The sequence below is a fragment of the Apostichopus japonicus genome, chromosome 17 (genome assembly GCF_037975245.1).
Source record: "Apostichopus japonicus isolate 1M-3 chromosome 17, ASM3797524v1, whole genome shotgun sequence".
Lineage (NCBI taxonomy): Eukaryota > Metazoa > Echinodermata > Holothuroidea > Aspidochirotida > Stichopodidae > Apostichopus > Apostichopus japonicus.
This window is the reverse complement of record NC_092577.1, coordinates 9,927,471-10,215,828: the sequence shown is the minus strand read 5'-3', so window position 1 is coordinate 10,215,828 and position 288,358 is coordinate 9,927,471. Positions and strand designations below refer to the sequence as shown.

Sequence of the window (288,358 nt, the reverse complement as noted above, 5' to 3'; positions counted from 1 at the left end):
AACTGCTTATCCACTAGAGAGCCTGTGTAAGAGAATGTGTAAAAGTAAGTTGGCTTGATGTTTCGCAAATACAACTTTTAATACAACTTAATACACTAAATGTGACTGCAATCTATATAGAGGAATAATTTAATATGTTCAAACTCTTTTCAATTCTGCTTTCAGCTGACTTCTGCTTTGACATTATCCCTAAACAGAACTAAAGTTATACACCTTCTTTACACAATAGGCCTGCATCTATAGCCAAGATCCTGTAAGGAGTTGGCAAATGATTTTTGAGCAAGTTTGAATGACTCATACATACAATTTCTGCAGAGCTCACAAAAGATTTCAAAATAGTCCTGTGCTATAACTGCCAACAAAAACATCAGAGCTAGTTTTCCTATTCCGTCTGCAAGACAAGGCAACTGCAACATGGGATTCATGAGTTATTTGAAGAATAGGAATTTTAAGTATTTCTAAAAAGAGGGATTTGGTGAAGTGCAGGATTATGTTATAGCAAGAGGTTATATAATGAACAAGCACTTTGGATGGTGGAATGAGAAGGAAGGGTGGTGACCAGAGGAGCCGTTCATAGAGGGCGCACAGTTTTAAAAGCTTACCAGGAAATTCTAGGCACGGTAGGAGGGTGCAAAGGTCGTGGGGAGACAGGTAAGCAAGGAACGTAGTAAATTGTAGGACTACAGTATGTTATAGAAACTGGTTATATAATGACCGGTCAAAGAGAGCGTATGTAAGGTGCTAAAAGGGTTAAAAGTTCGCTCTCGAAATGGTAGAGCGAGAATGCTTAAGTTGTGGAGAGACAGGTAAGTGAAGATATGAAGTCAATACAAGAATGCTAACACTGACACTGTTTGGGGAACTTATTGAATTCCACTTGGGGCAAAGGTCGAGGCAAAATATATATATTTGGGAATCTCAAAAATTCTGATTCTGCCACCAAAACCAGGATGGGTTTGGAATTATCCTTCATATCCACAGCTGCACCAGACAATGCTGTACTCTCATATATACTCTAACACTATTGTCTTAGACATCAAGAAACAGTGGACTTATAATCCCAATTAAAAACAGTGGACTTATAATAATCCTGGTCAGTAGACAATATTATTCCTTTGCTTTGTTTAAATACAAAACATTGAAAAAAATCCATCAGATGTTACATTACTGCACCACCCATCTGTTCTAACCATCAAGAATTCTATACTAAAACACAAAATGTCATGTCGCCATCCTTGGGCGACAGCCTGTCGTAGTAGTTTACCTTACCACGCAACGCTGGTTCACTCTTGTACACACAAAGCAAACTTATCGTACATGGATGAACACAAAGAACAAAACTTGGACATAATACATTGGCAACCACCTCACCATTTTCATACATGTTTAGTCATGGAGAAGTTGGGATGGGAAGGTGGTGGGTATACGAGGGGGGACAGGTGGAGGGACCAAGGTGTGGATGGGAAGGATACGAGATATTCATTTTCAATAATTTGTACAACATCACCTGTATCTAAGGCATAATTTCGACATATCTTGGGTCTATTCCCTTCATTCCAACTCACATGTTCTTGAGTATGGTGAGGCAATTACAGCAGTTGAAGTGCACTGAAACCGGAGAGTTGAATGCCCTCATCCTGACAAAAGCATTCTACATATGAGAGAGTTGAATGCCTGATCCTCACAAAAGCATTCTACATATGATCATCAGTTCATAATCATGTGATTTTTCTTCTTTTTTTTGTCACATTTGTTACCCAGAAGCGATAAAGTACTGTACATGTATACTGTACAGTATGTACACAAAACTGTAGCAAAATTTTGGATGAAAGCAAAATAATCCATGAACCATCATTCATCACCAACTGCAAACCTTTTGTTCTAGATTATTCCCCCTCCAACCTCTCTCTCTCTCTTAGGGTAGGGGTAAGTGTTTTAGCTTTGCTTGTTATATTTCTTTCCATCGAACAGATAAAAAGCAAACTAAAGTCAAAAACCAACGTTCCAAACAATTTGGGTGGTAAAATGAGGAGGGGGATCATCGACTGGCAGGGTCTGGTCATAGAGGGCGCAGTGTTCAAGGGTTAACAGTTCACTCTGAACACAGTAGTGAGAATGCTGAGGTTATGAGGAGACAGGTAAGCGAGAAATGAACTAAATTGTTTTTTCTTTTGTTTCTTTTGTTTTTTTTTTCCAAGTTGAACAATGCACTCAAAGCACTTTGATTGTTTAATCTGAGCAAAAGGAAATATTTCTTACAGAAAATGAAGGAAGTACCATGATCTGGAGCTCCCCCCCCCCCCCCCCAAAACTTCAAGGAACATCAGTTAGACTGAATGCTGCCTACCAACTTCCCCAGTTGGTGCTCTACTTACTGTAGTACAGGGTACCATTCAAAGGCATAACAATGCCCAAATATGTTAATTGCTACAAAATAAATATTAACCACCCTATTTTCAAGACCACGACCTTGGTGAAGCCCATGTCAAAAATTGTGTTTACTTTTATCTTCAAATATATGAATTTTGAGAGATTTTATGTTGTCAGATAAATATATCAAACTTCTTAAAACATCCATATTGTATGTTTGTGGTAAAAACATGTGTTTATACGAGGATGTGTGGTTTTCATCATACCTGACAGGTATATAGCATGTTTATGGGATTACCATCTGGTACAATGGGAATATCCCTTCAATGTGCAGCAGACTTTTGTTTACATAATCTGTACAAACTTTCATACTTTTCATTCCAGGGATAAGGTTTCCCTTTTATTTTTGGGGGGAAGTTGTTTATTACAAACTGCATAGATCTCTATCACATGTAGAACCTGTGACGTTTATGGCAAGCCAAATGCTCAATAAATCGAGAAACATGGATTTTCGGTCGCAAAACCATGTTTATCAACCGATAAACCATGTTTATCACTCGAAAAACCATGTTTATCGACCGAAAAACCATGTTTATCGACCGATAAACATGGTTTTTCACCGAAAAACCATGATTATCGGCAGATAAACATGGTTTTTCTGAGAAACATGGTTTATCGAACGATAAACAGGGATTTTCATTAGATATTCCAAGTTTTTTTCGAAAATCCATGTTTATCGGCAATAAACCATGTTTATCGGCGATAAACCATGTTTTTCGACAGATAAACATGGTTTATCGTCGATAAACATGGTTTATCGACTGATAAACCATGTTTTTCGTCGGAAATCCATGTTTATCGGCGATAAACCATGTTTATCGACCGATGGGCATAGTTTACTATTACTAAGCCTGTGCGTTGCCGATTATTATTCCGCACTTGTCCATATGCAGATTGTGCGGGACCGTAGCTATGTTTTTACGCGATAAACATGGTTTATCGGATATAACATGGTTTATCGGCAAAAAACCATGTTTATCGCTTGAAAAACATGGTTTATCGGCGAAAAACCATGTTTATCCCTCGAAAAACCATGTTTATCGCTTGAAAAACATGGATTATCGCAGATAAACATGGATTGTCACAGATAAGCCATGTTTATCGCTTGAAAACACACTTTGTGACCGATAAACCATGTTTTTCGACTGGAAAACCATGTTTATCGCCGAAAAACCATGTTTATCAGTGATCATCCATGTTTCTCAAGCGATAAACATGGATTCTCGCCGATAAACCGTGTTTATCAACCGAAAATCCATGCTTATCGGTCGATAAACATGGTTTTTCGATCGAAAAACATGGTTTATGAGCCGATAAACATGGTTTTTCGACCGATAATCCATGTTTTTCGATTTATTGAGCAATTGGCTTGCCATAGACGTTTGCTTGTTTCCTTCTGCAAGCTTTGAAGGAGCCACAAATCGTAGTTTAATATTGGCCGATGTGATAGAGCTAACTGTCACGAATAACGTACACCAAACAGGCTTGTAGAAGAAAAAAATTATTCCAAAAGACTGGATCAAGTCCCCATGCAGTACGACAATCATGAAGCCACATCTGCTTTGCATGGGTTTTTATTTTTTTTTTTTTATGTGATTTTCCTTACTGATTACTAAAAGGTATATTTCTGTAATGGAGATGAATTTTGCAAATAATGAATCTGAAATATTGAAAGCTCTCAACAAGACCTAATGAATTTGGCACTGTTACCAGTGTGAACACTTTTTAACACTTTTAAAGATCTACCTTGAATAACAAGAAAAAACTTTAAAAGACAGAGAAAGTGAAAAACTTCAGATCCTAATGCAGGGTTGAGCCTGGGGTAAAAAACAAACATTGCGGTATAGGCTCCAGTTTGCGTATGCTACAGTGTGTTAGGGACTATTCTTAGTTGTTTTGGGAGAGAGTACTTTCATCGCAAAGATCTCTGTAACTATATATAAGGAAAAGATGATGGGTTGGCTTGGCTGTTCCAAGTTCAAATTTGGCTAAAGAGATGCTTCCTGACTGTTCCTATACTCATTTAGGGATACAAAAAAAAATCAATGCTTCTGCCAACATCCCTGCTTGGTACAGCTTTGAGCAAAGGAACACAATCCTGTACAACGGATCTAATAAGCAGACCTCTTTGTCAGGTTTATGTCACGATGCCAAAAATCCAAGGACTGTGGGAAATTTACCACTAAGTTTGAACTAGCCTAGTTTGAACGATCTTGCGATGATGGTGGGAGCGTTGTGGTCAAGTGGTTAAGGCAGTGGACTTGTGATCTAAGGATTACAGGTTCGAGCCCTGGCCAGATCATTGCGCTGTTTCCCTGGGCAAGGCGCTTTATCTCCATTGCCTCTCTTAACCCAGGTGTATAAATAGGGACTTGAGAGATAACTTGTAAATATAGTTGAGTGCGCCGGTTTGTGGCTGCACCCTATGGGAGGTCCCCGGGGACACGTAGATATGGTGCACTGTGGTGCCCTAGGAGGGATTCATTGAATTGTGCACACTTTGGTGTGGGTGTGACAAGTTACCAAAGACCAGGGTTAAGTTGTAAAAGTCGTGTGAAAGGGCCTTGGCCCTGTACAAGACTGTAAACCTAAAAAATTATCATAATAATGATGGTGAAACTGTACGTACGATACGGACAAGTGATCTCAGAAAATTACAACGACTAGCCAGCTGACTAACTTCACACAAAATGGGGTTTTTTAGGCCTTTTAATCCACAAATCATGAACACAAATGAACATTTAACCCAAATCAATTCTGTGGATCCAAAAAAAATTTGGAAAACTGTACATGAACAGATTCAGAATGGTATTTAAATTGAACACTGGAGTTAGAAAGGATAGGGGGGAGTAGGGGGTGTGAAAAAGGAAACTAAGGGTCAATGGGAGTACACAAGGGTAGTTAATAGATATGAAAGTGTCTTTGAACTGCTGAGATAGGTAGGAGAGCAGTCAACTAAATTCAGGACACTCCTTACTTTTCATTTTGCTCACCGCCCCCTGTGGTTTAATTATCCAAACCCAACTCTTCAGTTTTCTTTGCCGCCCAGAGACAGGTTTCAACTGAAGGGATATCCTTTCTTTCACAAATGCATAGTGAAAACAGATTCATTCCAAAACAGCACAAATTTCTCTACCTTAAAACAGATTATGGGCAAGTGCCTTTTCCTCTTTTTTCCACATTTTTTCCCCACCTAATTCTCCACTTTCTAGGTCAACGACACTAGATGGATTCTCCTGCAAAGATAATAGTTACGGTAGCTGCCAAATTCAAACATCGGAAGGAAGCTATGGGACATCAGAAAGTGCTTCTTTGACTTCCAAAATAGCCTTCTTTTTCCCCCTCAGCTTTCCCAGTTTGTAAGTAGGTTTGGATATAATGACTTGAAGTAGGCAACACAGCAGTCAAACATGGATCATTGAATATCAAAGATTTCTATCTTTTTAATTCATGTACGGTATACATGTACACAATGCTAGGGTGATTGAATGGAAAATTAAGCAGTCACCCCATGCCCCAACCCCGTCCCTTACGACACTTGCCACTAGGGGGGTGGGGGACGTCCTTACAGGTTGACCACGTCACTCTCTAGAACACATCGGTGTGGGGGTGCTGGAGTGGTGAGCAGACAGGTTCTCTAGAAACTTCAGATTATATATTTTGTGGATGAGTTCTGCTCAGCGATATAAGAATATCTCAGAATTTGAAGATATTTGATCAGACGTTTTGTATTTTAGATCACGGTTTAAATAATACCTTGATTGTTCTTTAAACAAGTACACTGTAAGGTATGAACAGGAAACAGGTGGCCTACTGTACCATGGGAGGAGGGGGTAGGGGAGGGGTTGCCCTTGCAAGTACCACCCCTATCCCACCCTTACCCTACCCCTTTCCCCCACCTTACCACCTATACATGCTATATCCTTATTCAAAGTCACATCAAGCCACCTGTATTACTTTTGTTTGTCTAATTGAGACCAACAGTGCACTTTTTCGTTCTATTGTATTTCCAGTGTCATCAGGGACGCTGCTTTTATTATACACCTCTCTGCCAAGCCATAGCATTAACCTCTGTTGCCCTGGTAATAGCTTTAGAACCAGTAAATGTCATTTTCTGGCAAAAACAAACATTTTTAACTCCCAGAGACGGAAAAGTGCAAGTGCTCAGAGAATCCTACAGTATAGTGAACAGACTATATGTACATTACCATCAAAGAGGGGAAAAAAATTCTGAAATATATTTTCCACGTATATGTTTGTCTTTCATAGCCAATAGAAGCTGTCCTGACTAAACCATAAAAACATCTGGAAGTTAGGGAAAGATATATTCCCAAATTTTTGTTATGTTTTTCTAACAAACTCCTGAGAGTTGCAGCTCAGCACTGAACACCTCCAGCATCTGTGGAATCAATTTGATATTCAAATGTCAGAGCAACGTGAAAGGAACTAACTGCTTTTTCTGACCTTTTTTTTATCTGTTATAAACTGAGGCTTGAAAGCAACTAATGCATACATGTACTTCAAGGCTGTATTTGTGGCTTGGTAACTCTAAGACCTACAAATAGCAACAGAATATTTTGCCTTTTGAACACTTTATGCTATATTATACTGTATGCTATATTATGACAGAAATGCCACAATATTTGCACTTTTCATTTTACAGACCATGTTTGCTTTCAGCATATTGCCTGAATATCAAATGCCTAGATCTGACAGGTGTCTAGGGATGTCTAAGGTCAAGGAGGCCCCTTTCCACCTCCCCCCCCCCCTCAAACCGATAGGGGCTTTCTTGAACACTTCCAGGTAAGACATACCCAACTTTCTATTTTTCGGGGGTTGTGCCTTCAAAACCAAAGTAAACAGGTTATTGGGGGAGGGGCAAGAATATGGAGGTGCATTAGAGCCCGACCTAATAATAACAAATAATAAACAGTTCTTATACAGCGCAACTTACAATAAAGTCTCCTCGCGCTGTACAAAAGAAAGTGAAAGATATGTACACAATATACAATAAGAGTAAACATAACAATTATAACAATGAAAACAGGTGTGTCTTCAAAACAGTTTTGAACATCTCCACAGACACGACATTCTTTTTGTTGAGTGGGAGTTTATTCCAAAGAAGGGTTGAGGAGTACTGGAAAGATCGCTCGCCATAAGATTTAGTGGACACAGGGTGCATAGAGAGCAATGATTGGGACCTAGAGAGTAGTCATCTGATCACTGTTCACTCTTCTCCAAAAATAACTTCCTTCCCTGTTTCCCCCCCCCCCCCCTTCTGTTTTCTTCCCTTCCCTGACATCCAGTGCTCAATAGGGTTAACTAACAACAGAGTTATCTATTGGCAGGCAGTCTTAGATTAACAATTCTGTGCTCACCCTTGATGTAAATCTGAGTGAGGAATTTGGCAAGCACAAATAATTAGGCCATACGGTAAGTAGTAGGCCTGCCTATCTGTCCAACCTCACCTGTAGGCAGGTTTTGGTTTCTTAAAGAAAGAAAATTGACCTTTGTACAACTGGTGGAATTTTAAACTGTTTGGACAGGAGGTTTTTACCAAGACACACACCGGCTTTGATTTTTCTATCTTCAGCATACTGTACTGTGTGGGTTTTTTTTTAAACTTACAAATTTGACCACAATAATAACACCACTACTGATGTAATAAATACTTTACACCCTACAAACATAAACCAACCTGATCATAAATATCACACATGAAAACTATAAAGTACAACCATTTCAAAGAATTCACCAAAACTTACTGGTAAACTTGGGGATTTTTACGAGCGAGATTACCTTTCACCTTCTCCCGACTTAACATATGCACTGTCTGATCTACCCAAACAACATGACTTGACAGTTCCACCCACCACCCCCCCCCCCACCCCTACTGGGGCACTGCCACACTTACTCCAAATCTACCCTTCAGAAGACCACAACTATGTTTTTTGAGACTGATCTTTTCACAGGAATCCACTGTTTATGATAAATAAAGTTCAGGACAGAAATACAATAACACCTCAGACTCTACTGGGCTCGATGTCTCTTCAACTGACTTGGCTGGAAATATTTAAACCCATTTGCTGGGACTAACTTTTATTTCTTATAATTTCAGGGAATTATTGATTCCTTAAAAATCTTGTGTACATACAGTAGATACAGCAGTTTTGAAGTGTCTGAATTTTCTATCATATAAAATATTATTGTTCCTGTGTCAAAAAAAAATTGCTGTACATCTTGTGTGGCAGCACCTTTGACCATTTTGAATTGCGATGAGATACTGGACAAGATATTCCCTGAATTTCCTGTATACTATTTCTACATATTTCAGCATATTCTACTTTATACCTATATTACCCAATACATGTACAGCATAAGTACAGTAACTAGTGCAATGTTGCCTATAAAAACTTACTACAGCAGTTCTACATAAAGGTTCCCCAAAAGAAACCTTTCATTCTCATCCAATCTTTCCTTTGGAGATGTGCTTCTGGATAATAAGATGATATGTAGATCCTTCAAGAGAGGGAATTATTGATTCTTTACCATTTTGGATTTTTCTCCTTTCTTATTATTTCTTGATTCTTTACCATTTTTGGGGTTTTTTTTCTCTTTTTTTCCCCTCTCTTTCTTCCTTTTTTTTTCTCATTTTTTTTTTCTTTTTTTTTCCTCTATTTTTTTTCTTTTTCTTTTTTACTCATTTTTTTTCTTTTTTTTCCCTTTTTTTTCCTTTTTCTCATTATGTGCACTGCAGACACTTACACGTCATATACACTATGGATGGGAGTTTAGTCATGTATGTATATACAATACAGTATAACAATAGAGCAGATATACAACAAAATATTTCACACATGTGATCAACCTCTGACATTGGAAAATCATTTTCAAACATGTATTCAGTGGTTTAATATTCTACCCTCTCTCTTCACACAGACCGACCTGTTCTTGTGCTTCAGATGGATGTTTTTTTAAGAGCTTGTTTGGAAAGAGCATGACAATCACCAAGTCTGCTGGTTTTCATCAATGTTGTTAACTGAGCAGAGAGAGGCAAGCACTTCTTATCAAAGTTAATCAAAAATGCTGCACACTTGAAAAGTTTAGTAGTCTGATGAGGGAGGGAGGATCCAGGTCTCTCAAATATCGAGCTCGAGTTAGTTGAAGAGAATTCCTGGCAGGATTTCTTGGTTATCAGTTATGTACATAAGAGTACTGAAGCTGTACAAATACTCTACTGACATACACGGTGACAGTTCTATCTCTGTTGAACACGATGGTGCAGTCAAAGCTCACAAGAGCGCTGCTCAAGCACCTCTGTTTGATTTATCATAATAATTTATTGTAAAAGATTCAAGCTTCTTTTTTAACTTATAATTTAAACTTTACAGTATATATGACAGCTCCAGCACATACAAAAAATTTGTCCTACATCAGTGACTGTACACAACATGTACAGCAACACTGTAGGATACTTGAAACTGGTTCATTGGTATTCAGTATCACACCAGCATATAAAAAAAATATTGTACTACTTCAGTGACTGTACATAACATGTACAGCAACAGTGTAGGATACTTGAAATGGGTTCATTGGTATTCAGTATCACACCCCTACTGCATTTTGTCCATAATAAATCAACCTGTCACACATCCCTACAGTGTTGCTGTGCATGTTGTGTCATACAGTCACTGATGTAGTACAAATTTCTTTTTATCCCTCTTTCCGAATTTACATTACCATCCCTGAAGTCTATGGTGTTTATTTAGTGACATATCTTCATTCTGAAGAAACACATCAATCGTTAAGTGATCGTTAGTGATCGGTTTTAAAGAGTTCATCTGTCAATCGCAGTACAATCTAATGTACCACCTACATGCCCTATTTCCACTACACATTATAATAGCTTACCATGGACTTAGTATAGACCCACAGTGTGTGGTTACTGATTGCCAGGCTGAGAGTACTCCTAATAGTTAATGTACTCAGCCTAGTTATTGTGAAACGCATTAATCACTAGTACTGATCTCATAAACATTGATACATTACTGTAATTAACATTCACATGTCGAAAAATTCCAGACTTTCAGTCCTGTTACTATTTTAAGAAATAATGGAAGTTAAACACATTTTTAAACCAATTCCAACGTGGATCGACCTGACAGAACGTAACATTTTATAAAATACAAAAAATAAATTTAAAAAATCCTCCCACATCCTCCTGCATGTCCTGCAACTCGTCAAGATATATACAGTTCACAGTTGAACTAACTTTGTGTGCCAATTAAATTCTTCTGCTCTCTTTCAAGTCATACCGTTATTCCACGTCCGAGAATTAGAGAGTCCTAGAGTCTTCAGAGAGCCACGGGCAATATTCGTCTTCAGCGAGATCGTAGATGCGACAGAACACAAGAGGGATTATCCGCTGTCAGTTATTTGGGTTAATGTGTTATTTTGATACGGTTAGTCACTGAGGGAATAAATGAACAACAGGACTTATTACTGGGCTTGTCCTCAATACTGAAGATATCAACTCACAGTTCACTGAATATTCAATCCACAGTTAACACTGAATATTCAATGATAATCAATGACATGTCATCACATCATTTACAGTACAATCAAACATACAGTACTGTAGATTTAGCATTGTTATTCTACATTGTACTTTTGTTTGCCATTGTAGTTGCCCATGGATAGTACATACAGCACTGACAACTAACTTGAAATCTACCTATATATACTTACTGATTCAGGGCTTTAAGAACCACGATATTTACCTGTATCCTTCACCTATTGGGGTCGTAGTGCTAGAATGTTACCAGTTAATAGCCTAGGGTTAGATGGTAGTACATATAGGGTAAAGGACACAGGTAAGTGTGAGGTAAATTTATGCATTTATTGGAAAAACAAAATGCATGCATGGTAGTGATGGTACCTGTATTGTGATAGATAACTTTAATTCATATCTAACTAACAGTCAATGTTGTCCACGTTCCTTCTCCATCATGATTTCAATTTGAAAGGTGTCATCATTAAACTCTTAATGTAAACAATTGGTTAAAAAATAATCACTCAATTCAATACCTACAGTACCAGTAATAAAAGAAAGATAAACATATTAATGACAGAACCAGTCCGTGTCAGGCAGTTGAATCGAAGTGCTAGATAGGGATGTGTGACAGGTTGATATTTAGGACGAGACACAGTACGGATGTGATACTGGATACCAATGAACCTGTATCAAGTATCCTCAATACTGTAGAGTGCAGCAGAAATGCCTCCACCACCTGAGTTACAGTGTGAGCAGCATACATCCTGAATCAACAAACATAAAACAAACACTGCAAAAGAGTAAACTAGGAGGCCAGCTCAATTAAGTGGCGAAAAATGGTCGTAAAATCACCAACGATAATTTCACGGAAAATTACGTGTAGTCTACTTCTGAGTGGTAGATACGGAAGGAGGAATTAGTGGGAGCGAGGGCGCAGTGCTCAAATGTTTCCAAATGTGTAGTTAGGTAGATAGGAAAGTGCAATTGTGGAGTGGGAGACAGGTTAGAGAGGAGCGAAGTAAATCTAGGAGGCCAGCTCAACTAAGTGGCATAAATTCCTGATTTTCTCGAAGTTCCTCCTATTTTCAACCAATCAGGATGTTACCCCAAATTTTAAGTCCCCAAACTGCACGATACTATTTTTTTTGTGCATATACAGTTACAGTATGTCAATGTGAAGTACAGTAACAGTAACTTTCTCTTTTGGGTGCGATTCTGTTTGGAGATGCGAGTTACCGAACCGGGAACACCCACACGATCGCCAAAGCCAAGCTAAATCATTCAAGGAACTTGCCAAACATATTAAACTGATCAGGTTGCACTGGATCCTGCTTCAAATCACCAATTTATTGGAGAAGAACCCTTGTTGATCACTAATTACATTGCCTAGAAGATGATATCCTACAAACATCAATAAGGTGTGAGTGACTTCAAGGATGTTGGTGGGTGGAAGTGAAATGTGATAGAATGCTCAGCTTAAACAAAGTGAGACTACTTTACACAGTCACCCCAAAACTCACTGGTTTGTGTATTTACGAACGAGGATACTTACTGTACCTGTCTCCTACAACACAGTCTTGTAGGAGACAGGTAAGAGAGGAGTGAAGTAAATTGAAAAATACGAACACAACTTAGAAGCCTCGTTCACAAAATTTAAGAACACAAGGAGGATCTGACCCCGCAAGGTCGATCAAGGACTGTAGTGTGGACGCTCGCATACTCAGGATCAGACCACGCAATGGTGATGTCCCCTTTTGTGAGGATCTTGACCTCGCAGGAGCGATTGAGATTATATCTGTGTGGACGCTCGGAAGATCAAGAGACACAGGTTACTTGACCTGGTCACCTCCCCATAAACTGGCACAGAAGTAATTTACATGAACATGCAGAACTAAGTCCTCACAGTGAATTGTAAACGATCATCGTGACTTGTGTTTAGATTCATTCTTTCATTCGTCTTCGATCCACCTTGCATGCTCAAATGTGGGCGCACCTCTAGGGTCAGCTTCGATACCTTCCCAGGGACAAGCAGCATCCCATATCTCCCAGGCTTCCATTCTCAAATATGAACAAGGCCTTAAATCATTTACATATTCTCATTATGTTACCAGCACTGCTCCCAAAATATGCTATAAAGTTCAATAATGGTCAATAATGCTTAAATTTCAAAAGGCAATTTATTGTCAAACCCAAAAGTATTTTGCTTCAATAACGCATAATATTTTAATTCTTATTGAGCCCTCATCGATAGATACAAGAAAATAATATGAAGGAGAATCAGAGCCTTTAGGAATGTATAATTTTCAAAAACTTCTTGCGATCTTCAGCATGCTGATAATTTGAGGCCAAACGCTGACGATCTTTATAGATTACAGTCTCGAAACAGTTTCTTTACTAACATCTCACCCAACCTCATAATCTTACCTCTCAATTACATACTGTACTACACTAAATGCACCATAAAACAGGTCTGTACAAAGTGCCCACTTTCATGCAAATTAATTCTCGGAGACACGCACACACGGTGCGGCGGGGGCACAGAGCTCTAAGATCTTCTAGACATTACCTGTAGAAACATTCATTATAAACCTACAGGTGTGTGGTTTGTACACAACAATATGCACATGACTATTGACTAAAAGGGAGCTTCTGAGAGTAGAGCATATAAAATCAATACAACCGTATAACACAAAAGTAGCAGTCACTCAGTCACACAAGAAGAGATTTAATACTATACTATATATATATAGTGCAGTAAAGGCAGTAGAGAACTTACAGAATCATATATTATAAATCACTCTCGTTACAGACCAAACCTTTTTGAGTAGAATCGGATTGGGGTTCCCTCCCCCCCCCCCTCCCTTTTTCCAATGATGTTGGTTAAAGTGGGAAAATTGTGTATTTCTATTTCAATTCTATTCAAATGATTTTATTGAAATCATGTTTCTGGGCAGCAACCTTAATGTTGAAGGATTTTTGCAGACAGAATAGTTCACACTCTAATAAATAAAGGCCTTACCTTTTTTAGTTCAAACTGAGAGCATTTTCTTTCTTTCTTATTTTTCTTTCTTTTATATTATTCTTCAAATGACGTTGGTAATAGGGTGTTAAAATGTTAAAACAGAAGGGACACTGTGACACAGAAGGTAAACATTATCACACGTGTGAAATATGTAAGTTCGCAAACTTAATATTTTCCTAATGACACCAAACACTCAGGACTGTTTACTTAAGAAACAACCAATGCTCACATTCTACAAAGTTCAAACTACAGAGGGCTCTTCCCTGTGAACCCTACATCGGAGAGACTGGAACGGACCGGAGAGACTAGACTGAACCGGAGAGAATAGACTGAACCTGAGAGACTGGAATGAGCCGGAGAGACTTGAACGAACACGAGATACTCAAACGAACATGAGAGACTCGAACGAACACGAGAGACTCGAACGAACCGGAGAGACTGTACTGAACCGGAAAGACTGGAACGGACCTGAGAGACTGGAACAAACCGGAGACTGGACCGGAGAGAGAATAGACTGAACCCGGAGAGAGAATAGACTGAACCGCAGAGACTGTACTGAACCAGAGAGACTGGAACGGACCGGAGAGACTAGAACAAACCGGAGACTGAACCAGAGAGAATAGACTGAACCGGAGAGAATAGACTGAACCGGTGAAAATAGAAAGAACCGGAGAAACTGGAACGGACCGGACCGGAGAGACTGGAACAGACCGTTGAGACTCAAACGAACACGTGAGACTCGAACGAATACGAGAGTCAGAGACGAAATCATATCAAACCAAGTCTCCAGTTCTACAGACCTGCGAAAAATTGTCATCAATACGAAAATCTGAGTTACAGCAAGGGTGTGAAATCTGATTTCTCTAATTGAAGTGAACACGAGGAGGTTTTACCTAGCTGTGAGAGGATGACAATATCTATATAACTAGTGTGATTTCAATCCATGAGAGGAACTCAGTCCATGAGAGGTTGGCTAGTGAGATGGCTCACCTCGAGCGGCGGGTTAAGAGCCACTAATGTAATCAAGAAGAATTATCATACCAATAAAGGGGGAAAAAAAGGAATTTCAACGGCAAAAGGTTGTAATACTGGATGAAAGAAAATTTATCCTTGAAGACAGGGAGGGATCATGTGAATTCTTTTAATGTAGACAATTCATAAACATTATACTGTACATTATATATACAGCAACATTTAATTAGGAACGGTCATTTCTGAGTGTATTAATAGATTTTTACTATATGTTGGTATAATTATGCACAAATCGGAGACAGAAATTTATAGTTCTGATTTTGAGATTTAAACAAATTGTTGAATAATAATCCAGGAATTTTATTGGCAGATATGTACTTATTGAAACAGCAGAACATCAATTGATTCTAACCAATCAAGGATTTTTTAAAGTTGAATGTGACTTGTCCAGGGTATCCTTCTTCTTCTTCGGCCGCCGTGAATACTGACGATTGTCTATCAGTTTGACGCATCTCCTTATCTCCTCCTTCCAGGTAGTTCTGTTCTGAGCTAGACGCTTAGCTTGCGCTAGGCTCAATCCTGTCCATTCCTTGATGTTGTCATACCACTGCTTCTTTTGACGTCCAGCCTTCCTCTTTCCTTCTACCTTCCCCTCTATTATTTGGAGTGTCAATGCACTACCACTTCCTCTGAGGATGTGGCCAAGGTAAGTGAGCTTTCTGTTTACTATTTCTCCAAGCAACTGTCCAGGGTATAACTATACCAAAAATGCAATTCACTCAGGCAAGACCACTCACAGACCTGTGGTAACTTAGATACAATTATGGTTAAACTCTTTGAATGTCCAGTGATGAGGGAAATGCAACAATTATGTGGAGACATGTAGGTTCACTGTGAAATTTATTAAACCATTCTACACTCCTCAACATCTTCTGTAGGATTAATCTGAAAGGATAAATCCTTTAAGAGCAGAGTGCTGACATAGCATGTAAACTATTTAGGTTTTAAGCGATCTTTTACTCACTCTTTGGTAGATTGGATAAAGGAATGGTGACCTTTGATCCTATAAAACAGTAATAAAAGTACCATTGTTTTTGTTTTTCATAACTTACAGAATGTCTCCTCCTTCCCCCTCCCCACCCCCGCCCCTTCGATTTGTTATAAATATGTTGAGTAATGAATATAACAATATGTACACAAAAGTGATAGAATTTAAATTATGAACAACCTGACTAGCTCAAAGCATAAAATCCTAATTTGTTTGACTCCACTCTGGTATTTCAAGCACATGTGTGATGAGAACAGCTGTGCAGAGTAAATTCTTGCAATACCAATGCAGTGATTTTCCTAAAGGGCCAGTAAGGTATTATCTTACCTTACCACACAATGCATACACACACACATGCATACACGCAAGCAGGCCAAGCTTATTATCTCTCAATTTCATGCTTGGAAGACCACACTTTCTCTTCTCCCCTGCAACAAAGGGCTGTTGAGAGTTACTAAGCTCTGTTTCCTGGCAAGACCTCAAAAAGATTCCACATAACTCTGGATAATATGCAACTATCTGTTTATTTACTTCCAAGCCATGATAAACCTCCTACTCACAGATCCATCATCATACAGGAAGGATTAACACACTGAAAACACTGTTCAAAAGGAATATATGTCGGTCAGTGTTAAACGCCACTGACACAGTGAGCACTTGGTACACAGTGTGCAAATATCAAAGCACAGGAAGCGAGCACTCTGAAATACGGGGTTATTTATCGGAGGATTTTGCAACTGGATGGAAAATTTATTTTGCCAAAACTTCCATCCTAAAAGCACAAGTCTGAGGACGAGAGATATAATCATTTGAAGATTTCCTGAACTTTGCCATCGTATTAGACGAAATGACAAATAGAAAAATGGACAGATATTTGAGGAGTGATAGGGCTGGATTAATAAGGGTAGAAAGATGGCTACATTTATACCTAACAGAATAACATCCATGAACTGGAAGAGCAGACGAAAGCTTGAGTGACAGTTGAAATAAATCTTGGTCAAAGAAAAAAATCAAACTAATGTTCCATGTGGGGTGCCCATAAAAATGAGTGGAACATGTCAACTATTAGCTTGACAGAGACATCCCAGTGAAACTATGCTAAAACCCTTCAGCAAAAATGATTAAAACAACTTTTGGAGCATTTTGCAGCGATAATTGTGTCCATCAAAATGTCCCCTCAGGCTATTTTCCTATCTGTCTCGTTTGATTATGGTGAGAAGTAGAGTCACTGAAAAACGGCTGTTTTTTTCTCTCTTTCTTTCTTTGTGTTCAGTGCCATCCTCACCATACCAAATTTGATCTAGAAATAGTCAGGTACAATACTGTTTGCAAGACCTTTTTATTTGCTGGATTCCTGAAACCATACAACTCCCAGGATTGGGTATTAACAAGTCACCATGTCTCTTCCCATCTACTTGTACAATAAGTTGGCATCAAATTGGTCATTTTGGCATGATACTGTACTCGTGAACATGACTGTACTCGTGAACATGACTGTACTCATGTACATGAATACTGAACATGTCCTGTACTCATGAACATGAATACTGAATATGACTGTACTCATGAGTATGACTGTACTCATGAACATGACTGTACTCATGAACATGAATACTGAACATGACTGTACTCATGAACATGAATACTGAACATGACTGTACTCATGAACATGAATACTGAACATGACTGTACTCATGAACATGAATACTGAACATGACTGTACTCATGAACATGAATACTGAACATGACTGTACTCATGAACATGAATACTCAACATGAATGTGCTCATGAACATGAATACTGAACATGACTGTACTCATGAACATGAATACTGAACATGACTGTACTCATGAACATGAATACTGAACATGACTGTACTCATGAACATGAATACTGAATATGACTGTACTCATGAACATGAATACTCAACATGACTGTACTCATGAACATGAATACTGAACATGACTGTACTCATGAACATGAATACTGAACATGACTGTACTCATGAACATGAATACTGAACATGACTGTGCTCATGAACATGAATACTGAACATGACTGTACTCATGAACATGAATGCTGAATATGACTGTACTCATGAACATGAATACTGAACATGACTGTACACATGAACATGACTGTACTCATGAACATGAATACTGAACATGACTGTGCTCATGAACATGAATACTGAACATGACTGTACTCATGAACATGAATGCTGAATATGACTATACTCATGAACATGAATACTGAACATGACTGTACTCATGAACATGAATACTGAACATGACTGTACTCATGAACATGAATACTGAATATGACTGTACTCATGAGTATGACTGTACTCATGAACATGACTGTACTCATGAACATGAATATTGAACATGACTGTACTCATGAAAGTGAATACTGAACATGACTGTACTCATGAACATGAATACTGAACATGACAGTACTCATGAACATAAATACTGAATACGACTGTACTCATGAGTATGACTGTACTCATGAACATGACTGTACTCATGAATATGACTGTACTCATGAACATGAATCCTGAATATGACTGTACTCATGAACATGAATACTGTACATGACTGTACTCATAAACATGAATACTGAATATGACTGTACTCATGAACATGAATACTGAACATGACTGTACTCGAGCGCATGACTGTACTCGAGCGCATGGCTGTACTCCTGAACATGACTGTGCTCGTGAACATGACTTTAATCAGCCTGTACTGTGAAACACAACTACTCGTGAACATGACTTTACTCATAAACACAGTCATGTACTATACAATACCCAGGGTCTACCAGTGGGAATCTAGTATATAGATATTAATGTAAGATGGGGTACTTCAGATTATTCTTAGCCCCTTGTACCTGTTACCCATTCTCATACCAAGGTTAAATCTACCTGCACTCATATTATTGCTAGCATACTCACACCAAGTCTGACACACACACTTTAAACTGACATAAATTTTTAGTTTGCAGGTCACTGCAGGGTAATATCAGCAACATTAACTATTAACAGGACATCCAAAACAATGAACCACTTGAAGAATCTTTACATGGAAACAATACATGTAACACTTGAGTTGATAACCCCAATCATAACCTCATTTCAAAACAAACACTAGACGATGTTTAATACTGAAACATTGCACAGCTTGATTTAAAGCAACTATGGCATTTTTCATTTTTTTTTTATTATGTTTGCATGTATGCAGATACTTCTACCATAGACTAAACACTTGAGAAAAATGTATATCAACATATATGTTGCTGGTCACATGGTCAGATACTGCACTGTCACTATATAGGAAAAATCTAAAAAAGCAATATTGGTACCTGTAAAGCATATTAATAAAGTTCAAAACAAACCAGGCAACCAGGTCTTCAAGGATAATAGGACTATCATAGCAGATGTACCAGGCCAGGAGGCAGCAGCAAATATTCACTAGTCCCCCTCCCCCTCCCTGCCCCCCACCTCCTCTGTCTCTCTTCCCCCCTTTGTTATTCATGTTTTTCTTTTTGTGAGAACACACTTTAGTACAACCCATGGCACATCTTGTAAGGAGTTGGCATAACATTCTGTGTCGTATACATCATATTACTGGTGCTGTGGCCGAGTGTATAAAGGCGGTGGCATTTGAAGCAATGAGGCTTAGCAATCGGGAGGTTTGGGGTTCGATTCCTGGCCGGGTCATAGTAAGGTGGGTTTTTCATCCAAGAGCAATCTACGGTTTTCCCATCTGAAATGACTTTCTAAATTGAAAAGATTCCAAATTTGAGTTAAATTGTTGAATTGGAAGCCACCCGACGTGTAAGTTGTAATCCATAAGCCCTGGCGGGTTTCTCCCACATTTGTGGTCGCTTAAGCGTCGTAAAAATAACTGCTGATTATGATTATGATTATGATTATGATATAAGACACGTCAGTAGAGACACTGCTGTCAGCACTTTGCTTTAATACTTGGCACAGTTTACACTCTGTCCTTCCTGTTATGTACTCTGAACGGAAAAGCTACTTGAAAACATAATAGATCATCACAGACGCATGAAATCTGAAACACTGACAGTGCTGTAAAACTTGTACTCAAAATGAAATTAAAACTGCCATTAACTTGAAGTTCAAATATTTATAAAAAAAGGGGGAGGGGGGGGGGGGGTAAATGTGGATACTTGATGTTTTTTTTTCAGAAATCAGTACAAATTCAGAAAGTGGCAGGTTCAGCAAAGTGCGGAGGTGGACTGGCGACTCAGTAGAGGGTGGGAGGGAGGGCATTAAGTCAACTCTGCAAAATCCAAGGCTGCAACAAGGCTGAATCTATCCCAAACAATAGAGATCATCTCCACAAACCAGCGGAGTGCAGGCCTACTGAAAGATATTATGCACTATAGATACAGTCTGGCTATCCCCTCTTTCCCCCCCCCCCTCCCATGTAGTTAAGTTTTAACCCAATCAGATACAACAATGAGGTTCCATTCAGAATGCATTCAGATTCTTGTCGCCAGGTCAAATTTTCACCTACATTGTTACTTACAAATCATGAAAAAAAAAGATTACTTACTTTATCAAAGAAATTTATCAAAACTCATATTCCTACACATTACACGGTCCACCTGACAGTGTAACTGAAACCAGTTTCACAATGTTCTTTCTTACTGATAAGTGAATCTTTTATCATGGCCACACACTCAAGTTCTTAGCATTCAAAAGGGCAGATCAGATATAAAGTTTGCACAAAACACTATACTGTACTATTTTTAACTATCAATATGGTGGTGTGCAGATCTAAGCAAAAACTTAGCTCCCTTTTGGCCAAAAAAAAAACCCTGTAGTTTCATTCAATGCATTGTGTACCATTCACTCCAGAGGTCAAATTCAAGTTTTCATATCAGATTTACCATTCATTTTGGGCTTGGATCAGATGAACAAAGCCTTACATTTTTCCCAGTCACGGGAGGTTTTGATGCCTGTTTGCCTATACACACCACACACATACAGCTCATACAGTATGCCACAGCATCATACTAGTACTACACACACACATCATGTGGTGAGTTACATACTGAACTGTACACACTCCTCTGTCAACAGTAGTAACTGAGTCATCCCCCTCAGGTACAACACACAGCTACGTGTGGAGACTGAAAGACAGTTACTCATGGAGGCTGGATTTGAAATTCCCAACGATTGAAGGATTGGGAAATAATACTGGTGGGATAATTTGGTACATGGCAACCCTGACAGGCACTTTCAATTAAATGAACAGTTAGAGGCTGCCTCTAACTAACGGTGAAAGGAACGACTCTCCAGCCAGGTCTGAGATTGTACCGACTACGACGATGATGAGGTACACCATGGAGAGAGAGAGGACAGTAAAACGATAGAGGAAGGAAGGGAGGAATTACTGATATTGATGATGTGTCCGATATGTAGCTACGTTCACATTTGGTTTCCAGCTGATGACCCTTTCACTGTTGTATTGACTGTGTATTTGCTCGATGTAACACTGTACACAGATCAAACTATAAACGACACTTTTTAAGATACTTTCGCATGTCTGGAAATTTATGATTATATAGCGAGTTATTAAGGGTTTTTAATACTCCGTTCTGAATATTTCATGACTTTCATCACCTAGACACCTTTGGCAAGAATTTCAGTGTCAATAACATGCACAAAAGATACCTTGTTGTTCTGAAAGGTTCTTTCATTCTCCTTCTTTGAAGGTAAAACATTAACAATTGTTGCTACTCCCTCCAATTTACCTTACTGTAAGTATCATCACACTATCACCCGTTTTGTCATGACCCTCACTCAGGACCGACACCCCACCCCCCCTACACCTGTTACAAGGGTGATATAGGCCTCTAGGCATAAACGTATGTACATACATGTATGTGTTATTTATTTGTATAATATTACAGTAGCTAGTTGTTGTTGTTGTTTCTTTTTGTTCAACATATTTCTGTCCCACTTTTGTTGATCACATGCAATTTTGCACACCTGGTCTAATAATGACAAAGAGCTCTGTTAATTATTCATTATGTGATTAATTAAATTAAACACTCACTGTAAGGTCAAAGTGGCAATGTTTCCGTAACTATCCTTTTAACATGTTGCTAACCTAAACTTAGAGGGTGGACAATTTTATCATTTTCTACCTTTTGCTCCGTCTAGTGAGTAAAATACAGTCACCCTAACCATATTTGAACTTGGAAGGTAAACAGTTTCATCAGCTCGGGGAAATTTCATTTTAATGCTGTCATACCAGGCATATTTATTGATTATCATTTTTAGGGAAGATTTTTTATTTTATTTCTATCACTTGCTTACATTTTCTCTCTTCTAATGAAATAACATTTCAAAGAGACTCAGATGCTAAGGCTGTAATAAAGTTTGTAACTTGCTAATTACATACAGCTCTCTCCAAAGAGTCGATATGACAGCTTCCCCAAATGGTGATGCAAATATTTGCTTTCCACGTAAAGTACTGTGCGAGCAAAGTTGAGTTAAAATTAACCATAGGGTACAACCGCAAAGCGGCCCACACAACTATAAATTACAAGTTACCTCACAAGTCCCCATTTACACACCTGGGTGAAGAGAAGCAATGCAGATAAAGTGCTTTACCCAAGTACACAACATATTGATCTGGCCTGGACTCAAACCTGCAAACCTTAGATGAAAAGTCTACTGCCTTAAGCCCTTAACCACTTGACTACAATGCTCTCAATTCTCAAATTTTAGTGATACTCAGTTCAAGAGTTTTGGTACCGTATGGTACCAAATTTGGACACCAAACTCAGAAGCTGATGTGATTATGTGAACAGTTTTTTGATGACAATCATGAAAAAACAGTATTGGAAGAAAGTCGCCAGCTGAGCAAAGTCTCAGCAAACATTTCCCACTAACTCGCAGACCATACTGTACAGGTACCTGTACTTATCAGACATTACTTTTGATCGTTTTTAGTATCTGATCAAATCAACTTACTTTTTCTTTGAAAGTGATCTCGGTGAAAACTTCAAAATTTTAAGCCACATGCTAGAAAGTACCAGTGTATAAGATATCAGATACTGATTTAAGCATTTAATTCCATCTTGCGTTTGCAGTGTTTTCTTTACTTTCTTTTTATTATACTAGTTATATAAGTTAAAAATCCATTTCCAAGTAAAATACTGTCTACAGGCTAAATTTTGAAGCCCTGCAAAGAGTGTAACATAATCACTGCAAAAAAAAATGTAATTTCCTGTAACCTGACACGGTATTTGTGATTAAATATTCCTCCTAAAAAAATCAGTATGATAAATTAGGGTATTAAGTATGTATTATATATGTAAGTAATAAGTATGCGCAATATTTTGACAAATGATGTATTGATTGACTCTTCTTAACATTTGATAGATGCATCTTTCTTTTTTTCCCCATACAGGTGTCCCTGTTAGCGGACCTAAACATTTAACCTTGCTTAACATTTTATTTATTTTTTTTTTTTATCTGTAGACTTCAATTGATAGTACTGAATTATTAAAAAGAATAACAATCCATGCTGGGAATGGTAATTACAGATTCTTGAGGTTTCATGTATAAATAGCATACCGTCCATATCCTTAACAAAAATAAATATATATGGAGTAAGATACGATTTTAGGGGGAGATGGGTGATCGAAGTAAATTTTACTGATACTGTTAAAAGTGCCATACACCAAAGTGATGTAGTATACTTACCTCTGTGGCTTTATAATATAACATTTTACAGACCACAAGTCTACAAAAGACATCCCAAACAAGATCACCATCAGCAAAAATTGTTCAAAATTACATTTTAGAGGAAGTATTTTCAACCATGTGTTTGTTCTTTTATTATACTAGTTATTTATTATTTCATAAAAGTTAAAAATCCATTTCAAAATAAAATACTGTAGGCTAAATTTTGAAGCCCTGCAAAGAGTGTAACATAATCACTGAAAAAAATGTAATTTCCTGTAACCTGACACTGTATTTGTGATTAAATATTCCTCCAAAAAAATCAGTATGATAAATTATGGTATAAAGTATGTATTATATATGTAAGTAATAAGTATGCGCAATATTTTGACAAATGATGTATTGATTGACTCTTAACATTTTATAGTCTAGATGCATCTTCCTTTTTTCCCCATACAGGTGTCCCTGTTAGCGACCTAAACATTTAACCTTGCTTAACATTTTATTTATTTATTTTTTATCTGTAGACTTCAATTGATAGTACTGAATTATTAAAAAGAATAACAATCCATGCTGGGAACGGAAATTACAGATTCTTGAGGTTTCGCGTATATAAATAGCATCTACTGTTTAGTTATATCCTTTACAAAAATAAATAGATAAGATATACGGAGTAAGATACTGTATTAGGGGGAGAAGGGTGATCAAAGAAAATTTTACCAATACACCACATTATACACCACAGTAATATAGTGTACTTACATCTGTGGCTTTGTAATATAACATTGTACAGGTACAAGTCTACAAAAGACATCCCAAACAAGATCACCATCAGCAAAAATTGTTCAAAATTACATTTTAGAGGAAGTATTTTCAACCATGTGTTTGTCATTTTGTCTGTGTTTAATGACGTCACCTCTTTGGCAGACAACTTGAATAATATTGTATCCAGGGGACATGGTTTCCCTGATTGACAGATATACGGCGGTAACGGCAAATTAATCCGTGCGGGCAAGACCGTGGTTTCCTACACTGCATACTTTGCTGTCAAGATTTTCCCACACATGACAGTGGCTGGCCACATTCAATATGACTATTGGTATGAATTTGGTATGAATTTATATCAATATGGCACAAATTGCTTGTTATTCAATAGATGAAAAAAAAAATTAAAACTTGGAACAATAATTTCTGGTGGTACAGTAGACTACTGTAGTTCAACACTGCTTAACTTCTTTGACAAGGAATTACAAGTTTCTATCCCATATCATCATTCAACATAAAATATGAACTCAACCAGTCGTTACATATGTTTCAAATTCACGTTTATGCCTGAAATGGGTTTCACCATACTTATATTTAAGCACAATTAATGGTTTAACTGTGGCACTGTATAGTTAATGAAAAACTGTATAGTTTGTAGGTAAAAGGAATGGTACAGTGTATCATTTAGGGTGCAATGTCGTTAGTATGTATTTCTGTTGTTTTGTGAACTTTTGTATCTGTTTTGGGCTGAAGTTGGGAGGGCATAAAAAGGACTTTCTTTCCTTGGAATTTGGAAACCGTCAAGAATCAAGAATCAACTAATCTTTGTACAGAATCTGTTTCATATTAATATACCTTGATATCCACATTCATTCATGAGTAAATGTCTTCAACATTAGGCGAGTCACTTATTGCCATACTGACCATTAGTATATGAAATAAATGAAGGTGATAGAGGACTCAGCAAATGCTGTTGGGCAATACACACATTTTTCTTCAAAATCAAAATAATAAAAACATCTTGATTTGTGGCAGCCATTGCATAATGTATACATGTATGTGCTCCACTTCTGAAGGATGTTTTAAGCCTTGCGTGAATATAAAATACACAAGCCAAACTGGCAATTAATTGAGATAATGATCTGCTTTTTTTAATACACTAAGTTGAAGCGATCTGTATATTACATGCATTTATTTATTTATATTCCTTTGAAGAGTAATTACTAATTTTTACAGGTACAGATACATGTAGACACAAAGAGGTCATAATTTCTTAGGAAGTGCTAAATATTCTTAGGCAGTGTTAAGTATGAGAAGCAGGGTTCTGTTTCTGCCTTGAAACTAGTATACATTAGTATCAGAAGTAAAACAATTGTTTTAAATTAATAGATTATTTCTAATAGGCCAATGGTAAATCTAAATAGTAATGCTAGGCCAAATCTGGACCTACTGTAATGTAAGGATAACATAACTAAGTCCAGCCCTAGTTAGGTCAAGATAAGGTGACCAGTGTCCCTGTAGAAGCACCACACCACTGCGATATCTTAAAATGCCATCACAGTGTACTTTCCTTGATGTCAACATGGGGAGGGGGTTGGGTGTCAACAGCAACATGATGTCCACGGATTATCTGGAAAAATTTAGCCTAAGTGGTCTCCTAAGGCAAAGGCCTTGTCCCTAGGCCAATGATATGCTTGTCAACATGTCAATTGATGGTATGATATATCAACTACAGTAACAAAACACAGGAACTCAGCTGTACACCATAGAATACAATTGCACAGACCCTAAGCCAAGTTACGACCTAGCCTACCAGTTAGACATAGACCACACACGTTAGTAAACAGTGTTGGCAAGTTTCAACATGGGTACACAAGGGGGTACTAAGTCGTCAACAACTACAGTATTTGCACTGTAGTGTAGTGACGAAAAGAGTCTCTATTGCGGCCCTCACTTGATTGGGATTTTATAGGCATCGCGTAACTCTTTACACTATATGGTCCTTAAGCATCCAATCGGCAACAGTTGCCTCGTCAATTTCTTTATTTATAGACGTGTGCTCCCAAGTAATGTTCATATTAACAAAGTACTGATGCATTGCAAATGTTGGAAAATTTTCTGGGCTCCATAGTACGTTAGTTACGTAGATCTTGCCGGCCAATGTATGCAATGGTATGTGTCAGGTGCATAACAAATCATGTCAAAATCATTTGCACTTACCTGATCTCCTCTACCCGTCCAAAAGGCGACGGCCAAAACCGTCAAAATAAAGAACTGATTCCTCATATTATTCCTCTGCTTTGTGCTCAAATATTGGTACAAGTTCCAGTTGGTATATATAAACACTCCGTGAATAACAAGAAATTATGAATATCCTTCAAGCCGTGGATCGTCTTTCTACGTACAGTAGCAGTTTAACTGTGTGTATGCATAGGTTTTAACCGGTGCTATACCGTACGTGAACTCAATGACTGTGCTGTACGGATAACAATCAGCGATGAGTAATTCCATGTAATATCCTTCCGCCGTGTATTACGCCGGAATAATATAAACCAAAACCTACGTTAAGTCAATTTTTTGTGGTATTAATTCATGTATGAACTCCTCTTCAACTCTATTCAGACAAAATCTTATCACTTCGACGATTCTACCGAAAAAGATAGACTTCCTCTCTTTTTCGATGTAATATTGCCGAAATGTGAACTGTTAAGATTTTTTTCTCAGCTTTTGTGAACAAGGGTTGCGAAGAAGGATTGCTTGTTTATCGGGTTGCTGAGCTGTGATGCGGTTTTGTGGACCCCCATAGTTCAACCCTTATAAACACTCCAAACACGAAAAAAAAAAGAGTGGATGAACATAACATACATTTACATACTACCAGCTCTATTAACTTGACCATGAAATATTTACTAGGTGACTTTCAGTTACCCGTGGGACATTCCCGTACCAGGAACTCTATTGCATATTCAGTGATGACAATGTTGTATGGTTATATGAATTATCCTACGGATTGGCATTAGAGGGAATCAAATATATAGGTGTTGCTCTTCGACGACAATTTCATGCATCAATGAAAGCTGTAGTCCAATGTGTCTACTCTTCACAACCCCCTCCCATACAAACACAAAGAAATAACTCATAATTGACTTTTAAGTAGCAAGTCGATGGCCCATGCTACTTTTCTATGCATGTATCAGTTCTACTGCTCCCCCACCCAAAACAAAAATGCATTAGGGGATACAGCCCTCCCCCTCCCTGCCCCAACACACACACAATAAACACCTCCTCCTCCCGTCCACTTCTGGCCCTCCCATTCCCATCCCCTTCCCCTCTCGCTACACCCGATAAACTGCGGCAAATTTGTGCCGGATGTGTTGATGAAGTGTTAACTGATGGACAGAGTGATGCAAAATTTGGGACCGGCGGATTGGCTTTAAGTCATACCGGTTTACCGGAAATTGTGAGCAACTGGACCCTTTCAGTACAATAGCTCATTCTATGTCACTCTGGAAAAGGATGAACAAAGCAAGTTTGAAACAACAAATAAATATTCCTCTTGAAATGAAAATTCAAATCCGGACGTCATAAACAGGGCGCAACCTCGTATACCGCCCGGGGGGGCTTTTACTGATAAGCCCCTACCCCAGAATCAGTCAAGCATGGGGATCACCCTCCCCCGCCCCCCTCCCGCCCCTCCCACCCACACACACACAGACTGATTGGCAAAGTATACAAACAATCCCAGTGTATAGTACATACATGTGTGTGTACGGTACAATCCCTACAACACTGATCGAAAATTCTGCAACATTGTTTCAAAAATTGCAAAATACAGGATCTAAGCATATTCCATTTTACGACCAAAAAATTCTCAAAGTGGGAGGGAGAACCATCTTATACCCCTCCCCTCGACCGTTACATAACATCTTATCCCTTTCCCATCTCCAGAACAAAAATGGTGGTTGCGCCCTTGTTCACGAGCGCAGAGGTCAGTAAAGTTGCCACTGTCTTTAACTGACTTTTCTATATATTTTCCCTCCGATGTGAATGGCATCGTTGCCATGGAGAAGTAAACAAAAATACAAATCTTACAGCGTGAGGAACTTCACGTAGTAAAACTATAAAAAGCTTCCACATTAATTAGGAAATGCAAACAGGTGCATATGATAGGTAATAAACTTCTCCCAACACAAATTATGAAATTGTGTATCATGTGCCTTCATCTAGTAAATGAGTTTTCTTTGTAATCGTTAAGTTCATATTCCTTACAAACTCATAATCGTTCTATCACTGTGTGTTAAAATCACTATAAGCAAACACCACACATCAATTATAAATTTTCTTATATAATGGAGAAAATTAATTTTCAGGAAGTACTGACATTTTGGACGTGGAAGTCATTTTGAGGAAAGGTAAAGGCAGGTGAAACATGAAGGAGCATGTCAAGACTCGGATAAATATGTTCATGGAGGTGTGCCCGCCCCCTTCAACCCTCCCGATCCAATTTCCTGTTTTTTTTTTAGCATCACACAAAACTTCCTGTGATTATTGACCAAGTGTTAATTTGTAGATTATCAACAGGCCTTTATATGCCTTTGAATGCATTATTGGACATCTAAAATATTGTCTTTTTTTTCTGGGAGAGGATGCCCCCACCCCTCGATGCCCCTCTGAAACACCGATTAATATCTTTGGGTACTATATAGAGATTGATATGAAATATTTAACGTGGGGGTGGGGATGGGGTCCCTGAACTAGATGTATAGCCGAATGACTATTATTGAACATGAAGGCATAGCACTTTGTGCGGTTTCCATTTTTTTGTTCTTTTGGTATATAGGAACTTTCAAAGGATGGATTTGTTTAAAGGTATATATTCATCAAGCTGAAAACGAAAAGATTTCATTTAAATTTCCCCAATTTGTCGCTCAGGCATGTATGAATCACACATGGTAGATTTATTGAAAGGAAGATTAATTTAGACGTTCAAGAGGCAAAAAAAAGCATTGATATTTTGCTGATAAAACTTTGACATTTAGGATAATGACATGCTTCGTAATATGATGATAAAATGGATTATGTATATTTAACATGAATATGTAGATTTGTGGTTGAGATTAACATAGGCCCGCAATTCGAGATTTTCTTTCCATAAATCAACCATATAAGGTATAAAGTTTGTCTTATGTACATAAATATAACGTGCTTCAACAAACTGGACCGTCGGGGGGGGGGGGAATTGACGGCTTAATTGAGGGCGCCATTCATAAACTGACAATAGAACATTTCTATAACTTTTCTTTTTTGTTTTATTTTTTTTATGTCCGTTATTTCTAATCTTTCTGGTCTTTGAAGAATATCTATACGGAATTGAAATATCATTCGCCCAAAACTGTTAAACACTTACAAAGGGAGCGGTAACGGAGAGCTCCTTGCATATATACCTTTCGGAAGGTTTTACATATAGTGAACTGAATTAAGAAATAAAAATCACATTGTCCCTCCCTTCCTATATTGTCTGACCGGACAGAACGTTTTCGCAATTAGATAAGACACCGTTTTTTTCCATCTCTAAAGAAAATAATACAGAAAACCATATTGTTTACAAACCTTTTAACAAACTTTCCAACGAGATCGAAGAAACTTGAGGTAACTGGTTCGCCAATCGGACTCATTAGTTCAAAACTGATTTCTTTATTATTTCCAAAATTATATTTAAAGAAAAATGTCGACTTGAAAGAAATTTACTCACTGCAGATTTAAAACCAAACTACAAGAAAGGAGAGGAAAAAAATTCTTATTTATTGGAATTGGTTAGTTAATTCGTATCATAAAGCAAAGGGCGTTAAATTCTCTGGCCTATGTTACGAATCCTAATCTAGCCAATGAGTTCTTCGTTTTTTCCAATCAAGAAGAAAAATCGGGGAGGGGGTAGGATGCAAGCCAGACTATTTTGTAGTGTTTGATCATGTCCATACATAATACTATAGCACAGCAGTAACAAATAAAAATCGAATGACTTTTCGTTCAGGCTATTGTCTCTAATGAGAATGTACATGAATATGAAACATGACGATATTGTTTATTCAAAGTCATCTTCACAGATAAGAGGATGATTTTAACGTGCTTGAGTTGTTATAGGCAATACAGTATTTAAATAGATTCTACTCCTCCCTCCCATCCCCCACCCCCACCCAACAGGAGTTGGGGATTTCCGACTGTCATATCTAAAATAGTCCTTACATAAACAATTAAATGGGACACATGCACTTTCAATAATCACTATTATTCCACCCTCACAGCGAACCCTCCCCCTACCTTCAACCCCCCCCCCTCACTAAAAAAGGAATTGTAACCGATATGAATTCCATCTAATTCAGCTCATGTATTAACTCACATATAATTAACTCATATGTTGTTGGTATAGAACGTACATATATGGGAACACTGTACATCAATCGAATCAGTAGTTCAACCACCTGTTTCAGAAAACATCAATTGCGTGATAAAGTTTATCAAATCTTCAAACGGGAAGTGACGTCACATTGTGAGCTTACCGATAAATCACTCATTATAGGTCTTCTTTATGGGACTGGTTTCCCTAGATAATGAAAAAAACCGGTAACAGGAAGAAACCACGCCTCCGTGCTGTAGCGAGATTGTTTTTTTGTTTTTTTGAAGGAATGTTGCAATTATATAACTTGACCTATACTGTATACTATAGATGCCATGGATGACGTCATTTGATTGTACATGTCAAATCCAGCTTGATTTTTTTTTCTACTTATTCTTATTCTGCATTCTACGCATTTGCAGCGAAAATATTCAATTAAATCAGAAACTTTAGTCAGCTATAAAGGGAGCTGAACGCCTTGATCAGATCAATGTTTTAACCATTAATATACCCGCCCCCCCTCCCAACACCCCACCTTAAATAAAGAACATGAATACGATATCAGTCTTAAGATCATTCTACATATTAGCCTATACCTATGTGTAATATTATACGTCCTTGTGGCGGCAAAGTATACTAAGACTACTTCAAACGCTTCGATACTAACACAGGAAATTTAACATTTGTGATATGATTTGTAAATAGGAGACACCAACCCAACACTTAACATCGTTGGTCGATGTGATAACTTATATACCGTGTACAAGATAACTGAGATCCCCAAACATGATGCAGGTAAGAACATATCATAAGCCATTTCGGAGAACATTACAGGTTTTTTTTTTTTAAACTATTGTTTCATATGTTCTTCTATGCCAGGGTTTCCCTAACTTTATCCCCCCCCCACCCTCACGAACCCCCTGTGGATGTCAGAGTTGTCCACGAACCCCCAACTTTTCGAGACACGATCTTCAGTCATTATTATACTATAATACGAATAACAGTGCTTCGTAAAAGATCAAGTTCATATTCAGCTCTTTATCTTCACGACGTACTGTCATGCGTACACCAACTTCACCAAAGTTATGCGGCCTGTGTCTGTTGCATAATTCAGTTATTTATCACATGCACGGTACGGTACAGCTATGGCATTATATGCGTATGGAACGCGAAAAGAGTTTGTCCATAGGTACGAATTTTGTACATTACTAAATTATATGATATATCAGATTTTAGTTCAACAAAAAGTACTCTAGTTTTGACTTTCAGAAACGTCTCACGAACCCCCTGGGATGGACACACGCACCCCCTGGGGTTCATGCACCCCAGTTAGGGGACCCCTGTTCTAAACTGATTGTATTGTTTTTCGGAACACATTGAAGGTTTAAAGTTCCTTCACAGACACAGGGCTGACGACTTGATCAAGTATAAAAGTGACATCAAAGAGTAATAACTACCATGTGCTATTTTGTTTTAACTAATATTTCACATGATCTTCTTTACTGATTGCATAGTTTATTATGTACTGGAGATGGGTTTTGCAAATGTTGACTATAAAATATTGAAGCACTTTAGCATGATCTGATGATGGTGGTATTGGTTTCGGTGTCGACACGAATTTCGCAGTGCTCATTGGATTGTATAGCATTTTAATGTTGTCAGTACTTTCACTGCAGTTGCCTTGATATGTCTTCAAAATGTCAAATCTGGAGAGAGAGAAAAGAAGAAGAAAAAGGTCTCTATAATTTGATCATTTATAGATCAAGATAGTATCTGTTTCTTTCAACAGAATTGTGATCCTTGCACGATGCTAGATCCTACCGTCATGGTCACGTGATTATCGTGCGTCTCGTCGATCAGTATGTGTACTGTGTCAGTTAGGTGAAGTGCGCAGACTCAGTACATGAAAGAGTCTCATGTGGAAACAATTTGGCCGCGTCATGCGGTACATGATATGAGTGATAATTCATACCAGAAACCTTGATTGCATTAAAGGCATTAATGTTAATCAAAGCCTTTGACAAAGCTTAATTTAATTGACATTACTGCATCATGCTCGGAAAGCACGTGCGTCCGGGGGGGGGGGGGGTAATATGTATTCTTCCCATGGTAAGCTAAATGCTCATGTACTAGATGAACTTGGCTTAATAGAAAACAGGTTTTATATACTGGCGACATGTTAGGCGATTTTATTTGAGTGTAACAGATTAATACATTATTTTGTATGTTATATCTTTATCGGGTTAATTATGTGGACGATTAATCTGTTATAGAAAATTAAAGGGTCGCTTGCACCCCTGATCCCCCCCCCCACCCCAACCCCACGCCATCCTCCCCATCTGGATTTGCCCCTTGAACATCAATGTTCATGCAGGGATAGCGAACTTCACGAGAGCACATCAGCTCAGATTTTTTCGGTTTTCAAAAACCGCTGGCAGACTTCGTAAGGAGGCTAAGTGACCTTATGTCACGTAGTTTGAATGCGTCGGTTTTTGTACATAAACCATCGCAATTCTTAAAATCTTCAAAGATAGCCATTCTTGGCTAAATGAAAGTTAACACCGTAATATATGATTAATGAAAAAAAAAATCAAGGAACTAATCCGACTGTTTCAGAGAGCAAGGTAATCCCTCTTCAATCTACTCATTACGCCTACATTGAAAAATCAAATATAATGACGCAAATGAAATGTCATGAAACCTTAACGTAATTTACTTCATTATTTTGTAATTTGGGACTATCTCACGTATATCTATAGATTCGATTAAATAACTTATTACACATAGGAAGGCTACAGAACTGAAACACAATCTCAAATGTTTATATTTCCCCGAAAGGTCAAACTATATATAGTCATTTATACCGACCTTGCAAAATTGTGAGGGGGCCGCGGATTGCAAAGTCGGCAATGCCTATCGAGCGGATCGCAAAGTCACTAATTTCTAATTACGGTAACACGGCAGCATACATAATCGTTGTACTCAAAACCGAAACCAAAGTGAATAAATCAGGTCATACATCCGGAGGAGTCTATGCATGCTAAGTTCTTTAACAAAGGAATTGAGGTCATACCCCTTGTGCACTACAACCCAGCACTACAACCATGGGCAGTGATCATGGGGGGGGGGGTGCGGGGACATGTCCCCCGTATTTTAGGTGGGGGATATAGTATCTAATATCCCCCAATATTTGGTGGCATAGTTTTTTTTTGTGGTTATAAATAGAAAATAATGCGTGAGATTATTTATCCAAATCATATTTGGCGGTGGCTAAAACTTCATCCAACACATGCTGCATGAGGTAAATGACTTTTCGTGGTTGTTTCTGTGACCTGTGACCGTATAGCATGTTGTCACTCATGATTATTATCATAATGTCTGTACATCTCTTGTGTATGAGTGTAAGTACGTACAATCATATATATAAGATCTGTCACTCCTATCCCACTTGTTAGAATTTCACATGCCTCGATTGCACCTGTTTCACATGTTCGTAACTTAGGAGTCATATTTGACAAAAATCTGAACATGGAGTGTCATGTAAATGATATCTGCCGGGCTGCATTTCTTGATCTTCATAAGCTTGGTAAAATTCGTCGTTTTTTGAACAATCAAACTACCGAGGGACTTGTACACGCTTTTATTACATCACGCTTGGACTACTGCAATAGTGTGCTCTTTGGTCTCCCTGAAAGTCAACTGGCTAAATTAACGCATTCAAAACTCTGCTGCCAGGCTGATCACTTGCACCATGGAGCTATGAAGCTCCATGGTTGCACTAGCCTGTCTCTCACATCACCCCCATACTTCATGACCTTCATTGGCTACCTGTCAAACTGCGTATTGATTACAAGGTACTCCTGTTAACCTTTAAATGTATTCATGGTATTGCGCCACACTCCTTGGGTGAACTTGTTCAAAGTTATACCTCCAACTCGCCGTCTGCGCTCTAACACCCAATCATTGCTCTCTATGTGTCCACCCTGTGTCCACAAAATCTTATGGCGAGCGATCTTTCCAATACTCCTCGACCCTCCTTTGGAATAAACTCCCACTCAACATAAAGAATGTCGTGTCTGTGGAGATGTTCAAAACTGTTTTGAAGACACACCTGTTTTCATTGTTATAATTGTTATGTTTACTTCTTATTGTATAATGTGTACATATCTTTCACTTTCTTTTTACAGCGCGGCGAGACTTTATTGTAACTTGCGCTATATAAGAAGTATCTGGGATCAGGGGCGTAGCGAGCGGGGGGGGTGTGGGGGTGTCACACCCCCCCCCCCCTAATAATTTGGTCGCTGTCGGCAAATTTTGGGTCTGTCGGCAAAAGGAGAAAAGGTGAAGAGAGCGGAAGGGGAAGAAAGAAGGAAAGCTGAATAGAGAAAAGGAGAACGGAAGCTTCTTCCGTGCCAAATTTGACTTAAAATATGCACCAGATTGCATCTAAGGACGTTTCAAAACTAAAAATTTTCCAAAGGGGAGGGGTAGACCCCCTACCCTTAGACCCCTCCCCCATTTCAGTCACCACTTCCAGATCCGTCGGCAAATCAAATTTGACTTAAAATATGCACCAGATTGCATCTAAGGACGTTTCAAAACTAAAAATTTTCCAAAGGGGAGGGGTAGACCCCCTACCCTTAGACCCCTCCCCCATTTCAGTCACCACTTCCAGATCCGTCGGCAAATCAAATTTGACTTAAAATATGCACCAGATTGCATCTAAGGACGTTTCAAAACTAAAAATTTTCCAAAGGGGAGGGGTAGACCCCCTCCCCTTAGCCCCCTCCCCCATTTCAGTCACCACTTCCAGATCCGTCGGCAATTCAAATTTGACTTAAAATATGCACCAGATTGCATCTAAGGACGTTTCAAATCTAAAAAATTGCCAAAGGGGAGGGGACACCCCCTCCCCTTAGACCCCTCCCCCATTTCAGTCACCACTTCCAGATCCGTCGGCAAATCAAATTCTCCACACCCCCAACAAAAACCCCTTCGCTGTCTGGGATGTTCAATTGCTGAGAAAAAAGGACTTCAAAGCTCAAAAAAAATGCCAAAATGTCACCAATATTTCAAATAGCCATAAATCGGACAATACTGAAGCAAATGCAACTGAAATTTTCACGGTATCCTTATTTCATGGTTCTCTGATCATGTAAGGATAGTGGTAATTTTGGAGAGGGTCCAGCAACAGCCATCCATAATTTGGCACTGAATGACCCTATTATTATTATTATTATTATTATTATTATTATTATTATTATTATTATTATTATTATTATTATTATTATTATTATTATTAATACTGGCGTGGCATCACACTATTGTCAACACCAAGCAAAATATTGGCAAAGATAATTATTACCCGTATCATAGACTGTTGACCAAAGTCTCAGAAGGGAACAGGCAGGTTTTCGGAAAGGTAGAGGGTGCACTGACCAGATATTTGCACTACGTAATATCATAGAGCAATGCACAGAATGGCAGAGGAAGCTTTACATTAATTTTGTTGACTTTGAAAAAGCTTTCGATAGCATCCACCGAGACAGCCTTTGGAGAATACTACGCAACTATGGGATACCAGAGCAGCTAGTTCTTGTAGTTAAGAGCTTTTACACCACTTTCACATGCAGAGTTGGAAACAGTAACCATAAGTTCCAAGTGAAGACTGGAGTTAGGCAAGGATGTGTCATGTCAGCACTGCTCTTCAATATCGCCATAGACTGGGTGATCAGACCGGCAACTGAAGGCCAAAAAAGGGCCATAAGATGGACCCTCTTTTCTACACTTGAGGACCTCGACTTTGCAGATGATCTCACTCTACTTTCACACACCCACCAGCATATGCAAGAAAAAACATCCAGACTCGGTGATTTTGCCCAGCAAATTTGCTTGAAGATCAGCCAAAAGAAAACAGAGGTGATGACCCTGAACATCTCGGACCCTTTACCAATACAAGCAAACGGGGAAGACCTACCTATTACTGAGGAGTTTACTTACCTGTGCAGCACTGTCAGACACGATGGAGGCGCAGGCAAAGACATTAAGAACCGTCTTAATAAAGCCAAAAATGCATTCAGAATGCTCAATAATATATGGAGATCACAGCAGTACAGCACCAAGACCAAGCTAAAATTGTACCAAAGCTGTGTCCTTTCCACTCTTCTGTACGGCTTTGAATGCTGGAGAATGACGAAAATCGACCTCAATAAGCTGTCAGTCTTCCACTCAAAGAGTCTAAGAAGAATATGTCGCATTTTCTGGCCAAACACCATTTCAAACGAAGCACTATATGCCCAATGCCATCAAGACAGCATGGAGAACATCATCATGAGAAGAAGGTGGAGATGGATCGGACATGTAATGAGAAAGAACATAGATGACATCACACGAACAGCCCTCCACTGGACACCAGAAGGCAAAAGAAAGAGGGGACGTCCTAAAAACACTTGGCGAAGAACTGTGGAAGGGGAGATTAAAGACCTGAACCACACATGGGGTACCATCCAAAAATTAGCCCAAGATCGGAAGGAGCGGAAGACTTTTGTTGCTGCCCTATGTGCCAGGAGGCATAATGGGCAGTAAGTAAGTAATTATTATTATTATGATCCACATCGATATGGGTTCACTGGGTTTCCATTTGGCCTGTTTCCTACAAGATTTCTAACCGCAGGCGCGTAGCCAAGGGGGGGGGGGGGGGCGCGAAGGGGTAGACCGCCCCCTTGAGCATATTTTTTGTACTTTTTTTATGATATCCAAGTTTTATAGTAGCCGTTATAAGAGGTTTTAATATTTGTATTATACCAATAAATTAACCGTGTCTGAAATTTCGAAAATTCCCTGACCAACATTCTTCATCATACTTCCCTCTACTCGTGCAATTTTGACCGGTCGATCTGTTAGGGGTTGAAGGGTTTTTTTCTATATTGGTTGTCCATAGATGAAATTTTGTGCAACATTATGGATATGTTTTGAAGTGAATTTATTATTCAAATTCTGAACAAATAATGGGCTTAAAACCTTGAAAAGTGGGGCTGACTGATATTGTGGGCCGTTACGTAGAATTACCTACAAAAGCAATGATCCACATGATATGCGATGAGGTCGAACATGATGTGTGACTGGTGACAATCTTGAAAAGGTTATGGATGGAAAAAAAACTAATGGGAAAAACTTGGTTCTCAGGCAAAAGTGTACATCTGGTTGGTCATTTTCAAGCCCGAGAAATGCCATTTCCGGTGATCTGGGGGCTATCAAAACCAGAAATGTTCTTGTACGCTGCGCGCCAACCAATGGCGGCGCTCCGCTTTGATAGTATTTTGGGGAAGAAAGTTGCTACGCGCCTGTACCCAAGCAAATGATCCCCCCCCCCCTCTCAATATTTGAAACAAATCGAAGCCCCTGACTACAACCCCCCCCCCCCCACCTCCTATCCCTTCCTCTCCATGCTTCCTTATAAGTTATCGGTTGAAAGAACCCGAAGCCGATAGTACAAAGTGCTGGCGCTAGTTAAAATTGGACTAGCAGAATCTCCCGCACATCACGATGCCGACTTCCGGTTTTGGTTAAATGCGATCTGACAAACCAAAACAAGTGTACACAGGACATGCAACATCAACTGACCAAAATAGTGATGATCACTCGTCTGCTTAGGCTACGTTTACTAACGTGAACTAGCGTTTGTGAAACACAGCCACTACCTCTGAACTCGCCCATCTGTTTCCCGTGTCCAGCTGCGCGAGCCATGAAGGTAATTAATACATTGTTTCCCTTAGTAGCAATAACAAGAGCCATCGATGAAAAAAAGTAGACTCACTCTTCTTCCAACATTGTAAATATTTAACTGCTAGACTTTAGTTAGGCCTAACGTTAAGCTAGATTATAAGAAGAAAAGTTAATTGGCCTAGCATAGCATAGAACCACTGCGGGGTATAACGTTGGGCTAGGCCTAAAAATACAGGCCTAACTTAGCTGGGCTTAACGTTAGCTTTGAGGTTTAGCATGAAGTTAAGTGAGACCATGCTTCATGTTAATTGTAATGTTAAGTTATCCAAAACAACTTGCCTAAGCCTATTAAGTTAATGTATGTTAGGCTGGCTAGGCTATACTTCATAGCACAGGCCAACTACACTAGTACTATACTAACTTGTCTTGACTCGAGCTTAGGCTACAATGAGCTGACCTTGTAACTTAGCTAAGGTTAGTCAAATCTAGACTAGGCTGAAACCAGTTTGGCTAATCTAAAGCTTGTTTACAAATTAATGTTAAAGTTTGTCACATGGTTTCTTACTGTAACAAAGCATTAACTTTTGTCCTAATGTTAGGCTACAAGTACAACTGAGTATAATAACTACCATAGACCAAGAGCTCCAGACGATGTAGTTCATATAATGTAATGGGCTCAACTAATGAAAGGAAACAGCTGCTCACCAAACTCCACAACAAAATGACCTAAATTGCGAGTACAAAGTCATCTCCCCTATTGTAGTAATAATATGCCTGACAGGTGATAATATGACAGCTATGACTACTTATAAGACCATAAGATCATTGTGTATTGAGCTGAAATGTCATTTTGATCCTCATTTCTTCAACCACATTTCTGTCATAGTCTAAAACCTATGTTTATGAAAGCCATAAATTCACTTTAGTTGATGAGGATGAATTAAAGTGATGTCTGGCCATTATTACTAGGCCTAGTTACAATAATGTGGTGAAAGTAAGAGCTAAGTCCTTTGGCATATTTTCTGGTCCTTTCTTCAATTCCTTTATTTTCTTCTTTTTCAGATATTCTTAGGAGCCATACCGAGCTAAGACTGCTGGGTTCATTGCTGGTATGTAACATGCAACAATAGGCATATTGCCACATGAAACAGCAAACTTGAATAAGTAATGTTTAAAATATAGAGTACTTGTAGAAATCCCACCGTTTTTTTCCACAGACAAAGATCCACTTAGTGACCGTTGATCTATGTGTTCACTAAGTGTGCACAGATTCTCTCTTATGGCTCTCTATCATAATCACACATCATGCTGAAGTTCAAAGAGAACAAGTACAGAAGTTTACCTGGATCCTTTTTTCATAAATCTGTCTGGTTTGTACAAAATTATCCAAATTGCCGACTTGTCGAGAAGTCTTTGAATCGCTGATATCCCACTTATCCTGTAAAGATTTCGTGGCTGGTCCTCCCGATTAATGCAAACTTGCTTTTGATCCCTGAGCTAGCCTAACATCCCTCATTTGTACTTTGCATGCCGCTAACTCATTCAAAACTTTAGAGAGAGAATTGGCCGTATTGGACAGTTTTACAGCCTTCAGCTCCCGATGGAGAGTGCTTTTTGTCAGAAGAAGCCCAGGTTAAACCTCTCATCTTAAATTCCGGCACGATAATGTTCCCTGATCAGAGTTACAAAGGTTGTTTCTCATCCCAAAGTAAACGAGAAAGTAAATATATTTATACATTCTTAGTGTATTAGTAACGATAGTTGGTGTATTAGACGTTTTTGAAACGAAATCAAATCATGGCACATGCAAGGGGTATAAATTTAATAAATAATAGACCAGACTTAGGCTATAGTCATAAGGCATTAAGCCAGCGATTTATACTTAGGCTATAGTCCTAAGGCATTAAGCCCGCGATATTTATCCACGATATGTTCCGGAAATAACGCTACCTGTTCTCATTATATTAGACAGTTAACTTGTTGTTCAAATTGACCAATCAGTTTTGATTCGTGATTAACGGCACGTTTTAGCATTGTCAGTCAATGCCAGTCTTTGAGCTTGACTTTTTCGTAAAATTATGATGGTTTTAGTCATGATTTTATTGTTTACATTGTAAATTTTGTACATTTAACTGTAATTTCACATGTTCAAGGGTTTAATTTCTAATTGAAAACCTGATAAGAGTTACTAAATAAACAGATTTTCAATGCAATATGGAAGCTCATTTTCTAACGTTCATATAGGACTATAATGCACTGCACTGTGAACATATATTAGTAGCACACTGGTACAGTGTATGAGCCATTCAGTAATCCAGAAATTTCACATGTATTGCGCAGTACTGAGGCAACCCAACGAGCTCTTTTATGCATGAATTGCTTATATGTATGAAAATTTCAGTAGTTAACTTTAGCCACCCAGAAAGTCCTTTTTATACAGTAGAAAAAAGCACATACAGTACAAGCACAGTACTTAGGTCTTTGGTTATTCCCTGATACAGATGTTTCTTAAATTTTTTCCAAGACTCAAACCCTTTTAACAATTGAAAATGCTTGCCCCCCCCCCCTCCGCCCATTTCCAATTGTGGATGAACTTAATCTTGCAGGGATTTTTTGTTTATGGCTGCTGATTTTCACCACCCCCCGCCCTCTTACCCTCCAGAGATTGGGATTGGGGGGGGCATGTACCCCTGGTTAAGAAAATGCTGCTGTAATTAACAAACAGCTATTGAAGTGACACTGATGTTGTAACCCCACAAGTTGCCTGCTGATTGCGACACTTTAGACGAGAAGAAATAACTCACGTAGCTGTATTGCGGGACATTGAACCAGATTTATTGAAGATGAGTGGATAAGTTTTATGAAGTGTCCTGAGGCTTGTTGTCAATTGTATGTGATACCTTGTATGTACTTATCAGTTAAACATCTCTTAAACAAAGAACTTTCACTTTGCTGTGTTGAGACTATATAAAAGGAAGTGGGAACCATAATTTTGTCCGTACATGTACATACGGTTTCTGTCTGGTGTTATCCTCGACATGGTCTTTGTTGACATTCCCCGAATTTCAGACTTGGATGGATACATGTAGAAAAGGAAGTAATGTGAGGGATTCATGTTATCATTTGGGTTATGATTTCATACTTTCAATGTTATTGTTTCCATTCCTTGTGTTACAGGCTTAAACTTGTGATATATTGACACGATGGCTACGTCTTTTAATTGAGGAAAGATCGTCAGGGAATCAAATATGGCAGAGGAATCAGAAACAAGTAGGAGGAAAGCGTAAGTAAAGTTATTGTAATGTGGAGAGTGAATGTGGTTTGACTTCAGGATGATGGGGGGGTGGAAGAGGGTGGGGAGGGGAGGGGAGGGGGAAAAAGGTGTGCATGTAGTGGTGTAATCATGTTTTTGCTTGTAGCTTGGGAACCTAGGACCTGGGTGAATTGCACAAAAGGGTAAGAGTGGAGAGTAGAGTTGGTTTGATTTCAGCACCTTTCTTGTAGACAGATGCAAGGTGGTTGGTGGGGGGGGGGGGGGTGGTGGGGGTTTGCATGTAGTGGTATAATACTGTAGCCTAGGACCTGGGTGAATTGCATGACGAGTAAGAGTGGAGAGCAGAGTTGGTTTGATTTCAGCACCTTTCTCATAGACAGATGCACAGTGGTTGTTGGGCGGGGGGGGGGGGGGGTTGCCTGTAGTGGTATAATACTGTAGCCTAGGACCTGGGTGAATTGCACAGTGGGTAAGAGTGGAGCGTAAAAGTTGGTTTGATTTCAGGACCTTTGGGGGGTGTGGGGGGAGTAAGAGGTTTGCATATAGTGATACAGAACTGCTTTTGTATCTAGCCGAGACTCTTAGAGTCCACGTTAGATACACACACAGTGAGCTCTCCCTTCTTCCCCTCAGCAGAGACTGTTATTTGGGAGGCAGGTTGAGTTTTGGGGAGGGAGAGGGGCACGTTGGCAGGATGGAGGGATTGGTTGTTGTACAATCTGTATGGGTGTGTGTTTGATAGATGAATTAGAAAGTGTACCAGCGGAATGACTGTACAGTACATGGTACAAGTTTGTCAAAGGTGATTTATTTCAGATATTTGATGTAATTTCAACCAGACTCTCTCCGTTGTGACAGAAGAGTTGAGCCATTGCCAGTAATTTTTTCCTGAATTAAGTCGATACGTGAACACAGGTCACTCTGTTATAGCTGTCAAGAAAATCAACAGAGACTTTTCACTTGTCTTTTGAAAGTTAGTGGCTTGGGTCATCACTCGTTACACTACTAATGTGCTTAGGTACCATGTCCAAAGTAGGATGCTGCGGGGGCTGCAGCTAGGCTGTGGGGGCTGTAGCTAGGCTGAGGGCTGCAGCTAGGCTGAGGGGCTACAGCTAGGCTGAGGGGCTGCAGCCAGGCTGAGGGGCTGCAGCCAGGCTGAGGGGCTGTAGCTAAGCTGTGTGGGCTGCAGGTATGCTGTGGGGCTGCAGCTAGGCTGTGGGGGCTGTAGCTAGGCTGTGTGGCTGCAGCTATGCTGTGGGGGCTGCAGCTAGGCTGCGGAGGACATAATCCTTTGTGCACTGGAGTTGCTCACAATGAGCACTGCAGGTGTCAAGAGGTAAGACGTATCGTTTGATATAGATTCATCTTTATCTGAGCAGGATATTGCAGCTGCTGCAGTTTATTTTTCGTTTTAAGAGATATTTACTTTTATTTTGTGTTTTAAACCACAGAGATATCAAAGTGGTCATCATTGGAGACGCTTGTGTCGGGAAGACCACCTTCATCAAGAGATATATAGAAGGACAATTCACAGAAAACACAGAGGTGGGTCATCTATTTTCATCTATCGTAGAATTCTCTTTCTTGTTTAATGCCATACAGGGAAAATGAAGAAAGGGGGGGGGGGGTTGGTGGAGGAGTGTTGATTAGTAAGGAAAAAAGTGAGTCAAAAGATCCCTCCCCTCCATCCCTCTCCTCCCTCCAATTCCCCCCCCCCATCTTTTATATAAAAAAATGTACCAAAAGTTATAAAAGAATGAATTAAAAAGGCGATAAAAACAACATTGGAATGAAATTAGCAAAGACAAGACATAAGAGGAAACAATGGAGTGTGTGCACCAGAAATCTAGCCAGTGATGCAGCTTACTTTTATACATCTAGCCATTGAAGCAAAGTTTTTTGGAAAAAGATACAACAAATCCCTGATATATTTGAAAATAAGGTGATTGGTGGAATCTTCTGTAATTTAATTCCGGGCCAATGGAAGATCGAAGAAGTACGCTACTTCTGCACCTCTTAGAGAATGTTAATAGTCTGTAAAACATTCCCAGTACAGTGTAGATCATATACAAAAATCATTTCTTGGCATCTAGAATCAGATTTTGGTTCAGGTGATTAAAAATTTCTCTTCATATTTTTCATTCCAGACGCTCGGAGCGTGTTTCTATCTGAAACAATGGGGACCACATAACATAGCTATTTGGGTAAGATTTCTACAAAACAATTCTCTCTTCTCTCGTATTTAGTTTTTGTGTGACTCAAACCATTAATTGCATACCCTCATCTGGCCAAACATTTTTAGGAAGTGCAGTTTTGCGGGTTTAACGTTTCGTGTACAATTGCTGTGCAAAATCATGCACGCAAGCTGAAGTACTTTATGAGTCTGCTTTATATCACATTTCGAATACAATGTCCATTAATATAGCCAACTCCCTCTACGGATATCTCCATCATTCGGACAGTATCTGGTCGTGAAGCGTCCATGTAATCGTTGCTTTCACTGTACTGACAAAAAAATTGGAAAAAATCATATATGTGAAGGTTTTTGTTTTACTTTACTGTCAGATAATTTGAGCTATTTTTAAGCCTCCAAAATCTTTCCGGTCAGTACGGGTTAACTTGGTGAGATATATTTCTTCACTTTCTAGGACACTGCTGGTGAAGAGAGATTTTCTGGTCTAAACTCATTTTACTGTCGAGACGCGGCAGCTGCAATCGTCGCGTACGACATAACCAACCCCGAATCTTTCCAACGCCTTCACGAACGTTACATTCCGCTACTGGACGCGGCCAGAGACGATTGTCTTTTGGTTGTGACGGGGATGAAGCTGGACCTGGACCAAAAGTCCAAGCTCAGGGTCCCCTCCGAGGAAGGGGAAGACTTCTCCGTCAGGCTCAACCACGACCGACTGAAGGACAAGGAGAGGTTCGCCAAGCCGTTCTTCGAGACGAGCTCCAAGACGGGGCAAGGAGTGGACGAGGTCTTTGAATATATATTCCAGACGTTATTAACTCACGGAAAGCCTTTATCGCCGCAGAAGAGCATTGTAGATCTTGAGGGAGCTCCCCCCCAGAGAGAAAAACCTACTTGTTGCTGAGATCGATCGATGAATATTCATAAATGTCGATGATTACATGCACAGGAAATGATGATCCGAATCAGGCAAGGTCGAGAGACAGAAAAAAACTTACAAAAAGTAGCATGAGCAATTTTTCATCCTTGCTTGATACATTTTGGATCTTTTATTATCCAAGCTCTGGTTCTATCCTCGTAGTTGATTGTTTACTGTCACTGTTGCCATGGGAACTAACACAAGCACAAACAGGCAGAGAAGTCGGTGTGTCTCGTCACTGTGTCCACGTGAACAAGCAAGAACGGCAAAGTTGTTGCTTTGGATTCTTAAAAGGTTCGCACCATTGATCCTGTTCATTGATGGAAGAGAGTGCTATGCAAAATGGGCAAATTGCTATGCAAGTGAAAAGATGTATAGCATTTTTTGTACACAGGACTCAATCATAGTACATAACTTTTGAAACTGCTACACTCCATCATTGCTTGGAACTGTTGTTTAGAATTCAATAAGAGGAATACCCATATGAATTAGTCACCTCCATATGATCTGAGGGTATTTGTTAGGCAAATTGGTTTATGAGGAAGAAAATCCTTCTGTCAAAAAAAACTAAAATTGTCTTTTGTTATATATCAAGCAGAAGTACATTCTATGGTTAAACCTCCAAAATAGTTTTCGTATTCTTACATCCAGGGTGTTTTTAGCAGTTTAGCTTAGTAACATGTAGCCTACAGGTTTATACCTTGCTGTAATCGGTATATTATCGTTTTCCGAAAACAGTCTTACTTTATTTCATCAGTTCAAAGTTTTCTTCACTTTGAGGTGAAAAGGCCAAAATTTTATGATCCTTAAAGATAATTCTCTCAGTTTTGTATAATCTGTTTTAAGCGTGCGGGACTGGCAGGCACTTATAAAAATAAATCCGATACGGCCGTTGAATTTTGGAAATCAGTGGAGGAAATGAAAAACGTGTGAGAGTACTTCTGCAAATGTCGAAGAGACACGTCTGATGCTGTACAAGTTTTATATACTGTGGAATACAGCACCAATTTGTACATTGTACTGTTCTAATAGGTGTGAGACATTCTGACAGTTTCATATTCATTCAGGACCCAGGGTAAGAGACATCGGACTAAAACAGAGGATGAGTACATACATACGGAAAAGATGTCAATGTTGCTACAAGAGATGGAACATTTCGTTTGAACTGTTGAATACATCTGTAGAAGTTACTAATTTAGGTCACAAGTTTTCTCAGATGTTTGACGTACGTCTACATCTCTCTTTGTTCTTACAAACAAAGGCTCGGCCGTTTCAAAACGGAGAAGCTGCTTGAGACTATTGAAAGAGCTGGTTCCATATCCCTCTTCTAGCCATTCATTTTCATTTACATTTTCTCAGTTTTTTGGTCCATTTTTAGACTAGTTGTAACACTGACATGGTTCCTACTTATGAGTCGCATAATTATGATATTCATTTCATTTCATTTATTTGTTTCCACATTCAAAATATATTACACAATAATAGAAGAAAATGTATGTGACAAGTGGAGGAGGTCTGAGAAAGCTGAGGCTCTTACGAAGCCTGTCGAATAGCATCAGAGAGTTACTAAAAACCATGGCCAAAATAATTTACTTTTGAAGAGACATTCCAGTGTCTGAAGGGTGATTGCTTTATCTATATTTAAAAAGAAGAAGAAAAAAAACAAGTTTCAAAGATAAATCCACAAGAAGATTAAAACAGGAAATTAAAGCTTTTGAAAAACGTTTGCCATAATGACATCACAGACCAACACTACATTCCACTGTGGGAAAGAATGGAGGGTTTAGCCATTCAAAATAGCTTGCATTCAATCAAGAATGACTCGACTTAGGGGCAAGGTTTGGAGATGGGGGTTTCAACTAACAATGTGGAATATTTTTCTCTTTTCTTTTTTTCGCCAATAAATTCTCCCTTTAAATTAATATCTGATGAAACCTCATAAAGGCTACAGTTACTGTATATGTATTTCTTGACACAGTGTTTTTTGAGGTTCATCTGAAGATGCTGGTTTTAAAAGAAAGATTGAACACTACCGTTAAATCTTCAGAATTTTTCCTGTATCTCATTTTTAATGATTTAATTTATTTCTTTGAAATTTTGTAATAACCCGATTCAAACTCTTGGTATTAAGAGATTTAATGAAATATGCTTCTAATCATGAATATGTATAGAACTATTCAAATTATCTAAAGATAAAAAACAAAGTCAACATTACAAAGCCTATCTTGTTACAAACTTTGTCCTTGACCTTTAACTTTGTGAAATGTCATTGAAATGGGAGAGCAGGATGTGAGGAAAAAATAGATAAAAATTCAATTCCATTGGAAATGTTATAACAATTTATTTTGTTCAGTACAGATGAAAGTAAATGTATCATATTTCCTCCTTGGCAGGGGAATATCGAGGATTTTATTAAGGGTGGGGTATGGCCCTGGGGTACTTGAAGCCTACCCTCCATATAAGGGGTGTGGGAGCATCCTTTTTCAGAAAAAAAATTAACATTCTACTTATTAGAAACTAACTTTGAAATTTTTACGTGAGGGTGCACACACAACACCCCAGCCTCTTGAATCTTCACCCCAGCCTCTTGAATCTTCACCCCATCCTCTTGAATCTTCACCCTGGCCTCTTGAATCTTCCAAAAATTAACATTCTACTGATTAGAAACTAACTTTGAAATTTTTATGTGAGGTAGAAAATGGAGGGTGCACATACTACACCCCAGCCTCTTGAATCTTCACCCTGGCCTCTTGAATCTTCGCCACAACCTCTTGAATCTTCATCCCGGCTTCTTGGATCTCCACCCCGGCCTTTTGAATCTTAACCCCGCCTCTTGAATCATCACACCGGGCTCTCGAATCTTCACCTCACCCTGTTGAATCTGCACCTCGGCCTCTTGAATCTTCACCCCGGCCTCTTGAATCTTCGTCGGCCTCTTGAATCTTCACCCCGGCCTCTTGAATCTTCGCCCGGCCTCTTGAATCTTCACCCCGGCCTCTTGAATCTCCACCCCGGCCTCTTGAATCTTCACCCCGGCCTCTTGAATCTTCACCCGGCCTCTTGAATCTTCACCCCGGTCTCTTGGATCTTCACCCCATCCTCTTGAATCTTCACCCGGCCTCTTGAATCTTCACCCCGGCCTCTTGGATCTTCACCCTGGCCTCTTGAATCTTCACCCCGGTCTCTTGAATCTTCACCCCGGCCTCTTGAATCTTCGCCCGGCCTCTTGAATCTTCACCCCGGCCTCTTGAATCTCCACCCCGGCCTCTTGGATCTTCACCCCATCCTCTTGAATCTTCACCCGGCCTCTTGAATCTTCACCCCGGCCTCTTGAATCTTCACCCCGGCCTCTTGAATCTTCACCCCATGGTTACCTTGTGTTGAACAAGATTTGTAATGGCCAAGCAGCTCCATTTTGTTACTAGTAACGTTTTGTAGTATGATCAGTTGGTCACATATCAGCTTGTCCACAGTGTTATGTGTTACACAGATATGGTAGTGCTTCTTGATGCGGACATGGTTAGATTGGTTTTGAATACTGAATTTATTTTACTGAATTTAAAAAATGTTCGCCTTAAAAAAGTTTTTCACCTTAAATTTTTTCAAAAACAGATATGGTAGAAATAAGATTTGTGAATTTATCGTTTTAATGACATAGGTGATGCTTCTTACTAATGGTGAGGTAAAAGTTTTCAGGGTGGGTGCTGGATTATCCAGTAATGGGCAGAGGAAAGTGCAAAGGGGATCACAAAATCAAGGGGGGTCACAAGGTCAAGGGGTCACAAAGTCTAGGGTCTCCCTGAGAAACGACATACTTTTCTATTTCCGCATTTTATATACATAAACTAATAGAGGGGCATGGCTAAGGATAAAGTGCCTATTATAGAGTCCCAGTCTTACGAAGAGGCATATTTTTTTATGATATCGTTAGTAATTTCAAAATAGAAATACTTGGATGCAACTTACACGGCCTGGGAAGTGCTTCCAGCTATCTGGAAGGCATTTCGGGAATTTCGGCCAAAATTTTCTTGTATGCTTCGCGCCAACTCATGGTGGCGCTACTCTTACATAGTTTGCCTACAAGCTTCGCCCCTCCCTTGGCAAATTCCTCGCTATGTATTAGGGCAAATAACAATGAGTTTTAATATATGAACTAATTTTTTTCATACATTCAATGCCACACAACAGCACATTAGGACCGTAACGTTGAGTTTTAATATGAACTATTTTCAGATATTGAATGCCACACAGAAGCATATTAGGGGCAAATAACGATGAATTTCAACATAGGAACTCATTATTTTCATACATTCAATGCCACATGGCAGCATATTAGGGGCAAATAACAAGTTTTAACAGATGAACCACAACATGGAAAGATGACAAAAGCTATTATTTTTTAACCTTCTTCAGAGTCAACATGTATTAAATACTTCTGATAGTAGAAAATTTGTTATTTACAATTCATATGCTATCTTAACAACAGATCCACTAATAAACATTATCTTACATATTCTATTTTTTTTTAAAATCCATTGTACATATAATAAGATCCATCGGTTTTCACAAAATTGGATCAACAAAGAACAACCATGACTTTTCTTATCATTTCTTTCAGAAAATGATAAGGTTCACAACTGAGAATGTCATACGCTGACAAGTTACAGTGTTGCAGAGAAAAAAATTTCTTGCCATAAAATTAACCAAAATTGTGCCATAATATGAAATAAATCAACACTGCCCCTCTGTAAAGTAAATGATCACCGTCAAATTGCTGTTCAATGTACCACTGGCATGCTAAAGTCCCTCTCCTTCTTCCCCCCACCCCCCCCCCCCCCCCGGCTTAGAGAAAGAAAGGAAAAATTCTACTTATTCAACTAAGGTGAAATAAAATTGTAACATTGCCTCTTGCCCTTGATATATCACTCACATTATTTGGGTTTTCTGTCTGGAAGTTAATCAATCAAGTTAACAATATTTAGGTTTGAGTTAGAGGGCCTGACATTTCGATCCTAGCAGGATCTTCTTCAGAGGCTAAATGACAAGTAACAGTAACAGAAGGGACAAAAACACACACAGAATACAGACAGGTTAATGAGCATGGTGAAATATTAAGGTTTGATTGTACTTTTCTACTTTAGTGAAAACACTAGAAATGGGCAACATCTTCGGTAGTTGTAAATAACGAACGAACGAACGATACACACTTGACATACAAATCTGTCTCAAAATCCAAATTCACATCTTCAAGTTTGTATCAATACATTCTTCAGCTGATCAGTTTCTGGCTGTCTAGTCTTATCTGAAAATGCATCCTGAACGATAACCGTTTCAGAAGAACATAAACGTACGAAAAGAGAAATAATGTATAGAGAAAGTTCCATAATGCCAACTTTTCAAAGCTAAAATACCACTTCCAAATGAAAACCTATGGAAACCGTATAGATACATAGAGATGAGATGACATTAAACAGCCCTTAACAGTACATTTTAAAGTTTGCTTTTGTGTCATATTCAATTCTAGTTCTGATGATTTAATACAAAATATTCATTTCTTCATACTTTTTCATCGGAGGGTGCTATAATCTGTAAAATATTACAAAGGGGAGCTACACACAGGGGCACGATCACCATTTTTGTTATGTGGGAAGGGGAATAGATGTTGTCATCCTGAAGAGGGGAATCCCCGAGAAAATTTGATAAAATGGTGAGTGCTTAGATCCAAAATGGTGCTACATATTGCAACGTTTTAAACTGTTATAATACATACATGTTATACATTTACAAACTGTAGGGCTACAGTAGGACTTTTGAGGGGGAATATTCTATCTGAAAGTGAAGAGGGGGATGGGGATGTGGGTAGGGCTGAAAGGGGGGAGGTGGGCTGCAGCCTCCTAGAAGTATATATGATATCTTGTGCCCCTGGCTGCACAAGAAAGTTTTAGTTAGTTCTTATACAATTCCAGATCTTTACAAAATACTTCAAAATACCTGGTTTATCTGGAAGAGCTAATTCTGTGCTATAATCAGTAATGTCAAACATAAAGAGTGATGTCAAACATAAAGAGTAATGTCAAACATAAAGAGTTATGTCAAACATAAAGAGTTATGACAAACATAAAGAGTGATGTCAAACATAAAGAGTTATGTCAAACATAAAGAGTTATGTCAAACATAAAGAGTGATGACAAACATAAAGAGTAATGTCAAACATAAAGAGTAATGTCAAACATAAAGACTGATGTCAAACATAAAGAGTGATGTCAAACATAAAGAGTAATGTCAAACATAAAGAGTAATAATAAACAGTAGGTTGTCTAAATTGTCACCCAAATTATCCACAAATTTCCATCGCAAAAATATCCGTAGAATGTTTTTTAAGGATGCGTGCAAAGTAAATGTAATCTTTTGTTCATAGAAATGCATTTTCTTGTGGATATACCCTTACACTTATGTCCTAAATGTGATATTGAATGGATACTATTTGCATAAACTCTCATACAACTTTTTTGGGCTTGCTAATAATTGTCCTCCATTATTGTCTCATTCCAACAAACTATTAAAGTTGAACATACCTACCCAGAGAATTAAACATCTTGCCCTAGCGACCAAGTTTTGCAATATTCCCGACAATACAAACCAAAAGCATAAAATTTGTAAAGAAAATAGCATCGACCCGATACGAACAGGCTGTTTTATGTACCACTCACGGTGTGTGATATTACTCAAAACTGCAGGCTGTCAAACATACTCACCCCCAAAAAAAACATGGAATGGTAGAAAACTCAGTTATTTTTCTTTTGTCTCTGAGCAAAAGAACAATTTATGGAGACTGGAGTTGGACCACTTAGGTTTAAATTTTACATAAATCATATTTATATATTTTTTATTACTAAAAAATTGTTTTCAAACTTGAGTCCTTGACTTGAGTCCTTGAAAGTTTTGCCACTCAAAATCTCTATAACAGAGTTCTTCATTGCAGCTACCTCTCTACAAAAAATTAACAAAAAGAAATTTAAAAAAAAAAAAATTAAAAAAGTGGCAAACTGTGAATAATTTCAACTGATCTTCATTGGCAAAATTCTCATTTCTGAAAACTTAAATAAAACAGGGGACTAGACAAAATAATTTGTACAATTGAACAACAATTTTGTTAACATAAATAATCTGCATACATCTCCTTTCCCAATTTTCAGACTTGCTACAAAATAGTAGCCGTCAAACTTGAGACAGTTTAAAGGAAAGAACAGGTACCCGAACAATTAAGCTGTTACTTTTATGTTAAAAGTTCAAGGTTTACAGTCTGGCTCAAGGCCAAGGCACCCTCACATGTTTTTAAAACACTAACCCCTGGTCATTTGTAACTTGTCACACCCACACACCAAAGTGTGCACAATTCAAAACAATCCCTCCTGGGGCACTACAAGCACACCACATCTATATGTCCCCTGGGGGGACTTCCCAAAGGGTGCAGTCACAAACTGGTTTCCTTGCAAGTCCCAACTGTCAAACCTGGGTGAAAGAGAGGCAATGGAGATTAAGTGCCCAATGGAGATTAAGTGCCTTGCCCAAGGACACAACGTAATGATCTGGCCAGGGTCCGAACCTGCAAACCTTAGATCACAAGTCCACTGCCTTAACCACTTGACCACAATGATATACATCGAATGAGATAGAACTAAGCCAGAAACTTCTTAACTTTGCACAGAAATATATAATACATCAATTTACGGTGAAACTTTTGGGACACGAAAGTTTTACCGTATTCTATTAAAAACATTGATGACTGACATATTAGTAGTGACCATATGCCTGCAGCCACCATATGCCTGCAGCCACCATATGCCTGCAGCTTACATATGCCTGCAGCCACCATATGCCTGCAGCCACCATATGCCATCAGCCACCATATGCCATCAGCCACCACATGCCTGCAGCCACCATATGCCATCAGCCACCACATGCCTGCAGCCACCATATGCCTGCAGCCACCATATGCCTGCAGCCACCATATGCCTGCAGCCACCATATGCCTGCAGCCACCATATGCCTGCAGCCGTGATGATCTCTTGGGTTAGACCGAAGGATATTTAATTTTTTGTGATTGTTAGATGGAAATTCATCAGAATGGCTAGAAGGATGCAACGTTACGTCACGATGCAAAAGAGAGCTTTTACTTTGGACACAAAATGCCTCCCTCTATGAACTCAATATATTGTGTGTAGAATGTTATAACATCTAGACACAATCTGAATTTATCCATCTTCAGTGCTTCATTATTTAACTATACAGTTATACTGCGTAGGATGCTTCCACACATATAACAAAATTTTATAGAGTTCATTATTTTAATAAATCTAATGCTTGTCTAGTATGATGACATTACATTAACACAAGTTTACCATGTTCAATGTAACAATATTGCATTCATTCTAAATGTCATATACAATTTCTGTGGCACGACACACAATACTATGTTCATTGTTCTAAGTTCCTCGAACTCAGTAAATATTGTTTGCTGACTACTATAGTTAACACAAAATGCAGAGTCTTCCCTCTCTCACAGATCTCCACTTAAAGTTAAATATTCTGCATAGGATAACATAACGGCATTGACACTTTTGTTATACTATGAACTCAATCAAATATTGTGTGTATTTAACAGTATCACATACACACACTAAATTGAATTCACCTTAATATCACACCAACATTCAATACCATGTTCACTTTCCTACTCCCATGTTCATTTTCCTACTTGAACACCACACCAAAAATGCATAGTTAGCATCCGAAGCAGTTTAATATTGTGGCAAGTTCAATAATAATAAATCTGCAAGATTATTTCTGTTCAACAAAAAAGTCAGTGTCCTACCTGACATGGCTCAATGCACAAAAATAAAGAAAAAAAATAAAGAAAACAGAAAGAAAAAAATATCATCTCCCATAGGGTAAAACCTTTGAAATTTCAACAGCCAGATCATTAGGCCAAAACATTAGAAAGATGTATAAAGTAAACATCTTTATCAAGCAATGAACTTTGTACCCATAGTAACAGTTCCCATAGTAACTGTTGAATATTCATGAGATTCATATAACATTCTTGATGGAGATGATGACAGATCCAGGATGCAAAATCCTGGTTTCATCAAAAGACAATTGACTTTTTTTTTCTTTCTTCTTTTTGTTGTTATTAATGGTCAGTTGATCACGAAAGACATTTCTGACCACATAACTACACTATAATATGTAGAGCCATGAAATGAGATTTTTTTCAAAGTTTATCCCAGGAACACCGTTGGAAATATTTACTACAATTAGTAAGTTCTGCCGTGCTACTCTCCACTCGACTTGGGTTGTGGAAATATTTTGTCTGGTTTTAAAATGTCTCAACAGAAAGTATAGTAATAATCTAGTAATTCACACATGGAATGGTTTAGTGGTTCCCAGTTCTGAATGCCAAATAACACCATGTTAGGCTAATAGGCCTACACATATATACTTCAACTTCAAAGTAATGCAAGGGTTATATCGTGAAGTCTGCAAGATCCCGCACCAACCACTCACAGCTGCTAAGTCCCTCAGTCCACCAAACCCCCCCCCCCCTTCCTCCAAGAATTTTTGTGGCTAGGATCCCAAAAAAGAAACAGCGACAGTGTAAACGTTTTTGCACAAACGTCTAATACAACTTCACATTCCAGGCAAGGAAAAGTAACTTTTTTGTATAGAGTATGACATTTTTATTCCCTTTGCACTTTGCTCAACAAATAGATAAAATTAACAAAACTTTCTACAGAGCAGCAAAGAAAGAGAAAGGTTTGATGAGAAATGCAAAAGCAGGACACCACTTAGCAGCAATCACCGGTTTCCATGGTTACAATTTCCCATGGTTACAAGTTTTGGGCTACAATCCCTAAACAGAAGCTGTGACAGTACAAACTCTTTTTCACAAACGTCAAATACGACTTCACATTCTAGGCAAGGAAGATTAACTTTTGTCTACCACAGTTATGACACTATATAAACGTTTATATTCCTTTTGCAGTTTGCTCAGCAAAACAATAAAATTAACGAACCTTTCTACAGAGCAGCAAAGACAGAAAGAGATAACAAATGCAAAAAGCGGACACCAATTAGCAGCAATCACCGGCTCCCATGGTTACAACCTTTGGGGCTACAATCCCTAAACAGAAGCTGTGACCATGAAAACCTTTGTTTTCAAGGTTAAATACAACTTCACATTCCTGGCAAGGAAGAATAAACTTAGTCAACCAGCGTATGCCATTATTAGTTTTTATTCCCTTTGTATCTGCTCAACAAATAGCTAAAATTAATGAATCTTTTCTACAGAGCAGCAAAGAATAAAAGAGACAGGTTAGATGAGGAATGCAAAAAAAAGAGGACACCGCTTAGCACCAATCACCAGTTTCCATGGTTACGATTTTGGGGGCTACAATCCCTACAAAACAGAAAAAAGCCTTTGGGGCTTCAACACAGAAACCGTGACAGTGTAGACCCCCTTTTTATGACATCAAATACAACTTCACATTCCAGGCAAGGAAGCATAACATTTATCTACCACAGTATGAAACTAAACATTTTCATTCCTTTCGAACTTTACCCATCAAATAGATAAACTTAAGGAACCTTTTTCTACAGCGCAGCAAAGAAGGAAAGATAAGATAAGCAATGCAAAAAGAGAACACAGAGCTTAGCAGCAATCACCAGTTTCCATGGTTACAATATTTTCCCTATAAGAGATAATCAACAATCCACTACCACCCATGCAAACATGTTTGAATAACTGAAGATGATGTCAATGATATTCCCCTTTTTTCACACCAGCCAGCATTAGCTTGCATTCCTCCAATTTTTTTGGGGGTAACTGGTTGCTATGACGATGTCAGAACCTCTCCCATCAGGCCACTAATTTCACTCACATACCTTTGTCGAGTTTGTACGACTTATGTTTTCGTTTAATCTTTAACTCCCTGTTGGACGGCTCACTATGAAAAACATAAAATACACCGGTCATCTCGTGAATACGACGACAAATACATCCACAAATTCCATCAAAAGAAAATACCGAAAAGTTGGCTTTATGATATACTTTTCCATCACATAACAGCTTCCTTTTTTATTTAAAAAAAAAAAAGTTGTCACATATTTTGACTTGCATGTTGAAAGATCCCTCGGAATGCTACTTGGAGAATTATCCAATGTTCATTTTTCATACTAATGCAACATCGACTCAACTTGGTTGCTATGGTGATGCTCAGAGAGGTCAAGCCCCCCCCTACAAAAAATTATGTTACCAGGTCCCCTTCTCCTAACCCCTCCCCCCCCTCATTGCTTAAATATATCATGAAAATGAAGTTTCAGGACCCTTGCCCAAGGCCAATAATTGACTCCAAGCCCTAGGATTTTAGCCCCCCTCGTCAGGGCCTAGTGATGTTGCGACCTCTCTCAATTTCACTTGGAGACATTCTCTAATATGTATTTCCTTTGCTAACATTTAATTTCTTTCTTTTTCGTTGAAGAGACTTCTTCTTAAGAAAAAAAGTAGGAAAAAACAATCTTTGGAAGTTGAACTCATCTAAACTGCAAGAAATTCTAACAGACACTTTCTCCAATTTATGGATAGTTTTCTCAAAACTGAGATTCCAATTTGATTACAATCTAGCACTAAAAACATTTCTTACCAGTTCTGTGCTACCCTACTTGTGAAATTACCGACCTTTTCACGGTCAAGTTTCTATTAATCGATCGATACTTTTTACAAAGCTTTTTCTTAAACCGAGACAGCAATTCATACACCCTTTCAGGAATTGATCACTGACTGGGCGGTTAATGGAGAGCGTATAGAATAACTTTGATTCCAACCTGGATATTTTGTCTCACAGACAGACCCTTCATCATAAGTATTAAACACTAGTCGTCTGTTTTTGTCACAGTCGATGTATAAGATGAATGCACCCTCAGAAACAAAATTCTAACCAATGCTATGTTACCCTATTGTGAAATCACCGACCTTTTTCACGGTCAAGTTTCTTTCTACGGGACCTAAGCTTGTATTAAGTTTGCTATGACAACCACTTTGCTATGACAACCAAAAGGTGTTAGAAGAAAGGAAAAGTACAAACTTATTATTGAATTTTGACAAAGAGTAGTCAATTAAGGGTTTGCTGAAAGAAACCTCAATTTTAAAGTGAAAATGATGTTACAGCACAGAGGGGATGCCTAACTCTAAGAGACTACAAGGTTGTCTTTCATCGTGTGGGTAAAATGGCCAGATCACCCGTTATTTGATGTCCAGATTTTAACAGACTATTTTTTTCATATTGGCGTGCTCAGGGAGTTCATAATTATTTCATATAAGTGAGTCAACATCGACGCTAATCAAATTGGCAAGATCCACAGCAGTTCTATGCATTTTACCTTTGACCCCAGAGACGTTTTGCTACGAACGGAATGGACTCATACATGAAAGAGCTCATCAAGAGAATTGCTACGTGACAATTTCATGTGTTATCTATTGTTACATTTCCTTCCCTGATAACTATCAAAAGTGACAACAATTCGGGCAATTTTCAACAAATTTTATCAATCTTTGATAGTTACTTAGTATTTTGTTGACACTTTAGGTAAATTTTTCAGACCGCAGCTGAATTTTTCACTGGAACAAGATTTTATCTCATTCTTCCCAAAGAGCAAAAAACTTCCTGAAACTTCAAAATAACCACTTTTAGGAGGACGTTGAACCATGTTATCATTTTGCTCTGATGAGGAATGTTCACAAGAGCAAGAAAGTGTATACAATCTAACTCAATTTTTATCAGTTTTACATGATATCATCTTACAATCTTGGAAACCTATTTTGTTTGATACTTTCTGTTTTGCCTATGTAGCAATTTGTGCACTGGCAGGTGACAATTCCCTAAACACATCTTTTATATTTTTGTTGCCAGATGGCAAAATATTATCAAACATTTTATAGGGGTATCAATAGTATTGACCATAGACTTTAAATCAAGGGATATTGAGAGGGTATACAAAAAAGAAAAAAAGGGGGGGAAAATATACTTTGATGAAAAAAATCTCCACAAGAGCAAGAAAGTGTATCCAATCTAACACCTTTCCTCTTCTTTCGCCTATATTAATTCCTCTCTGAGGGATTAAAAAACCGCCATATTTTGACAATGAATATTAAAGACTTCTACCATCATCACTGACTGACGCTTCTCCAACCCGACCGAGGTCAAAGTTAATTTTGAATACTAATGATGTAAAAATAAATGTAATGTCTGAAAATCCAACTTGATTGTTTTGTTTGTTTTTTCTTTGTTGTTGGATCATATTTTTTTATATCTATATTTATCATCCACCTTAATCACCTTGAGAAAGCAGTCCTCCAAGAAGAATTTGATTTTTCATCACTGTCATTGACGGAAGTCCCATTCTGTACTTTGCTGCGGTAATGTAACTCTAAATCGGCAGCGCTCTTCCATATGAAGTGTTTGACTGTCCTCAGATCACTGTTTGGTTCTAGTACCTGGTTGCAGAAAATAGGAAAAATAACAGGTCACAAAACTAAATCACTTATCCTTGCTCTGTTAAAGTACAATAGGCATTAGATGGCATACACCCAACCCCAACCCTTCCCCAACCCCTTCCCTTCCCTGTCAAACTCCCTCAACTCCCCACATCCATCACAGTGATACCAATTCTCCTGCACTGAAACTTATATATTACATCCTGATAGATCCCTTCAGTGGTTGCAAGACTTGTCTTGTGTCGAACCGCTACCCCTCCCCACCCATACACCCCCCCCCCACAGCCAATCCTAAGTATCCTTACATGCTCTTCATACAGAAGTTCTACTTGATCCAGAGCTACATTCAACCCCCTCCTTACCCCTCACCCATTCTTCCCTAACTCCAACCTTACTTCTTTCTTGTTCATACATTGATGGCATATGTCTGTCTGGATCATTCAACTTAACTTGATCCCTTAGATTGACTCAGATGGTACCTTCTCCTTACCTACTTCTGTTTGATCCCTTCCCCCTAGCTTCACCCATATCTATATCCATATCTATTTCTATATTTTCATCCCTTCCCCATAGTCCCACCCCTGACCCCAACCTTACCTGATCCTGACACAGAAGTTCCACCTTCTCCATGGCTATCTCTGTTTGGTCCTCCTCTCCCTTCTCGCTGGGTTCGCTGCTTCTCCTCGACAGCGTCGACGATCCCGAGATAGATGAGTCCGACTGACCCATGAAGTTCTTGTAGACGTGTTCTTGTACTTTCTTTATCTGTAACATGTCGTTTGCCGACAACTTATCTCTGCTTGAAAGAGCAAAGAAAGGTTTGTTTGAGCAGAATCCAAACCTAGTGATCTCATTATTACAGACCGGCACTCTACCAACTAGCCCATCCTGCCCTTATTTGGTGAGGGTGGGGAGTGGGTGGGAGGGGTGGGGAGGGGAGAGGGAGGTCTATATCTTATCAGTTTGCCAGTCAGGAGCCACAGTATCTTCCAGGGATCACACCCAAAGTTTCAACTACCCAGAAAGTGGCAGAGAAGGGATTTTAAGAGAAATTCAACTTTTTTTATATTTATCTTTAATAAATGGAGAATGTAAAACTAACTGACAGTGCAATGATTTGCAGTAGTCTTTCTTTTTTCTTCCAGGGGTTTCGTGAGACGTTTTTGAAAGTGAAAACTAGAGTACTAAAACTGATATAACTTATAATTTGGTAATGTAAAAGTACCTATCGACAAACTCTTTTCGCGTTCCATATGCATATGTTGCCATAGTAGTACCGTACCGTGTATGTGATAAATAACTGAATTAATGAAACAGACACACGCTGTTATGCGTATTATAGTATAATAATGACTCAGATCGTGTCTCGAGAAGTTGGGGGTTTGTGGACAACTCTGACATCCACAGGTGGTTCGTGGGGGGATAAAGTTAGGGAAACCCTGAGGTAGAGGATGTTGACAAGCTGCAGTCTCTGAGATCACTGAGAATCCATTGGACGGATCTCTGACTGACACTTCTGAGCTGAGTACCTGCACAATTATTCCCTGATTCCCACACAGTGTTTGCCATATTCAAACTAACATACGGTGTTTACCAGCAAATTTTAACAACACGAAAGGTCACCACCGTTCATTTGGCAACTTTGCACACGTCTGGTCATCGACCAATCAGTAAGCTTCTCTGAGATATTTTCGATCATGCTCGCTGAGCTGAGTTCAAGAATTGAGCGTCAATAAAAATGTATCTAAGTCTTCGAAATGGAGTTTACCAGCAGATTTTAACAACATGAAAGGTCGGCCGCCGTTCGTCTGGCAACTTTGCACACGTCTGGTCGTCGACCAATCAGTAAGCTTCTTTGAGATATTTTCGATCATGCTCGCTGAGCTGAGTTCAAGCTTTGAGCGTCAATAAAATTGTATCCAAGTCACTGAAATGGAGTTCTTCTCGTTATTATTGAATACGAGATCGTTTTAAACACATTTTCACTACCAGCACAAAGACTGAGCACTATACAAAATATGTGGAGATCTGTAAAGAGGATAGATCACACACATTAGGTCAGACCTGTAACTACGGCAACGTTAGGATGGATAATGGCAGCGCTCTCTGCAGAAACTCTGAAGATCCCCATTACTGACTGAGGCCAAAAAATTGACCCCCCAAAAAAAGGATACAATGAATCGCCGATTAAAAACGTCACTTACTTTTTGACTGATTTGTTACCAGGCTGCACGTACGGTTGTAAAAAGAAGGTGATCTTGTTAAACTTTGGAACTTGATTCTGAAGAAAGACAAGTAATTAATTTATTTATTACGTAACGTTTAAACGTCTTTACTTCATGAACGAAAATGAATTTACATGAAGCATTACGTAAGCCAGTGGTTTGCAAATTTTCACATTTCTAGTTCAACCATCTTTACGAATTCTACTAAATGTTTCTTTTCCCAACCCCTCTCCTTTCCCCTACCATCCTGGAATTTACATTATTTCTATACCAATCTGATAAATGTGATACTTTTCTTCACAGTTAAATCTCGTCAACATAACACGACATTTTTTCCCCAAGGAAAAAATAAATCAATCAATAACTTATGGCACCGGTAAGAAATAACAGAGATACTTTTCAACACAGTTAAATCTTGTCAACATAACGTGACATTTTTTGTCCAAAGGGATGAAAAAAATAAATCAAATAATGTAACCGGTAAGAAATACCAGATATCGCAGCCTTTCCAAAATATAATATTCTACATTTGTCCACAATTTTGCCACACCAAAAACTGAGATCCAAATATGGGCGACTCACATCCACGGCGACGTCGAGCACCCACGCCGGAACGGAATCTTTGAGTAGCAGCCTCTCGGATTCTCCTCCTGCGTCTCGACAGAGGAATCTAAAGAGAGTCCTGCCTCCGGCCTCGCCGAATATGACCGGGGTGTGACCTGGCATACTGAAGTACCTATTGCCCTTGACTATTAACGTGTCGTGCCGCCTGTGCTCCGGTGGCGTGGAGGGATTCGAGGAGCCAAACGATACCTTGATGTCGTCTGTTTTCGTATCGATACCATTTTCTGAAAAAAAAGAGTTAACAGTTTCTCGTTTACCTGAGGGGCAAATATTTGATATCTACTTTTTTCCTCTACAAATGTTACATGTTCTTACAGCATCATTGAGATGAGCTTTGCTGGGATAGGCATCCCCTTTTCTACTAGGGGGAGGGAGGGGGAGGGTAGGGGAGGGGGAGAGGGGAGGGGAGGGAGGGAGGGGAGGGAGGGGAGGAAGAGAGGGAGGGGAGGGAGGATGAGGAGGAGGTGGACTATATTCTCTGGTCCTGATACAACATAGTAACAATAGACTGTTTTAAACTTGTCTGCGTACGACCGAGATCTACTTCTTCAGAAACTCCAGCCCCGACCCCTTCATGGAGACTTTTAAGCTACAAATTCGGTTCTCGTCTTACCTGTTCTGGGAATGACACTGTCTGGATCGTAGGAATGAGCGTTTGGCCAATGTTCCAGCAGGGCTTTCAAAACCAACCCTCCATAGTTCACTGGGCCGCGACAAAAATAAAACATTCAAACATGAAAAGATCTTGTGAAAAATACTAAAAGAAGACAAAATTTTAGATGTTTTTTTCCACAGTGCGATGAATTTTCGCTTTGATGTGAATGGGGGGGGGGGGGGGGAAATGCACAACCACTTCTTTTAATAAAGAGAGAGACGTTTAGGAACATGATAATGAAACCAAATTCTTATTCTTAGAGGCAGTTTCGATGAAAAGCAATGTCTTAAATTTGGCCAGGAAGTAAGCAGTGAGTGGGTAACAGTTAAATTTGGCAAGAATATGCAAATTCTTTTGTAAAGAAAGAGTATTAAAATTATGACAACTTAGATATTTTTTACAAATTCACTGACTGAATTCATGAAAACTCATTTTAACAATGAAGGACATTTCAGAAAATAACAGAACAACAAAGAATTTGAATTACTTTTGGGAGGTTATTCTGATGAAAGCTGTTTTTGTTTAATTGACCACAAAAAGAGAGCAGAGTGCCGGGTTCCAAACTGGCGGCCTGCAGACCAAGTCCGGCCTGTATCAGTTTTGATCTGGTCTGCAAAAAACCAATTGGTCCACAATCTCGTCCTAATTAGGCGTACTGGCCCTTAGGGCCTTAGGCTTGAGCATCCTAACATCCCACCAAACAAACATTTGCTCAATCGAGTATACGTGGGGTTTCCATCTGTCTACAACTTTACTACGGCTAGTATCTTTTCTCTGGACCTTGATGAAAATTAATAGAGACCCACTAGGGACAAAGGGTAATATTTATGTTGTGTAAAATATCACATTATAGAGAAAAATTGCTTACCCTTTGTTTCTGGTTCGTCTGACTCTCCAAGGCCGACCTCCTTGGACGACACCCAGGCAGGAAAACAATCTGTCTCGTCTAGATGAATACAAAGCATCTGAAAACGCAAAGAAAGGAGATAGGAATAAAACAAACAATGCACAAATAAATAAACAACAATACACTATTATTATGCAAATTATACCTAACAATTGACGAGTAAAAGACAAAGAAATAAAGAACAATGCATAATTCAAATACCTAAGAAAAAACAATAATACACTGACACAAATAGATAAAATACACAACAGTTATAAAAGTTAACACAAATTCCACAACACTAATACACAACAATACACACAAGAATACACATAACACAAAACAATACAGATAACAAACAACAATACAGATAACAAACAACAATACAGATAACAAACAACAATACACATAACACACAACAATACAGATAACAAACAACAATACACATAACACACAACAATACAGATAACAAACAACAATACACATAACACACAACAATACAGATAACAAACAACAATACACATAACACACAACAATACAGATAACAAACAACAATACACATAACACACAACAATACAGATAACAAACAACAATACACATAACACACAACAATACAGATAACACACAACAATACAGATAACACACAACAATACAGATAACACACAACAATACAGATAACACACAACAATACAGATAACACACAACAATACAGATAACACACAACAATACACATAACACACAACAATACAGATAACACACAACAATACAGATAACACACAACAATACAGATAACACACAACAATACACATAACACACAACCATACACATAACACACAACAATACAGATAACACACAACAATACACATAACACACAACAATACAGATAACAAACAACAATACACATAACACACAACAATACAGATAACACACAACAATACAGATAACACACAACAATACAGATAACACACAACAATACACATAACACACAACAATACACATAACACACAACAATACACATAACACACAACAATACAGATAACACACAACAATACAGATAACACACAACAATACAGATAACACACAACAATACACACAACCATACACATAACGCACAACAATACACATAAAGTACAAAAATAGACAACAATACAAAATATAATAATAATCATGATGATAAATAACATTTATATAAACCACAACAATAGATAAATAAACAAAAGGTAAACTAATAAACATCCAAGTTAAAACAAATAATACCAAACAAAAAACAAAAATGCAAGTAAAACATTTTCATTTGCACAATGCAATGTTTCCATGCCATTTATGCCATTAATGTAAATATAACCTGCAGCAAAATCTGTGTAATATTTCATACACTCAAACAAGAATTCAAAAATAGAAAAGCCTTTTGAGCTTGCTTTACATTAATCGAAGACTTACCCCAATTTTTAGGTCGACAGTAAACCAGTTTGGAACGTAGACCATTTTAAATCTTTTCTTCACCTCGTCTTGGAAGTCAACTTTCCCAAGATCTTTTACTTGCGTTGCCTAAGGGGAGAAGATGGAGAGATTCTTGGCATAACTTATTAATTCTCGACATAGAAACAACGAATAATTCCACTGGTCGGGTAATAATGACAAACTAGTCTTTCCCAGTTTCATGTAAAACTGTATGTGCTATGGTCCCATGAATGAAGGCGTGGCCATAAGACGCAACTAGACCTAGAAAAGCCTTCAAATTGTTAGAAAAATTCCAAAATGAGTTAAACCTGTTCCTTGAGTGCCATACAGAGAGGAAAATGTCAGCTGTGATACTTTCTGTTTTTAATAGATTCGTATCTTGCTGTTAGTTAATTGTATATCACAAATGCCTTCAATGTATTCCATTGCATTCACAAGATTTGTTAAACATCCCTGAAGCGTTGGAAAATCTTGACGTAGACACCATTTCCGTTAACGGCAGGGACCGATTTGGTGTTCAAATTTTGCCCATCAGTTTTGTATGGAATGCCAAAACCGACAAAAATGCATTAAACAATTATGTGGAGGTGCTATTAGTGCCACATAAGGACTTAAATTGTTCTTGGTCATTATGTTGCGATAATTTTGTATTAACACACTGACTTAGGTATACATAATTTGTTTCTGCATTTTTGTCGGTTCTGGCGTTTTGAAGGCTCTTAACTTTTCCTCTCATTGAAAACTATAATACCTGGGTATCTTTACACTTGCATAGCAGCTCCACCATTTTGTATAGCATTTTTTGATGCGATAATATGTGATGCGATGTGATGATGATTTTGTGATGTGATAAATTGTTCCCTTGAACACCTCTGAAAATGATTTCCAAGATGTAACCACTGTAATAGAAATCACAGGTTTCTATGGTTACCACGGTGCAACATTCCACTCATTACCAATTATCACTATCTGTCATCGGTTATTGAATTTATCATAACAGATTCCCATAATGCAATATTCTGGAAGCGATCTATCATAAGCCATTTAAGTCTCTGTAAATTGAACCTGACATGACTGGACCCCATATAATGCATCTGACATGCCATCAGTCATTGACCTTATCATAATAGGCTCCCATAATGCAACATTCTGTGTGCGATCTATCGTTACCCTGTTTCGCTCTCTGTAAATCGTAACTTACCGTGACGGCATCCCATAATGCAACGTTCTGGTCGCTATCCAAGGTGAGAATGTGTCTCTTGTCATTTAGAATGGATAACTGCCTAATGCTGGAACCACCTGGAGGTTAGACATGACATAATAAATGTATGAGATTAATCTTTAATCAGCCACACAGGAACTAAAACCACAATGTTTATAGCTTTGTTACAAAGTCTCTAAACACAGACATGTTTCTAGACTAAAATTGCATATGGTGGCATCCAGTTTTTAATACATTATTTGTGAGAGCTTTTCAAGGTCAGAAGAATCCTGCTTAATCTCACATAAGCTACAATGAGCTATGGCAGTTATATTTGCAGTTTCATCAAAAACTTTCTAAACCAACGTTTTCCTTCTCCCCAAACCCTAAGAGCACCTCTCTGATCACCATTAATCTTTTGCTCACCATCACAATATCCCCAAAATAAAAATAAAATAGTCAGGAACATCACAAGACAAAATCATAATATCCAAAGTTGAACTTTTTCAAATGAATTTCTGGTAACATATAGAGATAGATCAGATAGATTTGGTTGGCAACGGAATTGACATAGTTTATGGTTAGTGTGCAACTACAAACCAATTTTCCACTACTTTACTGTGCTTGATATGTACCTGGTGTCAAAATAAGAAAATATGATTTTTTTTTTTCCGGTTACCTTTTATCGTTTCCTTTGGACGGGATAGTAATGGTCCGCTGGAGATAGTCTCATAATCGCCCGATTTTCTATGAATGCTTTCTTTAATATCCTGTGGGTTAGTTACAACAAAATTGAAAATTAACAAACCCAAAAATGGGCAAATGGTTGTGGGAAGGAATGCACAACAAAATGCACAATAAACCAATAAAAGGTAGAATATAGGCCATAAAACAATGGAAATTACAGGTGATAGCAACCTGTTGCTACTGTGTTCTCCTACGGCCAAAGGATCAACGCTAACCCTCCCCCACCCTTCTCCGTCCCAGATCCCTCTCTCCATGAAAGCAAAAGCAAATGTTATTACTCTCCATACTAAAGCTGCATAGCTTAAAAGAATATTCAATTCTTTTTCAAAATTTTCTTACAGGAAAAAATGAAATGGCAGTTCTAACTGCAGCTTGAAGCGATGGGGAAACGTGTTTGCTTCAGACGAGACCACCAATACTTTGCAATGACTCCAGGGGGTCAGAGAAGACTCTCACTTTGATCAGTTTATACCCCACATTCAAGCATTTTACGTTTAGTGGTGCTTCCAGTGTCTGCTGTGATATCAACAATGCTTGGTGGCTCAACGCATCCATTCTGCGGAAAGCAGAGAACTGTTCACTTAAACGTGCGGACTATGAACACACAGTACAACAATGGGGAGAAATTTAACCTCTGAGAAATTTTATCCGGGTGACTTTGATAAAGTTCCTTTGAAGTGGCAGGCATGAGTCACATTCTCATAGCAACTTAGTTAACTTTGGACCTGTGTTGCCAGGGCAATAATTATTTTTCTTAAAGATAAAAGGTAACACATCGCAACCGCAATCGTACAATACTCAGAACTTAATCTTTGATGAATTTGCATGACCTGTTTTTGACATAGTTCCTTGGAGTGGCATACACATTTACATTTTCAAAGCACACACACCAATCACTCACATTTTCATAGCAACTTTCTTAAACTTGAATCAGTAAAATGCTATGGCCCCATTTTTTTTTCCTTTGTAACTTTACAGAGTGAAATATCTCAGCTTAACCCCGTAAGAAAACATCTGAGCTTGGGACTTACCCAACACTTCAGATCCGACTTCACCGTGGCAACCCAGAGTTCCTCCTGGTCCGCCCCTAATTCCATCCTTAAGACCGGAGAGTCTGTATTACAGACCAGTATGCTGCTCTCAGGAAACCTGGGGTCCGTCTGGAATATCCTGCAATCCCTCCCTCCGGAATAGAACTGAGTGAATGAATCGTTGGCACAGAGGGCCCAAACACCCAACTCGTGGACGTTGAAGCTCGCTATGCACCTCTGTTGGCTCAACGACCATAACCTGACAGAACCATCTGAACTCGATGATAGACACTGGCCAAAGAGAGGAGGAGAGGGAGAGAGAAAGTATTCAAAATAATCTCAATATTAGACTGGTTTTATCATTCGAAACGAGATCCTCAAAATATAAACGGCCTGTGTTTTAACCAACCGAGGGGCCAAATATATTGAGCACATATAAATGTAAATACTGTCGCTTCCAAAAGAGTTTTGTTATCTTAGCTTCTCACCTGTGACCTTTCAACCTGACAGTTTGTTTGGACAGGACATATCTCATTATTTATTCTCTCTGTCTCTTTCAGATCCCACAATAATATTATATTTTTCCTCTTGAAGATTTGTAAATCTTTAAACTGTAGGAAAAACATCTTTTTTCTTTTAGCTTCATTTGCTTATTAACTCCCCAGTCAGTTTATTGTTTGTTGGTTTACACTTTTCAGGATGTAAGAATCACATATCAGGCCCTAACCCAAGGGGGGGGGGACAATTTTCTACTCCAATGGCTGCAATTTGACCCAAATGAACATCGCAACAGCCATGTCACTGAATTGGTAACCTCCAGCCAATAGGGATGAGAGATAAAAAATACGTCATTTTCAATTGCGGCTGTCCAGAGAGGACACAGAAACTAAAGACTTCCTGCTACACCAGAGATTAATGTTATCCTAACAAAGAATCCCATCACCCCCTCACCCTTACCCGATAAGTATATTAGAGATTTTGACATGAGCCAGTCTAACTTGACCAAAAATGACTGAGCTAAACCACTTAACAAACATGTGGTTTCAAACTTCTTTCCATTAAGCCCTTCATTTGAAACATTTCAAAAGAGACTGAAGACTGTTTAAATGCAGTTCTGGATTTTCAGTGTTTTTTTACCTGTTTGAACTTATTGTTTTTCACCTACTTAGTTATCTATTTTACTTTATATTTTGGGGGTTGGTTACCACCCTTCGTGCCTTAGATGTTTTAATGGTAGTATTGGCTTTTAACTATTTTATACTGGCTATGTTAGGTTTTCAGTTTTAGTGTTACCTTGTTGTGTATCATGTTATGTAGTTTTTAATTTTTTAGTGTTTTTTCTTATTATGTAATAGCGCCTTTTTTATGGAATTGTTTCACTTTTATAAATACATTTTATTATTATTATTATTATTATTATCAATAAAACATAGAGCTGTTCAGTAGATGAACATTGTTTCATATTCCTGGAACCTGTGGTTCTACACTAACCTTCAAACTTCATGATCTTGGTAAATCTTCCTGCATTTTATCAGATATTACAACAACCAAAAAAGACACAATAAATCAGAGGGAATAATTTAAGGTTTAAATATTGTGCAGCAGTTTTTGATGGCTCTAAATACTGTCTCCTATAAAATTCTACCTTTCCTGTGTACTGCTGTGGCGACTTTACACTTGTATAGAAATTTGCTTATTTTTCGCGTTGCAGTTTGCGACGGATATCGGAATAAAATCCTATCCCTATGAGCCAAACAAGCTGAGATTCTCATACAGCCTGCACACACGATAGACGCATGTTCGGTGTTAAATTATATTTTAATTCACTGTCGTGAGAACCTCGACACTTACTTGCGTTGCATCCTTATTAACGATGACAGATTTGACGTTGTCCGTGTGACCTTTCAACTTCATGATCTTGGCACATGTTCTAGGATCCCAAACTCTTAACACCTGCAATTGAAGAGAAAAACACTCGCTGTTTTTTATTCTGATCGACGATGATACTCAAGCAAAGTAGTCAGTAGGTGTCAATGCTGGATTATCAACAGTCAGATTGAGCAAGTGCCTATGTCCCCAAAGTTGAAGGGACCCCAAACAGTCAAGGGGTCCCCAAGGGTCAAGTGCCATCAAGGTTATTGGGCCACAAGGTCAAGGGGCCATCAAGATGAAAGGACCCCACATGGCCAAGGGGCCTCTTTGAACAATTCCGGGCAGTATATACAAACTTTCTTTTTTTCAGGTTGTAGGAAATGTTTAATGTAAAAAGTTTTAATGGAAAAATTTACTATGAGGAACAAGCATACAGTGCGTCCCAGCACCAGAGGATGATCATCTGTTGGGTTTTAATGTTATTAATGTTAATGTGTTGGAATGTTCCCCTTTCATTCCCCTTTCCGTGCAATCGGACAACATCTGCCGTTCACTAGTGAAGTAAACGAACCAAGGGTACTGCAGGGATTCATTCATTCCATGCTGTTGGGTATTCGGAAATCTACAAAAACATTGATTACATCCAGTTCATAACACAACTAATTCCCAAAACAGACCTGGGACCGAATAAATTATTTGAGATAAAAAAATCCATTTTGCTGTCCTTTGAATTTACTATCCCATGTTGCTGGTTATTTGAACTAGTACAAGGAAAAATTCCATTACATTACTTAACCGACTCTGAAGTACATGTGTTAGACACACATGCACCAACACAAACGTACATGTATGCATAAACAGTCAAAATAGAGGCACCAACACAAACGTACATGTATGCATAAACAGTCACAATAGAGGCATCAACACAAACGTACATGTATGCATACACAGTCACAAGAGACACACATGCACCAACACAAACGTACATGTATGCATAAACAGTCACATAAGACACACATGCACCAACACAAACGTACATGTATGCATAAACAGTCACATAAGACACACATGCACCAACACAAACGTGCATGTTTACATAAACAGTCACAATATACACACAGGCAACAACACAAACGTACATGTTTGCATAAACAGTCACACGACATAAAAACTCTCCTACCTTTCCCTGCTGTTTGCCATTCTGCGCTGTGTTTTGCACGGTTTACTTCCACGATCACCGCGTAGAACCACATCTCAAACTCATAACACACACACACACAGACATCCACATTCCCCCAACCCTTCCCCTCCCCCCAGGTCATCTGACACAAATGGAGCATCTCCATATTAAGTCGTGACTTACTTTTTCTGTTGATCCAGAGATTAGTACTGTTCCAGATGGGTTCATGGCTAAGCTGTATATAGAGTCTTTTTGACCGTTGAAAGATGAAGCTGAGAAAATAGAAAAAGAGGAAGGAAAAAAAGAGAAAATAGAAAAGGGGAGAGAAAACATCTAGATAACGCGAGGGAATAAAGGAATGCTAGCCCTCATCAATTATGTGATAGCAGCCACGTCTGGGAAAACTTTCGTATGGGTTCGCATCTGTAGTAGTTACTTCTGTTCATAAATTAATTTCTGCTTGTTCCTCCAGGATATTAAAACAACCACAATGTGACCAGTTTCCCTAGATGCCAGTTAACTTTATGCCAGTTTCATTTACTGAACAATTGTAACTTCTGCAGAAAATCACTTGAAGCTACGTAGTCAGTTAAAATAACAGATGAACAGATAAAGTTGAATAAAGGGGTCTTAAATTTGTTTGTCTGCACCCCACCCCTCCCCTCCTCCCAACCCCCCCCCCCCCAATTCTTCCTACTCCAGTCTCCCCATGCAACCATTTACAAATTGTTCAGATTTAATGTACTTCTTCATATTAATAACAAATAAGCAAGTATTACCACAAAAACTACGTAGCTGACAAACATACTCTGCATAGAGTGGAAGTAACATGGCCATAAAATAAATAGCTACCCACAAAGTGAGATTTTGATATTTACTCAAGCAGCAGGCAAAAACCCACTCATTAATGCAGTACTATTCATTTCATAAAATACCAAAGCAACGGAGTGTCACACACATTAGTCAAGATCTGGAATAGATGAGTTATTACCTCCATAAATCATTTAGGATTTCAACATAGGTTGAACTCAAATCCCACATTAACCTTCATAATTGATCCAAGGCAATTAAATAGGCTTATTAATTATTTACAAACTTAAAAGATTATTTTTCTTGGCCTCATATTTTGGAATCGTGAGGGGTGTGAATTAGACATCCAAATGTCTGTATGATGTAATATGCTTGTTGATGTTTAAGTACTGACTTTCTAGCTCCTTGAATGGACCAAATAGTGAGAGGATAATAATTAATAATCATAATTTATTCTAATATAGCGCTCTACATCAAAGAATGATCTCAAAGCACTTCACTAAATCACATAAAATATCTTAAATAACTTAAAATTAATACAGCTTAAAAAAATATTACAGCCTAAAAATATTGCATCATAAAAATTACAAAAATAAACAAATATCCTAACAATAATTATTTAAAGCAATAAAATTCAAAAAGTAAAGACGAAAGCAATAAAATATGACAGCATAAAATAAAACTAAAATACCAAACTATTACAGACGAAAATTAGTAACAAAAAGACTATCAAAATATAAATAGAAAATAAATTTTAATATACAACAATAAAAAAAGGGGGGGTTTAATCAATTATAAAAAGACATGTCTTCACACACCAACTGTATTTTAAACTCTTTTACTATGCCTGATATCATCTTTCATCACCGCTAATGAACTTACTTGTTACTGTGTTATTGGTGGCAGTGAGCGCCGTTAAAGTATTTACATCCCAAAGGAATATTTGCCTGTCGAGTCCACCTGAGGCCACATGTTCTTTGTCTTTGGCGTATGCTAATGCTTTGACATAATCCTGTAAAGATAAACCAGGCTCATGAATAACCATGAACATTGAGATATGAATAAAACATGAACGGAGAAAGATGTCAGCAGAAACCTGATTTCAGCAGCCGTTTTCAATCCCGTCCAAATACAGACGGCACGAATTGACCTTTTTGGTATCACACAATCACAAAATGCTAGAGAGATGGTTAAAATAAAATTACTACTTCCTTAAATGATGAAATGTGTAGCAGTATTTGTACAAAGAATGTAAGAAAGTAATTTGAGTATTCTAATTGCGAAAACAACAGTCATAAAGTACAAATATTCCTTCACAAAATGTGGACCAAATTTTTAATATACTGTAAAATGGAAAACCATTTTTTACATCTTTCTTTACCAATGATCATGATAATCTGAAATGTGCGTCCATGTACCACCTACCCCCTCATCTCCCCCATTAAAGCTTGCTACAAGAACTAAAATGTCCACTTAAATGTATTTCCAAATTCGGTGCATAGAAGGGGAGGGAGAAGAGGTACTACAAAAGTTTGCCAATAGTATTGTCCAACCATAGCACATCCTATTATTAGGCCTCCCACAATAGAACTACAGTTAACTTGACTTTGTGGTGAAGTCAAAGACTCAGTTGGTACTCACTTTATGCGTTCGTAACGTGGACATACAAAAGCCTTTATGTGCATTCCACACTTTGACCGTAGTGTCTGACGATGCCGAGATCACTGCGAACGATAGCAAAAGCGAAACAAAGATAATGTAGACTACAACAAAAAGAAACACATTATTTTCAACACAATACAGTATGAATATATATACATCATAACAGAACAAGAACAACAGAAGCCTTGAAAGGAATTACTTTCAAAGTCTCTGTGGGAGGGAGAGAATGAAATAAAGAGCATTAAAGAGTGTTTTGATACAATTTTAACTGCTTTACATTTCAAAACTTGCAGGGGATTATGTTGCGGAGTGTTACGTTTAGATGAAACTATTGAGCAGAGTTTTAAAGTACACGTATCAATGTATAAGGTTTATTTTATTTGTGAGAAAACAGGAGAGTGACCAATATTTAACCTTTTTAGCATAATGACCAGTGGTAATACAGATGCCCTTTAAGGATCATGTTACCTCTCAAACTTATCAAAAGTCGATTTTTGCATTCTCCGACATTTTGTGCACACACTTTTATCAAGTCTACGTGTTTGAGAAATACATAGATCTGTTGTGTTGTTCCGACTCTTGTCTCCCAGTAAGACTTAATTTTGATGTTTCTTGGCTTGGCACATGATGAAAACACGGAGATGCAAAGGAAATGCCCTCAACAAGGCAAATAATCTCTCAATGGATGATTTTCTTTTTGATCTGTTTCATCAATCCACTCATTGCATACACTGTAACAGAGCTGCAAACTTAGCTATATATCACATGTTCAATTTCCACCTACCAGAGGAGTTTTAAATAATATATACTTAATCCGTCGGGCTAACTATGACTTTTACATCCGCTTCTAGGATATCAAAGCAAAGGTTTCTATATTACTATACACTTTACATACACGTGAGAGCATTGTGGTCAAGTGGTTTAGGCAGTGGACTTGTGATCTAAGGTTTGCAGGTTTGAGTCCTGGCCTGATCATTACATTGTGTCCTTAGGCAAGGCACTTTATCTCAATTACCTCTCTTCACCCTGGTGTATAAATGGGGACCTTTGAGATAAAATGTCGTTGGGCGCTGTTTAGCTGCTGCCATGACAGGTTATTGTAATACAAGGGTAATATTGTTATGCGACTTGAGCACCGTTATCGGTGGATATGTCTGCACTTTATAAATACTCAATATTATTTATATTATTATTATTATACGATAAACTATATATAACTCATTCACAGACTTACATGTTCTCCCTCCACAGCATAAGACCGTATCATTCACCCAGTCTGTATGGTGCTCCATAGATAGAACATACGGATCCTAAAACACAAACAGAAGAAAAACAGGAATAATTAATTGAAAATAAATAACTTTCTCTTTCTGTACAGTACTTTCCATACCCTGGGTCCAAAAATATTACATTCTGTTTTGTAACTTGACTGGTTTTAAAGTGGCTGTCTGAAGCAAATCACCATAGGGACAGACAACACGAGTTACTCGATCTTTATCGGGTACCGCATAGCATAATGCTTTGTAGAGTTATCAGGTTATTATAGGAACGCATAGATGTATGGCACTTTTTGCACATACAGTAGATTAATATTACTGTATCCTACATAGAACAGAAGCAAAGCAGGTATAAGATAGCATTAGCTTAAAATTATGAATTGGCTTCCCTCTGCTGGGTCAATAAAATACTGAATTCTGTTATAAGTTTTGCGTAGACAAATGTTATTAAATTAGATGCCCCGGTGGGGACCAGAGACAAATGACTTTACTGACAGACAACACAAATCCTTCTTGAGGTTGTCAGATAATAGTTAGTAATTCTGGTCTATTTTAAAAAGTTTCCACTGTCCAGACACTTGTCGGTAAATGGGAACCCATCATATATGTCAACACTAAAATTCATCACAAATTTTTGAAATTTCCCTTATAATTTGGGAGTTAAAACCTCACTAGAAATGTTAATAAAATAACATGTTATGGCTTTTTTATGACTTTGGGTTGTTGCATTGTCACAGGATAATATATCTGCTATCGAAGAGAATCATCCTGCAAAAAGGAGTCAAATTACATGAGACAATGCTTCAACGAGGTACAAATATTGAAGGATGCAGCTTAAACAGTAGACAGACCATAAAGCCATCTTGGTCTTTTCTAGCATATTTGTGGGCTACGATGTTGGCATACATGTATGAAGCACAATTTGTATTCATAAACTAAGTTGGACGTACATTCATTGAATTGAGGTTCCATATCCTGACGATCGAGTCCCTCCCTCCGGAGTAGAGTCTGTTCATCAATGGATCATACTGCATACAGTTGACTCCCGACCGGTGCTCGCGTTCCACTTCATTACGTAACACGTAGGACACCTACCAAGGCAAAGACATGGAATGTAAGAAAACATCGTTTGAACTTGGAAACAAAGTTATGCTTGAGGAACAGACTGATTCCTGATCATAGAAAAGTTCAAAGAGAGTTGAAAAGTCAAAATAGAAAACTGTTCTACAAAGGAGAATATATCCCAGTAATATTACATAACAAATTTCAATAACTTTTAAAGCCAACTTGTTGCAAACACTATAAGGGAACCAAAGTTAACCTTGAGGAACAGACTGATTCCTGATCGTAGACAAGTTCAAAGAAAGTTGAAAAGTTGAAAAAGCAAAGAGTTCTACAAAGGAGAATATTTCCCTGTAATATTACATAACAAACTTCAATAGCTTTTAAAGCCAGCTCGTTGCAAACACTTGAAGGGCGGCTTGTGTCTGCTATAATTGCCTAATATTTTATGGTTTGACAGAGTTCAATAAAAGGAGAATATTTCCCTGTAATATTACATAACAAACTTCAATAACTTTTCAAGCCAGTCAACACTATAAGGGCGGCTTGTGTCTGCTTTAATTGCCTAATATTTTATGGTTTGACAGAGTTCAATAAAAGGAGAATATTTCCCCTCTATACTAGATAACAAATTTCAATAACCATTAAAGCCAGCTTGATGCAAACATTGTACATTGAATACCTTACTGTTTCAAACCCACCATTCACAAAAAGTACAGAAAAACCTTGCTGATAACTTTGCATTCTGCAATCATAAATGTTACTTCTGAATCTGATATCTATATACTTTCTTTGACTATCTCCAATATTCTAAATAGTATGGTTCCATATCGCAATTCACAATATAGAAGAAAACTGCTATGGTGTTACAGTACTCACCTAGGCCTAATGCTTATTTATGTATGAAGGATATTTCAGGGACAGCTTGTATCTATTATAATTGTTTCAAGTAATTGTTTTCTATGTCAGGGTTTCTTTCTTCTTTTTTTTGAGCATTTATGTTACAGTATGTAGAGCAGCATGCTAGTCTTAGGAAACTATTTATTTTGCTACAGCATTTCTTTCAATATTTTCTGTGTTGTTTCCTTGCAAAGAACTACAGAATACAATGCCAGTACTAGTAATACTTATTTCTTTACTTTAAGCTGTAGCCTAGGCTATATTGTGTTCTATTATGCCAGTCAAGCAAATGTTTACTAGATTAGTAATTCGTTTGTGATATGGATTATTTGAAAGGAATTGAGCTCTTGTTTCTTACTTCTAGTTTGGTAGTAGAAGCAGAGTACACTGCTAACACTGTACTAGAAGCAGAGTACAATGCTAACACTGTAACACTAAGTTGTTTCTTTTTCTTCACTTTATGTTGCACCTGTTCCTTTACAATGGTCAAGTAATACATTTACTACATTGTTATATTCAGTGAAAAAAATTGTACTTTTGTGTCACAGTGAATTCCTTGTTTTGAACTTTGTGTTGGTAAATCCCCTCCCTGCAATAACCTTGGCCTTCTATTTTATACTAGGCCTAGCATGAGTCCATATGCATATCCTGGTCTCTTCAAAGTCTTAAGGCTGAGCCTTTATAATTACTGGGAATCAATTCATGGAAGTATCTAATGCTAAAATTTACTATGAAATACTGGGCATTCAGATCTGATCTATCATTGCAATTTACCTTCGTGCACAGTACTAGCCTATGGACTTTGGTATACAGCTGAAACGTCTGTATTATGGTATAAGATCAACTAAAAGCTAGGCTATTAAAGCCTAACACATGTGTCTCATGTTGCACAAGGCTATTTCAACCAGAGCATTTCAGTATCAAAAAGCATTGACTTTGACTTTCATTCTGAACCAGGACATGCTCAGAAGAAAACATTTGACAGTTGTCTTTGCTTGTTTCATGCTGACAAAAAAGTGGCAAAACAACTAGCAAGTGACTTTACCTGGACTTTTTTCCGCCCCTTCCCTGTTTGTCTGTGATGTCCCGCCATACTTTATTGACTCGATGGATATTTTACTTGCGAGGTACGTGCATAGCTTTACTGTACATAAACTACTGGGCACTGTGATCTCCAGTAAAATGTAAACAACATTGAGGAAATATTTCAATTCCAACGTCTTCAGCCGATCATGAGAATGACTAACATAAAATATATACCTAACTTGGTAAACACTAAAAATATATGAAAAGTAATTGACGGTTAATATAGTTACGAAATAAACAAAATAATAAAAACTATTTGTTTTGTTATTTGAAACGTTGGAATTTAATGTAAATCATGAAACTTTGGTGCAGTGGCTAGGTGCCTGGAGGTCAGTGGTGGTAACGTTGGGCCAAGCTGTCACACATTTACTGACTACGTTACACAGCGCAAAACGCATTGCTGGGGAAAGCGCTGCAAATCACATCTCTGCACATTCGGAGTTTAATTCTGATATAATTACAACAAAAAAAGATAAAATGTTAATAAGGCTCTCGGTGGGGACTTTGACCCTGACCGTTCTATTATATATATATTTCTATTAACTTTAAATGAAGGGACCGGAGAAAAGGGTAGAGGTAAACTCAATATTATATGTATCGACGGGAGAAGTGTGGGAGCCCAATTTGATTTGGAAGGGGGGGGGGGGCTGTAACGATTTGCCCGAAACATGTAACCATTATGGACGGGCGAACTGGTGAGATCCCCTCACTTTTGAAATTCGAATTCGTTATAGGGAATGACAATAGTCAGGGGCGTAGCCAGTATATAGCACTGTAGGCCCGGGCCTACACTTTTTTGGCCAAGTTATCTTTTTTTAAACACCCATAATTCAAATCCATAAGCTTGCTGGACAAGTTTAAGAGTCTAGACAGGAAAAACTATTGAAATGAACGTAGCAAGAATATGGCTTAATTAGGTGACCTATTCTTCTGTCATCTAGTCTGTCATTTCTATCGCGTGCCGTTTCATTCAACACTCTACTCGTCGAAATTTGCATCAGACGGCAATCGTCGGATAGCTCTTGCCTTCTCTTTTTAGGCTTACTTAAACATTTACTAGCTACAGTTGTATCAAAGACAATTACTGGCTTTAGTTGTATCAAAGACATTTCTGGTCTATCTTTTTATCTACAAGTAACAGAAGTTGAAAAGTAGAACTACTCTGTACATGTACCTTGCTAATTTAAATATATTTTGTAGTATTGAATTACGTACTATTTTAAATTGTTTGTTTTGGGGTTTAAAAGTGATATTGAATGAGGTGTCTCAAGTTAGCAAGAGGCCAGGGAACCAGAATGAACACTCGGGAAGGGCTGTTTCCGGCCATCTGGGGGGTTTGTAAAACTTTAAAAAAATCTTGTACGCTCCGCGCCAACCGATGGTGGCGCTCCGCTCAGATAGTCGTGCCTACAACTTTGAAAGTCCTGGCTACGCCCCTGATAGTACGTGATACACATCAAAACATCGCCTTGGATAGATAAGGAAAGCATGGAGTGCGAACAGCTGTGTCGAAACTCCACAACAACAATGTCAGATTAGTCGGGCAAGCTTAGAACGTTAGTCTAATTACATGAGACTGAGTTAATTTTTTTTACGGAACTACTGACTCTCAACAAACAAGATTATTGCAGTTTTTTTTCAGTGCCCGGAAGAATATCGGAAGAATATCTTGTCGGGGCTACATACATTAGGAGTGTTAGCTCAGTGGTTAACGCCGGTGCCTTTCAATCATAAGGTCCCCGGTTCGAGCCACTCCCAGATTAATGTATGTCGTCCAGTTACAGAGTTGTTGACAATTAACAATTCATAATCATGGACGTTAAATATGAATGTAAGAGACTGACTTAGGTCAGCTTGCGGCTTTGATAAGCCAATGAGGCTTCTTCGCGAGTTCCTGCTTGCAGGAGGATCTAATATACATACATACATGCCATGCCATGACCTACTGTGTACACAATGATGAAATCAAACATATAAAAAAATGGAGTAGGCGTATACTTGTAATATGAGAAAACTGGGACAACTTAAGCTTATTGGGGACAGGAAAAGAATCGGTAAAATAATAACATATCCACAAACGCAAACCAAAGAATTAATTTAAACTCAGATTTCACTGATCACTTTCATGTTTTTTCTCCACACCTTTCTGCAGTCTTTTTCCTTCTCCAGTTTATATCCTGCTTGATATCACTTTCATGTTGTTATAATAACAGGACATGTCTTAATAGCAAGACTAACAAACTTCTTGCTAACTTCTTTTGTTGAATTCCTATGCAGAAATGTTGTGTTCAATGGTGAAGTTACTACACAGATAGCTATACAGAACAGGAAACGAATCCCAACAAACATGGAGATACATATCAAGATGATCCACACAAGACAATATACACGCTCCCAAGAGGCTCCACATCAGTTAAGCTATAGGCGTTATAGATCTCTACGATTCCATAGCATTATTTTCACCATTGTATATATATATATCTATATCTATATCTATATATATATATATATATATATATATATCTATATATATATATATATATATATATATATATATATATATATATTGAGTTGTCTGACGATCGCTAAAACGCGTGAAACTCCGAGTTACAACTACTGTTCCACTAGTGTTCCACTAGTCTCAACTAGTATCAACATATATTCCGCTCTGTCCACTGGACATAGAGCACTCTGCGCCAAGATAGACGCCAACCAACCAACTCTCTCTATATATATATGTACATATATATGTATATATATATATATATATATATAAATATATATATATATATATATATATATATATATATATATATATATATATATATATATATATATATATATATATATATATATATATATATATATATATATTTGAAAGGACTGCAGCTTAATTCCTGCCCTGAAAGTTAATTTAAAATTCCTGCTTCTGCCGAGAAGTTTATCTTTCTCACATATATATTTTCGCCCCTGGACCTCCGCTCTGACCCTGAGATAGGCCTGCATTCCATAGAATTTGTAAATCATCTCTCTGACATGTATATTTAAGGGTATAAAGAAAAACTATTTAAAATTCCTGCAGCTCCTGTGGATACTTCACTCCTATCCAACTACACTGTACAGTTGTAACTATAAAACAAATTGCTGCTTCATGCGTCGCAAAAAGCCAAGTCGTCCTCGAGATCGATCAACATCCACTTTTAATATGTTCAGTGTACGACTGTTGTTGTCACAAATTGAATTTCCTGAATATTTTTTCAAAAATAAAATAAAAAATTGTGTACCAATGGAGCGTGGGGTGAAATAAGGGGGGTATCCCGTGTCCCGTGAATAATGTTTTCTCCAGCTCCCTCAATTTTACCGTGATGTTCACTTTCATGCAGGGGCCCTCCTGCACTTTCAACATTGTTGCCCTGTTTGCTTACCACAACGCTACCCACTTCCACTATCTGGTGGGCGACTGATTGTACCACAATTCTGACCACACACTAGGACATTGTAACCCCACCCTAGACTACCACTTTGTTTCTCGTCATATATATATATATATTTATATTTATATATATATATATATATATATATATATATATATATATATATATATAATTATATATATATATATATAATTATATTTATATATATACATATATATATTTATATTTATATGTATATATATATAATTATATATATATATATAAATATATATATATATATATTGAATACATATATATATATATATATATATCAAACTTAATTTTCAAGCATTATTTTGTTTGTTCTTGTTTTTTTTTAACTAACAGACAATTAACATGTTAGTGTTGCTCAAAGTCTTTGTAAACATTTCCATGAGAACATTTTTCGCCGGGTCAGACCGATACTTGATGACTTAGTATCGTCGCCAAGCCAGATAGGGCCCTAGTGTCAATTGTGTCACCACCCCTCCCCCCCCCCTCCTCTTGCTCCGATCCTATATTTAATATTTTCCCGGCCCCTTTTATATATTTTTCCGCGGGCTTCCGATTTACCATAGTCCCCTGGGCTCAATCCTCCAGCCCCACCCACCTCCCCGTTCTCGCCTGAGCAATATACTGCACATATATGCTGTTGATATTGTTCATATAGTTCAAAGAGTCACCCGAATGCCATGGCTAACAAGAGGGGGGTGAGACAACAGGTGCTCTGTACTTTTAAACACGTTCGTTGGTTATCGCAATGTTGTTAAAAATCAATACAATATCAAGCTACATTTGTAACATATGTGAGAAATACATACAATTCTGCCGAAGAACAGAACAAAGCAGAAAACATATACACATTCACTATTGATGCAAACAATCAGTGTATGAATCACATAAACTGTATATATACATTATTTCACAAACTGGATGGTGTCCTTTTTTTTCGGGTTCTCTCTGAAAAGACAGCTCTCTAAAAAGCTTACGTTGAGTGCTGGTCGAATCAAAATTTTTTCTCTCTCACTTCAGACAATCATTCCCGGCATTTTATACACCCTTCTGGTCCTATAGGCATTGCCGGTATTTTCAGGAAAGTTGACTCCCCGACAGGCACGGCGGAACGGGAAAATTATTGGGGGGGGGGGGGCTAATGTGTGGAGACTATCTAAGCGGGGCGCCACCATCGGTTGGCGCGGAGCGTACAAGAAAATTTTGGTTTTTTCAAACCCCCATGATGGCCGGAAACGGCACTTCCCGAGTGTTTTATGCTGCGAATAACTAGCCCTAAAATTATTACACCTATATAGTATACGTGTGCATCGGACAGATCGACAAGTATGCATTGAAAATGGGCAGATGCACGTTCGGAGCCTTGGTTAACATTGGGGGGGCTTATCATGCATTTGCCCCCTCAACTTTTTCATTGGGGGGCTGAGCCCCCCCCCCCAAGCCCCCCCCCCCCCCGGTTCCGCCGCCACTGCTCCCCGAAGTGAACTTTGAACTTCAGCATGACTATCTTTGGTTTCCCTGGATCTGGGTTCCATAACAACTCCCTGCTCTGACAAGCCTGTGCATAAGTCGATGCCAATTTCTATTCACAATTCTCTCGTACACATCATCGCACAAATTTATCCACAGTTCTGACGGTGCATATTGTTTATTCCGCTGAAGTAGAAACCCTTCACCAACACGGTCCCCAACAGAGGGGGATGAGGACGAGCGCAGAGTCCGGCTGGGGAACGTGTCTCCCCACCCTATCCCCCCCCCCACCAATACTTAAATTGTTTGTACCATCCTGAAATGTTTGGTGCACGCAGGCAAGATATGGTCCTTGAATGGGAGCGCCTTTGACCCTACAATCCTGCTACAAATAAGGCGATGTAGTGTAGCTCTCCGGGTAACTTTCCTCATTTCAGGTCTCTCAACACAGAGTGGGTCGGGGAGAACCTTGACCGCAATAATATTCATAGAAATTATTTTCACAAGGGCGAGGTATCATCACTAATACATAATCACATTTGCACAAATCTGTTCACAGATTATGCACGCATGTGGCTAAAGCATGCACATAAATACATCCCCCCCCCCCTCCCCCAGAATTAACACTTAAAGAAAGTTAACTTTGCGCAACTATGAAGGCAGTAGAGTTTAACTCCTATGCAACTCTCTTTGGGCTCCGGCAAAGGGGGAGGGTGAGGGGAGTCGTAGCCCGAATTAGCAACATTAAAATTGACATATAATTGATATATCTATAACTGCATGGCTGCATTAAAGACCTGCATGTGTGATTTTGTGGCGTAGTCGATCTTAGAACCTATACCGTACCACAAAGTAAAGCCTATTGTCGGACTGCTTATACACTGCTCGTACAAAATAATCTTCATTCCCGAAAGAAATAGGGGGAATTCAAGGGCACAGTTTTGTTTTTCGTTATTAGCTAAAGGTTACATGTGGGATGGTGGGGATAGGGTGAGGTGAGGTGGTGGGTGTGGTGGGGTGTTAGGGTAGGGTGAGGTCAGGTCAGGAGGGGGGAGTGAGTACGTGGGGATTTGCCCAGTTATCACTATCAAACACCAACAAATAAAATCGACACAAGTTGAATGTAGTCATTAGGGTTACTTTTCTTTAATCTTAACAAATATTTTATCAAAATATGAAACAGAAAAACAAAAGCACATCAAAGTATTACAAATTATTGCATCCATCATTACTTGTAAAAATTATGAAAACTGTTGAGAAATATTATATCATTATTCCGGAAGTTGCATTAAATTTAAGTAAAATACGTTAATTTCTCGTGCATTAGCTGTTTACATTTCTCCGTGGAAAGTTCTGCATGCAGTCATAAAGGCTAGACTCAAACATATATATACTGACGAAATATATACAAAGAATATTAAAACAACGAAATCAAATTAAAATAAGGGGGATTTTGCTGAATTTTACAATAATCTTGCTTACTATGGATATGTCCTACACGAATTTCTTCAATATGGTATACTATAAAATTACTTGTTTTTTTTTTTAATACTGACACTTGTCCTTTAAATTAACTGGCCTTTGAAAGTTCAACGTTGTCCTTAACAGTACTTAATACGAGTAAAGTGCACACTCAATGACTTTGAATAATGTCACTATTATATATATACATAATTTATATATATAAATATATATATATATATATATATATATATTTATATATATATATATATGTATATATATATAATATATATATATATATATAAATCTATATATATATATATTTATATATATAAATTATGTATATATATATATAAATATATATATATATATATATATATATATATATATATATATATATATAATATCTAGTACCTTACGCACACAATCATTCAGTTACTTTAAATCAGTTCAAGGTGATATCAAATACTTATTTCAATTTATTTTGCGTTATAATGACTTGCCTGGCGAATGTTCGTTACTCGCTTATATTTCAAGTTTTAAAAAGATGAAGAATTGTCATCACTATAGTAAGCTGAACCACTAGACTAACTGCGCATGTGTGTGACATACTTCCGGTGCAGGTCAAGCTTGTGATATAAATACACGATCACGTAAAGTCTTTGTCTCGCATTTGACACGTAACAACATGTTGACCCAAATAGAAAGTAGGGAAAAGAAACCCCATCATACTTAGTTTATATAGTATATATATATATACAGTGAGTAAGTTATATTGCTTGAATTATTCCATCGAGTTTCTGAGAATAACCTGAGTAAATTTTTCATGATTTATATCAATATCTCATGAGATTTAGTTGTCTTCTTTGTCTATCAACCCTTTTTTTTTCATTTAAATATTTCTCTTTTTAAATACTTTGCACATGCGCAGTTAACATCCCAAACTTGCCGTTAAACTCAAAAGACAACATTGTATCGACTGTTAGTTGGCCCTGTAATATAGGCTATAACACCGACAGTGTCATATACAATAACCCTTTCTAAGTGTGCTAAACAAGCCATTTGTTTACATGTACTAAATCTATATTATATGATAAAAAAAAAACACAATAAATTGTTGCTCAAGTTAATAGTTTACTTGCCACGTGAGTATTATCTACAAAACCAATTGACCGTTGCCCCCAAATACACCCAACACATCTCAGCCAGTCACAGCAAGCAACAACAACAAACGTTTATCAAGATAGTTTCCGATTCAAAAATATTCAAATATTTGAAGAATATGGAATGTCATGCAGGCGGTTCATATGCAGCGTGAAGGCTGTATATTCATTTTTCACCAAATTCATATAGGCCGCCCCTGTTACGAAGTCTTTTGTATCTATTACGCAATGTGAACGCGTCACTGATATGAACGAGTACGGCTGGAAAACGTTCATTTCAACAGTAAAAATAATTCAATTCAACAGTAAAAACGAAACTATCGTAATGCAGCCAACTTCACGTGAACTTTTTTTTTTACCTTTGTGGCAACGCCGAAATGTGACTGTAAAATTTCAGTCATGTGATCGGCTACATACAATGAAAGATATAGCATGTGCTGTGTACATGGAACGATAACATATATGTTACACGTATAGAAACAATGCCCCGCCTCACTTTCCCCATAACACGCATTCGTGAACAATTTGCTCTAACTTTACTCCAACCCACCATCGGCTTTTATTTTCGGAAAAACCTTGAAAAAGCCTTAATTTGAAGGAAAAAATAATGCCAAGTATATTATTATTATTTTTTAAATTATATACCCCCCCCCCCACATATTTTAATAGGCAGTTAGCCATGCCCAAGTTAATACCGTGTCCGATACACCATTACTGCTTTCTGCTATATTGGCATTAATGTTTTCTGCTATAAAGGCTTCGGTCTTCTGTTAGTCTCTTTCCCTGAGAGATACTTGGAATGGCGGTGGTTTGAAGGTAAGACCCATTTTGCCGTCAGTTGAGGGCGCTGGTGTATCTTCTGGTTGGTAGAATGTGAATTTATGTAACAAATGCGTTAAAAAGATAAATAACTCCATCTTGGCTAGTTGCTCTCCAGGACACTTTCTCGGACCTGAAAAAAATATCAAATTTACAGATGACATAAAAAGTGTAAACTATTAAAACAAATAAATAGAATGTAACTATTCTATGATATTTAAGATGGAAAAAGCCAAGAGGGTCACAGTGGATGCAATGGGAGCATACATGGTTGCAACTGTTCAGATATCCCTCCGCTCCCCCTCCCCCTCCCTCCCCCTCCCCCTACCCCCTCCTCCTCTGTACCATTTAGGTACACTAATGAGATTGTGTTTGCGTTTGTCCCTTTGCTCCAATCCATGAATCCCTCTCTTTCTCTCTGACCCTCGTGAAAGATAAACTTGAGCGCCCCTGGCCTTCAAATATGTGTTTCGATTATATGCAAAAAATAATTTTTTAGTACAAGATAAGTGAGGTGTTACCTTACCTATGTTGAATGGAATAAAGTGTTCCGGCTTGGTAAATTTACCATTCTCGTCTAAAAATCTTTCAGGTTTGAACTCAAGTGGTTTAGGCCATAGCACGGGGTTCCTCATTACAGCGTACACATTCGGTATAACCGCAATGCCTTTTGGTATTGTGTACCCGCGGAAGGTAACGTCCTTTCTGGCCGCGTGCGTCCCGCCGATGGCAGCGACTGTGCCGATCCGCTGTATTTCGGCGATGGTAGCCTCGACGTACGGTAACCGGCTTCGATCCTCCCACCTTGGCATCCTGTCTCTTCCGATAACGTCGTCGAGCTCCGTTTGAACTTTGACCTGCACTTCCGGGTTAATGAGAAAGTAAACTAAAGCCCATCGCAAAGAAGACACCGACGAATCAATACCAGCGAAGAAGAGGTCTCCAACCAGAGCGCCGAGATTCTTCTCATTAAACACTTCCGGGTCAGGACTTCCGTTGACCTCGCTTGACCTCATTTCCAGCATGTAAGCATCGATGACGTCATTAATATTGTTCTCATCGAACTTACTTTTATGATCGTTTATGATATTTTGAAAGAAATTGATAAATTCGAGTGTGTTCTTCGTAACCTCCTTAATGGGTCCAAATTCAAATTTCCCAAGAATCGGAAAAGCGGCTAGGACAGCAGCGCCACCAATTACCTCAAACTGACGTAATACCAGTGCTAAGAGTCGCTCAAATTTGGGATCGTAGTACTCAAACCGCTTGCCAAACGTAACCGAACAGATAATGTTTGAAAAGGCATTGGAGAACAAAATCTGAGGATCAAAGGGGAGGTTATTCTTTTCTCGTATAGCTGCCATCATGGCGGCTGCTTCCATGGCAACAGAATCTTCAAACCTCGATTTACCAACCCCGAAGTCTCGGAAAGTGTTTACCAGGAACTTCCTTTGATGTTTCCATGCTTTCCCAGAAGCCATTGCGATACCTGTGCAGAGGCAAAAAAAAAAACGAAACTATTAATATATATCGAGTATTAATATATTTGGATGGGTAGGGTATACAAGCCTTGCGTCGAGTCTTCCAACGCAAAAATAAAGTCATATTGATCATTGCGTTCTTTAAATGACCTTTGACCTCCAGTAAGAATACAAGACGGACAATACTCATAAAGAGGCACATACCGCCCGATTGCGAGAGTCATTGAAGCTGTAAGTATTGAAAATTAAGATTTTTAAGGTGTTGTTAACTGGTAACGTGAAATGACCTTTGACCTGTACCCAAAACACATTACACACAGCATCTCATACCTTTCGGAGGGGAAATAAAAGGCGAAGCGAATATGCGCACATAGATACAATAATATGTTATTGTCTCATATAGGAATTAGTCATCAATATTCATGATATCATGACAGACGACCCCACCGGAACTGCTGAGACCAGAGGTGACATATATATAATATTCCTTGCTATTGACCGATATGCCTCTAGAAACAGCTGTTTCTCCAGTGAACTTGAAGTTGTAAGAAAATCACAAGCAATCACATACATGCGATCAATATCTATATCCATTCACTGAATTAGTGTCGATTGTAGGGGGATTCGGATGGGCGGGGAGGGGAGGGGAGAGTAGCGGCGTCTACACCTGTATATATACATCTACCCAATGATTACACTGTCAGTTAATTTCCATGCCAGGTAAACAACCCCCTCCCCACCACTTTGGTCAGTAAAACTACTCTCATACTAGTGAACAGCATGCACTGATGAAAAAGACTAGCGTGTCTATACGCGCGTTTTCGCGATGTTCATGGCGCATTATGACACACGTTGTTGTAGTTTTTAACTTTACGCTCTTTACATCAACGTTTTAGGTATGAGAGGTTTATCTACGATATTTTACACTAAGAATAACAATTGCAAGAATTCGAAGCAAAGGGGGACAATGGGCATAAAGAAAGAAATGACAAAATGTATACAAAACTTGGGTTGGGAAATTAAATAACAGTAACATTAAATCATAATACCGTCAGACTCATTGAAAGTGAAGTATGTTTGTTTCTGTAAGAAAATACTCAAAATAATAACTGAATCAAGACTGTTAGCTTCAACTTTACACAATTAACTGGGTTTGATGCAGGTGGGATACATTTAAGAAAACATAAACTAATTTAAGAATTTTATCGCAGAATAAACTTAGGTTATACCATTGATTTTTTTTTATTTCCAATTTGGAAGAGTTCCTCCATTTTTAATGCACTAGAATTTCTCCTATAGTAAGATTTAACAAACTAGCGTCTCTCGGGTCGAAAACTTTGGACAATCAAGTATGTCATTAAATTTGATCACCAAACTTGGAAAAGGTTGCAATTTCTTTCAAGAAACCCCCAAAATTCTGACTCCTGCCAGTGCATTTTAGGACCAGTTGACAATTGAGAACGTAATAGTATATGCTGCATAATTGTTGTACGTTACACGATTGCAGTTTGTGACCTTGAACAGTCGCGTCAAGTAAGGCCTATATCAGTAAGTTGATAGGATTTCATTGCCTGGGAAGCACAAAAAGGCATAGACCTGCTGCATACAACAAAAGCAGTTCAAGTATATATAGACCATATTAACCTGCAATAACTATACCAGCTTCTTTCAAGCATATTCAATTTTATGATCGCCACTATTTCCACCAAATGTTTAGCATACTAAAAAATTTACTAGCAGCTTCCTAAGGTACTTTTCTGTATATGTTCTTGTGTCTGTACTGTATATATGTATATAGTGTATATATAGCCTATAGTCTCATGTATGTATATAGGCTATATACATGTATATATGACGACCGTTTCTTTACTGGTTTCGAACCTCTGGACATACAATCATTGTCCATGGCCTATAGTTGATTAGGGTGTCCGCATATATGTATGATTTCGAGTTGGTTGGCATCATTGATCTCTAGAGTAAGGCAAAATATGTCACCAAAACAGAACTAGTATTGTTCGATACAGGAGACAAACGCCTACAGTGGAATGGCGACCTTCCTTACCGGTTTTGAACCTCTGGACATACAATCAGCGTCCAGAGCCTAGTGGTTAGGGTGTCCGCATATAAAGCGGGAGGCCCGGTTTCGAACCCCGGTGGAGGCTGGAAGTATTTTTAATGCTCTGGATTTTCAACTCACTACGATTTCAATTATAGCCTATATATATATATATAATTAAAGTTTCATCAGTGTATGTATAACTGTATTTTGAGAGTGGCAATAAAATGTTCATTGAAATTTGAGCAAGGGTGACCATTATCTAACTTTCTAGCATATTTGGTGGCAATACTGACTATCTTTAATTAAAGTTATGCTGTATTGGCTCCAAATATGATAGATATTCAAATATGGTCACCTTCGGTTAAAATTCTTAAACAAAATTCTTATTACAACCTTCGAGGAAATTGTCCTCACTTAGACATTCAGTCATATAATTGTGTGTTCCTTAAAAATGTGTGAAAACGGTTTGGAGAGTAAAGACCTCCATGAAAATACTTTTTGAAAACTTCTAGCAATCATAGCGTGCTATAATTTGGGGCCTATACTGACCACCTTCAAGCTGTATATATGTATACATGATAAAACGTCATTAGTATTGCCGCCAAATATGCTAGGAAACAACATGATGATCACACATTTGCAAAGTGTTAACAAATATTGAGCCATAGGCTTTGAAAGCATTCTCTTTCAATGTGATATTCTATACAGCCAAAAAAAAATCGATATTTTAAAAATGTCTGGGAAAAATTATATTAGCCAAATAACATACAGAGGGAAAGGGAAAGGACTTTTATGAATTTAAAAAAAAAAAAATTAGAATGTTAATAGTTTTACCATATATTCATGATAGCGTTCAAGTACTTACCTTCGGCCTTCCCACCCACGGCATCTTTGATTTTCTTCGATTCAAACGTTTTCTGCTCCGGCCTGTCTTGCAAGTCGGGATGGTTCATGGCTTCTTGTATGGTCTTAAAATCATTCAAAACTATAGCTTCCATAGCACCAAAGCGGACATAAATGATGGGTCCATTTCGCTTGGCTAGATTCCCGAATGCCTCCGGTGCTTCTTTCTTGCAGAGAATAAAATAAGGAAGGTTTCCTATGATCGGTAAACCGATAGGACCGGGTGGCAAGTACCGTTTATCTCGATTGAACCAAATTAGTGATATGAAAAATATAACAGCTACTAAAAGAAACATTTTTAGGTCCAAAAAGTTTGTGGTGATCACTTCTAGCAAGGCCATTGTTTTTTACTTTACAACAAGAGGTTGCCGTTGTCGTTAGGTATATATATGACGTATAAACAATACTTCACGCTTACAACAAGTTTTGTCGTTAGGCTATAATCGCCGTACGTCGTAGTCACCGTCTATATATATATATGATCTTCTCCCTGTTTACTTCAACGATGATGTTTGATTTGCTTTCAGCGAGTCATCAGCAGGATATACTCGGCTGGGAAAAGTGTCTACAAGAACTCGGCGTTACTTAGGCAGAAAAACAAACAGTATAGATCGTAAACCGCCCTGTGTTTGTATACACAACGTGTTCACAGTCAGCTTAGGCCTTCGCTAGATCGAAACCACCAAGTAGTTAAACAGCCTGTCGCCCACAGAATTTAATAGGTATCCAATGGTCCATTTATCATTAACCTCTGTCGACATTCTGGTGTAAATGGAAGACGTTCTGTACCTTTAATAGATCGGAACCACGCTACAGGTGGGTCCTTGGTGCCCCAAATTAGAGGTCAAAACCAATGCTTGAAGACATTGCGACCAAACATGGCCTCAATTACCATGAATAACAAGAAATATCCCTAAGTCCATATAAGGTGTTTTGTTTAGTGATCCTCTTGGTATCAACCGTAACAAATTCTTTCATTATCAATCGACTTTAAACTCTATATCAGTGATGTACATAATATCCAGCCACGATTGTGCAATGTCAATACAGACCTTTTCTTTCCATCCGTTTATTCCGAAGGTCAAAGCCGAAAACACTAAATATGGGGCGGTAACCTTCATGAAGCCACGCCCCTCCAATGGCGTCAGCTATCCATATATATATATATATATTTATAGTATCGAGGGGCTGTACTTAGCATCTAAAACTAACGCGACGGTTGTTAATGTGTAACGAATATTAAATACATAGGATTTTCAAACTCCGCACTTTGCACAATGAACTTTCACAGGAATCTCTAATCCTGAGATCGAGGGTGTGAATATAATATCGGCTCTACTACAAACTATTGCATGCCGTAGGCCTGTATTACTATGTGTGATGGCGTAGGATAAACTATAGTAAAATCATGCCTACCAGCATTATTTTGTTTATTACATTGTAGCCGTATGGTTTAAAGATGTATCCACGCATCATGAGATCGTAAATCTATTGATTTGTTTATTTCATTCGAAATGTTTGCAAATGTATTTCAATTCTATGCAGGTGGCTTGGTGCGTGTACGTACGACGATGCTAGACTCCCTGTATCAACAAACGTAGGAAATCTCCAACACTGAAACAAACACAAACAACTTTTGGGAGCTTCTTCAAATATCTGGGTAATCATTTTACTGACCTTCTGGGTCGTATGTTGTAAATTGATCACCTCCCCTCCTCAGATCTCAAAACCCTCTCCTCAGAGTATTTATATTAGTATGGCCTGGACGTTAGCAGACCTGTCAACCTGTTTGACCCCAAAATAGGGAGAATAACATTTTATAGGGCCAAAAAATAGGGAGAACAAGGGGAAAATAGGGAGGTTGGTAATCATCAACTGAAATGATATAAATACTCCTAAATAAGTATAGTCTTTATGCAATACAGTGAGAGAATCATCCAATCAGTGTTTCTTGTTGTAGTTTACAGCAGCTCGCTTCGCTTTCTACAGGGTGTCTTTAGTAAGCTTCCATTTGAAACAGGGAACAGTGGCCTCTGGGTATTGTGACTTCATGGCTAGTATGCTAGATAGAGTCCCATCAAGCTTGAGACTTGACCGACTGTCTGTCTTGTTCTTGCGAACTACACTGAATAGCCTTCCCTGTTCAGCGTTACTGTGGGGAATTAGCATAGGACTAAATTGTTGGCTATTTTCAGAAATGTCGCAAGTGATGAAACATTAAAAAACCGGGAGAATAGAATATGAAACCGGGAGGCCGGGAGATTCTTGTAAAAAACCGGGAGTTTCCCGGTAAAACCGGGAGTGTTGACGGGTCTGCGTTAGCCCAGAAAATATCACCATAGGCTAAACCAAGCCAGAGACAGGAAAATTTAAACATGGAGTTCATGTGGCTCAACGAAATTTAAAGGAATTTCTTAGTAGGGGGGCCTACATCAAAAAAGGTTTCAAAAGATAATTTACCTGTGTGTGTCATCAAAGACTCGCGTACGTCGTGTCAATAACAACCTTTATAGAAATGAAGTACGTCGAGTCAATAGGCCCCCATCATCTATGAACCCCCCCCACCCCCCTAGCCCCTGAAGAAGATCCTGCTAGGATCGAAACGTCAGGCCCTCAGATTAATCTGTAAAACATGCTTAAAAGCGGTTCCCCAGTACCTTTTCCAGTCGTTCGAACCCTCAAAAGACACCGCCATAGGCACCATGGATATTAGACATCGCATAGAATTGAGATTTGTCGGTATGCAATGATGAAATTGTGCATGGTGGGGGGGTGCGGGTGGGGGAAGGGAAGGGGATGGTAACGCTAAGTAGGTCATAACATGCATATACGTGTTCAAATTAGAGCATGGCTGACCATTATTTGACTGTTTCTAGCATATTGGAAGAATATACTGATGGATTTTATTGAAATATTTCACATGAAGACACATGCGAACAGATACGAACTTCTCCATTCAGCTTTGTAATAAGCATTTTTTTTCAATCTTTCAGTGATTATTATTTTCGTGGGGATGGTGAGGGAGGAAAGGGTATCGTTTGAGGACGAGAGGACGTCAGGGGAGGGTGGGGGGTACGGGTCTATGATCCGGGGTTATCTATAGGGGCTCGTTGAAGAAGGGAATAACCGATAATCATTTTCATCATAAAAACGCCTACTTAAGGAGATTGAAAACTTCAAGAAAGGGGAACCGGTGACATCATAAATGTTCCCTGAACCCGACCTATCTTTGGACACCGCAATGAGCGGATGTGCTATTACAAAAATGACCGTAAAAAGCTATTATATATTGGCAGGGGCACCTCAGCTATCAGTTGGCCCGATCAGGCCGGCAAGAGATTTCAAACCGCGGTCCTCGAAGAAGAATCTGGCCTTGCAATCTTGCACTAATCGAGTATGCGGACTTTCTTAATGTGTTAGCACTGTATCGCACTCTACGGGCCTATGTGCTGCACATTACCCAAGTTAGTTCTTTAGTAATGAGATTTCGGTTCCTTTGAGCCCTTTGCTGTAACCAATATTTTTCTTTGGGCCTCGAAGAAAATGGATTATTTCAATCTATATGTAGTGCATCGGACAGGGAGCCATGTGTTGGTTGTACATTTGTCCTTTTCGGCGTTCGTTGCTGTACCTTTATACATTATAATTGATACGAACACAAGACTCATTAACGCTCTGTAGTTTCAAATGTAGAGTTATAACCGAAGATGCCGCTTTTAAGACGTAATTGAGGGAAACCACCTGAAGGTGCTGCACCGTCCTTTTTGTTTTATGTATAGTCATTTAAAATAATCTCGAACATGCTAAGTGAGAGGAGATATAATAAACAACTTGGCCACCAGAACAAGCGGTGGTATAGTCATTAGCACTCTCTCCTGCCTATTTATTGCCTGCGTGTCCTCACATAATGAGTGAAGCAATGATTTGGTAATTAACTCATAGTTCAGGGCGCTGCTTCACTTCCATGAATACATAAATACTGCATAATAAGAAAACATTGGGAAGTGAAAAAACTAAATACAAACCATGAAAAGTGGCTAATCGGCTGCCTAACTAACAACGTACCACGTAAGCGACATAAAACTTAGGGCGTCTGATCACAAACTTGCTCCTTGTAGTAGTCAGTGTGTCAAAGATGCTGGCGAGTCGAACTTATAAGCCTGTTATTTTTCCAAATAATGGTAATCTTCGTATGCCCCTCCGCCCACCTCCCCTCCCCACCTTCGGCTTGGAGACCCCCCCACCACCACCCCTGTAACATGTGGTATGCAAAGAGGGGAGAAGCGTTATTGTTGAAGTTCTTCGGGCAACCAGTTAAAAGGCGGCATTATTAAATTGTATTTATGAATGTTTGAATCTGTTCGAGTAGGGATAAATGACTGTGTTAATATTTCCCCCGGCTCGGACGTACTGTTTTAATTTAAACAACTTGAGTAGCATTTATCTCCTCCTCACTTCAGTCCCCTCCCGTATATCCCCTCCCCTCCCCTATGTCCCTTTCCAACCCCCAGTCCTGTCTCACACGCCTGTATAGAGCAGGGAGTAAACAGCGTAAAAGGTTTTGGAAAGTGCATATCCAATAACAAATAGCATTAGCGCGGATTATTACGCGTTACATATTCCATTGGTTATATTTATTGGTCCTTGTATTGATGGTAAGCCAGGCGCGTAGCCAGGGGGGCGAAGGGGCAGCCGCCCCCCCCCCCCGCCCCCCTTGAGCATATTTTTTAAAAAAAATTTTAATGTTTCTATGATATCGCTAGTATTTTCAAAAGAGAAAATGCTAAGATGCAACTTACAAGGCCTGGGAAGTGCCATTTCCAGCGATCTGGGAGGCATTTACAGCCAAAATTTTCTTGTACGCTTCGCGCCAAAACATGGTGGCGCTACGCTTAGATAGTTTCCAGAGCCGTATATAGAGAGAGTTTGGCCAACCATGTAACCGATTTGGATTGGTCGAGAGGGAAAACGCCCACACAGGGTGGTAAAATAGGTCCACTTGAAAACTTTTTAGCAGGCGACACGCATACTCACAGTGTATAGACTATCGTTTGTGTACACGAAAAAGTACGAAATTATGAAAGAAATGGTGCTGGGGATGCTGCAATCGGTCAGAACATGGATATTGTTGTTTGATTTTCCGACTGACCATAAAGGAAGAGGAATTTTTTGGAAGTAGAAAGAACAAGATGGAGATCTAATGAAAAAAAGTCTGTGTAGCCTAGGCCCATACTAGCCATAGGCCCTAGTGTAATACGAGTAATGTACAAGCAATGCGAGAATTTTACGTTCAGACTGGTTTCTGTAATTACATGCATGGCTATTCTCTCTCGTTTTACGATCCACAAATTCGATTTCATTATGCCAGCTCTTCTAATCATAGGCATGTCAGTTTCAGTCGCACATATAGTTATCCTAATTCCTAGTTATTGTATGCCTAGGCTATGCCTAGCCTAAAAAAGTATCACTTTTAGTTTAATGTAAAAGGGTGGGCTAGCCTCTAGGCATCACGTAAAGCCCTAATCCTTAGTTAAGCCCGAAGCATAAGTTAAGCCTGGGCTTAGTTAGACCTGGACCATTCTTGCTATTACTACAACTGTTATAGCACATTACATAATATGGCACAGTATAAGGCCCAATTAAACTAGGTCTATGGAAAACAAAGTAGCCTAGACCTAAACTAGTTAGGCTAGGTCTATACTCATTGGCAACTTGTGGGTTGTGTACACATACAGGCCTAATTATATAGACCCTTTTAGTATGCCATAAACAAGTGCCCAAATGGTTAAATGATCTTGGTTTGTGTTAATTGTCAGCATTGGCCTAGCCTTTTTAGGCTAACATGAATTCAGCCTAATATTTTCTTCTTCAAAAGTATAGCCTAGGCCTTGGTTTAATTTGGATGCAGTCAACTATCATTTATCAAAGTTGCATCAGTACCTCCTTATTCCCTTAATTGACACCCACATTGACGATTGAAGTTAAAAAAAGTCTTTTTAAATTATCTTTAGACAGTAAATTTTAACTCCCTGAATTTCAGGACTTTTTTTACAAATCAAAGGTGACATGTGCTCTGAAGAAAAACTCCTAACATAAAAAGCCACAGTTAGCAGACTGTGATAAAGACAAACCTGGTGAGTGACTACTAGACTGAAATCCAGTTCCTGCAACCACAGCAATAAAGTCTTTGTTTTAATCAATGCACTTGTGTGTTTGAAACTTTCAAATGGACACTCAATGGCAGTTGGTTAAGATATAAGGTTTTACCTTCATCATGGAGAGTTGAAGGGAATCTGCCTCATCATCTGAATAATGGACTCAAGGATAGCAACAAATCATGATTGGATAATGATTTTGAGCAAGTAAATATCTGGCAATTTGAAAGTTTGTATTATTTTTTTACATATTATTTAAGCTGTTTAGCTCACACACAAGCAAATGATCAAGTGACAACAACCGATGCAGTATATTTAAAGGTATTGAAGACTTGCCCTAAACCGCATGCCGCGCTCTGAAAAAGTTTATTTTCCGTTGCTTGCAAGTGAAGTTTTTTTTTGTCGCTACAAAATGCAGACAGTAATGAAACCTGATACCTTGTTATCTTTTATCTAGACCTGAGATGTCCACGCTGCTATGTGCACTGTGTTGTGGGTATTGACTGTGATGTTTGTATTGACTGTGTGTGTATTTTCTGGGATCAATGGTGGTGTCTAACACTTCTGTTACAAAGCATTCGAAACTAGGTCCGATAACCGGCATGAGACGTTTCTTTGTGCGGGAGTCTCCACACCCTTTAAGGAGAAGTATTTATATCCCATTAATAGAGAAAGAATTATGTTTCAATTGGTAGCATGCAACTTAAAATTTTGCAAACATTAGATACAATCAAACAATAACAAGGTTCATTTACAAGGTAATCTACTGCCCTTTATTTCACATTAGTCTGTCACATCAGAAGGTCACAGCTTTCAATAATTATACAAACAAATTCTCTTGATGGGTGCTTCGTTAGATTCCTGCAATTTTCAAGTTTATCAATGTAATAAGTTCTGAATGTGGCAATGTGGAGAAGCTTTGGGATAATCTGTGGATAAGACTGCCAGACTATCAACAAGATTCCACATCCATGCAACTCCAACTGCTTCCTTCACCTCCTTGCAGATGTACCACATGTCCAAAAAAAAGTCAGCATTGGTTAATGTAATTAAAATCTGGCTTCCTCCTGAGCTGGCAAATACACATGAATTGTCAAGTACAGAGGTCAGTGTGAAACCACTGAAAGATCTCAGCTTTCAAGAAAACAAAGACTTGAAGCCAAATTGACAGAGGCCACACTGATACCATTCCACTCTCATAAGATGAAGGTATCACACACACTTCATTTTGCTTCTGCGATGCAGTGCCTGGTAGACTGTGAGGGTCACCCAATGGATGTTTTAACAACTGCCTGGTTTATAGAGCTCTGCAACAGATAATTCATCCTAATGTCTAGTCGTCATCCTGTCATGGCCTTGAGCAAGTTGAACCCACTTCAACACAAAGCAGCTATTGAATTCTTGTCTAGGTACTGTCAAATCCACATCACCATCATTGCTGGTTCCAGCTACGCTGACCATGATAAAAGAGTACAATGAGGGTTTTTTAATTCACCCAACAGAGCTTGCATTCCAGTACCTTTGGGCAGCTGAAAAGATATTCAGAAATTGTTATATATGAGTGTGTTTGTATGCATGCATATGTGTGATTTTCTTGCTTTACAGAACAGCTCCATTTTGATAAGCTATGTAACGTGGAAACCTGCCAATCATATGTTTGAAATAGGACAGGCTGAAACGATTCTTAAATGGAAAGCTTAACGACTTCTTGCATTTTTATACATCACTGTTCGGGTAAGGCCAGTAAGGGCAGTATGAAGAATAAGTAACAATTAATAATTATCATTATGGCCATTTGCTGTCTGCATAATAACAAACTGAATGATGTCATCAGCCCTGTGCTCAGTTGACAACACTGACAAGTAGGCACACTATGTCAGTGTGATCCATGAAACCTTATTAAGGACATGACCTTATAGTATATATGTTAATGGAAAATACATAAGCTACAACATACACCAGTCTTCAGTTGTTGCAGGTTTTTTTTTTCTCGACAGACCCATTCAATCTGTTGCACCTACTATAGCCTAGTACTGCATTCCTGAGAAATTAACACCACAATATCAGTCTTAGGTTTGCCCACAGACTCCCAACTATTGCTAACTCCTACACTCAAGTATATAGTTTAGTTAAGTAGAAAAAAAGACCAGGAGAGACATTCAAGTCCCCATTAAGGACCCTAAGGCTATATGAGAGGAATAAAACCGAGGCCATCAAATGTCATACCCAATTACAATGCTTAATGTACTCATCCAAAGTATTCTTGAACCCATTCACACTACTTGCAATTCAACCTTCTCAGGCAAACCATTCCATCCATTCACAACCCTTGTATAAGTTGTATTAGACTTTGGAGAAAAAGTTATGCCGAATATTAATCCTACTATGTAACTTCTGGAGTTTAATACAATGACCTCTGGTACAACTACTTTTTGGCAAACCTGAAAAGATCAGTGAAGCATAAATTGTCATTTTATGTGTAGGCCTACTTAATTTAATTGAAGGATCTATTAATGTAGGCCTGATGCTATAGTTGTGCGTCTGTAATCTAGCCTAGCCAGGACTGTGATGTGTGCTTTTCGTTTGTATGACTAAAGTAGGACTAGTAGTATGAGGCGTAAAATAAAACAAGTGTAATGACAGGTTTTCAGCTAGTTTTCTATGCATTTCAGGTGTGAAGATAAACGTAAATGTCATTAACTAACGCATACTCTAATTCATTACCTGATATCCATTTTGTTCCTCGTATGCCTGTCAAAATCTGACATTTTGAGTCGCTTCGTTTGTTCGTTTGTGTGCAAAGCTGCTATATATTGTGTGTGGTGTTTTTCGTGTTTCGCGCAACTGGTAACGACAACTGGACCTATTTTGATGCCCATGGTTTGCGTGTGACGTCACAAATCGCCAGTTGGCCAAACTCTCTCTATATACGGCTCTGATAGTTTCTATATACGGCTCTGATAGTTTGCAGAGCCGTATATTTAGAGAGTTTGGCCAATGGGGGACCGATTTTGATTGGTCGAGAGGTGACACCACTGATCTACACTAACTGGATAGGCTGCGCGTACGGTGATTGTATAGCGAGCCGTGAAGTCACCGGAAGTTATTCAGCGGCCATGTTGGGATATTCAAAACATCACCGCGCATATGACAACGACACGTCTATGGTAGGCCATACGGGAAATAATTGCTGATTTAATGTCCGTACGAAATAAAATTATTACCGGTATTAATTCTATTTAATACCGGCATTAATTCTCAGCCAATCACCATGCAGCTTCATATGCCGGTATTAAATATAATTAATACGGGCATTAAATATAATTAATACGGACATTAAATAGAATTAATACGGGTATTAAATATAATTAATACGGGCATTAAATAGAATTAATACGGGCATTAAATAGAATTAATACGGGCATTAATAAAATTAATACGCGCATTAAATAGAATTAATACGGGTATTAAATAGAATTAATACGGGTATTAAATAGAATTAATACGCGCATTAAATAGAATTAATACGGGCATTAAATAGACCAATCACATCAGCAGGATTCTCACTTGGTCATCTGATCTGATCGCCGCGTCAACCTACAACTTACATTCTTCGAAGAATAACAAGACGGTTCAAAGCATTGCGAACTGATAAAACATCGGACTGGGATTGAGGGTCAACATTTGTCAATAACCTACAAGTATCGCTCGCTTCTCGACGAAAATCATCCAAAAATTGTTCTTTGTCTGTCATGCGTGCCATGCGTTGTATGTTGTACCTTGATTGCTAGCTACAACTACACTGCTCTCACGCTGGGGGATTAACACTAGCTCAGACTGAGCATGGTTACAAAATTCGCTGATGTGATTGGTCTATTTAATACCCGTATTAATTCTATTTAATGCGCGTATTAATTCTATTTAATGCCCGTATTAATTCTATTTACGTGGTAGAAAAATTCGCTGATGTGATTGGTCTATTTAATACCCGTATTAATTATATTTAATGCCCGTATAAATTCTATTTAATGCCCGTATTAATTCTATTTAATACCCGTATTAATTCTATTTAATACCCGTATTAATTCTATTTAATACCGGCATATGAAGCTGCATGGTGATTGGCTGAGAATTAATGCCGGTATTAAATAGAATTAATACCGGTAATAATTTTAATTCGTACGGACATTAAATCAGCAATTATTTCCCGTATGGCCTACCATACACGTCCATATATTACTATATGTATGTACTAGGGCATTACTTACATGTATGTCACTGTGGGAACCAACCTGTAAAAAGCTGAGGAATATGAAGATTTTAACTGAAATTGTGGAGAACTGCTAAATAAATTGCTGTTGCAGCAAAGATATAACTGTGCATATGATCTATACTATAAATAGTTGTCTGTCGGCATTTACTTTAAAAAAACAAAACAACGGAATACATGTACAAAAATAATGACCTGTAGATGGGTTCTGGGACAAAATCCCCCCAAGCCAAAATCCCCCCATGACAAAATTCCCCCGGACAAGATCCCGCCCCCCCCCCAGACAATATCCCCCTGACCCATACAAAACCTGCCTGCAACAACCAGGGATGGCCCAGGTGTGACAGTCAAGGCATGGGTCATTGCACTGGTTAGGGTACCGGTCAGGGTACCAGTGAGGGTACTGGCGAGCGTAACTGTGAGGGCTCCTGTTAAGGTACCTGTGAGGGTACCGGTCAAGGTACTGTTCATGTGACCGGTCAAGGTACTAGCTTGTTAAAGTACTGGTCATTGTACCAGTACTAGTAAGGGTATTTGTCAGGGTACGTGTCAGGGTACGTGTCAGGGTGCCTTTCAGGATACCAGTTGGGATACCGGTCGGGGTACCGGTCGAGGTACGGGTTGAGGTACCGGCCGGGGTACAGGCCGGGGTACGGGTCTGGGTACTGGTCAGGGAGCCATTGAGAATACCAGTGGGGTACCACTGAGAGTACCAGTGGGGGTACTTGGGGGTACCGGTGGGTGTAATTGTCATGCTAATTATTAGGGTACCGGTTGGGGAATGGTCGGGGTACGGGCCGGGGTACTGGTCAGGGAGCCATTGAGAGTACCAGTGGGGGTACCGGTGGGGGTAACTGTCAGGCTAACTATTAGGGTACCGGTTGGGGTATGGTCGGGGTTCTGGTCGGGGTACTGGTCCGGGAACCACTGAGAGTACCACTGAGAGTACCAGTGGGGGTACCAGTGGGGGAACTGGTGGAGGTACCGGATGACGGTACCAGATGACGGTACCGGATGACGGTACCGGGGACCGGGGATGCCAGGAAGACCAGGGGGACCGGGGACACAGGGGGAACCGGGGACCGGGATGACGCATTTTTGTAAAGAATTGATGGGATTTTTTATAGCATGGGGGGATTTTGTCCTGGGGGGATTTTGGCAAGGGGGGATTTTGTCCAGGGGGATTTTGGCTCGGGGGATATTGTCCGGGGGGGGGGGTTTGTCCGGGGGGCATCTTGTCCGGGGATTTTGTCCTGTCACCCTGTAGATGATTGTGTTAATTCCATATCCCCAAACTGGACACTACGGTTTCCTGAAAGGAATTCCACATCTGGACACACTGCCGGATTCCCGATTGCCCGTAAATGAACACATGTGAAGACATGCTTTTAGAAAATCATTACTCGAGATAGGAATACACTAGAGAGCTTCCCATAGCTTTATTTTGCACATAAGACAGCCTGCATCAATAAACAACCTTTTTCCGAGGGGGTCACATGGACCTTTTTTTTTTTGTCTTCAAATATTTGTTTACATTAAAAAAAACGGTCGTTTTGACCTTTTTTTCAAAAAAATCGTGAGAACAGTGAAAAGTTTCAAGTCAACTGACCCTATCTCATACAACTAGCTAAGACATACAAGGAATCAAATCAGGAGCCTCACAGGCATATGTAGAGAGATGGCTCTATATTTGGGGAAAATATGTCAAAAAAATAACGTTTTTCGGTCTATGTTAAGGCCAAAAAACGGTCAACTTTCCGAAAATATTTCTCCCGAATGCCTCACCCTACAGAAAAGATTTTTAGCTCTCCAGAAGCGCCACACTGAACTTCAATTCTACATAGAAACAATTTAGCAATAGCGCCTCCACTTTGTGAGTAATCCCTAGCAATTCAACTCCAGCATTTCTACGGTATAGAATTTCGGTCAACCACAGTTGATATGCTTCGTGTCGTTAGGGTCAATGCAATCACTCACGTAATTGAAACGGTAACTATTTAGCACATATTATCATGGCTAAATACTTATAAGAGGCGTTAGACCTTCTTTTTATGGGCAATTTGACCATCCAGCCGTTGGAGAAGAAGATTCTGACGATGAAATTCTGAAATTCTGATATGGTAAGCCGCACAGTTGCACACTGTATGTACTATGTATTGTGTATACATGTACTGTCGTAGCGCAATTGGTATAGCCTATATGACTTACCGTTACGCGTGGCTACCATTTTATTACATAATACAGTACTTTGAAGAAAGGGGGGGGGGGGGGGGAATCAGTCATATTCCTCACATTCAAACATCAAATTACAGTTTACTTATGAAATAACATGTCTTGAACTCATCAAACCATCAAAAGTTCAGCAGATTTCATCAAAATAATTTCAAATGGGCAAAAAAAGTACATTGTTTGTATCATACTGTAACCTCATTTGCATATTTAAATATCTAATTAGCTTAATTATAAAAAAAAATTATAAAAATTAAAACCTCATTTCAATACCTATATGTCAATACTTGGGTCCCTATTGACAAAATGAACAGAGTTTAAGTAATTACAATGTGTAAATATTTTCCCCCAGGGGGACAATTATATGATCACAACATGGGAAAGAGGAGTTAAGACCCCGGCCTCATGCAAAAACCCTATGCGACAAGTTTTTCCTGAGAACACATGGAATTTTTCCCTCCTAAATTTTTTATTTATCATGGAACTCGCATTTTTAGTTTCTAGATGGAAATTAACTCAATTTTTGTAACCCTGCGAGCCACCTCAAAATTGCCCTCCCCTATACTAGATACCGATACATGCAGTTTGTTGCATGGATGGTGTAGCCTCGTCCAGTTATGAAATTCTTTCCCCCAATTTAAAGTGAATGTAGAAGAAAAATAATTTTTCTTGAAATTAAAAGGCCCTAACCATGGAGGAAGGGATGCCCCTCAAGTTCCTAGTCCGACCTATCCCATACACTTTGTATTGCATTGCAGTTGCAGCGTCTGTCTCTGTGCAGATGACCCATTCCATATCTTTTCCTGCACGGAAAATAGGCATATTAACCATTTTAGTCTGGCATAACACATATTTCTCAGGGGTTCAAATGTTCAACTTCACTTCCTTGATCAATAAGGATTGTTTCTGCGATATTCACTTCCCTTCCTTGGCACCTCTTCGCATCACCTTCTCGGCCACCGACCGACATAGCAACGTACAGTATGCACTGTATGTGCGCGCGGTGATGTTTTGAATATCCCAACATGGCCGCTGGGTCACTTCCGGCTGCTTCACACACGGAGCCGCTCGCGTATTTTTTTTTCCCAGGACGAACGTGAGCATCGGCCAATCAAATCCCTGGATTCCAAACATGTGACGCTTTTTCAAGAAACATGTTCTGAATCTTTTTTCCTAGTTTTGACCCCAGATTATGAATGACAATCCTGCAATTTCATAGAAACTGTATCCTTAACACACTTTCTATACCCTAACTCTGTTTTCAAACGAATTTGTAAATTCCTGAAAAACCTGAAACCCACGTTCGTCCTGGGGAAAAAAAAAAACGCGAGCCGCGCGGCCTATCCAGTTAGTGTAGATCAGTGGACTGAGTACGGTTTGCGTGTTGAAAGCAATCTAATTTAAACACGTTAAAAATCAAATCCTTGAAAAGATCCCAAAATTTATATTTCTACTGATACTCGTTACAATAACAAATTTCACACACTTTTTAAGCATTTTTACAGATCAATAAAGACAAAAGCTATTTTTTGATCGATATTTTATTCAATACTATTGTTGAAAGTACAATTCTAATTATTTTAGGGATTGGCAACGATTTTGTCTTGGGCTAGCTTTTGTCACGGTACATCCGGGTACTGGCTCAATTCAAACAAAATGGTGCGACACATGAACTACATTCAAATCGTTTTTTCACCTCAAAGAAGGGATTTTTATGCTTTTCTTTTGCTTTTACTGGAAAGACCATCTGTCAAAACGTAAGAATGGATGCAAAAAAAACTAGGGTTTATTTCTCCTTTAAGAAACTCGCATGTGGGTTAGAGAGGCCCTTCAAGCGGGGACGGGGGGGGGCTCTGTTATAAATAAGACAAACTGACTTTGTTTTGAAGTGCCACTGGTGTTCATGGCTCATATAGGCATCATAAATGCATGATGCATGGGTATAGTCTTTGTACTGAAAAGAAATAAATGTAAACACTGCAGCCTGTGCACAAACAGATGGGAAATATATTACAGAACAACGCGCACTTTTACAACAATACATTAAAAATACTATAACGGAAACGAGGCAAGATGACGTCACCCTCATGAACAGTATCACAAAAGAAATGAAAGAAAAACTGCAACATGTTGTTAACGTGATGTTGTCCTCCATCAGGTTCATTTCGTTGAGTAAATTCAGAATCCACTTTAATTGATACAATGGTTGTCGGTGGGATGGGTGACCAAGCGTCCATTTTCAGAACAGCGGTCAGGTGGACTCATCCTATCTATAACAAATCAAAGACAACGATGTGGGGTTATTAATATTCGTTTGCTTACAATAACGATCTTTGTACATGAACATAACGGCTTTTGTCTATGGAACTCGAAAAAGTACCCGGATGAAGAAAGTACTCGTTTTCGGTACTCGGATTCTTAAAACAGTACTCGGACTAGCATGGGCGGCGATCATGTGGGGGACGGGGGGGGCATGCCCCCAATATTTTAGGGGCGATATAGTATCTAATATCCCCCCCCCCCAATATTTGGTGGATAGCATTTTTGTGGTTATAAATTGAAAATAAATGCGTGAGATTATTTATCCAAATCATATTTGGCGGTGGCTAAAACTTCATCCAGCACATGGTGCATGAGGTAAATGACTCTTCGCGGTCGTTTCTGTGACCTGCGACCGTATAGCATGTTGTCACTTATGATTTGTCTGTACATCTCTTGTGTATGAGTGTAAGTACTGTACGTACAGTCATATATATGATCCACATCGATATGGGTTCACTGGGTTTCCATTTGGCCTGTTTCTTACAAGATTTCTAACCGCAGGCGCGTAGCCAAGTGGGGGGGGGGAGGGGCGGGCAAAGGAGGATACTGCCCCACTCGAGCATATTTTTGTATATTTTTTATGATATCGAAGTTTTATCGTAGACATTATAAGTGGTTTTAATATTTGTACACCAATAAAATAACTGTGTCTGAATTTTCGAAAATTCCCTGACCAACATTCTTCATCATACTTTCTATATTGGTTGTCCATAGATGAATTTTGTTCAACATACTGGGTATGTTTTGAAGTAAATTTACTATTAAACTTCTGAACAAATAATGGGCTTAAAACCTTGAAAAGTCGGGCTCACGGGTATTGTGGGCCGTTACGTAGTATTAGCTACAAAAGCAATCTCCACAGGAGATGCAATGAGGTCGAACATGATGTGTGACTGGTGAAAATCTTGAAAAAGGTTATGTATGGAAAAAAACTATTGGGAAAAACTTGGTTCTCAGGCAAAAGTGTACATCTGGTTGGTCATTTTCAAGCCTGAGAAGTGCCATTTTCTGTGATCTAGGGGGCTATCAAAACCAGAAATTTTCCTGCTGCCGGCTGAGTTCGGACCATGAAAAATTCTGAATATCAATTGAGACCAAATCTTGACAACCAGAACTTCGACCCAGATATGGATTTAAACAGAAATTATCACGAAGAGACCAAATATGCCTGGTGACCTTCCATTTTTTTAAGCAAAATAAGTTAAATGTATCAAATAGAGAAGGATGAGCGACCAGTTGTCTGATGTGATGTATTTATTAAGACTAGCATTCAATATCACTCAGCTGGGACAATATTTGGTATTGATGTACTTTCATATCCCGATTCAAAGCAATCGCATCGACGGTGTGAGCACTATGACCACCTCACCAGTTGTATTTCAAGTTCAAATACTGTTCAATATATATAGGACAATAGAGTGGTCAAGCATTGGAAACCAATATCAACTGGCTGTTCAGTATGAATGTGCACGATAATAGCGACGGTTCCTGGTACTTTCTCGTGCAGTACGTGAGATATGTCATGGTTCTTCATCCTTACGCGATTCTACTCAGTAAGTTTGCCTTAACAGCTTAATATTTCTTGTAATCTCACTTTATTGAAGCCAATGTCTTGGCAAAGAAAGGGAGAATATATAACTACACCTGTAGTGAAGTTTCTAATTTCTTGGATTATGATATACCAATGTACTACAATTCTGGTAAGAATAAACTTTCAATGATGTAGATATCCTCCCAGAAGATGAACATTGAACAAACATGACATCATACCAAACTCTGTAGTAACTGGTTGAACCCTGCTGGGAGGATGGATCTGAAGACCAAGAAGAGTTCCATCATGACGGACATCCTGGATGTTATTATTCTCAGTACACTGGACTGGGAAATCTGAAAAACAGAGAATGTAACTGTCCGGATGGAGGAGGAGAGGGGGGGGGAGTGGTTAGGGGGGGTGCTGGCAAATTTTTCTTGACAAAATATTTCTAATTGCCGCTACAAAAGTCTCGAATATCCCATAGCACATACTTTCAGCTCGATCGAAATGGATGTTAATACTGCACTATCATACAATGAACAATTCACTAGTCCGTTTTATTCTCATAATCCATCGAAATTTCAATTTGCATCATGTCACTAATAAACATGTAAATTTTTGAGATAAAATGTAGAAACATGTGAAATACAACTTTAAAATTGTAAGAGAAATACGACAAAACTGTAAAGTTAAAACTTCGCCATTTTATAGAAAAATATCATATTTTTGAGATAAAAGTCTGAGTTTGGCGTGAACAGTTATGGATTAAAGATCTCGTCTTTTCTATAAATCTTCATTACCATAATTGAAAATCCAACTTAGACGAAAAAGCGCCCTAATGTTAACATAGAAATTGGTGGATTCCTCGTAAAACTTTAAGCTTTTAAGGAAAAACACCAAATGCTTGATATAAACCATCAATATTTTGAGATGAAAAGTCATTTTCTTAGATAAATTAGATAATTTCGAGATATCACAAGCACTTAAAAGCAAGTTATTCTGTGGAACGGCCGCACCACTGGCTTGGGCCGATCAATTTTTGTTGCATGTATTTCTAGGTCCTGGTGGGCAGACCTGGCAGGATGCAGGCAGGGAGGGGGGCTGCCGGAAGCTACATTGTAAAAAACCTAGCTACATGATCGAATAAACACAGAACGAATTTAAATTTGAATTTGAATTCAAAGAGAAGTTTTGAATATCCAAAGTCTATGCGAACCTACAATAACTTTACCGTACCTCATTACTTTCCCCATTCTTACTAAAAAGTTTTCCCCGTCCAAAGTTTTCTTAAATCCATGTTTGTGGAACGAAGGAGCACTGGGACTGAGAATTTCGAACTTAAATCACTTCAATGCCGACCACGTGACACCGGCCTCAGCGCCTATAGGTCCTTATGTGAGTATAGCTTTTAATATTGTAAGATATCTTATATTTTACGAAGTTTGAGGCTGCTGGCTAAGTGAGAGGATTGGAAAAAACTTTAAAAAAAAGTAGAATGGTAGAGGTATACTTATCGCAATCGCTAATCTTTCACATGTTAGTACTTTAAACATTCTCTTAACATATACAGTGATGGAATTTCCAGAAATTGGAAAGTTATTGAAAGAAAAGAGAAGAATAAAATAAGAAAGCTGTGATTAAAATTTAACTTACCAGCTGGTGGACAAGGATTGTAAGGTCTGAACAAACGGCAGCCCATGTTTTTTTTTTTTAAGGTCAAGTTGACGTAATAACAAAGTTCTGAAACCGGGTTTCGAGTGAATTCCAAATATATATGCGTCCTATATGGTTCAGTAAACGCAAAGAATGTACGGAAGCCTAAAGAGGCATTCTTGTGTCGTGCAAATGCGCCTTTAAAGAGCATACCGTAAACAAACGTTAATCTGTTAATGCGTACTCAATGAATTTTAATCTATACTGCGATTGGGTGGAGGGAAAGAGTATGATGTGCGGGGGGGGGGGGGTGACAGGCTAATGCAACAAAGGAGAAAATGAGACAGGTGTTCGGTGCGGGAATGGGGTAGGGGGGTTGTCAGGGATTAAATACAAATAAAACCAATGATAATGCTTTGCGCCGTCAGTTAACATGCATACAAATAAAGTTCCACAGTTTGAACAGAGGGTACTATCAACATTGCTGTGCATGGTCTTGTCAGGACGACAGGAAATAATTGTCGGATAATCTTATAAAAATCCTTGTAGAGTGAGTCCAGACAAACACCGTAATGAATCCTTATGGAAACATTGGTTTCAGAGGATCCAAATCGAGCTATGAAATAAAAAACTGAATAGCTTAAGCTAAGTAAACATAAAAACAACAAATGGTAACATTTCGGTCAAAAGAAAGTATCACAATCTCCGTTGTGTATTGTGCTTCTCTGTTTCATATATTCCTGGCAAGATGAGCATGCCCCCCTCCTTCCCCAACACCCCTCACAACACGAAAGCTGGCTACGTGCCTGTTTACAAAACACGCAGGTCTGATCTAATCTTGTGTTTCGATTAACGACGACACTTAAATTGCAAACGAGACACGGAATTTCGACTGAAGGTTCAAAAGTTGAATCACAGTGAAATAAAACACTAACACAAAGAAGGACGTACTACAAAAATGAACCGTAATCGTTTGACATCATAAGTTCATCACCAAACAGTCCTGCTCTTGCATATTTGAGATCATCAAACACCCTACCGGCCCCCCATCCCGATTCAATAGAAGTCCACTTTAACTTGCTCAATGTCGTCCTTCATCCTCCTCAGTTGGCAAAGTCACTTATTCTCATTTTTCCGTTTGGCTCCATTTATGTTTCATGCACTACAAAACGAACATAGAAATAATAACGATATTTAGTCACTTTTGATTTGCATAGGATTCCATCTCTTTGCGAGTCGGAACCTGCCACAGAAAATACAAATAAGCCCTTGTATGTGCAAAATGACATAAGTGAAATAAGAAATATTTGGATCAAATATGCAACCCCCATACCGTTCAATACTATGGCAAACGAACTTGTGCCCACGACACACGGCCCACGACACGTCTCAATGGTATTGACCAATCGCAACGTTACTACAATGGAATAGGACGCTGCTTTACAATGTATTGCATTCCTCACTAGCTGACAGGTATCTTCCGAAAATTTTTGAAGATTCCATTTATGCTCTTCGTTTGCAACAAGCTACCAAAGTTTCAAATCGAATACAGCATTTATGACAGATGTCACTGTTGGAAATGTGTTACTGTTCCATCTTGTTATCCACCACGAACCTAAAGGGTGAAGTGAGAGTATATATAAATCTACACGAGAAAAGAAACTGCGCTGCAGTAAAGTGATAAAAAAACATGTAACCTTGTAATGGGGGTCAACGGAAAGGGTAACAGCTAACATCAACAAGTAGCAAACGTGAATCACCGTGCGATCAACGACTATGTGGTTTTGCGGAGTTACTGGCACCTATGCTATGCCATACGATAAGGCAAAGGAATTATAACGTGCCCAATTTTTTCTTAATTTAGGCAATTTGTATGGCAATAAGGTATCCATTGAATTAGTCTTTGTAAATTCAGAGAAAAGCACTGTAGCTGTTGTGATTACTGACAGTCAATTCTGAAAAGCACTGTAGCTGTTGTGATTACTGACAGTCAATTCTGAAAAGCACTGTAGCTGTTGTGATTACTGACAGTCAATTCTGCTCTTTGCAGTGAACTTGCGACCTGCCATGTTGTGAGGACTGACAGTCAGTTCTGCTCTTTGCAGTAAACTTGCGACCTGCCATGTTGTGCGGACTGACAGTCAGTTCTGCTCTTTGCAGTAAACTTGCGACCTGCCATGGGAAGAGAACGGACCACCAGTTCTGCTCTTTGCAGTAAACTTGCGACCTGCCATGGGAAGAGAACGGACCACCAGTTCTGCTCTTTGCAGTAAACTTGCGACCTGCCATGGGAAGAGAACGGACCACCAGTTCTGCTCTTTGCAGTAAACTTGCGACCTGCCATGGGAAGAGAACGGACCACCAGTTCTGCTCTTTGCAGTAAACTTGCGACCTGCCATGGGAAGAGAACGGACCACCAGTTCTGCTCTTTGCAGTAAGCTTGCGACCTGCCATGGGAAGAGAACGGACCCTTATTTCTGCTCTTTGCAGTAAGCTTGCGACCTGCCATGGGAAGAGAACGGACCCTTATTTCTGCTCTTTGCAGTAAGCTTGCGACCTGCCATGTTAAGAATATGAACCCTTATTTCTGCTATTTCCTCAACGAGGCTTTCGAATGATTTGTAAACTTTATGAAACAATATAGATGTTGGTCTAGTAATGGACATTAGGACAGTGTTGTTTGGGGCTTGATGTCCCTGTAAACACATACGACAACTCCACATCCTAAAACCTAACACTGCGATTTTTCCCAACCCAACATCTGGACGCTGCCTGAAGACACCGGCCCTCATGCAATAACCCTACGGCGACAAGCTCCTCCTGAGAACACATGCAATTTTTCAATGTCGTTGTTTATTTATCATTGAAAATGTATGGTTAGTCTGTAAATGGAAAATGGATTGATTTTGCATCACCTCGGCCACCGACCGACATAGCAACGTACAGTATGCACTGTATGTGTGCGCGGTGATCTTTTGAATATCCCAACACGGCCTCTGAGTCACTTCCGGCTGCTTCGCACACGGAGCCGCGCGGCCTATCCAGTTAGTTTAGATCAGTGGGTGGCACACCCTCATAGGACGCCATGATAGTTCGAAATCAAAAACTTTTTACGATGAGCAGACAATACTAACAAATACAATAAATACTTAGGCTAGCAGAATACTTGTTTGATTTGTTACAGAAAACAGAAAAACCTCTCCGTATACAACTATATCTTGATGTTACGGCCTGGGAATGTTGCCAGCGAAGTGATGATTGAGTTCTTTTTTGGGGGGTTTTCCGTTACCATTACCAAGCTGTATGAGGCGAGGATAGGCACATAGCCTAGGCCTCATCATCGAAGACTAAATCGTCATGTTTTGGTTATAAAAGGCCAGAATTTCCTGTTTACTTCCATTTCAGATCAAAGCGAACAAGCATACACCTCGCTAATTCGAGGCCTAAGACTGAGTAATAGAGAGCCTGGCCTAGCTTAGTTGGAATTAGACCAATGCAAGCACTCAAGAGTTAGAACTGAGAGTTAGACTAGACCATTAGTAATACCAATAGCAGCCAACTTAGGCTAGGCCTAGACTGCAGCAGGACTGAGTTAGGCTTAACTTTCCTTTATGCAGACAATTAGCTGGGTGATTCAATCATACGACTTGAGCTATGGGTAAAAGAAGTACTAGCCTAGGCCACAGAGGGTACAACAATACATAGGGCTATGCTTAGCCTGAGATAGTCCTAGGATAAGCACCTAGGCTTAGCTGGCTATACAAGAGCACTTTGAATGAAGAATTGTAACATTTATACAGCAGTTTTCAATTAGCTAGGTCTTACAGTTTCACTCGAAAACTCCATTAAGCCTACATTTTGACCTACAGGCTTAACGTAATGGTTTAGCCTAGAAAAGTCAAGTCCATCTCCAAGTAACTTATCCTACAAAGGGCAAAAATACTTGGCTAGGCCTCCTTGTGCATGCCAACTTTTGTAGTTCAGTGTCAAATTCTCAATGTTAAGTCTTCAATTATGACAGTTTGTTATACCTGTGAGTTTGGGATACACCTAGGATAAGCACCTAGGCTTAGCTGGCTATACAAGAGCACTTTGAATGAAGAATTGTAGCAGTTATACAGCAATTTTATATCAGCTACGTCTTACAGTTTCAGTCGAAAACTCCATTAAGCCTACATTTTGGCCTACAGGCTTAACGTAATGGTTCAGCCCAGAAAAGTCCAGTCCATCTCCAACTAACTTATCCTAAAAAGGATAAAAATAATTGGCTAGGCCTCCTTGTGCATGACAAGTGTTGTAGTTCATTGTCAAATTCTCAATGTTAAGTCTTCAATTATGACAGTTTGTTACACCTTTCAGTTTTGGATCACCATGCATCTTCAAAATTTGTTGCTTTCCTCACTTGTGTCACCCGGCAATTTCCTACGCTATACATGTAGTTCCAAATTTGCAATATCTCAGTTCAAAAGTTTTTCAGGTTGGCAGGTCTTCTTTGGCAAGTCAGAAGTTTAATTTTTGTCATTGTGAGCCTGCCCCTATTGACTTTGAATATGGCCAATTTGAAAAGTGTCTAAGTGAAGGCAAGTGGAAGCTTAGGAAACATCTTATCCCCACACTATTTCAGCATAGGACTCATTCCAAAATAAGTGCAACAAAATGTATTAGTTGACCACAACTATTCTTGATCACCAAATGAAAAACCGCAACTTCAGTTTAATGATAAACTTGGAGAGTATTTCACGTTTATTTCACTTTTGATGGATTATAGTAATCGACCTTGGGAAAGGGCCATCATGCTTTATTAATTATTGTTCAAGCACATGATGTAAACAATAAGATTAACATTTTATACATGTAGGTCTTTTTAACCTTCAGATTTCCCACTTGATTAGTTGATCTACAGCTTGCACAATGGAGCTGGGAAGTCCAGTGTTCCAACTCCCTGGCTACTAAGACCATGGCTTTGGTGCTCACTTTGTAAGTCAACCCTTCATCACTTACTCAATCTGTTCATTCTTCTTGCAAATCCCTTCATCATGCTCTTAAACTTGTTATTTCATTCCTGTCTTCCTCCACACCAATTTTGAAATTTATCTGCTTAATTCTCACCCACTTCTTATTAAGCAAACTCTTCATCATTTGCCCTGCTCTATTCATTCTTCTTCGAAATCCCTTATCATGCTTCTTAACGTGTCATTTCATTCCTGTTTCCCTCCACACCAATTTTGAATTTATCTGTGGAATTCTAACATCATGCTGTAAATTCGTTACTAATTAGGCTTACAACTATTCATGCAGTTGGGACAATATTTTGTGCCACCCAGCTGATGAAAGCTTTTGCTTTTCTGTAAGTTTGTAACATAATATACAGCTGCAAGTTCACAGAAGGTCCTGGGCACAAAACTGGTCTCACAAATAACCAAGAAAGGGACCGAAACTGGAAGGAAGGGAAATGATCATATTGAAACAAATGATAAGACCCAGAAATGATCGGTGATAACACGCTGCAAATAAAAGTTTTGCAGACACAGTTATTCCATACAAGCGGAAAAAAATTCTGTCAATTTGTTTTCAAATTGGCAAGTTTAATGATCTTTCGCTATGTCCAGTCCTGGGGAAGAATTTGATTTCTATGTGTACTAACATTGTATACAATCATAAGAAAATGATTTCTTGAGTAAGTTAAAGGAACTAATAGTTTCAAAGTTTTTGCAGAAATATGCTACTCTATATTGATCAGCGAAAAGATGATTTGCCGTTCCTTGTGTGTTTACATTAACTTTGCATTCTATTCAAGATCGTGACACTGAAAATGCAACACCATCAGTCACACCAAATCAGCAAAATAACAAGAGTCAATGTTATCAACCATCAAGATCTGAAAGTTCTCTAAGGCCTAGGTTCTCAACCTTTCTCTATCCAGGGACCCCTTGAGATAAACTGAAATGTTTGGAGGACCCCCGGACAGTGACCGCCGATCTGGGGGAAGGGTATAAGTGGAAGGGGTGTCCCCCTCCCCTTTTGAATTTTTTTTCAATATTTGAGGGTTAGATGCGAAATGGTGCATTATTTTGCGTTCAAAAATTTATGTTTATGTTTAGAAATTCATTTTTTGGGCCTGGAATGCAGTTTTCCTAGACCGGCAAGTGTAGCTAGGCACAGGCCTACTTGGAAATTCTTACTTTGAAATTATATATTTCCCAATTTAATTTTAATTTGGAAGCGATGAGTTGTCAGATACAAACTGGTGGATTCCGCATGAGGTCACTAGAATTGTGGGTTTCCTTTGTCAGATGGCACCGTTTTTTTTGTCAAGTCCAAGTTAGGTATGACCTTTTCTTCACCAAATTTCAACTCAGTCATCAATTATGTACCCACCAGTCTTTTTTACCATACTAGTCTTCCCCCTGGAACCAACCCACCCATATAGTCTTGCGGGACTAGGTGGGCATTGGCAAAAATGTTATTTGATCTGTGCTACTGCCTTTCATCTTTGTTACATCGAAATGAAAAATTGTAAGTGTATATAGTCTTGGAAATTACTAAAGTGGGCTGCTATTGAACTCCAGTCCTCGTTCAGTGCATTGCTCAATAGCTTCCTCGTGATTCTGTAATCAAAGTTTTATTCTTGAGATTTAAAAACGCATCATGAATATAACGAACGGAACTCGAAGAAAACATTGGCAAAAATAATATAGCCAACCGAATGAAAGAAACCTAGCTCTTGGATTCCAGTCCTTATTCTGCTCAAGAGTCAGTGGCTCCCTTGAGCCTGTAGCCTACATCAGAGAGCAGTTTTTGTACGTTTGGCTTCACCTTTGTTAAGGCCATCCGTAAGTCATTATGAAATGTGAGTTTGTTCCAGACCTTAGTTTTTATGTGCACAACGGCACTGAAAGTAGATTCTGCCAAGTATGTAGTTGCGAAAGGGATTATTGTTTTCTCCAAAGCGATCTTTGTTAAATTTGGTGCTATCAGTGCTCCTTCAGCAATCCAGAATTTAGCATAGCCATGCCTTTCAGATACCTTCTTTTGTTGATCGAGGATTGAATTTCGATGAGTTTCTCCGCATCAGGAAAATCTTCAAGTTTGGCACTAAACGGGCCGAGCACAAAACTATATTAGTCTGCATCGGCAATATCTTCAAATCGTTCCAACATCTCAATTCGAAGAGCATTCAAGTGTGTCAATATAACAGTCTTCATTTCTGGTGTAGTGATCTGTCTATGAAAAGTTCCGTAACTCCTGGAACATACTTTAGTCATCCCTTTGTATCTTGTCACTCCAGAGTGAGAGTTTCCGGGTAAAACCATCGACTGCCTGTTAAAATGTTTTGATGTTCGCAAATTCTCCCTGCAGCTTCATGTTCAGATTGTTATACTGGTCAAATATTATATTTCGACAAGGTAAGCTAACTTGGTTTGAAAGTCAGCATTCAAAAATGCCTCGGCGTAATCACTCTTGATAACTTCTCTGAGCATTTCAAGAACGCTGACCCGCAGTTCGAATAACCACGCAAGCCTTCTTCCCCTTCTGAGCCACCTCACTTCTGTATTTGAAACCATATTACTTGTTTTCATCGGGAAACTCACGATTAAACATTTATCGACTACTGACGATATGGTCTGATCATCAGGGTTCGACGTATCGACTGCTAGCCTAGATTTCTAGAGGCATACATACTTATTCCTTCGACTATATCTCTCATTCCATTTTCCACGAACCTCTTCGGCTTTCGCGGTCCCTTATTTTTTTCACGGACCCTTTTTTTTTTCACGGACCCCCTGTGGACCCCTTTGCCCTCACAGACCCCCAAGTAAATTTCACGGACCCCCTAGGGGTCCGCGGACCCCAGGTTGAGTAACCTGGCTCTAAGGTATCGTCTGCGTTGTGCCCAGAGAGAACTAAGGAAAATGAGGAAAGAGAAGGCAGCTATTACCAAAAGCAAGAATAGGTAGGATAGTGTGTTTGCAGGTTTTTTCGCTCCAGACCAGATCAAAGCCTTATCTATTATAAAGATGTTCAAGACCATCAAAATTTGTACCAAATGTTCTTGAAAGCCAGTCCAAACAGGCATTATTCTGTCAACACAGTCAATTTTGGATCTTCAAGAAGAACCACTGGTAAGGGAAAATAAGTTCCTCCTGACATCCCGTTTCACCCAAGATTGCTTGGAGAATCTATCCAGTAGTGTCCTGACAAAGATCCAAATCCCTTCGCCAGTTGAATTCAAGTATGCCCTGCAAATCATAACGGTCTCCCAGTTCTTGTAGACACCAAATGCTGGAAACTATCAAACTGATGAGAACAACTTCCTCACTGATTTCAGTTTTGAAACGCTAGACCGTCCAGTATCAGATGACATTCCTGAGGTGAACATTCATCTCAAACACCTGACCCGATGACCGCAGATGAAGAAAACAGCTACTACCTCTGTGTTTATTGCATAACTAGACTGAAGCGAAAAGATAAGCACTGCTCAAGCTGTTTGGACAGCATTCAATCCACTTCCCCATCATCTTCCAATTTGGCTACATTAACAAGTTATAAGGAGTACACTGAAGGTAACCTCGTTTATCCAAATCAAATGGCTTCCAATACCTCAAGACCGCTGAAATAACCTTCAGGAAGTATAGCAGTGATAACCTCATCAACATGGGTAATTCTTAGAAACAGTTGACCTTGGCTGTCGATTCAACTGCAACCTGCCAATTTCCAGAGTGTCACAACATCAAAGGGACACTGCATTCAAGATACCTGATGTCCGTCTCCACATCTTTTGTAAAACGTTAAGGGCTGAAAAGAAGACAGAAATTCAGTGTTAAAAGTCTGGTGGAGAGTAAGGTAGTAAAAGCATGGCAATGAGGCATGTTGTTAATGAAATCAGGTAAATAAATCAGACTTTGAGGACATAAGTTTGCTAAGCCTCATTGCTTTATATGCCACTGCTTTTATCCACTCGGCCACAGCACTGGTAACTATGCACAGCTTGCAGTCAAATTGAGAAAATATCCCAGCTAGATACATATGATACGGTGTGCACTGTGTGCTGCAAACTGGTATCGCTGTAGCTTTTGTGTGCTGAAAGCCATTTTTAAGCCTTCAAGATTTTGCAATCGAATAACAATTCAGTTAAATTTTGGCTAACTCAATTTATAAACAACATTTGGGTATAGCCTAGCTACTGCAATTTTGACAATATTCCTGCCATCTGTAGCTCATATATTCAGAAAGTAAGAGAAATACTTTGAAAGTTATACTATAGCCTTACTATTTGACAGTTTTAATATGCACTAAGTGTAGACCATTCGTTTATATTCCCTGATCAAGTCAATATTATTGTACATATGTGGTACAGTATCATATAAATAAAATGATTTCAAATTTCAATTAAGTTACTGTCTACTTTCTGTATTATTTTTATCAGCCAACAACTGATACTGAAAATCAATACAGTAGTAACTGTAGCCGCTTGAAACCCACCTCGGTTACTTGGTCCAAACATAATTGGATGGGCCTAGGAAGTGTCCAAATAATAGTAACTAGCCTGTCGTTTTCCTTTGACTGGGCATGATGATGTTGAAACACCACAAGCGCAACACATGTCTATAGTAGGATATCTGTGCTATATTACTGAGTACAGTGACACAAAATAATGAAAGCATTAACACATACATACAGTTAACAAGTTATTCTGTCTTTATTCTACTAAGAAATCACGTAAGATTATTATAATGTCCCTACAGTAGCTTATGGCCAATACTGTAGACCTGCCAAATGATGTGCCGTGCTGCCGGTTTACAACCGTGACTTTTCCCAGAGCTCTAAATGTTACCAACCCTGCTACTCCCTAAGTGCCTTGTTTACACGTGTCACTTGACATATAGTTAACCCTGTGACCTTTATTCTGTGAACTGACTGAGTGCACCCAACATAAAAAACTGCTGCAACAGTAACCCTGAGGTGATAAACTCTTAACCCCTGCCTTACCATGATGTAGGCCTTGTTAGTAGTAGGTACTCATAAAGTTAACTAGGTGTACAGTACTATATAAATACAGACCCTTTTTTTGTACTATACATCTACATAACGTTACGAGTGCCTGTGGACATGAGAAGCTCCAGAGTCCTACAGTACTGTGCAACTGTATCTTTACAAAGATGCAGCTCACTTCGACTTAGAGCCATGAGCATTAGCAGTTAACCCTGTCTGTTTATTACTAATACTAGTAGCATGGTGACTTCGAAGTTCGGACACCTAAGCCTTAAAACACCCCAAAACTAAATCTTCTGGTATAAATCACCGGAAAATATACTTCATATGGTGGGAGAATTGTGTTATAGTACGATACACGGCCAAACTTTCTTTCCTGCAAACTGTTTTCACGTTGTATTCCAAGAAGATTCTTCGTGATTGTGGAACTACTATGAAGTCTGTTATAATTACTGAAAAAGCAACTGCGCCACCAATTTTATCACCAGCGCCACACTGTAGGTTGCGTGTCCGAACTTAGCAATACTCTAGCAAAGAAATACCAGTTTCATAGATCTCCGTCATTTTATTGACTAATATGTAATTCCTTGCACACGGGCCATTTTGGAGAGAAAATAACTGTAGCTTCGTAATTTTTGGTGAAATTTCGCTCTTCCTGTAAGTTGTCGTGGTAAAATCGTGTATTTCTTAGGGTGTCCGAACTTCGCAGTATGCCGAACTTCGCACTACTGACTATACTACTAGCCTAGTTGACTTACTACTGTACAGTGGGCTATTTGGCATGGTTAATTCACTTACCTGGTCGTATACCTTCATCATAAAAACAACTTCTCATTTCGTGACGAACGGTTACAAGAAAGTGACTTATTTATGATTTGGATAACGTTGAAATTTTCTTCGAACATGGCGCAACAATATATGCATTAATTCCGTGTAAATAAACATATTACTAGCCTACCAATAGAAGGCTAGCTGTATACTTCTTGTACAGAGGTTATATGTACGACGGACTGTTTCTACACGATTTCGCGCAACTGTTAAGGAACTATCATGGCGTCCATTGTAAACATATGACGTCACAAATCGCCAGTTGGCCAACACTACGACGTTGTCACAGAGTGTTAGCACCAATCAAAATAGATCTCAGAAAAGATTTAGGGTTTCAGCCAATCGCAGGCATTTCCTGGATAAACAACATGTCTGCGCCCTTGTGTAAACTTATGCCGATCCCGGTTTCAGTAGTGTACATGGAATTACGTACTAATAGCCAAGGCCTATACTAGTTACAGTCACTTTATTACGCTGAACAACCAAAGTGAAGGCTTCAGTTCCTATTTTTGATATGAACGCAATGCATGTGTGCCCGGTGACTGTGCTGAGGGCTAGCAGGTAAAAGTGGTCGGATTTTCACAAAATAACGTTATTGCGTTACTTGACAAATTGACAATTCGTCCATATGAGTCAGTTACACACTGAGACGTGAGACTGGAGTAGGCTAGGCCCTAATAATTAAATAGGCAAAGGCCTAACGTTTACAGCTCGTATGGCACCTGTACCTATTTATCTGAAAACCAAACTCATGATGAGGGACGTGTTGAAGATTCATGCGGATCTTCCAGTCAGGTAGGTCTAGGCCAGGGTTGTCCAACCTTTTGCAGAGGAGGGCCACATGGAATGATTATGATGAAGGAGGGGGCCGCATGAACCCTAGCCTACGCTCGATTTTTTGCCCGAAGCCCAAGGCAACAAAATGTGAGCACTGCGAGCAGAGCGCACTGATTATACAGTTGTTATTCTGCCGATTCGAAGTAAGCTTTCACATTCATATGGTACGGATTCTAAAGTCAGGCCCAAATGGTACTGATTTATTTTCCGTCCTGATAAAACGGATGAATAAAGTTCAGCCGCCCGCCCCTCCCCCCTCCTCCACTGAGAGAGTGTCACAAAAACTGACCTGTATGCAGTTTTTTGGACGCAGAAGGTTCGGATGATGATTATATAGCTTCAAATTGTTATCAATATATCTGCTCACTAAAATTTCGCACCGTAGATAATCTCTGGCGGGCCGGACGCAGCCTTGAGGCCGGTCGGACTGTGGCCCGCGGGCCGTAGGTTGGACAACCCTGGTCTAGGCTATATAATGTTTCTTCTCCAGTCCTACATTTGTTCAAACAAGAAGATATTATTCCTACTTCCCCATGATATTTCAGAAATATGATAGATTTGAAGACAAACAAAGGTCTGATTGAGATATTGAAATGCAATGGTCTCCAACTGTGTAAACTCATTGAACTTCAATAGGCCTGTACATGTTATGATATTCGTTGTAAATTGATTGTGCCATTAATAACATTGTCTGCAAAAAAAAACATTTTTACAGGTTGCACAAGATTATTCTTCCCCTGATGAAGTCTTCTCAAAATAGGTGGGCTGTGTGGAATGCAATGTATTTTCCATATAGTGGAGACTTACTCCACATCCATGACTTACTCCACATTCATCATATTCATACATTGATCTGCTGATGGTTCTCCAAAGTTTCATTCCCTACAGTATGTGTGGCAATTGTATTGAGGTATGATTTGTTCTTTGACATTCAACTCCAAAATTGGACTTCAGTTTTAAAGTTCCAGGTGCTAGAAACATAGACCAAATTGATTTTTTTCTTTTTGGAACTTGTTAGGCCATTATATAATCTGTTCTGGTGATGCAGAATTCATTCAGCAGATGGTTCAATTCCATCAACAGATATCATACAGCCATACAGTTTCCAAAAAGAAGGTCAAGTATTCGGCACCATCATGAGACTTGTAACAAAAGGAATTACAGGATTTTTCAATGGCAAAGCTCTCGTTGAATTTCCTCACATTGTCTACATAGGAATTTTCTTTGTGATACAGTAATCCAGCTTTCTAGTGTCAATCACTCTACATAGCAAATGCGAACAGTAGGGGTAATTTTAAAGTTATCATGACTTCATTATAGACCATCCACTGGTGTTCCAATGAAAGGCTCAAAATGAGTTGTTAGCTCGGCAGCTAACTTCAGATTAAACAATAACAAAATTGTTTAAAGAAAATGTGTTTGGATGTTGCCATCTCAGACTTTGGAACTACTGGAACAGATAACTATTATAGGGAACAGCTTTCAGCAAACTGGTTATCCACCATAAGCCATGTGTATGGAAATGTCTGTAGTTAGTGGACCTGAAGTTTCCCACCGGGATGCTCTGTAGGCTAGTGTAGGCCCATATGTTTAAACAAAAGAAATTTTTATTACACACATAGGCATACATTTCTCATCAGCGAAACAAATTGTTGAACTATGCAAATATTACAGCATGTTGGCATGGCTGAGCTAACATTGGATGATTTTGAGCACCTCTTGTAAAGCCAATGTGTTCATAAGCACTATTAGATGACTGGAAAAAAACAATATTTTCACTTGTATGTAATCCATTTGTGCTTAACTTTGCACCTAACCACCCCAGATAAAGTTATCATGAACAATGTTCATCTTGTATAGTGTTCTCCATAAATTCTCCCTTCGTATTTGTTATTCTGTGTTCCCCAGTTTTCCATTAAGGACATGCATTAGTCACTGAATCACATATAGTATCTGTTTAGTTTTTGTCCATTTTAGGGCACTGTACCACCCCAGAAGTGTTTAATACTGAAACTGGTAAATGGGAAGTGGTGGACACAGCATACATAAGCCTATGGAGAATTGGGGACAGCATAATGAACACATAAATTGGTGTCACTGTTCCTATGGCTAATAGGCTATGTAAAGGTCTCTTGTAATTTCTTTATATTCTTGCAAGGAAAAAGTTAATGAGTAAAATGTTTTGTGCAATATAGAGGCCCTGTTAAAAGAAAGTAGATATGCATTGAGAGTGTTTCAAGTAAATCACTAATTCCAGGTTGGGTTCCTCTTAAAGGTGTACTTTATTGGCTAACTATGCTAGATATTAAAATATGGTCACCTTTGGTCAATATTCTTAAACTTTTTTTTATTACAAACTTTGAGGAAAATTCCTAACTGGGACATTTAGTCATCTTGTGTGTTCCTTAAAAATTTCTGAGAACAGTTTGTATAGTAAAGACCTCCAGGAAAGTACTTTTTGAAAACTTCTAGCAGTTATAGCTTGCTAGAATTTGGGGCTTATACTGACTACCTTTAAAGCCAAAAGTTCGACCAATCTCTGTTCCAAAATACCCCCAAAAGTATGAACAAGTATTGTTATTCTATAGTGGCTGACACTGGGAACCACCACCTGTCAGTCAGAACTTTGTAGTACTTTAGGGTGGAGGTTGAGGGGGTGGGGGTATCTGACTAAAACTGAGAGGTGTTGCCAATTAGAAGCATAAACACAGTATGTCTTCTGGGAAACAATATTCTTGATAGGGTTACAAGCAAATCACTTATAACAAAGAAGAAATGGAAAAATAGAGGCTTAACTTTAAACATGAAGGTAACCTATGGGTTTTCTCTCCTGACCAATGCAGTAAGTACAAGGCACCTTTCAGTATGTGAAATGATTGTGTTTATCCCATGGTTTTAATTTGTTCTATACTTCTAGAAATAATTAAAAATTCATTGAATTCAATGCATCATACTCATGGTTTCGTCAACTTTCGTGGGCAATGACTTTGTGTAATACCCTGTAATACCCAGGACACCTTGAAGCAGGAGCCACGACAAAGCAAAAACATGAGAAATGATCTGCAGAAAGTTATGAACAGTTGTTGATTTTTTTTTTAACTTCCTGATATCTACAAAATATATTGTATTGCTTCCTAACTATTCGTTTATTTTACTACATTTTATTCATGAAGGCACCAATTCAATGCAAAGTGTGTTTCTTGAAATGCCGCGAAGATGGAAACAGTTGCTGACAACATCTGAAGTACGGTGGTTTGGAGCATTCAGTGTTTATGTGGTCCAAGCATGTTACAGCATTTGTTGAGTGAAATAGTGAACCATAATAACTTGCACACATCCACTAAGAAAAGCGGAGGGGTGAGGTGGGGAGGGTGGGCGGGTCGAGAGTTTCAGGTACATCAATCCATGGGCAACTTAATGTATAAATGCCCTAAATATTATTATTCATCATCATTCTTATTGTTATTATTATTATTATTATTGTTGTTGTTGTTACTATAATTACTATTATTATTATTGTCATTATCATCATTCTTATTATTATTGTTGTTGTTACTATTATTATCGTCATCATCATCGTTATAATGATTATTATTATTATTGGAAAATCGTTGTTGTCATCATTATTACTATTATTAAGTCTTCGGAGGGGGTGGAGTGGTATAGGCAGCTGGGATTGTAATGATTTTTACAGTACATTTCAATTAAGTTTATTTCAAGCTCTTTATCACATCTTTTCTCTAAACCTATATATTCATATTTTGTGTACCTCGTGTATTTTTACATTTACACTATATTTTTGGTTTGAAATAAAAAGAATAAAATAGAAAAGTCTGAGTCATTGTATTACAGTTGCTGTAGTTCTCTGGGCGTTATATCCAGAAACAGGCCTCTTTTTGATTCCTTGCCAAAGGCTGAAGAAATCAATGCGATGGTGATTGTGTGGGTTTGCGGGTGTGTGTTTGTATGTAACACTTTCTTGTAAACACGATATCTCAATAATTGAAGCTTGTATTTAACTCATACTCTACATGTGGGTAACCCATATTAGGACTACTATTGTTTTTGGTGGAGGTCAAAGGTCATTTGAGGTCACCAGAGGTCAAACTAAAAACCACTTAAACTGCTTGTAAACACAATATCTTATAGGTGGGGTAACTTGGAAGGATTTCATACTTAGTATGTAGATGGCCCATATTGTGTAGAAGATCCCTATTATATTGGACACGGGTCAACAGTCATTTGAGGTCAGCAGAGGTGAAAGTCTGGAAAACTTGTAAAAAAAATACTCTAAAAGTGAAATTGCGTTAATTTCCAACAAAGCACGTAGATTGCCTTTGGTGAGAACAAAATCGCTGTGGAATTTCATGCGTGTCAAACTTCCTTTGAGGTCAAGAGAAGTAGTTTTCAGAAAACCCATTCTACGGTACCCATCATCGACCATACTGTCATCACATACATGTTTCTGCCCTACGATGATGCGCAAGCCTATATCATTTTGTCGTCCGGATCAGGCATCCGTACAAAAGTGTCGCAACGAAACCGGTATATACGAGCTGCATTTCGCGTAAGTTACTGAGTTCCTGTAGGTTCTCTCTGGCCAGTATCTTTGTAGTAAGCAGTAAGATTTTGATATGTACTTGGTATGTCGAGGATCCATATCAATTAAAGAACCCTATTGTTTTGGTGAAGGTCAATACAGCCCAAACTGTGAAACCTACAAACATGATATATCCAAATCTCTCAAGTTGAAATCAAAGCCCTAACAAAATTTCTCCTATGGGCAAGGAATCACTAAATCTTTGACTTTCTGGTTTCTTATTTGCTCATTACTAGGCTGCTCATTGCCCTTTTGTAAATGATGTACTCATCCTTTAAGAAAAGTGAATAATAAAGAAAAATACCCCAGTAGCACGGCTAATAAATGAGCAGTGATGTAAGATGTTTGAATAGCTATACCTACCGGACCAAAGTTCAGCAGGCTGATTCGAAATATACCAATAACAGATGAGAACAATTTGCGGAAGGAAGGAGTGCTTCTATATAAACCTTCACATGATCAGCTATACACAATAGTGCACATGTTTTGTAGCCTATATAGTCCAATACACCTGTTTTCTTAAAGTTATTCCGTAAGAGTGGGGGGGGGGGTCTTTGAAGGGGGGAAGGGTCCGATCTTCGAATTTTATGGCTTATTGGGTCACTAGTTCCCAATCATATTCGAGACGGATGCTCATACCATTTCTGGTTTACAAGTTAAAAATGGTTAAAGTGCTCAACTGGCCATATTTTCAAACTGAGGCTAAAAATCGAAAGAAACTTGCAGAACTAATAGTTCTATAGAAACTTCCCCACCTTCCAAACGAGTGTGATAACGTCACAGAAACACAGGAGAATGGCATGTCCAAAATATTAAAGTCTTAAGAAAGTCAAAATCTTGGTTGGAACTAAATTTTATATGTGCGGCATTAAGTGGAAAGGTTTTCGACCTCGAAAAGAATTTTCCAAACAATTATGGCGTTAACCCTCACCCTATAGGTTTACCATTAGGGTTAGCCTGATTAATTATGGTGTCTAAATGAAGAGGTCTATAGGAAGCTGAACCTCCGAATGCATATTATGGCAGACCGATGCTTTCACGTGATATCCATGTATTAGCTCAGTGTAAGTTTCTCTCCATGTGAGGGCGCTTCATAAGAATACTTTCTAGGGCAAACACCACAGCACTGGAAAGATCTGTCAACTTGAAGCTTATAATTACCTTGAAAGCTGATTGCAAAGGTCGTTTTGAAAATTAAATCCCGATTTTCCCGTCTTTTAACTCCAAGCGGATGTGATGTAGTCGTGTACGTCAATATGTCGGAAATGCAACATGCAATGGCATAATAATTTGTGGCGTATATACAGCATGCCACTTTCTCTTACTTCTCACGTTTCATATCTTTTCTTTTCTACTTGAATAAAAGTCGGCATGTTAAAAAGACATAAACAATTTTTAAAAAATATAATAAGAAAGTTACCAGAGGTCGGACATTGAAAAAATGAGCTTTGTTTTTCATATGTAAATATAGAATTTCAAGCCAGTCGGGCAAAGTTTACATTGGCACCAAATACCGCTCCACAATATAACGTCATAAAAATCGATAAAAATACTGTTTGCCCTAGAATTGGACTCGCTGGGTCCATTGATGCAATGATCAGGACGATCAAATGCATTATTGTAGAAAGTGGGAGGAGAATGAAAGGGTAGATAATTATGATATCATTCCGAGTCTATACAGCTAGGGGAGGCCAGTGGCGTAGCCAGAGGGAGCCAGATTTTTTACTTTCAAATTTGCTTTGTGCTACAGTCTTGCCCCCCCCCCCCCCCCAATGAAATCCAGTGATGTATTCAAAATACTTCTTTTTACATTTTTTTCGAGTTTTAATCAAAAGTATTCATACCTCAGGGCTCATGTTCATACTTCATGTAAGGTCAGAACTTGGAAATCAGACCGAGATATTATACATTTTGGGCCTTTATCATACCCACATACGGAGACCGTTGATCAATGTCGTCCTACAGAATAAGCGCCAATAATTTGGCCGGTTGTAACTATTACAAACTAACGCTAGCAACCCATGTGTATTTTCAGCGACTTATGATGCCACTTGTGGAGAATTTTCACTGCACGTATAGGCCCAATGGGCCTAGTGTAACTTGTTTGTGTGGAAATCTGGGCATGTAGGCCTAGTGAATTAGAGTAGCTAATTTATTCATTGTAGGCCTATCCTTTTCATAATGTGCGGAATTATGCAGAAACCACGATGTCTCTGCAATAGAGGTAAATTAAGTGAAAGTGTGTCATGTTCCACTGAACCATTGGATGTGTATTTGTGCAGACGAGGTGCCCGTTAATACATATATTTCTTGGTAATTCCTACCATCAACCATCGAGGGGTTTCCCTCTTTAAGAAAATCTTGCCCCCTAATGTTAGCTACGCCACAGTGGGAGGCCACGTTGACTTAGAACTTATGTTGTTGGTACAAGACCACAGATGGGACCAAGGGCGGCGGAAGCACTTTTAATCTGGGGGGGGGGCACCGACATCAAAGGGCACGTTGCAGAAATTCGATTAGACTGATGCAGCCTTATATTTAGTACCCTTTGTAACTCTTATTGTATTATCTTATTTGCGTATACACATCACTCCATCAACACCCCCCCCCCCCCCCCAATAAGGAAAATATGCATAGGCCCTACTAGCACTGCAATATCCAATGTGCAAATTGGGAAACAAGGAACAAGTTTTCTTTTGAGACAAAATGAGGTGAAATCAGGCTAGTTGCTAATGTAGGAATCTTCCGAATTAGAGTTTATTTCTTGTTAATATCTTAACAATTTTTTCCATTCGAAATAGCTTTGAGTTTGACCCACAGAGATTCATTAAAAGTCAGGGGCGTAGCCAGGATTTGCAAAGTTGTATGCACGACTATCTGAGCGGAGCGCCATCATCAGTTGGCGCGGAGCGTAAAAGAAAATTGTTGGTTTTACAAACCCCTCAGATGGCCGGAAACGGCTCTTCCCGAGTGTTCATTCTGGTTCCCTGGCCTCTTACTAACTTGAGACACCTCATTTTTTATGTAGAAAAAGGGCACATTTTTAACCTGAGGAAAAGTGGGGGGGGGGGAGGCACGTGCCCCCCGGTTCCGCCGCCCTTGGATGGGACTCACTATTGTTTATAGTCTTTTCCCGATTTAAAATGTCTCGTAGTTAAAATGGCAAGCGAATGTGGCCAAAGAACACTTATATTAACAGAGGGCGCTCTTGTTGGCTTACATTTAGAGTTTATTTATGTTCTACTTACACTCAGAGCCATGTATACCTCTTTGTTTCCATTAATGTAAAATACATAACCTGTCATTTTTCAAAGCTCGAAGCCTTAATGTGTTGAGATGTTTCATCCTATCAGACCAACCTATGAGGTTATTGAGCACCCCCCCCCCCACTCCCCTTGGCAGTAGTATACTGCATGATGTTGGTGCGAAGAAGAGTTTTGCCTGACCATTGCCTTTTCCAAACTTAAATGATCGGGCTGTTGTTTAGCATTAGGAGTGCTGTTGTAGGTGCAACTTCTCGAGATTTCCCTACAAAAACACTTGGTTATGGGGGAGGGAGCAGAGTGGAAATGTTATACATAAATCAGCCTCCCTAGAGAGATAGTCATGGTGGGGGGGGGGGGAGACACACCCAAAATGTTCTGCTCAGTATGTGCGGTACACATGCTGACAGAGTTAGTGTGAAGGTTGGTTGCAATGGACCCCCCCCCCCACACACACACACACCTACCCAGTGTTAACACTTCAAAGATCAATATGTACGTTTTCTTTTCCTTCACAAAAAAAGTAAAGTACAACTTCTTCTTCATAACACCTAGTCTTCGACTTTCCTTGTTTCATGCCGTGGCATCAATCCCTTTAATCCAATTTAACACTCATTTAGCAATCAGGAGTTCGAATTGTAGCAGACTGAATTGTTTGTCACCTTATCTGAATATTCAATGTGACAGCATTATGGTCTGCTAGTGACCGTGTCCAAAGAATGCAATAGCTTTGTGACATAGTTGTTACAACATCAAATGATGTTATAGCATCACAGGCAATTGGGTTCATCTAATAATTTTAAATTATTTTTTGCTCGAGAGCACCATGACAAGATTTCTGTCCCTTCCGTAATAATAACAATGTCAGGAATGGGGATTTTCATTCATCTGTCAATAATAGTTAATGAAATAAACAATAAAATACCATCATCAATTGCGACTTGAGTTTATTGAAATCACCAAGTACAGTCCTCTTGTTGCAATGTCACCAGATTAAAGTATTGCATTTATTCACCACAAATATGCTATGATATCACTAGAATAACAAAACAAATCGCTGCTTTTCCCAGCAACTAGATAGTAAGAAGAAATAAGCACATACTTACTTACATATGAAACACAACCAGCTATGGTATTTCCAAGATACATTTGGCATAGCAAGGTACTGTCAACCAGAATGAAAACATTTCATGGTTCCTGCTGCTGCTCATTGAGTAACAGGGAACACTCCAAGTATTTAATGATGAAGCAAGATCAATAATTGCCTTACAAAGCCACACCTCCTCATAAATACACACGTTATCCATTATAACACACATCGCCATGTGTAAGCTACCTATCAATAACACACTCACCTTTGATGAAACTGTGACTTATGGTTGTCTACTGTAGGTTTAACCCTGTGACCTCATTAATATTCATGATATGAGCACCAAAATCAATATTTTTATCAACTAGTTATGGACCACCCACCCACCAAATATAGCACTGATCAATCATAGCCCTTGTTGAGTTATCGTGTATACAAACTTAAGTGTCACACACATACACATATACACACTGACACACCGACCTGACTACAAAGCTTTCAGCAAGAAACCAAAACTACAAAATGCCATACACAAAATGCACATAATTTAAGTTTGCTCTTGTGTTTGATCCAGGCACAATGCAACATGATATTTCTTGTTAATTAAACAAAGAGGTAATTGCATACTTCCTTGACAGCAAGGAAATGTTAATTGACTGTCAAGACTGACTGAAACCACAGAATGTTTAACATACAATGGGTGGGTTCATTTGCTGCAATGTTCAGAAAATAACATTATATGAACCCTGCTGAAGGATAACTATTTCATGCCACAACAAATACCTTTCCACAGTGAAAAGAACCTTTTTAGACTAAATAGATCTGTCAATAAATGAACAGAACATATGTCACCTGTGATTTGCAAAGGGCATATTTCTATAGCGTTTTAATGTTAAAATTTGTTATTTATTTTAACGTTGTTTAATTATGATAGTAACATGAGCAAATACTGTATACCTACAAACATTTTCTGCCACACCCCTTTTTTATCATCATTGAACAACCATTCCAATTGTTATTCTGCTTGCATACAGTGCTTTCTCAATTGACTTGAATTGTGATCAATAATAACATTGAGTTGCTTTTTATAGTTATTGGGATCATTTGCTTGATCCTATGAAGTTTTACAGTACCTAAAGGAGTAAACATATATAGAATGCCTGCAAAGGTAAAATACTAACTGTATCCAAGGACAGTATTTAACTTATCACAATATGAGGTTAATTGCATTATACCATACTGCAGCTTTAAACAACTACATACACATAAACCTGCAAGACCAAGAAATATGCCTCCTCCCAATCCATTGCCTTCTCAGGTATGCATAGTATTCCTTTAATATTAGCAATCATGGCTGGTGAAAGACATATAAATTGATAAAACTAAATTATAATTTTCAGTTGGAATGTCCAGCCAAATCAGTCTCCATGTGATTACTGTCATGTCTTTCTGCTACTACTTGCACTCATGAAACTTTCTCTATGAGGCTTCTTATGCCCTTCAGCATGTCTCTTGACATAAATAGAATGAAAAGATAAAAATTTTCAACACAATATGCATGAAAATATGAGTGTGATGTCGGGTATTTGTGCGAAGTATTTGCCAGTGTTGCACACTTTTGGCAAAAGTTTTGCTCACTGCCATAGGTGAAATTATTGAATTTCTTCTCATACAATGTCTGAAAATTTTGCCAACAGATGATTGAATGAACACCAGCCCAGTGACTAAACTAAACTGAGAGGATGAACATTTTAAGTTGCCACAGAAATGCTTGTGGTTGCAATTGTGACCTTGCAGAGGAAATTGCATCCAACTTTCACAAAAATCCATCACAAAAAGAGTTTCCAGAGCACTTAAACAACCATAGATACATGTAATACAGCTAATCCATTAAAATCACACTAAAGTTGTGAAATTTTAACCCTTAATTTACATAGCTTTTTTAATACTACTGATAAGTTACCACTGTAAACTGGTCATATACAGTATACCAAAAGATTGAGTGATTTGCAAACCCTGAAACTGGCATGTTGTATGATATGCTGCAGGTTTCCTGTAAACAAGGCTCTACTTGATTCATAAATAAATACTCGACCACATCATGTGTCAAGGTGAAAGAAAAAGACATAATTTTATAGAATTCCTAAATACAAACTGTAAATGATGACATCCTAGGCTGCTAGCACAGATACATGTATGGTGAACAAACTTACCACCTTGATCTATTACATGTTAATACGAGTAGGAAGCTAATTGTATTTTGCCAATTTTGAGCTGTCTACATAAACTTAATAGTTCAATCTTTTGTCAAGCAATCCCACTTGCCTCAAACACAAGACTGCAGGGTTTAAAGTTGGTAAAGGATGGCTAAGCCAAAGGCTGTCATACAGTTGCAGTGCTATGAGGGGTTTTCACACCGCCCATTCAGTAGTTACTACCAAAAGGTACTGTAGAAAGATGAATAATAGATGGATAACAGCTAGATAGATTGACAGAGTGAAGATGCTGAGTCACAATATATCAAGTGGCATAGCTGGTTCGAGCTAAAAGTTACATTCCAATATGGGAGAGTCTTTCAAATATCCAGTTGCTCAGACTTACCCCAGTATTTTATATACACTGTGCTTGCTCTCCATTAACCAGGTGCCACTCCATTAAACTATGGAAGAACAACATTTTGCTCCAGAGTCTTCGTTCATAGGAGGCATCCATCATGGACATACTGTTATTTATCATGATGGCAACTTCCATAGACCAGTGATGGAACCATACAAAATATTTTGTGTGTCTTTGAGTGCAGCTTTACTTTCCTTTCCAATGTTTTTGGTTGTGCTTCTACTGCCAGCACTATCCTTTTTTATCAGCATGTTAACGATCATTGACATCTACTGCCAGGGTGTGTTTTCAGTAAACCATCTTTTGAAACTAAGGCCAAATTGGATAGTCAATGCTTTTAAATGACATATGAAGTTCTCTTGGATCTCATGCTGATCACCTGTCACAATTTTATTCAAATAGCTTAACACCCTGTCCAAACAAGGATCTCAATCACTGCAGTTTACAAAGTCATTACAAACTAAGGGCTTCCAATTCCATCCACAAAAGTCCATGAAATACGTACAGTATAGCCAGGCTATAGTGCTGAATAACATGTGGAGTGAGTACTTGGTAATAATATTATATTTATCAAATTGCAGACAATACGTTGCACATTGTTATACGGTGTACATAGGACAAACAATGGGGCATTAGACATATTGTGAATCACCTCTGGGTCAGCATGACGCCCCTCCCCCTTGGATTCACCAGTACAAAACTAAGTATTGATCCTAGGCCCTAGGGAGTAGGGTACTATTACTTATTAAAATACCAGAGTGAATGGCCGTGCATGACACTGGCAGTACAGTTTACAGGCCTAAGTAAGGCTAACACAGTTACATTCCTAACATGCAGTTACGCCTATAATAGTAGTATATAGTATTACTACTAGTAGCATACTACTACTACTAGTAGTAGTAGAACTAGTTTATACTATGCCTACTACTAGTAATAGCTGGTAGGCTATATCGAAATTCGGACTTCTTCATCAATTCCAAAGCGCCCGAATCGACCGCTCGCCATTTCTTCATTTCTATGATCCTTCAACTTAACTATACACGCTTGAAGTCGGGCTCGAAGTCGCCATTCTTCTCGTCTACGCTTCGCACTTTGTTTACATCTATGGGCGCAGACATCTTGATTAGGGGTGCTTGGCAGCGATTGGCTGAAACCCCAGACCTTCTCTAAGATCTATTTTGATTGGTGCTAACATACTGTGACACCGTCACCCTCCCAAACTCTCTAAATATACGGCTCTGATAGTTTGCAATGCCGAATCTACAGTTTCGCCCCTCCCTTGGCAAATTCCTGGCTACGCGCCTGTGGTAAGCTGTGCTGGAGAGTATATGTACATCATGTTGTTCATAGAATCATTGACCGACCAATTGAGAGGAATTGAATTCCAAATGAAAGAATGAAGAAGGGGATGGTGAGTGGTCCGTTTCTCTTTAGGTGGGGGAGGGGGCGGGGGTGTGGGTGTGGGAAGTAGGGTGGCGTCCTTTGCATTCCCTAGATCATGTTCACTGAGTCACGTTATGCTCGGGGCGGTGGGGTGGGGGTGGGAGTGGGAGTAGGTTGGCGTGCTTTGCATTTCCTAGATCATGTTCACTGAGTTACGTTATGCTCGGGGCGGTGGGCTGGGGTGGGGGTTGCATGGGAGGGGAGGGTTGCAGGGGAGGGAAGAAGGGTATGCTGAGTGCGATATCACAATATTCGAACAAAATTCCAAAAACAGAAAACAACGGACGCCTGGGTCCTACAGAGGGCGCTTGACCAGAAGAAGTATTTCATTGCTCAGAGAAAACAAACATTATCCCCGTGTCATTAATTTTTTTCCTTTTATTATTATCTTCGGTTTTCATGTTTTTTTCTTTAATAACTGGGAGTTTATATCGTAAAGGAATTAGTCATTTTGATATAAGATGATTAACTGTAAATCATTGCCACTCGACATGGCTGGTAAATAATTGGAAGGACTATATCTCTGTAATGCCAAATCTTGTGAAATCCAGGTAATATATTACATTTGATGTATCTTTCGTTGTGTAAAATTTTATGTAATATCACATAAACACACACGTGCACACCTTAAGCATTATATTTACAATACCGATACATCAACTTTATGGGACACACAGTTATCTGTATTAGAATAAAATCGACAAAATTACGAGTAGTTAAATTAGTGCAATGATTAATTCTCTATTTATCACACAGGTTTGTGAAGAAGAGCCCACTGGCCGCATGCATGCGGTCATCCGTGCTATTTTCTTTCTTGCGGACCGCGAGAAGCTTTTCAAAATCCTATATTAATGCGTCGCATCGGTAAGGACAAACATGAAATATATATAATACATTGAGGTGTTGGTTATTCAAAGAAACTGTTTTCGTTTGTAGACATTACTGACCTTCTGTTTGACTACTCAACGTTCTTATTTCGCTAGAATTGGCACGCGGACAAAAAAAATAACCGTTTTCATACTAGTGACCCACAAAGATTCAATTTTTGCCACTCCAACTTGTGACGCAACATTTCAAATGCGAAAAACAACTTTAGCGCCAACCATGCATTTTAATAAAAACTCTCTATCTCCATTCTATATCTCTCTACTGCCGTGCATATGTTATCAAAGGTGGGGGAGAGAGAGGGCTCAATTCAAAATGTAAAAGGGCTGAAATTTAAGTGGAAGGGCAAGAGGCAAATGAAGGATTTGATACAGGAGGGGTATGTACTACGGTCATTGCAAGCCGATTCCCGTGTATGGGGTGGGTGAGTGGAAATCTGAGGGATGAATAGATAGTAGATCGATATAAGTAGCTCTAAAGGCAAGATTGGGTTTAATTATATTTTATTTAATTATATAATATTTAACTCCAAAGTTCTCCCGAATGGTTTAGGTAGTGACATGTGTTGGGGTAATTCAAGCCGATTTCTATATGTGGGGAGGGGGAGTGTGTTCACTCGTACTCGTAGAATAGTGTCCAATTATCGACCCGGCTGAACGCAAAAATCCTGCGACTGAATAATTTTCTCGGGACTGATCGGATCGAGGCGTGGTAGGGAGGAGTGCACCCCCCCCCAACCTCCTCGTCAATGCACCTTTTTCTCTCTCTCTCGCAAACCTATGAACTTTTATTTCATCATTCCTTGAGTAAAACAAATACTTTGTTGAGTATAATAATAATAATAATGTGGATTTATACAGCGCACAAATCCACCTAAAGTTAACAAGGCGCTCAAGGTATGGTACCACAGTATATCTCCGTTCACATATAATTACAATATGTGGATATGTATGACAGACTACAAACTTGAGAAGGGCTAAGGAAGCAAAAAAAAGGCGATGACACTTCCCTACTGGGGAGGATTGGCCATTAACGTATTTCGTTTTGATCATGCAGCATGGAAAAGCAGGAGGTGGGGGTGGGGGGGGGGGGGCTTACTAAATAACTTTCAAGCTCTGTTTTGGCCGCTTAATATATTTTTTTTAAATTATGACATTCATCCTTACACAAACACTTAAAGGGTGTGAAGACTCGCCCACAGAGAAACGTCTCATGCCGGTAATCTGACCTAGTTTCGAATGAGGTGTAACAGAAGTGTTAGACACCACCACCATCGATCCCAGAAAATACACACACAGCTTGCTACCGTCGGTAATTAGACACAAGTGTACAGTCAATACATACAGCTACGGTCAATACCTATACAACACAGTGTACATAGCAGCGATGGACATCTCAGGTCTAGATAAAAGATAACAAGGTATCACGTTCCATAACTGTCTGCATTTTGTAGCGACAAGAAGAAACTTCACTTGCAAGCAACGGAAAGTTAATTTTTTTTCAGAGCGCGGCAGGCGGTTTGAGGCGATCTTCAACGCACTGTTCTAAGCATTGGTTCAATACGCTTTGAAAGCTCTCTGGAGGGCGCCGTAGGCGCATTTCTGCCGACCTGTGCTTAGAACCATCACCAAGTGTAGCATTCAGATAGACACCAATGTCCATGTCAGTTTTGATCAGTGGCGGCGCCAGGAATTTTAGTTGGGGAGGCTAAGGGGGGGGGGGGCTGAGCCAATTTTTGGGGTGGCTTACAAGATTGAGTGATCGCCGTCCTGGCGGAGGGGTATAAGGGGAGGGGGTGCCCCCCTCCCCTTTTGAAATTTTTCCCAATCCTGGAAAGGCCTACATGCAAAATGGTGGCATTTAGCGAGGCTTTTGTCACCTGAAAATTTCTCCAAAAATATGCATTTTTTTTGTGAGTAACTTTAGTCAAATTAGAATGGAAGATACCAATTCACAGTTTTCGTATCACTAAAATATTACCTGCTTTGAAAGATCCAATTCCTTTGCTCAATTATTATATCGCGCTCTCTGACACAACTCCTGTTTTATTCTGTATGCACGCTGTTTGTGAAACGCACACGACATTGCCGTATGAGAACAAAATTCATCAAAATTTCCATTGACCATTGTAGCACTGCGTTATGGCTGACAAAATTTGGGTAGGCTATATTGTTTCAATGAGTTTTTTTTGTTGTTGCTTATTTCAGTTGGGGGGGCTAATGGGGGGGCTGACTACTTCAGTGGGGGGGCTAAAGCCCCCCCAAGCCCCCCCCCCCCCCCCCCCCCCCCCCCCCCTTGGCGCCGCCACTGGTTTTGATGTTCCCCCATCACTCCCTCCGCCCTCTCACCGTCCCTCCCTCCCTTTGAGAAAAAATGCACATGTTCTTTGACAATCCTCACCCATTCACAAAGTTTGTGGCTAGTCCATAGATTAATTATATAATTAATTTATGATGGGCTACTCAAACTACACGACAGCCATTATAACAAAATAGCATAGCGCCACGATAACTGGTACAGACCGTTGGGGTAAACGTTTGCTTGTTGCCTGTTGGTAAACAAACTAGGCCTACCGGCCATTGACTATAACAGTATAACACTACATATGACTGTTCATCTAGTGGCACAGTACAGTCAGAATATGGCAGTTGCACAGTAACTTCCGGAATTACACCCACTATTTTTTAACTTTCTATTGCATCAAACGGTTTCTCCCAAACTTTGAAGTTTTGAGCGAACCGTTAGATGATTGGAAAATGCCGGATACTACTATATCGGTTGCTGATTTTTTGGAGCAAACCACGGATGATGTAAATTCACCAACGACATCAAATTTTGTGAACCATCTAACAGCATGCAGGAACTCCGTAACGTCTCTGGAAGAGGTAGAATTTTCACTCGTTCATTGACTGTGCCCAATACGTAGCTCTATAGGCCTAGATGTCACTGTAAACAAGTACGAGGGAAGTTTTATGTTCATGTTAGGCCAAAAATATCTCGATCTTCCATAGAACTAATCAAACTTTCCTAAGGTTCAGCTTCTTTGAAATTTCATCATCTCAGATTTGTATCATATTTTAGTGCCTCCAAAAGATTAGGAATATTAAGCTACTACTAGGGCATATATTGACTAATTGAAAAGTAAAAGCCTGTTTAAAACCCTATCCATGTTATGATCATGGATGACCTTAGGCCCTGGGCCTAGGCCTACTTCTGTTCTTGATGAACGTTCAGGGAGATAAGAGGCAGGCGTGTTGTTGCATCTTTGTTGGCTAAAAAGCATGTAGTCAACATGGACCTCAGAGTCAGACCCAAACTAGCCTCGTCCCTAACTTAAGTTACAGTAGGCCTAAAGAATATGAAATCCCAAGGGGAATCTTGCAAATTAGGCTTCCATGATGTGTTTGTAACATTTTCAAAGGCAGAGGCAGTCTTATGTTAGTGGTGTAAGTTAATATTAGGTTTAACTAAGTAAGGTCCATTTAGACCTAGGCCTAGTAACAACATTTGATAAAAAATATGCTGTGTTTGCTCTGTCAGCCTGTTGCCCAGCGCTCCGATTTATTGAAAAAAATAGGACAAGTTGATAGTACTTACAAGATACCATAGAAAAAGGCATAATTTATAATGACTTAGAAAAGGAGCATTAAAAGCAAGTGGAATGGCCTAGGTCTACTCGCAATGCACCAGGTCAGTGATGTAGCCAAAATTACGTCCTAATTGCACTGGAAAATTCAGGACCCGTGCAGCAGGGACCTATATAGGCTGAATTTCTTAAAGACGTGCTCACTAAGCGTTATGATCATTTCCTTTATAAATTCCAAACAGGAGGATTAATTACTACTTAGGAATCGATACTCAAATATTTGAACTCAAATTGAGCCCATGTGACGCTGTGCGACTAGGCCACCATCATTTTAAAACATTCCATATTTAGGCTAAATTGTGGTTTGATTGATTGTGGTTATTGGTAGCCAACAGCTTGAAACCTAGCCACAAAGCCTACCATGAGTAGGTAAATTACAGGTTAATTCCAGGGTCATTTAGTATTGACCCTTAGCAATAATCAGTTATAAGCAAATATCATCTATTTATTTATTTCTAAAATACATGTACCTTTATCGAAATTGTGAAATAGAACTCTGCAATATATGCCCCAGAACTATAATGAATAGCTTATTTTTGTGCCACTGTTACTTAAATTACATCATTGTTGTAGGGTAGTGTAATCAGTTCCTAGCTGATAAAAGTCTCAGTATGCCAGAATTACTGTCTTTTTTTTTCAATTTTTTTCAATTAAGGAATCTTCTGCACTTGAGCTGTTATCACATTTTGTATAAATTTACTTTTTTATGTGGTTTGTTGATTTACAACATAGTTTTACAAAATAAATTAATATCTTGAGATTTAAAACAGAATCTCAGAATCACCAGTAAATTTGTAGTCACTAGCCAGGTCATTGCATCTACAGTACAGTAGGTTAAGAACATTGGTTTGGCCTAACTTTTTCTAGAGATACGTGTGTTTATATAAATTTGGTAACAATTTGCGGATATATCATAATAACAGACATTAGGCCAAAATACTGTACCTTACGACAGCTCTGCAAAGCTAAGGTGAATCTAGCACTAGTCTGCTATAAAAGGATGGTTTTAGTTTGCTTTTCTGAGTGGAACATCAGTGTCAGACCAAACTAAAATTGATATGGTTTCCTTCGTGCATAATATTTAGGCTTTCTAACTGTTTATATGGTAACTGTGTCTATTCTAGGTATGTCAAGAAGTCAAAGATATTCAACAGCTTTGTTTGTCATGGCTGCACTGCAATGATGTCGAATGGGGTGCCTTTGCCAATCTCAGTATTTGAGAAAGTGGTCAGATGCTGGGGCATACACTCTCACCCATCAGATGGGAACGTAAAATGGCGGTCCCAAGAGTAGTAATGGGAGCGAATTCACACCCCTGCCTTGTTATCCTCTGAACACTTATTTGAAAAGAGAAGGCTTGAAATAAGCCGGTGTTCATTCACGATCTAACACCGATCTATAGACCTCTCAAATATAAGCTACTGTGTAAGGCTTCCTGATCCTTGGGTCTCTAAACTAAACTAAGTCACAAGTCATGTGTATAGTACCAATTGTCAAGTCAAGTCACTAGTCATTTAGGTATTTAAGTCACACTCAATTCACAGGTATATAAACAAAATGGTGTCTCCGGTCAAAGCCATTGAATTGAGTCAACATCACTTTCACTTTGGGCTTCCCATCACTAAGTCTTCAAGCTTCTCTTGTAGTTTGTAAGTACTGTATGTATGACATCAAAGAAACAAGATCTTTCACTCATATTTGTTTCTTGTTGTTTTTGTTGAGTGAATTGTTCATCATGTAACAGGAAATAACTTAACCGGTATTGCATCACACAACCGCCACACGAGTGCAAAGATGTACATACTGTACATGGCAGTTTTGTTAACACAGCATCCATAGTATTTTATAAGAGACAAAATTCATAGCCTTACAATTTAACTGCTACACAAAATTTGAATCTCACTAAAATCATTCCCTGATGTAAGCATCTCTACTCTCTTTCTCACACTGACTATTTCATGTTTGCTAATAGTAGTTGTACCAGAGGTCATTGTCTTAAACTCCAAAAGTCACAAAGTAGGATTAATATTCGGCATAACTTTTCTTCTAATATAAGGTTGCGAATAAGTGGAACGGTTTTGCCTGAGAAAGTTGTACTTGCAAGTAGTGTCAATGGGTTTAAGAATGCTTTGGACAAGCACTTTAAGCATTGTAATCGGGTCTGAGTGTTTGTGTCTTCAGTTTTTTTTTTCTGTCCTATAGGGTCCTTGATGGGGACTTGAGTGTCCCTCCTGATCCTATTTTTCTACTAAACTAAACTAAACTTGCAACTTAGTTCGTATAAATTTGGTATTATTATTAAATACAAAATTTCTATAGCGCCCTATCCAATCAGAAATTGCTCTAAGGCGCTTTACAGTAAAATAAATACAAACATGATAAACAAATATATAAATCGATAATGTAAGGTATAAATAGGATAGAAAATTTTTTTTCTGACAATAAATTGTATAAAAAAGAAACTGCAAATGGGAAATCGAAAATTATACAAACAAATTCTTAAAATTTTAAATATATGTGAAAATTTTAATAGCGCTATAAATGCAAAATGGAAATGCGTTGTACAAATAATGTGACAATAATGGTTCTACTTTAAGTGTTCAATCTGTCGGTACTGAATGCAATTTAATGATATGAGTGTATTGCAGTTACTGTATACCCATCTCACCCACACACACATTCACTCCAACACAGAAAGCGAAACCCTCTATTCCTCCAAATAAATGCCATTGAGACAAAGTTTGACAATACTTAATGTGCAATAACCTGGGCAATGGATTTTACAGTTTCAGTGTTATAAAGTACTGTAGGCTTATACAGTATACATGCGAATACTTAAATTTCATTACTTCCTGTGTTCAGTGTGTTGTCCATCAATTAGATCACAGTTGTCCATCAAACATATACAGAGCTGTATACTGTATAGGCTACATACAGTGTTCATTTCCAGTGCAAAATTTGCTGGTCTGTATGTATGACAAATGCAGTGTTATTAAGTTCTTTATTGCTGACATGACGTGAGGTTCACTGTGTACAGTTCTATACTGTATACAACAAACAGAATCTCTGATATATTAGTTGACTCTCACTATAGTCTCTCAGCAGACCATGAAGGAATTGGATGTTGGAAAGGTATAACACAAAATGCAGAATTTTGTTTTAAAATATTTGTAAGAGAATTTATACAGAAAATGTTAACAATTATTTATGCATGTTTTTGGTGATGAGAGGTCAAATGGTGACAGTTAGTGAAACTTTAAATACATATCTGACAACCATACAGTACTAATATTATATAAAGGCTGATTTATATTATTCCTTGAACTGTGTTTCAAATCTTAATTTGTGTACCATGTGTTTACAGATGTTATAACGTTCACAGAAAACAACTTGGCAAGGTGACATCATACCGTACGATAATGATGATTAGTACATTGGTTAATTGCCAAGATCTATTGTCTAATTCATCAAACTTCGCTCTAATTCATCCCTGATGTTACTCATCCCTAGAGTAAAAACACAGACTTACGGCTTGAGAATGTTTGCATCCAGTGCACAGTGCCTGTGGAACTCACTTCCAGAACATATGAAAATGTGCAATACTGTGAACAGTTTCAAATTAGCACTCAAAACGTATCTCTTCACCAATGCATATATATGTTATAATTGTTATAATTTTGTTAAGCGCTACGAGAATTATTTCATAGTTTGTTTGGCGCTATATAAACATTATGTATTATTAAATATTATTATGATAAATTTATAATTCAGAGTTAAATGTGGAATAGTGGGCAATTCCCTTCTTCCATGGCTCATTTGTATATAAATAAATACTTCATAAAGATCTGTTTAAGGGCAGTTACTGAATCATGCACAAATGGTGAAACCCCAATAGGACAGCACAGCTATTTCTACGGCCCTATGAAGTATTGTTTCTGTTCATATTTTGTGAAGTGACGACTGACTTTGAATTTTTTGTGACGGACACACATACATGTTCAACATGTTGTGTTCATAAATTCAATTGGCTTTAAAACATTGTAACAAGTTTCCTTTCTTGTTTAATTTTTTTTTTCATTTTTTGATTTTTTTTGATAGTTTCTAGCCTGTTGTAATTTCTATGCTGATATTAAATATATATATGTTTGACAAAATATACGTCAAATTCAAAATGTAAATTTTCCATTAGTTACTTTATTTAGTCTACCAAAGTTTGCACTGCAGGAAACATCAAAAAGTCACTTTGTAGACACAGGCTTTCATTATAAAGGTTTTTAAATTAAAGGAAACAGCAAAACATTAATTAAAGAACATGTTCACATTCTCTGACACACAATTATCTGTATGGAGAATTTGATGGCCACTTTAAGGGAGAAATTGGACATGTATGGGCAACGTAAGTCAATCATGTTTATAGTACTGTGCAAAGATGCATGGAAAGAACAGATCGAAGAGGTGCCACATTTATAGCAAATATGAATAAACATGGTCAGAAGTTCTATTAAAGATGTACAATGGTACCCTTGTAGACTATATTGAATACCCTTGTAGACTATATTGAAAATTTTCGTAGACTACATTGATTACCCTTGTAGACTATATTGAATACCCTTGTAGACTATATTGAATACCCTTGTAGACTATATTGAATACCCTTGTAGACTATATTTAATACCCCTTGTAGACTATATTGAATACCCCTTGTAGACTATATTGAATACCCTTGTAGAATATATTGATTATCCTTGTAGACTATATTGAATACCCTTATAGAGTATATTGAATACCCTTGTAGACTATATTGAATACCCCTTGTAGACTATATTGAATACCCTTGTAGACTATATTGAATACCCTTGTAGACTATATTGAATACCCTTGTAGAGTATATTGAATATCCTTGTAGACTATATTGAATACCTTTGAAGACTATATTGAATATCCATGAAGACTATATGAATATCCTCGTAGACTATATTGAATAAACTTGTAGACTATATTGAATAAGCTTGTAGACTACATTGAATACCCATGTAGACTATATTGAATACCCTTGTAGACTATATTGAATACCCTTGTACAGGGTTCGGTTTCTTCCGGAAGAAACCTATTTCTTCCGGGGACGTGGAAGAAACTGGGAGAAACCTGTTTCTTCCGGGTTTCTTCCAGTTTCTTCCGGAAGAAACTGGAAGAAACCGGAAGAAACCGGAAGAAACTGTGAAAATTGGCATAAACGCAGCACAACCCACATACATGATAAAGAGACAAATAGTTTACCACCATCTGACTGAAATGCATACCATTGAAACCATCAAAATATGATTTTTTGGTTCCTTGCTGAAAGCAAAGGAACCTATGTATTCAGGTTGGCGTGTGTGTGTGTGTGTGTGTGTATGTGTGTGTGTGTGTGTGTGTGTGTGTGTGACGCTTAAGCTTGTATGCACGATAACTCAACAAGGGATTGACTGATCATGATCAAACTTGGTGGGTGGGTGGCCCATAGTGAGTAGATGAACCCTATTGTTTTTGGTGCCCACAAAGGTCACCAAAGGTCAGTTATGGTCCAAAAACCCAAAATACTAAAACTGCAATAACTCCCAGTGCCAATGTGCGACAAGGTTGATATTTTGGGACAAGTTGTGAACTGGTTAGGGCAATATTTTGAAACTTAACGGTCATGTGATCTGAGGTCACCAAAGGTCAATTAATGTTAAAAAACTAGTATTTTTGCGATAACTTGAGAACGAATTGTCCGTTAGGGTTGGGAGTTGCTTCAGTATAATCCAATTGTCGACCCACATCTGGGTGACCCTTGACCTCAATTTGACCTCTCGTGACCTTTTCATGTTTTGGGGATTTTTACAGTTTCGATGCTATTTTCAGATGTCAAAGGTACCTTCCGATCATAAATATCGATAGGTTGACCCCCGTGTGACCTTTGTGTGCGAACTTATATGGGGTCAAAGTTTTCGGTCAGAGTTAGGATGGCTGTACAGACTTATCGTGTTGATTTTTGGAATCAGCAGATCAAACTACATTTGAAACCAAGGTCAAAAGGTCAAAGGTCACATTAGAAAAAATGTGCTTAGTTTGGGAGAAAACGGGCGAAAAAGAAAATGTTTGGTTTTGATGCTAGATTTGGATATCAAAGGTACCTTCCGATCAAAAATGTCAATGGGTTGACACCCGGGTGACCTTTGTTTGTAAAGTTATACAAGGTCAAAGTTAATTTTCAGACATTTAATGCAATAACTCCCAGGGCCAAGGTGTAACAAGGTTGATATTTTGGGACAAGTTGCAAATGGTATAGAGGAATATTTTCAAACTTAACGGTCATGTGATCCGAGGTCATCAAAGGTCAATTAATGTTAAAAAACTAGTATTTTCGGTGAGAAAATGGGCAAAGAAAAAAATGTTTGAATTCTTACAGTTTTGATGCTATATTCACGTCTCAACAATCAAAAATGTCAATAGGTTTACCCCAGGTGACCTTTGTGTGTGAAGTTATATGAGGTCAAAGTAAATTTTCAGACATTTAGTGCAATAATTCCCAGTTCCAAGGTGTGACACGGTTGATATTTAGGGACAAGTTGCAAATGGTATAGGGGAATATTTTCAAATTTAACGGTCATGTGATCCGAGGTCACCAAAGGTCAATTAATGATAAAAAACTAGTATTTTTGCGATAACTTGAGAATGAATTGTCCGTTAGGGTTGGGAGTTGCTTCAATTTAATCCAATTGTCGACCCGCATCTGGGTGACCCTTGACCTCAATTTGACCTCTGGTGACCTTTTCATGTTTTGGGGATTTTTACAGTTTCGATGCTATTTTCAGATGTCAAAGGTACCTTCTGATCATAAATGTCAATGGGTTGACCCCCGTGTGACCTTCGTGTGCGGAGTTATACGAGGTCAAAGTTAATTTTCAGACATTTAATGCAATAACTCTCAGTTCCAAGGTGTGACACGGTTGATATTTTGGGACAAGTTGCAAATGGTATAGGGGAATATTCTCAAACTTAACGGTCATGTGATCCGAGGTCACCAAAGGTCAATTAATGATAAAAAACTAGTATTTTTGCGATAACTTGAGAACGAATTGTCCGTTAGGGTTGGGAGTTGCTTCAATCTAATCCAATTGTCGACCCGCATCTGGGTGACCCTTGACCTCAATTTGACCTCTGGTGACCTTTTCATGTTTTGGGGATTTTTACAGTTTCGATGCTATTTTCAGATGTCAAAGGTACCTTCTGATCATAAATGTCAATGGGTTGACCCCCGTGTGACCTTCGTGTGCGGAGTTATACGAGGTCAAAGTTAATTTTCAGACATTTAATGCAATAACTCTCAGTTCCAAGGTGTGACACGGTTGATATTTTGGGACAAGTTGCAAATGGTATAGGGGAATATTTTCAAACTTAATGGTCATGTGATCCGAGGTCACCAAAAATGTCAAAGGTACCTTCTGATCATAAATGTCAATAGGTTGACCCCCGTGTGACCTTCGTGTGCGAAGTTATACGAGGTCAAAGTTAAAAAATATTAATGAGGTCACGGGTCAAACGTGAAAAACTCCCAAGTTGCAATAACTTGGGGGCCAAAGCCATTAATGGTCATCACTTTACCTGGAATTTGAACATTGCCACTTAGGCTCATTTCACCAATGGTTATGAGAACAACTAACCAAAGTTCAGTAATCGTAAAAAAAAATTACGATAACTCGCATAACAATGGAATGCGGTCATTCCAAAATGCAGGTAGCACACTCCTGATGTGGTGGGACGGAATTTCAGAAAAATGAGGTAATTACATATGGGAACAAAGTTGAATTTTTCTGTTGTTGGCAGTATAAATGGCCTTTAATGAGGATACTTTATGCACTATAAAATGTATCAATAGTAGTTCTTGAATGAAGAAAAAAATAAAACGAAAGTGTTCAATTCCGTCCCACCACATTTTTGAACATATTTTTTTAATTTCCAAGGCGGAAAAAAATAATAATTTTTTTTAAACTCTCCAAACTATCAACTATGTATGCAACTGACACCTCTGAGTGGAGAAATAATAAATATTTTATCCTGGATAGACAGGGGGATAGTCCAACATTTTCGTGGTGGGACGGAAACAAGGTGTGGTGGGACGGAATTTTAAATGGAAGGCAGCTTCAAACAGCATGTCTGGTCCAAAATTTACCTCTGTCACTTAAGATTACAAACTTATTCAGACACCTTGAACACCCAACCTTAAAACAATGTGATTAATTGATGATACTTCAAAATTTTATGTATCTGGAGATTCCATACATACTGTACACATCACATCAGTTTTGAACCTCATGTGTCAAAACAACACATTTTGGGGTAATTGAGAATGGGTTTTTTATCATGCATAAATAAATCCAATCACTATTGAAATAGTCCTAGTTGTTCACCCTAGGTTTCTTTCTTGGCCCTTTTGGCTTTCCTAAACTATCCATTGTAGAACATGTGCTTTTGAATTGATATCATCTGCTGATGAACAATGATCCACGTGCACAAGAAATTGACTTTAAAGTCACGTTGTTATGGCACTCACATACTGAAGCATACAAGATAGAAGAGCTAGATTGCAAGAATAAAGGTAAGAATTCATTGCTTCTCAATAGTAATATATTAATTTACCTCCAGTTCATGGTTATAGGCAATTCAGACAATTTGATAGTGATAATTATGATTTAGCCTAGGCTGTTGCCTAACAGACTATGTTATATTGGAAAGGTTTAAAACAAAACTTATCATATAATGAGAGGTAGAAATGTGAAGCCTACAGTACTTATGCTAGGAAGCAAACCTGTTAGATGAAATATTACATATTTTGCTGGAGTTGTCTAGCCTGGCAAATTAATGTTTTAGCCTAAGCTGTAGCCTAACAGAATATGGTATGCTGCCTAAGCTGTTGCTATCTACCATACTAAGTTGGATTCTGAAACTTGTAGCCTACTTTGCAAAAAAAGTGAACCAAAACACAATGTAGGCTAGTTGAAATGTATTGTGCAGGAAGAGTATACTGTCTATGCCTAGCAATTATTCAACCTGTTCATAACTGCACATTATGAGGCCAACTCTCATGTCATATTGCATACAGTATGTAATACACAATTCACAGGATAGTGAAGCCAACTTATTCTTTCTTTCTATTCACATGTTGGTATATGGGGGAAGAAGACCACTATTGCTTCCTGGTCCCCCAACTTCTTAATAATTAAGCCAGAAATGTGTGTGGCTATACCCCCCACCCCCAGTCCCCTTTTCATGCATCCCGCTGGTAAGAATGTCCTTTTATCTCTCTTTGCAAAACAGATCAATATGGAAAATCCTGAGCCTCAAAAATAATGTGTCTGCTAGCAGATACATACATTATAGGAAGAAAAAGAAGGAGAGAATGGGGTGCTGACTGCTGAGGTATTTCAAGAATGGGAGTGGAGTAGGAAGAAAAGGCAAAGGGCCAACCAGAAAGCAAATAATCGAGCAGCGTACAAAGCATCCATTACATATGTTCGAAATAACTTTCCGACTGAATAAGTCCAAGATCTCATCGAGCATATTTAATATTTCACTCTGGACAGCATAAATTTCATTGTTGCTTATGAATTTCTTGTTAGAGAAAACATAATTGTTTATTGTTTTCGTACCTAATCAACAGCCTTTACATTGGAAAAAAATTCCGTCCCACCACATTCCGTCCCACCACATTGACACACTTTCGGTAAAATTAACACAATTCTTATGCGTGAAGTATAATTTCTGCCATTGTTTCCCTAATGGTAGAAGAATAGTCCACCTCCATTTCAGTGTTAATAATTACTATTATATTGTACTACTTTTGATAATAATTACATAAAGGTTACATGTACATGATTTCATGAGATTTATCATTCCGTCCCACCACGTCAATATATTTGTGTTACCATGGCAACATCTTCAAATTTGTGTCTGTTTTTTTTGTGTCTGGTTGCAGTCTGTGACTGACCTGTTTGTGTGGATATCCTGATTCCTTCATATATGCTACATATAAAGTGGTATTATTCAAAAGGTCTATCAAATTCCGTCCCACCACAATTACGGTAATTTTGGCTTTGGCCCTTGGCTACTATTTATTGGAATTTCGTCAAACTTGGTATGATGATATTGGTAGATAGTCTCCACACACTGATGTGTGTTGCAATTGATATCATGCATGTTTATAAGGGGGGGGGGGGGGGGGCCTAGCATTATTTCGTTATGAAAAGTTTGTATGCACAATAACTCAACAAGGGAATGACCAATCATTACCATACTTGGTGAGTGGGTGGCCAATAGTAAGTAGATTAACCCTGTTGATTTTGGTGCTCATATCATGAATATTAATGAGGTCATGGGGTCAAACGTGAAATACTCCAAATTGCAATTACTTGGCTACTATTACTAATGGGAATTTCGTCAAACTTGGTATGATGATAATGGTAGATAGTCTTCACACACTGATGTGTGTTGCAATTGATATCAGGGCTTAGCATTACTTTGGCAACAAAAGTTTGTGAGCATAAATTACTGTTGTTGTATTAGGGCTTTGTTAGAAATTTCCCTATGAATGGAACTAATGAACAGCAGCAAGGAACCATGAAATGTTTTCATTCTGGTTTTTGTTTTGATTATAATTTTGGGTTGTTTTTCTACACCAAAAGAAGTTGCTTATAGATCAAAATATGGAAGGACTACTTATCATCTCGCGATCCTCCCCATCAACCAGAATTGCATAACTGGCATACTGTATAGTATGAATGATTAACCTGGATTGGCCCATGCACTGAGGCTTCAGGAGTAGGATTGAAACCTATGGTCATAGTGGTCAATGTAATAGTAGTAATGAGTGTGCATTGTAGTAGGCCTACACTAGTTTCCAGGGAACACAGTTTTTAACTAAGAACTGGGCTATAATCAGGACCATTCTGGTCTGCAAAATATTGCTTGCCCATAGTTGTTCCCTGAATTGTCCAATGCTAGTAGCCTAGTACTATATTGTGTACAGTATATGCTGGAAGCAGGTCATGTGCTCCAAACCTAGATATAGACTACTGTACCTAGATGACACTATATTGCTTCTTGTCCATTTATTACATAGTTAGAAATCATTGCAGGTTGTTATGAAACTTTATCAACAGTTTTTCCCCAAAAACTGAGTTTCTTCCATTTTGTCCGGAAGAAACTGGAAGAAACCTATTTCTTCCGAGTGGAAAAAACCGCGGTTTATTCCGCGGTTTTTTCCACCCCCGGAAGAAACCTGCGAACCCTGCCCTTGTAGAATTTATTGATTATCCTTGTAGACTATATTGAATACCCTTGTAGACTATATTGAATACCCTTGTAGACTATACCCTTGTAGACTATATTGAATACCCTTGTAGACTACATTGAATACCCATTTAGACTATATTGAATACCCTTGAAGACTATATTGAATACCCATGAAGACTATATGAATATCCTCGTAGACTATATTGAATAAACTTGTAGACTATATTGAATAAGCTTGTAGACTACATTGAATACCCATGTAGACTATATTGAATACCCTTGTAGACTATGGAATACCCTTGTAGACTACATTGAATACCCTTGTAGACTATATTGAATACCCTTGTAGACTATATATATTGAAAACCCATAATTGTAGACTATATTGAATATCCTTGTAGACTACAGTGAATACCCTTGCAGACTACAGTACATGGAAATTTAGTTGAGAAGGGGAATTTTCATTTGGAATTGAAAAGTTTGTTTGATTTTAGTCTATACATGTATATATGTGTTTATAAATATAATTTATGTTAGTTAGAACTGTAAGTAACAATCTGCTAGATAACATGTTTTATGGTTAGTAGACTGGTCACCAAATCATCCAACATCATATAATGATAATGCACTTCCTTTGATAGGTACAGTGGTACAGCTCTAAATTAATTGATAATGTGTATGCTCAAACTATCTTAGTATCAAATTATCGTTTTAGGACAACATTAATGTAATCACGCAGGATGTCGTTGTGAATGAATTGCTTTGAATTTACGTAGCCTTTGTCTTACCAAATAATAATGATAACAAAAATATACATTAAATCTATAGTCTACGTGTTCAATTTTGCATAATGTTGACAATCATACCTACTTTGCAGACATATCAAAAAAATTATCATTTTAGGACAACATTAATGTAATCACGCAGGATGTTGTTGTAAATGAATTGCTTTGAATTTACGTAGCCTTTGTCTTACAAAATAATAATGATAACAAAAATATACATTACAGTTACATCTATAGTCTACGTGTTCAATATTGAATAATGTTGACAATCATACCTACTGTGCAGACATTTCAATTGACAGTTTGCTTTAAAATACTTTTTCAGATTCATAAAAACTTTTGGTTTATCATATAAATGTCAAAATTAAAGTACTTAATAAGTTGTTTTGGATTTCTGCTAGAAAACAAATCTTTACAGTTGACATCTGAGCAGTAGACATTGCTGAAACTCCACAACACCATGAATGTTCAACAAAATGGATTTCAGAGAAATTTTGACTCTATCACCATGGAAACAGTCCATTTTACGGCCTTTAAGAAAGGATGGGCACATGTTACCATGTTTCATTGAAAAATATTGTGATATTTTGCCCGTTTTGTGGGTTTGTTTGCTCATGACTTTTCATCGTGAAATATGATAGTTTATTTTCGTGTATAAAATTTGGTTAGGCTGTGTGGCTTCTATGAAGGCAGGTATAGTAGGTCACATGATCGGAGGAAGGTCAAATTAGTTTAACATCCATATATGAGTCCAGGATACACATCTCAAATGACAGGAAGGTGTGGTGCTTTCAACTGAGTAATATTTCATTTTCACAGTCTGAGAACTTCCTGACACATATCTAAACACTGAGAAACCCATGCATGGTTTACAATTACATATTTCCATGATCAACTTTGTACAGTATCAAGTAGCTCTATAAACCAGTATATAGTATCGTACAGCGCATGCTGTTATATTGTGATGATGCGGAATTTTATTATCTCTTCTTATTCATAATATTTTGATTTTTTGACTTTAATTCACACGCTCTCATGAGCATGTAAAGTTCCCTTGAACTTACACTGTGTGTACATACATACACAGGTAGGCTTTGTGATATCAATAAAGATCTACATTTACCTCTTACAAAGTCTGTAACTTTTAGTGTAAAATTTCCCTCAAGTTGAACCGATATATATCTTCAATCTGGTGTCTGTATTTTTTGCTGAAAGTTTACATACATTTACATTTCCTCTCACTTACTCCATAAAGATCTTAACTTTCCCTTGACCATATTTTTACGGTACTTAGCTATGATCTGAAAGTTGTCACAGCAGCAGTAATCAGTTAACCTACATACTTCCTCACCTTCTATCTGTCTCCATACAAAGTTCATACTGCACAACCTGCTGTGTCTGACAAATGCTATGCAAAGGGGGCAAGTTGCTATACCAAGTTGGCAAGATGCGATACAAGTGCAATGATTTATAACAGTTCCGTATGACCAGGAACCATTGTATTCTTATAAGAGTCAACGTTCAGAGCCTACAATTCTGCTACACAAAAATGTCAAACTAGTCCCCTGCTATTAGTGCTGAGCCTATGGTAAGTCCTGTGACTGGTACAGGTAACGCTTTTCCGCGAATTCGCGGAATATCTGTGACTTCTTTTCTACCTCGGGGACAAAAACTATTATCCTAACACACAGCATATGCAAACTGGAGCCTATACCGCAATTTTTGCAAAGTTCTGTGTTTTTTTTATACCCCAGGCTCATCCCTGAATGCCTTTCTCTTTCTCCTCTATGACTCAAAAAGTCTGGAATTCTTACAGTTTGTTTGATGTCTAAGCGCTGGATAATATTTGACATTTATTGTGTTTTTCCCTGACCTGTCTCTAATCTACTACAGCACTTTCCCAATGGAAGCAAAAACTTTCACTCCTGAAGCTTGATATGTCTAGAGGACCTTAATCCCCCCCCCCTTCGCCTCCCTCTACATTCGGATTTCGAACATGAATGTACTGCCGAAATCTTCGGCTTCTAACAACCCTCCTATCCAGGAACTGAAAACCTGCTTGTAACAGCTACCAAAAAGGAAAGTTTAATTAATAGGCTTCAAGTACTTATATTGAGTGATGTAAACTACTAATAAAAGTTTTTGTTGGATAACGAAGTCCAAGTTAGTAATAAAAGTTCTGTAATTCTAGACACTTTGGGTGGTTGAATGAAAAGTAGGTTCATATCTATTTACTTCTCAAAGTGACTTGTCATTAAGGGTGTCGTTAAAGGCCGTCATTAAGTAACTTGTCGTTAAGGGTGCACTACAGTGCTTCAAAAGCTAACCAATGCATTCTAGACACAGTCGAGTTAGAGTGCTACAGTAATGTATTGATGGGACAGGTAAGCACGCTGGGCACTTATGTAAATATCCAACACCTGATCAGTCTTGGGAAGTGTAAATGTAACCATGTCCACAGTACAGCAATGTAATTGTATCGCTTTGGATGTATTGTAATGGTAGCCAAGTACAGTTCTTAGTCTATAGATACTGTATATATAGTGGTACAAACTGAAAGTAATATCTTACCTCACCTTGTACTTCCGTCGTCATATTCTGTTGTGATGCTGACATGAGTTTTAGTGCTGGTGCTAGAGCTAGTGCTAGGCTGGAGCTAGAACTAGTGCTGGTGCTAGAGTTAGAGCTAGTGCTAGAGTTAGAGCTAGTGCTAGAGCTAGTGCTAGGCTAGTGCTTGTGCTAGAGCTAGTGCTAGGCTAGTGCTAGGCTAGTGCTAGAGCTAGTGCTAGAGCTAGTGCTAGAGCTAGTGCTAGAGCTTGCGCTAGAGCTAGTGGTGGTGCTAGAACTGGTAGTGCTGGTGCTAGAACTGGTGTTAGACCTGGTGCTGGTGTTAGACCTGGTGCTGGTGTTAGACCTGGTGGTTGGTGCTAGACCTGGTGTTGGTGCTAGTTCCTATATTGTATCCTTGTCAATGTTTTATATTACAAAATATATGTTGGTCATGTAATGTAAACAGTATTTAAACACCCAAAAACAAAACAAGGATTACAAGTTAGATAATTTCTGATACTTCCAACTCAAATCTCTAGTAATTTATGGTTAATTGCACGACTTGTAACTTGGTCAATACCCAGTGACTTAATTGAATAAATCCTATTAAACCTGCATCAGAAAATGTAATCTTGTCAGGGTATATCAATTTTCTACAAAATTTGGTAATTTATTCCTAGCTGTACCATTTGCAGGTTATTGTGAACAAACAAGTACTGTGTACGCAGTGGAATCGTGACATAAAACTGTAAATTAAGGAACGATCATCGATCATCGTGTGGGTTTGCTTTAAACTTACAGTATATTCCATAAGTAACGTCCTGTGCGACGGAGTGTAATATGATGATATTGCAAAATACACAATCATACAGTTATCAAATATTTATGATTACACATAAACATACAATTACATATTTGTTGGTGGTAGCTTTTGGTGGTGTGCCATAATATTTATTGTACTGTACATATGGACTGACCTATCCTGTATTTTATTGTAATATAACGAACTAGATTAATACTGTAATGTCCTAGGGTACACTACTGTACAGTCTGTAAATAACAATTACATACATACATGTACATATAGGTAGCTTTTAGTGGTGTGAAACCCGCTGGACTGTACTACAGCTTTACTGTACACTGCGCTGGAATTGTATTTTGCTGGACTGTACTGTGTAACTTTGCACTGTATTAGACAGTATTGCACTGTTTTGCTCTGTACTTTACTCTGCTGGACTGTTCTCTTTTGTACCGTGTACTGCAACTGTACTGTGTACTGAACTGTTCTGTACTTCATTGTACTGTAATAACATGATATATTGTATCGTACTATACATTTACTCTATGACACACTACAACTGTACCTTACTGTACTGTATCAACCATAGTGAGACCCACTGTACGTCAATGTATCTATGCAGTCACTTGTTATGTACAGGCCTGAGTTAGTAACCATAAACAATATTTGTTAACTTCAGTACAACTTGTTGTTGCAAAAAAGTACTTGCACCCTAATAAAAAGCGATATTGTTAGATATAGGATTGGATTGTAAAGACCACACCTCCCTGTCTATAATCACCTGATGGCGGTGTCCAATTACCTGGAGCTATTGTTCTCTAGATCTGCTGTCATACTGTATGGTTTAATTGTAGCTGAACTGTATTGTTCTTCATGATCTAGGGTTGTCACGATACATACCAATGAACTTGTACCCAGTCTACCAGTGACTGTGTACAGTCTAGAGTAGCTTGTGCATTGTGTATATGTATTTAGATTCTCCTGCAAGCGGGAACTCGTGAAGAAGCCTCATTGGTTTATCAAAGCCGCAAGCTGACCGAAGTCAGTCTCTTGTTCAACTTGGAAACAGCAATATTCAATGGCATTTAGTGGCATTCAATTAGTGGCATTTAGAGGCATTTAGTGGCATTTAGTCATTAAATAGCCTGAATTTCAAGGTCAGTGCCTGTCCCCCCCTCCCCCTTCCCCCACTTCTCCCTCCCTCTCCTTGCACAATCTTAAACCTATGTAGGATTACCTGATTAATGATGTAACAGTTAACTGAGTTAAGCTAGCAGTAAGTTTCAAAACGTAATCCACTTGCTGCGTGGTGAGAATAAAGTTAATGCTGCGTTAAATCTCTTATGATTATTCTTCCCACATGTTATCACTTTTAATCTCCCTTACTCTAATCAATACATTGTGACCAACCTTCTACCTGCCATCGCTAGGCTGCTATATATTATATTACATCTCACAGTTGGTCAATTGCCCAGACTACTCCACACTCATTAGCGTCTTCCTGGTTGTAACAGGGATATGACAGCCATTCAACGTACTGTAGGAGATGGTTGAAATGTGCTGCAGAGCTCAACTATAGTATAAATGGACTTTGAAGTTCATTCAATAAATGTTTTCCATCTGGAATATTCTGTTCCAGAAGTTTTTGGAAGATTTGTTGACATTTTAATGTAAAGTTGCCTTGATACTTTGAAAGTTACATGTATGTTTTTTTTTCTTCTGTGTTGTTATACATACAATTAAAGTATCTGTAGAAAGAATTCAGTGAAGGGACCTTGGTGACAGACTCTGACACCTTTTCAACCACTGAAGGTTTTAAGTCTAGTTTAAAGCTGTGATGAAATTATCCTGTGTCATTTTGTCTAAGAATGTATATGCATTAACTTGAAAAAGTCACAAAAAATAATAACCCCTAAAAAACACTAAAAAACAAACAGATTTACAATTAGAAATATCAAAGAGGCAAATGGAAATATGAAATAATAATTAAAAAGATTTTTTTTTTAAATTCTTACCTACGCTGCAAATATGCATGGTTGTATGTGACGCAGGTACAGTACACCTTGGCTTGTAAACACAACAAGCAAATGGTGTACTGTTTATAACTTCCCTGTTGAGCCACAGTACTGGGTACTACAAGAACCCCACTGTTCGTTGTGGAGGTCAGTTCTGGTTTGAATGGTACCAGGTGTCAAATTCTGAAAAGATATTATAATCGTGTTTAATTCTAATTGGAAACAATTAATTTAGATGGACTTTTAATCTCGGCATATATAGATACACAAGCCATAATGCGGACAGGAAGCACATGCAGCCAGGTATGAATACTACATTACAAGTAGTAAACAGTACAGAAGAAACCACATAACAGCCAGGTATATACATAATACATTACAGGTAGATATATACATAGTACATCATACAGGTAGATATATACATAGTACATCATACAGGTAGATATATACATAGTACATTACAGGTAGATATATACATAGTACATTACAGGTAGATATAGTCATAGTACATTACAGGTAGATATATACATAGAACATTATAGGTAGATCTACATAATAAATGTTACAGGTAGATACATAGTACATCTCACAGGTAGATATATACATAAAAAGTACATTACAGCCAGGTATATATTATACATAGTACATGTTACAGCCAGATACATAGTACATGTTACAGGTAGATACATAGTACATTGCAGGTAGATATACATACATAGTACATTACAGCCAGGTACTGTATATATACATAGTACATTACAGGTAGATACATAGTACATGTTACAGGTAGATATATAATACATGTTACAGGTAGATACATAGTACATTGCAGGTAGATATACATACATAGTACATTACAGCCAGGTATATATACATAGTACATTACAGGTAGATACATAGTACATGTTACAGGTAGATATATAATACATGTTACAGGTAGATACATAGTACATGTTACAGGATGAGTACATGTTACAGGTAGATACATAGTACATGTTACAGGTAGATATACATATTACATTACAGGTAGATATATACATACATAGTACATAACAACCAGGTATATACATAGTACATTTCAGCCAGATACATAATACATGTTACAGCCAAGAATAGTGCACTACTTTACAGCCAGCTAGGTATAATAAACACTACATAATATTACAGCCAAGCTTATATTCACAATGGAGCATTACAATGCATTGCAGCTAGGTGACGATATGAGCTCCTCCGTACTCATCAACCTGTCATCTGTACCACTAAGTTTTGATGCTGATTATCTGGGTTTTTATCTCTGTCATGAGACTCCGATCTCTTCCGTTTCCATGGAGATATCCAGTAGTAATCCCAGTTCGCTGTTGATGCATTAAAACTTGGCCATCTGTTCACTGAGCTCACATGCAAATTTGCCGTGTTTGTGAATAATTGCTGTGCACACACAATTTGCAGATCTCATTTTAGGGGCACTTGGAATGTATGCTGTAATAAGTATTGGAATTGTTTTCTGAAAAAAAATGAAGGGGGTGGGGGGGGGGAGAAGGAAATAATGAAACAATTGCACTTTTTGGCGTACTTCCTCCATTGCCCTCCACCACCCAACCTCACCCCCCCCCCCACACACACACTCTGCCTTGTAGCTAAATCCTATATTGTGAACCATGCCAGTTAATATGAGCTATTCCATTTAATAAAAGGGGGGAAAAAACAAATGATCAGGTTCATCATGATGAGATGTACAGTAGTGTACTGTGAGTTATTGTACTTATCATTTCACGTTGATTTCGTTCTCTTTGTAGAACAGATAGTTTCGATTATCAAAATGAAAATTGAATCATTGTGTGGTTTTTCCATTGATTAAATAAATGTGAAAGTACATTTAGCTACATATTCATTGTACAGTTCACCATGTTACAGACCTGTCAACCTGTTTGACCCCAAAATGGGGAGAATAACATTTTTCAGGACCAAAAAATAGGGAGAATATGGGGAAAATAGGGAGGTTGGAAATTTTCAACTGAAATGATATAAATACTCCTAAATAAGTATAGTCTTTATGCAATACAGTGAGAGAATCATCCAATCAGTGTTTCTTGTTGTAGTTTACAGCAGCTCTCTTCGCTTTCTACAGGGTTTCTTTAGTAGGCTTCCATTTGAAACAGGGAACAGTGGACTCTGGGTACTGTGACTTCATGCCTAGTATGCTAGATAGAGTCCCATCAAGCTTGAGACTTGACCGACTGTCTGTCTTGTTCTTGCGAACTACACTGAATAGCCTTTCCTGTTCAGCGTTACTGTGGGGAATTACTAAGCATAGGACTAATTGTTGGCTATTTTCAGAAATGTCGCAAGTGATGAAACATTAAAAACCCGTGAGAATAGAATATGAAACCGGGAGGCCGGGAGATTCGGGTAAAAACTGGGAGTCTCCCGGTAAAACCGGGAGAGTTGACGGGTCTGATGTTAGACCACAGCTCAGTAATACGTCAGCATCATGTTGAGCTCTTAGACATACGTATAGCACATCAACTCTAATAACAAGTTTAATGCACTTCTGAGAGCGATGAGATTACCTGGTCTGCCATGTTAGGCTACATGATTAGTACTATACTGCCATGTTAGGCTACATGATTAGTACTATACTGCCATGATAGGCTACATGATTAGTACTATACTGCCATGATAGGCTACATGATTAGTACTATACTGCCATGATAGGCTACATGATTAGTACTATACTGCCATGATAGGCTACATGATTAGTACTATACTGCCATGATAGGCTACATGCTTAGTACTATACTGCCATGTTAGGCTAGTTGCTTAGTTCTAATAATACCAACTTGGAGGTCCTCCTTAATGTTACAGATATTAGAGTTGAGATTTGTATGAAACAGTGGGTTCCCTTACAGAAAAATAAGCTTGCCACAAGCTCATAAGAGCTGATATGAGCTGTATGATTTTGAAACAAGCTTGCATACTATAAACACCAGGTTAGATTTTTACAAAACAAGCTTGTTGATGTACATACCAGGCAGCTTCCTTCATGATTGAGCAATATTCTGTAGGAATAAACTGAGAGAGAGAGAATATACAAATATACTGCAAAGAGCCGTTGTATTGTGTATAGGTACAGATGTAAGTTGGAAGGCCTGTCATGATGTTATAATACTAGCATGAACTTCTTCAAAAGCAAACTGAAAGCAAAGCAGATGGAAGGACACATTTAAAACTATAAGCAGATAGACGCATCTAACTAAATATGACCAATGAACACTGAATATAGAGTAAAAAATAGACTGAAAAGTGCATGTAGGTGAAACAGCAACATCAGGAATGAAACCATAACAACAACAACAACAACAATGACAATATATAAAACTCATGAATTGTTTATGAGATTTATAATTTGACATCACTGTCCCCAGAGACCAGAATGCTGTACACCAGTTCTGCTGAAGGTGAGGGCTCATGCAAGAGAAACCAACCATTGCTAGAGAGAAAGCTACTGTAGTCTACTCTTACAACAGAGAGCTAGCTCTCTTTAATCTCCTAACTCTATGAAGCGACCTTACTGTTCTTCAATTCCTATCAGTTTTGCAGACAAGGAAATATACCACAACAAATTTCTTGAATTATGCGCTGTGAAAATATTTCTTGACTTGCAGAACGGTCTGAATTTTAGTGTTTGGATCGTCATTTGACCACAGCATCTTCTACCATATATATGTTCCTTATTCATAAATTGTGCAAGTTTTTTGTTCTCAAATCTCTGGTATCATCAGTTGAGATTTGGGAAGGGGCATGCAAGGGACAGGGGGAGGGACATGCCAGGGACATGGGACAGGTGGAGGTACATATCTAGCTGCCAAAGAATGGAACAAGTTTACTGTCAAGTTTAAGGAATAGCAAATCTTTGAACACTTTTTAAAATACAACTTTAAAAGTTTGATACTAATTGTACAAGATCTTTCTGAACTTTGAATATATTTAAAATTCTTTGTTCATGCTTTTTACATCTTTTATTCACTTTATTCCTTCCTATCCTTCATTCATCTCTTATACTTTCTACATCCTTAATGTTTATTAATTCCTCCCTTTATTTTAGTTGTTAATTTGTTTGTTTGTTTTTACTGCTACTTTTCCCTTCATCTTTTAATTCTGCTGTTCTATATTTTGTAAGTTTTTTCTATTTGATTACACTTGTGTTACTTTTAAGGGCCTCGGGGGTGGGGGGGAGATTAGCCCTCCTGCTAACTGAGTTTTTACCCTTCTATCAAAAGTTTAATAATAATTATAGTAATAATATTAATAATAATAATAATACTACCACCATGCTTTGTAAGGCATGGCTCCTCATCTCTGTCCTCCCCCCCCCCCCATTACTCTCCTCCAACCAAGAAATGAACATAATAGCAGCTATATATATGCAGTTGACCTCTTACTGTATCTGTAGTGGAATTAAAAACTGGAATTTAAATTAATGGAACTGGAATTAAACTGGAACTGGAATTAAAAAAATGGAATTAAAAACTGTTAGTAATCTATAATTATTTTACTGCTTCGTTTAGTTATTAGTTTTAGTTTACCTCGACGTTAAAAAATATTTGTTATTATAAACATTAGGAAAATCCTCCCTTGGAAGTAACCCACGATGTTAAATAAATTCTCCGAGCTCTGTTGATATACTTTTAAAGTGGATTCCACTTTTGTTTGAAGTACTTTGTTGTGTGCTTATGTGTAAGTCCTTATAAATAGTTTGAGAGAGCAAACCCTATGTAGACAGGTATATCTAGGCTATACATATATACCGTATGCAAGTGTGTATATATATATATGAAGAGAGAATTCAGTTTTAGAAGTGTTTGCTCATCAAAAACATTTTCACTGTCACATCGGATACAGGTGCATTGTTTTATTGTTGTTGATCTCTTTTCCACAATATGTCACATTCACAACATTTTTAGAATGCTCGGAATCTTAACCAACTCAAGCAAAGGGTCACAGGTAGCTATAAATTACCCTTAAAACCTGATGGGTTACAATATGTATAATATTAGAACCATTGTAGCACCAAAAGAAAAAAAAGTTGGTGGTGCCCCATATTTTCTGCGTTCCTATCATAATCCACCATTGCAATTTATAATAATAATAATAATAATAGATGGATAATAAATAGATAGATAATAATAGATAGATACTACTTATAAAGCGCCTCCCAAAAATCTCGAAGCGCTGTACAGTAAAAGAAAGTCAAAAACAGATAAACCAGGCTAAGAAACCAAAAGATGCAAACTCAAAAAGATACGAAATATAAATGTACAGATAAAACAGCTAAGAGGATAAGACTATAGTAACCTACAAATATAAATCAGGCTAAAAAGCAAACTAATAACCATATAAAAAAAAAACAAATACTGTGACAGTTAAAAACAGCTAAAAATTTACCCCAATCTACCTAGCCTATAACTGGAAACGTTTTAGCACTGTTTTGGGTTTTGTACTAATTTGGTCATGAAATGGTCATGATAAGGTCATAGAAATAGTCATGCAAATTTATTTTCCTTATGGTGCATGAACCCTGGTTATATATATGTGAGAAGAATCTGAACAGACTGTCTAGCTCTAGTCGAATAAAGCTTGTTCAATTTAATTTACTTCGTTCCTCGCTCACTTGTCTCCACACAACCTTAGCACTCTTGATCTACCAGTATAGAGTGAACTGGTAACCTTTTAACACTGTGCGCCCTCTTTATCCGGACCTCCCTTCTCATTCTACCACTCAAGGTACAGTAACTGTAGATATTATCAAGATATGTATACCTTTTGGTGTAAACAGTACCTTTAATCTCCTCTCCTACCTATGGTCCACATGTGCACTCAAATCTCTCTAGTCAACAAAAATTAATATATTAGCACTGCACCCCCACCAACCCACACTCTCATCGCTATCCCGTCCTACAAAATGTAAACCCCCGTCCTGAAGGCTTGTCAGTATTTTCCCTTCCATGTGTGAGTGTCATATTTACTCGCTCCTCGCTTACCTGTCTCCCCACAACCTTAGCATTCTCGCTCTACCGTACCTAGAATGAACCTTGTATTAAGTTTTTTCGCTTTGGTGAAGTTTCTGATGATAATTATCAAGAAACATGTATGGTTTATAGATGTACCAACTGTACATATATCTATTACATATTTCCATATCTATTACGCATATTACACATATATCTATTACACATATTACACATATATCTGTTACACATATTACACATATATTACATGTTAAATATGTACACACTATATTCTATATGCATGCAGAGATTTGCATTTTCTGCTGTGTTTGTACAGTACTGAGTGTAAAGTGTTTGCTTGATCTGTACCATTTAAACCGTTCTTCAAACTTGATTGTGCAAACAGAAGCTTATGCCTGTCTGTTGTGTTATGTCTGTGTGCTATTCAACATGTCTGTAAGCTTTTTATGAGGTCTGATGATGTCATTCAAGGACATAGCTTCAATAAAGACCACAAGTTTTCATTAACATACATTTATGATGTTTAACTTCATGCTGGTTCCCCGTGACGATGAATGAATGGAGAAACTGTTTATGCAATAACTTCCCGTACATATAGTCATTGTTATATTAAAGGACTATGGCAGAGCAACAGTCTTTGGAAAAAAACAAATTTGGTAAAAGTGGGTTTTGTGTGTGCATGGGAGAAGAAATCTGCTTATAATACTCATTAAAATAGAAAACTATATCAAACTAGAATGCAAAATGCATTGAGGTTTCGATGACTTCAGTGCACTTGACTTCTGCTTGTTAGTATAACCAGAACTAGCTGTTACAGTAGAAATGGCCCGAACCACCATTTTGATACAATAACACTATGGCATGAATAGTCAGTAAAATAGAAAAGTATATCAAAAAATGTGATTGCTTAAATGAGTCTATAATTTTATTCATTGATTCAGGATAGAAGCAAACCAAAGTGTTAATGAAGTGAAAGTAATGATAATAATTATAATAAAACCAAAGTGTTAAAATAAAAGATAATAATAAAGTGTTAATAACAAAGATAATAACAAAGTGTTAAAATAAAAGATAATAATAATAATGATAATAATTATAATAAAACCAAAGTGTTAAAATAAAAGATAATAATAAAACCAAAGTGTTAATGAAGTGAAAATAATAATAATAATTATAGTGCCAGATTGATATCTAGCTCCAAATCAGAAACAAGAAGAAGCTGCTCTAGGCGCTTAATGAGACAAGTCAATCGCAATCAAATGAAAAAAAGTAATGAAATGAAATGTGTTGGTTCAGTTTGCTTCACAGAAACTGTAGAAAAAGACCAGAATGTATACATGTATACACGTATTTTAGATCCTCCTGCAAGCAGGAACTCGCAAAGAAGCGATCATTGGCTTATCAAAGCCGCAAGCTGACCGAAGTCAGTCTCTTACATTCATATTTTAACGTCCATGATTATGACGTCCGATTATGAATTGTCAATTGTCAACAACTCTGTAACTGGACGACGTACATTAATCTCGGAGTGACTCAAACCTTGGGACCTTATGTTTGAAAGGCACCGGCGTTAACCACTGAGCTAACACTCCCTATGTGTTATGTAGTTGTTATATAGTTCAAGGTAGAATGTACGTACTTTAAAGGTTTGAAATCTCTCGTCACAAATGAAATGTGTTGATTTTATTTTTGCTTCTTAGAAATGTTGGCAATTGGTACCTTCTGTACAGAGCAGGAAATAGTGTATATATACTGCTCATAGAATCAGTTTTGAAGTGCTCTGAATTTTATGCTGAACAAAATATAGTAATACTGTGTGTCTTACAGTACAAGTGTATAATCAACAGTTATCTATGGACAAGTAAAGTTTGTGTAACAATTTGCCCATTTGCTCACATTCTGTGATGCTTTACAGTTTACACCAGGTACAATGATTCCCTACAGGAGAAGTGAAGTGAGGGATGGGTGAGGAGTAAGGATGGGTGGGATTGGGGTGGGTGGTGGGTGGGGCTGGTACTGAGGGGGACAGTAGAGGAATTCCATCAAAACTTAAAAGGTATGTTTATTTTCACATGTAGTTTACCCTGATATGTACAGTACAACAAAATAAGGGGAACGTTTACTGAAGCTATCGAGGCAAGAGTTTCATAGTAAATATTTTACATCAGCGTATTTTGAGATGGTAGGAGGAGGGGCCTATTTACTTCACTCCTCACTTACCTGTCTCCCTTACATATGCACACCTATCTACCTAACCTAGCCTAATCTACCTTAGCCTAATAACTGGTAACATTCTTGCACTGCGACCCCCCAATGACCCTATCTAAGGTCACTGACCTCCTCCATTGGAATCTACCATCCTAAAACCTTTAACGCGTGTTTTGTGTTGGATTTTCCAGAACCAAACCAAATTGTTGGAGAGAGAGAGAGATCTCGGGGGGGGGGGGGGGGAGGGGCATCTACCGTTTGAGGGACATCCCTCAGGGACCTGTTATAACTACTGATCTTGTACAGTACTAGAGATCTATAGATATGATACATGGAATCTTTTGAAAAATGAAACTCATGCAATGACCCAAAGATGTATCCCAGGAAATGCACAGGTCTAGAGTTTTGTAATCGTGTGTACAGCCAGGGTGAGTGAGTCTGTCAAGAGGTGAAATTGCTTTGACTCCTGGACAGGATTAAGGGATAAATCCTCTTCTGTGAGTCATTGGTATGTTTTGATAGTAGTTTGAAAGAGAATCCTTTGTTGGTAGGAGGAGAAGTTTTTACCTCTCAGAGACAGCTCTAGGTAACTGACAGTCAAGATTATCCTTAAGTTTATAAAGTGTTACTTTAGTAAGCATTATTCTATCTTGTAGATGCATCTGTTGTATACGTAGCTGTCAATATCTGTCAATATCGTAACAAGGATGGAAAAAAATGCAACAGCTGATACTTTGCCCAGTTTAGAGAAGGGGGGGAGTTGGGGAGGGGGGGAGGGAGAGTTGGGGGAGGGGGGAGGGAAGGAGGCTCCATCTTTCTTATATCTGTCTCTGCTCTGTATTAGATATTTGCTTCTGTATAGAGGAAACAAACTTAGGTACAAGTTTGTTAGAAAAATGGAAAGCAAGAGGAAAAACTTTTTTTGGCCAACATTAAATGGGGTTTACATTATATATTGTGCACTGTAAGAGCATACAACAGAATATAACAATATCCATAACTTAAATTTTATGGTTAAAAATATGGAAAGATATTTGCATGGTAATTACACATATTTTACAGTAATTTATTTTCTGATTATGTTATCTTATTTTATTATCAAACTTTATACAACAATTAAAGGATAAACATCACTCAGAATCTGCATTTTTTTCACTATATACTAATTTCAGCTCATATTCATGACTACGTTATTAAATATTGTAAATGATGTATGAAGTATAATTAATTACGTAGGTTTCAAATGTGGAAACCATGATGAAGTTAAATTTGTTAATACCCTTTATTTCAGGTTGAGATAGCGGTGAAAAAGTTGATTTCCATCAGTGATATATTAATTATGTAATTAATAATAAACTAAAAATCAATATTATTCATCAATTAATATATCCACCAATCAGTCTTGCATCTGTCGCTTCCTTTCATTAATGATCATCGTGTATTAAAGTCCCAAATTTACTTCGCTCCTCGCTTACCTGTCTCCCCACAACCCCAGCACTCTCATTCTACCGTGTCTAGAATGAACTGGTAACCTTTTAACACTCTGCGCCCTCCTCTACAACCAGACCCCTCTGGTCATTGCCCTCCCTTCATATTCTACCACCCAAAATACTTAGACGTTCGTTTTGAGCTTCGGATTTTCTATCATTTTAATTGGTTCAGAACTGCACTTGGCCTTTTGTTTGGTGTTTTGGAAGTAGGAATTACTTTCTGAAGTTGTCATGTGCACCCTGATAAACATCCTTTTCATTTGGACAGGTTTTTCAGAGTGCCTTATTCCCCGTTTGTTTAGCATTTTCAGGGTATGGGTAGCAGTTCCACGAATTGCTAGCTCTAGTTTCTCCATCCATTGTGTACTTGTCAGACTGTTGTCATATTCTACTCTTTTGTATTATTTTTTTTGTACTCAATTGGTTAGTAGTTTGGAAATTCAAATATGCTAGGAAGTCAGATATTGGTCAACCAAGCATGCACAAAATTTTGTCCAGCATTTTTATACCGCCACTATGGAAGTATAGTTATCAACTGAGAGAGATCTACCCACAAAATCCTCAATGGCTGGGATTGACTTTTAGTCCTGATCAGATCCAAGTACGTATGGGAAAACCACTTTCGAAGGCTTCTAGCATTTTCTTTTCCCGGTTGCCAAAATGTGGGGCCCAAAACTGATGACCTCTTTAAGTGAAGGTGGGTTTTACCAACTTACTGAAATAGACAGTAAGCATTGGGTTGCCAGACTTTTACAGAAAGTTGCAGGTACAGCACTATCTGAGCATATGTTCATAATATTGTTCGGTTAAAACTCAAACTAGAAATGTTTGTTCAATCAATCAATCAATCAGGAACATTTATATAGCGGCAATATCAACAGAAGTTGTTCAAAGGCGGTATGTGACAGTTACATGACCTTAAAGTTCTATGTATGGTATGCTTGTTCAAACAGGTTATGTTTTAGCATTTTCTTGGAAATATTGATCGATAGTCTGAGCGTATTTGATACGGTTTGGGGGACTGTTCTACTCTCTGGGACCGAAACAAGAGAAAGAACTATCAGTAAATGTCGCACTGTGAATTCTGGGTAATTTGATGAAGAGTTAGGGGTTCTAAGCTGTCTGCGTGCAGGTTGAAGCAGCCTGAGTAAGTCCCAGAAATAAACTAGCGACTGCTTATGGTAAGCTTTGTACGTTTGTACGATCGTTTTGTACATTTTTACAATCGTACGTTTGTACGATTAGAAAACGTCACACTGTGAGTTTTAGGTACAATGTAATTTCATGAAGAGATAGGGGATCTCAGCTGTTTGCGTGAAGGTTGTAGCAACCTGAGTAAGTCCGAGAAATAAGCTAGCGACCGCTTACGGTAAGCGTTGTATGTTTGTAGGATCGCTTCGTAGGATTGTACGTTTGTACGATTGTGCGATTAGAAAACGTTGCACTATGAGTTTTGAGTACAATGTAATTTGATGAAGAGGTAGGGGATCTCAGCTGTCTGTGTGAAGGTTGTAGCAGCTTGAGTAAGTCCGAGATTTAAGCTAGAGACTGCTTTTGGTAAGCTTTGTACGTTTGTACGATCGTACGTTAATACGATTAAAAAACGTCACACTGTGAGTTTTGGGTACAAAGTAATTTCATGAAGAGATAAGGGATCTAAGCTGTCTGCGTGAAGGGTTGTACAGTAGCAACCTGAGTAAGTCCGAGAAATAAACTAGCGACTGCTTACGGTAGGCGTTGTATGTTTGTAGGATCGCTTCGTAGGATTGTACATTTGTACGATTGTGCGATTAGAAAACGTTGCACTGTGAGTTTTGAGTACAATGTAATTTGATGAAGAGATAAGGGATCTAAGCTGTCTGCGTGAAGGGTTGTACAGTAGCAACCTGAGTAAGTCCGAGAAATAAACTAGCGACTGCTTATGGTAAGCTTTGTACGTTTGTACTTTAGAACAATTTTTTTTCAATTTGATACGCTGTGGTACTGACGACCTTACACTAGTTACATGCTTGTGTTTTTTATCTTGTCAGGTCGTTATAAATCGTAGTAATTACAGTCAAGTGTGATATAACATCAAATATAGCGTAGTCAGTGATAAATTTAATGCCCCTTTTCACCGTTTAGAGCGCAGATTGAAAGTATAATTTACATTGTATCTATTTGTGGCTGTTTGTTCCTTGTGTGTGTATAATTGAGTGCACAAACTATACTACTGTATAATCTGTATTAAGCTGTGTTCGTTTAAAGTACATCAATGTGTTGAGTGTACTGTTTGCTGTAATCTCCTGCTTAAAAGGCAGGCACCTCTCTTTGTTCTACGGACTTTCAGTTTCGTGAACGTTCGTATAGTCTTTGTGTCTCAGCCAGTCGTGGATTTGGGTTCTGTACTCGCGAGAAGTCGATAGCCTCTTACAGATACATAGTTAAAGGGAAACAAAAGTGAATAAAAAGACTAAGTACTACAAAAATCGTTGGTCACTCTCCGAGCATAGGTTCGAGGAGGATACAATGTCAGGATTCACCGCCTCACGGCCGAGTTAACAGACGAACAAAGCTATCGTCAAGCTTTTAAATTTGAAAAGCAAAACCGAAATTAATGGTTTACTCTTCGTGCTGATGTCACTGATGTTGCTTACGTCATCATTCACTTCACATTCACAAAACTACAGCAAAACATCCATTGTACGTTACACATCGTTTAGAAATGTGAATGACTTATGGCGCCTTATTTCCTGGTGTCTGTTAATATTTCATTATAACTATTTGGTGATTTCTAACCATTGTTCAATAACATTTAAATAAAGGCTAATTTTCACACTTTCAATTCAATACAACCCATGCAAGCTACAACATAGTTGGAATCTTTTTGTTTGGTTTCCATTCCTGGGGAATTTTAACCTACTGTAGATGGATGGGAGTCAGAGTATCGGAATTCACGAATTGCGTATATACAACTATTTAACATTGGAGATTTTGGGGTCGTACTCTTGATTTACATATATGAGAAAAGCAACAAGATCACATGATCACAAGATCTAAGACAGCGTTAAGCCAATCAGGTAGCTAGAATGCGTAGCTCTCCAATGCTTGCATTGCATGCTTTACTTTCCTTCCGTAGGAAATGGAAAGCTGTGGTAAATTTCACACAATTGTCGGGCTTCACAGGCTCAGGAAGAATACCGGAACGAATGAGGCCTAAAAGACTGCAAACTTTGTAATATATGCATCATTTACAACGTTTCAATGACGTGAAACATAATTTGAGCAAAATAAATGCTGATATTTTTGAAAAGTTTACTTGTAATTGTGAATTGAAATTAAGAATTCATTTTGTTCGAACACGATCGGCTTGATGGAATCCATACCTACTGTACCATTTTGCAGTGACAAAATGGGTTTTACAATTTCAGAAAAATACTGGGTAATTCTTCAAAAGATCAACGGGTTAGATTTAGCAAAAATATTCAAGGTCTCGCTATAAATAACAACCATGAAAGCTTTGAAAACCAAATTTGCTGTTCCGACAACCAAAGGTAAGACCTGGCCGTACCGCGGACAACTACAAATAAACCCTTGTTTTACTGCTGTACCAGTTTATGAGGAAGTGACATGGTCAAGGAATTGGATAGCTCGGGAAGCTTGACCCTCTTCTAGCCTCCAAAGTACAATCGTGATCCTCCTTGCAGGGTCAGAATCCTCGTCCAAAGTGAGGCCAAGATTGCAAGGTCTGATCCTGGGTACACGAGCGTTCACACACGAATCTCGATCACCTTTTCCGGACCTGTTCCTGAGTACGGGAGCGTGCACTAAGATCTTGATTGCCCTTTGCTTGGTCAGATCCTCCTAGCTTTCTCGTGGCTTTCATCATAAGCATCAGTTCTGCTGGGCAGGTGTATCATCTTATCTTGATCCCAATCCCATAAGTCTGTTACCTCTTCCAACCTACAGGGTGTCACTGTCAAAGAAAGAACAAGCTGTTTTACTTAAGGTCCAAACCTCTGTTAATTAATCCAGTTTGAAGAAATTCAGACCAAAATAAAATGTAATACCAAAATTTGTTTTGTTTAAAGCACAGTTTGCTTTTGGTCGGTTTGAGGATTGAATTCTGGTTCATTTTGACCAGTTTTACACCTTTATCACTGAGACGATTGGGGATATTCGGTTCCACTTTTATGAATCTGTCATGAGGTAGAACACCTGGACATTTCAACGATGAGTTAAGGTCAATGTAGTGCTGCTTGGGTTTCTTAGGTCATTGACTTGTTCTCTTGTGTTAGCAGTCCGTGGTACTACTGAGTGCAAAATAATCAACAGGTGATGTGTGTACAAAAAACAGTACTTATGCTACCAGGGTAGATATTGACAAGTCTACATTTTGTCATAAGCCAGTGGTACCTAGGCAGGGGCATCACTTGGGGAGGGGGTATGGATGGGGGAATGTAACCCCCCGAAAAGGATCCCCCACCCCATCAAATATTTTCCAAAAAAAAGAAGAAATATTAGGCAGGAGGGTAAACTACTCTTTGATTTCTGCTGACTATAAATGACTTCCAAATTTCTGCTGATTTGTAGCTGATCATAAGTTCTGGAAATGATTTAACATAATTGAGGGATTCAAGTAGACTGAAGCGGTTGTTACAATTAACTGTGGCAGCTCTATATGTCAAGTGAAAGGGAAAATACTGGATACATTTATTCCCTTGCGGACACCATGCATGCATTGATCTATGACCATTTCTTAGTATTTAAGTATACTTAAAGATGACTTAGTGCTCTTAGTGCAGTAATTAAAATGAATGTATGTGGCCTACCAAGCTAGCAGACAAATTGCCTCATCCCAGGAAGTGTTTGAAGGATTACGTTGATATCAAATCAACATGTTTGCAGGTTAATTACTCCAATCTTTGATGGGTTCCATGGGAAGTGATATGCTTCCATTGTCATTATGTTTGCTGGTTGCCTCCAATCATTGATGGCTTTCACAGGGAAGTGATGCACTTTTCATTGTTTTGAAAGCAGTCTTATTATTCAGTTAAATGGTGGAATAATTTTTTTTATAAAATTTAGCAAGTACAACTCAAAACAAAGTTGGTTGATCACACCATGGCATCCTTAGATTTTTCTCCATAAATCAACTTTTGTATGAATTAATTCAGTTATCAAGTTCCTCTCCCCATCCTCTAAAAGTATAAAGGATGAGTACAAAAGAAACCCTTTTTGCCTGTGCTCTACCCTACTTTACTATATCCTACTGTACTCTACCCTCATGTACTCTACCCTACTGTACCCTACCCAACCTTACCTTACAAATTCCAACTCGCTCACTCAGATGTAACAGTGCTATTCTCCTAAGGCCACCAAAATTTAAACCCAAAACGTATGGTGAGCCATCTTTTCAATTTGCGGCCCCAAAACCTAGCTTGAACACTCTCCCCACCCACATTAGAAATGCTCCTACCATAGACAATTATTAAAAGCTTCTTAAAAACTCATTTATTCACGTGCTACCCTCGGTGGATCTTGTCTTTTTTTCCAATGCTGTTGTATATCTACTACGCTGTATTTTTGTACTCGTCTTTTTTCTTTTAAAGTGCATGTAAACCCTCAGTATAATGCGCTATGTAAATATGTATTATTATTACTATTATAATGTACTTTACTGTACTGTACAATACTATACTGTACTAAACTGTACTATATGTACCCTACCATACTGTAACCTACCGTACGTACGGTACATATTGTACTCTACAATATCGTACTGTACTGTACCTTACTGACCTGTACCCTACCTTTAAGCTTATGTACAGATAGTAGGGAAGGAAGTCAATATAGAAAATAGTCAGCCGGAGCAACACCCAAGGATCCCTTACAACCACTTGCCTCCCCAAGTCCTTCCCAGCCAGTAACATTCCCATCCCCTCGTCTCCCCTAGTCCTGCTCAGCCAGTAGTAACGTTCCTCAGAGAGTTGAATATCCACTAGATCACATTCTTGTCAATGCACTTAGTTCAATAGTGTGTGTACTTTACATGAAAAGTACAGCAGGGAAGTATATATGGCTATATATATGCGTATTGCAAGCTAATGGTACGACTAATATTGACACTTGGTCTAGGGATCGTGGTTATATATATGTTTTTCTGGCCCTCTTGCAGACAATCTTCTGTCCAGAGTGATTCTGCAGGTGGTCATAGATGAAGTTTAGTTTTAGGAAAGAAATAATAAATTTGTTTAAGCAATTACATCTGGGTTCCTTCATCTGCCTGTGACTCAACATTTGACAAAAGTTAAACTTGAATTTCAAGTCATTGTTCACAAAAGTCTGTTTTTTTATTCTCATGGTCGCAGGTGTTTCTCCAAAGTTGACAAAATTCGCCACCTCTGAAAAAGTGACATTTGTCAGGATTTGATCGTCGTCGGATTCAAACAATGTTTAAGTTTTTACTCTGATACAGGAAGCAGGAAAAGGAACACTTGGTGCTTTCTAGATAGGGTACATGTGTGGTATTATTACTTAATGGTATTAGTTCCTGGTACTTTTATCAAGCCATTTTGACTGTGGGAACGCAATTAATGCTTGATTTCAGTGAAATATTCTACTGTATGTATTGAAAAATATAACTGAATGTGATGTTTGAACAACATTCTATTTTTCCTTTCAATGAAATCAAATATATATCCCAAGTTTTGAGAAACCAAAGCTGTACGTCATAAAGATTTCATTTTGACAATATATTTGCAGATCTGTTAAAACTCAAGTACATTGTTGAATAGATCTATCCCTCCAATTTACTTTTAGTGATCAATAAAAGTACCATAAATTAAACCTTTGAACAGTATACTATAATAGACCAAAAATCTTCTATTCCTTTTGTAACCAGCAAAATGGCTGCTCTATTTTAAGTATGTACTGTATATGCTTTTTTCAAAAGCTGAAACACATGTACATACGGAAAAAACATGCCTATCCGCGTAAACAAGGCGGTATAGGCAACGCTACAAATTACGCTACAAAGGTGAAAACCCACACAAAAGCGTAAGAAGTAACGAAGGTACATGAAACAAGCAAAACATCTTATGAAAGTAAGAAAAGCTGAAACACATGTACATACGAAAATACATGCCTATCCGCGTAAACAAGGCGGTATAGGCAACGAACGAAGTAGTCTCGCAGAGCTACTACCTGTTACCCTAAAAACGTTACGTAAGAAAAAACGAACGCATGGGCGAGAGTGTACACTAAAAACAGCCCACAAAAACACCCTTCCCTACAAGAAAAGGATACTTATCAGGCTGGAAAAGATCCTTGGAAGTGCAGAAGTCCTGATAGGAAACTTCTAGAGTATAAATCCAAGGTATTCCGGGCGAATTTCGCGAAAATTTTCCTAACTCCGAAAAACACAGTGAGACACTTTGTGGGTAGAAAAAAGAAGGAAGGCCATTAGGACCAGTGAGGGTGTACAGTGTTAAAAGTTTACCAGGGCATTCTAGACACGGTAGAATGTGGTGCATAGGTTGTGGGGAGACAGGTAAGTGGGTCACTCGTAAATATATAAACCAGTAAGTTTTATAATTTTCATTTAATCTAGTTACATGACGATATAAACTGCCCCGCTTTGCAACATGTGCGTGCATACAGAAGACATGTGCCAATTAGAGAGATGCAATATAAGTGTATCAAACTTTGGAATCAAGGGTTTTTGTGAAAGAGTAATAAAATAATAAACAGCCTTTCAAGGTTTATATGTACACACATATTGTGCTTAGTGAGTTCTGCCATATTTTTGTCTGTAATATGTTGTAACATCAATTAAATACATCTCTCCAGCATTAAATAGAAGCCCTCAATAAATTTGCTTACATGAACTGTACAGGCATGGACCCTGAAAGTAAGCATATAACATTAATATTGTAAAATTGTACCAAATTTTTTGATGTGTTATTATACGTACTATTTCATATACACGATTAATGGTCATTGTACCCACATGTTATATGGTGTACAGTGCAGCAGCTACGTTTAATACACACGATATATCTATTTAATCTTACCCTATAGAAACCTTGCTATAAACTTTTGTACACTTTTCAATACATTGCACTTTGTGTGTTATATAGTACATCCCTACCAGCATATTGCTACGGTGGGACAATACGATATAACAACAGCTATGTTTACTCTAGATCTGAAATAAGAGTATATTTGTCAACTTTGCAAGGGAATCAATCGTAAATATCAACAACAAAAATTGATCTGAGATTTCTTTGTTTTGATAAAGAATTTCTAAACATGAATAAAAAATGCTAATTTGCCGAAAGAGATGTATGAAGACCGGCATTAGTACTCAGAGATATATTCAGACTCTGTTAATTTGTAAGCGCAGAAATATATACCACGCACGGCCGGCCTTGGATGATGATTCTTTAGATGTATACAGTATAAGAGAGCTGTTAAATAATAACTATGTAGGCGGGACACCACAATAAGACAAAGGAATTATGTATAGTTCTGTTGTTAATGTTGTAGGTTGATCCAAGCTCTGTTCATGAGGACAACTTATAGTTGCAGGTTTGTGTTTGGATGTATATAATTTAACTGTGTCACTTTATATTCGACTGATTAAAGCTGTGTGTAATCACCATTCACCACACAGAGATAGTGTGTAATTATAATTTAACTGTGTCACTATATTTGACTGATCAAAGCTGTGTGTAATCACCACACAGAGATAGTGTGTAATTGTAATTTATCTGTGTCACTATATCCGTCGAATAAAATAATTTCTACCAGATCACATTCGAACTTGCTCTAAACTTTCTACATTCAAAAGTCTACTTAAGACCCAACTTTTCACTTGTTCTTTTGTAAATTAATCTGTTTTTCTTTGTAAAGTGCCTTGAGCAGTGTTTTTTGTCTATTGATTTGGCGCTATATAAGTCTCATTTATTATTATGATTATTATCATAATGTTGGGTAATGATAGCTTTGTTTTCACAATAGAGATTCAGATGAATCTAGATTTACTTAACAATTTATAATTAATTGTCTTCGTTTCTTCTTCTCATTATATTTTAGTCGTTGGACGCGGACCGCAGCGGTCTAAACAAGATGAAGAAATGTGTGAAAGCAGTCTGCGGTTCTGGAAATAGTAAGTGATAGAAATTCACCACCTCGTTCCTCTCTTACCTGTCTCCACTCTACTTATGCACTCTCGTTACCTAACCTACTAACTTGGTACTGTTTGAGCACAGTGCCCTCTATCTACATCCAGGTTACCGCCCTCTCTCTCTCTCTCCCCCCCTTTCCAAATCTACCGTTCTGAAGCCAAACTAAGCTTTGGGTATTTGGAGTCGGCATTATAAGGTTACTCTGTTAATCACTTACCGGTCTACACCTCTCTAATTGTACTTTTTTTACTTTTTTGACTGATACTCTATAAGCGTATAGATCAAATGGTAATTAATTTCAAAACACCACATCATATTCACCGTATATTTGCGAATAGCTTACAAACCCTTTCGATTCTCCATGTATATGAGGGCCCTCGGAAAGTGATTTATTTTATTAAAAAGAATTTAAAATTAAAATTAAAATATCTCGATTGACTTTGCCTCCTCTCTTTTAAACTGTCTATTCCATCTACATTATTATCAAAAGTGAAAACTAAGTGGATGCCGTCTATTCCATCTACATTATTATCAAAAGTGAAAACTAAGTGGATGCAGATATAAAGTGTATTAAAAAAGACAAATGTGGGGGCGGGGGGGAGGTCGAGAGATGTTTGATCACCAGAGACAAACAAAACTTAGGAAGAAAAATCCATACTATTGAAAAATAACAGGTGCATAGTTTGTTTCTTTAGTACCTCCAGAAGGATGAGGAAGTGTGTGGTGCCCATTAAGTGAGGGCGCAGTGCTAAAAACATTCTAATAATGTAGTCTAGGTAAATAGGAAAGTGCTAATGTTGACAGGAGGTAGGTACACAATATTTATTAACTCTCAGGGAATCATTCATCCAGCATTGCACAGCAAAAATGTTATGCATAATGTGCAAATTGCTATGTAAACTTAATTACAGTGCAAATTGCTATGTAACCTTAATTACAGTGCAAATTGCTATGTAAACTTAATTACAGTGCAAATTGCTATGTAAACTTAATTACAATGCATACATGTATAGCAGTTTTTGTACCCAGGAACTATATATGAGACAGAATTCAGAGACTTCAAAAACCTGCTACTCAATGTTTGAACACTAAATAACTCACTGATACTGCTATAGGGTAAAGTAAACTTTGCCTTCCCATGTAGATATATGCCCGCATTACTCTATATCCACCTCTGAATACTTTAATCGCTTTTAGACGACACCGTATTAGCTGCAACACAAGCCAGGTATTTTTGAGGCAGTATACCCTTTGACTAGATTCTATATCTGACAATAATCTTCTCTGTGATGTTGATATATCTTTCACTCGAACTCTTTTAAGTCCCTGTGGGAATGACCCCGTAGATTATTATCGGGCTCGTATAATTGACTCTATCCGAGTCAAAAATGTTTTTATCCCGAAGAGTAGTAGGTATATAGATCACGCTTCGACGCTCCTAAGCTGCCTCCTCATTTACTTTTATCATCCCCCCCCCCCTTCGAAATAATCGTCTGCCATTTGCCACGCTACACATGGCTTCAGATGAAAAACTAATTAAAGATTGTGGTCATAAACTCCCGTGAAAATTGCTCCCTCCTGGATCAGAATTCATATAAAATTGTTAGTATGATGGCTCGATTGGAAGTGCTTTGTTTACAGTCATCCTTCCATCTTCGTCGTCTTCTTCGTCCAGTGGACTCCAGTGTTTGATCTTCCTGTTCAAATTGATGCTGGTAAAATATTGATGAGATACGATTTGTATCGTCTTTTGGAAAAGTTTGAAAAATACGGAGGAAATTTTCAGAAGCCCTAAGCTGCAGTGGATGCATTAGTTTTTTGCTCCGATGAATTTCTTCAGTTTCTTTTAATCAGGATAAAGAAAGACACAGTCTGTGAGGGAACTCGCCCCATTCTAGTCGACTTTTCGAAAGACTTTCGTTCGATGACAAAAAAGTATAATTTCCGATTCTTTACGGTATATAATTTTAATGCCTGAATATCACTTCTGAGCTGTGTGAAGTCGTGAATATTAAAGATAGTACAGAATAATCAAATGGAAGGTAGTGATTGCAGAGTCCGATTGCAAGATCGCTTCATGATTGCAAGATCGATAAATCAAGATTATTTCATGTTGCTATATTTATATACTTCATTCCTTGCTTAGACTAATGGCACCTTGCAACCTCATGAATATTCAAGAAGTAAATAACGTTAACATCTATACACACTATACAAGCATATGAGCTCACATGCTATAAATAGATCTATCGGTCAGAACCACCAGGTTGTTTTTCGTAGCATTAGACTGTAGGCACCTTTCAGCCTTAAATAAATATTCACCTTTCAACCTTAATGAATATTCAAGAAGTACCAGGTACCATTAATTAACATATCTACACTATGATTATGAGCTGACATGCTATAAATAGATCTATCATTCAGAGCACACCCAGGTTGTTAACATGCATATTAAGCAGGCCTAGGAGCACTGCTAGCTGTCATGTGAGTTCATCTCATATGTACCTGTATAGATAGGTTGTACTTTATGCCACGACTAGAGGAATCGAATTGCATCCGTACGAAGAGAAGCACCCTCCGGATTGGAATCAGTCCTGACACAGCTAGCATCGATTGAAAAGAGTCTGAAAAGCTAGGAGCAACAAAATGTCCTACTTGAAAGGTAGTCTGGAAGTTGATTAGGAAATTAAATATACATCGTTGGCATGGAAAGGTGAATTCATGCCAGAAGGGGGACGGAAGCAAGGAGGCAGGGGAATGTAAGAAACGGGGAACACCTGTGCTTTGGGCTATTATAAATGATTGTGTACATGTACATGCAGTATCTGCTGCTTGTTTTGTATATAATTGAAAACGTAATGAGTTGGAAAATCCAGAACAGTAAAAAAACTTCCAGCCTCCACCGGGATTCGAACCCGGGCCTCCCGCTTTATATGCTGACACCCTAACCACTAGGCTATGGATGCTGATTGTATGTCCAGAGGTTCAAAACTGGTAAGGAAGGTCGTAATTCCACTGCAGTCGTTTGACACCTGTATCCAACAATACTAGTTCTGTTTTGGTGACATATTTACCATACTCTAGAGATCAAACATGATTCTAACCAACTCGAAGTCATTTGTGATTCCTAAAGCCGGATCTTGAAAGAGATACTTTGAACAGACTTTATGTTAATGAAATGGAGGTATATATACACAGTAGAATACGCACCAGCCTTTTACCTGATAATATGTGTATTATCTATTCCCTTTCCAAGGGGTCGACACACACTTGACCCCGGGTTCACCACTACCGGTACGGTGACAGTGTCGATGTAAGCTGGGGACTGGGGGTTGAGAGTTGATCAATTTTGTTTGGTTTTCATGCATATCCTTGAATACAGGTGCTATATATCTTGGGTATTACTTTACATGAAGAGTATGTACTCCTGTCCTCTTGGCTTTAAATAGCTCTGTCTGCTTCAAAGTTTCAGGCCTATAGAAGGAAATAGAAAAGTAGAAAAGGGTGGAGGGGGGGGGGGGATTAGATAGCAAGACCAGTGAAGTTAGTGAACTCAGAAGAGAGATGAAAGAAAGGGAGGGGGGGGGGGGTATGCCATGGGAATGGGAGTGTAGAATTTTTGGAAGAAAATTGTGAAATCGAGCAGATTTCTAGACTATGGTGTAAATGATGGCAGTGTTGATCACAATCTTTCCTCATAGCAATTAAAACCTCCCTGGAGAAATGAAAGGCATGGAAAAAGTGGAAGTTAATTGTGGTGTTTGAGGGGATGGCAGGGGTGGGGAGGGGGTGAGGGTGGGTGGGAAGCAGCTTGGAAGTGGTGGCATGACAAAGGGGTGATACGGGAAAGTGACTTGACCATTCCCCATGTAGCTTCATGAATATGAGGGAATTTGTCATTTGTCAGTGCATGAAGCTAGCAGGTACAGTATTGTAGTTCATTACTTTAAAGTCTGTAAGTGAAGGTTTGGGAGATAGGAGTGCATACATGATTATGAGTGGGGACATGTAAGCATGCATTTTCTAGAGCTGAAGATGTTGTATATTTTAAATTTTGAAGAGTTGGTTGTTGGAATTGCTGCATGTTCAAAGCATGGAGCTAGTACTACGGAGTTGGCGAGTAGGGAAGAACAAGGGCGGACGAAGGGGAGGGGGTGGGGGTAAAAATTGGTTGAAACGGCAGGGTGGGCCGAAGAAGGGGTGGGCCGAAGAAGGGGTGGGTCGGGCCACCCCTGTCAAACAGCGAAGCTAAGGCACTGAGCCATCTGCCCTATCTATTGTGTATACCATTCACTAAGTTGTCTCGGGTTTAAATAATTCTGTTGACAAAAAGGGAAAGCAAAGTGAGAGAGACCACCTTCTACTGTTCTGCTTCATTAAAACAGCCGCCAGGACCTGAACAGAAATTGTATCATGATGTTTATTCTTCATGGCCTTGTTGCCCTTCCTTAAGATGCAAGTTGCCCTTGGTGCCTTACCTCATGGCCTTGGTGCCCTTTAAAATGTTGCCCCATTCAAGGCCAAAGTGGCCTTGCCCTAAAAATTGTGAGATTTGAGGCCCTCATTGCAGCACTAGTATTAAGTCATTAAACTTATTGCTTTACTCTACGTGTTACTTTTCTCCACTATCATCTATAATTCGCAGTCTATGTCGGCAATCTGATGGACTTTTCCGAGAATCTCGAGAAGTTGGGAGGCACCACACTCAGCAGAGAAGCAGAAGCTGATCTCGGGGCTGCATTCCTAAAGTTTTCCGTCGTCACGAGAGAAGTGGCCGCCCTCATCAAAACGCTGGTAAGGGTCCTTTAATTAAATCAGATTATCAGTTTTACTTGCTTTTTGGTTTCGATGATAATCGTAACCTTTGCATTCATGATGGGCATATGTGTGTGTGTGAGTGTGTTTGTGATGCCCAGCTTGTAAACACGATATCTCAAGAAGGGAAGGTCAAACCAATTTCATATTTAGTGTGTAGAAGTACCACATTGAGTACAAGAAGCCTATTGTTTTTGGTGGAAGTCAAAGGTCATTTGGAGTCAGCAGGGTTCAAATTGTGAAAACCTTGTAAACATGTACACCCTCACTATACATTACGTCAGATTCATGAAGAAAACTGCTCATATTACATCCTCGAAACCACAATGCATTTTTGCATTCTGGGTTTGTTTTTTTGTTTTGTTTTATCGATGCAGAGCTGCCACCACTTTCTAAAGACTGTCAGTACTAGTTAAAGTTAGAAATGGAGGATGCTACAAATTACTGAAAAAAGTACTTTGAACTTAGCAGGTCTGATCCTCCTAATTCCTCCCCAGAGATTCAATCGATCAATCAATCAGTCAATTGACATTCATAGCGTACCACAGTCATACCAGTGCTCTTTCCCAGAGGAGGTAGGAGGTGGGTGAAGGGGGGGGGGGGAGATGGTGGAACGTGGTGAAATAGGTGGTGGTGTGTTAATTGTAATGTTTCATGCAGTATCACTTCATCAGCTGAAAAACTTGTTGGAAGATTTATTGTGACAACTGTTTTTGTTAGATGACCTCGAAAGGTCAATTTACTTTCAAAGTGATTTGTGCAAACTTTATGTCGACACTGGTGATAGAATGTAAATGTAACGAGGGATACCTCATACCCTCCTCCCTCCCTCTCCAACCCCTCCCCCCCCAATACCCCACGGATAGCCAGTCAGTTCATAACCTATACCAGATTATTGGAGCGTTTGTTGTACATTTACTCGGAGCAGAGAGAAGTTCGAAGCCCTCACATTTTTGTGTTTCTGGCTTAAATATCGATGCTCGGAGATTTTGATGAGACTCTGTTTCGATCCTTCGAGTGAGTCTCGGTAGGTTAATCTTCCGTCGAGGTAGATCTCTGTCTGCTAATAGTAGTTATACTCTCAATCATCGGCCATGGGCAACAAGTTTGCGATATATAGCGAGTACAAGCCCTGTCAATAAAACGAGAGACCTAGAGAGAGAGAGAGAGAGAGAGAGTAAAAATGAGCTTGCCGGCCAGTAACTTTGTAATTAGATAAAAGACTCTGACTTCCTATATGACAAAGCAGTTTCCTGCCAGGTTGTAGAATTTCCAGCCAGTGTCACTGTCTCTCATGTTGAGTAATATATCTGTGCCCAGAGCTGTTTATTATGACCTCAGGGTGGCTTGCATCTGCTAAAAAAAGGTGAAAGATTTTAGGACAACTTAAAGCCTTCAGTACTGTATAATACTAGTATGTAGATACTGTACCTTTAAATTAAACAATGTCCCTATGTGTGCTGTGCTCTATGAACTTTACAATCGTTACAAATATTCTTTGGGTGTCTGAAGAATTCTTGAAGTTTTTAGGACAGATTCTTAAAGGGTGTGAAGACTCGCGCAAAAAGAAACGTCTAATGCTGGTAATCTGACCTAGTTTCAAATGAGGTGTAACAGAAGTGTTAGACACCACCATTGATCCCAGAAAATACGAATGCTGGTAATCTGACCTAGTTTCGAATGAGGTGTAACAGAAGTGTTAGACACCACCATTGATCCCAGAAAATACACACACATCTTGCTACCGTCGGTAATTAGACACTATTGTACAGTCAGTACATACAGCTGCGGTCAATACCCACAGCACAGTGTACAAACGAATCATGATACAGCGATGGATATCTCAGGTCCAGCTAAAGATAACAAGGTATCAATTTCATTACTGTCTGCATTTTGTAGCGACAAGCAGAAAACTTCACTTGCAAGCAAAGGAAAGTTAACTTTTTCAGAGCGTGGCACGCGGTTTGGTGTGAGTCTTCAATGCCTTTAAAGCCCTTCAGTGTATAATACTAGTATGTAGATACTGTACCTTTAAATTAAACAATGTCCCTCTGTGTGCTGTGCTCTATGTACTTCGAAAAATCTTTGGGTGTCTGAAGAATTCTCGTAGTTTTAAGGACAAGATTCTTAAAGAAAAATTGTAGTTATTTATTCAACTTCTAACACATGCCTTAATACTTACAAATTTATAGAAAATGCCGAAATGCTTTTGCTCTACTGTACATACAGGCTCTGCGGGCATGTGTAGCCTACTCTTATATTCGAAAAAGGGTTTTAGATTGTTAGGGGAGTTTTATAACTGAATATGGGAGAAAAGTATGATTCATAATTAAATATTAACAAACTCTTGTTATTATCGTCTGTTAGTTTGAAAGGAATTATAGGCCAAGTGTACTATTCCTTGAGAGTTAATCATTTACCACATGATGAGTCAAAAGTGTATACGGCATACTTCCATTTTTGTTTTGAAACTGTGTTGAATAATGAAGGAGACTGCTAGTGCTGTGAGTACACCACTGTATAGTAGAGCTGCTTGTGTGCTGTTTAATATAGCTACTGTATAGTAGCTGCTTGTCTGCTGTTTCATATCAAACATAGCCACTGTATAGTAGCTACATGTGTGCTGTTTAATATAAAACAACGCTACTGTATAGGAGCTACATGTGTGCTGTTTAATATCAAATATAGCCACTTTTTAGTAGCTGTGTGTGCTGTTTAATATAAAACATAGCTACTGTATAGTAGCTGCTTGTCTGCTGTTTCATATCAAACATAGCCACTGTATAGTAGCTACATGTGTGCTGTTTAATATAAAACAACGCTACTGTATAGGAGCTACATGTGTGCTGTTTAATATCAAATATAGCTGCTGTATAGTAGCTGCTTGTGTGCTGTTTAATATCAAACATAGCTCTACTGTGTTGTAGCTGAGTGTGTGCTGTTTAATATCAAACATAGCTACTGTATAGTAGCTGCATGTGTGCTGTTTAATATCAAACATAGCTACTGCATAGTAGCTACATGTGTGCTGTTTAATATCAAACATAGCTCTACTGTGTTGTAGCTGAGTGTGCTGTTTAATATCAAACATAGCTACTGAATAGTAGCTGCTTGTCTGCTGTTTCATATCAAACATAGCCACTGTATAGTAGCTACATGTGTGCTGTTTAATATAAAACAACGCTACTGTATAGGAGCTACATGTGTGCTGTTTAATATCAAATATAGCTGCTGTATAGTAGCTGTGTGTGCTGTTTAATATCAAACATAGCTACTGTATAGTAGCTGCTTGTGTGCTGTTTAATATCAAACATAGCTACTGCATAGTAGCTGCACCTGTGTTGTTTAAAATCAAACAAAGCTCTACTGTATATTAGCTGCATGTGTGCTGTTTAATATCAAACATAGAGACTGTATTTTCCCTTTAGTTTTTTAAGCTGTGTACTTGCACAGTTTGAATACATTACAGATAAAGTTTAAATAACATTGCCACATCCTTCACTCACTTGGCTAAATTTGTATACATGTGTATTTCTGTAAACTTGTGTAAAACTGAGAAAAATAAAACCGAGCTGCATACATGTATCAGCCTGGATGTTAACAACGCTCCTGTCATGACACGATATTATTTCTGTGTGTATTCATATTGAACTGACAATATACATGTACAGTACAACAGTATCGGTTCCTTGTGCTACTACGTATTGCAAGTCCTTTTATATAGAACACAATTGGAAGTTCAAAGGGAAATCCTCGACACAGGTCCGGTTAATTGTTTCCACGGATATTACAGATAATAAATCACACATAATGTTAACAGTGCAGGAACCTTTTCCAGTTATTTCCCGCAGTTTCATTGTGGAAGTGATTCTAAGTGTTAATATCATCATTGATCATGGTATTAATAATGGCTAGATGAAATATGGCAATTATGTAAACTTGGGAAGTAAAGTTGGTGAAAGGAGATCTGTTCTCCCATGAAAAAGCTTAGGTGATTTAATAATGTAGGCACAAATGAATATATTATATATATATATATATATATATATATATAAATATATATATATATATATATATATATATATATACACACATATATATATATATATATATATATATATATATATAAATATATATATAAATATATATATATACATATATATATATATATATATATATAATTGAAATCGTAGTTAGTTGAAAAATCCAGAACAGTGAAAAAACTTCCAGCCTCCACCCGGATTCGATCCGGGCCTCCCGCTGTATATTCGGACACCCTAACCACTAGGCTATGGACGCTGAATGTATGTCCAGAGGTTTGAAACCGGTAAGGAAGGTCGTAATTCCACTGTAGGCGTTTGTCACCTGTATCGAACAATACTAGTTCTGTTTTGGTGACATATATTGCCGTACTCCAGAGATCAAACATGATGCTAACCAACTCGAAATCATTTGTGGTTTCTAAAGCCGGATCTCGAAAGAAATACTTTGAACAGACTTTGTTAATGAAATGGCGGTAAACGGCAAAGGCAAATGTATATAATTGAAAACGTAATGAGTTGAAAAATCCAGAACAGTGAAAAAACTTCCAGCCTCCACCTGGATTCGATCCGGGCCTCCCGCTTTATATTCGGACACCCTAACCACTAGGCTATGGACGCTGAATGTATGTCCAGAGGTTTGAAACAGGTAAGGAAGGTCGTAATTCCACTGTAGGCGTTTGTCACCTGTATCGAACAATACTAGTTCTGTTTTGGTGACATATTTTGCCGTACTCCAGAGATCAAACATGATGCTAACCAACTCGAAATCATTTGTGGTTTCTAAAGCCGGATCTCGAAAGAAATACTTTGAACAGACTTTGTTAATGAAATGGCGGTAAACGGCAAAGGCAAATGAATATAATTGAAATTGTAGTGAGTTGAAAAATCCAGAACAGTGAAGAAACTTCCAGCCTCCACCTGGATTCGAACCCGGGCCTCCCGCTTTATATGTGGACACCCTAACCACTTAGAGGCTATGGACGCTGATTGTATGTCCAGAGGTTTGAAACCGGTAAGGAAGGTCGTTTCTTTCCGGTCGATATATATATAAAGATATACATAAATAAAGACTTGTATGTACAGCCACTGTCATAAGTTTAAGAAACCTGCTGTTTTATGTGGAGGTCAAGGGTCATTTGAGGGTCAATAGGGTCAATCAAACTCTGAAGAACCTCATAAATAAACATTATAATGTATAAAGTCAAGGCTGTTGAATGCATCACAGACTTAATTGATATGTATGTCCACATCGATGCAAGGAACATTGCAGTCAGCACGTAGAAAAATCTGACCAACGAAACACTAGAAACCTCTAGTTAGGATTCCTTTCTGGATTTGTTCATTTTTATTGCTCTTTTTTATTTTATTGTTTTGTGTGTCCATTCCAATGTCTGAAGGATGTACACTGTGGTATATGTAACCATAATGTGGTGTAGATTACATATAGACCTACAAGTATAATCCAGCTTTTGCAAGATTGACATGGATTTCAAAGAGAGAAAAAATTGTTAGTATATTCACTGCTAAGCCTTTATGTAGGTAAGTTGTCAAGATGTGCAACGTTAGAGTGCCTGATGTTTCCATCCTACTAGATCTTTTCTTCAATTAGCCAGACTTGAAAGAAAAAAACAGATTATAAGGACTATTGACAGATGGACAGAAAAAACCAAATCGGACCAACGAGCGATGCGTAGATGACACATTTTTTTTCTGTTGCAAATCGATGTACACAACATCTCTTTAACTCCAGATCACATTGCCAAATTAGCAGATTCCGTCATCTACCGAAAACAGAAGCTTACAAATGTTTTGTTGACGGAGAAGACTCTTCCCCGCCTCTTAAAAAAGCACGGGATCTTTTATGACTCGATGACTAACGCTTTTAAAATGTTTCGGGTATGTGTCGACCCATGTTGTGAGTTTCATCTCTACCCCAAGAGATGGACCAGCAGCCATCAAAGAGTCTGTTTTAGCACCAAGAGTAGTAGTTTTATTTTTCTGGAAGGCAAATTATACAGACGGAGATCTGGACAGATTTAATTACTGAAGCTGCTGAATTTGTTTACAGTCTGGTATTTCCACTCGACGACAACGACGCTTGGAAAGACTCGATTAGAAGCATGTGCGTGTGTGGTGCATTCATGTTTAAGTCTGTTGATACATTAGTATCACATGATAATAGGTTAATTAAGTTTACTTTTGCATATAACAGATCCATCTTTTCTTCTTCTTCTAAAACATATTTAGGGTGAGGGAGTAGAAGAGGGTTTGGACATAAAGCAATCACCATATATATGCGCTATGAAGTATCCCGTTAGTCCAACTCCCATGTGTGTGGCTTGGCTATTGCACTTGTTGTGTTAGGTTCAAGATAACTGAACAGACATATTATCCCTCAATCATTACAACTCTTGCTATCCTCCCCCTCACTCCTTGTTCCACATCCTCCTCCTACTCCTCCTCCTCCTCCTCCTCTTCCTCTTCCATCTCTAGCTCTTCCTACCATTCTCCACTCCTCCCTCTCGTAACACCTCCCCCACCTCCATTTCCTCACCTCCATCTCCTCTCCTCCCTTCTTCCATCTTCAAGATCTTCCCTCACCCTCCTATCCTCTTCTTTCCTCTCCTCCCCTCCCCTCCCCTACTCTCCTCATTTCCTCTACTCCCCTCCCTTCTTCCCTCTCCTCCCTTCTTCCATCTTCAAGATCTTCCCTCACCCTACCCTCCTCTCCTCTCCTTCCTCTCCTCTCCTATCCTCTTCTGTCTTCTCCTCCCCTCTCCTCCCCCTCCTATCCTCCGCCCCTTCCCTCTCCACCCATCAATCTCCTCGCCATCCTCCATCTCCTCTGCCATCCTCACCATCCATTTCCCATCCTCCTCTCCTCCTTTCCTCCTGGTCTTTTCCTCATCCTCGCATTCAACTTCAGTGTGACAATTGTGCTGTTGTAGCAAATTTGAATTTGAGAACATGAACATTATAGATTCTTCTTGCTTTAATATCTGTTTGACTTGAGGTTTTTACTGACATCAAAATTGTATTTTCGATCTGAAGGAAAACAAATTCGCTTTGCCTGCCCCGACCTTTGTTTGTGTTCGATGGAGCATGGGAGAAGGTAAAGAAGGGTGATAACAAAAAATATTCAGATATTTGAATATCACTCTTATTCTGTGTCATTTGGAACACTTGTGTTTCAGTTTTGTTTTGTACATCACTTTCAGTTTTGTAACAGATGGCAATTTATAAAGCTTTCGACATGAACTGAAAATAGAAAACACTTCACTTCTTCCATGCGTAGCGTCAGTGTTTTGATGTTGCTTTCAGATTACCCTCTGACACATATCATGTAACTTCAAAAACAAAGCTGTCCTTTACCAGATGGTTCCGCTACGTCCAGTTCCCTGAGTACATTTCCGGCAAAATTATCACAATTTTTGAGGGGAAATATTCAGTTACGAATTGTGGAACCATTCAAGATGGTACTTGCTGTCTATTGAGGCATTGACTTTAGTTCTGTCAGAGTTTATAATATAGTTTGCCAAAACTGAGTTGTGTGAGAATGTGTCTCTCAGAGGTTGTATGGGTTTTGGTTTGACATAGGACACACGTAAGATGTAATATTACTATGACCCCAGACATTGAAGAAATAAACAACATCTGATCTTGTCAGAGGGTTGAGCAGTCAAACATTAAAGGGATTTTCTAAGAAATTGCTTTAATGTAAAACTGCTTTTTATGTTAAATTGCTTTCATGTTAATTGCTTTCATGTAAAACTATGACCAGAGAGATTGGAGAAATACACAACATCAGATCTTGTCAGAGGGTAGTGTAGTCAAACATTAAAGGGATTTACTAAAAAAAATTGCTTGAATGTAAAACTGCTTTAATGTTAAATTGCTTTAATGTAAATTGCTTTCATGTGTAACTATAACCATAGAGATTGGAGAAATAAACAACATCTGATCTTGTCAGAGGGTAGTGTAGTCAAACATTAAAGGGATTTTCTTCTAAAATAGTTGATTTAATGTAAAACTGCTTTAATGTTAAATTGCTTTAATGTAAATTGCTTTCATGTGTAACTATAACCACATAGATTGGAGAAATAAACAACATCAGAGCTTGTCAGAGGGTTGAGCAGTCAAACATTAAAGGGATGCTCTGATGGCTGAAATTGAGTGTTTTAATAAAAAATTGCTTTAATATAAAACTGCTTTAATGTAAAATTGCTTTAATGTTATGACCCCAGACATTGGAGAAATACACAACATCGGATCTTGTCAGAGGGGTTGTGTAGTCAAACATTATAAAAGGGATTTTCTAAAAAAAATTGCTTTCATGTAAAACTGCTTTAATGTCAAATTGCTTTAATGTAAAACTATGACCCCAGACATTAGAGAAATAAACAACATCGGATCTTGTCAGAGGGAAGTGTAGTCATACATTTAAGGGATGTTCTGATGGCTGAAATTGAATGCTTTAATAAAAAAAATTCTTGAGTGTAAAACTGCTTTAATGTAAACTTGTTTTATAGAAAATTGCTTTAATGTAAAACTATGACCACATAGATTGGAGAAATACACAATGCACACATCAGATCTTGTCAGAGTGTAGTGTAGTCAACTTTAAAGGGATGTTCTGATGGCTGAAATTGAGTGCTTATAATAAAAATGTGAGAAATTTTCTACAGGTCCAAACCACTTCCTCGTAGCATTTATTACGACAAAAGATATGATTTCTTTTCATTGTTAAGTTATCAGGTGTGCTTTGTGACCGATAACAGGAAATACCTCACGTGTGAGTCTAAAAACGCAGGAACACTGTTGTACTCGGTTTTGTAAACAATTTTCGTGACCTTTTACTGCTTGGGTAATGCTCTTTCGTTTCACATTGCTCCACCACCACGTTCTCAAATGTGGATGCATCCTGGTCCGTTCCATTACTTCCGGAGGGAAAACAAGACGTCGATCATCCTTACAGTACATATATATACATGTGTCGGTTCACACCATGATCAAATAGGGTCACTATATGACCTGTTATCCTCGCTCTCAATTTTTGCTCACAATATTGCTACTTTTGAAGTATTACAAACAATAATATTTTGGGGGTATTTCCAGAAATAATGCAGTATTCATTCACGTTTTTAAAAATTCTTTTTAAATTGTAGCTTTCATTATATCGAATTTATATTTTACGGATGTCTGTAAACCACAAAGAAAACAATGTGTATAGAAACTACTACTCTAACTTGTTTGCTTTTGTGTACAGCAATACGTCTATTGTACATACAGCTCAGCCTATTTTTACTCTACCAAATATAAACTACTCCCATACTCGTCGAAAGCAAATCGTTCCCCTTTCATATTAAACTAATGGATTTTTTGCCAATCTGGTAAAGAGAAACCTGGACAATTTTTCAGATTGATCAAATTACCAAACATTTCCTCAAAAATAAACATTTTTCTCCCAAATATTTATCCGAAACAAAATCAAGATCATATTACCATCGAAAGTGTTCAGCGTGGGATGAATTTTAGATCCTGGATGGAGGTTGACACACTAGAGGCGACAGAGTTCGCCGTTTTTAATAACCGGCCTTAAAAAATTGAATCCATCGAAGACCTTCCAGTGATGCTCTCGGTTTTATATAATTAAGGGAATCTCGGAGTAGTAATTGCTATAAATAGCAATGCATGTGACAGATAACTTGGAAAGTATATCTAGGACTGGGTGATAGGTGAAACACCGTGATGTAGGCCTGGGTGAGCTGCCGTCTTAGGAAGATATTTTGGTTTCTTTTTGGTTTCCTGTGAAACCGATGAGATGTTTAATATTTCCAAAGAGCCATTTAGAATTTACCTGGTGAGCTGCTATTTTAGGTAGACATTTCTTTGTGGTTTCCTGTGAAACAGATTAGATCTATAATACTTGCAAAAGAGTCATATAGAACTTTACTGGCATGAAAAAACTTTGCTTGAGCATTAGAGTAACTTACTTTTGAATAGCACATGTAAGAAAACCTCACAATAAGAACTCATACAGAAGGTAAAAGACATAGTAAAAGCTACCTTGGTAGGGGATATGCTATGTTCCATCCGTGGAAACGAAAAGTGGAAATTGTAACGGAAGTTCTGTATAAGGCTAATTAGTAAGCAAAGGAAGAATAAAAATACAAAATATGACGAAATAAAAGAAGTTTGTAACACTCCTATTGTTAAGCTCCATTGAAGTACTGTTGTTTTGAACAGTCCATCATTATGCATCAAATTTTTTTGGACACATTGGTGAAACTCGGCTCTTCGTAAAATCTACAGAACATTTGCGGTGAAATGGTTTTGCTACGGGTGAAAATAGTGGTAGAAAATAAAATAACCCCAAATTTTCAATTCACAGAAGTGGCTAAAAAATATTCTATTATACTTCACTCCTAGCAAAACATTGAACAGTCGTTTTGATTTTGTGTTGCTTTGTACTTTGTTGTTGGTTTATCATTATATAATAATAATAATTATATAATAATTAAATATAAATATAATAATTATATAATAATTCTATTGATAATAATAATAATAACACTTATATATTTATATTGCGCATTATACCGACGGTCTCAATGCGCCTGATGAGTCATTGCATTTCTTACCATATTCTTTTGTTTTCTATCTTTTGATCAGGTTCAAAAACTCAAAAACATATCTTACCGTGTCTTCTTTTTTTCCCACTCTTTTGCTCAGGTTCAAAACCTCAACAACATTGTGACATTCCCGTTGGACTCACTTTTGAAAGGGGACCTCAAAGGACAGAAGGGAGACCTGAAGAAACCGTTTGAAAAAGCGTGGAAAGATTATGAGTCAAAGTAGTAAGTTCATCATCGTCATCACAGACAAGACTTGTCCAAATGTGACTAGAAAGTCAATTTACTATCACAGAAAAAGAAAAAAAAAATAACCTTTGCTTAATCATAATGTTCGGTTTTAATCAATGGGCACTTGAGCAAGAATGTGATTCCTTTAATGTCAAATCTTTTAACTGGCAAATAGATCGTCCGTTGCCTTAGGTAAACATTCTATCATGATTCGTTCCCTCCTGGGGCAAAGTTGACTCCTTTGTGGCATACCAATGCCTGAAAGCTGATTCCACATTTAATTCTCGTCAATTAAGTTTATTAATTAAAGTAGAACCCTCACTCCTCTCTTTGTCTTCGTCCTAGTTATCTACTTTAACGATTGTCCCTGACCTATACCTAACCAGTAACGTTCTATCGCTTTTATCTGAGACTCCTCTCACTTTATCCACACACCCATCCAAATCTGATATTCAGAAGATGTATGAAAAAGAATCCCATAATAATAGAGTGGATTATCTTTTTAACAAGCCATGTTCCATAACAGATCATTTTGAAAGTGTGTAAATACAAAAGTTGAAAATTTTCGGTTTTTGCAAGAAATTTTGCACGAGGTTGATACTAATTAGTAATAACATAAAGTGTGTCCCCACAATGAAATGTTAAAAAAAAAAAACTGTGAATCCCATAATAATAGAGTGGATTATCTTTTTAACAAGCCATGTTCCATAACAGATCATTTTGAAAGTGTGTAAATACAAAAGTTGAAAATTTTAGGTTTGTGCAGAAATTTTGCACGAGGTTGATACTAATTAGTAATAACATAAAGTGTGTACCCACAATGAAATGTTACAAAATGGAAATTATGAAACGTTAATAAACTTTTCAGTACCTTTCGTTTGGTTAAGGAATCACCTGAAAGAGTATATTTTTGGTTGGATTAATTTTAATCTGATTTTGAGGAAAAGTTTTTCAATGAATTTGATAAAAAAGTTTCCTACAAGTTAAAATGTTGGGCACACTTAGGCTCCCAAATCTGGTAGAAATACTTTAAAAAAAATATAAATTGCTCACCTACGATATGTATGAATCATCAACACCTTCATTAACAATAACCCACAGCATGATCAGAAGACATTTATTGAATACATGTCCTAGTTTAAGTCTCTTTAGATGTCTGCATGAGCAAAATTTGGAGGGTTACAACCAAGGGCATCCAGGGGTCAAAGGTTTTCAAATGAAGTATGATAACGTTTCTTTGGGGGGGGGGGGGGGTGGGGATGTAGAATTTTCTGTTTTGAATTAAAATGGTGCATTATTACTAACCAATCAGGATTCAGCAAAAAGATTTGTAACCCTGTAGATCTTTCAGTTTAATATAAAGAAGTATATTTAAAATTACAGCATATTGTATAAATGCCAGTTAATTACATACCAGTTAATTACATTGCAGTGCAGCTTTAACAAGGGGATCGTTGTTATTCTTTGCATTTGGCAATATTTTTCAATTCGATGACTTCACACACTCGCAATTTAGAGATCAAACAGCGGGCTGCTCTTAAAGCAGAAACCTGTTTGGTATCAATACATACACGCCTTATATACACCTTTTCCCCCGTGCTATGCCCATGCAGATATCCCCTCTTCTTAAAATCCTGATATCATGAGCTGGCATTTATACCACCTAATCCAGAGCTTGTACTTGACAATCTTTTTCTCATGGATTAGGGAGAGTGTAAACAAGGAATTAACTGCCTGACAAGGAAGCCCTCATGATCTCTTGACTGCCTTGTGGTTTTAACTAAAACGGGGATATATATAATATTAGGCGATCGCCCAATTAACATCGTTGGGAAGTGTCATAAATTCTTTGGCACTCAAAGTCCATGAAGACGTGCTTTCAGTCCTGCCATGCTGACAGAGTAATTAGGGGGCATTCCCTCGATGATGGAACAAAGGACAGTCGGTCCGTTGATTGAAATCGTGAATTAAGAGGCGGAGAGGAATAAAAAATAAAAAAAGAGGCCGAAAGGCTTGACTTGCTAGTCAGGAACTCAAACGGAGGGTGTAATAGAAAGCAACGCCTCAGAGGACAAGAAGAATTTTTATTAATAAGTGAAATTTGAAGATGCTCAGCGTCGTCTCGTCGGTACATTGGAAGGGACAGAGTGGTGAGGAATACACCATTCCAGTTGTATTTGGGGAATTGACTATTGGCTGGAACAGAACTGAGTTAATTTCGTACGAGAGTTTTTTATCTGCTCGTGATTGTATATTTCTGGTGATGATATCATTGTTAGATGCTGCATTACTTTCTTCAACTACAGTCTGTAATGGAGAGAAGCTGTGGCTATAGTGGACACTAGGGTAATATCGATACAATCGGAATTCCCCGGACATGTCCACATTTTTCTACAATCACGTGAGGGTTCAGGTGGAATAAACAAAATTTTGAAAAAGTGTCCACATTATCTCTGACAAAGTTTTAATGAAAAGTGAAAACAGTGGATAACACACACTTACTTCCCTCATAGTGGATTAGCCTGTTGATCATTATTTGTTGATGCGTCTTAACGTTAGCACAAAATTGGCAAACTATCAATAGTAAATCCCTTTAACCTTATGTTCTCACTAGGCATGTTCCAAGTTTATAGTTGAGTTAAATTTAAGCTCCTCCAACACCGCCTCTTTTGATTTTTTCCACAAAAGGGAAAGGGAGGGTCCTCAACTTAGACCCCCTCCCTGGGCCATAAAAATATGGTAGATCATATACATGAATATAAATATATATATATATAGCATCATGTTTGATCTCTAGAGTAAGGCAAAATATGTCACCACAAACAGTAAAACTAGTATTGTGCGATACAGGTGACAAACGCCTACAGTGGAATTACGACCTTCCTTGCCAGTTTCGAACCTCTGGACATACAATCAGTGTCCATAGCCTAGTGGTTAGGGTGTCCGCGTACAGAGCGGGAGGCCCGGGTTCGAATCCCGGTGGAGGCTGGAATTTTTTTCACTGTTCTTGATTTTCCAACTCATTACGATTTTCAATTATATGTAATTGAAATCGTAATGAGTTGTAAAATCCAGAACAGTGAAAAACTATGGACAGAGAATTATTCCAAAATTTTAAGGGATGGGTGGGTAACAAACCATTGATCTCTACTTGAACATGGAAATGTTTGTTATATTACTAATGTAAAAACAATTACCAGAATTACTAATCACAGTCCTTTTTAAGCTTAAATATATCAATCTCTGTTCCCCCTATCCCCCCCCCCCCCATCTAAATCATCTTTCAATTGTTTATGCCTGTACATTTGCAAATCGTAAAATTGAGGAAAGTATCGCTTGAAAATAAAAGGTCACCACCAAAGTCACAGAATGAAATTATTTTCTCCATCACCATAAATTTGTTTTTGTTATAAAGTGGACAAAGATAAAGTTGATCAATGTATTCCTACTGCAATAAAAACACAACCTCTGGTATCAATGATAAAACACCGCAAACATCTCAACCCAAACTTAATAAACACTGCTTTAATATTATCACAGATATAAACACACACTTCATACACACTGCTTTAATATTATCACAAATATAAACACAACCTTAAAACACACTGCTTATAAACACAAACTCAATACACACTGCTTTAATATTATCACAGATATAAACACAACCTTAAAACACACTGCTTATAAACACAAACTCAATACACACTGCCTTAATATTATCACAGATATAAACACAAACTTAATACACACTGCTTTAATATTATCACAGATATAAACACAACCTTAAAACACACTGCTTATAAACACAAACTCAATTCACACTGCTTTAATATTACCACAGATATAAACACGAACTTACACACTGCTATAATGTCATCACAGATATAAACACAAACTTAATACACACTGCTTTAATATTATCACAGATATAAACACAACCTTAAAACACACTGCTTATAAACACAAACTCAATACACACTGCTTTAATATTACCACAGATATAAACACAAACTTCAAACAAACTGCTTTAATATTATCACAGATATAAACACAAACTTAATACACACTGCTTTAATATTACCACAGATATAAACACAAACTTAATACACACTGCTTTAATATTATCACAGATATAAACACAAACTTAATACACACTGCTTATAAACACAAACTTAATACACACTGCTTTAATATTATCACAGATATAAACACAAACTAAATAAACACTGCTTATAAACACAAACTTAATACACACTGCTTTAATATTATCACAGATATAAACACAAACTTAATATGTACTGCTTTAATATTATCACAGATATAAACACAAACTAAATAAACACTGCTTATAAACACAAACTTAATACGCACTGTTTTAATATTATCACAGATATAAACACAAACTTAATACACACTGCTTTAATATTATCACAGATATAAACACAAACTTAATACACACTGCTTTAATATGATCACAGATATAAACACACACTGCTTTCATATTACCACGTATATATAAACAGAAATGCTGAACCCTTAAATTACCTTTGCCTGTTGGACAGTTCACAATTCTCCTTAATTAAGATAAATGTCTACCACAAGTTCTGGCAGTTAATTTCAGCAATCCTTTTAAGCTTTTGGATCTTGGTTTATTTATGATAAAAAAGAAAGGGAGAAAATCAGCTGTGACCTGTTTCCTCAAAGATGCTTCAGGGAACTGGATAATATTTGGGGGTGGGTCACATTTCTAAAAGAGACATGATTCTATTAACATCTGGCTCAGATTCTCAGAATACAGGAATGGCTGACATTGTTGATTGCTTTTAGGTTAAAGGGGCATTCCCTAGTAAGAAAATGTTACATTGTCAGAAAGTAGAAACAATATTCCACTCTCATAGCTTATAAACCCCATCTCAGTACCTTGTTCTCAATTCTAGACTTACAAGTACGGATGTTTGATGGTGTGGGGTTTTTTTTGGTCACATAGGCCCCTAGGGGAGGGATAGGGTAAGAAAAGGACCACAGAGGGTGTAAAGTCAGTTGTGATGTCATCATGACCAAGCACAATACTATTCCTAAAGCTTTATAATATTGTTATAATCTTTATAATCTTTCAGAGAATAAATTAAATTTTCATATTTTGTGCAGCATATTGAAAGCTCCGAATTTTGTCTCTTATAAAACTTACGATGGTTCGTGTCTACAAACACTGACCAGTCTTGATACATCTTTACTCTAGTATATAGCAACTTGCCCACTTTTGCATAGCAACTTGCCCACTTTTGCATAGCAACCTGCCCACTTTGCATAGCAACCTGCCCACTTTTGCATAGCAACTTGCCCACTTTGCATAGCAACTTGCCCACTTTGCATAGCAACTTGCCCACTTTTGCGTAGCAACTTGTCCACTTTATATAGCAACTTGACCATTTTGCATAGCATTTGGAAATGCATTACCACATAAATTATTCCCTGACTTAGTTCTGCTTAATTTATTTCTTCTTCAAATAGAGCGATACAAGTTTTTTTAAACTAAAAATTGTTTTGATAAATTGAAATCATATTTATATGTACACTGATAAATTTTGCTGCCGAAGAAGAGCTCTCAAACCCAAAGTGCAGCAGGTGTTAAAATGAAAAAAAAAACTTGGGGATTTAGTTTCATGCGTAGATTGGTCCAACAAACTCAAAATTTCCAACTTCACGGGGATAATCTGGATCGGTTTTTGTTTGTTCTTTTTCTCGCAGTTCCAAGATAGAGAGAGAGAAGAAGCAGTTGGCCAAAGAAGCTGGACTTATACGGACCACAGTCTCCGGACCGGAGGTGAGATTGGGACTTACTCCGTTTTTGGTTTAAAGCAACCGATATAGACGTCATCATTGTTTTCATACTCCAAATAGTTTGGAAAAGTCAAATAATAGTCACTTACTTAAAAGTGTTCGGATTTCAACATAAATGTACATATTTTTACTGCCGATAAATCTTGAAAGCATTTTCCTGAGGTCAAGATACATTAATTTACAACTTTCATTTAGTATTCTACTTCAGAGAACAGAATGATGTTTATGAGAATAGAACCTTCAAGACAGTAATATAATTTAAATCGTTAAAAAGTTTTGTCGCCAGATTGACCTCTCAAGAGGTCAGGTCAGTGAACACTATTTTTTTTCTTGCAATTATTTTACTTTTAGGAGCTGGGGAGGATTCTAGTACTGGTTACAACATTAACACGGTGGGGGGTTAGGGTAGGAATGGAGAAGGGAGGGGAGGAGAAGGGGAGGAGAGGGTGAGGGGGTAAGGTGTCTTGCTCCCCTCCCCCCAAAAGTGCAGCAATGAGGTGTTCTCAAGCTAGGAGCTACAAGATTCTATTACTAAAGGTCACTGACTGACCAGTGTGAATCCCATTCTATGGTTCATAATTAATATATTCTTGAGTAACTTGTTTCTAAATTCCACTGTTAGCTGTCTGTTGTCGATTTGTAATATTCATTTATTCTTCTTTACTTTTTTTTTTAAATTTACAGATTGCAGAAGAGATGGAGAAAGAAAGGAGGATGTTTCAGTTACAAATGTGTGAGGTATGATATCAGGGACTTGAATTTCAGTTTTGGAATATATTACAGTTAAATAGACCCCTCCCCTCCCGCCCCACCTCTCCCCCCCCCACGTCCTCCCTCCACTAAATCTCAGAATCAGCTGATTAACATCAGTTAGCTGCACGTCCTCACTTGCCTGTCTCCACATAATGTGAGCACTCTCAGTCTACATTTCTAGACGGAAAAAAAGGACACATTTCTAGACGGAAAAATGTCCAGATTTAGAAAACACTTCTATAGACTCATTTTTTGGTAGAATGGGAGGTAGGATCACACTGATGGTTAGTGACTGGTTGCTAAGGGTGTGCAGTGCTACAAAGAAAACTAGTTGCTATGGATAATAATAAATATAATAATAAATTACACTTATATAGGGCTTAATACAGTGTTTCAAAGTGCTTTACAAAGAAGGAAAGAGACACATAGAGTGAGAGTTACTGAGGCTGTGTGTTGTGACCCTCCCTGCACTGTGTGGTACCCCTGTCTGCATTGTGTTGTCACCCTATCTTCACTGTGTCGTAACACTATTTGCGCTATGTTGTTCACCCTCCCCACACCGTGTTGTAACCCTCCCTGCACCGTGTTGTGCACCCTCCCTGCACCGTGTTGTGCACCCACCCTGCACCATGTTGTAACCCCTCCCTACACCATGTTACAGTAACCCTCCCCTGCACAGTGTTGTAACCCCTCCCCTACACCGTGTTGTGTACCCTCCCTGCACCGTGTTGTAGCCCTCCCCTACACTGTTGTGCACCCTCCCCTACACCGTGTTGTGCACCCTTCCTGCACCGTGTTGTAACCCTCCCCTGCACCGTGTTGTAACCCTCCCCTACACCGTGTTGTGTACCCTCCCTGCACCGTGTTGTAGCCCTCCCCTACACTGTGTTGTGCACCCTCCCCTACACCGTGTTGTGCACCCTCCCTACACCATGTTGTAACCCTCCCTACACCATGTTGTAACCCTCCCTACACCATCCCTTCACCATGTTGTAGCCCTCCCCTACACCTTGTTGTGCACCCTCTCCTGCATCAAGTTGTAACCCTCCCCTGTACTATGTTGTAACCTAAACTGCTTTCAGGGCTTCTGTCATTTTGCATTAATTGTTTCATCGGTTGTTACGGCCCATTTACATTCTTTCCTGTCAAATTTCCTTCCTCGACTGCCTGATAGCATTAAAATCATTACAGACAGCAGATGCTAAAACATACACATGGCTCCAAAGCTGTGTCCATTAAAAAGTGTCGTTTCTTCATTCAAGAGGGGCAAGTTTTCGGTCGATATGGAGTCTAAAATCGACTGTCAGAGTAGACAAAGATATTAATGTGTTTTGACTGCCGCCATGTTTAGTAAACAGTAGCCCCACGCAAGGAAACAGTTTCCTACTTCAAACAATGATTTTGTTGTTTGGTTTAGTACTAGAGTAAAACAATGATCGCAGTATTGTACCAGAGGTCCTCAGGTTAATAGTGTACAGTATCAAGTATGAATCATAAAGTGTATGATAATATCCTCTGCCCTGATTCATGTATGCAAATTAGAGGGGCCAAGGTTCAACTATAGTTGCCACCTCAATTCTGATAAAGCGGGAGGCCTGTGGTTCGAATCCTGGTTTTCTGGGTTTTCCAACTCAATTTCAATTATATATACACATACATACAAGTAGGCTAGGCTGGAAGTATATACTATAACAGTATGTTAGGCCCAAAAGTGCCTATGGATAATTGATGATATTTGTGTTGATGGCAAAGCAACTTTCTAGAATTTGGGCTATTAAATGTCTGATATGACAGTATGGAACAAGCAAGAAACAATTTAATCCTATGATTTATCTGGCATTCCACTGCAAACTGGTATGCAAACATTTGCTGGTCAAAGATATATAAGCAAGGTTTTTTGTACACAGCATAGCATTGTAATAACAGATACAAAAATCAGAGTTTGTCAAAAATTGCTACACAAAATTTGAAATTGAAAACATATCCTTTGATTGACTACTGTCTTTGCCTGGCTGGAGAAATTCATAAATAAGGCAGGGAATCAATTCAATGTTTAAAATTTTTGTACAGGATTTGCAAGTTTATGAATTTTTGTTCTTACAAAGTACTGAAAAAAAGTATTCTTCTGTATACAGAAACTGCTATACAGAGTTGCACCTGTGTACATAGCAACCTTACGCATTGTGTAATTTTTTGGCTTGGTAATACTGGGTAAAATTAAATCCCCCGTAAAGTCCTAAACACAATCGACTGTTTGCACAGTGCAAGAGGTGTCCGACATTAGGAGAAATAATCCGAGGGGAAATTCCAGACAGTTTGTTTAAAGTTGACCGTGTCCTAACCTATGTGAATCAATTCTAATAAGTTTTTGTATTCAATCACATGAAATGTAGGAACCTTTTGGGATTACAGAAGAATGTAAAAGTTGAAAATTGTTTCATAATTCAGAGTTTTACTTGGAAGGCTCTGTCGGTGACAATTGGTAATCGTCAGAAGCTGACATCGTGAGTTATGGTTTAACAGCGAGATCTATTGAAATCTGATATACTTTGCTGTCCAGTCTAGTCAGACAATGTTTGTTTAAGAATCCTTGGGAAATAAACAAAACCAAAAAACAGGAAGGGGAATATCAAAGGAAAACAGCAAGGAATTGCTAATCTGGCAATTTTTCTAAGCTGTTGTATAGTCTGTCATTATTCTCTCATTTGATATGTGAATACAGTGACTTAGTGCAGTTAAGTTCACAAATCTTTTGTTGTACTAGAAATGATATTTCTTTTATCAGGGATGTTTTAAAAGTTGTCTCAGGAAGTTTACATTTACAATGTTTGCAGCTATTTGGTCTTGTTATGAAACATGCAAAATATTTTACAACAAACTTCAGGGTAGTTATTTGGAGATGAAATTTCTGAAAAGATTTGGAAAGTACCAAACGAAATAAGGAGGTTTTTTTTTTTTGCTTTCCAAAATTTGTGAAGGATATTCTAGTAATAACTGTCTATTGTTATTAACTTGTATTCTATTGTATTAACTTATGGTTACTTCAGTAATATAACCGAGCCAAATTTAGTAATAATTAATCTGGAAGACAATTAAGGTTTGGATCCAGTTAATGAAGTAATGGGTTGATTAGAAACCATGAGAAAACAGAAAATAAAATTCCAGTTATTTTGCTTTCTTTTTTAGCTGGAAAAACCAGTTTTTTCAATCTTGTAGAAAATATTCTGAGTAATTTTTTTTGGTTGTCATTTTGTAAGTCTTTATATTTTCCCTTTTTTTGTCTAGATTGTTCTTTTGTTTTCTATTGTTCTTTAACTTTCTATTGTTCTTTTATTTTCAGTACCTAATTAAAGTTAATGAAATCAAATCCAAGAAAGGAGCAGAGATGATCCAACACCTAGTAGAGTATTTCCGAGCTAAAGAAAGGTAATTTGACTTTCATCTTTTTCTCTTGTCTATAAAATTTTCCACCCAGAAAAAATGTATTTATTTATTTATCATTATTATTATTATTACACCGGTGCTTATATAGCGCAAAATCCCAGGGTTCAATGCGCTTAACGAAACATACACAACATACAAAACTACAATTGAATACACTTAACCACAGATATAGATATATAGCAACAATCGAACAAAATCAGTGTTTGTCGATTCAACTAAGGCTCGGCTCTTTGCCAAATCTTAGTCTGGCCTCCTCAGGCGGGAGGGTTTCCATGGTTTATCCGAATTCAGCGTTCAATAATATCATAGAGATCCTCATGTGTGCGTGATCTGTACTGTTTACGAATCCCCCAAATCAAAATAACACGCCCACAAGCCATCCGAACACGCCCACAAGCAACCCCGAACATGCCCACAAGCAACCCCGAACACGCCCACAAGCAACGTTAACACAGCCGTATCCAGACCAGCTGTATGAGTTACTCAAAGTTTCGTTCGTGCAGTCTCGCCGAACGAAAAGAAACCTAAAGAGAAAAAAAAAGAAGGTTAGGCAATCAAAACAGTTGATCCATCTTGGAAAATTCCGACCAATGTTACAAAGAATCTCTTCTGCATTAATTAAGAACGAAGGAAGTTGTGGAGATCAACTGCTGGTGATTCCATATCGATGTCACTAAAACTCAACAGCTTTCGTCAAGTTTTGTGGGACTAAATGAGACAGCGCCCTCAATTGATTTTGTTTGCAACTGGAGTGTCTCCATTATATCGTTCAACAAGGCTAATGATAGGCTACCACCATCTCATTAAAAGCTGATCAATTTGACAATGAGCTTTTTCTGGGATCCACTTAAAGGATTGTCTTGTGGCTGAAGTTTATGGCTTTGCAAAAGTTGCTAGAAAATATTCTGAATCTTAAGGATAAGACAAAAAACACATCGCTTGGAGCATTTTTTTTGTCGCAAATGTATGGATTTTTCAAATATTGTGATATTTTGTAAATGTATCTGGCAACAGCAGAATTGATGATGTCAGCAGGGCACTTCAGCTGAAAATATCTTTGTTTTCCTTTATAGTTTGTCAATTATTTGTCCTCACACAATTTATTTCTACAAAAAAAAAAACATTTTTATGAAATTTTGAGCATTTGCCCAGATGACATCACATGCCCCCTACTGTGATACTACTTCCTGGAGTAGTCGAAAGTTTACCTTTTTTTTTTTAAACTTTTTACATCCAATCAACCATACGTCGAGTTGGGGGGCATTATATTGAGATGAAGTTTTCAACTAACGATGTGGAATATTTTTCTCATCAATGTAAGTTTAACATTGTTTGTCAGCAGAAAATCCTCTTAAAACTGGCGGTTTGTCTAATAAATTGGGTGGCTGTATTTTAGAGGTTGAAAAATGACTAAAACAATGCCCATTGTGCTGTAGAACAACGGTTACCAAGAGGAAGTGTATTAAGTATAGTATAGTTTCAGTAGCCTTATATATTGCCTTTATACCAACTTAAAGTGTCTGTATCAAACAACGTCGCTGACGACACTACGTTGCACTCTGACCAAAGAGTGAACCCATCCACAGACCAGCCGATGGGCCAGCAAGAACACATTTCTATCTCTTGCGACGAAAAATCAATTGACTGTTCTGCCGTCTTTTCCCAGGTTTTTCAAGGAAGGTTCGAATACGATAGAAAACTTCAAGTCATACGTCGACGAGCTGTCGTCTCAAATCTCCAAGATCAAGACCGACCAAGATGAGGAGAGGAGGAAACTCTTAGAGCTAAAGAACGGGATCAAGACCGCCCTCAATATTGAAAAGGACGTAAGTATCGTTTCAGTTCAACCTTTCGGTGCATAATCAGAAGCAACCCCAACCATCACCTTTTGGCTTTAGAGCTGTTTTGTGATGGACAACTCCCCCTCAAAATATCCAAGGTTCCATTCAAAGGGAGGATAGTGAGGGGCTGCAGCTGCCTTCAGCCAGGCTGCATAGGACATAGAAACCTTTCTTAAGAACTGTGTCAAAAGTAGGATTCTGAGGGGGCTGCAGCTTCATGCAGCCTGGCTGCATAGGAGATAGGAACTTTTCTTAGGAACTGTTTCAAAAGTAGGATGCTGCGGGGGCTGCAGCTTTATGCAGCCTGGCTGCGTAGGACATAGCAACCTTTCTTAGGAACTTTGTCGAACATAGAATGCTGAGGGGGCTGCAGCTTTATGCAGCCTGGCTGCGTAGGACATAGCAACCTTTCTTAGGAACTGTGTCGAACATAGGATGCTGAGGGGGCTGCAGCTTAATGCAGCCTGGCTGCATAGGATGTAATCGATCGTGCGTCACAGTCTCACACAATACGTAATGCTGCCTGTCTGCAGAGATAATCCCTGTTGTTGGATATTGATGCAGCCTAGCTGTGCAGGAGCTTGCAGCTGTTGCAGCCTTTTCTTTTGACACAGTGCCTGAGGAAAACTAGATTCCCTTTGGGGAATATTGTGGGGTTTTTCTCAAGCTGTGTCGGGGGTAGCCAGTGTATAAAAAATATTTAAAAAAAAAAGAACTAGTCTCAAATTTCTATCAAATGACACTTTCAGTGTAAAGTTACCGGAGGTACAATGCCAGATAAACTTACTCTATATGATAGTGATCCAAAAAGGATAAAACCACTTCCCCACAATGTTAAGAAAAACTCTGTTTGTGTTTGTAAGAAGACACCTGAAAAACTCCAAGTGACTACGATATTGTGTTAACTGATAGCAGTTTCAGCATTAGCCAATATTAGAAGCTGTTATTTATCTGTGATCCATAGGTTTCTAAGGCCTTAAATCGATGAGTATACACTCCCTGGGGAGTTACAAATAACCGTCACATTAGCTTGACTTTCTTGAAATTGATTGTCAATTGACTTGAAAGTTAGTAAACAACATCTACAGACACACACTGATTTATCAAATCTTTGGGTGGGGGGGGTGTCAATGTTGGACATGTTTTCATCAGGAACTTTGTTTACTGATTTGCTTTGCTTTCTGTTACCCAGCTTGACATATGCAGGCATGAGACTCTTCCGCGGAAACGCGGATTTCCGATTTTTTTTTTTCATTTTCGCGTTTTTTCTCGTAATTCGCGTTTTTTATTATTTTTTATTATTTTTTTGATTTTATTTTTTTTTTTATTTTTTTTATTTTTATTTTGCCGAACATGCTGGACTGTGAAGGGAAGGAACACCGAATTTGACCAGTGGTGGAATCAAGTAGCACAAAGCAAGCAAAAAAGCCTATATTTGGTTCGAAAAAGCTAATGGATAAACTATACAAGCAGAAATTCCACACTTTTTTGGCGAGTTACGTGATGTGATAGATTCCATCTAGAGTCCACCATTTTGCATCTAAGCCCTCCTTACCTGACAAAAAAATTCTCAAGGGGAAGGGGCCACCCCCTCCCCTTAAACCCCTCTCCCAGGACGGCGATTGATAAATTTCAGATTTTTTTTCCCCGGGTCAGTCTCATCCCTGCATATGTGGTAAGGATTGGTAAACTGGTTTTTAAGTTGTGACATGATTACCATGCTAAGAGACAGGTTGGGTAGATGCCCTATTCCTTTGCGACCCTATAGGCTAGTCACGATCCATAAAATTTCTAAGGCCTAAAGTTACCCGACACATGTCGCTCCCCGGTGATTCGACCATGTGAGCCGCACATCGACTGACTTGATTGGGAGTTGACTGCAGGTTGACTGAAAGTTAATAGTAAACAACAACAGCACAAACATATTTATCGAAACATTTGAAACAAATCACCATGTGACGGTGGGGGGGGGGTCTTTCATCAATATTTCACCAGAAACCATACACTGATCAATTTTCTTTATATTTGGGTTTTTTCCCCCTCACTACCTGGTCCTTCCGACCCACTTTAAAAGCTTGGTAACCCATTTTTGGGTTGCAATCCATACTTTTGGTATAGAGTTGTGTTAGACTCTACATATATCAGAATGCATACACAAATGTTGACAATTCTCTCTGCCGAGGAATCACATAACGATCTTTACAGCCAGAAGAAAAAGAAAAGTAAAAAGCAAGACGTGCTAGTCAAAAATAAGACACAAAATTATGTATTTTCCTTGAAAATCTAGATCATCATCAGAACAGACAACAGAACCTCTTTAATATTCAGTAGATTGAATGTCGTGGTGAAAACGAATACACTTTTAACTACGAAACCGAACTCTGCGTCAATGGAAATCACGAAACTTATTAATCTTTTAACGTCCTGTCGATGTGGTTTGCTTGTTATTGTTGATCTAAAAGGTCAACTAAGCAATTATCAAAAATTGCAACATGTTGAAATCCTGCTCCGTTTTGTTTACCTTATATGACCGACGTACGTTGTCAAACTAGGACACGTCGAAGAGGAAATAAACCTCGGGAGCAAGAAAATAAGTTTATGCTCTGGTTTTGTTGTCTATATAGGGAAAGATGTAATTCATTTATTTCTCAGGATGTGAAATCATCATATATTGCAATATTTTGGAATCTCCCATCATACTTTGTAACCTTACGTTGCACTATACGTGACGTCATTTTGAAGCAATTGACGAGCAATTAATCCTTGGAATCAGTATGGAAGGTTATCAAAACAAAGTTATCAAAAAAACTTGTGAAAATGCTGGTCCACAGATTTTCGTTTGCAATATCGACCTTTCTATGATGTCATACTTTTGTAGAATTATTTCATGAGGAAGTCATCCCGTGCGTGGATTAAAACAAGTTTTATGGTCTGCGTGTTTCAACTGTTAAATATTAGTATTAACAAAAAAAAAACACACCTTCACACACACACACAAACGATAAGCAAAAGCAGCCATGGTACTCCAGCACAATAGTGCTGATAAAATTGTAAATTGCTCTTGTAAAATATTTCTGTCAAACATCGACCAGAGTAATAATATCCACTACCCCTCCCCCAACTTCCAATATGAGCAGAATTCTATCTTGCAGTTAACAGTATTCTATTAACTTATTAATCCTTAACCCTTCCTTATTATCTGTCGTCGTAATTGGTCTTGTTTCCCTCGAAGATTTGAACCTGGAATTTTATCCAGGTTGCAAACCTATCGAAATATTTTACAGAAACGTCTTTCTACACTGCTTGTGGTCAAATTTAAATTGATATTGGAAAATAAAAATGTTTCTCAGAGGATAATCAAAAACTAAAATTCCTAAAAGTTTCTCGTGGGCTACTGTACGGTAAGGGATTCATTTCTAACTCGAAAATTACAGAGTTAAATCTGTCGAATGGATCTATATCTTTTCTGACCTGAAAATTGGCATTACAGTATTTGAACATTTGTAAAGGGATAACATGAATTGCCTGAATGATAATGCCTCGAACTTGACGCAAATATTTACATACCCGAAAATGTACACTCAGCAGCCAGTAATTTCTAATGCTTATGTCTTATGATGCGGTACTTTGTTGTCTGGCTTCGAAAACAATCTTACTGACAGTACAAACAGGTCCCACCCTTTTGTCTATAAATAGAAAGAGGATATTCATACTCCTCGAACTCAAGTGGTTCAAAGATGGACAAGAAAGAACACTTATTTAAAATATCGCCTCAACTGGTTGTGTCAAATTTCACTGCAAGAAATTCTTTCTACCATCATAAAAAAAATTAATCCAATGGTTATTGGCGAAGTTAGAGAAATGAAGGCGGAATAGGGGTGGGAAGGGATTATATGGGGAATAACATATATTTTGTCAGGTGGAAAACTGGGAAATGTTCATAAATAAAATGAAGTCTTTCAAGCACATTTTGGGAGGTTAGTAGATGTATTAGAATGAAAGAAAAATGGGTGGAGATAGGGATTCTGGTTTCCGATGGGATGTGCTACCAATGTATCTTACCCTCAAGCTTTCTTTCTCTCCTAATTCTTAATTTTTTTCACACTTAAAATGCAGGTAACACCAGACAAAGCAGGCTACAGTTTGCACCAACTCGAGACCAACGTCGAGATGGGCAAAGAAATCCAGGGCCACCTCTACAAGAGGACCGAGGGCATCAGGAAGGTGTACCAGAAGAGAAAATGTGACGTGCACGACGGTTACCTACATATAGCACATTCCATGAGTAGTAAACCTCCGGCCAAACTCAACCTCCTGACCTGTCAGATTAAACCCTCGTTAGAAGAGCAAGGAAGGAAGTATTTTGTTCTAGTCGCAAGTAAGGGATCCTTCCTCTCTTTTTTCTCTCCCCTCTCTCTCTTTTTTTCATTTTTTCTTTCCTTAAGTCCTTCTTTTATCATTTCTTCCCTTTTCAGAATGACATGTGTGTGATAGGTTTGATTTTTGTTCCAGTGAAATATTTGTAGAAATGATACGTTCGTGTAAAAGTAAGTGGGCCCGATGTTTTGATCCTAGCAGGATCTTCTTCAGAGGCTGAATGACAAGTAAATTGACTTGTCATTTTTCAGCTTCTGAAGAAGATCCTGCTAGTATCGAAACGTCGGGCCAACTTACTTTTACACATTCTCTTACACATGATCTTTAGTGGATAAGCAGTTTGCTAACAGTTTTTGTTTTATTTTAAATGATAAGGTTATCGACATAAAATGAAAGTTGAAGTTTTATTGTGGAAAATGCTGAGTCATGGTTGCTATAAAGAAGCCTCCACTAAGATGGCCCAGTACATTATCTAGAACATGTTTTGTGTTTTGGTGACAGAAGTTGTGGCAAAATATGTAAAATATAAATACATATATATAAAAAAATAAAAATGAGGAAAGTCAGGGAACGTATCCTTCTAAATTGTTTATGTTTTTTAGTTTCGATGTTAGCAACTGGAGTGTTGGTCTGGAATGAACTGAAAAATGTGCAACTTACAATAAATGATGCCAAGTTTGCTTGTGACCCCCAAGTAACTCGAAGCCACTGTAGTTGAAAGCTTCCTGTTTTCTTTAACGATGGAAGTTTGGTCTGTTACTACGGAAACTGTTTCTTTCTTCTTTGTAAATTCATCAGAGGATAGGACGTACAACTTCATGACTGACACAGAGGAAGAGGCGGAGAAGTGGATATCGGTCCTGAACAACAGCAAGAAGTACGCACTGGAGGCGGTCTTTGGCGAAGGTAGTTCTCCCAGGGACGTTCCCAGCCAGGGACTTCAAGACTTAACAGAGAGCATTGTCAGAGAAGTCAGAAGGTTACCTGGTAACGATGTGTGCTGTGACTGCAGCTCACCAGGTAAATGTGATTGATTGATGGATTAGTTGATCTGGGATTAGGTAGATCAGTGAGTAGTATGTGCTGTTACTGGGGATTCCAGGTAAAAGTGATTGATTGATGGATTAATTGATCTGGGATTAGATAGATCAGTGAGTAGTATGTGCTGTGACTGGGGATCACCAGATAAATGTGATTGATTGATAGATGGATTAGTCGATATGGGATTAGGTAGATCAGTGAGTAGTATGTGCTGTTACTGGGGATTCCAGGTAAAAGTGATTGATAGATGGATTAGTCGATATGGGATTAGGTAGATCAGTGAGTAGTATGTGCTGTGCCTGGGGATTCTTGGTTAATGTGATTGATGTGATAGATTAATAGATTAGTTGATCTAGGATCAACTAGATTTTGATATTAATGAAGTTAATAATGAAATTTTTTTTTTGACAGATCCCCAATGGCTTTCTACAAATCTTGGCATTTTAACTTGTATTGAATGTTCAGGTGTTCATCGTGATATGGGTGTTCACATCTCAAGGGTGCAATCTTTAGAATTAGACAGACTCGGAACCGCTCAGCTGCTAGTGAGTATAAATGTTGGTGTTCACATGTTGGTGTTCACATCCAGGGGGGAATTCTTTAGAATTATACTTGAAACTGCTCAGCTACTAAGTGAGTATAAATCTGGGTGTTCACATCCAGAGGGGAATGCTTTAGAATTAGAATTGAAACTGCTCAGCTGCTAAGTGAGTATAAATGTGGGAGTTCACATCCAGGGGGAATTCTTTAGAATTATACTTGAAACTGCTCAACTGCTAGTGAGTATAAATCTGGGTGTTCACATCCAGAGGGGAATGCTTTAGAATTAGAATTGAAACTGCTCAGCTGCTAGTGAGTATAAATGTGGGTGTTCACATCCAAGGAGGAATTCTTTAGAATTAGACTTGAAATCGCTTAACTACTAAAATGTATAAATGTGGGTGTTCACATCCAGAGGGGAATGCTTTAGAATTAGAATTGAAACTGCTCAGCTGCTATTAAGTGAGTATAAATGTGTGTGTTCAAATCCGGGGGGGATTCTTTAGAGTTAGACTTGAAACTGCTCAACTGCGAAGTGAGTATAAATGTGGGAGTTCACATCCAGGGGGGAAATTACCTCAAGAAAAGTGATGAGGTGGTTGGTAACAGTCACATCCCCCCCCCCCTCCCTCTTTAACCCACTTAGTAATGGGCCTACTGTCAAAGTTTATGAGAAATCATTCAAATGTGAAAACTACAACAAACATTTTTTCCTGACAAATAGAAACTGTTTCCACCTTTGAATTTTGCCTGATAGACAGTTTGAGCCCATTAGATATTTAGTGGCATTCCTCCTAAAAACGGCATAATTGCACCCCATCAGAAGTAAGGAGTGGTGCTGTATTAATGCTTGCGTGTTTTATAGCATACACATAGTCTGTAGCCTAGAAGTTGATGGATATTCTTATATTTTGGTAACCCTTTCTCTTTCATTTTTATGTCATTCTAATCTCTCCTTCTGATTTAATTTATAACTGCATACGTTTCATCATTTTCAATTTTGTACACAATTCACACGTCCCTTGATGATTTGCTTGTATGAACTTTTTCGTACTTTTAAGTAATTAGTCGATTACTTGATACAAATCTCTATGAGTCATTTCCTGTTAAGCCAAATGTATTGCTGTCAACCGGTAATTAGTGAAGCCTAAGCACCTGAGGATTGAGAATAATAATCCTAGCCTTGCATATCATGTGATAATTTAGGCTAGGCCTATTAAAGTACATGTGCTAATAATGTTAGGCTAGAAAACAGACATGCATCAATTAGACAAAATCACATGAATTACCGACATTAAAGGGATATTTCGGTGGCAGGCAACGTAACTTTCATCTTAAGAAAGAAAATATTTGACATTGTTAGGTGAAACTCCCATTTTGTTATCTTGTCTCCAACTGCATGGCTAGTTTTTTGATGGCTAAACTCTTCCTTACTTTGGAATGTAGATCAGAGTAGGTAGTGAGTAGCCTGTGATTTGTTATTCGTGGTAGATGTTGTTCAAACTTTATTATCAGAATATTCTTGTTGATGTATCCTTGCAATGTGATGCATCTGTAATGTTTGCTTTAATAGTTGTCAATGGTCTTTACGGTGTTTAGAATTTCATCAAAACCCTTTTTCGATACAATCATGATTCGACTCGCTGATATGATAGCAAAACATTTACAGATATTAATCCCACCAGAGGAAGTACTAGAACTTTGTAATATTAATGATTTTTTTCTGTATTGCTTAAAATAAATGTGTTTTTGTTTCCTCCCACTCCCCCAATTTCAGCTCGCCAATACGATAGGAAATGATGTATTTAACGAAGTATACGAGGCTACCATTGATCAACAAAAGAAACCAACTCCAACCAGTACAATGTGAGTAGAAGATTATACTCCCACCCTCCTCAACCCATCCACACCCCCAACCCTTCCTTCCTCCCCATGTAAGCATTTTCCAGAATTACACCACCAAATTTACTTTTTTTTTTCTTTTTAAAGATGAGTAATAGTCTTGATATAATAATTCACAGTTTGTATAAAACCATGACGATTGCTACAGATAAATACATATAAGGTCACTGGAGACTGGAATGTTACTTGCCTGGGAGTATTACTCATAGATTGAGTTTGGTGGAAATATACTCAAACTCAAACAACAACAATTAAAGAGGAGTAGTACAGAGTCAAGATAACACAAAGTGGTGCAGGAGGACTGAATAAGCATTAGCTTATACAAGCAGTCCCCCTTAAACAAGTTAAACAGTACAGATAAACATAAGATCACCCGAATGTCTCAGGTTTTTTAATGTCATTTACAAAATTTCCAACCTAAAGTGTACTTCCTTTTGGTTAACAAGAAACCAGTCGATGGATATTGGCAGTTTTCGGGGGCAAGTCATTATTTTGATTACATCGTTATAGTAAAAATCCAAGAGTTGATTAATGGGAGGTTTATACCCGCAATTCTCCATAACTTATTTTAAACATAATTATTGTTATAAACTAATCATTTCTCTTTCATAACGACCCCAGGGACTATAGAAAGGAGTACATACGTTCCAAGTACGAAAAGAAAGACTTCGTCCTGAAGACGACAAATTCCTCTCAGTCACTGCTGGACGACCTGAGGCAGGCTGTACTACTCTTCGACATCTCCCAACTTCTCAGGGTGTTCGCGGAAGGCGTGGACTTTACGGCAAGACTACCCAACCAGGTGAGAGAATATTTATGCCGCCGGGAGCCAGGCGCGTAGCCAAGGGGGGGCAATGGGGGCGACTGCCCCCCCCTAGAGCATATTTTTTTGTATGTTTTTATGATATCGCTAGTAATTTCAAAATAGAAAATGCTTAGATGCAACTAACAAGGCCTGGGAAGTGCCATTTCCAGCGATCTGGGAGTCATTTTCAGCCAAAATTTTCTTGTACACTTGGCACCAACTCATGGTGGCACTGGGCTTAGATAGTTTGTAGAGCCACATATATTTGGCTCTGTTAGTTTGCCTACAGGTTCCCCCGTCCCTTGGCAAATTCCTGGCTACGGGCCTGCCGGGAGCCGTCTTAAATCTTCATGTTAAAGTCTCAGTATTTGTTTGCCAAATTTAAGCATTGACTGTTTCCAGCTAACCACACTAACAGCTAAGTGTTCTATGCAATTTTCATATGGATATTCATTATTTTTATTGAGTTATCTGAAGTTAAACAATTTTGAGCAGAATAAAATTCGACAGATATTTTAATCTGTAGAGTCTACAAACTTCAGTCAAAATTTGCAAGCCCCGCCCAACAGATCATGGGCCAATCAGATCTTTGGGTTTTGTTTACAACCGTTAGGCCTAGGACTACTTTCACTTTCGTGGCTAGCCTGTCTTAGGTCCCTTCTCTTGAATAGTATCTTTCTCTCGATCTTACCGATGAAGCTTGCGAATTTTTTTCATTTCCTTCCATTGCAATGAGTAAAACAGGTGATTTTAGACATTTCCTCTGTAGAATTGTAAAAAGTGAAAGATACAAGTAATGGACTGTGTTAAAATCTTGATCTGGGTGCATGTGTTGACTATTGTGTTTACATTTGTGTAATGAACATGCTGACATGGGCGGACGCATTGAATTTACAGTAAATCGTTCACGCCATAAGGGCAACAGAAATTACATATCTTTCTTTCAATTGCAACAGCTTTTCTCCATTTAACTCACCTGATCAGAGTGCATTTAGAATAAGAAACATTGAATCTACTTCAGAAGTTTGTTTTCAGAAATTCATCAGCTAACAGGTATTGAGACTTTAAACAGGCATTAGATCGACATATATTTCATTAGAAATGTGTGGAAATGTTACCATGCCAACCAGAATGGTCAAAATTTTAGCTTAAATTCAATGAACAGTCGACAGAAAATTGTTGAATGGCTGTAAGAATATTCAAGGAATTTCAGAGAATTTCGGAAAAAGGTTTGAGACTGATACTTGTTATAATTTGGCGGTCTAACATTTTGCCCGATAAATGATTGAATTTAATTCATTTCTTAAGTAATTTGCAATTTTAATGATTTCTGTACTTTAATGTCATTAAGAAGTTAGCTGTTTCACATTTTGCAGAAAGTTTTCCAGTCGACCAGGTTTTATTTCTTGATTGACCCGATGAAACTTATGAATTACATACAGCAGAACTTGGTAGTTTCATGTTTTGTCACAAATTGCTGAAAATGCACACAATTATTAACTCTCTTCAATTATATTTGTAAATACTTACTGCCTGCCACTTGAACCTGTTTCCACACAACTGATATATGTTTTGATACAGGTGTTTGTCTTTTATTCCTCTATATCATCATGTATGTACAATAGGTTGCTCCTTTCACACAGAATGTTTTTCTCTTATTCGTTGCCAGGGTAACGGTGCTTCGGCCTTGCATATGTCGTTAGAAAAACTAGATGAGAACAACCTCCACATTTTAGATTTTATGGTGCAAAATACAAACAGTGTCAGCCCGCAGAGAGAAGATGGTAACACACCATTACATATAGCAGCGTTACATAACAAGACAGAAGGAATCAAGTTACTTCTACGAGGGAAGGCGGATGTTAACACAGGTAAGTTTATTATTACATATAGCAGCGTTACATAATCATATTAATATTTGTAATAATAAAATTAATTAAGCGCCACAACTATAAAAAAAAATTCTGTTGTGCTGTACAATAAAAGAAGGATAAAGAGAATCAAAGTGAATAAAACTGCATAAAAAGTTTACAGTTTACATTTAAAAATACGAATCGAGGAGCACATTTTGAGATCAGTAGGAAGATAATTTCACAGGTGGGGGGGGGTGGGGGGGACGGACCAGCAAGAGCTCTCTCACCAAATGTGGTCCGAAAAGGAGGGACTACAAGAACCTTACCAGAATTGGAGCCATGTTTGTGGTTTATTTCCTCCCACGTAACAAGCAATGCATAGGTAATCAGGGGCCATGTTGTGGAGGGCCTTAATAACGAGGAGAATTAAATTAAGATATATTCTATAAGCAACAGGTAACCTGTTAAAATTCATTAAAACTGGGGAAATATGACAATATATTTAGGATTAATAGTAACCAGTACATATGCAGCACCACTTTAAACCCATTGTAATCTATTAATAAGACAAGTTAGAAGCCTGTGCAATAAAGCATTTACAATAATCAAAAGTCACAAAGGCATTGCACAAGGGTTGGGTATAGAAATGAATGCAATCAACTGTCCATGACATTGATTTTAGAATGGCCTTAACATTAGGTTAAATTTGTGATGTAAAATAATTTAACATGATTCATGAAATGCTTCATTGATTTAGGGTTAAAACATGCTGGTGAAGAAACACAAGGAAAGGGTGGATATTGCTTATAATCTTATATTATTACCGAATAATTATTTAACCGAATATTGTGTCCTTTAAACAGAAAACAATGATGGGGAGACTGCCCTAGCAATCGCGATAAGGAAAGGATATCACGCCTGCCAAGAGCTACTACAACAGGCAGCTGGAGAAAAGAAACTAGCCGTCTGCGAACACATCGATTACGCGTGGCGGGTCAGCCAGGACGTCAACGACGACAAACTAGACTTCAGCGACGACGACCTTGAAGAGAGAGAGAAACCAGCAAGGACGTTTCTGGTTAGATGGAGGCTAAGTAGCTTTAAAAGTATTTTAGGAGATGATGTCGACTTTAAGCTAGAAAAAAGAGGGGAGTGGGTCTTTGAACTTGAAAAGAGGAACGTAGTTTAGGAGATGATGTCGACCTTAATTCAGAAAGAAAAGTGGAGTGGGGTGGGGGAGGAGGAGAGGAAGGGGAGAGGAGGGAGGGATGGGGAGAGGAGGTGAGAGGAGGTGTTGGAATTCATCGTAGGTGTACAAATCACAAAGAGAAAACTCAGCAGGGATGTTTCAGATTGAGAAGGATGCTAAGTAGCTTAAGTGACCCTGTCAATAGGAGGATGATTATGGAGCTGCAGCTTCATGTAGCCTGGCTGCATAGGACGTAACATTTTTTAGGAACTATGTCAAATATAGGATGCTGAGGGGGCTGCACCTTCATGCAGCCAGGCTGCGTAGGACATAATCAATAGTGCTCCACAGTCTCACACAAAACAATGCTGCATGTCTGCAGATAAAATCCCTGTTGTTGGCTATTGATGCAGCCTAGCTGTGCAGGAGCTTGCAGCTGCTGCAGCTATCTTCTTGACACGGTGCCTGTGTTAGTTAAAAGGTTGTCGACCTCAATCCAGAAATAAAAGTTGTAGGAGAGACAGAGTGGGATGGAGGGGATTTGTGGGGAGGGGGATAGGAGGAATGACAGTTCAATTCATATATAGGTGTACAGCATACATTTATTATAATCCAAATGTTTGTTTGTGTAAACCTCATAAGGTGTCCGTTCCTTTGCATCTCTCTCTCTTAGTGTTGTTTTGCATTCGTTGTCGATCGTTTGATTAGTAGATGGCGCGTGTCGTTTGTTTGTCAATCTGGTTATTTGTTGAGCCTGTCGTGAGCGGTTCATACAACATTCTAGCCGCCTCTCAATTGACATTTTGTATGAGCTATACATATTTTTTTTTGTTTGAAAATCAGTTATAAATTTGTTCATATCACGGGAAAACCAAGCAACTGATGGATCACTTTTTCAGGTTTTTGAGGAGAACTTTTTGGAGTCCTTTATGTGGTGAAAATCTGGTACTTATAAAACATTGTGTAATTTAATGAAATGTAATCAAAGGTCTCCATACTTTTTGACTATCCCCACAGTCCAACGCTCACAAGAGGCCGGTCAGTAATCGCAGCTCTCAGAATCTTTCCAGTTCACCCACATCCAGTTCGGGGGTCCACTACCCGTCCTCCGGCAGGGAGCGCCTGTCCTCGGACAGCTTTTCAGGTCACAGTCGAAGCAGGTCGTCCACGGACAGCATCGTGGTGGAGAAACCGGGCATGCCGCCGCCACCCGTACCCCCGAGGAGAGGTAAATCAAGGCATGCTAAGATTATTAAAAGAAAGAAAAATTATAGCAAGCATATAAGAAAAGATTCAAAAGACTATTTTCATGAGAGTTTTATGTTTAAGTGTTCCCTGAGAACTATTCCTATCTTTTCTTCATTTTTCAATAAGCTCATCAGATGGGGAGAAAACACCTTGAATGTTCACCTAGTATTGATAGTAATAGAACTTTTTTTGTTAATTAATTTGGAAGGGATAGTGCAGTTATAGTGGGATGACAGGTAAGTTTTATGAATAGTAAAAAACAAAAAGAGATTTAATTTTTTGTTTGCCAATCAGTTACTTTTACCCTTTGAAAAACTGATTTATAATTTTACATTTGTTTTTCTATAATTTTTTTTTTTCTTGCGTTTCTCACTTAATAAGGAGCATATTAAAATGAGGTCGATTGGTTTGGAGTAGAGGGAATGGAATGGGTACGGGGGCAGAGGCAGCCCCTCTGCAATGGGGTAGGGGAGGGGTGACTTTGGTGGAGCACTTTGTCTCTAATGCCAAACCACATCAGCTGTTAATCCTACTAACATTTGCTCATAAAGTTTGGTGATATTAATGCACTTATAAAGATTCAAGCTGGATCAAAGTTCAATTTTGTGTGAAATTAGAAAAAAATATTTTTTATGAGAGAGCAAGAGAAGAAAGAAAAAAATGTACTTTGCATAAAACTTGAACGATCCATCAAAAAGTGAAACTGACAAATTTTCTTTCCAGTGAAGACAGTGTCATCCAAGTTCTTCACCCTTATGAGAACAACCAGTCTTGAGTTATTACCAGGTATAGAGGATGTAGGAAAACGCTTTTGAACATCCAACCAAAACCCGCTGCAATTAATAGAAATATTTGACTGCACTGACCGAAGCATATGGCATCAATGTATCAATGTATATATATATAGCACTCATCAACAAACACTGCATATTGAGTTTTGGAGGAGTTCTAACACGAACTCGTCTCCACCCCCTCCTTTCCCCTCCCCCACCTAAAGACAAAACCTGGAACGGTACCAAAGTTGAGGCTTTTCTCTAAAGGACAGATATGTCCAGGGATGTGCTCACACTGGGCGGCACCGGGTGGCTGTGCCCAGCAGTTCGAAATGCCGCCAATCCAGCACAAACAGTATTTTAAACATTTCCACTCAGCTCTTTTTTGATGATAATTTAACAAATTTTACTATAAACAAAATCTGGGAGAATACATGGCACAGAATAGGAATAATAGCACCACCTAAGTATACTTCATGTGCAAAATTTGTCCAGTGGGGAGTGATGGGGTAACCCACCCATGAGATCCCTCTCCCAGGGTGTGGATCACACTACCGCACAATCTGCCCGGCACTCAAATATTCCTGAGCACATCCCTGTATGTCAGCGGAAAAGAAACGTAATGTGTCAGAAATGAGATGTAGTTAACTTCGACAAGAGTCCTTTTGCGAGTGATAGTTTTTCAAAAGTTTGCTTTGCAGAAATTGCTGGCATGTGAATGGAAAGGATAAGAAACACTACGTAATGGAGGATGTAGAGGCCATTTATAAAATCCTTGCTAATCGATTTCTTTAGCAAACATAAACTTGAAGCTCCAATTTTGGTTGATGCTTGATTGATTCAACACTGTTTTGGGGCCTCTGTAGTTCAGCATTGTTGTGGTTGAATTTACTCAAATCTAAAACTCAATATGCAGCTTTTGAAAGGGACTATCAGGTGATTTGAGAAAAAAGGAATGGATTTCTTTAAATGACCACAAAAAAAGGGGGGTGCAGGAGAAAAATCATATTTTGGAGGACATTTTCCAGCAATTTCATAGATTTCTCAATATTTTTATCTTCAGTGGATATATTTTTGTAACAAAACTGAAGATTGTCACTAAACGAGTAATCCTTCTTTTTGCCTATTTCACTGGGTAGTCCCTTCTGAGTGATAGTTTGCACAGGGGTTAGGCTGACTAACCTAACACAGTATGTTTATATCTTCACCATGACATACTATACATATAAGAACCTACAGGAGAGATATTTTGTTTATGATGCCAGTGGAAATTTGAGAAGATGATTGTTTTTGATATTTATTGCAAGCTTAGAACCATTTTTGTCCTATATCCAGGGGTCAATTTATTTCTGCAAAGGTCAGAAAGAAACATTGGTCAAAAGGAAAGGACTATAGAACCTAAATCTAAGTACACCTAGACTGAGAAGTGTGCAGGTTAGGCTGGTGCGGAAGGGAAGGGGGGGGTGGGGCAGAAATCCTAAGGCCTCATTAAGGGCCCACAAACCAGATTAGCTCAAAATTGTGAGCAAAGTTTGTCTTGTCCAAGGCTGAATTCAAATTTCTAGTCTTCAAGTCACCTCTGGAGAACTCTAGCTATAGACAATTTTCAGTTTATTTTCTCTCAGATTTCATAGAAACATATTCAATAATTGGAGAGAAATCAGTTAGGTAAAACCTCTCAATTAGCTAGTTGAATTCTTGGTAAAGATGTCTTTTGGATCAAACAGATTAACGTTTTTATCGTATTTGAACAAGTGATATTTTGCGGCAAAAAAATTTAGGTGATATTTAGGTGAACAAGTAATATTTAGCACAAATAGGAAGTTATATAGCAGTCGACATTTCGGTTCCAAAATGTTTTAAACTTGCAGAAAACTATTTCACGTCCTTTTTGTAATTTCACATTTCACGTAGAGATAATTTCAGACAGCATATTCCGATATTCCACATGCAATATGCTTCTCTCAAGTTCTTGCTAAGGTCTCAAATGCTTCTTTTCATTAAGCTTGCCAACAACAAAGTATCTTCCACAAAAAGTTACAATTAGGTAGGTGTCGAGCCGTCACTCTTTTCCACTGCATGGTGTTCAACGCTTCACCTCGAATATCACCTGAATCAGGAAAAAAAACACAACCATCATGCTAAAAAGAATCATTTGTTTGAAACAAAATGGATGAATTGTTTAAGTCCAATTTTTTTCCCCCCTCTTTGAACTATACTATACTATTGGAAAATTTCACTGCTTGAAAGGCTTCAGGGTAATTGTCTAAGTGTTTACAAAACAGTCAGTCGTGAACAAAAGTAACTTACCTCCACATTATAAAATGTTGATGGAAGTGCACGGTTTGATCTTCGTATTAAGTGAACTTTCATTAAAGAGGTTCTATCTAGGGTAAGATCTTTTAACATTTGTCCCGAGTTTTGTAGCGGTGGAAGTAGTTTGTGCGCAGTGTTTTTAATAAGCATGTTGGGTTTAGAATATTTGTGTGCGCTCTCCTGTTTACTTTAAATTTGGAGGATTTACTGCATGAACTGGTGTGAGGTATGGTGTTGGGCACACAAGGGGGGAGGGGGGGTGATGGAGGGGATGAGTTGGGTGAGAACAATCAGATCAACGGAAACGTGACCGAGAAAGAGTAAGATCGCTTATTTATAGAAAATATTTGGTGAAATTAAGAAATAGTCCTTTAGCATGGATAATGAAAGGGTTCGTATAATGCAGGGGGGGGGGTGGATTTCTTTCTCTTGTATAGAATCTAAACAATTGAAGGTAATGGTTTGGAAACTTGGTAAATAATGAAGTAATTTATGAAGCGGCGAAAAAAAATGTAGGCCAGCCTCCCAGATGAAAAAAATATGTGTTCTTCTTTCTACTATTAGAAAAGGAGTGAACAATGTTACATTTTTCACCTTACTCAAAGCTTGCCAAAAAAAAAAAAGATGGAAAAATGAAACAAGTAAGCAAGGAATTAATTGCTTGGTGAAGCAACTCTTATTTCTGAGAGAAGAATTTTTTTTATGTAGGAAGTAACTGGTACATATACATTTGTTTTCTACTTTTAATGAATTAAGTCTGGAAACCCTTGACCAAAATTCTTGAAAAGATTTGGGGTCGATGTTATCACATGAAAAATGGTTTTTAAAAAATGGTAAAAAAAAGAAAGCACCGGTTTGAAAACGATAGCTTTGTCACTGATAATATCACTAATAACATGAAGGTTTAACCCTATATTTTCCATTACTCCTCTGCCTTGCCTGGCTGTTATATTTAAAGCACGCCAACGTCCGCCACTCGTGCGATACAAAACATTCGATGCCACTTGTTCCGTCCAATCAAAAGCCGGTATGTAGGTCATCGTCGTCGTCACCGCCATTTTGCGGGGGCAGCATGGTGCATGATTACCACCTTCAATAACGATCTGCATGTCTGTAACGACGGGGACAAAGGTAGTTAGAACCCTCCTCGCCTCTCCGACTACTGGGAATCAAACATTCATTGGAGGAGGTCCATGAGCTGAATCTGCTTTCGGTGGTAGCAATCTGTGAGGAGGGGAGGGGGTGTGGTAGGGTGGGCTAGGGTGGGGGGTGGGGGGACTGAATCAAATTGTCTTTTTCCTAATGTAGATGGAAGCTAAGGGGGGGGGAGATGGTATGGGAAATATTATGGGTATTGGCTTAAACTATGTCAAATGGACCTAAAAATCGATTTACTGTTGCTATGGTGACGGGAATATGAAACTTCATAAGGTGCTGGGTATGGCAGATGAAGGGAATGACAGAGAAAAGAATGAAAATTTAGGGGGAATGCCAAAAAATAATAATAATAAAAAATTTGAAGGACAACACACATCTCCATGTGTCTCTGGTGTAGTGCTACCACTGATCATAAATTTTGCTATTTCCAATTTTTTCAGTCATGCGAACACAGACCCCCCAAAAATAAAATGGGAACAAAAATCCATCATTTCTGCTTTCAATTCTTCTTTCAGAGGGAACATCCTTTATTTTTTCTTGAAATCATTTCTAAAAAAGTTTAAAAACATCATTTCAGTTAAATTCATCCCATTTCTAAATTTTTTTTTCTTTTCCTATACCACATCCACTCTGGTTTTATTGCATGACAAAAAGAAAATTTGTTGTTGTTTTTGGAGATTTTTTTTGGGGGGGGGGGGAGAGGGTCCATCTCCCCATTTTAGCCGGAAGGAATCAAGAAAATAGCCAAAAATCTGAGGTTGCCATAGTGTCAATAATAATACAGGGCAGATAGTTCAGTTCTGTAGTTTGAAATAAGTTACGTTTCGCTGAGGACAATGTGAAGATAATGTTTGTGCCTATAATTCATACCATTCGCAGTCAGATGTCCCCTTTGCAATAGAATTCAGTCCTCCCCCCCCAACCCTCTATCTGTCCCAAGTCTTTTGCCGTATGTGACTAAAGAGAAGAATTGTAAGGTCTGAGGTCGAGTGGAGTCACTACCAGTGAACCCATGTCAAGTCATCGACTCACTTGTGTCACTGTCGGTACAACAACAACAACAAATTAACTAGCAAATTTCTAACGTGTTACTTGACATTTGAAATTCAAGTGACTCCAGTTATAACCCACTGCAGCACTGCTTAAGAGATTCAGTTTACTCTAGTCCCCACGTGAAGCTCGGCATAGAATGGAGTAGATATGTTATTTGTATTAGGTTACCATGTTAACAGGAGGATGCTGAGGAAGCTGCAGCTTCATGCAGCCTAGCTGCATAAGACATAGGAACCTTTCTTAGGAACTGTGTCAAACATAGGATGCTGAGGGGGCTGCAACTTCATGCAGCCTGGCTGCATGGACATAGGAACCTTTCTTAGGAACTGTGTCAAACATAGGATGCTGAGTGGGCTGCAGCTTCCCGCAGCCTGACTGCATAGGACATAGGAACCTTTCTAAGCAACTGTGTCAAACATAGGATGCTGAGGGCTACAGATTCATGCAGCCTGGCTGCATAGGACATAGGAACCTTTCTTAGGAACTGTGTCAAATATAGGATGGTGAAGGGCTGTAGCTTCATGCAGCCTGGCTGCATAGGACATAGGAACCTTTCTTAGGAACTGTGTCAAACATAGGATGCTGAGGGGGCTGCAGCTTCCTGCAGCCTGGCTGCATAGGACATAGGAACCTTTCTTAGGAGCTGTGTCAAACATAGGATGCTGAAGAGGCTGCAGCTTCATGCAGCCTGGCTGGGTAGGATGTAATCTACTGTCCTCCACAGTTCCACAGGTAATGAATAGACAAGGCTGGTCTATGCAGAGATATTCCCCTTCGATATTGATTCAATCCTAGCTGAGCAGTATTTGGCAGCTGCTGCAGTTTTCCATTTTGACACGGTGCCTTATTAAATGAGGAACCGATTCGCTACCCATTTATGAATGTAGGGCCTTTGTTTTACCTCTATTTGTAGTTGTTCCTTAAAATGGCCCTTCTGTTTTCTTAGTCAAAACCCCCAAATGAACCTTGTGTGGATGAAGTGAAGCATTTCTAAAATTGTACTGGATATCAAAATGATGATCGGAAGAATTTTGTTTTTAAATTTATCCAAAAGCTGGAAGGTAAGAGTATCTGAGTAGTTGAGAGGAAAATGTTGTAAAAGACTTCTAATAATTTCTAGCCTTAGGACGAATGAATCGAGGGAAAAAATGTAACTCCTGCATATATGAGGATCATTTAGTGGATCATTGCATGCAAATATATGGGAAGACAATATTTACATATTAATTTCAATATATGTTTAAATAATTGCATACAACGCTCTTTTTCAGTTCTAGAATGGGTAACCTCTAATTGTGTCTGCCTCTTGAGATTACCGGTTCAATCGCTTTTTTATTTAAAGAAAGATTTTATAATAATTTTTCGCCACAGTTTAATCTGAAGACTGACTGTCTGCCCGCGGTGTGTTGTATTGCTGTAGTATTAGGTGGGCCCGCAGTGTGTTGTATTGCTGTAGTGTTAGAAGGGCCTGCGGTATTAGTTACAATAGTCAGTAGATGTGCCTTATAGGGGCACTAGCTGTTTTTAGAACAGGCATCTATTTATGGTATTTGATGCCCCTTGGCCGGTTCATGTCTTCGGTGCATTATTGACAAAGTCTGAAATTACTTTGTAAACTGCTTGCGAGGGGAGGGTTTCTACCATGTTTGGTAGGCAATACAGTTACACATGCAATTGTAGTGACCTGCAATTGTATGTGGGTTCTGCCATCTAGGGGGCATGATTTGAAGGCACTGGTTTGTGTGGTAATGCCCCTCACAGGTTGGTTATCTTCTGTTTTTTTCTTCCAGTATTAGCATGTGTTGATTGCATTGTAAACTGCCTGGGCACTCTCCTGTATGTAGCTATAATAGTAATATCGAGTATGTGGTGACGGTGGTAGTGCTTGTTTTGTCATTGATGGTCCATATACAGGGTGTAGTGATGTTAATGATCCATTCTGAACAGGAATGAGATAACAAAGTCCCTTTGCAGACAGGTAAGTGATTACAATGCCCACCCCCAACACCCCCCCCCCCTCGGTGGAAAGTTCTGTTATTCAAATGTTCCATTCTGGACTGGTATGGGATACCGATACTGTAATTCTAGACTGGTATGGGATACAGATACTCTAATTCTAGACTGGTATGGGATACCGATACTGTAATTCTAGACCGGTATGGGATACCGATACTCTACTTCTAGACTGGTATGGGATACAGATACTCTAATTCTAGACTGGTATGGGATACAGATACTCTAATTCTAGACTGGTATGGGATACAGATACTCTAATTCTAGACTGGTATGGGATACCGATACTCTAATTCTAGACCGGTATGGAATACCGATACTCTAATTCTGGACTGGTATGGGTCACCATGCTCCCTGTAGATAAGTTTACTGAGTGGTTGTAAATTAGGAATATCACAACAGGCATTTAGGTATGTTTTATTCCATTCCCCTCCCACCCAGTCCCACCCCTCCTTTCTGTACAGGTCCTTGTCTTACCTTAAAGTAGCCTTCATTGGCTGATGCATCTGTGTGATAAATAATAATATATTACATATTGGATTAGAATCAGTCCAGATGGAATTATAAGTGCAGCACAGCCAGTGTTTGTCTCATTGTGGAATGTTTGAAATTTGATTTGAATGTCAATATTCTATCCAAAAACTGTGACTAATTAAGTATTCAAGGACTTGACCATCCTTGATATTCAAATGAAAAAACCTATGTACACAGAAATAACCAAACTGGTTGTGTGTGTAGTTTATACCCTGGATGTCTCTGGCACCCCAACCCACCCCACCTCACCCCACCCCACTATCCATCCCTCCCCTCCTTCACTTGCCCTTTATGTAGACCTAGCAAATGTTCTCTTCCCGATCAGAACGTTCTTTGAGCCAGCATTAACCAATTAGCAGATGTTTAGATTTTCTTTGTTGCATGTCCTTGGTATATAAATATTCATTATTTCTTAAATGAGAGCATATGAATATTCATAGCGTCCTATCCCACAATGCATTATTCTTACTTTCACTATTGCAAACATTTTCAATTAAAGACTGTTGCATAGTATGTTTGAGAACAGGAGAAGGACATCAATGTATGTATGTATTTTAGATCCTCCTGCAAGCAGGAACTTGCAAAGAAGCCATCATTGGCTTATTATTGCCACAAGCTGACCAAAGTCAGTCTCTTAGATTCATATTTAACGTCCATGATTATGAATTGTCAATTGTTGACAACTCTGTAACTGGACGACATACATTAATCTTGGAGTGACTCGAACCGGGGACCTTATGATTGAAAGGCACCGGCATTAACCACTGAGCTAACACTCCTATGATAATTGTCATAATTGAAATTTTTTATCCTTGAATATCGTCCAAATTTTATCCAGGAAGAATTTTTTTCCCCCTCAAACTAGCTCTCTTTTCGTCGCACCTGGAGTTATTGTGGACTTCAACGATCCGTTGTGAGTGAAACAATCCTTTGTGAATGATACTAACAAAAAGAGGCAGAAAATAAGTGAAAACCAAAATTGGTTGAAACTATGGAAACTGTAATTTCCCGTATCTGCTAAATCAAGGCTTTTCATCTATAAAAATGGGATCTTTGATAAATGTATATTTACACATAAAAAAAAGGATGAGAAATTGAGAAGCGACACAACAAGAAAGAAAAACAAGGGATGGAGATACGTGAGCCGTTATTTAAGGCCATGTTTGGCTACAATTTATAGCAACACTTTTGTGTCTCATCTGCTTCCTTATTTGGGGCCAAATCTGAAAAAAAGATGGATGCAAATTTGAGACTCTTCAGCATTTGAAAAAGCCATTTCAAAACTTGTTGGATTTAGACGGGTGTTTTATATTGCTTTGAAATATGTCAAATGCATTTTGGCAAATTTTAAATATATTTCTTACAAAAAGTCATCATCTCGGCATGTTAGGAGCCATATGAGGTATGCCTGGCCATGTTAAAATTCCCTTTGGAGTATAAAAAATTTCACAAGTAGGCCAAACGGAATTTGACTATTCCAAACTGTGACAGTACATTGCGACCATCTAGACTATAAAACTTCCAACTTTTAAACAAAAGTCCTCCAACCAGCATTTTGTCATCCAAATTTTTTGTTTTATTTTTGAAATCAAACGTGGTATTACCTTCGTAAAGTGGGAAAGCCTAGTCTATCTTGATATATCTAAAATGTGTGCAAGTAGCCCTTATCTCTTGTCATCAAAATTAGGTATCTTTTGTTTTAAGTCTCTTCTGATAAAAGCAACTTACAAGACGATATAGTTTAATATGTTAGATGTTGTCAGCCTCTTGAGCCAAACAGTTTTGACAAGTCAAGGAGTAGCCTTAAAACTACACAAACGAAAGGTTCCAAAACTTGTAGGTTTTAGATTAAACCTTTGCTTTTAACTTACAACTCTCTGTGTCTTTCAGCTGTGTACTCTCTAGTAGATATTCTTCCTGTCTTTTGCACTGTTTTGCACTAATTAGCATATTTTGAAATGTGTCCTTTTAACCAATTGTTGAAGGGAAACGATAGAAAATTGTTAAATACTCAGAATATATTTTTTAAATTTTATTTAGGGAAACTGTCCTGAATTAAATTTTCTGAGGTGTTGTAAGACCATGTCAGGTTATGATGATGGGGGAGGGGGAGAGGGGCCCAGGGGTCAGAACAAGGTTATGTGTGTAAAAAGGGTACCACATACACCGTGAGTTGTAATTGTTAGAAAATTATTGAAAAGGGAACCATGCCGTTTGTCAGGGTTCCTGGTATATGGGGTATGGTGCATTCCCATCCATTTATCTCTTTAGAAAGGTCAATTGAGGTGGGAGAGGGGTGATGGGGGCTTGTTGGCATTATGGTCCTCCATCCATTTTCGTAACCTTTTACCCTCAAAATCAGAAGATTCAAAGAAGTAATGTTTAAGAGACTTGCGTCTGAGGTAAACTTATATTTGACTTTTCAGTTTCTGAGATGTAAGGTAGTTGCAATTGTCACGTTTCGCTGACAGTGTTTGAAAGAGGCAACTGTCATTGTTCAAGAACTTCCATAACCATTTGATTAGACCAGTAAAATATAAACCCTTAAGAAAGGTATAAATCACTTGAATTTTTACAATTTTATTTTCAAAAGTTATTTGTCAATGTTTGAGACAGTAGTTTGCTGTCATTCATAACTTCGTTAGTGATGGTACCAATATTTTTTGCTGTGAATAACAGTTTACTGATAGAAGAAAAAACAGATAAGTTTATAGGAATGTTGTTGACGAAGAATTGTTTGGTTTAAGTCGTAGTATTACAATATATGGAACTGTTTGATGGGACATCCCCAACTAATCCTGAGGACAATAAGCTTTTTCTTGTCAGGAAAAAGTCCAAGGCAAGCAGGTTTTAGACTTTAGAACTGAATTTCTCTAATTTGCGATTCTCCATCATTACACTCATACATGACGAAAAGTAGATTTCATTCCATTTTTTACGTTCGCCATAAATAGCTTGAAAAGATAATAACTTTGAGAAAATTTGCTTTTCTCTTCCTCTCCCATGCACCATTTTCACATCTCATTTGATTTGTCAATTTTAAATGCAGTTGTTTTTTCTCTTTTAATTTTCAAGACAATTCAACATTTAATACCCAACATTTTCAGCCATCTAATGGTACCTAATTTTTCAATATTTTTGATTTTGATTTTTGATTTCTTTTCTTTTGTTTTTATTCATGCTCATGTTTTGACGAGATTGTTTTTTTTTTTCGTTCTTTTCACAGTACCATCTCATTCAATTTGATTTCTATCGACGGTTTCACGTTTTGATTTTTCGTTCAGTTTATCTCGCATATTTTTCGTTTGATTTCGTTATGATTTGTCACTAATGTATAATCTCATTTCGTTTTCATTTTCCAAAACCTTTTTTCTTTTGTTTTATGAAGCGGTTGGTAATAGCCAAAATGCAAATGCCAGCAAAGGTAAAAAGACTCCCCAGTCCCCCATGGAAACAGGCCACAAGAGGAATTCTTCAGACCCCACCCTGGTTATAACCAACCCCCCTCCTCCACCAGAGAGGGTGGAGTCCATTTCCACAGCGAGTCAGAAAGGTAAACATGGGTCGCCATCTTGTTACCCCCCTTTGGTCGTATGAGAAGCGTACAAAGTTTGATTTACCGACTCGAAAGGTCTTTATTGGCGAGAAATTTAAGACACATTTAATTTATTCGGTTTGTGATTTTTTTTTAAATATTTTTTATAAAAAGGAGTAAATATTCCTGGCAGAAAACAACATCTTATGAAATCTTCTGCTCTGAATTTTGTTTTAATGGCGTTAAACATTAGATGTCCTCAAATTGATAAAATTGGGTTATAGTCTCCTAGCTGTCATATTAAAGCAGAATTTAGGGTTACATTTTTATATTCACCAAAAAATGACAACTTAACTGCAGTTTCTGTGAGATTGTAGAATATCCTAACATTGGTGATGTCTTTTGAGAGAAACTTGTACATTATTATTATTATTATTAAAAAGTGAATTTCTCAAGTGCTTGCCAGCAATACTTTGGTAAATTAAATCACACCAATATTTCCAAATTTTCATAAAGTTTGTGACCTTCAAATCGTTTGTGTAATTAAAGCAGCTGTTTTGAGTTTTGCCATTAATTTTCCATCATTTGTCAAAAAGTTTTGGGTCAAACTCACACATATTCATGAAATTAACTTTAGTTCTAGCATCTAAATAATAAATTTTTGTTTCATGTTTAACAACTTTGTCACCCCAGACACATTATTACTTCAGTATTTGTTTGAAATTTGAAGGGAAAAAACATTACAAAAGTCAAATAAAATTCAATATCATATTTTTTTAAATTTTGAATGTTATCAAATATATAATTTCCATCAAATTGTTAAAAACATTTTTTATTGACATACAAAAGTGAAATTGGAAAATTGCTTGTTTGCGGCATTTTATCTTCAGTATTTGAAGTAAAAGTGGACCTTATTGCTCATAAATTTAATTTGAGATAGGATAGTTGGAGTATAAATGGGATTGAAATATGTGGAAAGAAAAACTCGTTATTCTGCTTTTGTGTAATTCATATTTGAATGAAATCAATCTTGTGTACGCCTTACAGATTCTAATGTCAAAGTTGTTTGACGGTTTAACGTGTGAATAGCGTTAAAGGAGCTTAACATATTCTTTAATGAGGAAAGTCAATGTTGTGTATCCCTCATAGCATGATTCCTGTAAGGTAAATAGATCTCTCTAATGCTACTTTAAAGTAGCTTATAAGATATAAAAACAAAATATAGTTTCATCTCAATATGATCAATGTTGTGTGTGCTGCTTGTAGCATGACTTCTGAAAGGTAAATATACACTCCTGAATTCTGCTTTAAAGTAGCTTACTAGATACAACGTATAGTTTTATTGAAAAAGATCAATTTGTGTACGCTTTCGTAGCATGATCCTCGAATCTGAATGAAACCCTGAAATGTTGCTTTAAAGTACAGCATGGGAGAGTAAAATTAAATACAAGAATAAGAGGAGAAATTATTAAAGGGGTATTCCAGTGGCAATAAATGTGACATTCATTGGAGATGATCAATATACCCATCTTGTCCCTAAACTTGAGATATAGTTGATCGAATGGAACCTATTTTGACAGGCTAAATCCTGGAGTAGGTCACAGTGGGTGGCCTGTGATGCCATAAAAGCAAATGTACTTCAAAATCTCTATTTTCCTGTTATAATCATCTTGCTGATTTCTCCTCGAAACTCAATAAATTTGGAATGTTCGTTATTAAAGCTGTCAAGGTTCTCTGGATTAAGAGTGTGATCAAAATGCACTTGATTTTGTAGGAAATTATTTTACTTTTGATCTGTGAATAAGTGAGCTAAATTAAATGTTACAAAGAAAAGAAAAAAAAAAACATTTTCAGTCAAAAATTGCTCTGATGACATCATTCATTCTGCTGTTGCCAGATGCAATCACAAAAATGTACCTCTAAAATTAAAAAAAAAAATTCACATCTTAGCCAAACACAAATATGCTGTGGGGACTCGGTGTTGACCCTTAAAGAGGCAGACAATTTCCCGCATGTTTTATGAAGCAAATCAACTTATCCCTTTAAGGACACCGATATCAATTCAAACTTTGTATGCTTCTGGAGATGTGCAGAGCTTTAACCTGTCTGTGACTTGTGGCATTTGTCGGCTGCTTTTGATCTTGCTTGTTAAACAAAGCATTTTGTTAAACTTTTGTTGTATTCAAGATAACATATTTTTCTCCCCTTTTATCGCGTAACCTTCCGAGGGCGTGCGTCACCTTGTTATGCTCCTCAGAGAAACCTTTTGAGGGTGTACCTCAACTCGTTATGCTCCTCAGACAAACCTTCTGAGGGTGGACCTCACCTCCTTATGCTCCTCAGACAAACCTTCAGAGGGTGTCCCCCCACCTTGCTATGCTCGTTAGTGTGTCATCCAGATGTTTGCAGAAGTTTTTCAACTTTGACTTAAGAAGTGAAAGTTATCCAGTTTTGTTATCCAGTTTTGTCGCTTCTTTGTGTTTTAATATGTTAAACAATCACTTCATTGTTCATGTTACTAAACTTCATGAAGTAACATATTTTAGGGTGAAAAGGTTTGCTTTAATTAAAGATATTTTGGTCAGACTTACAGCTTTTATTCAGTTATGACTTCTATTAGGGAATTTTACCCACACACCCCTCCTCCCCCTCCTCCTCTCTTATAATGTTTAATAGGAACAAGTCAGAAACAGTGCATAGGTCTCTTTTACCTTCTAAACTCTGTCAGGTAATAGCATTAAAATGCGTGTACTTGTTATAGATTTCAGGGGAAGGCAGGTGGGAGGTTTCAGGGTAGTGTTGAAGCATGTAGGAGGATAAAGCATTAAAAACACATGTATGCTTGCCTCTGGTTGTGGGGGACAGAGATAGGGGGAGGGGAAGGCGATGATAGGGTTGAAGGTATTAAAGAAAGGTGTGTGAAGACATTTTGTGGGGAAAAGTGCTTTACATTAAAAAATATAGGATAAATATATAGGCAGGCTTTCGTACAGGGTTTTCACTTGCAAAACATGGACCCCTTCAGTATTTGAATGTTTTACGAGAGAGAGGCATCAGAAGGTGGGACTGGTGGTAATAAAAAAAAAAGGTCAGCAGTTTGTTTGTACAGGTTTGACGGCAATGTTATCTTGTCTAGGTTTTGTAGGCTGTGATGGCAAACTTAATGAACCCTACTACAATCTTCCCATCTGTCATTTCAGATTCTGTCGTGTCATTTCAGTTTAGTTTACCTACTAACTGTGATACCACCTCCTAATTCTGTGTTCTTTACTAATACATTTTATACAAACAACATACCAAACATTTTATATCCATTATTTAACTCATTTTATTAAATTTCACACAAGTTTTTCAAGCATTTGAAAGTTTCTAGTACTGACAGAACATATTTCATAAAGTCATTTTCTATTTTACAGTCGATTATGAAAAGGAGACGTCCGTGACATGATGTTTCAAGACACCCCCCCCCCATCCTCTCTGTTTATTTTTCCCTAATTTCCGGTTTCAAATGGTGTATTGAGGTCAGAGGTTCGTCTCCTCCGTGAACATTGAATCAACAATCAAGATTTATCGTTTTAACTTTTTTCGATGTGAACTTAAAAAGTCATAAGTTCTTGGCCAATTTTTAAAAAATTTCAGATCAAAACTATGCTCACTGAAGTTAATATACTCAGATATGTTCAATCGGATCATATACGTACTCTCTATTGATGTTGCATTTTTTTTACTCGTTGTAAAGTGTGGTCATTGGTAAATGGGACCTCAAAACCTGCCAAGTTATTTTAATATTAATCCAACTAGTACATTTTACGGTGTATGGTCCTTCTGCCAGCCAAAGGAACACATCCTGAAAGTTTTATAAATCTTCAGTATTAGAATTTGCATAAAAGGCAAAAATACAAATAATGGACACAAAACAAAAACAAAAAAATAAAAAATACAATTTAATGAGAACCTATTTTAGATGATGGAGGAACTGTGGGATGCCAAATGTGTAATAAATATCCCACATTTACTGATGTAAAAAAAAAAAACCATTTCATTTAAAAGATTTAACATGAACTACTATTTCTCCGACTTCTCCTATCTACACCTCTCTCTCTCCCTCTTTCCCATCCCCCCTCCACTGCATGTTCTGGTTGTTCCTCTAATAAACTTTCCCATGTCAGCCCCCTTGCCAACCCCCCCCCCCCTGAACACCTTCTGAACCACTTACCCTTCCTGCAATGTTTTGTATCAACCTCTCTGCTATCGTTACGAAATTTGTGCCCTATTTGTGCATTTTGAAAAAGTGAAATAAAAAAAACATATTTTTGCTTGGTGTTGTATTGATTGGCATTGTCTGTGCATCTTCGTGTTGATTCGGTATTCATGTTAATTTTTGCCAGTGCTTGATTTAGTGTGTGTTGAGGGAAAGCTTTCTTCTCCCCCCTCCCCCCCCCCCCGTTTTTTATCTCTCTCTCTTCTCTTTTATACATAAATTTGTTTTTATTTACAAATCTGTCTTGCGCTTTATAAGTTTGAAATATTTCTATGAGTTTTCCTCATGTAAATGCTTTTCTGGATCAAAATATGCTGATATGCATAATACATATAAAAACCCTTTAGCAGTACATACGATATATGAATCACTACATGATACTGGAAAACCAATATCGCTATGGTGATCCAGATCATATCAGGGCCCATTGAAAAGATAGATGACTAAAATTGTAATAAATCTGATCATTATTTTTATACAGTACAGATTTAGTTTAGTACATGCGTTTACATTGTGATTTGTTTCATGGCATCCGATCCGTGGTTTGCGATTCTGATCTACTATGCATATGTATGAGCCATAAATCAAACTCATTGAATATGTATGAGCTATGAATAAACATCAGGTGATGGGTACATCTTTTACGCTATATTAGCACAAACTCACGCCACATCTTAAATGCACTGAAAACATTTCACCAAATACCACTTAGCTGCAACTTTAGATGTGGTGGTGGAATTTATCTTCAATCTTATGTATTTTAATTATTACAAGGTTTGATCAATTTTTACTATTCATTTTATATTGCCAAGTTGGGGGTGGGGTGGGGGCGGGGGGAGCCTGTCAGCTTAATACAGAGATCATTTTGTCCAATTAGTGATAACAAGGTTGAGTATGCATCTGTAAGACATATTGTGATTGGCTCATTCAAATGATGCTGCTGTACATAATTGTTCTAGTTTGCTATTAATTTGATGGGAAGTCCATGTAAGTAGGACATTAAACGGAAGGTGACAGGAAAACTAATGTTGGTGTCTTGTCATATAACAAATTAAAATAAATAAAAATTAAATAATTATATACTAATAAATTAAATTTTAGACCTGAAATGGTGTTTTCTACGGCAGCTTTAGGCTATAAAGTATGTCTATAATAAGGTCTACGCACAGGGTTAAAGCAAAACTACAACTGTTAATTTTTGGTGTTTAGTTGAAAAGTGGGGAGGGGGTGTGCACCCCCAACATCTCTCCCTTGATGTGTGCCTGTATATGAGCTATGAGTTAACTGTGAACGTAACATTACGATGAGGTCGTAGTTATTAATTGTACTATTAAAGATATGCGCATACTTAATGAATATTCATAGCATTATCATACATAGAACGTATAGTAAATTGTTCACGCACGGCGAAACCCAAAATGAAAAAGTAAGTGGACTGTCAATGAAACACATTCGAGGTAATTAACACAGGATTATGCAAATTTTTCTCTTGGAATTAATCAGGCCCTCTGTTAGAAACGTGGAAGGTGTAGTAATATGGGTACAATAAAACCTCTATAATGAGTGACTGCTGCGTTACAGATGTAATAGATAGATAGTATTTAAACCACTGTTAGTTTGACTATGTGATCACATGTGCAATCTTTTGAAATCACTCCACAGTGAAGAGCACCCCTAAGACGGTGGCTGCCCCGATGACCCCTCCCCCCATACCGAGGTCCAGCAGTCAGGTGGAGGCCATGAAACAGATGCTATCGTAAGTTTTGCTCTGTTCGAAATTTAGGGCTACTTGTCTAACGTATTATCTTCTCTCTTGTTTTATCAAATTGGAAGTCTTCAAGTCTTCAAAAATGATATTGGCTCCTTTCATATTTTTTCTTTCTTATTTGCAAGGGGGAGTTGCGGGGTGGTAGGGGGCAGTTGGGGAGTGGTAGGGAAGCTCTGCAGTGAGAAAGGTGTAGTCCCCACTCCTCTCCCCCCCCCCCCTCGCCAATAAATAACAAAGCAGGTTCTGGAATTTCTGGCTTGATTTGAAATTTGAAGATGTCAATCAAATTCCTTGCTTCTCCTGCCTTACGCTAATGATTCCCGATCAAAATTCCTGTTGGGACTCGGGATATCTGAAATGGAAACTTTTAATTCCAAGGGATCATATGATGACATGTAACTCATGTTTTAAATAAAGCTTGGTAACTTTCAGAGATGAGTTGGGATTGTGATACCCTGTTGTTTGTGTCCCTCCCACTCTCCTCCCCCACCCCCCACCCTCCCATGCTCAAAGATGCAAGTCATTTTGGTAGATAACACTTACACTAATTTAAATTATATTCTTGCAGCTGCTGCATGCCCACCTCTCTCTGGCCTTCCCCAATTCACATACAACCCACCCCTTCCCCTCCCCCCACCCTCTACTTAGTTTAACATCTTGATTATAGGCCTGCCAAATATATCATAGGTCTTTCCAAATGTTCTGAGATAGTTTAGACTTTAATCGTACAACGAATGAAACCCTCAAATGTCTAATAACAATGTACGTTTTTGTCCGACCAGCTTTGCAGTTCAGAAAACCTTAAGAGGAATTTTTTTGTCGTTGAAACAGCCACTCAGATGTTAGTTATGTGAGGTGCAGTGTAGGTTTAGAAATATCATAAATTATATCGTAAAATATATAATAATTGAAAAAAAATATTTAAGAAATAAAATAAAATAAAAACATTAAAAATAAATCAAAATTATCATAATTTATAAAAATCAATCATTTTTGTTTGTTTTGTTAATGTTTGTTAGCATGGATAGATACAGCTCACTGTTGGTTATCCACATTCCTGTTTCATTTTTCATACGCAGCGTTATTTACTTCCCTGTAGAGCATATCGCTAAGATTCAAGATGCTTCTTATGCAATAGTCACCATCACATGTTTCTGATGCTTGTCACTTTTGTTCATTGTTCTAGTTCTTCCTTCAGTGCTGTTATAAGTTATAATATTTCACTTAATTCAGCAATTTTCTACACAAAAATGTTTTTTTTTTTTTTCTCAATTTTCTTACTTCCTGCCTCTGGTGCTGTTATAAGTTATAGTATATCACTTAAATCAGCAATTTTCCAAAACGAAAAAAAAAAGCTTGTAATATTTCACTCTATAGGTAAAAAAGCATTACAAGAATTAGCTTTAGCGGAGATCATGTGACTCGCGATCATGGTTTGGTATTGTCAGCAGGAGATGTGTATTAGAAATAAATGGGGGAAGGAAAAAAAATATTTCTGAAAAATCAAAATAAGAACTGAAAAGATGGGTCTTTAAGTTGTCGATTCAAATGAATTTACAGAAGGTGCAAGTTTTTTTGGATATTTTGTTATGTACAATGGCAAGGAAATCCAGAGACCTGGAGCTGCAGATGTTAATGCCCCCCATCCTCACCTCCATCCTCACCCCCATCCTCACCCCCCATCCTCATCCCCACCCTCAAATGTGTAAAGAGAGGGTATGGAGCCACAGGCAGACGTTTTGCAAATTCTTTTCAAATATATCACTTTATTTCATTTCAATATATCTGCCGGTTATATTTGTTTTTTTATTTTTTGGGGGTATTTCCAAATCTGCTGGACCCCCCCCCCCCTTATCATTTGTAGATTTATCTCTAATTAAGGCAAATGGAATTATTTATTGCTCTCTTTTCCAGGAAGAGGAACAGGCACAGTTTGTATAGGTAAAGGAAAACATCGGTGGGGTTCCTTTTGGTTGCATCATCAGTACTAACATTCTAGCCTTTCTCCTTGCTTTTTTTCCTTTTTCTGTTGCGTAGAAATTACATGTTACAGGCCCGTAACTACGGGGCGTTGATAGGGTTGGGGTTCGTGGGAGGGGTGGGGGGGGCAGGGATACAGCCCAAACTCTGAAGATCTGTGAGACCAAAAATTGTACTTGAACTTGTTGGTAACCTTAGATCGGTATTGAAACAACTCTGAGAAAGTGATTCTTATTATCTTGTAAAAAATGATTTCTTTTTGATGTGATTTTCATATTTTTTATCTGCTGTTGATGAATATTGATGATCTTGGTATTAATATCCCATCCCACTTCAACCCCCACTCATCTCTCCCTTATATGTGAAAGTTAGTTACGGGTCTATGGTCATTTCTTTCTGTGTAAAAGTAAGTTGGCCTGACATTTCGATCCTAGCAGGATCTTCTTCAGAGGCTAAAAAAAATATTTAAATATTTTTTTTTTTTTAAATAATTTTTTTTTTTTTTTTTAATAATTTTTTTTTTTTTTTTTAATAATTTTTTTTTTTTTTTTTAAATAATTTTTTTAGCCTCTGAAGAAGATCCTACTAGGATCGAAACGTCAGGCCAACTTAATTTGACATATTCTCTTACACAGGCTCTTTAGTGGATAAGCAGTTTGCTAACAGTTTGTTTTATTTTATTTCATTTCTTTCTGTTGGCTCTATTTTCTGCTTCCTTGTTTTTTTCTCTCTTGGGCGAACGCAAAAGATGATGATGATGACGATGGTGGTGACTTGTAAACATGATAAATAAAAACATACAAATAAACTTGATATGTTGATATACCTAATGAGTACAAGGACTTATTTGTTGGCATAGTAGTCTAAAGGTCATTTCAGGTCAAGGATGTATCAAACTCCGGAAAGCTTGTAAAGGTGATAACTCTAGACAAAAAAAGCTGCGATTACATACGTTTCAACTCAATCCACATTTCTGTGTATAAACAATACTCATGTTTTTATGTGGAGGTCAAAGATCGTTACAGGTCACGCTTGGATGAGTTTCATACATGGCATGTAGATCCACCTTTAACATTGAGTGCCAGAATGCCTTCATAGTGTTTTGGAGGTCAAATGTGATTTGAGGTCACACAAGGTCAAAAATGTAAACTATTAAAAATCCTGAAAAAGTAAAACATGAATGAATGACATTCATACTTAGTGCATAGATGAACCTAATAGTCGATACTAGTGAGGACTAGAAGAAGTTTGTTGTAGCTAAAAATGTCAAAGGTCATTTGAAAATAATCTAATGAAAATAAAGTCAACAATGGGTTAAAATTTGAAGAATCTTGGTTTGCAGGTTTAAGTTTCAATGTTCTCATGTAAAATATTGAGCGTGTCGGCTTTCAGGTTTTGATTTGATCTTTTCGGTTGTTAACGTTTTTCCAATGCGTCTTTGATCAAGTAGACGAATTATCCATATCATCAACCTGGTTAGTTGCTTTCTACTTTGGGTTTTGCTTTTTTATGATTTCTATCGATATTCCTGGCGACCGATGTTTGTAATCCATCAGAAAAAAAGTCAGATTATAATTGACATATTTTTTTTAATCTAATTTTTCTTACAAACTAATTGTATGGCAAAAATGATCTAATTACTAAATCTTTTTTTCAATATTTGTGTGTATATGTATATATATATATATATATATATATATATATACATATATATATATACATATATTATGTATTATATTATATTTATACATATATACATATATATATATATATATATATATATATATATATAATGTATTATATTATATATATACAAATATATGTATATATATTGTTATATTACATATATATATACAAATATTTGTATATGTATATATAGTTATATATATATATATCTATATATAGATATTTATTGATATATTAAAGTATTTTACTGAATCTTTTCATCCATTTATTAACGAGAAATATTTTTACCATTGTTAGAGTCATCTGGGTAGTTCAATCATCCTGCTACCGTGCATGAAACAAAAACTTAATTTTAATTAAATTAATTTTTAATTAGCTACAGTTAAAGAAAATTAATCAATGAAGAAAGTAAGGAAAATATCTCATTATAAGCAACATTAATAACTTTCTTCAAAACGCAAACATTTCTGATATGAGAAAAAGTGGGAAGTACTGGCATTTTGAATTGTGCATGCATCTACAGTCTTATTTGAAATTTTGAGAGCGACCAACCTCTCAGAAGCTCCAGTCATTCTTTGAGAATGCCTATATATATTTTCATGAAAAACAAGACGACAAATATATCTGGGAGTGTTAGTAGTGAGTTGTTCATGAGGCCAGAAGGGAAGAGAGATAAAAAAGGGAGCATTGCAAAGTAAATCAGTTTCCCCCCTCCACCCCCCCCCCCTTGTGATACATGAAAGGAGTGGGGGTTGATGGTGGCTTTGTAAATTTGATCGTCAACAAGCACATGCCGTACCCCTTTTAGCTCCTGTTGACAAAGGGCAGGGTGAATTATTGCAGATGTTCCACTTCCCCCCTCCATTATGGGGGCACCCTTTTCTCCCTCATCTTAAACCTTCATGGATGTAGTTTTAATACTTGCCTGATCTTCCCCTCCCCCAGCCCTCCCCCCCCCATCCTTTTACAAGTGTCTCCTGCATTAAGTGCATTCATTACTAACATGGATTTGTTTCCATGATCATGATATCCTACCGCCCCACATCCACTCTCCCTCCACCCCCCCTGCCCCCCCCCCTAATCCTGTGACATCCTCAGGTCTCGAACCAGCAAGCACAGTTGCTCAACACTAACACATAGATCATGTGCATGTGTTTTTTGTTTTTATTACAATTTTTCTCGCCAATTGCCTAATTTTTTTTTTAACCTTAGGCCATATGCTTGTTACATAAATCATCATTTTACTTGTTAAGTTTAAAAGATATGGCTCTCAGGGGCCCAGATAAACCAAGTAAACTTTTTCTGTTTGTTTTGTGGATCAACCAGTCAGATCCATGCATTTCTTTCTGACAATTATTTTTAGGACATTAGTTTTAGCCCAAAGAAATGTTTAATGATCAAAAGTGGTCATGTTTAATCAAGTTGTTTTGGGGGTTGTTTTTTTCAAGTGTCTATCACTAATTAGTTGCAAAATGTCACTAATTAGTTGTAAATGTCACTAATTAGTTGCAAATGTCACTAATTAGTTGCAAATGTCACTAATTAGTTGCAAATGCGGTTTCCACACCTTGCTCTGTATGGAGTCATCGTGGTACCATCTTCGCTGGGTCATGTTCTTAATGATACAATTTACATGGATGCCGTTTCGCTTACGTAGACAACACCGAACAGTGTGTCGAAAATGTTAAACATGGTTGCATCCTAGTCAGTCAGAATTCAAATTTCTGCTCTTTATTTCCCCCAGGACTTTAGCCAAGCTACATCAAATATGTCGGGGTACTTTTCGAGGTTATGAGGGATGTGAAACTAACTAAACCATACATGAACAGACATTGTATGGAAAACAAAATCCAGATTTATATATTTAATATAAGAGTCATATGCCATTGGCATTTATACACCATATAAGCTCTCTCCCTTTAATATGAGCATCTTTCCAGCATTTGAGCTTATTACTAACTAACCCTTGTGAAAGCTCTCCTAGCAACTAACAAGCATTATCTATCTTCAAAATGTTTGGTCTTACATCCTGCTGCCCTCTATAATACCAGCTCATATCTTGGCTTGCCCACCTATTTTTAACCCTCGCCCACCCCCCCCCCTACCAGCATTTACCCTCTACCCCTCATCATATCCAAACAACCCTCTCTGCCATCCACAAACCAAGTAGGAGAGATTCTATATGATGAATGTCTTTATTCTTCTTAAATAATTTTCCCTCTCACCTTTATGAATGGGAGAGCAGCTTTTGGAGTAGAACTCTGGTGAAATTTCTATAAATAGTGGATAAAACGAAAAATCCTTCAGCTATGCAGGTTTATTTTTGCAATAAAGCCGGACTAATGGTGTTTTGTTTGTTTTTTGTCTTAGAACTTATAAAAAAAATTAATGAAACAAGGGAGCAAGGTATTTGGTTTGGTAATTTGTATTTTAGTGAGATTTCTTTTTGTGGAAGGAACAGCTTACTCATGCAGAATGGTCCAACGTAGACCATGAGGAATATGCGGTCGTTATACTATTGTGTTAATCCACATATGGCATTATTGATGGCATAAATTTAATGGGGGGGGCATGGTGTGATATGGTTTGGGGAAACCAGGCCAACAACTGTATTTTTCCAAATCTCATCGTTCCAGTTGTAACGTTTGAGAGAAGGTCGTCTACATACCACAATTAAACATCGCAAAAATACTTCTTCGGGATTTTACAGAATTTTGTTGAAACAGATCATTACAATTATTTAATAGGTTATTTTAATCTGTCAATTGAGTTGAGAATTTCACCCAAAGCCATAAATGTTACTGCAATATGACATCAAATGTGCAGACCACAAGATTTTCTCTTTGTCACTCTAACTGGTTTATACAGTAATGCACTAATTTTACGATTTCTATTTGTGCTGATCATGATCATGATTGTCCAATTTTTGGCATAAAAAAACTGACTTGTGAAATCATCGTTTTCAACCGAAAAAGATGAATGACAGCCACATACTAAGCTCCAAAAACTAGTGCGGATAGATCTGTGTGACATGGAAAGCTTAGTTACAGCAAGTACTAAATGCTAATGTTAATTTTGCGAGATATCAGTATTAGCTTGCTAGTCGTCTGCAAGCTGCACTATCACCTAGTGGCCCACTTTTCAACCAATCAAATGGTGTCCCTGGCTAATTAGGGGTGTGGGGGGGGGTTGGGGAATAGCAGAATGGTATTGTTATTTTTATCTACACTGATCTCTCCTTTCTTCAATTCAACTGAATTCATGTAAAGTGACCCATAGCCTAGATCAATATAGAAAATGCACAGAGCCATCAATAAAATGAACATTAATAATTTAATATAAAGTTGGTCCAAATTGAAAACACTGAACCCATTTTGTTCGTTATGTCAGATATCTCCTACATTAAATCTATCAGTAGCAGTTAGAAATACCAGGGGAATACAAACTCACTTCATACACATTTATCAAAATTAAACATAAACTGTATGGATCCAAGGGTTTTCTATAGGAGAGAGCGTGACCCCTGGAGTCGCTGAAGCGAAATGGGAGAGAAACGTTTCCGTGGTATGTAAATCTGGAAAATAAAGATTGCCACTGAGTGGTCGGATTCAGGTAGTTCAAGGTTTTAGTCACACATCTCTTTTCTTATCTGGTTAATTGTCCTTTTGTATTTTCATTAATTATGTTTTATTTTACATTTTCTTTTCAGTAAGAGACCTGATCTTTTACCCCGGGCACCATTATCCACCAATCCACCGCCTGTCGGTGAGTTACATCTCGAATAGCGTACTCTTAGTTGTTTCTTCCACAGCTAGGCCTGTATTCAGGGCTGGGCACAGGATATTTGCCCAAACCCTCCTCTCAAATTCATAAGTTACAAATAATAATGAGCTCCTTAAATTCTTTCTAGTACAAAACATGTTCCTATCCTTTGTAAGAATTTTCCCAAAGCAAAGAAAAATTATAGACATGTTCTGCGCAAAAAAGTCATGGAGTTTCTTAAATGTAGTCATGAAAAAGGCATGGAGTTTTGCATTCGGGAATGTCGGAACCACAGGGCTGGCGACTTCAATGCATGTATAAAATGAATCGACTCCTTGCGTGCTCTCTCTCTACGAAGAGCAATGGGAATGCATTTCTCATAGACAAAAATTCTTACCCTCCATAATTAACTGCTACAATAATAATAATAATAATAATATTTGATTGTTATATAGCACTTTACACCAGCGATAGGTCTCGAAGCGCTTTACAGATGTTATATTACCCCTGGTCAATGATAACCTGTCCCAGAGAAAATCCCTCCAGACGGCTGTAGTTATAAACTGCGCCCAATGACAAGTTACCTCACAGGTACCAACTTTAACCCCTGGGTGGAGAGAGGCAAGTGAGAGAAAGCATCTTGCCAAAGGACAAAACGTTATGAACTAGGCAGGAATCGAACTAGCAATCCTTGGGTCACAAGTCTGACGCCTTAGCCAATTGGCCACCATGCTCTCAAACAATAAACCTTCAATGCCTTTCTCATTTCTTTTTCGTTCCAGCCAAGAAAAATCCCAGCACCAGCCGAGATATGAACAACCACTCGACATTCACTAAGGGGACCAGCTTGCCCAGGGTCCTACCATCCAGCCCAAGGCCCCCTAGTCTACACAACAACGATAGCCAGAGTCAGCCAAGCAGTCGACACGGTTCGGTCACGACTCCATCCGACTTGGAAGACCACCCGAAACCCATGCCAGCGCCAAGGCAGACCAAACCCACGGTAAGTAAGAAAGAATGTTACTTTAAACAACGTTTTTAAGGTGGTTTTAGTGTAACCCTTTGAAAGGTCGGGGTGTCTTATGCTTACAAATAAAATATTAGAGTTGTGAGTCTGCAGGGGCAAAGCATGAGTCCAGAGATGAAGTTGAAAGCAAAACTATAATCTGGGGATTAATATGGGAATATCATCAAGTTGGTATAATATGTTTTGAGAAGCCTAACTTTTGCTACCCATGGGTCGTACAAGCTTCCTTCTTTTTTTCTGGGAGGGGGGGGGGGGTGGTGGGGGTGGTTCAATTGAAGTAATGGAATGATGGCCTGGCGAGGAGGTGAAAGGAAAAGGTTGTCCATTTGATAAGTAAGGCTGCATAAATAAAAGATAGGTTCAATGTATTTAATCACTCATATCATTCTCACACTCACTCATATCATACTCTCACTCACTCATATCATACTCACACTCACTCATATCATACTCTCACTCACTCATATCATACTCACACTCACTCATATCATACTCTCACTCACTCATATCATACTCACACTCACTCATATCATACTCTCACTCACTCATATCATACTCACACTCACTCATATCATACTCACTCATATACTCATAATCACTCATATCATACTCACACTCACTCATATCATACTCACACTCACTCATATCATACTCACACTCATCATACTTACTATCACTCATATCATACTCACTCATATCATACTCACACTCATATCAAACTCACAATCACTCATATCATAGCTATACTCATATCATACTCACACTCATATCATACTCACACTCATATCATGCTCACAATCATATCATACTCACACTCATATCAAACTCACACTCATATCATACACTCATATCATACTCACACTCATATCATACTCACACTCATATCATAGCTATACTCATATCATATGTAAAACCCATACCATACTCACACTCATATCATACTCACACTCATATCATACTCACACTCATATCATACTCACACTCATATCAAACTCACAATCACTCATATCATAGCTATGCTCATATCATATGTAAAACCCATATCATACTCACACTCATATCATACTCACACTCATATCAAACTCACAATCACTCATATCATAGCTATACTCATATCATATGTAAAACCCATATCATACTCACACTCATATCATGCTCACAATCATATCATACTCACACTCATATCAAACTCACACTCATATCATACACTCATATCATACTCACACTCATATCATAGCTATACTCATATCATGCTCACAATCATATCATACTCACACTCATATCATACTCACACTCATATCATACTCACACTCATATCAAACTCACAATCACTCATATCATAGCTATGCTCATATCATATGTAAAACCCATATCATACTCACACTCATATCATACTCACACTCATATCAAACTCACAATCACTCATATCATAGCTATACTCATATCATATGTAAAACCCATATCATACTCACACTCATATCATGCTCACAATCATATCATACTCACACTCATATCAAACTCACACTCATATCATACACTCATATCATACTCACACTCATATCATGCTCACAATCACTCATATCATAGCTATACTCATATCATATGAAAACCCATATCATACTCACACTCATATCATGCTCACAATCATATCATACTCACACTCATATCATACTCACACTCATATCATACTCACACTCATACCAAACTTATACTAGTACTTATGGTGTTGTACATGTACCACATGTCTGGGACTTGGTGAACATGAAGACAACTGGAATGTTGAATGAAAGATCAGGTTAGGGTGAGGGAAGGATGAAGTGATGGGTCCTTGAGAGGAACAAATAGAGGCGGCTTTGATAAAAAAAAAAGATTGTAATAATTAATTGTTTTGATCTGACCACGTTTTTAGGTAAAAAAGAAGAAAGTCAGAGCCCTCTACGACTGTGAAGCTGATTACCCGGATGAACTAACATTCAAGGAAGGAGATGTTATCATCGTTACGGGCGAAGCTGATCCAGAGTGGTGGGTAAGTTACTGATGGATCGGGGAATCCATCTAGGTTGGTGGGTAATTCACCGATTTATTGCCGTAGATAAAACGCAGAGTCCATGGGTAGGGATAATTTTATGGCACTTTATAGGGTTCTGGCGAGACCTTTTGTCTTCAATAATTCTTGCGGTGTCTTCTTTTGACGGAAAAATTAGTCTCATCGGTTGGACCTTTTCACTTTTTTCGCAGATCGGTGAAATAGAGGGTCAACCTAACAAAAGGGGGGTCTTCCCCGTGTGTTTTGTGCACCTTATGGCGGTGTAAAAAAATAATTTAAATAAGAGGAGAGATGAGCAGAGAAACGGCAGGCTTCTATATCGGCGGCAAAACATCAGAGACGAGAGCTGACCACAGGACGACAGATGGCCCTGGTCCATCGTCTTGCCAGAGAGGAGGAAAGAGTGCCGATTGTTACCCGCTTATAAAGAGGAAATGGTCAAATGGCCAAAACTACACAGTTCTGGTCAGAGAACAGAAACAGGGTTGTGAAATAGAAACCAGAGTCTTTGCATCACAATAATAATATTGAACAAATTATGGTTTTAAAGTTCATTTTGACCGTGCTGGTATAAAACCCTCACTCTCCATTTGTTATTTGCTATGACCTGTTAAGAAATTGACTCGTTAAGAAACTGACTCGTTTAAGAATGACTTTTAGGTGAAAGATTAATATTGATATTGTTTTTATAGACCATCATAAAACAATGCTATCAGTCCAGTTGTTTGTTTTTCTATATCACTTTCAATATTTTTTTTTTTTTGGGGGGGGATGGGAGGAATGACCCTTTAAATATCTGCAGGTCATCACTGAAAGTGGCTGGACGACTCATTCTAATATAAAGACCATTTTTGGGGTCAGGGGTCAGTTCCTCAGAAGCAATACAAAACTCAGTAGAGAGACATATTAAAATGCTTGTATAGGCTCGAATGAAATGTTCACAAAACGTGACAAGTCTCTCAAGGACAAAAACAGTGTTTAATTGTCATCCAAAGGATGCTCTGGTTGTTAATATGAAGTTAAGAAGATCATATTAGAATCTATAAAAAATATATATATATTTACAAAAAACAACAGATTTAACATTAACATTTAGGCCTGCACTGAGGAGCCCACAACGGGCAGCTTCAGTTAAACCTTAAAGGAGCATTCCAGTGTTTGAGCACATTTTAAAGGTGAATAACTTGAAAATCAGAATAGCTGTAGAAATATTACTAGCACTCCAATGTATGTATTTTAGATCCTCCTGCAAGCAGGAACTCGCAAAGAAGCCTCATTGGCTTATCAAACCTGCAAGCTGACCAAAGTCAGTCTCTTAGATTCATATTTAACGTCCATGATTATGAATTGTCAATTGTCAACAACTCTGTAACTGGACGACATACATAATAATTTTGGAGTGACTCGAACCGGGGACCTTATGTGTGGTTTTTTTTTTTTTTTTCTCCTTGGAATTTGAACATTTCAAGACTAAAAATTCTACCTGTAGTCATCCTCTAAGACGATCCATAGTGTGCGATGGTGTGTAAACAGGACTGTTTTTTTTTCATAAATATTATAGATAATATTTTCAAGTATATGTACTAAAAGTATCACACAATATCTGATGGATAAGTATCTGTTTCTTAATCTCCCCTATTCCACATTGCCATATGTAAAAGCCAGCCATAATATACAATTGCTTTATTTATATGCAGGACTATCTGATCTTATTGCAAATTTTGAAGAGAAGAATATAATAATACTTAGCAAGGAAATAGTTGACTGGAATTAAAATGAACCCAGGCGCGTAGCCAGGAATTTGCCAAGGGAGGGGCGAACCTGAAGGCAAAGTATCAGAGCCGTATATAAGGCTCTGTAAACTATCTAAGCGTAGCGCCACCATGAGTTGGCGCGAAGCGTACAAGAAAATTTTGGCCGAAAATGCCTCCCAGATCGCTGGAAATGACACTTCCCAGGCCTTGTAAGTTGCATCTTAGCATTTTCTATATTGAAATTACTAGCGATATCATAAAAACATACCAAAAAAATATACTCAAGGGGGGGGGGGCGGTCCTGAATGAATCAATTAATGAGATCCAACCAGTGATTGTCATATTATCTATCAATTGAGCCCTATTTTAATTGAGAAGTCTTCAGTACAGACAACACAAAGAGAAGTGATAGAAAAAACTTAAGTAATGGACTCAATAAGCATGAATATTATTTATTTTGTTCATTTTTGGGTGTCATAATTGATGCTGGGTTGGGTAGACTGCAAGGAAAAATGGTGAATCTCTAAGTATTATTATTTAGGCTGAAAATTTTTATTTAACAACCATTTTTTTGTGGGAGGGGGGGGGCTTTGTTTTGTTTTGTTACATAAATATTTCAGCTGTGTGATGTTAACATATTTTTTTTTTTTTATTGGGGGGGGGCAGGGTTTAGACAATGTCAGAGTTCTTGCCAAAGGGAGAAAACAGACGTTTTCATCTTTAAAATGGAATCTGTGTGGGTGTGATCTGGGAATGACCCATATCAAATTTAGTATTGGGAGGGTCATGAACAATTATAATGATATTGAAAAATCATTAAGTTGAGATTCTCAAAAGGTCGACATTTACGGTAACCCAGCGCGCTCAGTGCTTCTGATGAAACACGGCTCCATTTATGGCATAAAGCTGTGAAGCACCTCGATAAAAAGAGTCGATAAAAAAATTAAAATAAGTGAAGTGTATGCAAACTTGTATTTTGCCAGAAGGTTGGGGAAATATACCCAATCAAATCCCCCCCCCCCTGCTAAGACTCCTCGTTATTGAAATATGAATATGCATTCCTCAAGATTTAATATATTCAAAATTCCTTCATGAATGTTGTTACTTTTGTACAAAGTACAATTAGTTTTTGCTTTGTGCAGTAATTCACTGAGATAGGTTAGATTGACCTTTGTGCTTTAGAACAGGGGTAAGTTGTTTAGACCAGGGGTAAGTTGTTTAGACCAGGGGTAAGTTGCTTAGAACAGGGGTAAGTGGTTTAGACCAGGGGTAAGCGCTTTAGAACAGGGGTAAGTGCTTTAGAACAGGGGTAGCAAAAATTGACCAGATTTTCCCTATCGAATTTGCGGTAATCCTTCGGTTACTTTTCCCATTTGCCCCCTTGTTATCTCATATAGCACAAAGACCAAGTGTTGGATCACCCAATAGGTGGGTTAAGTAAGCACCTAGGGTCCCCAAGGTCAGAGGGGTCACCAGGGTCAAGGGGAGGGGAAGAAAATATGTTTCCCCCAGAGGGTGTTAATACCATATTGCCCAGACCCCCACAGACTACAGTTCATTAGTCAAGGAGCTACAAATTTTTCATTTTGACTTGTGAATGTTCAGTTCACAGAAATGATTTACATTTCCTGTGTGATACTCGCCCCAAGAGAGCTCAAACAGGTCTCTTTTTTTGGGGTTATTGGTCGTCGTGGGTCGAGGTACTCGGCAGTCGCTCTCTCATAAAGTGAAGATATATCCGTACGTTGCACATGTCTCTCTCAGTTGTACAGCTTCCATGTACGCTGAGGAAGTTTGGTATCTTACTTAAACTCTGTCAAACATAATGAACAGTGGCCTAGTTAACGCCACATATTTGTGTCACCGGGGGAATCTTTTGTAAAAGACGGGTCGCTGGAAAAAGTTACCTTTGTCTAATACCTGTGAGAAGAACCTAAACGCTGTCGATGTGCTAGAAAATGTGCTAGATGGTCCAATAATGGTCACGCATGCTCAAATTTCCAAGTACAGATTGAATTATTCCCTACCTGTAGAAGCAGTTTACCACATCAACACAATTTAATGACCAAATGTAAAAAAACTTTTTTTGTCTGCGAAAAAAAGTTGGGAGGGTTAGAAGTTGACACCAAAGGTACCGTTCAAAATGTTTTAGCAGCTTCCGGTGAAAGACAAAGACCTATTCTTAGATTATATCATTCCATCCGCATTTTCTCTTAAGTTTTGTACGTTGAAAGGTCATCATCGGTCGTAGTCGCCAAAATTCATAAGCATGCAAAATCAAATTTGGCTATTAATTGGAAAGAAAAATTCAAAAGTACTTAAAATCAGAAACTGTCTTGATGTGGTATCTGATTTCCGGGGGTACACTTGAGGAAAACTTTCAAAACCTATGAAATCCACTGACCAATATTAATTTATATATTTATGACTTTTTTCTTTATTACCTTCTTGTTTTTATCTTTTACTCTCCCCCCTCCCCTCACCCCCGATCATGGGAGGGGCATATCCTGAGGTTTCGTAATCTTGTTTTCTACTGAAAAGTTAGATAAATAATTTAGACGCAAACAAATTCCTTTCTAGGAGAAGAAATTTGAACGATTCTTCTTCTACTTTTGATTCCATACTTTGTTTTCAAATCTATCTCATCCAAAGGTTCAGGGAGCAATGACTCTGAAATTTTCCATGGATGGTGTTGAGTTGGTTGCATTTAGCACCATGCACTTTACACCCTACTTTATATAGGATCTTACAGCCAAATGATAATCAATGGTACATTAGTTATCTCCTTGGGTAATCTATCTGAAACACTGTTTTTGTCAATTTTACCATTTTCCAGTGACTGAAATTGTCTATAAATGGTGTAGTGTTGGTTGTGTTTAGCACCATGCACTTTACACCCTACTTTATATTGGATCTTACAGCCAAATGATAATCAACGGTACATTAGTTATCTCGTTGGATGATGATCAAATCTATCTGAAACAGTGTTTCTGTCATTAATTTTTAGCCATTTTCAAAAGGTTCAGGGAGTGACTGAAGTTTTCTATAAATGGTGTAGTGTTGGTTGCATGTAGAACCATGCAGGTTTTACACCCACCCTGTTTATGTATAATCATGAGGCCAAATGATATTGATGAATATTCATTAGTTGAGCATGTAAAATAGTCTGGGGATAAAAAAAGATCAATTTCCCTCGTTTGAAACTGTAACAGAAAGTGATGTTATGTTCGTATAAATATAAAACCCACAAAGTGTAATAAAAAAGACTTGTAAATATGAATATTATATAAATTTTGACTTATATTTGTATTTTGGTTGGGTTTGTGTGTTTTTCTTAGAAATTTCAATGTCTTCTTTTTAATAATGGTGAAATGGTGGGACATTTGATTCCCAATCATGTCATCGGGGCATCATGTTAGAAAACGATGACTAGATAACAATAGGATTCAAATCCATTGTTTTATTTCAGGTTTTTGTCAGTTTTAATTTTTTTGTCATTTTTTGCTATGAAAAAAATATGGAATTCGAAACTAAAATATGAAGATGAAAAAAAAAATATTTGGAAAATAGTTTGTTGTTTCTGACTTTGTTTTTTCTTGTTCTTCTGACTCTTTCTATAATTAAATTTAAGGGATACTTCAGTCGCAGAAAATGTAGCTTTATTTATCTTACAGTGACAAAATCCATCATTTTACTTGAAAACTCAATCCCAATATCTAGCTCCTAATTCAAGCAGGTTTTTGGTACATATAATATTTTCCTCTGTATGTATGCGTGTATGTATGTATGTATGTGTGTATGCATTTTAGATCCTCCTGCAAGCAGGAACTCGCGAAGAAGCCATCATTGGCTTATCAAAGCCGCAAGCTGACCGAAGTCAGTCTCTTACGTTCATATTTAACGTCCATGATTCTGTGAAGAAGTGAGAAAGAAGGAGAGGAAAATCATCATTTTCAGCTCCTCCCCTCCCCCTCCCCCTCCCCTGTGGAAAGATACGGTACATGATTATTTCACTGGTTTATTTTTCCATCTCTCTCACGAAGTCTTCACACGTAATTGGATAAACCTCACACGAGCTAATAAATATAACAACTTCCCTATATCCAGTGGGCGTGCACAGGATATCAAAGATGGGGGTGTAAATTCAACATTTGGTAGGAGCCTGAACTCTTTTGGAATGGGCCTGAGGGGCGAATGAAAGAGTTGATAAAGGAAGGGGAACGTACAGGGGTTAGTTGGAACCGAATCTTATTTAGAGGAGTGCGGGCCCTCGCCCAGAAAGAAAATGTAAACGTTTAAACATCATCAATTGTGAATTGTGGGACATATTTAGATTATAATTTAGGTCTATATAAGTAGATCTAAACAATACCCCCCCCCCCCCGGATGAACTTCTGTGGACCAAGTTGGGCCAAAGGTGGATGAAGGATTTTATAAAGGAGTGAGACTGTATTTGGGTCATTGAAGCCAACTCCTACTGGAAGGGGGGGGGGGGGGGGATCCCGCCCTGAAAAAACTTTGAAATATCAAATGGCATATGTAGAGTATACATCAAGTGTATATATATATAAGTAGCCCTCAACTCACGGTTTGCTAATAAATACTTTGTGTTGGGTTGAGGGAAACAGGAGGGTGGTGGGGATACACCCGTAGAAGTGGTCCAATTCATTTCCGGCTGAATACCAAATTTCCCCGACTGACGGTCGTATAGGTGGACGAGGGGGAGATATTTCTCCTCCCCCTTGTACACGTCACTGCATATACCCCGTATAGTACTATTAGCGAGCAGCTATTCATTTAGTATGCCTACGTTTCTGTAGCGTTGTTTCAAGTTCATTTCAAGTTTCAAGTTCATTTCAAGGTCCCCGGTTCGATTTACTCCCAGATTAATGTATGTCGTCCAGTTACAGAGTTGTTGACAATTAACAATTCATAATCATGGACGTTAAATATGAATCTAAGAGACTGACTTCGGTCAGCTTGCGGCTTTGATAAGCCAATGAGGCTTCTTCGCGAGTTCCTGCTTGCAGGATCGGAGAATCTAATATACATACATATGTATGTATATTACATACACACATACATTTGCATACGTATTGAGCCAATCTATGCTCTGTTACTCCATACACGATGTATGGGTATCATTGACTATGTTGTTGTTAGATCTACTATCGTGCCATATCTTACCTATATACAATACTATCAAAGGTGGTACGACGGCAGCTGTTAAACAATAAATACTCATAATACGGGGATTACTACCATGCTAGTATGAACCACAAAGAGCCTGGAATTGCCCTTCAGCGCAATATACGCGTGTATATGGCTGTTAACGTTGTTAGTATTAGGCAATCCTCAGTACGTAATTGCCATTTGTGCATGGTCATAAACATTACACCTTGACGTACAATGCAAAACTGATGAACTGGTGAGAGATGACTGTTGATAATTTTCTACGTAGGCTACTATAGTTGTGTGAAAAGGTAACGGTTCATTATAAGGCTTTCAAGGACTGATGAATAATTCAGCGTTCGATATATATCTACAAACATTCCGCCGCCCGTATTTAGGCCTACACTGCAGCTATTGATCATATTGGTGTGAATCGTACTAGAAAGAAATTTGCAAAGAGAGAAAATCGAAAATTCTCAGAATTTTCACCAATTTAGTTTCTATATTATTTCAAAGCGAGCTTGAATGACTAAGTCAAGCTGTAATGAACTAAATTTATAACACGAAACCTCTCTTTTTCTTTCTATTTCATAACAATATAGCCTATGTCAGTGGCGTTTATGGTACTGGCCCTATATATATATTGGGCCTACCGTGTGACGTCAGCGTTGACGGATCAGCACGGGCGGCCAAGTGTATTGGTGGCGCAACAAGTCGTGGTTCAAGTTGAAACACGACCTTGGGCAGCAGAACGAGCGTTTGGTACACACAACCTCTATAAAATACTAATGAGCAAATGCCAGTGACATGCATGCAAGTTCAGTACGAAAAGAAAACGACTGGACCACCCCCTCCCGCCCCTTTCCTCCTTCCCTATTTCCCCTCTTCTTCCCATTTCGACGCGTAAAATATTCCGACAGACTAGTAAACCACCGTTCATTGCGAACATGGAGGCGGTACATGTTAACAGTTTGTTAGTGTCACGATATTTCCTTACTATAAGTATATAGCACACACATTTACAAGAATTCACTTGTACACAGGTTGACCGAGTGGAAACCCAAGCATTACGTACGTGCCAATTTCCAACTTCAGTCCTTCTTCTCTTTGTGATATCGTTTTAGGGGGTTTTTTTTGGTTGGCGTGAATTACATTGACTTACAATAAATAATTGCAACTGGAAACGGACTATGATCTCTCTAGAAATATCTGTATATTTGTGGTATATAGTCCTTATATATATGTTAACGTATATGTCTCAGTCATTGCAAGTTATGTCGCAATAGTAGAACTGTTTACCTACTATACAACCCAGTCTAGCCGCAAACTTTGAACTATCTATCATATTGGAATATCTCCAAGTCTCATTTCTGATCACGTGAACACGTGATCAAGGTAAACAGCAGGTTATAATTGCGACATTCCATGTACTGGTAGAGAAACCGAGACGCTTTTGCAACGATCATTTTCAACATATATATGTTTCTCTGTTTGTCGGTATGTTTCTCGTGGTTAACCGTTGGCTTTCTTTTAAACTCGTTTCGAAAAGGTCGATCCGTGATAAAAAAAAAATCCTTACCGTTTGCAAGTATGCGTAGTATAATATCACCAACTGTGTCAACTGTGATGTATATCGGGATAGTACAGGTAGGACGGTACAGGGGCGTCGGAAGCTATTTGGGATTGGTACGGCAGATCAGAGCCGTATATCTCTATATACGGCTCTGCGGCAGATCAGAGTGTGGCCATCTGTCATAATTATCGGGGGGACGTTTGGTAGGTCAAACTACGCTACGCGCCACCATGGTTGTAGCGTAGGGGAGACAATTTTGAAAATGCCTCCCAGATTGCAGGAAATGGCACTTCCCGAGCTTGAAAACAAGACCCCTGCCATGCCAGAGTAGTTACATTTAGCCGACTTGCCGTCATCATTATTGAAAATTATTGCAAAATATACCTCCCAGATTCATTTTGGTTCTTTAATTTTTGCCATTTTTTTTTCTTAATCCTACTTTTTTCTTTTTTCTCTTTTTGCGCCGTGAGTATTGGTCCGGCGTTCGCCGGACCTGCCGTACCGGCTCCGACGCCCCTGCGGGTATAGGAACATCGATAGGGAATGGGAAACCTGTTCCCCCTTATTTTGAATGATGGGTGAAGGCGTATATGCTTCTGTACCGCCAAACCCTCCCCCATCCCCACCTCGTCGTCCCACCCCATTTTCTGCATTCGAATGCACTGGTTGCTCATTCGGCTGCATCCTATGAGTAAATGCCGGGCAATGTCGCAAATGAACTTTTGGTTTATATATCTTACAACAATCCGTCGGACTTTTCTTATTTTCTTGCCCCTCAATAAGTCGAATTTTGTTCCACTTTCGAGAGAGAGGGAGGGGGGGGGGTCAAATATATATATATTTTGTTTAATGAGAAACTACCACAGATAAATTCGGAATCAAAAGACGACAGCCTCCCATCGGGATTCGAATCCGGGCCTCCCGCTTTATATGCGGATACCCTATAACCAACTATAGGCTATGGACATTGATTGAATGTCCTGTTGTAATTAGGTAACATTCCTAAATTGTATTTTGTTTTACAATCAGTTTTGTTAATTAAGCTATATGAAAAAAGGGGGATATACTCCGCCCTCCTGAAATCCCTTAAAAGTTAGAATTCAGCGACCTACACGCCCATACCCCACCCCCGCCCTCCATCCCCCTACCCCCCTCTCCATGCATGATCCTTTTGCTATACGTCCCTGATCCAACTCACCGTTTATTTGTTTTACTGGAATCAATTCATTGCGTAATATTAGGCTGTCATTTATGAGGGACTACTCCCTATAAATTCCCTGCACCAACAGATGGTTATGTTTTTCATTAAATTTGAAATGATTAGGCCTATATTAAAACCTTGGAAATAATTAATTTGCCATTGATCAAAAACAATCACGACATTTTTTTTCTTTTTAAATATGTTAAAGATGTTTAAAAAAAATATTTTCATGTTCAACTTTTAAAAAAAAAATTGTTGTTTTTGTAACATATATTTATTTCTTAGATTGGCACTAATGGGCGATCTTACAATTATATGAATATTACCGGATTTTATGTTATTTTATGTTGGTATAACTTGTGTCATCCAGTGGCCGTCGCCAGTTATTTCAAACTTGGGGGGGGGGGGCACAACACTTTTTAAGGGGGCACAATATTTATTTGTGAATGCCGTCCTGGGGGAGGGATTTAAGATTTGGTCACTTAAGGTCCTTAGATGCAATCTGGTGCCATATTTTGCAACTTAATCTGTCCGATATTTATGTTTTTAATTGAGGCGGGGGAAAAATGGAAATTAACCCTTTTGCTTTGATAAAGTTTTTAAATAATTAAGGGTCATAAGATGCAAGTTGGTGCTATCTGGTGATTATCCATTATGAGAGAACAAATAGATGTTTTCCGCCGGAAAAGTTGGGGCGGAAGCATTCTTCAGCCCCCTCCATCTCAAGAGAGTCTGGGCAAAGTTTACAACGTGACTAGAAGACTGTTGAAAATTTAAATTTAAATTCATGCAGGGTAGTAGTGAAGTTCAAGCACTAGCGGTTCACGACGGGGCCTCTGTGACTTTGTTAGTGAGAAAACAACTGGTTATTGTGATGGTCGGTGGAAAGAAGTTTAACTGATGACCATAATACGTTTCGTCCTTTGTACAAACAAAAAATTGTTTTGAGTATTTTTTAAAACTACAACTCGCATTTGGGGGGCACCTGGGAGAACCTGGGGGCACGATGTTTTAGGGAGGGCACGTTCCCCCTCCCCAGGTGTCGCCCCCTCCCCCGGGTGTCGCCCCCCTGACGACGCCACTGGTGTCATCACGTGAGATGTTCATCACATGGAACTAAATAAAGGTTTCATTTTTATGAGTCCTCATTACATACATTCAGTTTAGTTTAAACATGATTAAACATTAAGTATAAACAGGTTGATATGTTGTCCATATAGGCTATATTAAAATAAGAAATGATTGTGCAATGTATATTTTTTAGTAATTAAAATGAATACATTTCAAAGTTGTATATGTCACCAACGGAAAGAGCTATCAATGTGTTTCTTTTGCAGTTTTTATTTTGTTGTTGACATTTGAGACTTTATCATCCCTTTTACATATTTCATGATTATATTGAACCTTTTCAAATAAATTGTTATCAAATCATATCAAAAGATCTACGAAAATTTAATCAAAAGCTGCATTTTGTTATGCAAACTTGCTGATATGATACTGACTAACCGATTGGGTGAGAATTTTATATACTAAATGTCCCTTATCGTATATATCTTTTAAATGCTACGAATATCGATTCCAAATGGAATATTTAGGTACATATTAATCAAACGCACTACGTGACTGTCGTTCAGCCTACAAATAGTTCTCACACGGAACAATGCAGCCGCATCCCCAATATAACTAAAGATACAACGAAACCAGTTGTGAAACAACAAGTTCCACGAAGAAAATAAGCTGGTCTAGATCTAGATGTAAAATGAAACAATTGTAACAATAACAAACGAACTTTTACTTCCGTCGTACCGATGACGTCATTTTACCAAGGCTATAAAAATAAAAGTGGTTTTTCTTCAGGCGTGACGAAAACTATGGCATTGTTATCCTCTCCTATATCTGTACATATACACCGGCGGATACAGGGCCTTTGTTTGGGAGGGGCCAAAGTGGCATTAGAGTGATATGGGGGAGGGGTCTAAGGGGAGGGGGTGCCCCCCTCCCCTTTGGAAAATTTTCTATTGCTGAATGCCCTCAGATGCAATTTGGTGCGACAAAAGTGTACAATGGTGGTGTTAATTTACTTCTAAAAAATATGTTTCCCAGGTTTAATTTTCTAAAATATCTATAAAACAAAGTTGGGATCATCTTTCTCAAGAAATTTTATTTCTCATAGGTTATAAATTTCTTACAACCAGCCCGTAACTGCAAAATGGTGTTAAACTGTAAATCCTCATGCTCATACATTTACATAGCTCCCAACTCTTGAGAAGGCAAATGCTGGTCCATGCCACGAATCGCCGTCCTGGGGGAGGGGTATAAGGGGAGGGGGTGTCCCCCTCCCCTTTTGATTTTTTTGGAATCCTGGTGATGCCTACATGTAAAATGGTGGCACTTAGAAAGGCTTTTGTCACCCAAAATTTTCTGAGAAATATGCATTTTTTGTGTGTAACATCAATAAATTGAATAGTAGGTGATAATTCATTCTTTCCCGTGGCATGAAAATGTTCGCTGCTCGCCACAATGAAAAGAAATATAGGCTTATTTGAGGTTCAAATGATGCTGTAAAGGAGGTTTTATACTCTATTACGCTAAAAGCTGAAGAAATGATGGTTGCTAAGTCAAAAATTGATGCCAATTTTTTTATGTATACTTGACAATTAAAATGCGGTTTTTTCGGACGCTTGTGCAGGTCAGCGGGTTTGGGTGTTAGAATGCGGGTCTAATTCCCGCGAATTGCGGGTCAGTTGGGAGCTCTGCATTTAATTTTAAACCAGAAAACGAAAAGGTTTAGACTAGTCTACCACTGCTATTCCTCTCGATTTTTTTAATTTCCAATCATATGATTTAGCGGATGTTCGGAAACACTTTTTGGCTCACCTTTGGGGGGCCATGGCCCCCCTTGGCCCCCCCCCCCCTTGGATCCGCCAGTGTACATATAGAGTGTAGGGAGATGAGATATTGTACTTCACCCGCCACATCAGATATATGAGGAAGTGTGTGAGTGAGTGAGTGCGTCGCGAACTGCCCAAACGTCAATGTTATAGTTGTGAATAATAACACCCCAATGGCCACCGAGCCATGTAAAGTGACTTCTTCTGTCGACACAACAAAAAACTGCATCTGCCCTCCTTCAGCCTAGCACCAGCTCACCTCTGCACCCTTTGTTACATAGTCGCCCGCTCTTAAATACATCCCATTGCTATCACCTCAGTTACGGCAGGGCCAAACGCAACACTCCCCCCCCCCCCGCCCTCCCCATATATCTTATCAGTGGGCTATTTCGGAACTGACTGAAGGATTAGCCATTGGACCGTTGAGTCTCGGGTAACTGTCGATGTGTCGCACTCGATTGAAGTTCAACACTGGGGGGTACATTACTCTCACAAACCCGTTTATATAAAAATGAGATAACATGTAGACAGGTGTGTTATATGACGGAAACTCAGTAACACTTACCATGACAATAATACCGTCATTTCCAGAAAAATATTTAGGCTAAATTGTTGGCGCCAAGGTTGTCCTACCCCAAAGTAACCCCCCCCCCACCCCCTGTGGCAAGCCGTGTGGGACAAACACCGCATAATATATCCGCGTATTAATTCGAATATATACGCGTATTAATTCGAATATGTTTTGTACATGTGTAAAGTTTTGCTTTATGAAGCGATCTCGCAAGCCCGCCAAAACATGTATCGTTGGTATATGTACACAGCAAGAGCGGAAATGTGTTTTGTGTATATTCTAATTAATCCGTGCATATATTGGATTTAATCCCCATATGTATTCTATTTAATACGTGTATATATTCGAATTAATACGTGTATATATTCGAATTAATACGTGTATATATTCGAATTAATACGCGGATATATTTGGGCCATATGATTGGCAAATAATATATACGGGTATATAATACGCGTATAAATTACGATTAATACGCTGATATATTATGCAGTGTTTGTCCCACATGGCTTGCCATAACCCCCCCCCCCCCCCCATTGCAGGGCATAATAAATCATAATAGCCAGTATATTGAAAGGAAACAAGACAACAGGTGGGCCGGGCATGTCATAAGCACTTAGTTTACTTCGTTGGGAACAAATATATGTTTGATTAGCTAACATGTTAATCTCCAACATTTCAGGCAGAAATTATAGGCCATTATATTACAAGGAGGAAACTTTTGAAAAGGAAACCTGAATCTTCAATAACGGGTGAACCCCTGCTCAAGTTTTTCCTTGGCCTCGAAAATTAACCATCCCATTCCCCGATGTTGTGTCCTTGTCAATTATTATAATCAACATGATAGATACTTTTAGCAAAAGACCACTGAATATCCAAGGCGTAATGTCGTGGACTAGAAATGTGATCTTGATGTACTAGTTAGTTCATCATGGATATCATTGGAAACTCAGCATTTCATTCAACTCTTGAAAAGTCAAGTTAAGCCTTCTTGGATCTGTTATATCAGACGTATTCATATTACGACAGTACTCGCAAGATTTTTTTCGGTTTGTTTCTCGCTAATAGTTCCGTTTACATGCCAAGTTTAAGTGGAATGCGGTGATTGGTTAAAACATTTCAAAGAACTGATACGTAGACAAAACTGAGTCATCCAATTGCCATAATTGGAAGCATCACTTCCGTTTTGGGTTTATTGTAGAGAGCTTGGTTTAGATATTGCATCATGATCCAGAAATTTCGCAATCACACACCTACACTCTGAAAGTAGTTCGTTTATGCGTAGTAAAATAATCCACGAAAGGAGCTACTTTTTGGCGTTATTCGACTTATCTCACCCCTCTGTCTGGGATAGAGAGAGAACCAAACTGAAAAAGATGCAAAATTATACATATTTAAATGGAAAATATGATTAAATTCGTGCTCATTCCTAACATTCTGTCCAAATTTATTATAAATTATAACCGACGGGTAATTTACGATGTGTTGAATGAATGCTTGGTGGAGCAATATGTCTGAGCTGCACATAATACATCCGGGGCTCTTTATGCACCGAAATCGACTGCATACATCTATTACACGTATACTATATGCACATATATTACACGTACTTGTTTGCCATTTACTTGTATACGTAAGGTATACTAGTACGCGTAGAAGTACTAGGTACGGTGCGTGGTACGTTAGACATACATTGCGTTCATTTCTTTTCTGCCAACATGGCTGTCAGTACAGGAACAAAATCTCTCCCAACCCTTTAGGCTGGGATCGGCTAGAAGAACGTTGCCGGTTCCACAGTTCTGTTAGCAAGTCGGCAGTTAGAAACCCGAAGGAAATATTGAGATACCAGATAATTCTGCATCTCATTTGGGAAGGCATCAACAGAAGGAGACAAAATAAAAGCAGAAATTGGAATTTCCGAGCCATCGGACTTGGACTGGAGAAATTGCATCACAGTTAGTGACGTCACATCGTGCAACTGCATTGCAATTTGTTGGCTCAAGTTGGAGGTTTCCACGTTACCACAATACCGCTTTGTATTGCAAAATCTTTCGCCAATTTTTCTTGACACCGAAGATGGCTGGATCATCGATATGTGTCTTATTCGTGCAATAACTTCGTAGTTTATACTCCCTACGAAAACAGTGCCAAGCATGGCTTTTTTACACTTGTTGTAGCGGGGAGAGACCCCCTACACCGCCACACAGGACTGGCTCAATACACGGTCAAATGCTCTCATCTCCTCCAAAAATTAACAGGTTCGGAATATCTTCATGCTGGAAAGCTCAATATTTGTGTTGATATTAAGAACTCACGTTTTCATGGATAAATACTTTGACTTTTTCAGTATTCCTTCTATACAATTGGTTCCATTTCTTTCACATCGTCAGCCACCCTTAGCAACCCTGGCCCAAAAATATCATTTAAAAAAAGTATAACGCGCGCGCCCCTTTGTTCATGTTTCTCTCAGTTTTACTTTTAGCAGTAAACAGCAAATTCGAAAAGTAAAGCTCTTCATTATTAACATTGTTAGTACTATCTCTCAGGAAATAACTGTACATTTATTTTGAGTTTTAGAGAAAAGTAAATTTCTCTGTTGATTTTTCTTTGTAGGCCTGAATTGGAAGAAAGCAGGTTTGCAAAAGTAAGGAAATTATATATTTTTAGATGAGCATTCGTAGACAATCTGTTCCCATCCCTATTGGTCATCACCATGGCCGTAGTAAGGATGAACTCTCATCGCAAGACACACCCCAGAGTGTGAACAATTCTTTTTTTAGTGGGAGTATCAGCCCTCATTTATCAGCGCCGACTCCACCTAACTTTATACCATTGTCTCTTAAGGGAAATGAACCACTAAAAAAGATAGGAAAATATGTTATTTCGGACCAGATTGACTGTAGCACCTTCAAGGCCTGGGATTCTGTATCGGAGGAGAAATTCACAGTAAAGGTAAGTTCATTTAACTAACACAGCATTTAACTGGTACTGTCCATTATTTACAGTGATGATGCAATAACTTACTAACCTAGCTAACAAGCATTGACCGTGTTAATTCTGAACAGGGTACATTGTAAACGTTTTCACTAAAACCAGGAAATGACGTGTTCATGAATGCCCTTTCTGTGAGTTATCTTACTAAGCTTAATAGTTTGGCTTGCATTACTGTGTTACAGTAACAAGATGACTATTCATTGCAAAAAAATACTTGAAGTGTTCTATACTGTACGTTTAAGCAGACCTAGACATTCGAAAAATGCCTTAAAAAAAAACCCTGAGCCTGCACACGTTTCAGCAATTCTCTTGACAGTTGTGTAGAGTCCTATACAGATATGTATTACTATATATTTGGGATTGAATTTGTCTCAAGTAGTTTCATAGAGTTCAGTGCACCGGTCTGATTCTCAAGTCACTGTGTTCTTTTATCAGGACAGCCTGACTGGCTGCCCACGATGCTGATGGCGGGTGCACCACTCACTGATCTATGAACCAGCTGAAGTGAGCGGTGTGGACCATCCTGTAAGCCTGCACCCACTCTGTTAAAACTGTTGGCAGGACAGAGGTCAGGGCTCTGTGGGCCTTTTTTCCAGCAGGTTCCATTTAGTGGAGCGATTCTCGTAATTTGTTCCAAAACTCCGGATGAACAAAGATCATCAACTGACAGAGTGAGGACATTGCAAGTGTCTCCCGAAGGAAATGTTCCAACTTTCCTCGGAATTACAAGTCTGATTGCGCAATAGATCTATGACGTGTAAGGGACTACATTCTCGAAAAGTGTGTTTTCCTGTAGAATCGAATGACGTACACTTTCGATGCTACTTGATCAAACTAAGTATGTTGCTTACGAAAGTCCAACGTACAATAATGTCAACTTGTTTTGTTTGCTTCACTGTAACCAGTGACATGTCATCGAAAGCAAGTGATGAATTTCAAATGATTGTGAATAACTTCACTTTTACATGGTTGTAGTTATTTGGTGTACATATATATATATATGTATGGATGCAAATCAGATGTGTGCTTGTATACATACAGTATAGAGATTATAGGTTTAACAAAACTTAAGAGCACTTAAAAATTCATTTAGAAATACCATTGAAAATTGAAATTTCATTGGAAATTTGTGTCTTGAGGCATGACATTGCCAAAACATAAATAAAATAGTACAGAGAAACAATAACAGTTTTGCAAAGTTGTTGCTATGACAATAACTATGATCATCAGTGAGCAATATTGTATCATGGGACCAAAAACAAAGCCATGACCATTTTATACAGTGAGTAAATTTGGTCTACAATTCTAACTAAGTATCCCACAGTGAGTCAATATCAGTCGTTCTACACTTCCTTGGTGAAGAAACCTCAGGTTGACCTGCTTTTTCATGCATCTGATTCACCTTCAAATTTCTGGTTTGAGTGGGCAGGTAGTACTCACGTTCTTAGTCAGTGTGTGTGAGTGTGTGTGAAAAGCATTGTGCAATTATACGACTATTGCACAATACACAAACCTCGACCTTTCTCACTGTGGCCAGTGTGCACACAAGAGAATACACTATTTAATGTATGGGACATCTGGTAATACTGGTCAATATATTTCCGGTTAAAGGTTGAATAGAGCATCAAGTGGAACTCAACTGTGATAAGCTGTAGTGTAGTAATATCAGGGGAGAGAGAGATTATATCTGACAATGGCTTATTTAAACACAATGCCTATTGTTTTCTTGGTAGTTGCGAAATAGCCTTTGAAATATTCGTTGATGGGGTTATCATTTACTGTCTTAGGGGAGCTTTGCTATAATTTTCTTGTAAGGTTGCTTTTAGCAAAGAAGTTAAAAATGAGTGGGAGAGGCAAAAAAAATAATTGCAGTGAGTCAGCGTGCTGTGAAAGATAATTCTATCAGCAGAACTGGAGGAAATTTCCCCAAAGTACGGCAAAATAGGGTCGGAAAGACTTTCGAACAAGAGGAATTTGGTGGTTGTTCATTGCTGTACTTTCACAGTTGACTGTCATCGGATCTAATGCAGGGAAAGGAAAAGGTCACTCCAGTGGTTCTATTTTTAACTGTTGGCAAGGAAGCCGATTATTTATTTTATCCTTTGCTTTCTATTCTCAGAGTGCGGTCGAATCTAGTTTGATATATACTTTTAGTTTACGGTATATATACTGTATATACGTCAAGTATGATGATATGCTGAAGCCTAAATGTGCGTTCATCTACGAGATCTCTTTCTCGTTCTTGCTTCATCTCGAACTAGGTTCTAGAATTGTCAACTGTTTGCAATATATACAGGTCTGGATTTTGAGGGTGGTGGTAAGGCAGGGGTTGGGGGGGGGGGAAGGGTGTATTCAGGTAGTATGTAAGATTACCTTTCATATGAACATAATTGTATTTAGTGCAGAATTATATTATTTTTGGGGGAAAGATTTACTGAACATAAACTTTACACTAACTACTGTACATTATGGTGGAAGGCTCAGACTCCGAAATTTAATCTTCAAATTGTGTGTTTTGGTCCCTCTCAGAAGTTAGTTAAATTGGGATATTTGGATATATTGGTGATTCCTACTGTACCTGTCAGATGCCTCATTGAGACGCCTATTGTGCACTGACTTTTAAAAATAGGTACATAAAAGGCGATTTACTTAAAATTAAAGATACTAAGAGCTGATTGTTTTTTTCTTCAAATAATGATCTTACAGTACCAGCCAAATTCTGACAACTTGTGGTGTTCCAATTGCACAACACCTTGCTAACAGCCCTGGTAGACAGTAGAGAAAATGTAGAAACGTGTGTTTTAGCGGCGGCGATAGTTTCACTGCCAGTATGAAATGGAAATTCTGTATTAGTACGTCACTCTCACAGACTCTCACTTTGATGAAAAATTCTACCTTACGGTTTTATACCAAATGAGAATTCCCTGCTTGAATATTACATACCGTAGAAGTAATTATGGTGGGAAGGTTTTTTTCTGAACTCACAGTCTGCAAAAATTGGCATCAGAAATTTGTCATTTTACAGCTCATAGATATTGATGGGTTTTGTTGTTCTTTTTTTTTGTCAATGTAAGCACTGCAGCATTGCAAACTGGTTATAGTGATCACGCTACACTAAATTTAAAAATGACAAAACTATTTCAACAGAGGACGCTCAATCAGTCATCCGCAGTTTTCTCTTTCGTAACCAAGGAAATGACATAACTTATATCTTTTGTTCTTTAGCCCTGCTACAATGGTTCTAAGTTGATAAAAACTTGATCGCGGTTCTTCCGTCGCCAAATTTCCACAGAAGTCTTTGCTCAGTCAGTCATACTCTATCGCGCTCCTGAAGGGACCGAGTCGACCGCACTATTGGCACAATCCAGATATATATATATATACAGTTCATGAGTCCAATCATGGTAGGCGCTGGCTGCATCATGCGATTGGGCGATCACGCCTCAGAAAATGTTTAGTCCTTAAGATTGGAGGTTTAAGAATTTAGGTTGGGTCTCGAAGGGATATTTCAGTTTTTTTTTTTTTTTGTCTAGACGCCAGAGGCATTTCTCATTCAGTAGGATGACGACCGTGTTGTGACCTTTCTGAGATGGATGCATGTTGCATGGTTGAATTATATAAAGAGATGCCTGTGTTTGACAAACTAAAAACCAACAGAATTTTGGTGGTTTACTGTACATTACCGTGCTGTAGCACTGTATAGTATTCGAGTGCTGTTAAGTGGTAGATCTCTGTTAAAGAGCAGGATTTTGTTTTTTGGTCTTTCTTATTTCTTGTGAGAAAAAAGACTTAAATTGACAATGCTCAGATTGTGTACAAATTGTTGATTCCATGAAATAGGTTTGTTACCAATGATGTAGTTGGTTTGGAAGATATCATACAGTAGTCACAACGTCGTCAAAGTGTAACGTGCAATCTTTACATCACAGCAAACAGTACTGTGAATAATGGTACGTAATAGTCATGGCATGCGACGTGTGTGCCAGTTGGTGTGTGTGTGCATGTGGCGCTGTTGTGAGCAGTCTGACTGCAAATGCTATAAACCTGTAAATAGTTCAATTTATATAAATTTTTTCTTGACATTCAAGAGTTCTGTCTTACCTTTGTCCACAGATTGCTTCGAGATCCAAGTACCAGGAGACCTTTGCTCCGCGCTTCAACGTGGCGCCCCAAGAGAACATAAACAATGTGCACGAACTTCTGTTCAGCGACGACCACGCGTACGTTTTCTTCCCGTGGACCTACGGGGACATTCACACTCACATCAGGAGCCAGAGGAAGCTGAAGGAGCCGCAGGCCGCCCGGCTGTTCCGCCAGATCGTCTCGGCTGTTTCCCATTGCCACAGGAGCGGTATCATCCTGAGGGATCTGAAACTAAGAAAATTTGTCTTCGCTAATCCAGAGCAGTAAGTAACCAGTACATAGTCGTATATTTTTATTGGGTCTGAAATTTTGAATTCAGGAGGTGAAAAGTCCGATAACTAGTCGGACTTTGGGATGTGAAGAGTTTGTTGCGCTCGGTGACCAGAATTAACCATCTCATTTAGGGTGTGGTACTGACTTTGGAAACTATATATATAGCATTATTTCTCTTCAGTAGAGGGGTGGCAGGGTGTCCGATGGAGTGGGTTGGGGGGGGGGGAGGAGATTGGGGTGCTACTCAGTTGGAATAACGATCCATTCCCGGCAGAGTGTAAACTTGCAAAATCAAATTCTGTGCGTTCAGTCTACATTGTATAATCTCTCAGCACTTGTGAACACAAAGTTGAATTACCCATTCACATACTGTAGTCTTCTAAAAAAAGAAATTATGGGTAATTTTTATGCCATAACCAGGGGAATATTTTACTGGAATTTTCTCATTCAGAAATTCGAAAGCATTCGAAAAGTCTACTGTACTAACCCTTTTTTGAGCGTTAACGGATCTGGATGTATGAAAAGGGCAGGTTCCGTAAAAGGTAACAGGTCAAAGGTCAAAGCTGGAGTGAACAAAAGGCACTGATAAAGGGCTTTCGCACTAGTTTGACGTCAGCATGAGCCAAGCAAACAAGTGATTGGTGCGGGGAATACTGGCTCAACAATAGAACATAGTTCCCCTTAAATTGTGGTGCAATTTCCATGTTCCTGGTGCATGGGTCTGTTCCTTATATAACTGTAGGATACATAAATACATTTATATCTCTCTACAGTGTACATACTGTACAGTACCATGTATGTAAATACATGCATCTACCATATACATGTATACCATATATAGTATCATATACAACATACTGTACTGTACATCTTGTTCACAGTACATACTGTGCCATACAGTACCATATATACAACATGCTGTACTGTACATCTTGTTCACAGTACATACTGTACCATACAGTACCATATATACAACATGCTGTACTGTACATCTTGTTCACAGTACATACTGTGCCATACAGTACCATATATACAACATGCTGTACTGTACATCTTGTTCACAGTACATACTGTACCATACAGTACCATATATACAACATGCTGTACTGTACATCTTGTTCACAGTACATACTGTACCATACAGTACCTTATATACAACATGCTGTACTGTACATCTTGTTCACAGTACATACTGTACCATACAGTACCTTATATACAACATGCTGTACTGTACATCTTGTTCACAGTACATACTGTACCATACAGTACCATGTGTACAACATGCACATACTGTACATCTTGTTCACAGTACAAAGTGTGCCATACCTTACCATGTAAAACATACTGTACTGTACATCTTTGCACAGTATAACTGTACTGCACATACAGTATCCATACTGTACTACATAAATGCAGCATACTGTAAGTTGCGTCTCTTGACTTTCTGTATTGCCCTTGTGTACTGATTAGTCCTGACCTTCATTGTTATGTGGAATTGATACTCCCTGGGCATTTTCCAAAGATGTTGCAATTAACCTTTCTTGCCTGCCTTACTTTCTCTTTGAAAACTGCTGGCAGGGATTTCCCTAATGTTGCAAGAGATCTGTCTGTTTGCTGTTGCAATCGTATTGACAGACAGGCTGGCTCTGTGCTGATAAGGTGGTGTATTGATAAACTGTGCAGCACTACTCGAAGTTGGATCCACCTGTTGGGGCTCTATAGGGGGACATCAGCAGTAATATCATGTTATGTACCAAGCTAGGGAGTGATGAGAGTGATGAGCAGTGCTCTGTGCACAGTGAATATTGTCAGAGTTGAGGTTGAGTGGTTGTATAATACACAGCCTGGACTCATTTATCAGGTATCACATGTTGATCGCAAAAAGGCTATAGATGCAAAATGGTCTGGTTGCTAGAAACTCCAAACAATGTGTTGCGCAATTTTTCACACAGGGACCGTAGTACTTTATAAGAAACCGAAGTCAGAGCCTTCAAAACTGCTAGATAAAGTTTGAACACATAAAAAGATCTTATTCCCTGAGGCTGTTATAAACATTGATCATTAAAATACAATCCTACTAGAAAGTCTCAAAATATATTGTCCACAGTGTTCTAAAGTGACATTTTGTAGCTGTATAGGGACAAGGTCGTTTAGTTGCCATTTCAGAAATCATAATGTTTTGTCGCTTTCGCAGTAAACCAATGTATTAAATCATTTATCTACTCAAAATGAGGAATTCAACAAATTCTCAGAATCATTCAGTATTTAAAATGTTAAATTAAGCATATCTATATATTTATACAATATGATATAGTATGTTGAAGTATTCTTGGGTATAGTTAGCATAAAACTGTAAAAAATTCTACAGTTGTGTTATGGAACCCCAGTCTGTTCTGTCAGGTGCATCCACTTTACTCAGTCACCCACGGTAACCACCTATATTCTTATACAGTAAATACATTCCAGTAGTGGCTACTGTAGTCCTTGCCTCTCTCAGTGTGCAGAGCATGAAATAGTGTACTCATTTGGGTGGGTGTGTGTATACATGCATTTTGCCCAGGTTTGGATTTTGTGTGTAAGAGCTTGTATGCACGGAGATAACAACGGTTCTGTGTCTGCAATACCAGATGTACTGTGCAGCTTCCAACGTAAGTGTGGTGGTCGCCGCCGTGTCGAAAAGAAAAGCTGCAGCAAGAGCAGTGTCATCATTTATAACAATAAAAATAAATAACAATGGATATTTTTCTGCAACCTCCACAGCATCCTACATTTCAAACAAGTGTCTATGCCAACATGTTGAACATACCTGGAGACTGTGCAGTGCATAGGCCTTAATCATTGCATCTAGTATAAATTTGTCTGTTCTCTTGGTGAGACAGTGTCTACAAGAAACCGACATTGTCCAGCGGAATACTTTACAGCTCTTTTTCTTTTCCTCTTCTCTTGCAGAACTCATCTGGTATTAGATAATTTAGAAGATGCGCACATTCTCCCCGACCCTCAGGATGACACCTTACAAGACAAGCACGGCTGCCCGGCCTACGTCAGCCCGGAGATACTCAACCCCTCTGGGGTGTACTCTGGCAAGCAAGCAGACGTATGGAGCCTGGGTGTGATCCTCTACACAATGCTAGTCGGACGTTATCCTTTTCACGACGCCGAGCTCGCCAAACTGTTTGCCAAGATTCGCCAGGGGCTGTTCGTCGTCCCCGAGTCACTGTCCCCACTGGCCAAATGCCTCTTGTACAGCATATTGAGAGTAGACCCGAGCGAACGGCTCACCACGGAGGAGATCCTGTGCCATCCTTGGTTCCACAGCTTCTCGGAGGGTACGTCACGGTCGTCCGGCAAGACCAAGGCTGCCCCCGACCAGCTGGTTCCCGACATAGTATTTGAAGAGGGGGACATGTTCTTCTTCACGTAAAGATTCCCACTCTGATAGATCACTGCCACACCACCAGAGGGATTAACAAAGTATTGAAATATTATTTTTCAGGGTGAAGTTATACCAAGATAGGGGGGGAAGGGGGTCACCCGTGAGACATTGAACGTCCGTGGGTTCAGAGGGTTTGCACCGTGGAGGAGGGTACATCACCTTTTAAATGCAGAGAGAGGTAGCTGCTGAGCGATACTTTAAACGTTGGTTCAGTTGCAGAAAGCAGGGGAGAGGTTTTTTTCGCTAGTTATTCCATGTGTTTTGTATTAAAATTGTGAAAGTTTCTTTATACCCAACAGCAGCACTGGTAGATTTTGATAGTTAAAACCAGATGGAGGGTTTTGTTTTATAATAGATCGGTATTTTGTTTATGTCAATAGGGAAGCATATTAATTTGTAACCAATCATAGCATGGGAGGCGGGTGTCTGCAGTTAACCTTGGTGATAGCTATCCATTTCATCTACTGAGTAAAGTTAACTGTTATTGTGTTATGAGTTGATTACAGTTACCTCAGCTGGTTACTGTCAAGTTCAGCTGCTGATTGCTGTACCTCAACTGGTTACTGTCAAGTTCAGCTGTTGATTACTGTTCCTTAGCTGATTACTGTCAAGTTCAGCTGGTGATAACAATTACCTCAGCTGGTTATTGTCAAGTTCAGCTGGTGATAATAGTTACCTCAGGTGATTACTGGTAAGTTCATCTGGTGATAACAATTACCTCAGCTGGTTACTGTCAAGTTCAGCTGGCGATAACAATGACTTCAGCTGGTTACTGTCAAGTTCAGCTATTGATTACAGTTACCTCAGCTGGTTACTGTCAAGTTCAGCTGCTGATTGCTGTTACCTCAGCTGGTTACTGTCAAGTTCAGCTAGTGATTACAGTTACCTCAGCTGGTTACTGTCAAGTTCAGCTGCTGATTGCTGTTACCTCAACTGGTTACTGTCAAGTTCAGCTAGTGATTACAGTTACCTCAGCTGGTTACTGTCAAGTTCAGCTGGCGATAACAATGACTTCAGCTGGTTACTGTCAAGTTCAGCTATTGATTACAGTTACCTCAGCTGGTTACTGTCAAGTTCAGCTGCTGATTGCTGTTACCTCAGCTGGTTACTGTCAAGTTCAGCTGCTGATTGCTGTTACCTCAACTGGTTACTGTCAAGTTCAGCTAGTGATTACAGTTACCTCAGCTGGTTACTGTCAAGTTCAGCTGCTCATTGCTGTCACCTCAACTGGTTACAGTCAAGTTCAGCTGTTGATTACTGTTCCTTAGCTGGTTACTGTCAAGTTCAGCTGGTTATTAAAGTTATCTCTGCTGGTTACTGTCAAGTTCAGCTAGTTGGTTATAGTTGATGACATGGTTACACATTAAATTACAGTTACTCTCTTCTAACTCCATGCAGGTGGTGATAACTGCATCTGGTGACATTTCACTGTTGACCAGGTGATGTTAGCTTCTTTTTGTGTGGTCATGGTTGAAGCCTGAAGGAAGGAAAATATGACATCATAATTGTATTATATCATTACTAGAGAGGTGTAATCATATATAAAGTATATCTGTATAGTTCTGCATTTACACAAGACTAAACCAAGGTCTCCCACCTTTCACATACTGTACAGGGGGAGAGGGTACAAAATAACGAAATGCCATAGGAATTATACATGGTGTACAAATCATTTCAATTTGCTGGTTTCTCTCTTCAAGATCAAGGTAAGTAATTGCTGAAAAAAAACCCCAATTTAACCTGTTAAGAACATCAGTAGATATTTGGTTCTACAATTGATCTAGTAGCTTTAATACTGTAGTTAGACCACGATTCTACTCGACTTCTGTGAAGTAGATGACAGTGGGTAATCCATCAGTGTGCCTGTGCTTACTACTAAGCTTAATCAAGCTTACAGAGTATGAAGTCCAGGTGGGGGGTGGGGGCGGGGGGAGTGGTGCACCCAGGGTGCACAAATTCTGCAGGGGTAGGGTAATATCGTCACTCTTAAAGTGTGCTTTGGTGCTCTAACCCAATATAGCAGCTGATATTTGTTGTGTACCCAAAGGACCGGGAAAGAACTGGTATGCCATGATACCGAAGATAAAATAATATATAAAAATGGATTTTGGCGGGTGTTATCATTTAAATTGAACCCACCTTTGAAATAGTGGTTTCGATAGAAAATACACTCCTGTTACATCGTTTCTAATGGAGGAACAAACCCAAACCATGATCTTTGTAGCCTAACATGATATATGTCTGTGATGAACACACCTACTTCTCTCTCCTCCCCCCCCCCCCAAATCTCCAAACATTGATCAGAGGAAATCTTGGTCTGTCTGGAAGATTATATGGCTGTGGGCTGCCATTTGTTGATTTGTGATGTCATTGGTGCCACGGGGAGGGGGCGGGGAGACGTTGGGACCTTAACTGTCCGATTGCTTTGAATTCCATATTTTTGAAGTTGAATGTAGGCAGTCTTGAGGCTGAAACCAGTGCCATAATTTGGTTTTTATGTTACGACATTTGAAACCTTCTACATCCAGCATCTGCAAACCGTATATCCACTACAGAAAAAATAACAGTAATGAATATAGAAACAAAAATAGTTAAATATTCAAGTATATATGGCTTTAGTTATGACATATTTAGACTTGCTCAAGTCTTCAATTGTGAGATTGGGAAGAAAAAAACATTGAAAGGTTTTTTTTTTTCCCCTCATCTATGTGGGCAAGTTGTTCATCACAGAGATCCCTATCATGTGAACCAGTGATAATGTTTGGATTTGGTTCCTATTCCTCCCTCTCTCCGGACCCTCTTCCCCCTCTCCGGTCCCTCCCCCCCCCCCCTCTTCTATTCACATCATCACGCAGGCAAATAAAATGGTATATTATTCATTTGCAGAGTCCAATAAGCCCTCATCATCTGCTGTCTGCTTCATTTATAATTTTAATCGAACCTGGAGTTATTGAAAATGCGTTAAAAACTGAAAGGAAACGGTTGTTGTTTATTAATTTGTCAAAGATGAGAATAGAGATCAGTATTAATAATAATATGGTTTGTTTTTTGATTGTGTGAAGTTACTCCCAATACAAAAATAGAAAAGTCCGAAACGGTCAACCACTAATATCGTCGTCTTCTCCATATTTGCATTTTGAACTTTAATAAAAAAAATTGTATTACATTGCATCAATCATTGTATATCTGGATAACCTTATCCTCGACTCCAACCCCCTTCTTCCTACCCCAGCCTGCATCTTAATATGGATAATAGTTATGCAATGTATTTAAGAGACGCTACTATGCATGGTATAGGCTCATTGAAATATAAAACAAATGACATGTTAGTAAATAGGAGAAGCCTACCACCCCAATAAAAGTCAAACTAGGGTACCATATTAATACCATTGCGGAAATACCCCATTTAATGATGCCAGCAGGGAATGGAGGGTGAGGGAGACAATTTCCCCTCCTCTTAACCAACGGAAAAAACCGTAAACAAAAAACGTGAGTTTCCTGTAACAGGAAATGTTGAGGTGTTTGTACTCAAAAGCTCACCCTCCCGCATAGGTCTTGGAGAATATTTCCCACGTCAAAGGGAAACCTTCAAAAAATTGTGTCCACTTAAAAGGTGTAGACCTTAACTTTCAGACAATAATGTAGTATCCTTTCCCCCCAGCTAACCAACTCTGGCCCCTTCGTATTCTGTCTTACATCCCCCTCCACTCAGATCCAATCTTTCACCAACGATTTCAAATTTATTGCCAATGATATTTTCCAATGATTATCTCATTCGTGATTTCTGCGACCTCTTGCCATTTTTTTCAAGGATAAATCATTAACTTGGAGGACACTATCGCAGAAAAATGTAGGGGGGGGGGGGTGCAGATAAATAAACCTCAATTTCATTCGGATTTGGGCCTCGTTTTTATTTATCTGTGGTAACGATTTGGATCAGAGTGGCGGTGGAATAGTGTCACGTGTTGACTTGTTCCACTGTAGTAGTTAAGTAGAACAACAACTCTATCGTGTCTTTCTGTGAAGGTCAAAGTCATGACATGCTGTGAAGTCGCGTTCACTCCAGAAGTAAAGCTGGGGGCAGGCGGATTCCCATTCGCTGTAGGCTATGGCTCCTACATGTTCTAGAATCGATGAAATTCATGTGATATTTCACTGTAATATGTTTCGTTCTGGTGCAGGGCTCTGCTTGGCCTCGTCTCCCCACCCCTTGCCGTGGGCATCAGTCCGGCCTAGTGAGCTTTCAGAGTTCCCTTGTATGACGGCCATATTCTGGGAGCTATATCGGTTCTGTCGCAACACCTGTTTCTATTGGATAGCGTTTAGCCTGTGATGGCGTGAATGTTAATTTCTTTGAACCGTGGAAGAAATTACTTGGTCAGTTAAAAAAATACTTCCATGTTGGAAATGACTCAGTTTATAAAGGTACCGTACCACAATTACAGTAGTGTATCCGCTCGAAAGGTTAACCATTGTCGGAGAAAAGAGCTAAAAGTACCTAATGTAATGCTTGTTTAAGCATATTATCAGTTACCATCATGCTTTGTTTTTTTCTGCTTTTATGTGAACGATCATAATTTAAAGTACAGATAGCAGTGGCGTAGGAAGGTACTCTTGAGTGGGGGGGGGGGGGCTGAAGACTGATGGCCGGCCTGGGGGAGGGGTCTAAGGGGAGGGGGTGTCCCCTCCCCTTTGGAAATTTTTTGCATTTCCAGGTGGCCTCAGATGCAATTTGGTGCAATATAGCACATTTCAACACCCACTCCATTTTGTAAATAATTTTGCATTTTCACCTGGCCTTAGATGCAATTTGGTGCTCCAAATGAGATTTTTTTCACATTTGGAAATGAAAAAGGGGTTTTCTGACTTGCGAAGCGGGGGGCGGAATGATACTTCCGCCCCACCATATTTTTCACAGGGGGGCTGGCGCCCCCAGCCCCCCGGTTCCTACGCCCTTGACAGATGGTGTGAAAATAGGGAGGATTGAACTGTGATATAAACCATTGTAGAAAATCTTTGGTTACATGTTGATATTACTCCGAGCGAGCAGATGGAATGGTTGGGGTTCAGTATGCTAAACTTGCTCCTCTTCTAGCTCAAAATCTAAACTGTCATGATATGAAAATTTGCAAGTGCTATGACAGGCCAAGAACTCAGCTATCATGTGGTGGGTAGGATATATACCAGTTGAAAACTTCTATCTATGCTTTGACAGGTCTTGAAAGTGACGAGTATAGTGTGTAAGTCGATAGAACAATTAATTGTGGTGCGAGACCTACACACGGTAAGCAAGTATAAGGTCACTTGTACTATGGCTTCGCACTACGATGATGCAATATGTACATACTTCGTAGTTCCGGTTGCGAAATGATTGCGACACATCTCATTGTGTCTATAGTTGGCAGCTTTCCAAAGGATCGATAACTACGGAAGCGTAAGTTGCCATTACGGAAAATAAACTTGCAACTTTGCAAATTGTTGTTAACTTGCAGGTGGATGTATTTTCTTGACAAACGAACAAGGAAATGCAACAAACTGCAGACTGTATTAAATGCTAATTTGATCGCTTTTCCCATTACGTTGTCGTAAGAAATTATTTCAAACTTGTTCCATTGGTAACCTTTCCTAAATTGCGACATGTTACCAAAATATTGCTAATTTCTTTTAATATGCTAAGTACATATACACTACACGTAACGATCGTTTCAATTAAGGGAGAAACCCTTCAACCGGCCATGCACCATTAACGCCGTAAGAATAACGTCTAATTTCTCAAACAGACAAAATAACATTGTTCGATTGACTCCAGTTCCCCTTTGCGCAGGGACAACGTAGCTCGGCTACGGTAGCCTTTAATCTCCATTAAGGCAACATCCTTACCCTAATAAGGTGACAATTTTCGGGGGCAAACGTTCAATTGGGAAGGTAATTTCCTTAGAAAATAAGCAACAGAAAAAATTATGAATTATTTGCCTGTGTTATATCGAAAATTCTAGAATCGTTTTCAAAAGTTCAATTGTTGACGTTTTTTTCCAAGTGGTGCAGTTTAACAATCCTGGGCAAATGACAATACTCCGGTACTACATTCTGTCTTTTCAACAATTTTGAGCGAATCGTTCAGCTGTTAACTTCTTTCCAAGCGTACAATTTGACAATTTTCTGAAAACTGTTGAAATGACGACATTGCAACAATTTCCCGCAAATGTCAACTTATTAGAGTTATATACTCTTATCTTGATGGCATTTATAAGCTGCTGTGCTAAACCGCTATGATAGCGCGTATGCAAATTAGTGGCGCTGTTTCTGATCTACAAAAACGGTAGCCGTGCTCTGACGACAATTCTTGAAGAGTTATCGGCCATAACGTGCTTTGGCAGACAATGCTGTTTGCCGAACATGTTTCCATCGCGAGGTTCAGACAGCCAAACACACAAACGAAAAAGCCCAGATAAAGTAGCGTTCTTGCATCTAGTCGACAATTAAACCAATCTTACCCGGTTCGAATGAGTGTGACCCTGGGATAATTGAAGCTCACTCCCACAGTTTGGAGGGGGGGGGGGGAGGTGGAGATCCGCAAATCCCACCCTATCACCCAAAAATTAAATTGTGACGTGAAGGGTGCATCTTGAGGCACATTTATACGCTCTAAATATGGCATATATGTAAGTCCACATGCAAAGTTATGCTCGAATCTGCTTTTCATGTTTTTTGGGGGGTTCAAGAAGGGGCAGAGGTGTAAACACCCCGCCCACACCCACCCCACACACAATGCTTTCACAATTTATATAAGGAAAGCAAATCAATTTTTGAAACTTTCGAAATTTTCGACGTTAATCTCAGTATTTGAAATGAATTAAACATGTTTGAGTATCTCAAAGGGGGCAAGAGCATCCAGAACAGAATTTCAATTAAAGTGTGGGAAACTAATTACTGTAAGAAAAATGCTGCAAGTTCTTTCAATCTTCACTAATCGCAAATTTATAAGCTTGTAAAATGTGTAAAATGAGACAGCTGAAGAGGAGGGGGGTGGGGGAGGGGGTAAGGGGATACAGTCCGGGAAGCGAGGGGGCCAGTAAACGGCATGGAGGGGAAATATGGAATGATAATGAATATAATGAATTCACATTTGCAGAATATACTTTAAGAAACACGAATGACATAAATTAGTCATAAACATTTCAGGGGTCCGATGTGGGCGCTACTCGCCACGAGTACGGAATTAATACTCAGCACCGCCCATTCACTTTACCGAAATTAATACGGTATACCGGTATACCGTATAGCTGTTCACAATCCTTTTCCTTTAAATTACCTCGATGGTAAAAGAAAGTTGCTTATGCAAGCCCGTTTGTTATGCAAGCCCTTTTCTCTTCATATGCATAACACATCACTGAAACCAATTGATCTGGTCAAACTGAACAAAAAATGATGATGATGATGATGATGATGATGATGATGATGATGATGATGATGATGATGATGATGATGATGATGATGATGATGATGATGATGATGATGATGATGATGATGATGATGATGATGATGATGATGATGATGATGATGATGATGATGATGATGATGATGATGATGATGATGATGATGATGATGATAATTATAATAATAATAATTGGAAAGTCTCTTTTTGTATCAAATGTAGCTCTTTTTTTTAGTAATGGTCGAATGTCGGGATATGGGGCACATTAGAAACAATGAAGACTAGCTCGTGGATGCTCGTGGATTCAATCCCTTGGCCGGCCAAAAGATGCATGTCTTTATATTTTGTATTTCAAGAGACACCCACTATTTTCTCATTTGGTGAAGGTCTTTAGTAATCGTGAAAAGAAAATTAAGAATGAATTGAATAGCCACCGGACGTGACGTGTACGTTTCGAGCCATTCGGCTACCGTCCAATTGAGTATACATGTTTTGTACGATGTAGCTAGGCTATGTGTTTGGCTGCATTGCGTCGTATAACATCATAGGCCGATTCTTATATTATAATCGGCTGGTTTGGAAGTAATTGCCGACCAAGCTCAAAACGATGCTTGTCAACGTGGATAATATTGATATAAAGAGGTTCGTCTAGAAAACGCGCCTATAATGAGTCTTAACACTTTATCGAATAGGCTATATCCCATGAGAAATTAAAGTTAAGATATATATTATATACACTCAGTTTTACTTTCCGTTTAATTGTTTCATCATTAACTCAACATGACGGAGGTGCAGGCTTTATCTCCCTCAGATGCTGGCGTCCATCGATCTGATGGGAGCTAAAGTAGTGAAGCCGTCGCCGAGATTCCGTTCGGGCCCCGGGAACAATGAGTCACGCATGCTCCCCATTTTTTTTTGGCACTTTCCATTTTGCCTGAAGTCTGTAATGAAAATAAAAATCACTTCTTCTTTATCTAACATTTTCCCGTACCCCAATTCCATATTTGAGGTCCCACCCATTGACCCCGGGCCCGAAAGGTGTATCCCTCTCCTAACCCCCCCCCCCCTGCCTCTCCCATGCTAAATTATATTCCCTCAGATTCATCGAAAGAGAAGGCTTCGATATAAGCCGGCCCAGTTTATCCAGGATAAACGTATGGGAAAACAAATGAGCTTATGTAGAATTCTAAACACTTCGGATTCTCTATTTACAAGCTTTTCTAAACAAAAGCTTTTGGCGTACCCACGCCGTTCGCAGCACCACAATCCATCTCGTCTGTATAGCGAAAATCATTACAATCCTGTGACTTTTTCGTTTTAGAAAACAAGTGAGGATTATAGTTGCCATCTTATATAGTACGGACGTTTTGTTAATGGCAAATTAAAGCGAAAAGCTTTCCATTTAAACCTAACATATGCTTATAAAGAATATGTTACACACGGAATATACCCTGGCAGTATAGTACGATGTGACGGCTGTATAGGAAGGAATTTGACATAATTTGCACTTCAGTACAGAACATCCCTAATAGTTTGTTTGACCATGGAGCTATTACCGAATATTTCTGTAATAGTTCCATGGTTTGACCTACCCAAACATGATTTAAGCAAGTACCCAATTTAAAGTAGATTATTGTTTAGTGCGAACATTGCCCTTCGGGCCTACTCCAATCTCACGACCCGAAGGGTGATGTTGGCCTTCAGTGGAGTACACGCCGATTGTCATATTGGAAAAAGTCCTTTATTTGTCAACACGATATGCAGTCATTTTCAATGATGGTATCAATTGAATTGCGCAGAAACTGATGGAATAAATTACAACTTTTAGCCCCCATGTTGCACCAAACACAGATAATGGAGGCGTTATTTCGGGGAAAAGTGTCTTCGACTGTAAAATAGTTTTCTCAATGTAGCCTACATTTAGGACTCCAATACATACACTTCTCTCATACATCTCAATCAGGGTTCACACCCACATATGTATACACATGCTGGCGATTTCGCAATCAACTTAGGGTGTCGTGTCATTGCTCAATTGCCTGACCCCCTCTCGGTGTTATATATATACGTTGTGACATCAGAGCTCTTTCCTTTCGTCACGCGTGGCAATCGAGTGCTGTAAGTATAATTTGAACTCAATTTTATATCCGTTTTAATTTTGCTTGTTTCTCATGATTTTAACGCAATATTTTACAGTTCTACCCTTTAAAAGTTGCAATGTCATTTAATATAAGTATTTAGTGATTTCAGTTTGAAAATGTTGATAAATTTGACTTTTGAAAAGTCGTTACTTGTGTAACTGTAAGGTGTATCATCTCTCGACTAGTTTTCCTTAGCACTTACATTAACAAGTTATAATTTTTTTTACGTGCTTAGTGTTCTGAATAATATCTATACTATTGCCTATTGAGTTTAATATGGAGTCCCTTTTTTGTTCACCACTTTCTTTGTCAATTATATAATTTATTATGTTATTTTCTGTGCTATACTATCATGGGTTCATGCCACATAGGAGGTTAGGTTATTCATATCCTAACGTTAGTATGTAGCTAAACCGTACCAATCGCTGTGAATATGAATGAGTAATGACAAAGCAGCATATGTCATCATCACGCCCTGCCTTGCACAGGAATTGGGAACTTCAACATGATTTATCTTGCAAGACATTTTAACTTTTACATATGCTTGCTTTGTTTGGGTTTAGAAAGGCATTTTTCCATATGATTATGAATGTAGTGGACATAGGCATAAGTTAAGGTGAAATTTCCAAGACCAAGTTAGGCCTAACATAAACTCATAAAGTTGCCACTGGAATATATTTTGCACTGTTGTAATAAGCAAAGTTTCCTTTTCATAAAGGTATCTGGAAAGTAATATTCTTTGTGTTCTAAAGTTGGGTGAACTTATGATGGTAGTGACTTCAACAACTCAGTACAGTAGTCAAGACCGTGTAGCTTCTGCGGCAATGTTCATTTAAGTTTTGTTTAGACAAAAAAAAAGCTGTCACAGTTAATGACTCTTTCACATTAAGTTTCACAAAAGTTAATGACTCTTTCACATGCTCTTTAGTTGTGTTTTTACATACATGACTGTGTGTTATGTTGTGTAGTCCTTACTCTTTCTATTTGAAATTTAGCTTTATTAAACTTTTCCTTTTTGCTCATGAAGATCATGAAGCGATGAATGTAGTGTTTGCATGAGTTATCCGGGTACACACCTGATGTGATACTACCCGGTTCCTAATTTATTACCTGTATCCTACGCAAAGTGTTGATTTTTTTTGCAAACCGACGGTTAGGCAGTTTTCCCATTGACTTAGTGTGGTGTTAGGCTACCATGTGGTCGAAGATAACAGCAATAACAAAGGTACCCCAGACGCGTTACTACCCGGTTCCTAATTTAATACCCGAATCCTACGCAAAGTGTGATTTTCTTTTGCAAACCGATGGTTAGGCAGATTTCCCTTAGACTTAAGTGTGGTGCTAGGCTACCATGTGGAAGAAATTGAAAGGATTCTCACAATTTTTATTTATTCAGTCGTTTATTTCATAGGAGGGAAAGCTGACAAGGAATTTTACGAGATATTAATGGATTATAGACGGGACAACTAAAAAATAATAATCGCAAGTGGCTTTTTATATCGTTATTCCAAATGCGATCAAATCGGCGACTCGTGCAATCTCGTGGCTAATGCGAACCCCGGGCCTGCATAATTGATAGTAGTCGTAACATCTGTTTAAGAACTAACTTGGATATTTATATAGTCTGATCCAAGAGGTGGAGAGCAAGCATAAGCAGCGGCGGCAGTGCGATGTTAGTAGTGATGTAATTGAAAGGAAATGAAAGAAACAAAAGCAAATAAAAATTATTGAGGGAGGTTTTATACCTTATCTTACATGTACGTATTTGAACATGAAAACATTGTCAGTAGAGAATACAATTCATTTATTTTAGCGTCCAGTATGTAATTTCTTGAAAATTGTGATACACAAGGGTAAACAAGTTTTTTCCGGGTACCCGGATACCCAACGGGTAACGGCTCTCACATACCCAGTACCGTGTGAACACTAGATGAATCAATATAGTTTTTGTTAATTTTAAGTAGTTCCACAAACATTTTATAGTATTCTGTGTACGACACGTATTTATTTCTGTATTGATTGGGGGTGTATTGCCAGACTGTTAAAGTGATATGGTTAGTGTCCCCCCCCCCATTCCAAACATGGTATGTGCCATATGACTGTTGACTGATATTGTTTCTAAAGGGACTGTTAGTACTTCTACCAAGGGGTTCTGTACCAGACTAAAGCAATTCTGATTTCACGCGACCAAGTCAATGGGCTGTTACTCTGTGTGATTTTTGTCTCAAACAGTTAACTCAATGGGGGGGGGGGCTGGGGATTGCCAATGACTTACTGTGTTATAGTAAAAAAGATTGTCAAATCAATGTTGGGAGGATGAATCCAGAACGGTCTCAACAAAATGAATGCGTGTGTTAAGATAGAAGATACTGTGTTAATATATACACACCTGCTGAAGCTCAGAGTAAGTGAAAAGATCGCTGAATCAAGCAACCACATTGCGAATGATGAACTAAGCAAAATCTCCCCATAGTCCCCAAGATTTGTGGGTTACTCTATTCTATAGTGTAACATAGGATGGAGACCCATTTTCGTGACATTATGCTAAGGCCTAGCCTAAATTGGATGTAGGTCTATTGCTATATGTCCGTACTGCACAAAAAGAACCAACTATTAAGTGACAGAAACATCTATGTGATGTCTGAAGACAGTTACGGTGTTTAGGAACCAGTTAGCTAGAGGGCTTGTTAGTCAAATGTGGGAAGTAAAGTTTACTTACCAGTGAATTCGGCTTCCTCTGACTGGCAGTAATCTGTCAATTTCTGTTTATGCTTCCAGCCTGAAAAGTTATTTGCTTGTCTTTATTCCTACTCTATCCTCTGTCATATACTAATATACTTCATTATTTTTGGTAACCTGCAGGAGCTAGTTTGATCCTCTTCCCTGCCACCCCCCCCCCACCCCCTGTCACTTGACTGAAGACAACTTTCAAGTTGTGCCTTCATGAGCTGCTTTGTGCACTAAGCAGTCAAACCTTTTGCTACAAAATGGCTGTCACAAAGCAGTAAAGCTGTTGATTGTAGTATGCCATGTATCTTCATAATGCATAACCAAGGCTCTAACTGTACTTGTTGAAAATTTGGAGTGGTGGTTTTTCTGTCAACTTTTTAACAAGGATTTTAATTTTTAAAAACCCATCATGTAGCTGTTATTTATCTATGTTAGTTATGGTAGCTGTAAAATCTTTGATATTACATTGCACTTTGCGGTAGTTTTCTTGTTGTATCATTAGGCACAATTGTTTGTTCAATTTATATTGAATAAACCTTTCGTCCTTCAGTTTTGGTCCTTTCGTTACCAATTATTAACCAACTGGTCACTATATTTATGTCATCAAACATAAATGGAAAGGAGTATAGTGTAGCTAAATCTGTAAGGATTGTGTTCATTAACTTTAAAACCTTATTAACTTAACACAAAGTTTATGCAAAATGCTGTTATAGGAAATGCAGTCCTTCAGTTTCCAAGCTCATAATATTCATATTTAAAAAAAATGAAAGGTATTTACTAGTGTTTGCACTGGTACCCGCCCGACGTGATACTACCCGGTTCCTAATTTATTACCCGAATCTTAAGCAAAGTGATTAAAAAAAAAAAAAAAAAGGGCAAACCAACGGTTAGGCAGATTTCCCATTGACTTAGCGTGGTGTTAGGCTACAATGTGGTAGAAGATAACAGCAATAACGAAGGGGCCCGTTCGACGCGATACTACCCGGTTCCTAATTTATTACCCGAATCATAGGCCTACGCAAAGTGTGATTGTTTAAAAAAAACAATTGCAAACCGATGGTTAGGCTGATTTCCCATAGACTTAGTGTGTTGTTAAGCTACCATGTGTTCGAAGATAACAGCAATAACGAAAGCTTTCCATAGATATCTTATAACTGCGTCACAATTTCAGCTAATAAATAGATGGCTAGGCTAGACTGCCCCCATTGACTTAGTGTGGTGTTAGGCAACCATGTGGTCGAACGTAACTGCAATTACGAAAGTATTCCATGGATGTCTTATAACTGCGTCACATCTCCAGCAAATAAACAGATGGTTAGGCTTAGCTAGATTTCTCATTGACTTAAGTGTGGTGTTAGGCTACCATGTTTAAGAAATAATTATTTATTCATTCGTTTATTTTAAAGAAGGAAAGGCTGACAAGTTATTTTATGCGATGTTTATGGATTATAGACGGGATAACTGAAAAATAGTAATCGCAAGTGGCGTTTTACTAATGGTTTATTCCAAATGCGGCTAATGAGAACCCTGGGCCTGCATAATAGATAGTACTAGTATTTAAAACTGCTTAAGAGCTAAATTGGATATCTATATGGTTTGATCCAATAGACGTGCACGAGCTAGCATAAGCAGCGGCGGCAGTGCGATGTTAGTAGTAATGCTAATTATAATTAAATAATTTATTTATTAACAAGTTAATGAAAGAAACAAGCAAATAAAAATTATTGAGGGAGGTTTTATACCTTATCTTACACCTACGTATTTGAACATGAAAAAATTGTCAGTAGAGAATATAATGCATTTATTACAGCATCCAATATGTAATTTCTTGAAAATCGTGATACACGAGGGTAAACAAATTTTTTTTCGGGTACCCGGATACCCGACGGGTAACGGCCCTCGGACAGGCTTGGGGCGATTACATCTGAATGTAATCGATTACGATTACTTAAGAATGTATGATTAAGATTACGATTACAGTCTAAAGTTGAAGTAATCGATTACGATTACATTGTAATGTAATTGTGATTACAATAACGATTACATTGTGGTTACTTGCACAATCCTCTGCATATCTGTTTAATATAACTCTTTGTCGGGAAATAGGGCAATGAAATAGGGCAAAGGAAAGGCATTTACAGTATATACGGACAAAATTGTGGAAGTATATCTACAATTCCTACCAGGCATTACACATTTATGCCTTAACACGTTTAAGATGTGTAACCAATAAGTCCAGTAAAAAATACTATTTAAACAGACAAAAAGTTAAACAGACATATACTAAAGTAAAACAAATGAAGATTTTCATGCAACACTATATTTTGTAAACTAATAATTTCTGCATAGCAGCAAAACTAAAAACTCTTTTACATTATAACCCAAAATAAAACTAAACAGCTTTGAAATGGGGCATTCCACAGTACATGGGACATGGAAGGCCAAAGTAAAAGAAAATTATTTTCATCAAAAAGTGCTCAACTCTGGTAAAGCAAATTCTGATCCACCAAATTCTAGAAGCAGGAACACTTCTTTGGTCACACTAAAAGCCAATAGTAAGAATTAGTTTTAATCATTTCTACTAATTTTGCCCTTCTCATTCAAATTTCACTGTAATCATAAATGTAATTCGAGTACGATTACTTTGCCCTTGTAATCGATTACAATTACGATTACTTTGTAATTTTCACAAAAGTAATCGATTACGATTGTGATTACTTCAAAAAATGTAATCGATTACGATTACTGATTACGATTACCCTAAGCCTACCCTCGGGTACCCGGTTCCCGATTTTTGGACCCGTGTAAACACTAGTATTTACACATACAAAGATGTGGCAATGTATTCAAGTAATACCATGGTGACTTTTATTTGATGGAATGTTTGTGATACATTTGATTGGAATGTGGTATCAGTAGTCAAGAGGTCCTGCTACCATGGAATTGCTCAGAAGTAAATATAAATCGAAACAGCCTGTATGACACATGATGTTTGCCTTTGTAAAGCTTAGATGAGCTTTGTATTTGATAGATAAGTTGGTAGGTAAGCCTGTCTTTGTGCAAGAACCTTGCTGCTGATCAAGGCAAAATGAATAGGTGAATGCTTTGAAAATTGTTGGTGTTATTGTTTAATGTTCTTATGCACAATGTGACAAGGAATTACTAAGCCAACTGACTTTCAGGTTTAGTTACGATTCACCAACTTTTCATTTCATAAACTATTGTTTGCAGAGCTTTGACGTGTATGTATTTTGCTAAAATAAAAGGTTTTGTAGGAAAAATTGGTTGTTAAGGTTTGAATATACTTGTTATGTTGAAGGCTTTCACTGTAAATTTTTTATCTCAAAGGTTCACCAACCTGTGTGTGATTTGCTCATACTGCAACCACAACCTACAACTCCCTTCAAAGATGGGTAAAGAATTGATTCATATCAACATCGTGGTCATTGGCCATGTCGACTCCGGCAAGTCAACCACTACTGGTCATCTCATCTACAAGTGTGGAGGGATCGACAAACGTACCATTGAGAAGTTCGAGAAGGAAGCAGCTGAGGTAATGATGACTCTTGTTATAGCTTGGGTCGACTACGACTTGTGTATGCATTCTGAACTAATGTCACCAATAAATTCCATTGCTTTGGAATGGAAACAATGAGCTGTGTGTGGCAAGAGAACTGACTCTTTGAAGCTTTGGAGGTCGTTTGAGAGAGGACCGTTTGTTTACATCAAATTTAGATTGCATTGTATCAAAATTTCCGCAAATAGGTGAAATGATAAATTGGTATCATCCCTAAAACTGGTGGTCTATTCACCAATGTACACATTTCTCCTACAACTTACCTTTTGAACATTGTTATTTTGACACCTTTTCTTGCGGACAACCAAATTGCAAGGCCTGGTTGTCCGAGGGGCAATTAGATAAAAATCCTTAATAGATGACTCTGTCTTGCAGCTGTTCTTTATCTACTGGTAGAAAATGCCAGTGTCAGGTTTTGCTAATGGCATCACCCCGGATGCACACTGAAAATTCTGTGGTAGGTTTATCAGTGGTTGGTTTTGCAGCCGTTTTGCAAGATATATCATTCTGCCACCTAGTGTTGTTATACATATACTCTCTGACTCACTCACTCAGTGTAAGGTGTTCTCTTTAATATTTCTTGCAGATGGGCAAAGGATCCTTCAAGTACGCCTGGGTTTTGGACAAACTGAAGGCTGAACGGGAACGTGGTATCACCATCGATATTGCCTTGTGGAAGTTCGAAACCAAAAAGTATATGATCACCATCATTGATGCTCCTGGTCACAGGGATTTCATCAAAAACATGATCACAGGGACTTCACAGGTGACTAATACATACATACATATTTATGTTATATCACTAAAAAAATGATATGACTAAAAAATATATGATCACCATCATTGATCCTCCTGGTCACAGGGGTTTCATCAAAAACATGATCACAGCGACTTCACAGGTAACTAATACATAAATAGATATTGATTATATAACAAAAAATGGTCCTGGTCACAGGATCACATCAAAAACATGATCACAACGACTTCACAGGTAACTAATACATAAATAGATATTGATTATATAACTAAAAAAAATGGTCCTTTCTAACCATGCTCCTGGTCACAGGGGTCTCATCAAAAACATGATCACAGCGACTTCACAGGTAACAAATACATAAATAGATATTGATTATATAACTAAAAAAAGTGGTCCTTTCTAACGATCTGTACAATTTCTGTCAACCCTGCTCAATTGTAAGCACATGGTGGCACAAAACTTGCTTTCACAAATACACAAAGGGTTACATACTGTGGGCCATCAATAAGCCTGATACTGTTGAAGATATGTCCATCATAGATAATGTTCCAGTGTCATGAGGCACATGATATATGCCCGAGCAAAGTTAGCGTGTAAAAACAAGAGCGGCAACATGATACCGTGCTATTCAATTAAATATATCTTTGGTCAGATTAATGCACGAGGCAGCTCTCTTCTATGACAAGCCACTGAAAATCATAAAACCATACGTAAGCTGCATTGACTGTATCATCTATGTTGCTTATATGGTAGTTACATTGTAGCTTGAAAAGTTTAATCCCTATTGCTACAGAGATTGGAAATTAGTGGCTATTGACAGGCTAGGCTAACAGTTGTATATAGCAAACTGTGTTAATGTGAAAGCAATACCTGTAGCCTGATTGCTCCTGTTTGACTGATTCCTCCTGTATATTTTGCCTTGAATTGCTGTAGTATCCCACAGTGGTATAAGAGTGGGTGACCGAAAGTTCTGCAAATTGTCGGGAAGTAATGTTCAACCCTAACCAACTAGACTTACACTCTTGCAGTCTACTTCTGAACCATGAAATAGCACGTATAGCACAAACTTGTATAGTCTACTGTAAGATTAGAAGGTGAGGCAGTACAGTGGAAAAATACAGGTGCTATTAGCCTATTACCTACTGGTCCTCACAAGTTCCTCCTATCCACAAATATTCAGGTTTTGTAAGGTTCAAGGATTAATGGTTCCCTTTGTTGCTTATAAACTTGCCAAATGTGTCCTAAATTGATTCAGTGTTATTTGGGAAATCTAACATCTGTTAACTATATCACTTTTAATAACCAACAACAATTCCTCGCAATAGCCGTCCTACTGACATATTACTGCGCATCAAAGTAGTACAAGAACAGGCGCCAGGAGTTAAAAGACTGCAGCATTTGCTGCTTGAATCATAAACGAATTAAACATGAACTCATGCAGCCTATTCTTTTCATAATGATCTTTTTTGTTTCTCAGGCTGATTGTGCTGTTCTTATCTGTGCTAGTAGTACAGGTGAGTTTGAAGCTGGTATTTCAAAGAACGGTCAAACCAGGGAGCATGCTCTATTGGCTTACACCCTCGGTGTAAAGCAAATGATCGTTGGTGTCAACAAGATGGATAACACCGAGCCACCTTACAGTGAAGCTCGTTACAAGGAGATCCAAAAGGAAGTCAGTACGTACCTCAAGAAGGTTGGCTACAATCCCAAGTCTGTTGTGTTTGTTCCCATCTCTGGGTTCCATGGTGATAACATGCTGGAGCCATCAGACAAGATGGGATGGTACAAGGGATGGTCGATAGAACGCAAGCAAGGAAATGCCAGTGGTAAAACCCTGTATGAAGCTTTGGATAGCATCCTCGAACCAGAAAGACCATCAGATAAACCACTTCGACTCCCACTGCAGGATGTCTACAAGATTGGTGGTAAGTAATTTAATTTAAATTTATTTTTGATTCCTGCCTGAAGGCTCAAGGAATCTATGCGATGGTGATTGCGTTGAACCCTATTGATATTGATGCTCATCTCATGAATAATAATGAGATCACAGGGTCAAACGTTAAAATCGCCAAATGCTAAGAACTCCTCAGCCAAAGTCAGAATTTATTTATACTTAGTATTAATATGTTGGTAGATAGCAGGTAAATGGTGATATATGTCCTAGTTAATATTATGCATATTTATAAGGGGGTGGGGCTTAAGTTGATTTTGCAATAAAATAGCTTTTAAAGATGGTAACTGAGTAACGACAAGTTTGATTGAAGTCATTACTGGTACATAGATGCGCCATAGCATGTAAAAGAACCCTATTGAATTTGGTTCTGATCTCAAGAATATTAATGAGGTCACAGGGTCAAATGTAAACAATTTCAGAATTGAATCATACTTTGTGTGAAGGTGTTGCTAGATAGCGGGTAAATGATAATGTATGTTCAATGTGATATTATGCACATTTATTAGGGGACAGGGCTTGCATTGACTTTTGCTAAAAATAGCTTGTAAACATGGTAAGTAAACCTATCTAGATAGGTAGGTCTACAGTCAGTGAAAAAGAACCTTGCTTATCAATTTAATCAACAATGATGAAAGCTTGGGATTATAATATCAATTCACAAGGAATCACAATAAGCTTACTGGCTTTCTGGCTGGTAGTTTGCTTTGGGCATATTCTATTTAAGCAGGCACTTAGCTACTGTTTCTTTTAAATATGAACATGTTTTTCCAAGACGAGGCTGTTTTGACATTAATGGAGCAGACTACTCTAATACAGTACAGGAAAAGTATCAGATCTAACTTTGACAGTAGCTGGAGCACTTGCTGTTAGCCTACCCTGATATTATGTTACAAAGCTTGTATATGTTAGCAATACAAGAGGATATTGTTGATTCAGCTTTTGTCAATGGCACTTTCCCCTTGCAGGTATTGGAACAGTCCCTGTTGGTCGTGTTGAGACCGGTACATTGAAGCCTGGAATGGTTGTGACTTTTGCACCTGCAAACATCAGCACTGAAGTTAAGTCTGTGGAAATGCACCACGAGGAAATGAAGGAAGCTCTTCCAGGAGATAACGTTGGCTTCAATGTGAAGAACATCTCTGTGAAGGATATCAAGCGTGGAATGGTTGCCGGTGATTCCAAGAAGGATCCACCCATTCAAGCCGAGACATTCTATGCCCAGGTTAGCTTCTTCTTGGGGTACAGGGTGGTGGAAAAGAGTACCAAATGGGCCTGTAAGGCTTGTCAAAACAATAACATGTTTGATAAGCAATCTTGCCAGTCTTGCTACTTGTCGAATGCATGGACATTCTCAACATTTTTAATATAAACTAGATAATACTGGATATATCTGACCTTGGTAGGATTAACTTGACAGTGATGTTTGTAATGTAAGAAAATGGCTCCCCAACCACTCGACAGATGTGACTATCACAGTGATGAGAAATGTTTTTTGGACGGCTGAATGTGGTTGAATGTTATAAATTAAATGTTTTCAAACAAACTCAGTCAACTGAAAATTTTTGCTCTTTTCAGAAAAAAAGTGTGGGTTTTCTTGAACAGAAAGGTACTGATGTTCATTCAAAAATATAATTTGTTTCCTTCAATTTTAGGGGATCTGTAAACAATACTGATCACGCATATTAGGACCCCGTTTGACAACCTCTTTGGATGAAGCTTACTGTTAGTGCCCTAATTATAGCACTTTTTTAAGCTGGTCTTATTCTTCATGTGTACAAGGGCACTTGAAGAAGGGGAAATTGAAGTATAATTAGAAATCCAACTAATTGTTTATGATGCTCATGTTAGTAGTTTACTTATTGACGGTTTTCCTTAATTCTGTGCTTTTATCCAAAGGTCATTATCCTGAACCATCCCGGTGAAATCCATGCAGGATACTCCCCAGTACTGGATTGTCACACTGCCCACGTTGCGTGCAAATTTGAAGATATCAAGGAGAAGATTGACCGTCGTTCTGGCAAGGTCATTGAGGAAAGTCCCAAGTTCGTCAAGTCTGGCGATGCAGCTATGGTAACCCTGAAGCCCTCCAAGCCAATGTGCGTCGAGGCTTTCTCAGAGTACCCTCCACTGGGCCGTTTCGCTGTCAGGGACATGAGGCAAACCGTTGCAGTCGGTGTGATCAAAAGTGTGAAAAAGGCTGCTGCTGACAAGGCCGGCAAGGTCACCAAATCTGCTGCCAAAATAGCCAAGAAGTGATGGTTGGAGTCAGCCCCCCTGACCCACACCCTGAAAGCTACCACGTTAAAATCATACTTAGTTGAAATTAGTCATACATGTTTTAGTAACCACTTCAGACAAAGGGAAATGGCTAAAGCCATTCAACAAGATGGCTTCTTGGTCAGTAATGTAAGGTTCTTCCCTGCTAGGACAAAAAACCTATCAGCACTTCACAGGAAGTTTTTCCGAAGGAAAAGGGGGTTTGCTGTTTGATTATAACAATATCGGATGTGAAAAGTCTCACTTGTTACTTTTAATTGAGACAAAAGTAATATTAAAATGTAAGAGGAAGGTTTAAAAAAATCACAATAAACACCATAAATTAAGAGAGACGTGCTATAATGTGATATTAAAAAGCAGCTTTTTTGTTGTTTCAGTTTTTGTTTTTGGAAATTGTCCTGCTCATAGCTGCTGCTTGTATGTGTTTTAACTGTACTTTTTGAATTCTCAATATGTTAAAAAGAAGGCAGTAAAAAGATGATGCTGGTTTTAAGACTGTTAAGAACAGAAATTTTCAGAGTTAACAAAAAAGCCTCAAATGCAGGACTCCAACAGAGAGTGTTTTATGAATGCCTTAACATTTAAGTCCATGTGTTTAAAGAACGTTGATAAATGTGCAAAAAGGAAGCTTGGATGGCGGTCAAGAGAAAATGAAAGAATTTGAAAAAGATAAATATGAAAATTGTTGTCCCTTTTTTTTTTTATCGTGAAACCCTTGTAAGCATGTACACCCTCACTATCCATTATGTCAGATGCATGAAGAAAACTGCTCATGTTACATTATACATAATCGAAACCACAATGCATATTTGCATTCTGGTTATTAGTCTATTCGTCTTTGATGCGGACATTGGTATTCACTGCATGCTTGGATGGGAGGGATGAATTAGAAAATTGTTGTGGACAATTGTGTAGTTATAAAACACAAAAAGAAGGGGAAAATATGTCCTTTTCATAATCAGTTTATACAACCAGACAACATTAAAATTCACAATGAACAGACTATTCAAAGTTTGAAATAGGACGACCATCTCAATTTGTACTGTGCCTGCTTTCATATGGACGCATTGCCTGGTATTGCCAAAGTTGCCTATATTCTAGCCAATATTTCTCAATTGTAACTTAAAAAGTTGGAAGTTTTGCAGATGTTTTAGTCTTGATATGCTGTACTTGAGGAAAAATCTTGTTATATTCTACTGATA

At 38.2% G+C, this 288,358-nt stretch overlaps 8 protein-coding genes and 4 long non-coding RNA genes across 25 annotated transcripts in view; 5 read left to right on the top strand and 7 right to left on the bottom strand.

Annotated features, from left to right (window-relative positions):
• Positions 1 to 26,997, bottom strand: part of LOC139954609 (uncharacterized) — a 68,821-nt gene extending 41,824 nt beyond the window's left edge. The window contains exon 1 of the mRNA XM_071954509.1: positions 26,747 to 26,997. Coding sequence (XP_071810610.1) covers positions 26,747 to 26,812 — 66 coding nt within the window. The 5' untranslated portion in view covers positions 26,813 to 26,997. The remainder of the gene's footprint in view (positions 1 to 26,746) is intronic.
• Positions 26,998 to 36,611: 9,614 nt separating this feature from the next.
• LOC139984549 (uncharacterized) lies at positions 36,612 to 37,505 on the top strand. The gene has a single exon (XM_071998486.1). It carries the CDS (start codon positions 36,612 to 36,614, stop codon positions 37,503 to 37,505), a length of 894 nt encoding a protein of 297 aa, XP_071854587.1.
• A 986-nt stretch (positions 37,506 to 38,491) lies between these two features.
• Positions 38,492 to 47,353, top strand: LOC139954981 (ras-related protein Rab-20-like). The gene is made up of 6 exons (XM_071955064.1): positions 38,492 to 38,670; positions 39,708 to 39,754; positions 41,823 to 41,928; positions 43,371 to 43,464; positions 44,067 to 44,123; positions 44,568 to 47,353. Exons 3-6 carry the CDS (start codon positions 41,894 to 41,896, stop codon positions 45,015 to 45,017), a joined length of 636 nt encoding a protein of 211 aa, XP_071811165.1. The 5' UTR covers positions 38,492 to 38,670; positions 39,708 to 39,754; positions 41,823 to 41,893; the 3' UTR covers positions 45,018 to 47,353.
• Positions 47,354 to 53,961: 6,608 nt separating this feature from the next.
• Positions 53,962 to 77,361, bottom strand: LOC139954980 (WD repeat-containing protein 48-like). Of its 2 annotated transcripts, none has more exons than XM_071955061.1 (18): positions 77,223 to 77,361; positions 75,166 to 75,306; positions 74,173 to 74,248; positions 72,918 to 73,000; positions 72,159 to 72,288; positions 70,650 to 70,738; positions 69,266 to 69,367; positions 67,415 to 67,705; positions 66,316 to 66,406; positions 65,637 to 65,734; positions 64,415 to 64,522; positions 62,957 to 63,053; positions 62,047 to 62,136; positions 61,392 to 61,657; positions 60,789 to 60,865; positions 59,182 to 59,383; positions 58,427 to 58,584; positions 53,962 to 56,038 (listed from the first exon to the last, which is right to left on the bottom strand). In XM_071955061.1, exons 1-18 carry the CDS (start codon positions 77,268 to 77,270, stop codon positions 55,969 to 55,971), a joined length of 2,217 nt encoding a protein of 738 aa, XP_071811162.1. In that variant the 5' UTR covers positions 77,271 to 77,361; the 3' UTR covers positions 53,962 to 55,968. The 2 variants fall into 2 exon arrangements, with proteins under 2 accessions (XP_071811162.1, XP_071811164.1); XM_071955063.1 differs by having other exon boundaries at positions 59,182 to 59,380.
• Positions 77,362 to 84,571: 7,210 nt separating this feature from the next.
• Positions 84,572 to 91,167, bottom strand: LOC139954979 (cytochrome P450 2U1-like). The gene is made up of 3 exons (XM_071955060.1): positions 90,046 to 91,167; positions 86,167 to 87,129; positions 84,572 to 85,773 (listed from the first exon to the last, which is right to left on the bottom strand). The coding sequence occupies exons 1-3, from the start codon at positions 90,422 to 90,424 to the stop codon at positions 85,592 to 85,594; spliced, it is 1,524 nt and encodes a 507-aa protein (XP_071811161.1). The 5' UTR covers positions 90,425 to 91,167; the 3' UTR covers positions 84,572 to 85,591.
• Positions 91,168 to 96,988: 5,821 nt separating this feature from the next.
• LOC139954611 (uncharacterized) lies at positions 96,989 to 99,177 on the bottom strand. The gene is made up of 2 exons (XR_011788131.1): positions 98,963 to 99,177; positions 96,989 to 97,767 (listed from the first exon to the last, which is right to left on the bottom strand). It is a non-coding gene; the product is annotated as an uncharacterized lncRNA (long non-coding RNA).
• A 12,119-nt stretch (positions 99,178 to 111,296) lies between these two features.
• LOC139985251 (arf-GAP with SH3 domain, ANK repeat and PH domain-containing protein 2-like) lies at positions 111,297 to 247,600 on the top strand. 13 transcript variants are annotated; one of them, XM_071999535.1, is made up of 25 exons: positions 111,297 to 113,223; positions 173,715 to 173,787; positions 178,452 to 178,600; positions 189,397 to 189,521; positions 195,279 to 195,354; positions 196,056 to 196,109; positions 199,465 to 199,550; positions 201,235 to 201,394; positions 205,526 to 205,787; positions 206,585 to 206,806; positions 207,239 to 207,372; positions 209,145 to 209,233; positions 209,891 to 210,071; positions 211,744 to 211,945; positions 212,791 to 213,005; positions 214,134 to 214,344; positions 215,088 to 215,150; positions 218,412 to 218,480; positions 225,600 to 225,764; positions 231,670 to 231,763; positions 233,690 to 233,716; positions 239,151 to 239,206; positions 239,986 to 240,206; positions 242,140 to 242,256; positions 242,469 to 247,600. In XM_071999535.1, exons 2-25 carry the CDS (start codon positions 173,748 to 173,750, stop codon positions 242,541 to 242,543), a joined length of 3,093 nt encoding a protein of 1,030 aa, XP_071855636.1. In that variant the 5' UTR covers positions 111,297 to 113,223; positions 173,715 to 173,747; the 3' UTR covers positions 242,544 to 247,600. The 13 variants fall into 13 exon arrangements, with proteins under 13 accessions (XP_071855636.1, XP_071855631.1, XP_071855632.1 ...); XM_071999530.1 differs by lacking the exon at positions 111,297 to 113,223 and adding an exon at positions 136,400 to 136,686; XM_071999531.1 differs by lacking the exons at positions 111,297 to 113,223; positions 233,690 to 233,716 and adding an exon at positions 136,400 to 136,686.
• Positions 112,961 to 119,331, bottom strand: LOC139954610 (uncharacterized). The gene is made up of 2 exons (XR_011788130.1): positions 119,038 to 119,331; positions 112,961 to 117,042 (listed from the first exon to the last, which is right to left on the bottom strand). It is a non-coding gene; the product is annotated as an uncharacterized lncRNA (long non-coding RNA).
• On the bottom strand, positions 142,822 to 145,036 carry LOC139954612 (uncharacterized). Its single transcript, XR_011788132.1, has 2 exons — positions 143,286 to 145,036; positions 142,822 to 143,131 (listed from the first exon to the last, which is right to left on the bottom strand). It is a non-coding gene; the product is annotated as an uncharacterized lncRNA (long non-coding RNA).
• A 9,461-nt stretch (positions 247,601 to 257,061) lies between the features above and the next one.
• Positions 257,062 to 268,571, top strand: LOC139984051 (tribbles homolog 2-like). Its single transcript, XM_071997715.1, has 3 exons — positions 257,062 to 258,391; positions 262,547 to 262,839; positions 265,799 to 268,571. The coding sequence occupies exons 1-3, from the start codon at positions 258,107 to 258,109 to the stop codon at positions 266,271 to 266,273; spliced, it is 1,053 nt and encodes a 350-aa protein (XP_071853816.1). The 5' UTR covers positions 257,062 to 258,106; the 3' UTR covers positions 266,274 to 268,571.
• On the bottom strand, positions 266,085 to 271,920 carry LOC139984052 (uncharacterized). The gene is made up of 2 exons (XR_011798916.1): positions 266,962 to 271,920; positions 266,085 to 266,919 (listed from the first exon to the last, which is right to left on the bottom strand). It is a non-coding gene; the product is annotated as an uncharacterized lncRNA (long non-coding RNA).
• A 3,761-nt stretch (positions 271,921 to 275,681) lies between these two features.
• Positions 275,682 to 287,447, top strand: LOC139984114 (elongation factor 1-alpha-like). The gene is made up of 6 exons (XM_071997829.1): positions 275,682 to 275,838; positions 281,940 to 282,144; positions 282,755 to 282,934; positions 284,403 to 284,850; positions 285,845 to 286,101; positions 286,776 to 287,447. Exons 1-6 carry the CDS (start codon positions 275,699 to 275,701, stop codon positions 287,133 to 287,135), a joined length of 1,590 nt encoding a protein of 529 aa, XP_071853930.1. The 5' UTR covers positions 275,682 to 275,698; the 3' UTR covers positions 287,136 to 287,447.
• Positions 287,448 to 288,358: the final 911 nt, after the last annotated feature.

Bases quoted from the DNA above. Each gene is read 5' to 3' on its own strand.
- LOC139954980 (XM_071955061.1), bottom strand. From the start codon at position 77,270: ATGGCGGGACATCACAGACAAACAGGGAAGGGGCGGAAAAAAGTCCAG. The intron at 74,249-75,165 runs GTACGTCCAACT...TTTGTGTTTTAG, and splicing joins GGAACCTCAATTCAATGAAT to GATCCGTATGTTCTATCTAT. The intron at 60,866-61,391 runs GTGAGTCGCCCA...GTCTTTCTTCAG, and splicing joins TGCTCGACGTCGCCGTGGAT to AATCAAGTTCCAAAGTTTAA.
- LOC139984114 (XM_071997829.1), top strand. From the start codon at position 275,699: ATGTATACACATGCTGGCGATTTCGCAATCAACTTAGGGTGTCGTGTC. The intron at 282,145-282,754 runs GTAATGATGACT...TATTTCTTGCAG, and splicing joins TCGAGAAGGAAGCAGCTGAG to ATGGGCAAAGGATCCTTCAA. The intron at 282,935-284,402 runs GTGACTAATACA...TTTGTTTCTCAG, and splicing joins TGATCACAGGGACTTCACAG to GCTGATTGTGCTGTTCTTAT.
- LOC139954979 (XM_071955060.1), bottom strand. From the start codon at position 90,424: ATGGCCTTGCTAGAAGTGATCACCACAAACTTTTTGGACCTAAAAATG. The intron at 87,130-90,045 runs GTAAGTACTTGA...GCCTCTGCACAG, and splicing joins CGTGGGTGGGAAGGCCGAAG to GTATCGCAATGGCTTCTGGG. The intron at 85,774-86,166 runs GTAAGGTAACAC...TATTTTTTTCAG, and splicing joins CTTTATTCCATTCAACATAG to GTCCGAGAAAGTGTCCTGGA.
- LOC139984051 (XM_071997715.1), top strand. From the start codon at position 258,107: ATGAGCATTCGTAGACAATCTGTTCCCATCCCTATTGGTCATCACCAT. The intron at 258,392-262,546 runs GTAAGTTCATTT...CTTTGTCCACAG, and splicing joins AGGAGAAATTCACAGTAAAG to ATTGCTTCGAGATCCAAGTA. The intron at 262,840-265,798 runs GTAAGTAACCAG...CTTCTCTTGCAG, and splicing joins GTCTTCGCTAATCCAGAGCA to AACTCATCTGGTATTAGATA.
- LOC139954981 (XM_071955064.1), top strand. From the start codon at position 41,894: ATGGCAGAGGAATCAGAAACAAGTAGGAGGAAAGC. The intron at 41,929-43,370 runs GTAAGTAAAGTT...TTTAAACCACAG, and splicing joins GAAACAAGTAGGAGGAAAGC to AGATATCAAAGTGGTCATCA. The intron at 44,124-44,567 runs GTAAGATTTCTA...TTCACTTTCTAG, and splicing joins CACATAACATAGCTATTTGG to GACACTGCTGGTGAAGAGAG.
- LOC139985251 (XM_071999530.1), top strand. From the start codon at position 136,558: ATGCCGGATACTACTATATCGGTTGCTGATTTTTTGGAGCAAACCACG. The intron at 196,110-199,464 runs GTATGATATCAG...TTTTATTTTCAG, and splicing joins TTCAGTTACAAATGTGTGAG to TACCTAATTAAAGTTAATGA. The intron at 211,946-212,790 runs GTAAGTTTATTA...TCCTTTAAACAG, and splicing joins GAAGGCGGATGTTAACACAG to AAAACAATGATGGGGAGACT.
- LOC139984549 (XM_071998486.1), top strand. From the start codon at position 36,612: ATGTCAGCACTGCTCTTCAATATCGCCATAGACTGGGTGATCAGACCG.